The sequence below is a fragment of the Gymnoscopelus microlampas genome (assembly GCF_963454915.1).
Source record: "Gymnoscopelus microlampas genome assembly, chromosome: 2".
Classification (NCBI taxonomy): Eukaryota; Metazoa; Chordata; class Actinopteri; order Myctophiformes; family Myctophidae; genus Gymnoscopelus; species Gymnoscopelus microlampas.
The window spans coordinates 32239648-32528005 of NC_139939.1; the positions used below are offsets into that span (position 1 = coordinate 32239648).

The following is a 288358-nucleotide window of genomic DNA, read 5'->3' on the forward strand; positions in this document are numbered from 1 at the left end:
GAAGAATACCATAAATGGACAAGACTAAAATAAATGCACTAAAGGTCAGAATTATTACAACATATGGTATAAAACATTTATTAAAGTAGCACAGTGTGTGTTAGCATGTGTCATATATCAACTCCCCCCTCCCCCTCCAAAAACACAAAATATGAGAATACCAAAACAAATGCATACAAATGCATCACAATAAAACAATTTCACTTCAGTGCAAAAAAGTATTTTTTTTTGGCAGTGCAAGTAATTCTTTTGGCAGTGTTATGTCCAGATGTTGTACTAGCCATGTGTTCACTGTGACTTTCATCTTGGCTTACCTCAGTGGACTGTGACTCGGTTGTTGTTTCTGTACCTGATGCCTGAGGTAGCCTGTCTATCAGTTTATCTGCTGCCAAAGTCTCAACATAAACCAGTTCTGTGACGTTGCGCTTGGCAGGTTTGTGAAAAACAAGCTGGGGGAAATCACAGGTCAACCTCCTCTTCAATTTGTCCTGCCTGCAACATAAAAACACAAGTATACAAATGAACCAATTTTGTTTAAACATACTCTCATAGCCTATTTTGTTAGAGGATAAACAAATAAAACAAAAAAAACATAAAAAAATGAAACTTTTCAGCGTCAAGATTTTGGTTTTGTTACCAAGAATGTCAAACATACACATAGTATTTGAGTGACTGTACCTGTACTCTGAAGCATCAAGACCCTCATGCTCCTTCACAGTGTTGACAAACATCTTTCGCAGCTGGTTCATCTTCAGCACGTCCTGGTTAACTATCAGCCTCTGTCGGATGACCCTCTCACAGAAGATCTTGTAGCTGTCAGTAAAGGGTGGTTGATTTCTGAAAACAAACACACACACACACACACACACACACACACACACACACACACACACACACACACACACACACACACACACACACACACACACACACACACACACACACACACACACACACACACACACACACACACACACACAAATACTTAACATGTGCAAAGAGTTGTGCTGTCAAGATTGTATCTACAGACAGACAAAAAGCAGACTATATGTTGTTGTTCAATGCCTTACTAGAATACTAAAATGTGCAATGTGAGCAAATTGATAATGCAATGTAATAACTCACACTTCGTCTGTGGTTGCAGTACTTGTTGCTGTAGACCTCGTCAAGAACCTGCAGTAGTCTCTGTAACAGATCCTGTGGTAACGCACCTCAAGGGCCACACAGTCTTTGTCCTTAATATGCCGAAGGATGGTAAAGTCTTCCTTCATCTCAGCAGCCTTCATCAACCGGCCTTTAAACAAAAAAAGTACACGTTAATGATCTCTGTGTGTGTGTGTGTGTGTGTTGGGGGGGGGGCTGTAAATAACACAGTGATGGAATAAATGTAAATGTGTCTTTTACAGATTTGTATTGCCATCATTACAAAAGACTATGTGTGGTGTTAATGTATGTATGTATTATATTTTTTTTCCATGGGAAGGTAAATACATGTTAGTGCTACTGCTAAAATCTCTCCCCTAAAGAGCCATAAAACAAAAGGGCCACTGACTGCTAGCAGCTGTGACCTGCCGACCTGAACCCCTTGCATTCCAGCCTTATCAGCAGCTATTGTTTTAGTAGGTCCTGCTCTTATCTCTCACAAGCTATAACAACACAGAGTCACAGACTAAGCAATGCTAAGCAGTATAATATAACAGTGATTTTCATCCCCTTACAAATGTGCTAGTTTGATTAAAAATCAAAAACATACATTAACCACGCAAGCACTATTTAAACTTTGGCCTTTTGAAAATATCTGATCTACACAACGTTGTGAGCCTGTAGATCTGCTATTTTCAAAATATTTGTATACATTATCTACCTTTTAAACCTGTGAAATGGGACATTCTGCTTATTGAGTACTTTCTACTTTTGGTACGTTAAGTACATTTTCATAGCAATACTCATATCCATGCATTGCAGTATTGATACTTTTACTTACAGTAACAAATGTGAGTACTTTTTCCACCACTGCTTTTGTCTCTCTATCTGCACATATCCTTCCCAAAAAATACCACTGCATGTTACATAGTCAACAGTTCCTGCCCAGTCAGGAATTCACACATAAATGTCAACATCTTTGATCTGAACAAAAGAACCAACACATTGTGTCTTTAACAAAAGGTGTGAATTACTCCCCCCAGCCTTGGACTCAAACACAGCCCATCAAATAAAAGAAGACCTCAGATATTATAATGATAGGCCTACATATAGTCCTAAAATATATAATGTACCCATATAATCATAAAATGACAAATCAATATTTGACAGTCCAAAATTGACATGCATGTTTTGTTTAAAATCTCTTACATGCCCATATTGCGAATTATTTCAGTCTCTCATGTCTGTGTGTGTGCCCCCACCCCCTCGCGCATGTGTTTGGGGGGGGGGGGGGGGCAACGGGACCCCCGTGATTACATCACGGGGGTTCAAGGACCACCAAGGGGTCCGGAGAGTCCCGCGAAATCATTGTTATCCACGTTATAAACATTAAACAACAGTTCTGCGTGTGTGTGTGTGTGTGTGTGTGTGTGTGTGTGTGTGTGTGTGTGTGTGTGTGTGTGTGTGTGTGTGTCTGTGTGTCTCTTACCTGCAGACAACGTTTCTGCTTTTGAGAGTTGATCCTTCGTGCGTTTGCCTGCCACAGTGATGTACTTGTCCACTTTTTTACAAATGATGCATAACGCTGGAAGAACAGGGCCAGCAGAAGCCACAGGCAAACCTGTCCTGGACCTAAGTTTCTTTCGGGGGGTTTCAGATGTGGCTCCGTCGGCACTGGTGCTGGCCGAAGGGACTGACTGACCCGCGTCTGCATCGGGAACTTCCAACGTCTGTGTGGCGCTTTTTTCGGCCGCTACAAAACGCTTTTTGTCATTAAAACGATTGTAGCACGCTATGTGAAACCCAGCGTCCTCGGGATGCTGGTCGAAAGGCACATCCACACAATGTTTATAACTTTCTGCAACTTCTTTACTCTCACCCTGCAGAGGAAGCCAACGCTTGATGCTGTTTCTGTAGGTATCCCACCGTATCATTGTAAAATCCCGGACGACATCTTCCCTCTGGACAGACATAGAATGCATATAGCATCATTTAGAGTCCTTTTTACGTGATTTTGAATGATATTTTCTTTGTTTTGGTTTGTTTTCCTCGGAGTCCTCGCTGCTCGTGCTCGATGTAACCGTTGCCATGGTAGTTGTTGTGGGAAATGCTGAGGCGGAAGAGGCGCCTCCATTGGTTGTAACGGGAATCACGTGTCAAAAACCGCACCACCTCTTTGAAAGTATTACTGCGCTGCTAAGAAAATAGTACCGACTTTTAAACTCTAATTATATAAATACTGCGCCGAGTCAGATGTCGTTAATTTTTTTTCTTACTTACTACCAATAAATCTTTTTTAAGAAGCAGAGATTATTCAGATCCACTTGATGGGAACGAAACTGAACGATAATGGGGTAGACAATACGGCCTATTATAGTCCATGGCTTGTATATGTACACATTTGGATTTTTCCCTACATTTGGCTGGTTTCGGCTTATATTCAGGTGCGCTTTATAGTCCGGAAATTACGGTAATCTTGCCAGTAACTGGCCTTAGCTAATATAGAGATGGGCCACGGGCACTACTCCATACCAAGTGATGTAGTTAGCATGGGTTAACCACTAGGGTCCCTATTTTGGGCATGTCATTGTAGGTGAACTTTTTAAAATCATATCTTTTTAAAATCAATTTTCAATATGTTCAAAAAGAGCAAATTTGTATATTGTCCATTTCATCAGCTATGTTTTGTCATACAACGAAATATACAGTATAGGGCTTAAGTAGCTTGATGCATACACAAATCCAGTGTATGTGCAAAATGTACTGTAAATGAATTAAACAAACAAAACGAACAATAAGAGGATGTTTAAGTATTCACGTATAACAAGTTGGATCAGGGTTCCAAGGTTGAGCTAACCGGAAGTGTGGGCAACTACACATTATGGGAACCCTGGCACTTTTTTCCTAAATGTACAAAAGAATATACGGTATGCATGCTTTGGGAAATGGTGTGAAATTTTGAACATTTAACATTTAAGGCCTATCATTTCTACAATTGCTACAAAACATGTGGATAGCCACTTATAGCCAGTCATTATGGGCATAAACAATAACATTTAGGTTTGATAATGACGTACAGTGCAAGTTCAAATCATATATACGTTACATGATTTCAGACCATTTTTCAAAGCATAAGTGTATTCTTTATATCCAGGAACGCAGACTGTGTCATTTTAGATTTTTTGCTATAACCATTATTTTATACTTTGGGCTATTTTTTTTTTAATCGTGTAAGTTTGTGCAAATCTTTGAATATATATATATTTTTAACTCAAATCTTCGCTTCTGGGGATTCTACAAATGTCTTCAAAATCCTATGCTTATGTTGCTATAATATCAGTGGTTCTCAATTCTTTTTCATGTCAAGGACCACCGAAAATCCCCCCCCCCCCCCCCCCATCTCAAAATATTTTGTTCCAGGGACCCCCAGAAGCAAAGATTTTTTTTTCAAAGATTTGCACAAATGTTCAAGATTTTTTTAAATATCAGATCTACAAGCTCATAGCGCTATGAGCTTGTATATAAAAGAAAATAAAATAAAAAATGACACAGATGCGTTCTTGGATTGAACGGGTTAAAAAGGAGGATCCTTGCTGAACTTTAGCTGTCCTGGCCAGTGCTGGTGGCTCAGTGTGTGCTGCTGAATGTTAAAGTGGTGGCATTCAACCAGTCAGTCCCCTGCTGATAGGAATAGATCTGTTTGCAGCTTGGCAGAGCACTTCCGTCTTTCTACAGCTCATGACTTTTTCATATCATCGCCGTCGGTCAGAAACCTTGTATATCAGGCATGTAACGATGCACTCAACTCACGATACGATTCGAATCACGATACTAGGTTCACAATACGATTTTTCACGTTTTTTTAAACAAAATTATTTTCCATACAAATTACCAGATTTTTGCATTTTTTTATTGACCGGTGTTTTCTCCTTTTATTATTTTTTTTACAATACTGTGTTTTCTCTTATCCTCTTTTCAATACAGTAGCAAATGACTGAAAACTCTTATCGATTCTCTTACAAAGATCCTGTATTTTCTTCTCCTTTTTGTTTACGTTTGCATCGCGATACATGTTTTATTAAATCAATTTAAATCGTCACCAGTTTGAATGGTTGACATGGTTTAAATGGATTTACGATAAATCGTTACATGCCTATTGTATATCCAAAATTGTTTCAGTCGTTTTCAGGAAATGGGGGGAAAAAACAGAACCCTGTGTTCCAATTAGATCCATTGTAGATCATATTTAGTCACAAGCTCATGTAATTTCTTTTCATTGGCTCAATATGTATAAAACGCACAGATACAAATGTACAAACCTTTGCACGTCACTCTTGTACAACATAAGTAGGGCTTTAAGTTACCAAGAAACATCAAAAGTTGAAATATTGGAGACACAAGGTTTCTGGCCGACAGCGAGATATACTTCTTTTCCCACTCAAATGTTACATTCCACATAATGGTAGGCAAAGGCATTTACTGTACGATCCTGTAATTTTGAGTGAGAAGGCTCAATTGAAAAAATTATAGTCTTTGAAAATACATATTTTTTGTCATGTGGTGACAAGTATACATTAAGCTCATCTCTACAGTATAGAGTGCTATCGAAAGCACCCACACGTGCATAAGCAAACACACCAATCCAGTGACCAATCAGTTTACTACCAGCATGCAAAGAATTGACTGATGGTGATGAATTGATCAGTTGCTAACAGAAAGCCAATAGGATTACTAAAATTAGCAAAACATTGGAATTGATCAGCAAAGCAGTTTATCACGCTTGGGTTAAACAAAGCGTACTTAGTACCTTACCCCAGTGGTTCTCAAAAGGGGGTCCAGGGACCCTCAGGGTTCCAAATGGTAAATGGAACCAAATGGATTCATAAGGATCAATTTGGTTTCATTTGTAAACTCTAAGAGTTATGGGGTCCTTGAAATTAAAGTTTGAGAACCACTGCCGTAACCAATGCAGTTTATTCCCCACCATTAATACACTCAACTTAATGCCCACCATTTATTACGGTATAAAGTCAGCCCAGCATGAGAAAATATGAGCTCAAGATTTATGGTCCAACGTCATTCACAGTGTAATTATGCTGACCTGCACTGAACAGCAGAGGGGAAGGAAACAAAGGTGAGCTTTGAAACACTTCGACAGAACATGCAACTCATGTGGAGTGATTGAAAACTAGTGCTTCCAAACATTATGGCTGCACAGAGTTTATTGACAGAACGTTGCTCATAACATGACAATGGTGGATTTGTTTCAAACAAAGTATACTGACAAAGAGGATAACCCAAGCTGTTCGTACAACTGCTATATTGGTGAGTTTATCGTCATTCAATACAATCAGATAGGACTTTTCTGTTTCATTTTAATGGATTTAATGGAGCTTGTTGCAACTTAAAATGCAGATAGCATCCAAGTAGCTTATGGCTAAGAAGATTCCATAATAACCTAAAACTTTCCATAACCTGGGAAGTTCTGTGATGTTTTTTTTTTGGTTGTTGTTTAGGGTTAGTTTCCATTATAACCATAACCAGGAAGGTACTTTATGAATCAAACAAACTAAAAAGCTATTTTAGAAAACATTTTTAAAGTACAAATTCTGAGTTTATGGGTTCCCAGAGCCCTCTAGCTACCTACTGAGCAGAGCCCAAATTAGATTCTGAGAAGAACATTATCTGAAACAGAGCCATAGTGTATGGAAACCAGTGGTGGAAAAAGTACTCAAATGTTTAACTTAAGTAAAAATATCAATACTGCAATGTAGAAGTACTGTTACAAGTAAAAGTCCCAAATTTAAAAATTGCTTGAGTAAAAGTACAAAAGTATTGGTATCAAAATGTAGTTAAAGTACCAAAAATAAAAGTACTAAAATGTATGAAAATAGCCTAGGTATAAAACGGGGCTAAATGAATGTATGTTTTATAATGTAATAATGTATATCTACAGAGTAACTAGTAACTAAAGTTTTCAAATAATTGTAGTGGAGTAAAACAATATTTGCCTCTGAGATGTAGTGGAGTAAAAGTATAGACAATTGGAAATACTCCAGTAAGATAAAAGTGCCTCAAAATTACAGTACTTGAGTAAATGTACTTAGTTACTTTACACCACTGATGGAAACAAATCCCTGTGAAATACTTTACACGACACGGTTCACTTAGTTCTTATAGTGGAAAAGAGCCATTGAGCTTCACTCATCCACAACCTCTTGTCCCTTTTCTATGAATCAAAATAAACAGTTGTGTGGTTTCTTACATTCTGGCGTATGGATTAATGCTCCATTAGAAGATGCCACAGTTAAGTCAACACCACTAGAATGCTGGGTAAATAATAATCAATGCTGATTGGCTCCAGAGGCCCAGATATGTGTATCTAATTGGCTGACAAGGACCAGGTGCTGCAGGCATTTTATCAGGAGAGGGCCAGCAGTGTTGCCTGGATACAGAAGAGAGAGAGTGTGTGTGTGTGTGTGTGTGTGTGTGTGTGTGCGTGTGTGCGTGTGTGCGTGTGTGCGTGCGTGCGTGCGTGCGTGCGTGCGTGCGTGCGTGCGTGCGTGCGCGTGAGTGAGTGTGTTAATTACTTGAGTAAATGTACAAAAGTATTGGTATCGAAATGTACCTACAGTGCCAAAAGTAGAAAGTACTCATTATGCAGAGTGTCAATTTTCAAATGTATAAAACATATTTTGAAAATCGTGGAGTGGAGTAAAGTGGAGTAAAAGTATAATATTTGCCTCTGAGATGTAGTGGAGTAGAAGTTGAAGTACTGAAAATTGGAAATACTCCAGTTAAGTAAAAATACCTCATAATTGTACTTAAGTACAGTACTTGAGTAAATGTACTTTTACTCAAGTATGTTATTTTACACCACTGATGTCCTCACAAGTGTAATATATGTGTGTGTGTGTGTGTGTGTGTGTGTGTGTGTGTGTGTGTGTGTGTGTGTGTGTGTGCGTGCGTGCGTGCGTGCGTGCGTGCGTGCGTGCGTGTGTGTGGATTTTAACATTGAAAGTGCCACCGCGTTGCCGTGGAAACCGGGGTGGCATTCATTAACTTAATAGCAATATGGCCGCCGTGTGAATATGGTCTATAGCGACCACCCCAGGTGGTGGTTAACTAACTGGGAAAACTCAGCTTGTCTGAGTCAGGGGGGCATGTAATACGCACTACTACAACCAGGACCACCTCCATTCATCTTGACTACGTCTTGCCACTTGGTACAGATGTGGCTGGTCAAGAGGGTGAGGTTGACCCTGTGCAAATATATACATACTCTGAAATTCAAGTTCTCTGCGATGGGTGAGTTCTCTGCACACCTAAAAAGTCACAACATGTCACACAACCCTACACGATGTGAGCTTGTAGATCGGCTAATTTTTACCAATAGATAGAAAGGAGTGGACCTAGTATAGACCCAGGGGGACCCCGGTGAAAAATGAGGAAAAGTTAAATTTCACTTTATTGTATCAGCTAGAAGAGAGAATGTGTACAAAGAGGTTTCACTCTCTCCACTGTTATCTACCCCCAAAACAGACAGTTATAGAATTCTGCCCTAAATCTAATCCAACAACATGCCTTGTTGTTAGATTAGTCAAATATCGGGACGAATATTTTCAAATTGGTGTCCAAGGCCTAATACGTATCAATAGAGGTCCTTGATATGAAAATGTTTAAGAATAACTGAACTACGTATAAAGGGATTAACTTAAGTGGTTAACCTTGTTCCCAATCCCAGCCTTTTCTCATCTCACAAAGCCTGATAAAGAACGACAGCTGAAACTGTCTATACATACTTCCCCCGTCCGGAAGCAGTATTTTTTTGACTAATCCCAACATGGTTTTCATGCCCGAGTAATGTAAAAAAGATCTGCACAACATCAACTTAACTTCCTTGGGCCGTACTTCCTGTACTTCTTAGCCCCTTTCCGAAGCTGTTCTCGCCTGGCATAAGCACAAGTCATGGCATATTACTACCATCGTTTATCAGAGTCCTGTGGTGATGGGTGAGTAACGAAGCAGCAGGCACGGACATGCTGGAGGCTGTATCCACAAACATGTACAGTATGCAGATGACTGAGGATATCGGTCGTTCCCTCAAAGGACCGAACCAGCAGCACCCTGAGCATCAGACTGGCCTTTTGATCAGAATGCCCTGCATGCACTCGGGTGGCGCAGTGGTAAAGTCCCTGCCCACCACCACGGAGGTTGTGGGTTCGAACCCACCGAGGTACATACGACTTGGTCGGGCGTCTAGATGAACACAATTGGCCTGTGTTCGGGCCAATTGTGATATTGGAGAGTGATATTGGTCATTGCACGTAATCCTACGGGCTGTGGCGGCACCTGTCAGCGGGGAGTGTTGGGCAGGAGGAGCACAACGAAGGCTCTACGACCTCCCGGTGGGGGCTCCTCACTGGTAGGTGAGTCAGTAGGATACGACAGCAGTGACAACACAGAAATGTGTGTGGGGAGGAATCAATTGACATAACGACTAAATTGGGAAAAAGGCGTAAAAAATGATTGGCTATTCTAAATGAAGAAAAAAAATAATGCCCTGCACAAGACTGCTGAGAAATGGCGAGTATAAGGTGGCTCCAAAGACGCTCTGAAACCCTCCTTGAAGAGCTTTGGAATTGACCTGAAAATCTGGGAGCCCCTAGCTGATGACCAACGTGCTTGGAGAAGGAAGGTCCAGGAAGGTGCTGTTCTCTGTGAGATTGATTGAAACCTTTATTTATTCTCAAAAAGAGCATTGAGGTTTATTAATCAAGAATCTTACTCTCGTATACCTTTATGTTATGTTATGTAATGTAACAATCTTGAATCAATGTGGCATACAGTAAGACAAAACAAAGGGATCGTTAAGGGACGCTGGGGATTTGGATTAGACCATAAAAGTCCAAGTGTTGATGTCAGTCAGCTGTGCTAGGCTGTCTGGGTGTGGCTGCATCAGAGCTGGGTCAGAGAGGCTTGTGGAAGACAAGATCTGACTAGAAAATAGAGCACTCTCTGCACTTATCTGCACAGTTGATCTCACTCTCTCTCTCTCTCTCTCTCACTCTCTCTCTCTCTCTCTCTCTCTCACACACACACACACACACACACACACACACACACACACACACACACACACACACACACACACACACACACACACACACACACACACACTCTCTCTTTGACTTCCACTATTTTGTTGTCTCTCCACAGAGAAGACGCATACTTCCTGTTTAAGAGACAACACAGCTGTCTGCCATGGAAAAAGAAAACAAGCAGTGGTGGAAAGTAACTAAGTATGTGTACTCATTCAAGTACTGTACTTAAGTACAGTTTTGAGGTACTTTTACTTTACTTGAGTATTTCCTTTGTTGATACTACATACTTCTTCTCCACTACATCTCAGAGGCAAATATTGTCATTTTTAATCCACTACAATCATTTGACAGCTTTAGTTACTTAGCAGATTTAGATTACTAATAAAAAAACATATCGTATCATAACATAACCATTATTTTATACTTTGGCTATTCAGAAATAGCCTCACAACAAGAAAGAAAACAAGTTCACAAGTCACAACGCGCCACACTTGACGTGAAACATTTTGACAAACTTGAGTACTTTCACTTTTGGTACTTTAAGTATCTTTTGATGGCCAAACTTTGTACTTTTACTAAGGTAAAAGTTTGAATACAGGCCTTTTACTTGTGACAGACAGAGTATGTTTATATTGTGGTATTGCTACTTTAGTGTAAGTAAAACATCTGAGTACACCACTGAAAACAAGCATGAATACGGTATGTTAAAGCCCAGGGTGTAGTGGTGTTACCATTCAGCCTTTGCATGACCCGCTGCAGTTCCTCATGACTGTCCTGAATTTGGCAGTGTATGCCATTAGAAAACAGCACAAGGCAGTTATCACTTGCAAAAACGGTTACATGGCGCCTTTCCGACATGTCGCCTTTCCGACGTTAACGAACCCTATACCTAACCCTCACCCTAACCCTAACCGCACGCGGAAGCCACTAGTCGGAGTGGCGAGATGTCGGGATGGAAGACGGTTACCGCAAAAACACCTACATCATAGCATCTGTGCCTGAGAGCTTCGTCTGTGCCTGAGAGCTTCCATGAGATTATTTAAACCTTATGTGCACAGTCGGCTTAAAACACGCACAGGATCTTGCATCTACAAGGCTGATCATAACTAGTTGAATTGGTTTATTGCCTTGTAATTATTAACATTTTAAGGCAGTTCATTTCTGAATTCAAATGAATTTTGCCTGGGTTTTAGATAGTGAAACAGTGCCACCTTGTGGCAAACATCAACACAAAAGTAAAGATTTTAAGCTACAATAAGATCAAATCAGCACAAATACTTAAAAGGTGACGGATGAAACTAAGACAACCATACAGTATATCAATACACTAATGCAGGGGTCTTCAACAGGGGGTCCGGGACCCCTAGGGGGTCCTCAGAGCTACTACAGGGGGTCCGCTAAATCTTTGTGTGATATTTTGTTTTTTTTTACCCTAACCACTTGAACCCTAGCATCCCCTTTTCTGAGGAGAACTTTGGCCAAAAATAGCAGATCTACAAGCTCTCAACGCCTCGCGCTGGGAGGCGTTGAGAGCTTGTAGATCGGCTATTTTTGGCAAAGAGGCTATAGGTGTAGAGGGAAAAAGAGCAGACTAAGTTTAAAAAAAAAACGTATCTCATCTGAAACACAATTGTATACAATATAGAGGGGGTCCCTGCTTCATCTCTCTCTCAACTAGGGGGTCCTTGGCCTGAAAACGTTGAAGACCCCTGCACTAATGCTACAACAACTTCTGTCAAACTAAATTCAGCTTCTTCTCTGGACTGAACTTCAGCCCACTTTTAACTGTGACAAATCCTAGAATCACAGCCACAACCAGTCAGCTTCAAGGCTCAAGTGTCTCCAGTCTGAGAACATTGCTCAGAGAGGGTAACATCCATCTTCCTGTCTATGACAGCCACCCTGTCCCCTTTCTGCCTTGGTGGACACTTCCTCTAATTGTCCCCCCGGGGGTCTCGGACACGGGTCCACAAATACCCTTCTGGGAGAACAACAATTTCATACAATCAAAGGAACAAGAGAAGTTATTCCCACACAGTGTTCAATATCTAGAAGAAAGGGGACTTCCAAAGATGTGTGTCTGACAATCCATTATTTCACTTCAGAGCCCACTTGAAAAACTCTAAAGTGTTCGTAGGCCACCCATGTGACCACTTGCTGTAACCCTTTAAGGCCGGGACGGGAACGCATCTGTGTCATTTTAAGATGTCTTTGGCTATTCAAAAATAGCAGATATACAAGCTCATAGCGCGGCATTCGGTGCCGTGCTATGAGCTTGTAGATCTGCTATTTTTAGAAAAATTCTGAAAATGTGTGCAAATCTTTTCTATACATTTTAACTCAAATCTTTGCTTCTGGGGGTCCCTGGATCAAAATATTTTTAGATGGGAGGGGGTCCGCGGACAAATACATATTATTTTGGGGGTCCTTGACATGAAAAAAGTTTGAAAACCATTGAAAATATAGCAACATAAGTAAAAAAAAAAAAAAAACTGTTAGGATTTAGAAGACATTTGTAAAATCCCCAGAAGCAAAGATTTGAGTTAAAAACTTTCGCTTTAAAAAAGTATATATATATATTGAAACTAAAGATTTGCACACATTTTCACGATTAAAAAAACAAATAGCAGATCTACAAGCTCGTAGCGCGGCACTCGGTGAATGCCGCGCTATGAGCTTGTATATCTGCTATTTTTATAGAGCCAAAGAAATCTTAAAATGACACAGATGCGTCTTAAAGGGTTAAGTGGTCAGATGGGTGCATGTCTATTTTAATGATCAATCAATCTATTCTGTGTTCCAGCTTGGATCAATGGAACTAACATAGTATATTTGTCTCTGATCAGTAGTGATCCGTTTTGAACAAAATGCCTCAAATCATGAATGCAGCGTTCGATTGCCGTGAAACTTTGCACACACACTCCTACTAGCTTGATGAAGAAATACATACATTTTTCAAATCAGCCTCATGCTGGTGCTTTAACAGGCTGTTCATAACTCCTGAACCGTCACACATGCTATCAAAACTATGGCCACTGAAGAACCTCCAACCAAAATGTGCCTGACTATAACACTATAACAAGCCACTTCACATTAACACCAATAACTCTTAAGAGTAGCTCATACACAAATCTATACACAGTTCATGCCTGACTACAATGTCCTTCAAATATCATTTTCTACTAAACACACTTTTTGCTACTACTCGTACAGATTTTCAAAACAAATCAACATATTGTGTCTGTGCAATAAATTCATACATTTTTCGTTATCAAAATGAAACAAAAAATGTCAAGGTTTTAACGAAACTTTTTTTTTTACATTATTTTTTAAAATATGAATCTTATATTACCATTACAATATTAGTGTTTTGCCAATTATTTTGGGGCCCACTTGCAATACCCTCAAGGCCCACCAGTGGGCCCTGACCCAAAGGTTGGGAATAGCTGGACTAGCCTTTAAATAAAAAGTGGGCATGATTGTGAGAGAGCAATGGACAAAAACCCAGCAGGAATCTTGTCAGGGAGTGTGTGTGGTATAGAATAGACTGACATGAGGTTGGTGACACAGCAAACCAATCTCAGTGTCCCCAATGGCTATGTCCACTTAATCACTGATATTCCCACTGTGTCACATCCATTTTAGTTGTCCGTCAGAACTGCGATTCCCAGAATTCTGTTCAAAATAACATAGAAAAACAACATGGAAGTTCCGCGGCAAAATGAACACTACAGGGTACTAGCTCTCAGGTTATTTTGGAACGCAACAACTATGTTTTCAGAAACCGTATATTGACATTAAAATAGATAAATAAACACATTTCCGGTACATTTCTGGTGCCTGCATCACTTTGGCATGAATGTTGGAAGGTAGACTAAAAAAGTGTATAGAGAAGCTGTCACAAAAGTCTGTAAAAAATCCAAGCTCCCTCACACATTATTATTATTATTATTATTATTAACAGTTCAATACGTAATAGTGGATAAATGATTCCTTTCACCAGACAAACTAGTCTACAAACTGGTCTACTGTTGTAGGACTACTGTAGGATTATTGTAAGACTCAGGTGTGTGTTCATTACTGAGAGAAACAGATGGTTTTCACCGCAGACAGATGTCCTGCAAATGAATAATGCATGCTTTGATAGTTGATACCGGAGTAGAGTGGATAAATGACTCATCCTCCATGTACTTGCAGTCTACAACAGGAGCTATCAATGTGCTTTGGGTCATTACACAGTACATCAAATTGGTTTCAGCTACATTTTATGTCTCCTCACAAATTTCAACACTATTGGAAAAGTAACTGACTGATTGAGTGACTGAATGAGAAAGTACAAGGCCCTAAGGAGCTAAATTAGATTATGTCTGAGAGCACATGGACGAACACAGATGAATTTATGGCTGCAATAAACGGGAGGCTTGGATACACACTGGAGAGTAATTTTCCACCACAGGAGCGTGTGACAGGGGCTGCAGCCTGCCATTGGGGATTCTCATCTCGGGGTTAGTTTTAACACTCGCCTTCCAGAAGTTGACAGTCCCAGAAAGTAGCTTAGCATAAGACAGCAGAACATACACCACTGTGTGTGGAGAGCATGGCTAGTTTTCTCACTGAGGTCAAAACGAGAATTCAAACTATTTGGAGTAAAGTTGATAAAAACACAGGAAGTCATCTGCTAGATTAAAATGACTTCAAAAATAATAATCAAAATGTATATAGAAAAATAACCTTGTTGAGAACCATGGAACAGAACAGCCAATGCATCCATTCACACATTTGCACCACTCGTTCTCACTCGTACCTTTTTCTCCCCGTCTTTGGCGCTCCCTCGCTTCTTCTCCCTGCCCCCTCTCTCTGTCCCTGACCTCTCCCTCTCCCCGACGCCAAACAGCTTCTTGGCCCACTCATCCTTCTGCACGGCCAGCCTGTGGGTGTGGGAGTGTGGAGGCGGAGGCTGGCTCCCACCAGGTGGTGGCAGGTGGTCCCCGGGGGCCAGCGGGGCCCGGTAGCGGTCGGCCGGGATCTTGTTCATGGGCGGGGGCAGGGTGCTGCAGTTAGCCGAGGACCATCCGTCGGTGGACTCGGCGTAGGACTCCTGGTCACTGCTCGCGCCGTGCACGTTGTGATGGTGCTGCTGACGCCAGTCTCTCAACACATGGACGGGCAGCCAGCGATGCTGCTCCACTCCTCCTCCTCCTCCTCCTCCACCTCTCTTTTCTCCTCCTCCCACTGCTCCTCCCCTTTTCCCCGGTGGGTAGTGGTGTGGGTGGGGCCCTCGGGAGTGCCGGCCGGGCCCATCGGAGAGAGAGGGATGAGGCAAGGGGAGAGGGTGGGGGAGGTCGGCCAGAGGCGGATCGTGGCGGTAGTGGCCGTTTCTCAGAGCTGGCGGAGGAGGGGGAGGCGGGACGTGGGAGGCGGGGGCTCCTTGACTGGGGCTCCAGGCCTGCTGGGAGGGAGGAGGGCTGTCCCAGTGGCGTGGGCCAGGGTTGTGGTTAGGTCCTCCGAGGTCCACTAACAGCACCCTGTTGCTCTTCTCCTCTGGCAGGAAGTTACCTATCCCGCTGTCACTGTTGCTGCTGGTACTGTGGTTCTGCTGGGCATCGTTGTCTGGGTCATGGAAGGCTCGGGCCCGGACCCCCTCAATGTTCTCTCCCATGTCCCGGTAGAGGACAGAGACAAACTGGAGAAGGGGCTGGGATGTCGGGGGGAACTCCAGACAGCCGCCTGTGTCTGGGTCAGGGGTACACTCGAAGCCAAACCTTGTGGCCACACCCAAATGGACCTGAGGAAATGACAGTGGTGATGGAAATTTTCAATCAAATATGTAATTCTTCTCTAAATTGTTTGTGTGTGTGTGTGTGTGTGTGTGTGTGTGTGTGTGTGTGTGTGTGTGTGTGTGTGTGTGTGTGTGTGTGTGTGTGTGTGTGTGTGTGTGTGTGTGTGTGTGTGTGTGTGTGTGCGTGTGCGTGCGTGCGACATAGCAATGATTAATGTATGATGTCATTAAAGGACTAGACCACTTTGGTAGAGGTTTGGGTTGTTTAGTTAAAAATATTAAGTAGTATCAATTTTCTATGGAGCAATTATTTTTGATTTCCTGCCCACCTTTGGAGTTATATCATGGCAAGGTAACTACACAACCCAAACCTTTAACAAAGTGGTCTAGCCCTCTAACATAATTTCATACCAAATTAAATAAATGTCTCATGCACATGACATTTTAGTCAGACCTGGTGGTGACAGAGGTCAGGATCTACGATGAACACATGACAGGAAGTTCTCAAACTGCTCTCTTCCTCTCGCCCATTGTTGTAGTGATGCTCGTCGTGGTCATCTGTGGCCTGCATGGTGACCAATCCGAAGAAGCGTCGGTCATCAGGGCAACAGGCACTGAAGGCTAATTTCTCTGCGGGATAGGTGGCTAGTACCTGACCTCTGTCGCTGCAGAGACGCACACTGTCATGCATCACCTGTGGGGAGTGATCAGGTGTTATAACTTGGTAGCAAAGAATGTGATGCCGCATTCACTACTAGAGGGACATTAAAAACAATAATATGACAGCTTTCAGTGTTGATATGCACTTGTTGTATCACAAGTTTACCGTGTTTAGTACCATTACTGCAAAGAAAAGTAAAAATATAAAATGTTTATTCTTTTATATTTTTTTACATTTTTATTTTATAATATAATATAATATAATATAATATAATAATATACCACCAAGACAAGCATTCACATTTTAAAGTGAAGTTGGACATGGCACATACTGTATACTACTAAATTCACTAAACTGAATATTCGATAACTAAAATTGTATTTGATAAATCTTCTCCCAATCGATTATTCGCTCGAGAGAAAACTGTGCTCTTAGCGTCCTACATGACACAATGCATGGTTTTAAAAGGAAAACTGGTAGATTAGTTAACTATACCTTCATGAGGACCAATGAGTGGATTTTTTGCTCGGCCCGGAGACGTCGCATGCTGCCTCTGATGGCTTGCACACTGTCGCTTTCCAAGCTGGCCCCTGTGGAGGCCAGCTCAATGGATCCAAGATAGCCTACTATCATGCCCACATTGAGGATGCCTTCGCTGGGGTCCAGAGCCAGCTCGTGACATTCCCTTATCTCCACCTCATGTTCATCGTGGTGGTGGAGATGGAGTTGGTGGAAGTCAGAGTCCAGGAAGACTGAGTCGTCGTTCAGAACTCGGGCCATCTCCTCTTCGGACAGCAGGTTGGGATTACTCCTGGAGCGGGAGTGTTTCCGATATAGAGGGAACTCCGGTTCAGACAGTGGACGATGTTTAGATGAGGAAGTCACCACAGCCCTCTCTTTGTCAGAGCTGCTGGAGGAGTGGCTGGAGTTCTCAAAGATCATGTTGAAGATTCCTCCAGACTGCATCTCTGCCACCACCTTCTCAGCGCGGTTGATACCCATCTGCTTAGGGTCCAGTTTGGGTTTATACCAAGCGCCACGGGACAATTTGCTATTGTTGTTGTTGACACCACCATCATGAAACCCGCCCAGCTCTTCGTCGCTGGAGCAAGAGTCGAGATAAGACGGTGACATCGTGGCGCTGCTATGGTGACGGTTTCCGGCGGCACGGTGGTGGTGCCTTCGGTGACGTTCACCTTCGGCAATGACTAATCTCAAGACGCCGGAGCAGCGGCCAATCAATTTAACCACATCCTCGTGCGAGGCCTTGGAGACGTTGATGTCGTTGACTGAGAGGATGTGGTCGCCCGAACGCAAACCAACGTAGTCTGCAGGGCTCCCTTTCAGTATGCAGCTGAGGACACAGGGGCTTTGGCCAGACAGCGTAAAGCCATACCCCGTTCTCCCCCTTGCCACCTCCACAGCCCTGATACGCCCCTGCTGGGTGGAGGAGGACGGAGGAGGCTGATGTAAGGCCAAACTGCTTCCGCCACCGGCACGTGCCTTGGAGGATGCATCTCGTTGTCTGAACATTGTTCTAGCAAACTTTCCCTTTCTCTTATCTATTGATGCAGAAAGATTGCGTCAGTTGCTTCAGTGTACATCAGCAGGCACTGCCAAAGCACGTACACAGGGACATATTCGATGTGTCTCCTCTTCTCATGCTGTTCTGTGTGTCAAGGTGCTATGAAAAGCCGTGCAGAGGGCCTAAATGTGACAGAGGAGTGAGAGCATGGCCTCAGTTCTGGCGTTGCTCTGCTATCGTTCCCATCCATATGCAGCGCTCTTCCCCGGTTTTAATGCCATGATACCTGTAGCACAACCACACAAACAGACAAAATACACTGTAAAATCGTGAGTGATAGTTTAACTCTGAGAGGGAACAGGTGTAAACAAAACTGGACAAATGAATACTGCAGCTTTTACCGTGTAGAACTGTTATCCTCATATTATAGCTGTCTTTGTCTCTGCCTGGCATACTTTGTCTTCCCCTTCTATAATGTTGCATTATATTAAGTGTCATTTTATTCACATGCATGAAAAAAAAACATTAATTCTGTTGGCATTTGGCAATGACAACAGCAAGTAAGTCATCAGATTTCGATCATGTTGTGGACCTTAAATGAAGCCACACCTGAATATGGTGGTGACAAGGTAACCGGAAGACTCGCCCCAAAACACGCTCGCCCCCATTTTTTTCACGGATCAGCGGTTCTTGTATAAGGTTAGGTTTAGGCATAGTTTACCGGCGCACTCATCCAATGTCACTTCGATTACGCAGGCACCTCATGGTACCATAGCGCCACAAAGGCCTTCAAAACAAGTCTCCAGACATCCCAAAACAAACTGGTCAGACTAGGCTACTGCTTGGCCTTACATCTTCAACTCATTTAACCCCTTCTCACTTTGCTAGGGTGGGATGACTCAGGGTAGAGGACAGAGTACAGCAACTTGCAATTGGGCCTGGTCTACTCGTTTATATGATGATTTTGCAGAGTATTGTATATTAGTCTGTCCCCAATGGAAACAAGCCATTGTGCTTTCTTGGGTTTAAAATCCTCTTAACAGACCTTGTATTGAACTGTACTTCCCTGTGCTTATCTTTGCAAACTGTTAATAAAGTATTCAATCAATCAACAGGTTACGTTTAGGAATACCAGCTGAATACCGCCGGATTTGCCCCGGGGCGACTGTGTTTAGGGGCGGGCATTATGGTATTCGTTTTAAACACCTGAGCGTGGGCGGGGTGCTACAGGTGAGAGGTAGAAGCATGCGGGGGACAGACACTGGTACATTGAAACACAAGACTTTGACTTCTGTATTCACCTACAACAGCCACTACAGTATGTCTGCTCTGCTTTATGTTCTAAACAAAGGCCATCATGTTCATCATGCACTGAACATGGTCAAACTAACTTGAACTCAGACTGGATGATGCGTTACGTTAGCCAATGGTAAGTTTGCTAACAGGGCTAATAATGACTGTTTAACTAACATCGAGGACATTTCGGCTTAGGTTAAATACATCTACATTAATAACGGTACATTCGTCCGCAAAAAAAACAAAGTCATTGCACGGCTTATTCTGGAACTTTTACAACAGTTACAAACTTTTTTTTCTTCATATCCGTGACTTCTTGTTCAAAAAGCGCATCCACCCGTGCTTATTTTAACGCATAGTCCCGCCCCCCATTTTTCCAGAATATTGGAATGTCGTAGCGTAACCATGACGACGACGGTGTACACAGACGGCCATGTCCAGTGTTGCCATGTCCGTTTATTATAAGCTACTGTGTGGGCTTGTTTTTTGTAAAGTTGCTTGTAAATATTGGGGGTTACAGTTTTTTGGGCTTGTTTCTCAAGTGTAGTTGCTTATTTGGGCTTGTTTCCTAAATGTTGTTTAAACATTTTCAAGTCAATGACCCCCAAATTAATATGTATTTGATTGTCTGCACGGACCCCGATCTGAAAACATTTTATGCCAGGGAGCCGCATAGAAGATTTGTTTGGTTAAAATGTCATTGTTTACGTTTTTTGTTGTTTTGTTTTTATTTATTTATAAAAGCAGATCTACAAGCTCACAACGCGTCGCAATGTGAGCTTGTAGATCTGCTATTTTCAAATAGCTAACGTATGTGTTTAAAGGGCGAAGGGTTCTCTTCTTCTGGGCGTGTATTCATAGAGCCGTGTTGCTTGTTTCTCTCTGAAAACCTGGCAACACTGGCCATGTCGCTGTCATTGGCTTTCCGCGCTGTCAGTCACGCATTGAACGAGCTTGCCGAGAGAAATTGATAAAAGTTAGATTGAGAAATCACAGATAAAGTACAACAGCTGCATAAGAACTACTTCACACACAGGTGTCAAAACTAAACATCACACGCAGAGTGTCGTAGAGTGTTAGATATTAAAGTATATATTATATTATATTAAAGCAGGACTACACACGCATGAATGTGTCTCCAAGCAACAGCTAGGAAGGAACAGCTGGCTAACGGTATATGATTCTGAGCAGTGTTGCCAGGTTTTGCGAGAGAAATAAGCAACCAGGTCTAGGAAAACAAGCCCAAAAGAAGCAGCCACATGAGCACTTTAAACCTAATTTATATACATCGGCTATTTAAAAATAGCCGATCTACAAGCTCACAACGCGTCGCGATGCGACACGGTGTGAGCTTTTTCTACTTTTTTATTTATTTTTATCTTGGGGGAAAAAACTATTTTTTGAAACATTTTGACAACACAAATCTTGTATGGGGGGGTCCCTACAGTATTTTGTGCCAGCTGGCACAAAATATTTTCAGATGGGGGGTCCTTGGATAATTACATATTACTTTGAGGTCTCCTTGACATGATGTTTTAGAAACACTGGTTTAAACATTAGGAAACAAGCCCAAAATAAGCAACTCAACTTTAGAAAGAAGCCCCAAAAAACGCAACCCTCAACTAGCCAATATTCACAAGTAACTTTACAGAAAAACAAGCCCAGGGTCGCTTATAATAAGCCGACATGGCAACACTGATTCTGAGTTGTAAAGCCAAGGAAAAAAGGTGGCTGCAGGTCTTTTCTTTTTATGTTCTAAAACAAAGATGTTTGGTTTGGTATTAATGAGTTTATTTAGTGCGAGTTTTAAAATAACTTACTTCCCCCCACAGTGTCCAATGATGAATGATTGCTCAGGCAAATCCCATAGTTTTGTAGCTAAGGTTTTAGGAAGGTATAAACTCTGGGACGATGGGTAAACAAAAGAAAAGACTGCACCATCTGGCGAAGTAGAGGAGGAGGACTAGGAGGAGGAGGAGGTGTGTTTAGAGTGATGTGGGAGGGGAGGGGGACCAGTGTGTAAAGTAACTAAGTACATGTACTCAATTACTGTACTTATAACTACACTTTTGAGGATTTTTTTTAACTTTACTGGAGTGTTTTACATTTTCAATAGTTTTACTTACTGACTCCACTATCTCAGAGACAAATATTGTACTTCTACTCCACTACTACTACTACTTTGAAAACTTGAGTTACTTTGTAGATTTTTATTATTATTACAAAATATATGTTAACCACTTCAAACCTATTTAAACTTTGGCTATTTTCAAAAGATGTTTTAAATACATTTTAGACACATGACAACTTGTGAAACGGCCATTCAGATGAGTACATTTACTTATTGGTACTTTAAGTATATTTAGATGCCCATACATTTTTACTTTTACTCAAGTACATTTTGATTACCAGACCTTTTTGTAACTGAGTATGTCTACATTGCCGTATTGATACTTTTACTTAAGTAAACAATGTGAGTACTTTTAAGGTATCTAGATTCTTAACTAAAAACGAGGGCATGGGGCATGGGGGGGACACTGACACAACATATTATTTTGTTTTGTTCACAATCCCATGATCTCTCTCTCTCTCTGTGTGTGTGTGTGTGTGTGTGTGTGTGTGTGTGTGTGTGTGTGTGTGTGTGTGTGTGTGTGTGTGTGTGTGTGTGTGTGTGTGTGTGTGTGTGTGTGTGTGTGTGTGTGTGTGTGTGTGTGTGTAAACTGAAATACCTACCAACCACTTGGCAGTTGGCACATGCCATCTCTGCATGTGGGTGCAATTGTAAAACAATTGCTTTGATATTTGGCAGCTTAGGGCATGTCCATCTTATAAGATTCGTGTGCGAGGACTACAAATTGTTGGACTGGCTAAAAAGAAGGGCAAAACAATTAATGAAATATTGTTCTGCGTCTGCCATTATTGGCAGTCACTTTATATGGAAAAGACAGCTGTCATCTATACCCATAACTGTATGGCAGTCTGTTTGTGTCTAGCGTATTTATACAACTGATCATGATCTTGCTTTGCTTTTTTTCCTCCATGTTTCATGTCTTAAACTGAAAATCCAAATAAAGAAATTAAAATGTGTGTGAGTGAGTGAGTGAGTGAGTGAGTGAGTGAGTGAGTGAGTGAGAGTGAGTGAGAGAGAGAGATGTGGGACCTGATAAGTGGACACTTCTTGGCCCTGGTTCTCCAGGGTGAATCAGTCTACAAACTAAGGTCTTCTTTACCCTGGTTCTCCAGGGTGTGTCAGTGTACAAACCAAGGTCTTCTTGACCCTGGTTCTCCAGAGTCCAGAAAGACATCAATCAACTATTGCACCCTGTCCCCTGAAACACATCAAAACAGCAGAGAAACAGATGGTCAATCTCTGCAATTCATTTTATTCTTTTCAAATACGTGATTGAATCAGTAAAACTCAAGTCTGCTGCATTTACTCTCCCTTTGAGCTTTCTTTAATGTGATTACGTTTTTATGATAGGTGGAGATGGCTCACAAATGTTAGTGACACATAATGCAGACTGTAATTCATCCTCAAAAAAGTTATTAGAGTTCACACTGCTTCATGAGCCACATGAGCAGTTTGGTAATAATAGCAATAATGTAGTTTAATCATATAATACACACTACTCTTCATGAGTAAGAGGCAGTAACATAAATTGTAGGCTTGCCAACATGAACAATGTGCGGCCTGAACATTTTGCTCGACAGAAGATTTACAACATATTGGCATAGTGTGTGAGCTCTGCCCTTCTAGATCATCCTATATTAAAATTGGTTAATGGGAGGGCGGGCCAGCCAGCCGGTGGGCCTACCATGGCCACATAACTCTGACATAACCATAAACAAACAAGTTATGCCCATATATAGGCAGGACCATAGCCACTTCACCGTGACTCAACAAACCTGATACGCCCATATATAGGCAGGACCACGGCCACGTCACTATGACTCAGACATAACCATAAACAAACCCAATACACCCATATATAGGCATGTCCCTATGACTCAGACATAACCATAAACAAACCCAATACACCCATATATAGCCATGTCACTATGACTCAGCCATAACCATAAACAAACGTGGTGCGGCGTAGTGTGAGGGCAGTTATACATAACAGCATTGGCTATAATCATAGCCCACTAATGGAGTTAAACTATTATTATAGTATTTGTTTATGGTATATTCTGTATATCCTTTCCCATCACACAGCTAGACAAATTAATGTACAGTATAGGTGGCAGTCAGTTGCTCAATGTACAATGATGGACTTATGTAATGGGGTTACAAAACATTATACAAGATGACATCAATTCCAAGGTAATATCTTTAAATACTTTATTCATTTCTATAACATACCATATCAAGAGGTTAACCTCATTAAAATATTGTCATTCAATTAAATACACAATCTTCATTTTCTCACAGGTGACCATGAAAAATGTCCTAGAATGTCCACTGATCTGGGGTCTTGACTGGTTGTAGCAATAAAACTAGGTTATTGTAATTATATGGTTTTATCATAGCCTCCTCTAAAATAGAATCATTGGCTATGTCAAAGTTTCACAATGATTGCTAAGGCATGTCGCTTATGTAAAGTTCTTGGCTCGGGAAAAGCTAGCAAAGTATCCGTTTGATTGATCAAGTTATTTTGGGACAAAATAAATCAAAGAATTATTTTTCTTTTGGCCCAAATGAATAACTTGTTCAAACGAGAACATGACTTTCATATACTGTACCTGTACAGTATAATGATCTACAGTGTCTTTCAGGGCAACAGTTGGAACTGAATAAGGATAGTCTTTAAAAGAACCACGCTAAACCCATCTGACCTTCACCTACATCCTCCTCCAACCCCCATCTTCCACAATCCTCAAAAGAATTCTGGGTAATCTTATTACCACAACAGGGGCTCTGTGGACAGTGTTTTCCTCTACTCTTGTCTGGATAAGATAAGTATAGACAAAAGTCAAACAATCTAAAAAAGAAGCAAAAACTGTATTTTTGAATGTCTAAGAGGCTAGAAAAATACAGAACTTTTTTTTTATCAACTTCTCACAAAACTAAATCCTGGTACTGGAAAGTGTTTGTATTCAGCTGCTGACTGGGACCAAAAAGCCTCAACTAATCTGGCACAGTGGCCGTTTTAGGGAGGGTTCCCATTGGAATTTTCCTCTTATAATTTCAATAATCTGCAGACTGCTAAGCACCAGGGGGGCTAATAATTTATGTGAATAATACCATGAACAAATTAAAACAAGTACATTGTCTTCAGTGTTTGAGAGTGGAATGTGTCACAGAAACCATTGTAGTTCCATGAAGGAGATTTTGGGCATCAGAAAACAAAAAGTCGCTGAATACCAATGTGAAAGTGCTAGTTATATTCAATATTCTGTAATAAGGAAATGGTTGGTGGCATATTCATGGTTCTTAAACTGATAGGGGCATTTAAAGCTTTTAAAACAATAGACAAAGAAAACTGTTGTCACGTGGCTTTGCTAGCTACAGCTCCCACCTGTTTGATTTGTCAAAGCTGCTCTTGGTCACTATAAAGGTTACAAGAGTCCCTTTGGATTGTGTTGCATTGCTAAATTTCAGCTATCATTGGCCTGTCAACAGTGACCATAGAAATACAATACTAAGGACTACGACAGGACAGAGCAGTGATTCAGCATGCTTCAGTAAGCTTCAAAGTACAGGACATAAATTCAGTCTTTATCCAAGGCGAGTGTGTGTAAGAGTGTGTACACAGTAAGGAAGCCTACCGCACTGCCAGGCAACAAGGATAAATCTTGAATGAATTGTGATCAGCTCATTGCTGCTTTCTGACCACGTTGTTGTCTATGGATCCAGTGTTTGTGTTTGTGTGGAAACAGATACTCAAGAAAAATGGCATCACATTATCTCACCATCTTATTGAATTTCTCCTTTTTACACAGTTTTTATCTTGTCATGCACCATGGCTTTTTGTATTACTTTACAATTATACGTTTACTCTTTTTACAAGATATACGAATGTACTCCATTAAAAGATGACTGTAAATTACTTCCAGTCTTATTACAACAATAATCATCATTAATGACATCTTACATCCTGAGAATTAAAGAAATTACAACAAATGGTATACCGATGCATTAGAGATCATAGTCAGCTAAGATGTTGAGAACAAAGGACTAGACAGAGATAAGCTACATCGTAATAAACACATTTATCGCTACGGGGGGAGGGGGGGGGACATTGTATTTTTATCTTGAAATGTTTAACAACCCCTTTGCATAATATTGATGTTTAAAATAGAAACAGAAAATGAACATTGTATTAATTGACAAGAATATCAAATTAAAATATATGGTATTTTTCCATAATAGTTTTGCTCCCGTCATTACTGTTGATTTCCCAGTGAGGTGTTCCACTGAGCTCTCTCCTGAGCCTCATGGTGGGACTGTCTAATCCTTTGTTCCCTCCTCCTAGCATCTTGAATAGGTCACTGCACACAGAGAGATACAAGAATCATGCTCAGAGTCAGAACAGGTGCAAACATGTTGCCCTGTCTGCAGTGACGGTTACAATCGCAGCTTTTTGATGTTCCCATATGAACATGGAGAAAAAAAAAATACTATGGCTATTTAGTTTAGAGATCCTTTTACTCCAAAAGACACATAAAACATATCTTGCTTCTCTCTCACTCTTTGTTTTTTCTATCACATTGTTTGTGAGAGAGTAATTTAAATAAAAAGAAAACAACTAGTCAGTGACAACATCAAGCAAGCATTTCAGGCTCTATGTCACCAGTGTCAGCCTTTTGTCAGTTATTTTAATCAGATCTTTTGCCCTCCATAACAAATCACACTGAAAATAGATGTATCTGAACTTTAAATATAGTAAATACTTTTGCATTTTCAGTTTTGTTGTGCCCCCCCCCTCCACTTCATTTAAATCACAATGCTCAAGCAAGTCCTCACAAGAAAATATACAAATCCAGTTTCTTTATACGATTAATATTATTTATCTATGTTGGTCAAGGTGCTGGGTAGGAGGAATTATTCAGCGTGCTGTTGTCCATCTCAAGGAATGGTCCTTAGTGAGAAGGTGGGTGCAGGCAAAATCCAATTTGGAGAATTAGGAGCCAGTGTATTTCATAGTGCTGAGAGACATTCACTCACTCTCTTCTCTTTATCATACATCCTAACATCTCTAACATGGATTCCTACTTCCCACCATATCAGTTTCTTCGTCCTCATTGTGACAGTGAGTTCACCAGGGTTAAGTTCAGCAGTTTGTATCATGATTTCATGTCAACATAATGGAAGTGGTAGTGGGTGCCTACAGTGGATCATTTTGACAAAACATTCGGGCCATCACCTCCATCTCACTTAGAGTTGGACGGTGTGCATGTGTCTGTAATGTCTGTTCCTAGCATAGACTATCCCTCCCTCCAAATACATCCATGCCCTCTCCCCCATTCTCATGTTGCCTCCCTCAATGTCCATCTCCAACTACCTCTGTCTGTGACTCTATACATCCCTTCTAGAGCGAGGTGTCCTGGTGAATAGACTGCAGGCAGCCCAGTAGCTGGTAGTAGGGGCTGCCCGGTGCAGCCACAGTCTCAAAGACGGACTGAAAGGCCCTGCGGTCCAGCTCTTCGTCGATCTGGTGCCGGTAGAAGTCCATGGCCACCAGGCAGAACAGGTTAACGTCCACCACCTCACTGCGACCCATCCGGCTGATCACATGGGGCAGTCTGGGTGCAGGGAGGGTTAAGGACCACAGACCAATGAAGAGAGAGATCATTTACATTTATACCACAACACCAAAACAATTACAGACCTCCTACAGCAACTACACCTTGCTCTGACTGGCCGAGACTTGTCACACATTATTGTCTCGCATTAATTCTCCATAACACAGAACAGAACAGATTTTACAGCTAAAATGAACAGCTAACATCATTGCACCAATAGTTGACAACTGGTTGACAAAAATACGTTACTGTAGCTACATTTAATCAGTTAAGGGGAATAATGGACAGTCTCATAACCGACTTGCTTCCAGTGCATTATTTCTTAAAAACATAAACCAAACATACTTTAACACACACCAGTCTCCGCCTCATTCACACTCATACTCACACCCAACACCCATTCCAACAAACACTTGTGTGCGCGCACACACACACACACCATCGATAACACAGGACTAAGGATACAGGGCTGAGATCCACTGGGACGTGGAAGCTGAGACAAAGAAACAGGACAGACTCCACATAGCCATGGCCACGGGCGTCCTCTGGGTGAAGTTAGACAGGGACAGCAGCACCCAGTCACGCACCATCGATGACTGACCTGTGGCATGAAGAGTCTGGAACACCTGGCCAAAGAAAAGAAGCAGTAAGAATAGGAGGGGGAACAAATAATATATTAACAAAAAAAATATGAATGTTTTATAGTGACTTTTATAGTCACTAGCCACATATCTTTGAAACACATTAGTATGACTATGACTTGTCATACTAACATTAAATGATTGTTATTTAAAAACCGTCTGAGAAAAACTGCAGAGAAATCTGTGGCCATCTCTCAACGTTGTCTTGGCAACCTATTGTCTGTTCAAACAAGAGAGCTCCCTAAAGCAGTTAACACAGAGGCGACCCAGTAACTGTTTACCAAGATTAGCTCCAATTAGAATTCTGTATACCGTTTGCTTAGAGACGGAATTGATGGTCAAAATCTCTTCAGGGGAGAGTAACCATATAAATGACGTTTATTTGGATTAGGCCTCAGACAAAGGATACCTCAAATCACGAATTCCTGAGCTTTGCATAACATGGATTAAAATGCACAGGAGATGTAAAACAATTGAGACATTCTTGTTTTGCACCGGTATCGACTCATGTCCTGCTACTGACCTTGTAGACGACGGTGGCCATGAATTGTGGGTAAGGTTGTTGATTGGACAGGAACTCTCCAATGACCTTGTTCATGACGTCCTGCGGAGGGAAGAAGTCATCCAGGAACTGGGGCAGGATCCTGGATACCACACGCGCTTCACTGGGCAAACCTTTACGGATTCTGTCAAAGAAAATTGGAAATACCCAAATGAAAAATGATGAGAGAAAAAAGAATGCAATAAGTTGTTGGCAAAAAAATAAATAAAAATGTAGTTGCGGCACCAATGAATTGATTGCTGCTCAATCCACAAACCAATGTTGGTAGGTAGCGTAACTGAGAGGAGAGGAGAGAGCTGCAATGTAACAAAATAAGTTACAACTGCACAACTGCGTGCATGTAGCTATGTACGAGTAAGAAATGCATTAATTGATTTTGTGTGTATGTGTCTGTGCATGTCTGCACCTGCGTGTGTACAGTGTGTTGGCATACCTGTCAAAGAGCACAGAGACCCTCTCCATTGCGACAATGACCGACTCACTGTCAGGGGCCTGGGAGTCAGAGTGGGCGGGGCGCCCAGCAGGGCTAGCCTTCTCCTTGCCTGAGGAGAAACCAACAGGATCTGCTGTGACGCCCACCGCCTCCGCTACAGCACAGCCAACCTCACCTCTAACCCCTGTCACCTCTGAAACACACGCAACCACCGCTGGTAGGACGAGAGGGGACCAGTTAAAACGAGTGGGGGGAAGGGGGGGTAGAGTAGGGATTCAATTGAATGATGTCAAGATGTCAGATTAATTCAGAGCCCAGTCCGATTTAGTGTTTGAAATCCTTAGCAAATACTTAAATCGGCGAATGATTGGTAGAAGTCTCAAGTCAGAGTCAATCACCCAACTCAAGTATTTGAAATTATTTCAAATGCTGTGTGACCTGGTTTGTCAACTGAACGGCCTGTTGCTAGAACGCAATGTGCTTTAGTTAGCTTGCTCTGAGGACAGACAGGTCTTGCTGTAAAGCACAGAAGGTTCTTAGAGATGGATAACGTCAGGCATGGGTTTGCATTTCCAAGGGCCCCGTTTTGATCTAGAACTTGGCTTCTAGATCTTGTACATTGAGAAGAGGTTACTTAGCATGTTAGAAGAAGGGCAGGGATATGCTAAAATTAGCTAGCGTTAGTAAGGGGAGACGTAGGGTTAGAGGTAGATATCATTTGAGGTACAATAAAATGTACATTGTAATGCAAGCAGGATGAGGGTAGCTAGCATTCATGGATGATGTTACCCCAAGCATTATCATTAATAGGTTGGCTGGTGCTTTGGTACATTAAACACAGATTTATTGAAAGCTTGTCCCCAGTATTAAGTCAGGACATGGTTTACATTATGTACATGCAGGTACAGTAATTAATTAATTAGTATTAATGAGCAACAGGTGTGGAGCTGGTTAGCAACTGTAAAGGCGGTTACACACCGGCGAATATGCGAATATACGCAAAATTCAGACTCGTTCCGAATAATTAAAAGACGCTTTTTCGCTTCGCTTTTTCGCTCCATGTAAGCTTGCATTGACTTTATAAGGTTTTTTAAAAAAGCATATTATTCGCATGAAAGAAATCGCCCCGTGTGTAAGGACCTTAAGACTATTAGTTCCTAAGCTAATGACTAAAGTTCTGTTCTAGGTGGTGTCCAACATGTGAAATTATTATAACACTAATCTTCTGCAAATACTGGTGTAAAATTGGCTTACTTCTCCAATTGTGAAAAATAATATTCTGTCAACCTTTTTTATTTCAAAGAACCCCAATTTGCTATGCATTAGGCCACCCCCATTTAAAAAGATCTTCATCTCTGGGACCCTAATCTAAAAAATGGTTTTATTGTTAGACATAATTTGGTCTGATCTGGTCCAGAATTCCTTTACTGTATATGCGGCGTAGTTATAGAGGTAACAGTGAAACTATCAGTGAAAATAGCCATTCGTAAGGTTCTCTAGGTATATTTTACTTGTACATGTAAGACGAACTATCAATCATTTAACTGGTGAGCCCCTGGAACCCCCTCAAGGACCCCTGGGGGCCACATCGGGGCACACTAGTCACTGTGCATGCCAGTGTGAATAAGCTTCAAGTAGTAAAGCTGCAAAAGTGCATAGAATAGGCTTGATTGATTGATTGATTGAAATTTTTTATTAGCCAAAAGAATGTAAAACAACACAGTTACATTTATAATGCTTTTGTCTAAAAGGTCCGGCCAAAAAAGTCCTTGCGGGCTTGTTTGCATTGGGGTCCTTGAATGGGCTCACCATAAACACAACACAATACACACTCCTTACAAGCAGTACATGCACATGCAGGTCAGTTAGCTTAGCTACGAGCGGTATTGCATGCTTGGGTGAATACTGTAGCTGCGAATGCTTGTGGCCATGCCGGTGAAAGTAGCTAGGTAATTTAACTCTTATGCAATTGTGCAGTACCATGCAGGTAAGTTAGCCAGTGTTCACATAGCGCATAGGATGCTACAATACGTTTGCAGTGGATTTTAGCAGTGACACTTACCAGTGTACATGCAGGTAAGCATGAGTCCCAGGGCAGCCATGGCTCTGTGTGGAGAGGGCATGTTGACACGGTCCACGCTCAGTTTGACCAGTGCCTCGCTGTCCACGCGGGACAGCTGCTCTGACAGCAGGAGGCGCTCCAGGCCCCGCAGCACACAGTGGTAAATGACAGAGGGAGTGGAGTCCTCACTCGCAGACACCATCACACCACACGTCTAAGGACAGAGGGAGGGACGGACAGACAAGAGAGCAGGAGAAATGGAGAAAAAAGAAAGGTTTAGATTTTCTTTTTTTTGTTTTACATGCCAAGGAAGGCCAAAGACACAAAGAGGGTGCTCACCTGTATGACTCCTGCAGTGAATTCAGCACCCACATCCATAGGGTAGTTTTCCATCATGTAGAAGGCAACTGCACATATCACCAGCACATGTTGCTGGTTATGGAGGTTCACACAGCTAATGTTACAGGACCCAGAAAGAGTACACACACACACACACACACACACACACAGTGAATGCGATGCACATACGTAAAGGATAGCACCTAGTGCGAAGCCATGGCATTGCACTTTGTCCTTTCCAGTTTTTCCATCTAATTAAAAAGGATGAACCCAATTAATTTAGAGACACATCGACAAAGCAGGGGGTTGAAGGGTGACATTTAACAGGAGTGCTCCCCTAGAGTTGTTCCATCATGAAATCAGCTCATTAAACAACAAAATGACAGCGGTTTGTGTGTGTGTGTGTGTGTGTGTGTGTGTGTGTGTAATTAAATGAGGCTTTACAAAAAATATATAACTAACTGAATATGTATTGTGTATAAAACCCTAAACCTCACGTCACCTGCAACGCACGCACCTAGTTTGAAGTCGGTTGGTCAGATGTTTCTCGAGGTTCGTGAACTACAGACGGACGGACACACACTTGGTGCAGGACAGGAATAAGCATGGGCTGTAATGTACTCACTGAGCGATGGCCCTGAGGTTTGACAGTAGGTACTCGGAAACGGTGGGTATGAGTTGCTTGGCCGTGTCGTCCAGCAGGTCGCACTCCAGCACATACAGCACCCCGTGCAGTGCCCCCATGCGGCTGGGCAGGTGGGTGCTGCGTAGGGTGCTCTCCAACAGTCGACACACAGGCTCCGCTATCGCTTTGTCCTGCCAATGTTGTTTGTATTGACAAGTTTTTTAACCAACATGATCTCAAAAGTACAGAAACAGTCACAGGTAAATCATCACGTAGGTCATCAACGTTCCTCACCATGCCCAGAACAGAAGCAGCCTTGCAGATGGCAGGCACCAAGTACTGGTTGAGGATCTCGTCCTCAGGCGGGTGGAGTTTCTGCAGCTCCATGAGGGTGGAGAACATCATGTCAAACTGGTTCCTCTCTGTGAACAGGTCCGACACCGCCAGCAGCTACACCACACGAGGAAGGAGCAGGACCAAGAGAGATCAGTGAAGGATAGAGGAGACTGATGTGATTTAACAATTTGTTATAATAAAGCATCAGATCTTTTGGGTCTCAGCTGAAAAGGTTTGGTAACCAATGTCCTAACTCACCGATCGGACCACCTCACTGATGAGCACCACGGGGGTCCTCCTGTTACTGGGGGTACCAGGGATCAACCACTGGCTGTAGAGCTCCAGAAGGAACTGGGAACATGAGTGGATGTCCACACCAGCACGGTGCTTCCTGTTACCATGTACAAGAAAGGACATGTGAGGATGGAAGTAGGTGTGTGTATTAATGCAAAAGGAATGTATGGTTGGTGTGTGTGTGTGTGTGTGTGTGTGTCTGAGACCTGGAATTGATAGGGGAGGTGGGTGGGGAGGTCGGGGCCGGAGTATCTGCCTCGTCTTCCTCATCTTCACCCCATTCTTCCTCCCTTAGAGGAGTGATGTTGTTGCCTAGCCACACAGAGTGGATGGATACCTGCAGATAAACAGAAGATTTAGCCTTCTCCTATTCAAAGTTTATCAGCAGCATAATAACCTCTAACCTCCTTTAGCCTGCAATTTCCATTTCATTTTGATCAAGGATTATGTAAAGAAAGATAGGACAGTTCTACGCCATAGGCAAACAGGTGCCGGAATAACTGGTGTCTGAACTGGTGGTCGTCCTCTAGTTTTTATATAGCTCTATAGTTATACCCTTCTCCCTCCATATCTCACCTGTCCCAGTTTGTAGTCCATGTTGCCCATCTCTCGCTCAGTGTTGATTTGAAGTAGCAGCTTCTCATGACTTATCAGAGTACCAGCTGAAACAGAAACACAGTATGAACCACTTAGGCCATATTTTATACATAGTTGTACGACTGTGTCGTGTGGAGAAAAAAAAGCTGATCTACAAGTTCACAACATGAGCTTGTAGCTAATTTAACTAACCACTTAAGCTAACCATTTCTTGATTGTAATTGCATGCCCAATATAGGGATGTCAGGATGAAAGTGGTTAAAGATGAAATAGAAGTGGTAAGGAGCAGTGATGCAGTGCTACAGTATGTGTTGTGTTTACCAGGGGAGGCTGCAGACAGTGAGGGGACGGGGTCCCAGGCATGGTAGGGGTGGTGTGTGTGAACGTTGTCTCTCTTGGACACCAGGGCCTGGATCTCCCGCTCCACCTCACCTCTGATCACCGACAGCTTCCTGCCAAACCTGGACAACAAGAACAACATTATGGGAAGCAACAGGGAAACCTATTACAAAACAGGGAAAGTCTGGACTGCCGTCTTGTTAGAAAATAACTGTGGCTAAAAAAAAAAAAAGCCATTAGAATTTTGAAAATCTTCCAAGCATCTGGAAGCTGCACACACTAAAATGGGGTTTGTTACTCGTGTGTGTGTGTGTGTGTGTGTGTGTGTGTGTGTGTGTGTGTGTGTGTGTGTCTGTGTGTCTGTGTGTGTGTGTGTGTGTGTGTGTCTGTGTGTCTGTGTGTCTGTGTGTGTGTGTGTGTGTGTGTGTGTGTGTGTGTGTGTGTGTGTGTGTGTGTGTGTGTGTGTGTGCCCCAACCGTGTGTCCAGGGCCTTCAGGCTCTTGTTGCGGGGCTGCTGTTCCAGACAGCTGACCGCAGGGTTTCCAGCAGTGGGCAGGGTCATGGCACTCAGCACCAGGCTGGTGATGGCCTGCACTGCCAACACATTCAACTGGGTATGCTCCAAGTCCTCCTGGGGAAACGCAAGCATTAAGCAGAAAAAGGTTAAGTAGACGGAGTGAAGGACAGAAATGCAGGGCTTAATCCACACACGGGCAACAACAACATACGGCCCGAGGGCCAGACCGGGCCCTTTGACCATCTCAATTAGGATCCAAGATGGCGGCATGAATGTTACACGCTCTGCTAGGTTTTATGTTTTTATGTTTCTAAGTCATCCTTGCGTCGCAAATTTTATTATTGCTCCTTTTTAGTGACATTTTAAACACAGTTCGTTTTTTATCGTGACATCCTGGGATTTATCTTAGCTAAAGTTTATGAAATAGTGGATTGTCTACCTCTGAGAAGCCTGTCCCTCAATCCGCCTGGTGTCTCTGCCAGTCTGCCGGCTTCGACCCGGTGTACGACGTTACACCCCATCCGAGGGGCTGTGTCTGTGAGGCCAGGGTGTCCCCTGGATAAGCCGTTCTTGTCCGGTTGGCATCGAGTGCTGGGATCACCCTGGGTGGCAATCTAGCTCATCGAAGCTTGTGCTGCTCACTAGACGCAGTGTTTACACCACCGCTGGCTGTGGCAAAAACGCTAGTACAACTACAGCGTCTCTCCTCGCGCCTAGTCGGCGGCTGTGACCTGGCTAGGCTACCAACGGTGGTTCCATTGTTCTGCGCCGGATCTGCTCTGCTGCTGCTACTGCTGCTCGGATGGCTCGCCTGTCCTGCTGATCCGGTGGCTCTGCGTCCTGCCTCTTCTCGGCCTTTGTGAAGAAGGATTGCGCTGGATGCGTGGATATAAACGGCGCCTCCAGGTTGGCTTGTGCGGCGGAATCGTCTTTCATCTCTCTCCGGCTTCTGCGACGGCAAGCACTGTTGTTGTTGTCGGCGTCCTCGTGCTGGCATGCTAGTTCAGATGGCACGCTAATCTCGTTGTTCTACTGTACTACATCGCCTGTTAAGACTAACTTCAATACCGAGGCCTCCAGCCGCTTCTTCTCATTCCACGGATTGAACAGTTTCTTTATCTCGGTTTCGGCCCGTTCTCCGTTTCATCTCCCCGCCTCCTTGGCTGTAGCACTCGGCGTGCTAGACGGCGGACTAACTGGTATTTGTCATTTTAGTCTCATATCATTTTTTTAATTCTCTTCTTGTTCCTTTTTCTTTTTTATATATTTTTATTTTTATTTTTTTGCATTGTTGCATTAAACACCACTGTTAAATCATGACGTCCAGGGTGACATGTATTACTTTGCTACTAATTTTTGTCCTATCTTGTACTCAACCTCTTAAAGGCGAAGTGCCATTAATGAGGCCAAACATGTATCACTTTGAATCATTTGGTCGTGCTACGTCTGGTCACTTGACTGATTTTCAGCCTCAGGGACCAAAAGAACTTGACCACTTGAAACAAGTTCTCCCGGGTGCTCTAATAATTTTGGACATCATGGCCTTTGGAAATAGGCAAGGTGCCCAGTGCAATGGATTCATGGACATCTCCTTTTCCTCCTCTAAAATCCATGGGTCAAAATTGTCTTACAAAAGGGCTATCTCCAGGCTTTTTATTCTATTGATGTTGTTCATTTCAGGCAATGTTAAATTAAATCCTGGCCCGGTTACAACCCCAGATAACTTATCAATCTTGTCCACTCCTCATGATTTCAGCTGTAGAAACGGTCTGGGGTTCCTGCACTTTAATGCTAGGAGTTTGGTACCCAAATATGATATTCTTAGTACTTGGTTTAAGATAGCCAATCCTGACGTGGTTGCAATTTCTGAAACATGGTTAAAACCTACCACCCCAGATAATCTACAGTTTCCTGGCTTTAATTTATTTAGAGCGGATCGCAAAGGTAGATGCGGAGGGGTTGCCCTTTATATCTCCAATAGATTTCAAGGGTCTGTCTTAAAAGCTGTCTCAATACCACGACAGTTTGAGTTTTTAGCTGTGCAGATAATGGTGTCAAATACACCGCTCACAATTATCTGCTGTTATAGGCCTCCTTCAGCTATAACAGAAACTCTGGGAAACCTTATTGACTTAATCTCTAAGTATACAAATACGGAACTTTTACTTTTGGGTGATTTAAATTGGGACTGGAAAAGTGAGAAATCCTCTTGTTTTAAACAGCAATGTGACTCCCTTAATTTAACCCAGATTATTCACAGCTCCACTAGACCAGCTAGTGACACTCTGATTGACATCATTCTGACAAATGCTGTTCATAAATATGTCTCTGTAGGTGTTTTTGCTAATGATTTGAGCGACCATTGTGCAATTGCATGTATTAGGAGCACGAAATTGCCCAAAGCAAATGGGCTGACTGTAACCAGACGTTGTTTTAAACATTTTTCGGAGCAAGCTTTCTTGCATGATGTGGCACTAGTCGATTGGTGTCGTACTTCCCTCATACCGTCTGCGGACGAGGCTTTCCGTTTCTTTTATGAGCATTTTTTTCCCTTGGTAAACAAACACGCTCCTCTAAAGAAGGTCCGAATAAAGAATAGGTCAAATCCGTGGTTCTCTAGGGATCTAGCTGATTTGATCCATGATAGAAATAGGAAATGGGCACTTGCCAGAAGGACACAGGCCCCAAATGATTGGCTTCTCTTTCGTATCCTCAGAAATAAATGTACTGCTCTCCTCAGAAAGCTGAAGACACAGTATTATTTATCTTTAACTTCCGATACATCCAGCAATCATGCAAATTTCTGGAAAGCAGTTAAATCCCTCCAGCGGAGGGGAGCTGCTGGTCCCCCGCCAAAGTTGCGAGTTGGGGATTCTTTTATTAGTGACAAAAAATGTATGTCAAATGTTTTTAATGACCATTTCAAAAGGGCTGGGCATGTTTTTGATGCACAAAATGCCTCCTTCTCTCAACAAGGGGCTCAGGAAGAGGCATTCTTACCAGCAAATGGAGATGCAAACGCTCGTCTAAATTTTGATTTCTCCTCTATCCTGGCCTCCGATGTTCTCAGTGCGTTGTCCTCTCTGGACCCAAAAAAGTCCCCTGGCCCAGATGGCCTCGATCCTTATCTGCTGAGATTAGCTGCGTCAGTTATTGCACAACCTATAACTGATATTTTCAATCTCTCGCTAACTTCTCAGAACATTCCTTTGGTTTGGAAGCAAGCTTTTGTTTCTCCCCTCCTTAAGGCTGGTGACCCTACGGATGTAAATAACTACAGGCCAATATCTAATCTCTCGGCCTTAGCAAAGATCCTAGAAGCCCAGGTATCAGCCCAAGTAAACAAATTTCTGGATCAAAATCAAATCTTAAATACCATGCAATCTGGGTTCAGATCCAAACACAGTACTGTCACAGCTTGCCTTACTGTCTTGGATGACATTAAGGCTGCCTGGGAAAAGTCATATGTATGCGCTGCCCTGTTTATTGATTTAACCAAGGCTTTTGACACTGTTGACCTCCCGATTTTGTTAAAGATCCTTTCCAATATAGGCATGGGCCCAAATGTGACTAGCTGGTTCACCAGCTATTTGATCGGCCGCACACAATGTGTGAAACTGGGTGACATGGTGTCCGATCAAGTAGTCATGGAGAAGGGAGTCCCCCAGGGCTCTATATTAGGTCCTTTACTTTTTCTTTTGTACGTGAATAACATCTGCAGTCAATCAAAGCACTCTAGGTACCATATGTACGCGGATGACACGGTTTTGTACACCTGTGCGCCCACGCTAGACATGGCTGTAACAAATTTGTCTTTTGATTTCATCTCACTGCAGCAGGAATTAAAAAAAAGCAAATTGATGTTAAATGGTAACAAAACTAAGGCAATGCTGTTCACTCCACGAGTCTGTCCAACCCTCTTAAGCATCTCCACTTTAGATGGCACCCCAATTGAGTGGGTTGATCGCTATAAATACCTTGGGTTCTGGTTGGACAAACATCTAAATTTTAAATTCCATATTGATGCCTTGAGTAAGAAGCTAAAATTTACTCTAAGTTTTTTCTACAGACTGAAGGCTTGTTTTGCCTGCACCGCTCGTAAAAAATTGGTCACTGGTCTGTTTTTGTCCCAGCTGGATTATGGTGACAATATTTACAGGTTTGCTTGTGCCTCCACACTGGCCAAGCTGGATCCCCTGTACCATGCTGCATTGAGATTCATAACGAATTCTCCTTTTAGAACTCACCATTGCACGCTGTATGCTGCAGTTGATTGGTCCTCCTTGACTATGCGCAGGCTGCAACATTGGTATAATTTCATTTATAAAGCTATTCTTGGTGAGCTCCCCTACTACATTACCTCCAAATTCAAATTGGTTAGGAATGGCTTAAACCTCAGATCAAATGCTTGGTTACGCTGTGAAGTACCCTCATTTTCATCTGAGGGGGGTAAAAAATGTCTTTCTTTCTTTGGCCCCTGGTCGTGGAATGATCTCCAGACCAAACTCAGATTGGCTGCTCTAATTCCCTTGAGAAGCTTCAAAAGAATCACCTTAGTGTTATTCACAAACAACTGCACCTGTCCGGAGGTTTACTAGCCTAGCGGTAGGTTCTTGGTTATTTGTATTGGTTGTACACTGTGTGTATTACTATTTCTTGTTTGATTATTGGCTTTTTTCTATTGTGAAAAGTGTATCATTAGGAGTTATCTTATGTATTGGTGATGTATCTTGGATGACTATTTTGTTGTTTGTTTTTGTATTTGTATGTTAAAGCTTAGACTGTGTAAATTTAACGCTGCATCTTGGCCAGTTCCCACTTGAAAAAGAGACTGTGTCTCAATGTGTTTTTACTGGTTAAATAAAGGTTAAATAAAAAAATAAAATAAAAAAATCCGGCCTGCAAAGTCCTCAAACAAAAACAAAATGACTCCCTAGAAATTCTAAAAGGGAGAATTACGTATCTGAACCCAAACAGATATCTTCAAATAGCTTTTTCTACCAAATTGTTTGAAAAATGTTGGACAAACTATTACAGCACTGAAAGTTGTTCAGTGTCACCAACATATGTTACTCCATAAATCTCTAATGTAACAGGCCTTTGGGGGTTCATATTAGTATATTAGCATGAATTTCAGCCACCGATTACAGATAATTTCTTAAGAAGACAATGCAAGGTTATTTTGGCCAACACAGGTCACTTACAATGAGTGGGTTTACTTGATATTATATTGCTTCACTCACGTACATCGTAGACTGTAGCTAGATAAACTAGTTGTGATGTTGCCGGTTGGGACATCACAACGAGGAGAAATTCTGAATGCCATGTTTATATGCTGTTATTTCATCACATACAAAAGCAGAGGCGAGGAGGACCTGTTTTCGCAGCACTTAGTTGGAACTGAAAATCTGACAGCAAAACCCAACCTAAGAAGACCAGACCAATCTTGTTTGCCATAACACCTCCACTTAAATACCTGACAGTCATAGCCTTTCATTGTCTGTGCACATACCTCCTGCTGTGTCTCTTCCTCCTGGTCTATAGCGATGGGTTGGGTGACCAGCACCCCCAGTAAAGTTGCCCAGGTCTCCTCAAACTGAGTCCTGCTGCTCCAGCCTGAACACACATCACAGGTTCCAGTTCAATTCCCCATCAAATAGAGCACATGGACATTTCACAAAATGATGACACAGCAGTGTGTCTAAAACACACACGGCTGGGTTATATAAAGTACAGAGGTAGTAGTATATTTGTATTGCCCTTTATTCTAGATCATTGGCCTTAATGAACTAGACACCAATAAATACACGCCATGAAATAAATTAATTTGTGTGTGTGTGTGTGTGTGTGTGTGTGTGTGTGTGCGCTTGTACCCAGTGTGTTGACGCGGTAGAGGAACTCTCTAAAAACATCTTTCTCCTGGAGAAAGTCGACAGGGATCTCAGGCAGTGTTGTACCAAACTCTCCTCCTGGCTGAGGGGACCAGCCCAGCTTCCAAACCTACAGCACACAAACACAAAACAGTTTTAACTGAGTGTATATAAAAGGCTGTATGAATAAACAGATCTCTCTAACACTCTCACATTGTGAACAAATAGTGAATGGACTGCATTTGTATGGTGCTTTTCTAGTCTTTCTGACCTGCTCATTGGGAGCAGTTAGGGGTTCAGCATCTGGTTCAAGGACACTTCGACATGCAACCAGCTCAGGAGGAGCCGGGGATCGAACCCGGAACCTTCCGATTCCAAGACGGCCGCTCTACCTCCAACAAGAGCTTGTGACTCAATTATAACTATATATCAACACTTTTATCGTTTCCTGAAACGTTATGGTTTTGGACATACAAGGTTTCCACCCGACAGCGACGATGTACAGTTTATGCGCATGCACACACACACACACACACACACTGACCAGTGGAGGTACTCGAGTATAGCTGTTGACCAGGGGCAGTCGGGAAAGACTGATGACGATGTTGCGCAGTGTTGGTGTGAGGAAGGCAGGAATTGCACTGTTCCTATGGTGACCCAGCATCAGGACACTCTGCAGGCCCTCCACCAGCTCTGCCATGATTTCACACGCACGCTGGATACACACTGCAACACACACACACACACAACTCAAAAACATTGCAAACACGCAATCACTGCTTTATCACCAAACACAAGAGTGGTGGTACTCTATTCCTGCATTGCTTACAGGACAAAAAAATGTACTTAGAAATGCTAGGGAAAAAATTCTCTCAGTAAAAATTAATGAGTCTGTTTGAGGAAGAGAAAAAAAAAACAGGCACATTCTCATTCATTTCTAGTGAGAGATTACCGTGTCCTGCCAACAATGAAAACACCTGACAAAGCACATTTCACTGTTGTCTGTAGAACAGTGGTTCTCAAACACGCCACGGACAAATTGATATGTATTTGGCCGTGGACCCCCATCTGAAAATAATTTGTGCAAGGGACCCCCATAAGAGACGATTTATATTGTTAACATTTTTAGTTTTCAAAATCTTTCACAATTTTTCACGATTTTTCAAAAAATAGCCAAAGTATAAAATAGGGTTACAGTGGTTAAACAAGTTTTGCTGAGGACGTTCTACTCCTGGAACTCTCTCAAAGATCCCCGGTCCCTGGACCCTACTTTGAGTTACTTTCTTCTGTACTGTAGAATAAATTGCTTTCTTTTGAGTTAAGTGCTTACTGTCAGCGCGTGGCGAGTCCACCTGGTCCTCATCAGAGTCTCTCTCCACCTCCATCTTCTTCTTCTTCTTCTCTGGATGCAGCAGCTGGTCTCCAGGACTCACAGCCACTGGGGCACACAAAGTCACGCACAGAGGATTGAAGTTAAACACAGCGTGTCCACACGCTCTGGAGGATTACTAATGCAGCATTCCTAGTCGACAAACCACAATACATCACAGGGGCCGCACATGCAGTCGCGTACACGCAAACATACAGTAGGGCAGTAGTTTAAGGTTTGCAAACATTGATGTAAATGGCAGCCCACTGACCTGCAGTAATGATGAGGCGCAGACAGTGGATGAGGGAGCAAGTGTGTGTGGTGTACTGCGGCATGGAGAGCTTGTTCCAGACACAGGTCTGCTGCAGGGCCAGACAGAGACAGGAGAGGGCCCACTGGATGTCCACACTGAGGGGCAACGAGTCCTGGAGCAGACGCCACACCACCACCTGGGCAATCACACAGGAGAGTAAAAATATGTCCAAAAAATTGATCATTTTGATTTCATTCCAGCGTTTCAAGTATGTTTTAGCTTTTATGGTCCATACCGTTGTTGTACATATAACAGTGTTTCGCAACGGTAGTGAAAATCACTGATCTACAAGCTCAGAACACATTACGAAGCAAAGTGTTGCGAGTGTAGTGGCGAGATCCTATGTAGAAGAGAAACATATGCAGGGGTGAGATCCTATGTAAGACTAGAGGCCTTCTCTAGTGCATGATATTGAGTAAAAGTAGTACTTTTACTATAGATAGATATGCAGCTGCGGGCCCTGATGTTGGGTAATTGGTTTGCTATATATTTATAATAATACATTTATGGGTAATTGTTGTAAAAAAAAAATCATAGTTGTCATACATGACAATGTGCCGTTAGTGTGGGATGCTACAGCAGACTTGTAAAAAACATGGCTCTAGCCTCAATGTTGCTGGTGAGATTACTACGGTAGTTTACAAAATTGATCTTGTATTTCAAACAGTTTGAGGATTTACTGTAGAAAAGAGTCCCACTTTCCTTGCAAGACAGCAGTCTTTCTGTTACTGCAGTCAAACAGTATTGTATCTCTGTACATCAGACAACATTTATTTTGAGCCAATCGATGACTACATTAGTTAAACCATTACTTGTTGCTATTGAGATTTTCTTTCATGAGAGTTGATCGTTGTTATCGGATTTAAAAAGATATATCTACTCCGATTAGTCGCCTACTTTTTGGGAGTAGTTAACGACTACTAAAATACAATAGCCGTGAATGCCCTGGTTGTGGTACCTCAGTGGCAGTGCAAGTGAAGGTAGTGATGAGGTGTTCCTTATCAGATGGGATGTGTAGCGAGGAAGGCAGCTGACCAACATTCAGCAGATACTGGGACAGAGCCCTGCACAATGACAGTACCCTGTGGAAGAAACCCGCCTCCCCTGGAACGCGCACACACACACACACACACACACACACACACACACACACACACACACACTTTGAATGTGCAACTCACACAAGAATTTGCACAAATTGTATCGGAAAGCATGACATTGCAATTTCATCTGATCTGAGCAGTTAATAAAGTCTGCATTCCACATTTTAATTTAGCCCCTCCTCTCCTTACCGTAGACTTCAGCCAGTTTGTCCCAGTAGGGCTCAGGCTGGGCCGGGGGCAGAAAGGATTGGTGTGGGACCGGGAGTGATCCAGTGACCTCCGCAAGCTGATCCAAAGTCACCTGCAAGGCCGTTTCCAAAAGCAACGAGCCCTGACCTCGTATCAACCGCTGCACCCCCATACTGAGGCATGGACACAGCAGGCCCAGATTGAACTCCTGGGACAATGTGATTAAAATAAATATGTTTTAGCTTTAAAAGTAGAGGAGAAACATGCAAGGCAACCAGATGTGCAAGGGAGTCATTATGTTTTATATGTGCATAAATTAAAACATACCGTACGTGTGTGTGTGTGTGTGTGTGTGTGTGTGTGTGTGTGTGTGTGTGTGTGTGTGTGTGTGTGTGTGTGTGTGTGTGTGTGTGTGTGTGTGTGTGTGTGTGTGTGTTACCTTGCAGCTCATGATGCTTGAGAGGTCAGAGGGATGTAGTTTGGTCAGGAGTTCTGTTGTCTCCAAGAGAGCGCCGTCACCACTGAGACAGCTCTGAGACTTCACCAGAGCTACATACCATTCCTGGAGAAAATATGAACATGAATGCATGCAGACTTCAGGGATACGGTCCCATTGACTTAATTCTCAAAGCCCTAACCTCAATTTCACATGTTCCCAATGCTAACTTAACTCTAAGCCCAACCTTAAAAGTCCTAGTATAAGCATTTTCTCTTGCAATTATACTTTTCCACTCTGCGTCTCTCTTTCCCCTCACCTTATCAGCAACGACCAGTTCAGGTGCAGGCGGTGGGTTACCATCCAGGGGGTGTGATGTCACAGGAGCGGTTGGGCTGCTGGTCTCTTTGGCAACAGTGGCTCTGAACCTGTCCAGCAGGGAGTAGAACCTTTGATGCCTGGAATAGAAAGACATAATGACAGGATATGACATAAGCATTAAACTTCTGGATAACAGGCACTGTTGAAAAGGCAATCTAGTTTGTGTGTATAGTTAGCCTTGTTTCAGCCCGTTTGTTTTGGTGTTTTCGGCACCCTCTAGTGAATACAATAAAAAACAAACAGAAAGCCAGGGCATGAGAGATGAAAAGCAGGAACCATGATAATGCTCAGAAGAGTTTTTCAGGTGAGTTATAAAACTAGCAAATAAATATGATACTACAGAAACTACATATATATCATGTTAAATCAAGCCACAATTAATAGTAATAGTCACACTGTGACAGGCGATATCTTGATGTTACATGTTACCTCTGAGCCAGGCCACTGGTTTGTAGGTATTCCTGGATCCTGTCCAATTCCTCCACGGGCAACTGGGCTATACTGTTCTGGAGGAGCAAGGGAGAGACAGAAATGTAGGTCAGTAATACATTACATTTAAACAGAAAGCCAAGAAAACAGTCCTAACACAGAATCAGTTTAACACAGATATACTCTTACAGCTGTATTTACTGTATAAATATTAAAGTAAACAAACCTGTAGTGTTTCAGCCAACAGCATCTCCACCCTGCGACAGGCCAGTGTGTCCACCATGCGCGCCAGCACCCTAAAGGGAGTACCGAGTAGCTTGTCCACATATAACATCAACAGAGAGCCAGACTGACTGAGATGGATGCCTTCCAGACACTGCAGGGTCTTCTTTAACATGGTGGGCTATGACGGAAGGAAGGGAGGGGATAGCAAAGGAGTAAGAGAGAGATGGACAGAGCAAGGGAGAGACGTGAATAGAGATTAAAGTTAGATTAGAATTAGATTTACTTAGAAAGATCCTGAGTGTTACGGTAAGATGCTTGAAATGTGAGTGATAGACAGAGAGATGCACTCTCACAGAAAAAGTCCCAGGACTGTATTCTTACAGTAGTCACAGTAGTGTCACAGCGGGACTGGATGGCCTGGATGAAGAGGCCGCTGGCGGCCGAGTTGCGGTGCACCGCACTAATGAAGTCCTGTACCGGAGGCTCATGGGAAAGGCTGATGAGGTCACGGATGTGGTTGACAATGAGCCAGGTCAAGTGCTCGGAGTCGTGGAGGTTCTGACACTGCAGGAATGAATGGGGATTCAAAATTAAAACCATGATGTTCATAGCTAAAATAAACTACATGATTATTGCTCTCAAAGGGAGAATGAATTCACTATGTAAAATTATAATAAAGCTCGCTCATCCCCATCTCACCACATAGTCGCAGAAGAGAATAAGAGCTCCCCTTCGTACAATCTCTCTGTTGACCATGGCCAGCCGAGACTCAGGCTTCTCCTCCTCGCCTTCCCCCGAGGAGTGGGGGCTCAGCAGCTTGGTACTTGATAGACTGAATCTCCTGGAGGAGAGAATGGTGAAGAGTGATAAGAACCAGAAAGGGAGGCTGAAATGTAAATATTGTGAATGTGTGTGTGTTTCTCACAATCCCCTCCTTACTTGGGTGTCTGGTGCACCTCAGCCCACCAGGAGTAGTTGGTATAGTTGATGATGAGGAGGACTTGGCACCAGAGCAGGACCAGAGAAGGGTGGGTGGTTGTCAGACACTGCACCAAGGCATTCAGGCCCTCCAGGGGGTAGAAGGAGCCAGCCTCTGAGCCAGGCCCCTCGGCCTTAAGTAGCCGACTGGCTGCAGCAGTGATCCTACGGAACATTCCTGAAGGGAAGAGAGGAATTAGACAGAGGGAGGGACAGTTAAATTACTGATATTTTTTTGTTTCTTTTACCACGTTAACCCTGCCATCCCTGTTTTAGTTTTTTTGAAAATAAAGCTTAAGGGAAAATACACTATACAGTAAGGGTCGTTTAAGACGGGGAGCGGCCGACGTGCCTATGTAATTAATTTTCAATGAGAGGCGGCCGATTATTTGGGACGCGTGGAGAAGTTGAGGAGCGTGAGGCAGGCAGGCACGGTCCCGTGAAATTTTCGCTCTCGGTTGTGCACACGCGTGCGGGCGGCAAGAGCTGGATTGTGGTCAGCTTTTTTTCCCCCCGCACCGTGCAGGAGGACAACACAACAATGATCGCGGCGCGATCCTCGCCGATCTGAGCGGTAACGCCCACGTCCACCGCTCCCCGTCTGAAGTCTCATTAGGTATTTATCAAATAATTGTATGGCACTAGTTTTTCTGAATTGAGATATCCAGCATTTAAAATATAAAACAGTTCTGAAAAATGAATGGAAATTGTGGTTCATCTTAAAGAATGGTAAGTAACATTACCATTCTTAGCTGATGAAGTGATTACTCACCACTCTTGAAGATGTGTATGAGACACATGAGCAATGTGCCCAGCTGCTGGCAGTAGAAGGTATGCTGCTGTTCTGTCATGTCAACTTTGACCTGTCTAGAGGAGACATCGTCTAACAACACTCCTACCAGTTGCAAAAGAAACCTGAAGACAGGGAGATGGGGGGTTAAGGATACAAAAAAGGGACAAAGTTAGGGAGGAGCATTATGTTATAATAGCAGTGTATGATATGATTCACTTTGAAGAGAAAGAGGTAGAAAGGCAGAGAGTAGAGAGAGTAGATAAGAGAAATTGAGGGAAGGACAAAGCAGACAAAATTGTCTTTGAATTCTTCATAATTCTGAAAAAGTATAGGAAAAAAAGAATACCCTGACAGTGCTCATATCAACACCACCACCAGCAGCACTCACCTGGCGAATGTCTCCTCAGGCAGGGCACGTGGCGTCTCACCATTGGTCTCCTGGTTGCCGAGGGTAGCCGGGGGAGGTTCCAGGGGGGAGGGGTTCTGCTGACGCAGGCCGCGGATGTTGTGGCAGGAGAGGAGGTGAGGGGAGAGAGACAGCTCGTGGACCCGGGACAGGACGATGTCCTCAGTGGACTGGGAAATAAGAACCCTGAGCACGGCCAGGATGCCCGACACCCACAGCTGGACTGTCGCCACAGATAACTGGTGAAAAAGAGGTTGTTGTTTTTTTTGTCTTGTTCCTACAGACTTTTCAGCTTTTTGGCAAATGTTCATGTTTACATTGTAATAGAGACCCAATGTTTTTTTTGTAGAAACTGACCAAGTGTGTGTTTGTCTCACCATGGTGGCCGGGGTAGTGAACATACTCTTGAGCAGCATGTCAACAGGCCTAAGAGAGGAGGGGGCCACGGTCTCGAACAGAGTGTTTAAAACTCCCAATGCTTCAGGAGAATCTAGGTGCATCTGTGGAGATGCAACACACATTTTCTTACAGGAAGCCGTTAAGAACAGGAACAACAAGAACAGGAGCCATCATTTACATTAGAAATTAATGGGTATCGCATGACATAAAACCATGAACTCAGAAAAGCCATGGAATCACAGTGTCTCGCCATTAAAATATCATATACATGCTTTCACCTGCTGCTTTGCGATCATGGGCAGTATAACATCAGCTATCTGTCTGGATAGTCTCTTCCACTTGTCCTCATTCTCTTTGTGACACTGCTGCAGGACTAGGATGAACATCTCCAACACCTGCACTCCACATAACACACACAAAGGTCAATCATTAAAGTACCAGTAGGTCAGGTGAAAACAATTCCCAGTATGACTATGGAGTTGATGACGGGGTAGAAAGTGTGTGTGTACCTGGTGGTACTGAATCAGTCTCAGTAGCATAGAGACCACCACCTCTTTCTGTGTGTCCAGCTCCTTCCCTGCGTCTGCCTTGTTGCAGCCCCTCAACACAAACAGGTCGTGGACGATTGGCTGCAGGGCTGGGATGGCTACAGAGGGAGACAGCAAACCATTAGGGCTGTAACTATCGATTATGTTCTTAGGCGTTATTCTATTGATTACTTTTTTGATTAACCAAGAAGCATGGTCATATATACAGTAGGAATTTCACAGTGGCCATGGCCATCGTTACCTCTCAGTTTGGCCGTGTGCCCCTCGAAAAGTTACATTAGCCTTTATGCCCCGCTTGCACTGTCCCAGTTTATTTCACCATTTTCTCCTCTGTGCTATTTTCCTGTCGATATGTTTTTGTGACACCAGTTTTCGGCCATTAAGATTCTAAATTCTTCTAAATCAAGAGAAACACTGCACATATAACCAATGGTAGGTAGAATGATGTTCTTAACTGGATGGCTGGATTGGGATTGACAACAATTGGTCATTGGAAATAAAAATCATGAAGTCATTTTTTTCTGTTGGTTAATTGCATTTCTTAGGGGCGGCCATAGCTGAGTGGTTAGTGAGCCCGCCTAGGGAGCCAGAGGCCCTGGTTGCCACAGGTACGATTCCAGGCCAGGCCAGCATATGTGTCGATGAAATGAAATTTGTCCCTGAGCAAGACTCTTAACCCCTAATTGCTCACAGGTTCTCATTGGAAACAAGACCGCAAGGACTTTCATGAACGACCTGTTAAAAGGAATTATCCTTTATCCTTATTCTTTGCCACTACAGAGAAATGATATGCACAGGTGTCTTTTTTTCCAGTGTGTCGAACTGCGTGTTGCTTGTGTTGCTCTCACCATGTGTGACAGCCTTCCTGCCGCTGGCCATGATGCCATCACACAGCTGGATGATCTTGGGGATACTGATGATCTGCTTGGAGTGGTAGCGTTCATACGACAACAGCACCAGGAAGAAGAATATGCTGGGAACAATGGCCTCCGAATCCCTGCAGGGAACAGGCATCCATGATTAGTGATTACACATGTTCACTGTCATGACACAGAAAGGCCTAGCAGACATCCAGTTCCTCCCTACTGGCTTCAAAGAAATGACAATAACTGACCTGAACTGACCAACTTCAATGTATTCAAACTGCTTGAGCACAAAACCTATGAAGACCTGAAACAAAAAGACATGTGTTATAGTAGAGCGAGTAAAACAGATCACAGAAATGGTTGGTATGTGTACTGTATGTACTTTATGTTTCACCTGGTCTGAGTCCAGTAAGCAGTAGTTGACACGGAGCTGTACAAGCTGGGCTAGCAGATCCAGGACCTGCCTCTGCAGGGCCACAGAGGTGCTGGTGGTGTATTGCTTCAGAGCCTTGATCACCAGCGGCTCAAACAGACGGATGTGGTTGTGGATGGCATTCTGAGGGGGGAAAAAAAGGTTTTAGTGACACTTCACTTCATCAACTGAACCACTGGGAGGGAAAAATGTCATGTTTTCTCTGAATTCTAATTTAGGTGGTTCTAAACAGAATGTTACAGTTCGCAGTCTTCAAATACGGAATTACGCAGCATTGTGATGTGTCCCCTCGCTAGATTTCCAGGGATTTTTCCCCACATAGGCTTTTTGATACAGTATGTGCAGCAAATAAGGTCTATGAAAGTCTGTGGTTAACATAATGTTATGTTTTGTTCTACAGCATAAATTACACTGGTTATTATCTCAACCATGATTATGAAGCTCTCATGTGCATTATTTTAAAACTGATATGAAGTGCATGATTGTGTGATTGTGTGCTCGTCTGGTACAATGATTTCCTTAATTATCCAAGAACATATGAAAAATTGATGGAATACAAAAATGTAAATCTGCCGTGGGAACCAATGGCAGAAGTAGCAGGGTTGGCCTACAAAAAGACATCATCACTAGAACACAATTTGAAAAAGAGAGATTAATATGATCATACCTTGTCTCCTCTGTGACGCGTCACATTGGTGATACTGGACCTCAGTTGGTTGGACACTTTCTGCATCACATCAAACCATCTGGAAGAAGAAAAAGAGCACAGTCAGAGATATTTTGTGTGTGTGTGTGTGTGTCTGCTCTTCAAGTCACAACCACTACCACCACCCACCCAGAGGTGTCCTGCTCCTGTTCGGCCTGCACCATGTTGCGGAGGCTGGCATCTGCCAGGGCCTGGGTAAAATGCGTGTAGGGAGCCATGAAGCAGTAATGGTAGAGGCCTGGTCGTAAGCTGGACGAGCCCAAGCGGAGGGCTTTACCCTGGGAGCGGCTAGGCCCACTCAGGGCACCCTCATACTGGGATGCCAGATTGGTGCCAAACAGGGTCTTCAACAGCTACAAAAAGAGAACAAGCCAAGCCAAATACGGCAGAAATTAAGTTAGAGAGAACACAGGCTTGAGTCAAAGAACACTGTGCACGGTTCTATGTACATATTGAAAACAGGTCTACCTATCATGATGAATTATACCAGCATTATTCTCTGGCCTAATCTTGGATTTACTCAACAGTAGGACACAAACAAGCCAGTCTCTTTCATATCTTAGCCATGCATAATCCTTCTAATTAAGCTCCAAATATGCCTTTTCTCTATACATCTCATCTCTGCTTTATCCCTTTATATAGCATCATATCAGCAATAGAGATGAGTGTAACATCATGTGTGGCACCATCGCACAGGGAACCAAACGCCTTTAAAGGCCCTGTCGGCAGGAGCCACGATCACTCTGTGTGGAGTCATATTGGTTCCTGCACACTGCTCAGTGCTGAAACCATAGGAAGACTGCCACACACAACCACGTCATTACACACACAAACAAGTCACACACACACGGCAAGCTGTGCATATCACTGACCTGTTGTACACAGACGGTGGACATGGTTGGTTCTCTGGAGAAGCAGGCCTTGAGGTAGCCCAGGATCTCTTCCACACACTGACACAAGATAGATTATACAGTACCAGTCAATTTAATCACTAGAATTAATTCATTGCCTTCTATTCAAACAATACATCATTCTGTCATTGTCAGGCGGAAACCTTGTTAGTTTCAGGAAATGGGAAGAAATAACCAATGGTGTTCCAATGGATCCAGTGTACCTAGTTGCATTTATTTATTACATATGAATTACCGGCGGAGTCTCCGGTAGGAGACTTAATGCGACAAAAACTAAAATAATCTCCTTGAATTCAAGGCTTCATGGGGTAATTGATCGAAAATAAGTAATCTTTTGTGTGAACTACTCTTTTAAACCTGGCATCCCTATTTTGGGCATGTTAGTGACAAGTGAAAATATTAAACATTTTCAATCTACAAGCTTTGCTACGTTTGTGCGACACTGTCATACAAAGAAATATAATACAGGGAATTAATTTATGGAACAATATGGAAATATGGAGATACAATGTTTCTGCCCAATATTGACGATTTGCTGCAGTCCACACACACCCATCACACACACCCATCTATCAATCCATTCAACCACATGCCCACCCACTTATACAAATCATTTTGGCCATTCATTCTTCTACTTATATAAACTATAAATGAGAGCTTAGAAGAAGACTAATCAGATTAGCATTACCTTGCCAATATCATGGAGTGTAGCCAGCTCCAGTAGCTGAGACAGCACATCTAGAGTGGAGCGCAGGAAGCTTCCAAACTTCTCCTGGTTGCTGTGGAGGTCCAGTGTCACCTAAGGGACACAAAACACACAGCAAATAACAATAAATATATAACAACAACAATAATGATCCATCTATAAATTCCAGGAATCTGTGTCTGTCTGTCTGTTCCAGGCACCGTGCGACCGATTGACTTGGCGTGCGTGTCACCAAGGACCCAGAGGTGCACATTCCTGAGTGGGAACTCGGGAAGCCATGTGGGAAGCCAGGTACAATTGGTACAATGGGTATTGTACAAGTTGGGCATACATTCCCAACTTGCATCGTTCCCGACTTGCGTAGTCCCCGAGTACGACGGTGCCCGCATCGGTCTAGTTACATAAAAACAAGACCTGAGGCTTCCATATGAATCTGACGTTCACATGGAACATCAGTATTCACTAAAATTATTTGGGAATTTACTTCCATAACCTCCTGGCAGCGTGCACAAGAATTTTGATGCAGTGGTTTGTGACATTAGCCATGGAAAGATAAACACACAGACTCTCTTCTAGATGGCTTAGCCCCTAGGAGCCACGCCGTAAAAACACATTAACCCTTGTGTCCGGATTCTGGGCATGTCAGGGAAAGTTAGCTAAATCTACAAATGTAGATCGGCAATTCTGTCTATCTGACATACAACAAAGTAAATTGGGTTCAAGTGGTCAAACTGTGTACACATGTAGCATGAGTTCTGACCTTGTAGTTGGTGTGAGTGGCTTTGAGGACATCGTAAAGCTTGAGGTAAGGGGGCAGATGGTAGAAGCTGCCCAGGGTGGTAGACTTGTTGATGGCCGTGGACCCCGTGCTGCTGTCTGCTGGCCTGCCTGCTCACACAAAAAGACACGTCACATCTTAAATCATCCAAAATCAATGTTTCTGAAGGTTTCTCCAAATGTGAGTGCATGTGCACACAAACCTGCGTTGGCCTCGTTGCCCTTCTTTGGGCTCATGGGAACAGCACTGGGCTCGATGGTCTCCTTTTCCTTGCCTTTCCTGCGAATGGGACTGAGGGATGGAGTGTTGGCCAGTGAAGGCAAGGTGGCCTAGAGGAGAGGGAACCTCACATTAAACTCAACACTAGGACCCTCTTCTTCTTCTTAGCAGATATGCAAGCTCATAGCGCGTCACTTCGTGCCACGCTACGAGATTGTAGATCTGCCATATTTTTTTATTTATTAATTTGTGCAAATCTTTGAAAATAAATATTCTTTTAAAGCAAACATTTTTAACTTTACTCTAATCTTTGCTTCTGGGGGTCCCTGGAACAAAATATTTTGAGATGGGAGTCAGGGGTCCTCGACATGGAAAGGTTTCAGAACCACTGACATAGAAACATATGTTTTTCAGAAAACTGTTAGGATTTAGAAGACATTTGTAGAATCGGTCTTAATGTGTTAATACTATTATCAGTGATAAAAACAACAGGACACTTGGTAAACGCCCCAAAACCTTTACTAGTGCATTATTTTTTACCTTGACTGCTGGTCCAGGTGGGGTTTCATCCAGAACATGAGCACAAATGTTGAGGATCTTGAGCAGGTGGGAGAACAGCTGCTCCACCATGGCCACTAGGGAGCGCTCTGACAGGGCTGCCCAGGGCTCTTCCGTCTTAACCGGGACTCCTGCTGTGTTAGCGTTGCTACCACTGCCTTCCTCCTCTCCAGCCCAGGGGCTGCGTAAGCAGTGAGGGGCCGTAGCTGAGGGCAGAGTAACACCAGGTTAATAAGGCAGGGTAGCAATATTCATTTATTTTGCCCTCGTTAACCACTTGAACCCTAGCATTCCCTATTCAGTGGATAACATTAGAGGAAAATAGCAGATCTACAAGCTCACAACACATTGCAACACGACACGTTGTGGGCTTGTACATCGGCTACTTTTGGTGAAGAGATTTGGTGTGTGTGTGTGTGTGTGTGTGTAGTACTGAACCAACTCTGCTCAAGTTGACTAAATATAGAAGGTAAATATAGAAAAAGTAAGTGTCATCTGAAATAAACTAAGAGTTTTGGATGACAAAAGTTGAGATTGAAGAGCACGAAATTGCAGAAAGAAATAAACAACTATTGATTACTGATAATAAAGTATCACGCGTGTGCTGTGGCGCTCAGGTGGCATCTACACAAACACAATTGGCCCGTGTTTGAGGAGGCAAACCGGGCAGGGAGGTTGATATTTGTCACTGCCGGTACTCCACCCACTCTTTAGGTGGGAGGAGTAGGACGGAGGAGGCGCTACGTCCTCCTGATGGGGAGCCGGGGCTCATCACTGACAGATGAGCCAGTAGGATGCAAAAGCAGAGACAACACACAGAAATGTGTGTGGGGAGGAATCAATTGGCATAACGACTAAAATTGGGGAGAAAAAGGGGCAAAGTAGATCTTTTTTATCTATCACGTGTGTAAATGGGATGGACATGTGTAGCTTACCAGCGAGCATGTTTCCAGCCAGTAGTAGGGCGTCCTGGTGTGCAGACAGGTCCAGAGGGAACCAGGCAGAGGAGAGTAGGGACAGCACCATGTTGGCCATGCCCACCGTCAGAGTCCTCCTCTCACTGTCTGCTGCTGTAGAGGTGGAGGTGGAGACCGGAGCACTGCTGGGCTGAGACAGACTGGAAGACACCAGACAGGAGGGGACAGATGGAATGGAGAGAGAGAATTTCATACATAAGAGAGAAGAGATGAGGGAAACGCATGTCGAAATGCATTAATGTGTAACCATGTCTGTGTATTTAATGCAGTGGTTTTCAAAGTGGGGTACAAGGAACCCCCAGGTATCCTTGAGGGGGATGCAGGGGGTCCCCAGAAAAATTAGGAACAGTCTAAACATTTATGCCCCATTGAATTTTTCGTTAAAGCCCTATGTGTCGCAAAACTTGTAGATCTGCTATTTTAGAATTGTTTTTGACAAATACTGTATCAGCAAGTATTATATTATAGGGGTCCCTGGCCCAAAATCTTTTTTCACAAGGAGGTCCTTGACATGAAAATGTTTGAGAACCACTTATGTATGTACTTACCACTTAATGTATTTGTGCATTAGTGTGTGCGTGTGCGCATGTACATGTACCTGAGGGTCCTGCCTCTACTGCGGTTGATGCTGGAGCGTGAAGAATAAGCAGAACTGGAGCTGACATAACCACAGTGCCAGCCTGCGCTCCAGGTGCATGCTGGGAAGGTGGAGGTCAGGAGGCACAGTGCCTCACAGCAGCCAAACTACAGACACACACACACACACACACACACACACACACTTATATTATCCATCATATAAAGTGAAGTACACAAAATCCAATGAAATACATTAACCATAGATCTACATATACAATGTGTATGATTGTGTGTGTTGCTCACTGTTAGGGCTCTGGAGGTAGAGGAGGTGAGGGCGTGCGAGATGGCAGCGATGACTCTCGACAAGTTGTTCTCTATGGTAACGTCAGAAACACTGTGGGAAAAACTGTAGCCTCGGTATGTCCTGACACACACACACACACACACACACACACACACACACACACACACACACACACACACACACACACACACACACACACACACACACACACACACACACACACACACACACACACACACACACAGAACAGACTTCATCAGTCTCTGGTGGTCAGTGTCTTTCTATTTCTTTTCTCCTTTTTATAACATTATTTTTACCCCTTTTTCTCCTCAATTTAGTCGTTATGCCAATTAATTCCTCCCCACACATATTTGTGTGTGTTGTCACTGCTGTTGTATCCTACTGACTCACCTGCCAGTGAGGAGCCCCCACCAGGATGTAGAGCCTTCGGTTCTACTCCTGCTGCCCAACACTCCCTGCTGACAGGTACCGCCCTAACCCGCAGGATTACACGCAGTGATATCACTACCCGTCCGGCTTCCCACCCCCAACGAGGGCCAATTATGTTCGTACATACGCTTGACGAAGCCGGACGGATTCGAACGCACAACCTCTGTGGTGGTGGGCAGGCACTTTACCACTGAGCCACCCAAACGCCGTCATTCTACATTTCTTATCCATTTCTCATGTGTGTGAGAGTATATTCAACCATGTGACAGTATGTACTTGTGCATCTGTCTGTATGTACCTGGTAATGGTGCTGACAGTGAACTGGGAGGGTGGCTGTGTCTCATGCATCAACAGCTGCAGGTACACAGAGCTCTGGTCCCTGGCAATAGCAACCACCGGATCAGCCTGGCCCTGGTCACAGTCATAGAACAACCGGGAAACCAGCCTGAAGAGGGGAGGAACAGAGAGAGGAAACAATAGAGATGACAGTTGGTACACCTCATCTCTGAAGTCATGTGATCAAGATGTGGCAGATTTTTCATATGCCATTCTGATGAGCTATGATTGACTTCCAAGATGTGTGGGCCCTGGGTGCTCCGAGGAACAGACTTTTCTAGTTTAGATCTGTAAACCTGTGATGTGGCAATGAAGCCAAAGTTGAGAAAACCTTGCTAGCTGATATATCCTACCTACTTGTAACTGGAGTATGAAATGTGCCGAGAGAGAATTAATTTGAATGATCGATTGATTGATTGAATACTTTATTAACATGTTTGAAGACAATACAGCAGTACAGTAACAAAATAATGCTAAAAGGATAACAACTCGTTTCCATTGTGGTCCACAAGGTGTGCAAAGGTGTAGTACCTGCTGACGGCAGAGGCCGCCACATGCCGCACTCTGGGGTCGTCATCGCCCAACAGGTTGATGACCACGCCATTCAGCACCCTGTCCTGTAGACACAGCCGCTGGACAGAAGAGAAAGGGGAAACCAGGTTAGAGAAACACAGACAGGGACATACAGACAAGCTGCTAGTTATGTACCGTCCTCTGGACAAAGATCTGACAGCACACCAAATGATCTCTATACTCATTATAGGCCTTATAATTACATAGAATATACTAGAGGTAGAATGAGAGTTGTTACCCCTGTGTAGTGATGCGTTCCTTTGTGTAAGCTTTCAGTTTTCCTCTCCAGGAAATTCACTAATCTGAGATGAAGAATGAAAAAATAACATTACAATACGATAAAAACAAATAAAACAAACAATGATAGCATGTGATACCAGATCACACTTGGCTTTATATTCCCAGAATGTAGAACTGTCTTACCGGAAGTCCATCTCAGCCAGGGTCTCCAGGAGCTCAGTCCTAACCAGCCAATAGGAGCAGTCCCTCAGGGCCAGAAGGTCAATCAGCAGTTGTAAGCCCAGTTCACTCAGAGTACTGCTGCACACTGTCATGATGCAGTGCTGAAATATACACACACACATACACTGTCATGATGCAGTGCTGAAATATACACACACACACACACATACACTGTCATGATGCAGTGCTGAAATATACACACACACACACATACACTGTCATGATGCAGTGCTGAAATATACACACCACATACACTGTCATGATGCAGTGCTGAAATAGACACACCACATACACTGTCATGATGCAGTGCTGAAATAGACACACCACATACACGGTCATGATGCAGTGCTGAAATAGACACACCACATACACTGTCATGATGCAGTGATGAAATACGCGCACACACGCACACATACACACACACACGGTCATGATGCAGTGCTAAAATACGCGTGCACACACACACTGTCATCATGATGCAGTGCTGAAATACACACAGTCACACACACACAATCATGATAAAGTGCTGAAATACACACACACACACACACACACACACACACACACACACACACACACACACACACACACACACACACACACACACACACACACACACACACACACACACACACACACACACCACATACACTGTCATGATGCAGTGCTGAAAAATACAGACAACAGATACTGTCCATTGAAATCTCAGAAGAATCCCTCTCTACCACACATGCCATGTAGATGCATGCATGCATGCACATACACACACGAGGATGCCTGTCTGCCTGCCTCTTACCCTGACTGCAGAGCAAGCCATCTTGCAGGTGACTGAGGACTCGTCTTTTAGAGTCATATGTAGCAAAGGCATCAAGTCCACCAGGGACAGAGGGTTACCTGCAGGACAGAGGGACGAGGATGGAGAGGAGAGGAAAAGCGAAAAGAAGAAGAAATTAGTTACAGTATGTTTTATTTTTATGTGAATTTACACTTTACACTAGACTGGTTCATTTCGGTATTTAATATTGTTTCCGTTTAACCACTTAAAGCCTCTATATTTAGTAAACTAATACTAGTTGACTGGGGTCGGCTTTGTACTTTCACTTTACATTTTTTTATTTTGGTCATCAGTTCACTATGCAAACAATATACTCCATTCGCATCGTACTTTTCCGTCAACACCAAATCTCTAGAAAATAGCAGATCTACAAGCTGAACACGAGTTGTGAATGTTCCCCCCAGAAAAGGATACTAGGGTTCAAGTGGTTAAAACAATAACACACACACACACACACACACACACACACACACACACACACACACACACTACTGACCTGTTGCGCTCTGCACACTGGCCAGCCAGGTGTGTATGTTATAGCGTGTTTTGGTGACTGCAGCTTGGATAATGGCTCCACAGAGGATGGCAGTGGCTCCTCTGATCTGAGGGTCCCCGTGTTGCACAAGGCACAACACATCACTGATATACTGCTGCTCTGCAAGGAGACAGAGGAGAGACACAGGGTGAGCAACAGGGCTGGGGTGGAGACACGTTTATGTGGATTTGTATACAACTAAGCTACAATCTTATTCTCTATGTCTAAAAATATCATGTGTAACTGTTATACAATACATAAGGGAGGGAAATAAACACAAGTCACTAGACAAAGAAATGTTGTCAAATTTGGCTGTTGTTCCGTTTTATTTATTCTGACCTGCCGCCATGCTTGAAAACCAGACATAATTCACACATCCTCTTCTACTTGTAAAAACAAAGAGGATCGAGAATTCTGGTACTTATTGTTGGCTTTGACCACATGTTTCCTCCAGTTATGTAGGCACCTTTGCTGTCACAGCCCCTAAACTGTGGAACAGCATAACCCCTCCGTATCAGACCTGCCCCCTCCACTAAATCCTTTAAGTCCAGGCTCAATACTCTTATTCACTAACATTTTAATTCTCCTGATGTAGCCGATTCTTTGTTTCGTTTTTCTTGATGACTCCCTGTGTTTTTACTGTTTTTATTGCTAATTGTTTATTTGTGCCTTTAAGCTGTATGTTTTGTTTAATCGGATAGTACAGTGAGTGACAGGAAACATGGAGAGAGACAGGGAATGCTACGCAGAAAAGGTTGTCGGGCTCGGGAATCGAATTGGAGCCTATTGGCGCCCATTTATAAATTAATTTGACTTGACTTAAACGTGTGTGTGTGTGTGTGTGTGTGTGTGTGTGTGTGTGTGTGTGTGTGTGTGTGTGTGTGTGTGTGTGTGTGTGTGTGTGTGTGTGTGTGTGTGTGTGTGTGTGTCTGTCTGTGTCTGTGTCTGTGTCTGTGTGTGTGTGTGTGTGTGTGTGTATTTTTATGTGTGTGTATGTCTTCAAGGTTAGGCGTGCTCAACTACAAACAAACTGTAGTCTTTGAACTCTGCCGGGTGTACATTCCAAGCAATACTGACATGGGAAGAAAAACAACGCGCTCACAAGTAGACCAATAGTTTGTTGCTGCTGCATATAAAATCCTCTAAAAAGACATCTACTTGTGAGTGTGGTTGTTTTTTGATAGGCAAGTCCATACCCTCTGCAGGGATTCCGTCCAGCGGTTCCAAGTACAGGGAGTTGAAGAAGGCTTCAGGGTGCAGCGCTGCTGCAGCCCCAATGCAGCTGACCGCCAGGGCCTTTACGCTCACACGAACCTCCTTGTCGGGGATCAAACCTGGAGAAAACATTAGCAACATAAACATTACGCTGCTAGGATGAATGTGAAGGCCAAAGACGAAGTTGCTAATCAGTTAGTAAACTGCAGAGCAGACCTATGTTTAACCCATTCAAACCGGGAAAGCATCTGTGTCATTTTAGATTTTCTTTTGTGGAAAATCTTTAAAAAACTACTGGTTTAGAATCAGCCTCAGGTCTTAATGGGTTAAGTTCTATGGCGTTACTAATATGATGACGATCTTCGCAATGACAACTTTATTAACTCGAGGATTGAAGCAAAACATACAAATCTCACGACTGAAAATATTGGTCAGGACAAGTTCCAATCCATGATTTGTGAAATGGCATGAAATGACCCCCCCACACTAGCACTCTGTTTCCTTAACTATTAGTGGCAGAATATGTAAAATGATAAATTTAAATTGTAAATTTCAGTATTATCATTCTAAACAGACTATGCTCTTGTTGTTCTACATACAGCCAACAAGTTGTAGAAAAATCATAGATTAAATCGCTTTTATGAATTAACTGAGACCATTCGTGTTTTATGGAAGATGCTATTGAACATGTATTCTATTGCTAATTCAAATACTCTTTAATGCCAAAATAAAATATTGGGAGTGATTTTCATATGGCCTCTATGAAATCCAAATGGCAGAAATCCATCTCCACGACAGAGAACTTTAATCCATGACTAACTGCTTCTTTCACACTCACCATTCTTCTGTCCCGTCAGAAGGAAGGAGGCAGCAAGAAGCCGTACGCAGTGCACCAGTGGCTCCGCCCCCTGGTCCGTATAGTGGCCTATTGGACCCTTTATTCTTGACGGCTAAGAGACAGATGGCACGGTTAGCCAATCAGATATGAGATATATGGTGAAGGGTGCATGTATATAGCGCCTTAATCCAAAGCGCTTTACAATGTGTATTACATTCACCCATTCACACACACATTCACACAGGCACCAACCTGCTCATCGGGAGCAGTTAGGGGTTCAGTGTCTTGCTCAAGGATACTTAGACATTAACAGTGTGTATGTGTGTGTGTGTACCTTATTGTCTGGTTCAGGTTCAGTAGGTTCTTCCTTTGGTATGAAGCGGTCCACACTGCTGTCTGAAGCCTGCCTGTTGTGACCTCGACCTTCCAGGAGATGAGGCTTGCTTAAAGCTATAGATACACACACAATGCGGTTACAGTAAAAGTAATGAATATGTAAAGGCTAGCGAGGTATAATCATTCCTGTCGGGCGGAAACCTTATATGTCCAAAACAGACACTGAAAGAGATCTCCATACTGTATATGGGCATGATTATTGGTCAGATCGGCGGTGCCTTGTAGGTGTGAGGGCCGCATAGCGCCCCAAACTCTAGATGTGAGGGCCTCTGCCCCTCTAGTTTATAAAACCCACAGACACACTTAACCACTTTCACTTAATCTTTTAATCTTTTTTTAAATAGCAACTTTTGCGTGCCACTGTAGTTAGTATGACAAAGTATTTCATTCCTTTAAAGATATATATAAAAAGCCCAACAGCAACGATATACTGTATGTGTGAATACAACATACCCAGTGCTGACTGTGAGAAGGGTTCTGGGCGTTCTTCAGAGGAAGGTGGCGCGCCCTCATCTTCCTCATCCTGCAGTGTTCCAATCTGCATCCCCGAGTACTGGCTCTCACTGCCATCCAACACCTTCAGCGTGTAAAACAGAGACAGGGGGGGCAATCGATGTACTTCAGTGCTCTAAGATCACTAACTAGAATAGTAACTCTGAGTTACTCTGAGTGCATGTCAGAGACAGTGCTTCTCTCTAAACACACTGTTGGATCATGCTCGGGTCAACGCAACACAGAACAAACCAACTTCATACAGGATTAAGCACAGCCTTGAGGCCTCTATGGTAATGGTTGCCACACTCCCTGATACGTTAAAGGCAGAATAAAGGTTAAGCGTTTGATCTAGACATGCTTTCCTGTCTCAATTCAATTTAATTGTATATTTTATTTGTACAACAAGCGTTCTCTGATTAGCATTAGTGTAACTAATGAATGCTACAAAGGAAACTGGTTCTGCTAGAACTACACTTTTTATAGTATTTATGTTTTTGCCCTAAGAGGTCTGCCCTCAACTGACAGACCTGATATCCCTTTTCAGCTTTAACTAGAGCAGTGGTTCTCAACCTTTTCTGGATCAGAGCCCGCTAGTGTGTTCGCGGCTTACCCATCTGACCACTTAGGCAGCAGATATTTCAGAGCATGATTATTTTAATGATCAATCAATTGGCTGTGTTCTAGCTTGGATCAATGGAAGCTAGAAGCTAGAAGAAAACAAATTTCTCCTACAAGGCTTTAAGGAACAAATACCATGACATTATATTATCATCAAATTCTTAGTATTTTGCCAGTTCTCTGAGAGCCCACTTGAAATATCCTCACTGCCCAGCAGTGGGCCCCGGACCACAGGTTGAGACTCGCTGAATTAAAGCAAATTCTGTCTGCCTCCAGGAACAAGGGAAGTGGAAACCAGGAATCTACAGAGACATGTGAAAGTCATATGGCCATCATGCTTCTCCTTTCAACTCTTCACTGCAAGCCAGTCACATGGGATGTTGGGGTTGCTTGTGTTTCCTGAGATATTTCTGGAATGTAAAATATCTTAACTTTGGAAGAAAATGACAAAACATTAAGGAAAAAAATGAATTGAAAATACTGGGAAATATTTGACTTTACAATGGTTTTATTCAAGTGTACTATCCTGTATTGATGGAAAGCATTTTTAATATTATTTGAAATGATTTAAGCAATTAATTAAAACCTCCCCAATACATACTCGACTTATACTAATACTGGACTGGATGCATTTAACCACTTAAACCCTATGTACTTCGGTGACTGGGGTCACCCAGGGGTCCATACTTGGCCCCCTCCTTTTTTCCTTCAACACCAAGTCTCTTTACTGAAAATAGCTGATCTACAAACTCACAACGCGCTGCGACACGCTGTGAGCTTGTAGATTGGCTTTTTACAACGAATGTCCGCCTATTTTTGTTGAATGTTCACCTATTACGACATGCCCAGAATAGGGACGCTAGGGTTCATGTGGTTAAGAGGATGCAACAATACAAAATAACTATAAAGTGTGCCACTGCAGTCTAAAACAGGCACCCTGTTATTACATGATGTATGACGGAAATATACATCAAGTACTTAGAACTAGAATAAGGCCATTGTAAAAGGTTTCTGGATACTGACTGACATATTAAGAAAGTCAGCAGGAGTGGACGGTAAGCAAGGGATAATTCCGTGCACGGGTTCGACGAACAAGCGGAACGAAACGAGAAGGAATGAAAAAGGATCCACAGACAAGCAAACCCCTCCCACTTGGTCAAAAGTGTCCAATCGGCTGACCTTGTCGCTAGTGTTAGATGAGGAAGTGGCATAGAAGGAGGAAGAGGAGGAGAAAGAGGAAGAGGAAGAAGAGGAGGTGTAGACGGAAGAGTCACTGTCTGTGGCATCGGGCCCCTCGGTGGAAGTCGGTGAGGGTGGGGGCGGCTCGATGACCCGCGCCAACGGAGAGCGCGACTGCGACGGAAGGGGGATATGGGAGAGGGGGCAAGACCATGGTGGTAGAATGAGCAGAACGGACAAACACATTTGAAAAGCAAAGGACCTTCGAAGGCAGTAAATTAAAGTAAAATTCCCCCCTGCCTCTCAAGTAAAACAAATGTCCTTTTGGAGGAAAAATCAACACACACACAAACACATTATCCTTTTTATGTATTTTAACTAAAATAATTCAGCTCAACTCATTCCTTGAAATATCCAAGTGCACCATTTGATTTTCATATTTTCTTTACTTTTTGTCCATTCTGCTAATTCTAATTCTATGAATTATAGCACCATCCGAAAAGCAGGTACTAGGTCAGGGACAATTGTCAAAAGTTATAAGAATCCATGGTTATTAAATCTTTATATATCCAGGGATCACTTTCCCACCCACACACAAATACACACACACACACACACACCCAGGCCAAAACTCTTTGAACTGTATTGATGAGCCTCTCTTACTCGGACACCCAACACACTCGTACTGACCAGCTCTGCCACGTCTGAAGGGGTGACGGCTGAGTCCGGACCCTCCGTGGTGGTCTGGGAGGAGTCACTGGGTGGGAGCGAGGGGTCGTTTGTACCTAGCAGCACCCCTGCCTCTGCTAAGGGCCCACCCTCCGGTGTGACATTCTCTGGTGTGGTGTAGTCCGCCGTCTCCGGGGTAACGTTGGCCCCGCCGCTGGAGCTTCGACTGAGCATGTCCTCGTCGTTGGGTGACTCTGGCGTGTCGGACGCAGACGTACCACCGCCACCCTGCTCTGACGAGGCACTGATGTCCACAGAGTCACCAGGCTGCAGGGTATGCTGGGAGGAGCGTGGCTGCTCAGTGATGATGTCCACCTGGGCAGTAGAGGAACCCTCAGTCCCCACTACTGACGCTAAGGGAGAGGGAACCACACACTTTTAATTAAAAAACCTGTCCACATGTCTATCACTGCACATTATGAGGCTGATTTCAGTATATAATGGACTATCATGGATGGATTAACCCATTGAGACCTGAAGCCAATTCTACATGTCTCCTAAATCTCAACAGTATTCTGAAAAACGTATGTTTCTATATCAGTGGTGCTCAAACTTTTTCATGTCAAGGACCCCCAGAATGATATGTATTTGGCCGCGGACCCCCATCAAAATATTTTGTTCCAGGGACCCCCCAGAAGCAAAGATTTGAGTTAAAAATGTTCACTTTAAAAATCTGTATATTCAAAGATTTGCACACATTTTCACGATTTTTCAAAAATAGCAGATCTACAAGCTCGTAGCGCGGCACTCGGTGCCGCGCTATGAGCTTGTATATCTGCTATTTTTGAATAGCCTAAAGTGTAAAATAATGCTTTTTAGCTCAAATCTAAAAATGACAGAGTTCCAGGGCTCAATGGGTTAAGTCATTCATCCAATTTGTCTCACCTGCGAAGGCTCCAGTGGTCACCTCTGGCCTCTCAGCATCATCCTCTAGTACATCCTCCTCCCCAGACAAAATCTTACCTGGGACAAAACAAGGCTTGAAGGTTAACCTCAGTAACACATCAGCATGCACACGCTAATGTTAGTGGGCGAGAGTTAGAAAGGAGGAGAGATTGAAACAATAGTTATGCTGTGCAGAAGAGGAGACCACGGAGAGCATAGTCACCTTTCTGCTTCCTGAGGATGAGTGGACTGCAGGAAGACCCTCCCCCAGCTGAGAGTGGCAGGAAAGGGTAAGAAGAAACGGGTAGTGAGGAAGAGAAAAGCAGCAAAAGCTCTCATGGGAAAGACGAGTCCATCCCAAAGAAATTCAGGATAGGGGTTAGTGAGCAAAGAAAATGCTGAAAAGCATAAACCTTGGGCTGTGTCCCAAATCGCATGTACTGTACTACATAATCAAAAACAATCGATATGGATAGTATTGGGTAGTACAATCACACTTTAGCGACATCCCATAGAGTTAATCTACTGTTTCAAATGAGTTGCTCCAGATTTCTAATCGGTGGAGCAAGATTGGAGGGCTGGCCACGCAAGACTTGGTATTAAACCACACGAAATGTTAGGAAAGACCCACATCTAGTGGCCAGCAGGGATACTACACATATATGTTCCCATTTGCGTATTGTATATGAAACACTAGGCTGATTTTGTAATTTGTTTTCCAATTCAGGTAAAAACATTTTTTACAGCAGATTAAAAACTCATTGGTCTGATTGACACTAAACAGGGAGGTGACATGCCTTTATATTTTTTTGTCACAATTTTCTGTCATGCCAATTCACAACGTTTCCCCACCTGCATAGTCCCCATCACTGCTAACCTCTCAAGTTGGTCATGTGGGAGGGTGTAGACAACCTCGTGTCTCGTCTGATAGACATGAAGCCACCTACTGTTTCTTTTCACCTGACAGTGAGGCGTTTCACCGGCAGGCCCAGAGATTCCGCCAGACCAGTTCAGTCTAGGTGCCCCACCACAGAGACTGAATTGATCAGCTGTCAGCACAGAGACTTAATGTCATATTAAACATTTAAAATAAGAGCGCAATTGATCTGTAATACGCTGCATTTTGTTGCTGCACTTAAATATAGAATAAGTGTGAAACCATAGTTATATTGTACCGTTATTGTATAGCTATTAAGATATTTACCATAACTATTGAGGAATGACATTTTTTCCATATTGTGCAGTTCCAGTATGTGCAGGCACGTGCACCCCCTTCCACCCACCCCCATCCAGTAGCACCTAGACTTTTGTCTCAGTAGCACCTAGACCTGCCGGAAACCCTGAAGACGTGCCACATGCGGAGGAATACGCTATCCCTCTCAGATACGCTCCCGATTGAACAGTCGGACCAACCTGCAGGACTCGCTAGTGCAGTGACAAAGATCTTTCTCCCCTACTAGCTTCCTACCCGTGAACACAACCGATTGTGTTTGTTGGAGTGCCTGACATGCAGGGGCTTTACCCCTGCGCCAGGCGGGGACCCAGGTGACATGTTTTTTAATCACCAACATTATTATCCACTGCTGACCAGGAAGCTACGCTCTTTGAGAGATTGACATTGACAAAGTTTACCGATGAGGTCCAATATGCTGCCAGAGCGGGCACGGCTCTCTGCATCCTGGCGGAACACGGTGGCATGTGGAATACTGCCCACTGTGATGAGCATGTGCAGAAGCTCTGGGGGTGGAGTCCTAAACGCCTGCTGTAGAAGCTCTAGAGCAGCCGTGACCACGTTGTGATCCCTGTGCTGCGTGTAGTGGAGGGTCAGCTCATATACCTGCAATCATGCACACACATACAAAACAGAGGAGAAAGTGTAGAAGGCCTGAAACAGACTTGATGTAGACAAATACTTCAAGTTATGCATAGTTGATTTTCACGCATTGTTGCGTTCTAAATTGCGTGTCATTCGTAGCGCATGACCATGCAATGCATACATGACCTGCAGTCTCAAGGGTTGCTGAGCGACACACACAGTCTCTGTAATGGTAATCTCTCAAGAAAGACGAAGAAAGAAAAAAAATCCCCAAATGGGTTCCCAGATTTCTGAAATGGGAATGGACTGTCCGTAGCCTATTAACACATTCCCTGACATTGACAGAGATCTCCGTCATTTAAAATCCACCCGTTCACCGCCATTGACGGAGATCTCCGTAAAAAAAAATCTGTTTTTCACACAGAACCAGGAAACACGATCCAAAGCTTTACTGCTCCATTCACTTCCTGGTTAAAGTATTTGGGAAATATTCTGTATCTCGCCACCTGTGTTTTACTATGTTTTTTTGGCGAAACATGCCATTTTCAACTGGGTATAACAAGCGAACGGGAGGTCGCAATAAATCTTTTTTTTCACGGAAGCACAGTGAAACCCTCCGTGATTAGCAACCATCAGGGGATCGATCGTACTGGAGATAAATATTCTGTGGTTCTTGAAAGATTAGTCAGAATGCTTAAAAATGCTGGCAAAAGCTACAGCCTGGCAAGCTAAAACCCCTGGCAGTGAATGTGTTAATAAGAGCAATTTTGTCGGTGACATGTGTAGTTATGTTAAAACTACACCAAGTTCACCTCTCTTAGCAGCGTATGTGACGTGTGTTTTCTGTCTGTGTTGCATCAGACAGCTCAAGTGAGCGTGCTTCAGTGAGTTGCTCACTGCACACATCAGAGAAAGCGCATGTCAGAGAGAGATTCAATTAATTGGTTGTCGGGTTTCAGGTAGGGCTCTGGCTAATAAATTGCAGACCCTGCTGGGGCCGGGCCGGGTTCAAACACCACAGACTGGGCACGGGTTGGAGTTCTGGGCCCACGCAGGGCTCTAGTACACATCATTTCTCTCAGTGTACCTGCAGTAGCTGTTCGGGGGTGGGCTGCACATCAGCCTCTTTCCTCATAACTCCAAAGCTGCCTTTGAGACTGGTGGTGTTGACCTGCTGCTGCAGTAGAGGCATCAGGTAGCGCAGTGTTAACAGCACTCCAAGGATCAGGTGGCTGGGGTGCTCCTCATCCACTGGCACCAACAGACCTAGCAAAGGGATGGACAGAAGGTGTGAATCAAGTGTCTGATCTGACGGCGAGGGACAGGAAATCAGGATGTATGCCTACAGTGTGTGTGTTGGGTCTCCTTGTGCATCTGTAATTGCAGGGGTGAAAACTGGTTCTCTCAAAAAGGTGACACTGTCTTTTTGCCAGAAAACAAAGAAAATGATGAAGGTGTGACATAAGTATATCCAATAACTGTTTAGCTGCTAGATAGTGCAGGAGATACTATCTCCTCAGACAATAGGATGTAAACTAGCTGTCCAGGACATGGAATCTAAAAGCCAGGGCACTCGCTTCACAGACTTCAATGATTTAGAGCCGACAAATTGTTTGATCTGCTCGTATTCTGATAATGTTTATTGCAAAATTCAATTGATAAATGGCAAGAACTAAGGGTAATGTTTTACAGAACAGTTTACTGAGAGGTATTTCACTTGGTGCGTTGGTCCGTGCATGTGTGTGTGTCTCTATGATGCATTTTCTATTACAAGCAAACTGGCTTGTCTTCTTCATTCACTTTAATTCCCAAATATCCCCATATTTCTCTTTGTGCCCCCCGTTTATCAATGAGTTGGGGTGTTGTTGGCACAACTGCCATTTCTTATTTCTCAAAACGACATGGGAAAGTTGTCTGCTCTTTTCACACATTTCTTTTTTTTTAATTTAGAGAAGCCAAGCATTTTTTCCCCCCTTTTTCTCCCCAATTTCTGTTATGCCAATTAATTCCTCCCCACACACACATTTCTGTGTTGTCACTACTGTTGTATCCTACTGACTCACCTGCCAGTGATGAGCCCCCACAGGTGCCACCCCAGCCCGTAGGAATACATGCAGTGACAAATATCACCCTCCCCGCCGGCTTCCCTCCCCCTTATCTAACTATTATTACTTTTTTGCGTATCTTCACGTGGATGACATATTTTGAGGTAAAATGGCAAGTTTTGCCAAAAGGTGACAAGTTTGCACCCCTGGTAATTGAACATGTACATGCAACAGTAGATTAGTGTGTACACCAACAAGATTAGTCTAGATGTAAGTGCATGTACAGTATCTGCAATAGCACTGTGTGTGTGTGTGTGTGTGTGTGTGTGTGTGTGTGTGTGTGTGTGTGTGTGTGTGTCTGAAAGTGCATGGGTGTGTGTCGTACCCAGCAGTACATTAAGCAGCCAAGTATAGAAGTAGGTGCTGCGTCTGGAGTGTTGACACACGCTGACGGCTGAGCTGGCTGCTGTCCGTCTGATGGTGGGGGAGCTGGACTTCAGGCTGGCTACCAATGACTTCAACAGCACCTGACACACATAACATTCAATAAGCATTTAGTTTCCAAGATAGCTTTCAAGCTTCGGGACGCGTAGTGATATCTTGTAGATCTACTATTTTCGGCATACAACTAAGTATCAATTAAAGATACTAGACCATACCCGGTCGACGCATCCGTGGGGGGATATGCGCACATGATCTGGCAACCCAGGAGGCGACATTGTTTGACAGATAAACGCTAATAAGAAGCTGAGATTTGATGAAATTGAAAAACGGGCTTCACAGTTAAGTTCAGATGGTAATGGTCAATGGCTGTGTGCAAAATCAGAGGAATTGGTCCAGGCACTGAGGAGAACCGGGTAGTGACACCACTACAAACAAACGGACGGACAGACAAACAGAGGTTACTAGAATTATAGTAGGATAATATTATATAGAGAGGGTAAACAGGTATATAAGGTATCTAACTGGAGCATCCTCTAGAATTGTGTTGCATGAACAACTTAGGTCTGGAAAGAGATTCATTTCATTTTAGTGAGGGCAAATCCAAAAATATTAATACAAAGATTTAGGAGTCAATTTATCATGCAATGTAACCTATTAGTATTACATAACAGGTGTGTAGCTGTGTGTGCATTTGACTGCACCTTGATCTCGCCATCATTGGCAAAGTGCCCCAGGGCAGACATGATCTTGGGCATGGCTGCAGCCAGAGTCTCTTGTACCGACTCCTCCTGCCGCTTGGTGATTCTGGTTAGGCACGGCAACAGGTTAACCAAGTAGGGCCTGGAGAAAAGGACAGGGTGGAGCAAAGGGATGGAAACGCCATGTGTGGAGATCGAATAAAAGAGAAGAGAGAGAGAACGAATGTGACAATACTGCTACTGCAATGCAACACCAAAAACCCAACAAACAAAACAAATGAACAGTTATATTCCAGTGGAATGTGCATGTGTATTTATACCTGCATTTCTGTGGTCTGATGAGGTGGGCAAGCTCTGCAAACCTCCAAAGAGCTGCCCTCAGACTCCGAGAGGCACCATTCTGCCAACGATACACATCATCAACCTACTTCACCAGCTAGCAAACACCATGCATAGGGCACTTACACTTTCACAATGCACATGAGAATAACCCCAGAATATGCTGTGATATTCATTGTGAACATACCTTTTTAATCTCTTTGTACAGCTCCAGCTGTAGTCTAGGCAGGTTGGAGTCCATCAATGCCTGTGGACAGATGAATTCACAAATCCTTGTTCCACAATGTTATACCATATTACATAAAGCCTGTGCATTAGTCAAGTCAATGAGTGACAAGTGCAATTTGAAAGACACAAAAGGCTGAAATGATTTAATATAATATTATTATGGGTCCTCCTCACTTTGATGATTTTGTTCAGGCACTCATCAGCCACCATCCGCACATCTGATTCGCTGTCATCGCTACAGAGCAGGAACATCTCCATGGCGATCCCCAGGAGTTTCTGGAACTCAGGAGACGTTCTGATCCCAGAACCATAGATACAAAAACAAAGGGAGAAGGGTCATTACGCACAGACAAACGCATAATGACAAACAAAAACACAGTATAACAATCCAGATTATTAGACCAAGAGTAGCTAGCATGTTCAAATAGATTTGGTGGGACAGGATGAGTCATTGTGGCATCTTTCTTATTGATGTTTATGGACATTGTATCATGGTAGTTACTATGGCTACGGTCAGTGGACCAGAGAGTGAGCCTGCAGGCTAATTAAGAAGATGCAAACTACAGAATAGAGGCCCAGCATTGCAGTTCCAGTTTACAGTAATTATGTTCATTGTTCATGGAATGGGGCGTATGATGGCGAGAAGTGTGTGTGTGACAATGTTAGTCAACAACACTGAGGTCATTGATCATGTGTTTGTAGAGCTCAATCAGGAACTGTATGTGAAACAGGCTGAAATGTGATGATGAATGAAATGGAATAATATATAATATAACAGTGATCATCTTCAGCAGTGAACTTCAAGGCTGTCCTCCGAATGAACCCTGGTATGTACAATTTATTGTGTGGTTCCATCTGGACCTTGACTAAAGACTTTATATGACACAATCAGCCCCTTTCAAACGGGGTACCTAATTGCCATCAGTAAGACAAGCAGGATACAGAAATCTGTGGCCAACCAGATACAGAAATCTGTGGCCCACCATCAAAATGCTTATAGCTCAGATACTGCCAGGCCTACCTCAAAGACTGAGCCACAATGTTCTCACATATGGTCAGGCAGTGGGTCACTCTGTCCTTCTTTGTGGTCGCCTGCTCCTTTTTCCTGTGGAAAGACAGAGGTAGGGAACATGAGGAGAATTGAAAGCAGGAAAGAAAGGCCAGCTTTAATTTCAATCCAAAGCAGAAGTTTACCTCAAAGACACAAGTTCTCACAATGACTCAAGAAAGGCTAGATAATACTAAGATAATAAATACATTTTTGACTTCTTGCCATTGGCAGAGATAGCCCGTCCAACTAATTTTGTATACGTAAGTAAGTGTATATTTTAGTAGATCTCAGTGTACATTTTCAAACCTCATTCACTGTAATTTATGTTGAAATGGTGTGGAAAGCACTCTACGAGACTTTATATTTGCTTGGTATAGGTAGATCACCCTTTTGAAAATCACTACACTTAAAAGAATTACTGTTAAGCCAAATTTGAATACACATATAATAGTTCCTTACAAGCGCTGCATTTCGAACTCGAGTTTGAGCTTGAATATGGCTTTTAATATAGTGAGTTACAGCTGAGCTAATGTTGACTAACAATTGCAGGTGCATTCTATAATGTATAGTGAATCTGGACAATGTGAACAAACAAGATATCTCACAAATAAAGTAATCTTGGGAAACATGGTCGAGGTTTATGTAAACTATGGAGGATTATGTTGAAAAAAGACAATGAATGGCATGTAGTAACACTGGCATGGTCCTTAATTACTGCCGATACTTTGTCCTTCTGTACAATGCAATGAGAGGTAAACTGAATCTGTAAAGGGTGAATGCAGATCTACATTATTATCTTCAACTCATCAGATTAAAGTGCCATTCATCTCAACCTGTGTAGAATATATGAAGAGGTCAAGGATTCCATCTAGGGATGAGTGGGATTCTGGGTGATAAAAAACATCTTTGACATGCACAGGACGTGGGAGTTTTGACAGCTTTACAGGGAATGTGGCAAGTGGGAGCATGCCTCTGGATAATCGGGTCAACCGGAGATTTTTTTCCATGGCAAGACCAATGTGACACAATAATTGTTTTATAGAACAAGCAAGGGATAAGTCCAGGGCCAAATCCTGTTAGTAGTCATTCTGCGCAACTGGTGAAATGGCGGCCTGAGAGGCTGTGAGATAATTTTCTACATATAAACATGCATTTCTTCACTTGCCCTGGCTAAAGGGAGTGATAAAAGGACCAAGAGTGATATTTAGTAACGCCTTTCGGTTGATTATTGATAACGCCTATGGCTGGTGGTATGACCGGTAGCTGACCCATTAGTGCAAGCAAATCTGTGTTCTAATGGCACCATAAGTGACCTCGCTGTATTACAAACATGGCCGTCAGCTAAACTGATAAAAACTTTCTTCTCATCTTTGTGACTAAATAAAGCTATGGGTATGTGATGTGATGAACAAATTACTGCATGCATACCCACATGTAGCACAGTGGCTAAGAGCCTCTGCCTGAAGACTATGAAACTAAGCCCAATGTCTCCCCCGGTCAAAGCTAGTGGTTAAAATATTTGGTTTAGAGTCCTTTCAATCTATGGTTACTGTACATGCATAGACTCCAAACGGGCATATGCAATCTAATGGACTAATAACTGTACTGGGTATTTCCTGTGGTTGCGTTCTCGGTCACATGTTTGGATCATATCGTGGTGTAAAGATAATTCCTGTGACTAAATATCTTTCAGAAACCAGCTGTCTGCACATACTAAATCAGTGTGACACGTCCAATGTAAAGACACTGGTGCTCTGCAGGGAATTTGAGCTATTCCCTTCAGATCAGTTTAATGAACCCCTGGAATTCTTAGTCTTAGTCTCTTATTCAATAAGTTTGTCTTATTTGTTTCTGTAGTATATTGTATTAATTATGACTGTCTGTGTCTTACACCTTCATGCAAACCAAATTTCCCAGTTAGGAAAAATGTATCATTATGGAATATTATGCATTTCACTTGAACACACCGCCACTATTACCATCACAGAGACTACCAACAATGTTCTCTCGTGTAAGGGATGGTTTAAGATGGGCTGGAGGAGGGGCCAGGAAAAACAAAGATGCTGTTGCCTTTAGAGTCTATCGATTGAACCTAAACCAGGCTACAGTTCCAACAGTAACACTACTGTGGAGGTCCATCTAATGAATCGTTTCCCCTAATAAACAATATAACCCAAGGCCAGAAATAAATCGAGTCTGTGAAGTGTTAATGAAGCTTGTGTACAGGACAGCTACTTTGGCAGGTGCATGCGCATTTCGCTAGCCAACGTTTGCTCCGTTAGTTAGAAATGAACGTAATTAGTCAGGTGAGGGTATACTGTATACAATGCATGAACATCTGATGAGTAGTATATAATAATAATCTAGCCCTGAAACATGACTGTCATAAGCGTCATGTGAACCATGGCTAATAATAATCAGATGTATTGCATTTACCATGACTACTAGCTTGCACTTAGCTTAGCTTCCTTCAAGTTGGTTGGTTGGTAGCAGTGTTGCCATGTCCACTTATTATAAGCGACTGGGCTTATATTTCTGTGAAGTTGCTTGTAATCATTATTGGTAGATGCGGGTGCGGATGTTTGGGCTCGTTTCTAAAGTGTAGTTGCTTATTTGGGCTTGCTTCACAATTTTTGAAATTATTTTAACCAGTGGTTCTCAGATCTTTTCATGTCATGGTGGATGCATTTGTCCCTTAATCCACATCTGAAAAATAATTTGAGCCCTGTACCAGATTTGTTGAAATCTTCCAAATATTCCACATTTAATTCCAAGATTTTTGGACAATAGCAGATCTACAAGCTCACAACGCGTCGGCTATTTTCAATGTATACAGTATATAGGTTTAAAGTGCTCACAATGGCCTAATGCCCTATAGTTGCTTATTTTGGACTTGTTTTCCTAGACCTGGTTGCTTATTTCTCTCACAAACTTTGGCAACGCTGGTAGGTAGGCTGGTAAACCAAACAACCCCTGACAGTATAATAACCGCCTATCTGTGGACCACAGTGCTGACTTACTGTTTCTGAACCAGCTCCTCGGCAGTTGGCGGTCCCTGTTGTTGCTGGAATGACTTGAGAGACTCGAAGGCCTTCATCAATTTCTCCATGGTGGCCATTTTAGCAGCCAGTCAGTCGCTAGCTTGGCTAGCTTTAGCTGGCTACTATTTACAATTAGGGCTAGCTAGCCTAGCACGGTGGCGACAGAATAACAGCAAGCAGACTGTGAAGGGATGTGAGCGGCGGGCAGCGCGACGAGAGTGCTGCCACTACTCGCGACAGCTACTGGCAACGCTCCACCTTCAGGTTTTTAGTGCGGGGCAAGCTCCTTATTGCTTCACAGTAGAATCCGTTAATGAATGGGACGCTGCTTGATGAAAAGCCATCTTCTTTGGATGTACGTTCGTTGTTGTTGCCCTGACAAATCTCACCAAGGAAGTGGGAGATGTGACAGTTTGACAAGGGGGCGGGGTACGCGACAGCAGTGGCCAATCACGTGGAGAATTTTCGCTGACGGACAAGGGAAAAAAAGAACCAATCGGGAGGGAGGCTGGGGGAGGGGCGGGGAGTCAAGGCACAAAAAGTACCAAAAGTAGAAAGCACTAATTATGTAGAATGTCCCATTTTTATTTTTTTCCTCCAAATGTATAAAATGTATAAAAATCTTTTGAAAAAAGCAGATCTACAAGCTCACAATGCCTGAAATGTAGGACTGAAGTGCTTACGCGACAGCAGTGGCCAATCACGCGGAGAGTTTCCCCTGACGGACAGTAATAAAAAAGGACCAATCAGGAGGCGGTGAGCGAGGCTGGGGGAGGGGCGGAGAGGGTTGTTTTTGAGAGTCACGGGGTTGCTGGCTGCTTGCAGTCTCTTCTCTGATGCCTGATGAGGAGAACATGAAGATGTGTAGTGTCTTGTGTACTGTGTGTGTACCTGCTGCTAATGTAGGCTGCTGTTAAGAGTTCTCAGAATTATCGTCTCATCATGTGAACAATGTATTGGGTCAATGTTATAATTATGAAAAATAACTTCTCTCATTAAGCCTGCCTGCCTGCCTACCACACACACACACACACACACACACACACACACACACACACACACACACAAGATTGACATAATACAGTGTACAAGGGTGGGAGAAAAGGAGGAAAGAATTTACTCAAATCTGTATACCGATAGGCTACTGTACCGCAGGCAGCCCAAATGAATTTAAAATTCCCAGTCTATAAAATCCACTATAGAGGAAAGGATCTACAGTATTGAGGACCATTATTAGGATGCAACCCCATATCCAGCCACCATCAAGTGTAATTATTGGTTCAGTTGGGAGCAAATAGCCCCCCACCACACACACACACACAGATTTATAAACACCAAATGAAAAAAGAGACAAAAAGACATTTTTTTTTATACAAACGGCAGTGTATTATTTCATAATTACAAATGTCAGATATGGTACAACAACCAGTGATACAACTTGTACAAGAATTACAATGACTGCAGTGGTTGAACGACATGACTGTACAAATAAAAAAAGAAGAAAATAAAGAAGTCAAAGACCCTGTTAGAATACCAAGAAAATACATCAGTCCTTCCTTCCCTCCAGGAAAATTTCATTGATCTGATCTGACAAGTCTGGACTGATGAAAGCGAAGCACCGGTTAGCTTGCAATGATATATCGGTAGTTATTATCTCACACCGGTAGATTCAGTGATATACAATCCAGAACAGACATCTCTCTGCCTTTTAAATACCTCTGGTGAGTGACACCCCAGTTTTGTTTAGGGTTGTGTGCGTGCGTGCGTGTGCGTGCGTGCGTTGGGGCACCATCACTACTTTAAATGAAGGCAGGAGGGAAGGAGATACTTGTATTCAAACAGGACAGTCAGCTGGTCATCTTGTCATTTATAAAGTTATATCCTCAGATACCAGTGTGATATGTTGGCACTAGAAGATCATCATTTACATATACAAGGAACCTGAAGTTTTACAAACCAATACATGCTTGAATAATAAAACATATGTATTTTCTTTTTTTTTTTCCTTTTCTTTCTTTTCTTTTTAAACAGGCAATACAATGCACTTAGTGCAGACATTCAAAAAAATTGAGCTGTTTAAAGTTCCTTTGTAAGTGTAGGACGTCTATCAGAATGGAAGGAAGGACAGAGGTTGAAAACAAAAATGTTTGAGTGTCAGGATGTAACAGATGATAATTGGCACATAGAATAAAGGCTGTCAGTCTTTTGTTAAGTTCTTTAGGGAAGGACAAACAAATAATATAATTTGTTTGTTTAATCGTGCTTTTGGTATCATTGGCAAAAGGGTAAAAGACACATCCTAGTCATTGTCAAAATACACCTTAGTGCAATGAAACTAAACATTTCTTTACTGCTATATGGATGGTAAACACCTTTTCCTTGTGTACCATTGTGTGTGTACAGTAGTGTGTGTGTGTGTGTGTGTGTGTGTGTGTGTGTGTGTGTGTGTGTGTGTGTGTGTGTGTGTGTGTGTGTGTGTGTGTGTGTGTGTGTGTGTGTGTGTGTGTGTGTGTGTGTGTGAGATAAAAAGCTTAGGTACATGTTAGAAATACATAATTTACAAGGTTTTTGAGGCTAACAGCTAAAAGGCTAAAATCTACATCCGCAAGAGAAATTGGCTTTGAAATGTGCCTGAGAGAAAACAAAAACAAAAAAATATATATACTGTATATGTTTATAACAAGACACTTAGAAACTCAAGTGATGACAAGCCAACCACTGGAGCTTGATGCACTATGACAATCCTGATCTGACAAATGGAATGTACTGTAAGGGACAAGGATTCCACAACCACCCAAGTCATCTTTTGAAAACTATTAGAAATTTTGAGATCTGCAACTGTACCATTTCAAATTAGTGTGGTGATGAGTTTCTAAAAAAGGAATTCAAGCGCCTATGCAACAACTGTTATATGATCAAATGTGGTCATTACCGTTTTCCATTGTGCACAGAAATTCTGAAAAATCTGCATAGTCAAATTTGATCAGTTTAGTTGAACTTGAACCCTTACTGAGAAAATTAGTGTGGCTAATTTAGATTTAGATTTGTGTTATAATTCTATATGACAAATTAACTTAATTAAGTTGACATAAATCAATAGTTGTTTATGGATTATAGATACAGTATAATATGCACACACAAAGCCATCAGATCCAGGTCTGGTTTTCACAGCATTAAAACAGGAGTGGGCAGGGGCAGGTAAGGATAAATTATACCTTTGTCTCATAAGAAAAATTGTCAAAATGGCTTAAGATGCATCTGAACTGCAAATATAGACAAGTACATAATATTGATCATAACTAACTGTGACATGATTTATCATAATGAAACATACAGCTAATACACTTGACCACGACTGGTTGACCTGGAAGGAACTGACTCCCATTGTGTGTTATGAAAGTGCACACAAAATGTTATTCTACAAGTTGTTGCATTTTCCTGGACATATGTAATGGTTATCTGTACAGGCTGGAGTTGTATTTTTCTTGTATCGCATCCTCCACATTACGAACACAAGTAATTCCTATGGAAGTGCAACAGATGGAATTTTGGTGGAATATGATGGAATGATTCTTCTTTTTAACCACTTAGAACATTTCAATATTGTTTTGAAATTATTTAGAAAATAGCCAAACTTCTAGCTCACAACACTTGTGGGCTCGTAGATCTGCAATTTTCTAAAATGATATCTTCTTTTTTTTTTTACATTCTCACCTATAATGATAAATAGGGGTTAAAGTGGTTAATTGACTGATAGGCACTGTGCTATCTATAATCAACAGGCAAAAGGTGCACTAGGTAAACCAAATCTAGATGTTTCTTTACTCATTCTGAACGTTGAAGCTAGTTGGATATGAACGCAATATGTTGTGTAAATCAAGCCTGCTTCAACTGCAAGACAGATCTCAGATATGGCTTCATCGACACTGTCCTCACCATCCTTATTTAACTGACGTTCACAGTCAACTCTCTTACTTCTGACAACTTACAATATGGACTGCAAGTTACTGTAATAGGGCTGTTCATCTGAAAGGATTTCTGTATTACACATGCAATCTTTTCACACAAAAAAAAGAGGCTCGAGTAGAGACTACTAGGATTTGACCAAGACATCTGGGAAATGAATTAGCATTAGATGTCCCTTGTGAGTGAATATCATAACACACATGTACTAAACAATCGTGCCCCCCAAAGGACACACTAACAGCCATCAAAATGTGAATTAGTCTTCTGCACCCCTTCAAGCCTAAAAATGACTAAATAGGGGTGGCAGGAATGCTCACTGTCACTGCATGCATCATGAAATGATCATTTTGCTTATGCCAATATCCACACACAGCAGCCTAATATCAACATCAGCCATCCATAGAGTACATACCCTTCCAGTCCAACCTGCCTATGGGATAAGGGGAGGGAGAGGGATTATCGTGGTGCAGACGTCCAAACCAACCACTTGTGTCAATCGACCTAAAGGTGTAGGTCAGGGGAACAAACGGATAGGTTTAAGCAGCATGGCATAAACATGGAAACCTTAGATTGGATACAGACCCCACCCCTCAATTCACTTGGAATCCATGCCTTTCATTCAGATTTACTTAGGATACTATGGGTGTAGGAGGGGTAGTTTGGAACAAGGTGAACTTGATGTGCTAAAAACACGTCACATTGGCCAAATCAATAACAACAAACGTACAGCACATACAAAACAAAGGCCATATGCTACATAGAGAAATAAAATTAAAAAAAAGACTACTGGTACTGTGCTTCTGGGGGGGGGGGGGGGGGGACTAGGAAAAAAAAAAACAAAAAAAACTCCTCGATACACATTTTCCATATTCATTCAAAAAGAAAAAGGAAATTAAAAAAACTGTTATGTATGCATTCAAGTGGTACTTTTATGGCTTTTTGTACAATACAACCTTTAGTGAAAATATACATCTAGACATAATTCAAGTACAAATGTACAAAATCTTTAAACTCATACTTTTTTCTTTAATTATAATACACTTTTAATACAGCTCATAAATACAGGTCAACATTCATCGAGTTCGTAAGATTTGCGCTCGGGTGGAGTTGTTGGTAGAGGTCGGCGGCGGGGGTGGGGTGGCGGTGGGGGCGGGAGGAGGGAGGGGGAGTGGTTTAAAGTCGTGAGGGCTCTCCATTCTCATCATCACTGTAGCCACTCTTAAAACAAACCTGGAAAGAGCCAAAGGTCTTATTATTACAAATATTTGCACATCTTCATTAATTTTCAACTGACAATCATATCTTTCCAACAGTTGTTACACTTAAGCCCATCATTGTATGATGGATAGCAAAAGTTGCCCATCTACAAGCTCACAATGAAAAACGCATTTCAATGAGACACGCTATGAGCTTGTAGATTGACTATTTTCGAACATTTTGATGACATTTAATTGTCATTAAATGTCCAAAATAGGGACGCCGGATTGAAAGAGGTAAAAGAAGAAAACAAAGAAAGTATGCTAATACTGTTGCACGTGAATTCTTCCTTTAAGGTGTATTTTAGGCATTCTGTGTGCTTTATTTCAAACAGAAGAGCGTAGAGAGACAGGAAACCAAGGACAAAGAGAGAAGAGACATGCGCGACAAGGCAGGGGTCAGATTGGAGATTGTGTCCTCACTCTCCAAGGAGCATATGGTCTGTACACTAACAGGCTGAGCCACCAGACATTCTAAAATAAATTCCTCATTTTAAACAGAAAACTCAGATGTACAACCTCACAACGTGTTGACACCTTAGGAATTTTCAAATAGCCAAAGTATATACTGTAAGTGTACAGTGGTTAAACTGATTTATTAACTCATTTTGCTGGGGACCCCCTGGAACTCCTTAAAGGGCCCCTGGGGTACCTGTTGAGAACCACTAATATAAAGTCAGGACAACCTGGGGGGACAACAAAGGGGCAGAGGGTTCCCAATCACCCGTTAGTTGATACAGACCATAATGGAGAGTTGATCCACATCCTTTTACCAGCATGTTTTTATAATTTGCCTAATTAGCCACTTAAACCCTATCTACATAGACTGTGGTCCCCCAGGGCTCTATCCTTGGCCCACTCCTTTTTTCCCTATACACCAAATTTCTTCGCCAAAGATAGACAATCTACAAGCTCACAACATGGCCAGTGGTGAGCTTATATATCTGCTATTTTTGACGCATGTTTGCCTATTATGACATGCCCAGAACAGGGCACTAGTAGACACTAGGATTCAAGTGGTTAAAGCCAAAAACAATGAGGATCCAACTAGATATTGAGTTTCCCTGTGGCCACAACCCTCCATTATTCGACCCTGCTTCTTTACAGTGCATTTCCTCCCCCTTCAAGCCGCTATTGCCAAGGTAACGTGAGAATAAATACAGAAAGGAAAAATCTAAAGGAATAAACAAGGGATTGAGATTCTCAGGCCCCCAGGGGCGCAGGATGGGGGAAAGAAAGAAAGCCATTGTCCTAAATTATCTTAAGCACCGTGTATACTTGGGAAGAGATAATTGGACATGAAAGCATGACCAGTCATATCCTGTTGCTTCTTCCTCACATGATCCTTGCAAGTTCACTGAGGACGAGGAGCAATGGCCTGTGGGGTGGATTTCGAATGATGCCTAGAAAAGAAAAGGAGAAAAAAAAGAAAAGAAAAAAGGAAGAAGGAAGAAAGAAAGAAAGTACCTTAGCCCCCACCCCCTCGGATAGTAGCTGGAGTGCTAGCACTTGCCTCTCTTCTGAAGAGGCGGTAGAAGAAACCTCTCTTTGGAGGAGGGTTAGGTCGGTTCACATCCAGGTCAGAGCACAGTGTCCCATCCGTCTCGTAGACATTGATTTCTTTGAAGCACTCCATCTCAATCATCTACAGAGGGGGAGATGCCAAGTTAACCACTTAAGCCCAATTTATACGTAAATAGTCGATCTACAAGCTCACACGTTGTGAGCTTGTAGATCTGCTATTTTTGAGGGATGAAAAGGAACGTAGCCTATGATGGCATGCCCAAAATAGAGATGGCAGATTGAAAGTAGTTAAGGAAGCCATGCCATACCAGTCACCGTGACAGCTAACTTACTGTATCCGCAACTAATAGAACAATAAACTTTACCACCCACCACAGAGGTTGCTGCCTTTTGTTAAAGACGGGGTGCTGTGCTTTTCAGTGATTTCCCCCCCCCTAAAACATAATCATCAGGTATTATGGTTATACTAGGAGGAAGATTTTTTTCAAAAAAGTGTACAGAAATTGTTAAAATTATGTTTTTATGTGGACACGTCTCCAGTTCATTAAGTTCATCAACCTCATAGACACATGAAAAACAGAAAGAGTGCAAAACCATGGCACCACCTCTTTAACCCATTTAGGCCTTCTAAATCCTGACCAACGTTTTGTGGTTTTTTTTTTTCAAAGATCAACAACTACAGTCCAGGCTTCGAAGGTATAACGAAAAGGTGTTCCAGGTCTAAATGGGTTTGAATATATTATGGCCGACTATTTGGTAGTGGGTTCTATCCAGATAGAATGTCAGGTTGGCATTTGGGTAAGACTGTCCCCTTAACCACATGAACCCTAGCGTCCCGATTCTGGACATGTCATAATAGGCGAACATCCAGTAGAAATAGCGGCTCCACAAGCTCACGTGTCCCAGCGCAACGCATTATAAGCTTGTAAATCGGCTATTTATGTAGAGGTCAAAATGGCACAGTAAAAAGTTAGACTAGTGTGTGTCTTGTACACATTGAGCTCATCAAACCATTATGTGTTTCTGTACCGAGTGGACCTCTGACATAGACCTACAGCACACCAGTTACAGCTACTACCTTTAAACACATTTGAAATATCGGGCTTTTTGTATACTACAGTATTTTGAATAGTTTTGGGGAAAATTCTGCTAATTGTCCCAAAATGAACTGCAAAATCCTGAAGGTTTTCTGATATTTGTTTCAAAAAGCTTTATACCAAGCTACCTTTGCCAATGTAACTTTCTAACAGCAAATGAACATTAGTGGTCATGTGAGCCAGTGTTTCCAGTTGCAATGTTACATAGCTTTGTTTACACAATACTGTACCCCCTCCGACTGTACTGTACATACTGTACTTTCCCGATTTTGTTTATAATAGTTTTTATGTTTTTGACATATGCTTTGGCAATGTAAACGTATGTTTTATCATGCCAATAAAGTTCCTTTGAATTGAATCATTTATCTAGAGAACTGCCTGTAGGCAGATGACTGAAGGCTTGAACATCGATCATGGGTCAGGCATTTACAGCACTGTTATACAGTAAGTGTTGTTATTACAACGGTTTCGGCGTTTGCAGCCGATAAAGATGATGTTACACTAAGATAAATAACATCATCACCCATCTGTGTTTACATGTTCATGCCATTCATTTCTCCACATGTAACCATTTCCAATGCTGCAGCAACACATTGTATTGTCTCGCTGCTGAACTGAGGTATGACATCATCTGTCTGGCCTGCATGCAGTACCTCATTCTGCCAGGGGATGGAGACACTGCCTGTGACAAACTTGTGGTAGAAGTCATCATCGGTGGTGTCAAGGTTCACCCCTTTGACGGTGGAGAACTGCTCAATGTCCAGGACGTCTTTACAGTACACCGCCCGGGGCTGAGAGAGACAGAGAGAGAGATACACGCAGTGAGAGAGATTAAACAAAGGAACGAGAAATGTGAGGCAGAAAACAGTGACATGTCTACTTTGAGGGGAAAAAGTGAAAATCAAACAAAACCTAAATACCACCAGTATAATTTGAATAATAAAGATTCACACTCCTATACCGTCTTCTGTGCACTGCATAGTTCAGCATAAGCCCACTGACCTAAATAACCCACAATAAGAAATCTAGATAATCTCTTGCTTTCTTCTATTGCTTTAACCTCTTGGTCCGGTCTCATCTCCGGTCCGGTCTCATCGTCTATTTATAGCATGACAAATGTCATGTTTTTCTTCGAAAAGCCTTATTATCCTGGAGAGAGAATGTGTAGCACCCGGAATTCGAACCCGGGTCTCCTGCATGGAATGCCTACATCTTAACCACTGGACTAAAGGGATATTCCCATAGCCCGGGGGAGATATTAGAGTTTTAGGTCATCAGGCTGAGGCTGTGAGCCACTCTGCTACATATGTAAGAGGAGCAGACCACGAGGGACTCTGGGAGACAGTGGTAGCTAGCTTCCACTGTGAGTGTTTATTTGTGACAATGGTATTTCCTGTATGCTTATTTTGAGCTTATTTTGAGCTTTCAGGGGAATATGAACAGTGAATTCAGGGCTTGGTGATAAAAACAAAATCCAATATCAAGATATTTTTTCTACCAAAAACCTCAATATCGATATTTTGACAATAATATCGTATTGTGATGATAATATATATTTTTGTATACATTCTTTAAGAAAAAAGTATAAGATGGGTAGTAAATAACACTTCTCAGATGATATCTAGCCTCAATATATTGCAGAGCCCTACTTGTATGTGCTATACTGTGTGTGCCATGTGTATACTGTGCTGATGCTTACGTCAGGACTGAAGGGAGGGTCCAGCATATTTGCCTCCAGCCTTTTGAAGTTGATGTTTCTGAATATGGGGTGCTGCTTCACCTCGACTCCCCCACGACCCTGGCACCCCAGCCGCTCTTTGGGGTCCTTGGACAGCAGCTGACACACAGGAAGAGGAAGTGAAGAGCTGTGTTATGATTTCCCGAAATGTCATTCTTTTGTTTCTCAACTTGAGTTACCCCCAACCGGTCAACATGGATACAAATATTTTCCTTGATCCACTTCCAATTTGTTTAAAAACAGAGCTAGTTCTGTATCAGCCTCACCTCAGTAAATCCTAAAACACAGCAACATACGCACAGACAGTGTAGGCTTATGTGATGTTGGTTAACTCACTGACAGTTTTATCGCTAGTCTAATCCTCCCATCTCAGAGTGGATACAAAAGTGCATGTATATACAAACACATACACATGCACACGCACACACACACGTACACCGTCCACACATAATCCTCGTTGTGTGTAAGTCTGACCCGCCATGATGGCATAAGGACGGATACAGATCATCACACGTATATGCACACACACAGGCAGAGCTTAAATCACAGCACTGACACAGTAAGAATAACAGAGCACCATCGCTGTCTCCACCAGAGCTTCTGGATAATGTGATCAGCACCCCATCTACAGAGGCCTTGTGGAGTCCCTCAGGAGGAGTGCCATTTTTATTGGTTCACTTTTCAGCGGGCATACTGACTGCGTCTGTTGTCAAGCAAGCGGTGGTGGTGGCTTAAACAACCGTGTTCATAACACTTCCCTGACTCCTGCTTTCTTTCTCTCATTCGCTCTCGTGTTCTTCTTTCCTTCTCCTTTTGTAATTCCCCCCTCTTTCTATAGTTCCTGCAGTCCCATAATTGTTTATAATTCACCACAGGCTTCAAAAGCCAAATCTCATTCTCACTCTCTCCTCTTGACAGCTCAGATCACTTGTCTATTTTGGTCTGTGGTGATATCCATCTAGCTGATAAAAGGGCAGACACCTCTCTCTCTCCTTATTATGTTTCTTCCAATTCCTCCTTACACCCTTGTTCGCCCAACTGACCCCCCACTCCCTGTTCTTCCTCTCCCTCTCTCCTTGGGGAGTCTTTTGACTCTGCTGAACCTGAGGTCAGAATGTTCCACAGCGTCACACAAATAAATGTCCCCTCCCCCTCTCCTCAGAACCGAAGCAAACCAGTAGTTCCCTCTTTTAGAGAGAATACGTCAGGGGCTGGGGTTTAGTGAGACTGTAGGGGAGAGAAAGGCGCAGAGAAAAAGAGACATACAGAACTCTTCTCAGGCCAAGTAGATAAATACACCTAATCCAGGTATGGTGCACTAGTACACTAAGGCCCTGTTCAGACTGGCAGACTCCAATCTAGATAGGATATCAGATTTGGGCTGCCTGTCTGAACAGGGCCTTAGGACAACCACTGCACACAACTCATAGAAAACTGGCAATGAAGGGTTATTCATTTCTGCCAACAATTTTATACTACTAGTACTGACCTAAATAAAGGGACATGCGTCACAAAGCATAAATACTTCAAATCCTCCCTTTGAAGTTGTCCGTAGCCTCCGAATGATTGTTCAATGCCCTCTGTCTCTGAATCTGTCTCCCTTCAGGTCAGCATTTACATATTTTTTCCGAGTGCACACTTGCCCCTGATTGTCACACAATGCGTCAAAGTGACTGTAATTCTTTAATGCCTCTCCTCATCACTCATTTCTCACCTGTCTGCAGATGTCCTTCGCTTCTTCTGAGAACTTATCGGAGTACTCCTCCGGGTCCTCGCGCACTCGCCTGTCCACCTCCTCCCTCTTGACGCGCTCCTTGCGTTTGCGGAAAGGCGACTGGCCTTGAATCATCTCAAAGACCAGGCAGCCCAGCCCCCACCAGTCCGGACTGAAGTTGTAGCTCTCATTCTGGATGACCTCAGGAGCTTGAGGGAGTCACCGAGGGATGGAAAGAGGGTCAGATGTAGGAGGTGATTAAAGGAAGGAGGTAGAGAAAGAAAAACAATGATTACTTCAAAAAGCAGAATGGAAAACTGGGCTTTCATTCTGGATCGCCTCAGAGGGAGAGAGAGTGTGAGAGAAACAGAAAGGTGGCACAGAAAGGGCAATAAAATTCACTTTGGGAGCATCTAAAGAAATGTGCTATATTCTATCTTTTCTCAAGTACTATTTTTTGACCTAGTACCTATTGACTTTTTATTTGGATGCATGTGCATTCTCTTGGACTGCATAGAACGTGTAGTATGGATAGACAGCAAAGGTTGTGTTCAAAGTAGGGCTGCACAAGTCTTGCTAAAAGGTGAATCACGATTTTCCTCCCCAATAATTGAGATCACGATTCTCACACACAACGCTTCAATAAAATACATTTATTGGATTCTTAGATGCGAGTAAAAATGTGTTGAGAGGTTGCTGTCTGTCTAGACAGGCTTTAAACTACCAATAGTGCTGGACTTAAAACAGAATACAGTATATCAAAGTGCTGGTCTCTTCTTTTCTTTTCTTCTTTTTTTTCTTTTTTCTCTAAAGTTAGAGTAGCCAATCATTTTTTACCCCTTTTTCACCCCAATCTAGTCGTTTTGCCAATGGATGCCGCCCCACACACATTTCTGTGTTGTCACTGCTGTCGTATCCTACTGACTCACCTGCCAGTGAGAAGCCCCCACCAGGAGGACGTAGAGCCTTCGTACTACTCCTCCCGCCCAACACTCCCCTCTGCCGCCCCAGCCCGTAGGACTACGTGCAATGCCCAATATCATCCTCCCCGTCCGGCTTCCCTCCCCCGAACACGGGCCAATTGTGTTTGAGTAGACGCTCGACAAAGCCGGATGCCCCACGGTGGATTCGAACCCACAACCTCCGTGGTGGTGGGCAGTGACTTTACCACAGCGCCACCCGAGCGCCCTGTTATCTCTTCTAACAAAAAGAACTTGTTCATTTTCTTATTATTATTTTAGAAAACTCAAAAGTGGTTGATTTAAATGCTGCTAAACATTAATAACAATAAAGGTATTTTTTTGGACAGCCAACTACTGTAAAGTTTATTGGCCAAGGACACCAGCCTATCAATATTTTGAGGCAAAAGTTTAAATTTATATGTAGTCGTATAACTGCGTTGCTCGCCGAAAGTAACAGATTTAAAAGCTCACATCATGTTGCAATGCGACACAATGTGAACTTGTAGGTCTGTTAGTTTCAGCAAGCGACGTGATCACATAGATGTATGAATCGATATTTTTATATATTTTTTTATTAATCATGCAGCCCTATTTGAAAGTTACAAAAATGTAAATGTCTCACATAAGAAAGGAGGTGAATGGCAATTAGCAGAAAGGGAAGTGGAGCTGCATAGGTTCAATTGCATCCATGTCTTACCCATGTAACCAACAGTCCCAACTCGCCCTCGTATCGTCTCCCCATCAGGGATCTGAACTGCCAGGCCCAGGTCTGAGATCCGGATGTGTCCTATAGCACAAGAGACATTTTTACCAGCCATAATTAATGGCTTGTGTCAACCATTGGGTCACGTCATAATAGGCAAATATTCGGCGAAACTAGGCCAACATTCTGCAAAAATAGGTGAACATTCAGTGAAAATAGCTGATCTACGAGCTGAGAACGTGTGCCGTTGCGACACGTTTAAGAAAAACAACTTCACGTTGATTTTGCTATTTGTATCCTTGCTTCCTTCCTCTTTTAAAATTAAAATTGCCCAACATCGATGTTGGGTCGACAGTGGATGTGCATAACATGCACTGATGTCAAACACAACAGAAACCGTTCCCTAACAACGCTGATTTGCGCATGTGGCCCCTGCTCATATACAGAGTTAGCCATGAACAAATATGGAGTCCAGGCTAGACTATGAATTCAGTACTATGACGTCATATTTAAGACATTTGCGGATTTATCCATATTCTTAGCGGTGCCAGCCGCTCTACCTTTGACTATGTCCGTCCGTTTGTCCGTCTGTCCGTTTGTCCGTATGTCCGTTTGAGCACGGGCTTTAAACAGCTATAACTCCAGTTCGCAGCATGCCAGAAAGTCCAAATTTGGTATGTGGACTTAGACCACCAATAGGGACGAGCATTGACTGCTGAAGCCCCGCCCCGCTCTATTATAGCGCCACCAGGAGGCCACTGGCTTTAAACAGCTATAACTCCATTTTGCAGCATGCCACCAAGTCCAAATTTGGTATGTGGACTTACACCACCAATAGGGACGAGCATTAATTGCTGAAGCCCCGCCCCGCCCTATTATAGCGCCACCAGGAGGCCACTCATCAAAGGCACCGCTTCCTTCACACAGGGTGTGATTTTTGGTACAACCACTGATCTGACCGACTTACCACTCTGCACTTCCCTCCCTTGGGTCAACGGCTATACGCACAGCGAGTTTGAAGTCTATCAGTCGGACCATACATGCCCATAGGGGCATATCAGTCGGATCGGCGGTTCTGACAATCGGATCTTCATATTATGCCCATATACAGTAATATGCCCCTATACCTGGCGAAATACTCATACATTTTGGTTGGATCAGCGGTGTGACGTAGATGTGAGGGTCGGGTTAGTGACCTGAAGTCTAGATGTGAGCTGTCGCATAGTGGCCCAAACCTCTAGTTAGAAAGAAGACCCGAAATGGGTCCTCGGACACACATCCTCAAATACTAAAATCAACAGGAAGTTGGCAGTTTTTTTAGGCAGAATCTGCTTTGTTTGCCTTTATTTATGAGCTAAATAGTGACCTTTGAGACCTTTCACTGTGCAATGTAAGTCAATGAGGACACAAAGTTTGTATCTATGTCTAATCAACAGAGCAATTGAACAAGATATCTCGCCACAGTCGCCAATATTTGGAGTTACATCACGGCAAGGTAACTACACAACCCAAACCTCTACCAAAGATTCACTGTGCTTTAACCAGTCACCACACAGCCTCCCAAAAGAGAAGACTGATAAATGGAGGAGTTATGTTTTGGACAGAAAACCAGGGACTACACAATGCTGATGTTGAGTCAAAACTTTAAAGTCACCTTGGACCTGAGTGGAACAGTGAGAGAGCAGGTCTGGAACTTACCACGATCATCCAGAAGGATGTTTTCAGGTTTCAAATCCCTGGAAAATAAGAAAAAAAAAGATTTTTCTTTTTTATTCAAACAGAACCTTTATGATTTTGAAAAATGTGAAATAACGTTAACGCTGCCAAACGGCAGTGACACCACAGGAAACGTTATGGTGATTAACACTAATGTCAGCAGAGATGGTGTTGGCAAATGGAAGAAATCAATCAATGTGGCTAAACACAGGGGGCTTAAATAGAAAACACAGGCATGCCTCACACATTTTATTTTTGAGGACAAGGAGACAAGTGCCCTTTATGTAAAACAAATAAACATAGCCATAAGAAATAAAACAATAAAAAGGCTTTCTCTTTGTTTCTCCTTTTCCCCAGAATTTTTCAAAAAGTTTACATTTCAATAGCTAAGGACCACACCATGAATTAAATGCAAATAAGAATATATGTTTAACAGTGGTGAGCGTGATAAGTAGAAACGTAACCTTACAGGGAGGGCACATCGGCTGAGGTGTGAGGAATATTTCACCTAAGGAACCACCAGAGCTTCTGGGTTCAGCAGACCCCCACACATCTTCCTATGGAATGGGCTCTGTGTGTAACTGTAGTTCTCAGAAGGTGGTACACGTTTACGGTTTCGGTTCAGTTCCCCATAGCTTCATTTGATTGGCTCGGCAGCAGATTTGAACCAGGTGTCATGTGCGTTTCCAGTTCAAATCTTCTGAGCCAATCAAACAAAGCTATGGGGAACTGAACCGGAACAGGAAACTGGTATGCCACCTTCTGGAAACCCAAAACTACAGTTATGCACATAGCCTAAGACATGTGGCACTTCACTATGGGAAGCTATCATAGCTGTAGCGTCAATTCGTAAAGAGTGATCCGGGTTCATACTGTATATGGTGAGAACCTGGCGGAGGTTGGAGTGTAATCAATATCAGGTTGCCACATGGCCAAAAGAGTTTGTGAATGGGAGGCATACTGAGATTTTCTCATTCGTAAGTAAAGGACTCTGTAGGGTGGGTGATGGCTGATTTAGGCAGTCACACTTGGCCTGAGTCAAACTAATTGGACTCAGAGCCATGTGTGTGTGTGACTAGACACCTGTTTTGCCGAGCCAATCGATGCACACAGTATAATGAGCCATGGTTTTGCTTTTTTTTAGAAGGAAGTGAGGCACTCTCCCGAGATAACAGATGGGCCCAAAACGCAAGGATGGCAAGATGGATTGGAATTCGATAGACTGGGAGGTAATTCAAGACACTATATGAAACAGCTAAACGCAAGCAGAAACATTTATTACAGGGTATGTGCCACATGGGGAGAGGAATAACCTGAACAGAGGGTGCTGATGCAGCAGGAAAGTAGATTGGCAGTTAAAGATTGGGTAAAGATGCTTGATGTGGAAGTCATCTGATGAGTAATGGGTGTGTGTTAGACGACTGCTAGGTTGTTCACGAGACAATGTTTTTCCCGGAAGCACAGTGAAAGCCTCCGTTTTTAGCAACTATCAGAGGATTGATCATAGTGGATATAAATATTTTGTGACCACTTGAAAAGTTAAGAAATATGAAAAATCGTGGCAGTGGATGGGTTATGATTTATTTATTTATACTTGCAGTGAATGAGTTAATTGATTTCTTTGACCATTGATTCCCCCAGTGGAGGGCAGCGATGACGATGGGACAAATTAATTTGCATCTAATCTTTCATCAGACGCAACGAAAAATAAGTCACTGCACGTGTGGAAATGCATTCCATCAAACTTTTAGCTGCATTTTTCCTCCCAGTGCGCAGGAAGAAGTTTTAGGATGTTTACGGTGATCTCGCCCACTTGAAATATGTACTCTGTTGTTTCCGTTGTGTGTAAACATAATAACTATTCTCAAACCAGTTGTCCTCAAAACCCTGCCTCCAGGGTTTGGTAATCTATTGGGAATTGATTACATGCAACTGGAAAATCCAGTCTCAATGTTTGTAAACAAATAATTGGTCTATAGGACTAACGTAGACCTATAGGACAGGAAGGGGAGTGTTTAAGGTGTGGTCCTGCTCCTAAACATGTGCTAATATAGCTCAAATAAAAGAGATTTTAAAAGATATTTAGGGGGAAAATCTAATTAATATGTTGTGACTTGTGATCCTTACAAACTTACTAAAACAAATGGCTTCTCGGCATCAACTTTTGGCCATCTAGCACAGAATTTACTCTTTTTAAAAATAAATGTTCTTGTCCTCCAAATTGAACTTGACCCTATGCTCATGGGACGAATGACATCACTTAGAAAGACATCTATAGAAAAACACTTGCCATGAAATGTTTGACTTCACCAATATTGTTGCCTAAACTGCCTACAGTGCTCTCAAGATACCACTCCCACTGCGGGACAAGTAAGTAAGTCAAACCTGTAGACTATCCTCTCGCGGTGCAGGTCCTCCAGACCACAGCAGATCTCCGCTGCGTAGAAGATGGCCCTCTGTTCATCGAAGCCCGAGTTGCCCATGTTGTATATGTGGAACTTGAGGTCGCCGCCGTTCATAATGGTCAGCACCAGGCACAGCGCATCCTTGGTCTCATAGGCATAAGCTAGACTAACCTGGGGTGAGGGGGGGTGTCAGGGGAGGTGCGGGGAGGAGAAGCAGGAAGGAAACAGTGCAGAGGAGGAGATGTGCAACGGTCAGGAGACACGGTGGCCCACAAGTGTGCAATTGTTTCATGTAATATTCCCGACAATTCCATTATAGCCCAAAAGCAAAATGCAAAGAATGTACACAAAGCGTCAGAGAGAAGGAGAAACGGATGGATCACAAACACTGAAACACAGAAACTTCATTTCCAGCCCTCACTCCATTACCTCCTGTCCTCTCGCTCTAATCCTACCATCTATCTCTCTCCTAGACCTCTTTCCCATCCACCCGCCTCCCGGCCTTTCCCCTGCAGGTCAATGACACACAGAGTGTAGTGTGTGTGTGTGTGTGTGTGTGTGTGTGTGTGTGTGTGTGTGTGTGTGTGTGTGTGTGTGTGTGTGTGTGTGTGTGTGTACTGTCAGGGGGATGTTGCTACCATCAGGAAAAATCCCAGCTGGTTTTGGCTATGTGCACACCAAAGTGACCCAAGACGGGATGGGAAAGTTCTTAGGATGACAGAGATAACCCCCCCCCCCCCCAAACACCCACAAACACACACACAAAGTATGCATGCATATAAGCAAACATAAAATCCTATAGTGTGTAGTGTACACAAGTAAACAAATGCACCCACACACAATATATCCACAGAGGCAGCATGCGCATACACGCATACACCACAGTTATACAGTCATTCTGCAGTAATGAACATTCCCATTGGAAATGAAAGTAGGCAACTGTCTCTGTGCCACAGGGCAAGGTGGTTCCTGCCCCAGTGTAAGCTCCTGGATACAACAGGACAGGGTCACCCTGCCCTGACACACACTCACTCACTCACGCTCAAGGCCAAGATTTGCAAAGTATCCCTATGGCCTTTTAATGGGAACACGCACACATGCGCACACACACTCAAACCAAAACACAATCATATACTCCACAGGCATATACTCCCACACTCGGACACAGTACACCCAGTAAGCAGCAGCAAGGGGGAAATACGGACTTTCAGAACATACTGACTCAGACTCAGTATGCATTGATTGGGAAGAAAATCCTTTTGCAAAGAGGAGAAGAGAAGGGAGAGAGCGATAGATCATTAGATATTAGAGAGAGAGAGAGAGAGAGAGAGAGAGAGAGAGAGAGAGAGTGGGAGACAGAGATAGATAAATACATAGAGAGACAGAGAGAGAGGGGTTTGAGAGAGTACTTGACTCTTCTCCTTGCTACTGCTGTTTGGGCAGCGTTGCTTGGCAACAGAGCTGCTCTCATAGGCAGAGAGGCAAATGAAGAGCCATTGCTTCTGCCTGCAGCTCTAACACATGCGTGCTTGCATGAACACACACACACAGCAACATGCTAATCCCAGGTGACATGAGCTGCACGTCTGACGTTCTGTAACAAGCATATTTCAGGTTCTGAGTGTGTGTGTGTGTGTGTGTGTGTGTGTGTGTGTGTGTGTGTGTGTGTGTGTGTGTGTGTGTGTGTGTGTGTGTGTGTGTGTGTGTTTTAGCAATGAGTCACTCAAAACAAGGACTCGTAACGTAGCTCATGCTACATCAGACGAGGAGTACTTCAACACCTCATACACAGTCAAACCCATAGTGTTATTTTAACTCTGAGAATGTACAAATGGACCCGTGAGGATGCATTTTTACACTCTCAGAGCTAAATTAACACTGAGGTTTTGATGGTGTACCACACAAAAACTCCCATCAGCTTCAGCTTCAAATAGAGTATGTCTGTTCTGGTCTGTTCTGTTCTGTTCCCACTAACTAGAGTAGGTGTCAGTTTCACGCTGTTCTATGAAGGTAAATGACTAACATGTCACACAATGTTCTTTTTAGTCTAGCAGGAGACCTGCATACACACAGACCCCACACATCAGGAATTAACATGCTAACCCAAATAGCCACTCCTCAATGTGTTCCAAGAATGTTAAACAAATACTTGCTTTAATTTACTTGTCTTTGGTACAATAATCTTCTTTGGAACAAAACGCAGAGCTAAAGCTAAGTTTCCTTTTTCCTGCCTGAGTACCTGAGAGCCTTTGTACATCCAACAGGGATACAATGAAAACAGACAAACACCTCATGTGTACTCCCCAACTGCACAGCGTTTGAGCATTTACGCAAAGAAAAAACACATAGTCAAGCTGGGATTAAAAGAAGGTTCATCCATCTCAATTTACACAAGTGTGAGAGTGTGACAGACAGAAAGTAGGGCGGGCAACAATAAATCAGAAACACACACATTACACTGCAGGCATACACGGTCAATGGCAACAAGAGTGAAAATGGTTGCTTTTGGGGTCAAATATCTGTATTGGTTGGAAGAATTGGTTTATGAGATTATTGTCCAGACTATTCATGTTTGTGCAAGAAAATCAGGTTATAAATGTAACATTTATTTAAGATGAGTATTAATCAAGGGACAAATCAACTTGCTTTCTGGTCAAATGTCCCTTATGTGCAATTACATTCTTGTATAGCATGGAATAAATACGTAAATGGCAAACTGTCTGCCTAAATTTTGAGGCCCTGTGAACCTGCCAAAAACCTCTGCCTTCATACCACTATGGCTCAATTTATAGAGAAGCCGAAAAATTTGCCAAGAGCAACCCCACTGCTGAGAGCTTTAGGTACAGTGGTAGCAGGGTAATCATTTTTGGCTGACACAACGGCGCAGGGCCTGGATACTGAGTCAGTCATGCGTATATACTGTATACAGTATACTGTATAAACTGTATACAGTGTAGTATATACAGTATACAGTATATAACAACTTTTGTTTTTTTACATGTTTTAAATTGTGAAGTAAAAAATATATTCCATTTATACTTTTGCCTTGTGTGCAGCTTTGGAAAACTGTTGGTTTATAGCAACAGAAATACATTTCAATAGATTTGCCAAATGATATAAACTCCCAACAAATGGACAGTAATATAGGAATGCTGACAAGTGTATGCGTGCAAGCACAATCATACGATCTCACACATACACACACACACACACACACACACACACACACACACACACACACACACACACACACACACACACACACACACACACACACACACACACACACACAAACATGAGCACAATCAAAATTATGTTTAAAGGATTGAATAAGAAAAAGGTAGTACTTACTACAAAACTACTGTTAACTTTTTCTAAAATGCGTTTTTCGTTTAGTGCCATTGCTTCACCTTTTCTTTTCTTCACTCGTTTCTTTTCCAGCTTTTTACAGGCGTACATCTTACCAGTGGCACGTACTTGGCAGGCACAAACCTGGGGAAAACAGAACAGGTAAACAGCCACGTGTTACACAAATGCACACGCTGCAATACACACTTTAAAACTACAGCCTGCATGAAACATGGTTACTTATTTTTTACGTTTCTTGGCATATTAACAATTTAAAACTTTGGTAACATGTCAAACATTTTTAACAAAATACATATACCCATTGAAAGTCAATATGATAACTCCACGTTTAACACATTAGCAAGCTGTCTTTCATATTTCTTCTATCCTATATCATTAATATATCGTCGCTGTCGTGTGGAAACCGCCCAAACCGCTACTTTTCAGGAAATGTAAAAAAGAACCTGTGTTCCAATGGATCCAATGTAGTTATTATTTAGTCACAAGCTCTTGTTAATTGGTTCAATATTTATAAAACCCGCAGACACACTTAACCACTTTCAAAATAACAAAAAAGCAGATCTTCAAGCTAACTTGTGTGCTTGTAGATCGGCTATTCTTGCTACTTTTGTGTGACACTGTAGTATGACGAAGTGGGGCATTTATTTATGTTAAAAGTTGAAATATTGAGATATGAGGTTTCTGCCCCGACAGTGACGATATATCTCTTCAGTTTTTTTCAACTTTCCACAGTACTTGTCCGCTATCGATTCTCATGCCAGTGAAAGGAAAATATAATAGAAAATGACACGAAAACGACATAGAAATTATTTTTCATTGATTGATTTGTGTCAGGGAGCAAAATTAATTATCAGTTAAGCTGAAGCTAAAGCAATGTCTCAGATGTTTTGTGGACCTTGATCGCATTTTCATTTGGATGGAAACGAAACAAAAATAAAAACACCCTCAACAGCAATGTGTACACAACTTTACTTGGATGCAAAGACACTCACCTCACCAAATCCACCTTTTCCTAGTACTCTATAATGTCTGAAGGTATTTTTGGTTACTGGTTGCCTAGAAGAAGAGACAAAGGAAAGAAAGAGAGGATAAAGAAGGATGAGGTCAGAGAGTTAAAGTTGTGTGAGAGAGAGAGAGAAAAAAAGACAGGTTATGTCATTCTCTCAGGCTGTGTGATGTTGCAGACAGAATAATGTTGCAATACATTATTAATCTACACTGATGGCTGCTGTTTCTTCCCTGTTTCAGTTACCAGCCACTACGCAAAACATCATCAATTATTAACCACTCTAAAACAGAAACATTGATTGGTACGGTAGCATTGCCTTTGTTTTATTGGTGCAAATATGCAAGAGAAGTACACAGCCTCCTGCTTTCAGTCTAGATCCCCTAGGTACATCATTCAACTTTTGTGTTATTATAGTTAATGTGAAAGAGTATAAGAAACAACATTGCCGTCCTTCCACATACTGAACAAGTTATGATGGAAATTGCTGTCGTTATCATAGAACCGTGTCAGGCGAATTCTGCTGTGCTCAATTTTCAGCTTGGCAATAGGTATTAAACATGCAGGCCAAGGGCTGGCAGGGGCAATTAAACGGAATTGCTCATACTGTGTATATTCATGTTAGTCCAATGGTGTGGCTTGCAATGGGTACCCACCTCTCCAGCCACTTCCACTGCAGGAAGCGAGAGAAATACATGGTATCTTGGTAGGAGGAGAAGGGAGCACCGCTCAGATGCTCACGTACTATCCTGCACAGAGGGAGGGAGACACAACATTGTTTTAATGACACCGTACTGTAGGTCAGATGTTCAGGTAACAACAGCCCTAAACACACAGAAGCTCCATTGCACTTCGACAGTTTTCTGCCAGATCCTGCAGACATACGGACAGACGGAGACGGACAGACAGATGTCTCTCCCCAGGGAGGCATAACTCGCTGTAACCTTTCCACAAGCTGCCTTCATTAGAAACAGACACATCCTCTGCATCTGACTGCCCCCTAAATCATTGTGTGTGTGTGTGTGTGTGTGTGTGTGTGTGTGTGTGTGTGTGTGTGTGTGTGTGTGTGTGTGTGTGTGTGTGTGTGTGTGTGTGTGTGTGTGTGTGTGTGTCTAGAGCTCAAAACACATTCTCAATGGAAAGATGGAAAGAACTTCGTGTCAATACTTCACCGTGAAATATGAAAAATGCCTTTCAATGAGAACATTCCATTCGATTGAACCGGGAAACCAAGGGTTCTAGGAAACCGGTCTTTAAAAGGCAGGAGGGTAAAAGTGGAAAACTTCTAATCTCACCTTAACAGAAGAGTCTGTGTCTCTGTGTGTATGTGTGTTGGGGGGGGGGGCATTGCATGATCAGGTGATCTACTTTACTATCCTTCATTTTCTTCACTAAACGACACACTCACACACACACTTAATCACCCAACAATCTCCATGCCAGTAACATTCCTGCCCTGGGGTAGGAAGGGGGCGAGGTCCTTTGACTTTCACTTATGATGACATCAAAGAGGAGTTCTGGGATGATGGGCCCGGGGGGTGGGGGGGAGGTCACATTTCTGACATCTTCTGACCCCTAAGTCACCCATAATTCCATTGAGCGTTGTTAGAACCTGTCTGTGTATGAAACAACACTACTAGCCACACCTTGTTCCTTGTTTAAACCACCTGAAAGCCATACTTGAATAAAAGATAAGAGATATTTGACTAGAAAATTACGGGTAAAAGTGAAAGTCACTCATTAGAAGAACACCACTTCAGTAAAAGACTATGTTTCTCATATTATCATCGTACTCAAGTATAAAAGAAAAAGTAAATGCCATTAATCCAAACAAAAAAATCAACCAGATGTTTATCCCCCGTCTCTGAGCTTTATGAAGTTTATTCTGTACTAGACCATACCCGTAGGGGGATATGAGCACCCAAAGTGTGCAGTTTGGCTTATGCGCTGAGAACAGACAGTTTATCAGGGATCGAAAGTGAGTTTGTACTGTGTAGTAGTGTGTACACACACACACACGCATATCCCGACAGAACACACACAAACACCCCGTCGGCCGTCGCCAACACACACACACACGCGCACAAACACACACACACACACACACACCACGGTACATCCATGCGGCCCGTGGCCCGTCGCGAACACACACGGGCGATCATCTCCCCCCCACCCACACACACACACCACGGAGGCACGATGCTACTCGTCCACCCCCCCCCCCCCCCCCGGGTCCCGTCGCAAACACACACACACACACACACACAAACACACACACAGAGAGATCCGTGACTGTGGAAACACAGCAGACTTTTTTCGCACACACGACGCACACACGCTCACTTTTAGATCCAGTCCTATTTTAAAAGTCTGCGTATGGGGGATTCGCGTATCCGCGCGCCTGGTGTAGCCGGTATCATTGATAATCAATTGGATCTAAACAAACGGTACGCACAACGCATACGCTCGCTTTGAAAAGTCTGGTGTGTACTGTGTAGATCGGCCGTAAGAGTGCACTCAAAGAGTGGGCGGGGTCTATGGTGCAGCGTGGTGTTGCCATGTCGGCCTACTGTAAGCGCTTTAGGGGCAATATTGGTGGTATTGTGTTTTGGCGTTGGTTGTGAAAGTGCAGGTGGGTGTGGGGACGCGTTGTGAGCTTGTAGATCAGCTGTTTTCCAAGAGGCAAGGTATATGTGTGAAGGCGCTTCGTTTGGCCTTCTTTTCATAGACCTCGTTGCTTGCAGGGTTCGTTTCGTTTGGCCTTGTTTTCATAGACCTTGCTGCTTGTTTCTCTCGCGAAACCTGGCAACGACGCATGCGCAGTTTGATCAAGAGTCCACCCAAGACACAAGACAGCTACCACCCGTGAGGTTACTAGAATTATAGTAGGATGGTACAGTGTTACAGATGAAAGTGTTTAAATGAACAAAAACGCAGTGTTGATGAGCCATTTGCCAAATGTTTAAATGCGGACATTTGATTCACCAGCAGCATACAAAGAAGACACTTCACCCCTTACTTCAGTGAATTTGACCAGATCTCTTCTTGGAACCAATAACGTACTGACCAGGCTGGATAAGCTGACAGCGCTAGCATACTACTTTCTGGGGGCTTAGGGAAATTTAATGGGATAAAATATTCAATGTTCAATGTTTTATTTACTAAAAAAGTATAATGGATTAAGAGCAGACACAAAACTATATGTTTAAAGTACTTAACCCATTTTGGGCGGGAACCCCTATTTGTAACTATACCTTTCGGGACGGGAACCCCTATTGGGGTTGTTGTTGCTATGTACAGTATATAGCAACATACATTTGTTGTAATTTCTAAGAAAACAAAGGTCAGGATTTAGAAGGTGTTTTTAGAATCGGCCTCAGGTCTAAATGGGTTAAAGGAATAAAGTATTTACACAATGTGAATATTATCTGTATCTGTAGGGTAATACTCGTAAATGTGCCTATAATTTCTGTCCACGAATATGACTAGAAAGAAATAAAAGCTCATTTTTACTTTGTTAGCCTCAAGGAAGTCTACACTACGTAACTCTCATTAGAGCCATGGGTCTCATACTTCAAGGCCTGGTTTTATGTTTTATGTTTTTGTGTGTTTGAGAGAGAAAGAGAGAGACCCTCAAGCCTGCAGAACCATTTTTTTCTTTGACCAAAGACATATCTGAGAATGCATTTAAAAGATTGTCCCTTTAACAGTAGCAACAGGCTAGACTATACAAATAATTAAATAGAGCCCTGTGGGACTTTGATAGATCAAATCAGCAATCGCTAATCTCTGTGACACTTATGAGTTAAATTTAAATGATGTGGCTTTGTGAGGCGCCGGGGTGGCGCAGGGGTAAAGTTCTTCCCACCGACTGGGGTTTGATTCCTCCATGGTGCCTTTAGCTTGGCCAGGCATCCCCCAAGGAACACAATCGGCCATGTTCATGGTTGCGAAGCTAGCAGGAGAGGGTGATCTCTGTCGCCGCCCTAGTGACTCCTACATGTTGAAGTGCCTGTTCAGGGGGCAGGACTGTGAGGGAAAGAGTTTTCCTCCACATGCACCAGGTGAAAAGAAGTGGCTGGCAACTTCATGTGTATCGGAGGAGACGTGTGGTTGTGTACACCGTCCTCAGACCAACAGAAGGTGTTGGCAGTGAGAGAGATGAGTATACTGTACATGGGTGGAATTGGCATAAAATTATAAAATTGGGGAGAAAAATGAAAAGATAAAAAATAATTGATCAGCAAAGTTATAATTCCATAACTTTGCAATGAATAAGTGTGATAAACAAAGAGTGTATCCAAGCGTAATTGTATCTAGTAGTAGTTGTAGTATCTGAAGCAAAGTTACATAACAAAACGAACAAAATCTATATATCATATTGTAATTTGTATCTGTAACTTTCATTAATGTATTTGATACACTTTCTAGCCCATGTGGCTCAGTAGCCTACAACTATTTTACCCCTGTATTGTAATAAACTAAGCATAAACTATTAGGCACTTTTAACAGTGATCTGGATGGTTCAGTCTTGCTGAAATTGCATTTGTGCCACTTTAGTCCTGTCCTCATTTACATTTCAAACTATTACTTGTAAAGTTGCGAAGTTAGAAGATATCAATTCAATTATTTGACGTGTATAGGATATAACAGGTAATGGATTGATTCAAGTACAACATCAAACAACCTTTACACGTCTGCATACATTTTATCTTACCAAAATCATTCATTCACCCCCACCGATTGACCCAATAAGTGACATTTGTCCCTCTATCCATGGGCTACATGGGAAAACAATAACAAACATGACATAGCTGTCAAGGATCTTCTCAGACATGGCTCTGAACCACCAGAGGACTTCAGTGTGATGTAAAAGATGGCCCCTGATATATTGTGGGAAAGGGGTCCAGAAACTCAGAGGCCGGCTGCTGCACCGCCTGGAGTTGAGCATCAGACAGACACCACTGTGAGCAGAAATAAACACAGCTACAATATGGCTTTTGTTGGAAACAGAGAAAGAGAAGGGGGGACAGAGACAGTGGGGGGAAAAAGAACAGGAGAGACAAATCATCCCAAGACCTTTGTGGAGACTGGGGACAGACAAAGCACAGAGAGAAACAAACGTACAACACATTTGCTGTTGGTGAGACACGACAGCATTATGTTCACCGCTAACAGAATTCAATTAATCAGCTAGGGATGAAATTTGTCTGTGTGTTTCTGCCAGAAGTCACATTTCCAGATGCAGTCCCATGCTTTCCTACATGTTTTTCCTCTAAAAAGAAAATGGGATTGAGGTCCGTATTCCATATCGGAATAAGAATCATTAAAATTCTGTGTGGGCATTTAAATAACAGGGATAGTGGAAGGAGTGACAGCCAAACTAGAACAGGGATTCCATTCAAAAACATCTTGATGGGTGTATTGGCGATGCACAAACACGCGCCTGTGTGTTGTTCTCTGTTTGTGCATGTTGCACACTACCCCCCCCCCTCCTTACTTCTTTTCCACATCTCCAAATGTTTCCAGTTTTCTCACTCTCATACTGAAAAATCTGTTTCCCACATTCCATTACTTTGTGCACTGCCCATCCCTCCCTCTCTCTTTCTCATCCCAACTCTGACGTCTCTCTGTTTATCTCTCATCTCCCTTTCATTCAAAAGGTCTCTCACATGTTTTTGCCACTCTCCAACCATCCAGTCGAGTTAAGCTGGTAGCATACTTCAAAAGAAGTATTCCTTTTCGGCTTGCCAAAACCAAATAAGTTTAACAAGACTAAATTGTTTTATAGTTGATGCGATCCAGCCCACTGTACACAGTGCTAGAACGGTTATTTTGCCACCTGGATCTCCACTCTTTGTTGAATGGGTAGATGGGCTGTCTGGGAATCAAAAGGTCCCCGGTTCGCCCACTCAGACCCGGTCTATGTGTCAAAGTTTCCCTGAGCAAGACACTTAATCCCCCCATTAATAGCGCCCACTGCTCCAAAAAGTACCAACACACCAGGCTGACGTCGGCATTGATGTGTTGGAAAGCGTGCGTGTCCAAAAATCTGTTGTGGTGTAGGTGGTGTGTACACGGACGTGGCGGGGCGTCAGTTGTAGTGAGGCGTCGCTCGCCGACCGAGCCAGCTCAGTCGGTTGTCAGACATCGATAGCAGCGGGGTGGTGGAGAGGGCGGTAGAGAGGGTTGGAACTCTCTGGTTGGCTGTTTAGCGTGCAAGGAGGGCGGTGGGGGGCCTTTCACAAACACAATGGAGGTAGTAGTCGCGGTAAATGTATTTTGTCTCTATAACGAATACAACGCATAGATAGACTGTATAGTAGCTATATCGCTGCACTGCATGTGCATGAGAGCCTTTTCTTCCATGCACAGTAAAATCCTTAAACTAAGACGGGTTACATTTTGAGAATTTTGTGGGAAATGCACTGCATCGTGTATTTACTTGAAAACCTGTTATTTTCACTGAGGTTGTACGATAAAGTATACATTTGGCTAATAGACCATGATTTGAGAGGCCAAAGAGAGCGGGTTGACGGGTGTGTGCGTGTGTGTGTGTGTTTGTTGGTATGCACGTGCACGAGTGTCTCGGCTATACTAAACCACAACCACTGATGATTCCCAGCATGTCAGTCAAACAGAAACTATAGGTTACTTACGTAACCCCGGTTTTATAAATTGCGAACGAGGTGTTCACATATGGGAAACAGCGCCCTCTGGCGATGATACAGAAGCTTCACATTCACTCCCTCAGGACCAAAACCCTTTTTGGCCCCGAGGGTCTCCCGTCTCTTTCCGGTAGTCCTTTCCCCAAAGGCATAAAAGGAACCGGAAAACGGAAGTTCGTTCTCTTATACACCAGCTTCCTTCTGCCGAGCAAAAAGAAGGGTGTTTTTGTGAACACCTCGTTCGCAATTTATAAAACCGGGGTTACGTAAGTAACCTATAGTTTTATTACATTGCTCTCTCGGTGTTCACATATGGGAGATATAAACCCCCGGAAAGTATCTACACGAGATACCACACAAACTGCCCCAGCACCTAGGCACCAGGGCCCCGTCCCCCCGGGACGTGGCCCCCTGGCACCCCTGTGCCTCCGGACCCCCAGGGTCCAGAGCACACCCCCAGACCCACCGAGTCTGGGAAATGGAACAGTAAAAGTGGGGCCCTGACAGACCTAAGTCTGCCTTATAAACTAAAAAGCAGGCAAGCCTGTCTATTCTAGTAAGGGGAAGGGCCCTGACAGACCGAAGTCCGCCTTATTCATCTAAGGCCCAAACATCGGCCTATCAATCACTAAAGAACAGGGGCATGAACAGATCCGCAGCCGTTCCACGCCCCTAACCACCTTAGGTGGAAGACACACCCAGGACCGCGTGCGCCATGGAAGACGCCGCCACGTCCAGGCTATAGAAAACAGCGAAAGTTGACGGAGACGCCCAACTCGCTGCCGTGCAGATGTCCCGAATCGCCACCCCTTTGAGGAGGGCCCAGGACGTCGACACACCCCTAGTAGAGTGCGCTCTCAGGCCCACAGGCACTGGGGCTCCCCTACTAGTGTAAGCCAGGCGAATAGCCTCCACAATCCAACGGGAAAGCGTAGACTTAGTCACCCCCTTTCCCCCAGGCCCCGGGCCCAAGGAAACGAACAGCTGGCTAGGTCGGTCCCGGGCCGCAGTCCGCCGGACATACAGCCGCAGGGCTCTGACTGGACAGAGACAGTGCAGCCTCTGATCCTCCTCTGAGGCAAACGGAGGCGGGTGAAAAGCCACCAGCTCAGTCGGTGTCACCACCGCCAGATGGTTCTTGGGGATGAACGCCGGGTTGGGTCTAAGGACCACCCTACTGCCATCACCAGCAAACCTCATGCACTCCGGAACTACCGACAGGGCATGAATGTCGCTCACCCGTTTCGCTGTTGTCAGCGCAACCAAAAGCACCGTCTTGAGCGTGAGGAACTTTAGTTCCACCGTCTCCAAAGGTTCAAAAGGAGGACGAGAGAGTGAGTCGAGCACCAGGACCAAGTCCCACGTGGGGAACAAGGACCGTGAAACAGGATGTTCACGCAACGCGCCCTTCATGAACTGGCACACCAGGGGCTGTCTTCCCACGGTTTTCCCATCATCAAAACCAACATGGTTGGCAGAGATGGCCGCCAGATACACTTTGATCGTAGAGAAAGCATTTCCCAGATCCAACCTATCCTGTAGGAAAGTCAGGATGTCTGCTACTGATGCCTGGAACGGGACCACGACCGGGGACCGTTCCATACACCACTCCTCGAACACACCCCACTTAGCTCCGTAGACGGACCTAGTGGAGTGTGCCCTAGCAGCCTGGATAGTAGCCACCACTCTAGGTGGAAGACCAGACGCAGTCAAATTCTCCCTTTCACGGGCCAGACCCACAGGTCTAGGTCTGCGGGTCTGTGATGACGGATTTCGCCCCCCGCCTGCTGTACCAGGTCCTCTCGCAGCGGGAGGGGCCAGGGCCGATCGTATAGGAGGGGAGCTATCTCCGACCTCCATGTGCCCCATGCTGGAGCCACCAGCAGTACCGTCAGGTCCCGGAGCCTGATTCGTTCCAGGGTGGGATGGATCAGCTCCAGTGGCGGGAAAGCGTAGAGCAGTCCCCTCGGCCACTCGTGCGCTAGAGCATCCCCACCCAGCGGAGCCTGGCCTTTCACTGAGAAAAACAGAGAACACTTCGTGTTCTCCTCTGACGCAAACAGGTCCACCCGGGGCCGTCCGAACCTGGCCCAGATCTGGTTTGCGACCGCGGGGTGCAGAGACCATTCTGAAAAATGAATCTTGCCCCTGGACAGAAGATCGGCTCCTCTGTTCAGAACCCCTGGCACATGAGAGGCGCTGATTGACTCCAGGTGCGTGTCGCACCACAGCGTCAGCTTCCGCGCCAAACCGTCCAAGGTACGAGACTTCAAGCCTCCTTGTTTGTTGATGTAGGCCATGGTCGTGGTATTGTCCGTCTTGACCAGAACGTGACAACCACTGATGTGGGGCTTGAAGCGTTTCAACGCCAAAAGGACCGCCATCAACTCCAAGTAGTTGATGTGGGCCCTCCTCAGACTGAGGTCCCACACACCCCTGGCCGTCCTGCCCTCGAAGGTAGCGCCCCAACCGGACAGACTGGCGTCTGTGGTTATCATCTTCCTGGAGATGATCCTCCCCATTGGGACGCCCTCTGACAGGAAAGAGGCTACTTTCCATTGACGAAGTGACTGCATGCACGCTGCGGTCACCGTTACCCGGCGAAAACCCTGAGTGACCGGGATCCCTAGGGAGCCCATCCATCTCTGAAAAGGGCGCATGTGCAATCTGCCCAGGCGTACCAGGGAAATGGCTGAAGCCATGAGTCCCGCCGCCCTCATGCAGATTGTGTACTGGACCTTGCGTTCCAGTTGAAACATGGCCAGACACTTCAGAAACGAGACTATCCTCTCCTGAGATAACCGAGCCCTGAGAGTAATAGCGTCCAGCTCGATGCCTATGAAAGTAGCGTGTTGGGACGGGGTGAGCCTGCACTTCTCGAGGTTCAACGTGAAACCTAGGGAGGTCAGATGCGACACTACTGTATGGGTGTGGTGAACCACCTCCTGATACGAGTCCCCGCTCAGTAGCCAGTCGTCTATGTAACTCGCGATGCGAATACCCCTCTGTCTCAGTGGGGCTATCGCCGCCTGAGTACATTTCACGAACACCCTGGGACTCAAAGACATCCCAAACGGGAGGACCAGGTATTCGTACACACGACCCTCGAACTCGAACCGCAGGAATTTCCTGTGTGGTGGATAAATGGGGACGTGAAAATAAGCGTCCTTGAGATCTATTGAGCTCCACCAGTCGCCCTGACGGACCGAGCGTAGTAACGCCGCCGCCGTCAACATTTTGAACTGAAAGGTTTTCAAATACCTGTTGAGAGCTCGTAGATCCATGATGGGACGTAATCCCCCCCCTTTCTTCTTGACCAGGAAGTATCTCGAGTAGAAACCGAGCCGGCTTTCTCCTGGTAATACTTCCCGCACGGCGTTCTTGCGTAATAGGGAGGTTATTTCCTCTCGTAACGTTAGCGCCGCTTGACCACTCGCTCGTGACAAAAGTACTTTGTCGGACATGGGTGGTTTTGTAGAAAACTGCAGCCTGTAACCCTTTGCTATCGTACGAAGCACCCAGGGGTTGGCGTTGCATTCTTTCCAACGCTCGAGGTGTAGCGTCAGAGGGTTGGGGGGGATTGTTATTGTAGTCGTACTCACATGAGCCGCCATCTTGGCTGCGCTCGTTGGCATGGCTACCGTGCTTGTCGTTACATTCTTGCTCATGGGCGTGGCCATTGTCCCGGAAGTGCACAAGGGAACGGTCAACGCTATTGTCGACACGTGTCTGCGTGTGGGGGCCGCCATCTTGTTTAGCGACACGTGTTGCATGGTGGAGGCGGCCATTTTGGCTGCTCCCTCCGTCATTGCGACAATAGTTTGGCCTTGTCTTACCTTGAGGCGCCGAGGAAAATTTTGGCGTGACCCATGTAGCATGTGACGGTTTTGGCCCGTCACAAAGCCTTTGTTCTGTCCGGAGACCACCATGGGCCCCCCAGAAGGGGTCCATCGCGGTCTCCGGCTCATTTTCATATCGACTGTTTTTACTTGCATTTTTTTGTTGTTCATTTTTTTGTTGTTCATCTTTATTACAGGAAAAGGTACAACATTGGCAGTAAATACAGGAGCAACAATAGCATGCACGGTCAGACGTTCTGCTCTGGCATGTATATGTGTATTTTGCGAAACATTTCCTCCTAACGCATGCACACTCAGACAATCTGCTCTGGCATATGTGTGTGTTTTTAGCAAAATCTTTTCTTTTCTGGTGCCCGGCGAGCGATCCTCCGTCGCGTCTGCCGGCTCCGAAGGGGATCTCCTCCTCTTCCTCGGCGGCCCGTAACTGAGGCCCGGGGCCACTAGATACAGGCGCGAATCCTCCATCTGAGGGGAGAGGGGACCGGGGGAGAAAACATCCCTGCTGTCCACGCAGGGCGTGCAAATGTCATTTTCGCGACCTGGCACCGCGACCCCTGGTCGAGCCTCTCTGGCTGGGCCGGTTCTGCGGGGGGCGGGGGCGGTCGTCCTCCCTTCGGTCCCGCTGTTCACGAACGGCTGGTGGAGCGGAGGAAGACTGGGCCTGGCGAGCTGGGCCTTCCTGCCGTGTCACCGGCCTTCCTCGGTCCGGTTGTCGCGGGAGACGGGACTGAGGTCTGGGGGGAAGTGCCCTGGGGGGCGCTTGGATGCAGGAGAGAGCCGCCTCGTCCTGGGCTTTTCGAGCCGTGTGGCTGTCCTGCAAAAAGCCCACGGCTCCTTGGAAAAGATTCTGAGGGGTGATTTTCAGGTTCAGAAGATGTTTTTTATCATCCGGTCCTCGAAAATTGACATGATCGAGCCACCTTGCTCGCTCGTGGACGACGCAAAGCCCCAGTACTCTACCCGTCCACTCAGTGGTGTATTTATTCAAAGCGATCATCTCCTGAGTAAGGCGTCGCATCTCAGCCAACTGGGCTGGAGTGGCGGCGTCTCCCGCCTCGCTTAGCAGCTCCTTCAGCGAACCCTGCAGAAGGGCGGTGGCGTTCAGAGCCCTGCCGCCCGATGTCGCAGCCTTGTACACGGCCTTAGTAGCCGCCGAGCCGGCGACATCCTTGTCGTTGCAGAAGACCGGAGGGTCTTTTGTTGTCGAAAAAGGAGCCTTCTGGCCACGAGGCTGACTATGCAGGAGGGATTGGGCCAGTGTGCGATCCATGGGTGGGGGGGGGCCTAGGCCCAGATCGGCCGCACCCGTGCAATCAATGTCGAAACGTGGACGTCTGGGATCCGCGTCGGGGGCTGTCGGATTATTCCACGATGAAGCGAGAGCCGTCGCGAAGCCTTTCGCCAGGGGAAGTTTGCTCTTCTTAGTAACCTTCTCCTCCACTGATTCGAGACCCTGGAAACCTGAGCTGTCGACGGGGGTCTCGCTTATCTCATCCCCTGGCCATTTGAGGCCACACCTGACGGTGGCTTTTTTGTATAGCTCAAGGAGGGGAAAATCTAATTTTTCGGCCGGCGGGGGGGCAGTGAGCGCCTCGGCGCGAGCCTCCGTAGGGGAGGGGGTTGGGGCGATGGCTAGGGTGAGGGTGGGGGGGCCGCGGTCCGCCGCGTGGGCATCCTCCGGGACGAACGCTCGGTCCACCACGTGGGCATCCTCCCGGACGATCTCCCCATCCTCCGCCACCTCGTCGATGACTTGGTAGTCCCGTTCACTTCCATGCCGCTCGGGTTGGTAAGGGGCGATGGTGTCATCCTCCTCGTCTGCCGAAGCTACGCTCCCAGGCGCCGAGGAATAGTGCGAAGCCGCACGGTGTTCGGTGCGGCTACCAGGTGGTGTGGGGGGGGGTTCCACGCGGGGCGAGGCACCCCCGTGGCCGTCCCTCGGCGGGGAGCGAGAGCGGGGAGGGTGAGTAGATCTCGGAGGCTCCAGAGCCCTGGAGCCGCTAGCTGTCGGGGGAAGACGCCGGCGAGAGGAGAAGTAGCGGTCGTCGCCATGCTGCTCCTCGTGGTCCTCGTAGAGGGATCGTGGAGGCTGGAAAAGATTCCGAGCCTCGAGGAAACGGGTCCTCCTCTCGTTGGAACTGAAAGACGCGCATTCAAAGCATCTCGGGTACAGCTCATAAGCGGCGTCCTCAGCGTGGGCGAGGCCTAGGCAGGCGACGCAGTGGCTGTGTGCGTCCCACTCATCGAGCATCTGGGGGCAGGAACGGGAGCCGCACCGCCGAAGTTGGAACTCCCGGCGGTCGGCTACTGCAGGACGACGTCGAGCCATAGCAAGCTAGGCTGCTAGCTAGTCGTAGATTCTTTGTTGGAGGGCTGTGCTCTTCTCCGGAAAAACACAGCGGACAGGGAAAAAGAGAGAGATCTGGGGAACTCTGTGGACGAGATCCGCCTCGTTGCTTTAGAGTTTGAGGACCCGCAGAAAACTCGTGCTTGTTTTGTAGAATTCGTAGTTGTAGATATTTTTGCTGCGTGAAGCTCCTTCATCTGAGGCAGAAGGAAGCCAAGAGAACGAACTTCCGTTTTCCGGTTCCTTTTATGCCTTTGGGGAAAGGACTACCGGAAAGAGACGGGAGACCCTCGGGGCCAAAAAGGGTTTTGGTCCTGAGGGAGTGAATGTGAAGCTTCTGTATCATCGCCAGAGGGCGCTGTTTCCCATATGTGAACACCGAGAGAGCAATGTAATAAAACTAACACCTTGCTCAGCCTAGGCTGTTTTTCCCCCGAACAGACAGACACAAAACACTATCATAATGCACTTAGTTAACTTTGTCACATACTGTACGTACTGTCACTTATTACAAAGCGATCCTCAACATCCCACACGCACAATATGTGCAAGTAACCCAGTGTCAATATTAACACCGACTGATATGATCAATACCACAGCCACGCACATACAGTACGTGGTTTCTGCAACTTATACAGCCCTCGAGTCAATGCTTTTGGTCAAGAAGACAACTATGTTTTAAAACGAGCAAATCAGGTTTCGCCATAACACTTTACGATCAGCATGGCTAGCTGTCCCTTAAAATGTTCCCTGACCTTCAACCAACACGCATTGTGTCATTCTAGCATCACAGGCTGAGATCACAGCAGAGTCTGACATTGTCAAAAACGATTCTCCCTCTCCTTCAGAAACCTCACTTGCAGATTCTGGTATTCCGCAGAAAGAGTCCAGGGACAGAGGCTGGCCCTAACATTCCCAAAACCAATCCGCACTCCGCCTTTCTGTGGCTGAACAGAGTTTCACATGAAATTCGGCTTTTATCCAGGCTGAGGGATTGTGGGTAAACTCTGTACTCAGTGAGAGGGCACGGCCCTGGTCAAGGGGTTGCTGGGTTTTGCTGAGCCGCCGAAGTGGGTTGCACACAATGGAAAACACAACAGCCACAGGATTTATATGATTACCAGCAAATGGCTGGTACATATTGTCCAACATTAATCAGAGTTAAATATATCTATATATATACACACACACACACACACACACACACACACACACACACACACAGTATGTATCTGTATAACACTATGTATCTGTTTATTCATTTAAGTAGCCAATTATTTCTTCCCCTTTTTTCCCTCAATGTGGCCAATTAATTCCTCCCACTGCTTGCCACTGCTTTTGTACCCTATACTGGCTCACCTGCCAGTGAGCAGCCCTACCAAGACAACGTATGGCCTCCACCCTACTGCTCCTGTTTAAAAATTGCCTGCTGACAGGCACCGCCCCAGCCTGTAGGAATACATGCAGTGACAAATACCAACCTTCCCCACCCAGCTCTTTCTGCACTAAAGGATGTTTCTAACTCATGACTATTCATCATGATTGTAGCATCTCCCAGTGAGGAGTGAGAGTAACATGAGGTCCCTTGTTTTGGTAGCAAATGTAAACTAATGGAGAACAAGCAACTACTTGCCATTTGTGTGTGTGTGTGTGTGTGTGTGTGTGTGTGTGTGTGTGTGTGTGTGTGTGTGTGTGTGTGTGTGTGTGTGTGTGTGTGTGTGTGTGTTTTATTTCATTGCATTACTATTCTTGCTATGAATAGCTATATGCCAATATATCCCAATATATAGCCAAAATCCAAGTGATATGCATAAACTCAACACCATATGCACCGATCACTGTGGACAGCAACTCTCTCGATTATGTCGAGGAGTTTACATATTTGGGAAGTCTCCTGAGCATGAGCAAGGACAATGCATGCAGCCAGGACATCAGTATAAGGCTCGGGAGAGCTCGCCTCGCAGCACATTTGCAAGACCATCTGGAAATCCAAACAGCACATGCTCAAAAACCAAGATCCCACTGTTTAAAAGTAATCTTAAGTCAGTTCTGATGTGTGGCTCAGAATTCTCGCGAGTGCTTGAGAGTGACTTGAAAAAGGATCAATGCATTCCACAATGGATGTCTCCGGAAGATATGTCACATCTTTTGGCAAGAAAAGATCTCCAATGAGGACCATGTACAAAAAGACAAACTGTCGCAATGTGATGCTGGAAATTAAACATCGACTGCTCAGATGGCTTATACATGTCCTCAGAATGGACCAGGACCGCATTCCTAAAGTAGCCTTGAGAGATGGACCCCACCTGGAAAGAGGAAACAAGGGAAACCAAAAACAACCTGGCAGAGAACTGTGGCCTCAGAACTGGAAACTGCAAAATTGGGGCGAGGCACAGCATGCTGCACAGGGTAGAGCCAGATCAAAGCAGATAGTCGGGAGCTTTTTAAAAAATATTTATATTGTTTTGTTTTTGTCCTTCAATTTACGGTAATCTGACTTTTTAATCTTATTATTTTGTATATTTTATTATTACCATTGTAATGTCTACAATGTTCTGGGCCCATAGCCCACCAATGGGCAAGTCAAAATCTCAAGGCATGCCTGTATTCATAATGAAAATAGTCGTTCTACAGCTCACAATGCATCACATCATGAAGTGTGGTCGGCTTGTAGATCGGATTTTGTATTTATTTGTGAAGAAATAAAAAGTTAATGAAATAATAAGTGTAATTGTCAATGCAATTTATATTATAATATGCATGTAATGACATACCCCAAATATGGACACCAGTTTGAAAGTGGTTAAAATATATTTTTAAAGAATAGAATTAGCCTCTGTATTGAGAAATGAGTGCCATACATTACTCACATAGTGCATTTTAAAAACAAATTCATAATATTTTCTCTAGTTGTATATATTGCAATAATAGTGTATGGTTGTCACAAAATCCTAGCGCACACCTGGACTTGTCTCATGGCACACTGTGTGGGAACTGGGAACCACTGAGTAACCCTTGAGACCTACTTTTCCACTGCTATACTTGTTGCCCATGTTTATAGTGGGGAAAAGAAGACGCACTAAAAAACCCTGGAGGAGAGGACACTTGTTGGGTCATGGACAATATGGGTTGACGTTCTTCAGCGAGAATTGACAGCTTATTTTCAGTCTATGACTATCGCACACACGAAAGCCTGCCGCCAAGACTGGCGAAGAAATCAATCTGCGTTGCGTGCGTATGCGTGCATGTGGGTGCATGGATGTGTGAAATAAAATAAAAAATGCATGGTAGGTAATAATCCCTAGGCTGTTTGTTTCTCCTGGCTGTCAGAGCAGGAAGCACAAACACCTGCAAGTGTGCGTGCCCGTGCCTGTGTGTGTGTGTGTGTGTGTGTGTGTGTGTGTGTGTGTGTGTGTGTGTGTGTGTGTGTGTGTGTGTGTGTGTGTGTGTGTGTGTGTGTGTGTGTGTGTGTGTGTGTGTAAGTAATGGGGGAACACTGAGGCAGCTGTTGTTCTCATGCCAGCCATCCGGATGCCCTCGCTGCCCAGTGCTCCCATTGCATTCGCCCATTGCATGTGTGCGAGTTTGTGTTGTGTGTGTGTGTGTGTGTGTGTGTGTGTGTGTGTGTGTGTGTGTGTGTGTGTGTGTGTGTGTGTGTGTGTGTGTGTGTGTGTGTGTGTGTGTGTGTGTGTGTGTGTGTGTGTGTGTGTTTGTGTTTGAGAGAGAGAGAGTGTTGTGTATGATTTTGCACTCCAGGTGTCAGCTGCCTCATCATCATTACTGTGACAGGGTAAGCTATGTGCAACACACAAGTACAAGAAAACTGTGCCACTGAGAGGGATAAACTACAAACATAAATACCACAACAGGACCCATATGTTCCTGCACAGTAAAATCCTCAGTGTTCATTTTTTCATTCTGAGAGTGCGACTCAAATGGACTTTAAATTAACCTAAAGTAACTCAGGGCGAAACCATTGCGTGCGTGCGTGCGTGCGTGCGTGCGTGCGTGCGTGCGTGAAGTGCATGCGTGAGTGAAGTGCAGGTCGTCTTACGTCTTGCAGTCATTGAAGAGCTCCTTGCAGGGACTCTGCTCCAACTTCTCCCGGCATCCGACCACCACATCCTGAGGTATGTCTGGCAGATGGGCTGCCGACTAGAGGACCAGAAAGGGAGAGAAACAGTATGTGTGTGTGTGTGTGTGTGTGTGTGTGTGTGTGTGTGTGTGTGTGTGTGTGTGTGTGGGGGGTGGGGGTGGGGCGGGTGCTGATTAGTCGAAGGTGAGCAGAAATAGCGGGTTCAGCCGCTCCTCCATGCTGTAATATGAACTTCTATAAGTACAGGAAAGTAAGGCACCAACATCATCACCACAGTTAGAGGAGCATTTTCCATTACTGCCATCCGCACTGTATGTACAGTAAGGCACATTATACAACAGGTTGCGCTTTCAACCCCCGATAACGCCGTTGCCGTCTAAAAACGGCACTTCTGATATTTTTTTATACTACGTATAGACGTTTTGAAGGAAGGGGTGTTAAATGGCCGACTTGGGAAAACACACGCGCCGTGGATATATTTGTTACAACAAGATTGAGCTGAAGTTTTGTGTTTCTAAGTGTGGTATTTATTCAGTTTGGGAAATCATGATCTCTATTTAGCTCATTAGTTAAAGTAAACTGAAGTTTTTATTTTGAGAGCCAATAGCCCAACAATATTGCAAACATTTTGATATCAATTTTTTTTGTTAACCGTTGTATAATCATAATAGTACACTTGAGAGTGTGCTTTACCGTCATTATTGGCACTTCAGTGATGCATACGGAACACTGACCACACCACTGTCATGGCAATAATGACAGAAAAGCACAGCCTGTAATATTGTTTAATTCAATAGTAGCATCCTCAAAATAGAGTGCATTTGTGTGTGTGTGTGTGTGTGTGTGTGTGTGTGTGTGTGTGTGTGTGTGTGTGTGTGTGTGTGTGTGTGTGTGTGTGTGTGTGTGTGTGTGTGTGTGTGTGTGTGTGTGTGTGTGTGTGTGTGTGTGTGTGTGTGTGTGTGTGTGTGTGTGTGTGTGTGTCTCACCCCGTTATTGAAGTATGTGTCTAAAACATTCAGTCCATAGTCCCTCCTCTTCTCATCAGGGGCCAGTTGGTACACTGCCTGTCAACAGAGGGCCCAGAGACTGTTAACCACTGCACACACACACATACACAGGGAAGCTGCTCATTTAGCCACTGTCCACAATAAATCATAGTGAGAGAACCAGGAAAGAAGTGAGAAAAGTGAGACTTAACCCATTAAGACCTGAGGACGATTCTACAAATGTCTTCTAAATCCTAACAGTTTTCTGAAAAACTCATGTTGCTATATTAGTGGTGCTGATGTCAAGGGACCCCCTTATGTAGTTGGCTGCCGACCCCCCATCTCAAAATAGGTTGTTCCAGGGACCTCAAGAAGCAAAGATTTGAGTTAAAAATGTTCGCTTTTAAAATATATATATATATATTTTAAGATTTTTACAAATGTTCACGATCGTTCAAAAATATAAGCTCATAGCGCAGCACGAAGTGAAGCGCTATGAGCTTGTATATCTGCTATTTTTGAATAGCCACAGTATAAAATAATGGTTAAAGTGGCAAGTGATATTTTTGGTTACAATTAAAAGTTTAAAGCTATATCCTGATAGTAATCATTGGTATAGAGCGTTTGTTCAGTAACAGGGGTCTCCCTGGCTCTCCAGCTCTTTAATAAACAGAAAATACATAGGTGGGTTGCCAATTTCAGCCAATCAACCTATTTATCAGCTTCAATGTTATAGTGTTCCAGTATCAATTTTGCCTGCTCATTTCTTTGTGTCATTACTTCAAATTTCACTTGTTTATCCTGTAAAGGGAGACCCCTGTTAATGAAGAAACACTCTATACATGATTACTATCAGAATATATAGCCATTTAACAAAACAATATCACTTACCCTACCTTTAAGGATGAGCAAAGGCAGACAATCAGACAGCAAAAATAATGTCAGCACCAAAGCAATATGACAATCAAATTATCCATTAATTGGTCAACAGAAAACTTGCGAAATTCCAGTAATTGATGCTTAGTCACGTACCACGTAAAAATCTGAAATACATGCTAGGGACAACTTGCAACTTGCTAAATGCTTGTCTTTGTTTTAACTGCTGGGTAAATGGGTTGTGATAACTTGCATTTACTATAAGTTTGTATGTTATGTTAGTATGTTATTACCGTATTTGACTGTGATTACATTTCTATATTACTCAAATCGACTACTCGCATAATGAAAAAATAATCATAAGATTAATTGATAATGAAAATAGTCATAGTTGAAGCACTAAACTCCATCTTGGTCAAGAAAGATCACCATGTTCATCTGTTGCCTCTGTCACCTGCCTGGCTGACTGCCTGGCTGACGTACCATCACTAAAGATTGTGATTTTTAGTCAAATATGAGTTTGTAGATTGTCTGAAGCATGACTGCCTTGTGGTGTGCTTTGTTAGAAAATATCCCTGGCGGAGGAGTAATGGACCTAAGCTGCACTACCACACATCACTGCCAAAGCATGAACGAACGGCCCAAGTCAAGTACTGAAAGGTTTCCTTTGCGCATTTATGTGCATATATGAGAGAATGAGAGTGAGGCTGTATGTGTGTGTGTGTGTGTGTGTGTGTGTGTGTGTGTGTGTGTGTGTGTGTGTGTGTGTGTGTGTGTGTGTGTGTGTGTGTGTGTGTGTGTGTGTGTGTGTGTGTGTGTGTGTGTGTGTGTGTGTGTGTGTGTGTGTGTGTGTGCCCCGTCCTGGCTCTAGAGAAACTAATGTAGGTTCTTATTAAATAAGCATGACCCCCTCCCCTGTTTTCCTTTCTTGGACACCTCCAGGGGCCTTGACACAAGCCTGGGCCTGTGTTTGCTGTCTCACTCAGGGGATCTGCCTATGACGTGGGCTTGACCTCATGGAGAGAGTGCACGGAGGAAGGGGAGGGGTCGGTTCACTGACAGCCTGTCCAAATCCCTGTTCACCCGGCCCCCACCGACACACCATTCTCCCCCCCTGCCAAGACCAGGCAATCGACCAAAAGCCTGTTCTCCTCTCCCTCCACCCCCCCTGGGCCCCTCACGGCCCCCCACCCAAGCTCTGCAGGCCCAGACATGGGCTTGTCCCGTGGCAGGGGTGGGCAACAGAAAGACAGAGATAGAGAGAGAAAAGGGAGAGGTGAACGAGGACAGCATAAAATTAAGGCAATAGCGGCAATGCAATTAAGTGTGAAAGTCCGGATATGAGAGAGAGAGAGAGAGAGATATTTAAGATGTAAACTCAATGTAATCTTACCACAGCGTCCATAAACTCAATGCAGCGCTTCAGCTCTGGCCTGGTGTCACAGTACTGGCGGAACAGCAGCCGACCGATTGGCTGCCTCTCACATAGACTGGTGTAGTCCCTCTCTTGAGAGGAAAAATGACGAAGCAGAGAGAGAGACAGACAGACAGTTAATATTGAACATGTATTTTAAATCTGAATTGCATTAATCCATTTGTTCATTTATTTGGACAAGAATGTGTGAGAGAACAGTCACAGTAGCCTACAGACAACACTACTACTACTACTACTACACACACTGAACCTGTGTGAACGAACGGGTTCTTCATGCATGCTCCCAGTGTGCATACAATATGCGTGGCTCTTTATTGCAGCTGGCCCACAGGCTATTAGAACTGTGTCTGTTTGGAGTCATGTTTCCTACAAATGAGGAAGAAGACCCAGGACATGTTCCATCAGTGGTTGACAGCAAGATCTCTCCCACTCCCTCTTTCTCCCTGTCTGCCTTGATTTTTGGCCAATAATCATATCTATCTCTCAACAATCTTGTGTTTTTGCCTCTGAGGGCACAACCTCCTTTTTCATGTTAAACTCTGGTTTGGCTCCACCCCTTTTCAGCCCACTCCATCCGCATGCTCCTGTGTATATTCCTACTGACAACTTTATCACATGTTTAAGGCAGTAGCGCCGACAGATAAACCTACGCATCTATTTTTTCTTTGGTTCTGCAATACTGTTTCTCATTTCTGGATCGTTTCCACCCAGTTCTAGCCCCTACATTGAAGTTAGATGTACCCAGACGTTTCGGTAGGAAGACATGTCCGATTGTCTGGCTACGCGAGACTACTCAACATACAAGTCTGACTCAGTGTTCCAGATTCACCCCCGAAGCGTACTGGGCAACTGTGGCCCGCCAATTTAGCTCTTGCCCCACCTAGCTGCTGAAAGACGGAGGAGAGAAAAAAAAACTGCTCCGCCGACAACAATAGATACATTGGCAGCGCCTCTATTGACTGCCCCTTGCGTATCAATCAAAAACAACCATTCACACCTTCTACCAACGCTTACAAAAGCTGCCGACTCGTGCCGAGTGTCAACAGTGTGAATAAACATAAGGAATGACCCTGGCTGGATGCATATCAATGGTCCATTGTGTGACCTGTTAAGTAATGTAGGTGTAGGCATAGGCTACTGTCAGATGTCCTGAAGCAGAATTAAATTACAGAGGTGACGTCTGCAAGATAAATGTATATGACAACACTTAAAGGGGAAGACCACTCATTTTCAACATTGAACTTTGAACATTGAAAAGGATAATTGATTGAGGTCATGTGATCAGTGACATACGCAGGGTGTACTTTTGGCTCCGCCCCCTCAGCCAAAAGTACACCCTGCGTATGTCACTGATCACATGACCTCAATCACTTATCCAGTTCTAGGCAACATAGAGGGGGGGGGGGTACTTTTTTCTTATTTCCACACAACAGCTCTAAGGTGTATTAAAGACATAGTGCAATGTTGAAAATGAGTGGTCTTCCCCTTTAAAGGTTATTTCAATCAGTGTATGCGCAAGCGTGTGCACGTGCGCTTGACATAGCGCTCCACTAGTTAAAAATTCCAAAGTATACCACTGGATATATCGACCGATGGGGGGACATACGTGTTTTCTTGGGTCTGGGTGAAGTTGTGGTCTTCCACAGGCTCTGTCTCTTGGTTTCCGGGTTGTACTGGAAGAGTCTTAGGGTTAACCGGCCTAGCCCTAACCCTGTAATAATAATAATGCCTTGCATTTCAAGAGGGCTTCACACTGGTGCAGTGCTCGGGCCCTAATAATAATTATAAAAATAATAATCTAGAAAAGTGTGCTAGCCGGGTTGGCTACGCAAGTCAATCATAGCCAATCGGAAACGGAATATGAATAATCTGATTGATACATCCACAGAATCCAGGAGGAAATGTGATTGTACGACGTACGATTCAAGAGTAATAGACCAAATAGCGACCTGTTATACCACCATGAGGGCGATTCCGAAAATTGGGGTGGCTGTTCTTCCCTGGCCTACTAGGAGTGTGCATGTAAGCTTTCACATACATGAAAGATCATTGTTCACTGTTCACACAAGGAAACAATGTAGACCATAACACTTCAATTGCTTTCTTGATGCTGGATCATTCACAACGTAACTTGACTTTATTCTTTACGGCTTGCTTATGCTTCTCTGTAATGGGTAGACAGTTGGGAACTTGGTAGCCTATTAATGTGATCATTTGTGTTGGTGTCACTTGTAGGTTATGTTTATACAACTACAACAAGTTGACCTCTCTTAGTAGTGTATGTGACGTGTGTCTTCTGTCTGAGTTTGCATGCATGTATCAGACAGCGCGAGTGAGCGAGCATCAGAGAAAGATGAGTCAGAGAGAGATTAAATACCTTTGGTGTCTGGCCTCGGGTAGGGCTCATAAGGTTTGGGCTAAGCCGAACACCACGGGTCAGGGTCGGATTGGGACGGTTCTGTGCAGGGCTACTAATATGTCCCCACAAAGTAGACCATCTGTATACCATTGCCAATCCCTGCTCACCTCACTTTGCTAAACTCATGTTACATGAGTTTAGCTCATGTGCATACCCAACATTGGTGCTTTATTCACAATTACTGCGAAGCCACGCCAGGTGTGAGTGTTAGGATTATTTCAACATGGATTTGTTGTTTTTAATGAGGCTTCTTAACGCATTACACTGGACAGGTAGTCACGTACCTAGCAACATCACTGAAGTGCCACCTAAAATAAGCACCACTGCGTTGTGATTCAGTCCGGTAGATAATGGTCGTATAGGAACCAGTGCCGTATTGGCACAGGTTTCTGTACCCAACCTTAATTGCGCGGCAAATCAACCCATTTCCCCTGATTTAGTTGTGATTTTTCACAAAACTATAGTGGTTGGCTACTACTGCCTTACATAACATATTTAGCTTATGATCTGATAATTAGTGGTGTGTCCACCAGCAGATTTGCAACAACTGTTCTGAAACTTAATGTGATTTCAAGTCCAGCTTCAGATAACAGTGTTTTTGTTTTGTTAAAACGGTCAGCTAGAAGTCTTGTTATTGAAAAGAACCTTAAGTCTAGCAGGTGAGCAGAGATCTGGAAACAACCGGTAGTTACTTTGGCATGGCTCTGAGTGAGAGTGTGTGTGTGTGTGTGTACACGTGCATGCGCGTGTGCACACACGCATGCGCTCGTGTCCGACTCCACCCCAGCTCTAAATCATTTGAATACGAGTGTGGAGGCCAGCATTCCTCCAATGAAAAATTTCCTCTTTGCGTAAGAGAACTCTCATAGTCCCATAGTCATGAAGAAAAACAACTCTGAAAGAAGAGAAAAAACAAGCGGGACAGAGAGAGAGAAAGAGAGAGCGAGATGGGTTTGCTCCAGGAACGAGAGAAAATAAAAATGGGAAAGAAACATCAGTATAAAGCGGGAAGAGCAAGGTAGGGGGGAAAGAGGTGTAAAGCTTGAGGTTGTTTTTTTGATGAGAGATGGTAATAATCTTTGTACTACAAACTGTTCCAATATCAGAACTTAATTAAAACAGAAATGTAGGCCAAAACTGAGCAGGTTTGAGTGAATGACCCACTAAATGTGCTTATCTGTGAGCATGTGTACTAAACTAAGAGCGAGAGAAAGAATTAGAGAAAGAGAGTGTGTGTGTGTGTGTGTGTGTGTGTGTGTGTGTGTGTGTGTGTGTGTGTGTGTGTGTGTGTGTGTGTGTGTGTGTGTGTGTGTGTGTGTGTGTGTGTGTGTGTGTGTGTGTGTGTGTGTGTGTGTTGCATACATGTTTCATTGAGAGAGACATGAAGATTGGCCAAAAACTTTTGCTGCTACGCAACACAAGAGCTACAAGACTTAATTCAAATATACACTAAAATCCTTAGTATAAATGTAACTCTAGAGAGTAAAGTGGCCATTTTTACCCTGAGTTCAATTAACACTGAGGATTGTTCTGCTTTCAGAAGCATGGTGAATGAGCCAACATCAGCCCAGAGAACAAAAGCAACAGTGCCCATGTATGTACTAGATGGTTATCATTTACTGCAGAAGAAGGGAGGAGAGAGAGAGACAGAGAGAGAGGGTGATTAGTCTAAGGCTAGCAGACAGAGTGGCTACAGGCTCCATAATGTAATCTGGGGTTCCTAGAAGTACTGGACTTGTCAAGGCTAAGGTCAAATGCCTGACATTATCAAGACACAACAAAGCCACTCTCTACTACTGTATGGCTTTAATCAGCCTACGTCATGTGTGTATCTGTGTTCCAAGTAAAAGAATGGGGATTATTTTGATCCAACGCAATACGCAATCTGTGCAATATTTAGGTATATCTCCCTCAACAGCTGTTGACTCTCTCATAAACTGTACACCCACCCACATATACAAACACATCAAATCTATTCCAACAGGTATATTATACCTCGAAAGAGCACGACCAATCCTTAATTTCTATACCACTACATTAGCTAGACTTAAAAGCCTTGTTGCTACCCCAACGATTCATCCTGCAATCTGAATATTAGATTATTCGTTTGTATTGAAAGGTGCAGCAAGTGATTTTCTTTTGTTAAAATAAGTTAAATAACTGTATATTCTGATAGTAATCATTTAGTGTTTGTTCAGTAACAGCGGTCTCCCTGTCTCTCCAGCACTTTAGTAAACAGAAAATGCATTTTCAGGTCGGGATATCAATTTTAACCAATCAGGAGAGAGAAAGGATACAGGATAAACAAGTGAATTGGAAGTGATGACGCTAAGAAATGAGCAGACAAAATTGGAACTGGAACACTAAAATTGAAGCTGATAAATGGGTACTCTGTCCTGATTGGATGAAACTGGTAAGCGGTAACCCACCTGAAAATCTTCTGTTTATTAAAGAGCTGGACAGACTGGTAAACCCCTGTTAATGAACAAACACTCTGTAGCAATGGTTACTATCAGAATATAGGGCTAACAAAGTACTTTTCGTTTTATCAAACAAAAAATAAATTACCCTACCTTTGAAGATTACATTTTGGCCTGAGGATAGCACAAGGTCACATGGGGTCACTCAAATGATTAGGCTTCATCCTGAGCAAGTGTCATGGCTATCTGACCATTGGATTTTGAGATATCTCGCGCTGTACAAGTGGACATTTTGGCCTATGGGTGGCGCTAGATGAAAGGTTATGGGGTCACCAAGACACCATGACTTCAAATCAATATCATGATGTAAAAAATTAATGAACAATTATCAAAAACAAATATATGTGGTGAAAATAGCAGATCTACAAGCTCACTTCATTATAGTGAGCTTGATTAATAAAAACATCCATTTGAATTGTTTTGTTTCAATTCGGTGATATACAAGGAAAAAAACGCTTCTCTATTATTCAAATAACCTACATGAGCAAGATTAAGATTTTCGGTTAATTGCCCAGCCCTACTTCTGCTTGAAGGTGCACGGCAAATTCCATGGCGTACTTTACAAGATATCTTATTTGGTAGTAAAGTGTTGGACAGACCAACCGACCAACCGACTGACCAAGCCATCATTACAGCCCTGCTAGCAGGGTGAAAAGTCTACAGTATTTATTTTAATGTGCGAGGATCACAATACTTAACACTTCAGGTGACATTTAAAAGCTTTTGTTAACCCAGTCTACTTTAGCCGGATAATTACTCTAACATTTAACTCTGCCAGCCCAGTACTATAAAATGTATATGTTCTATAAGAAATGGGTAATGAGAGCTAACTATATAGGAAGGAGGACCAGGCCTACACTGCTACGTCAGAGTTAGTTTTACTGAGAGTAAAAAATGTACCCGTAACGCCGTAACGGGTGTATGTTTACATTCTAGTTAAACTAACACTCAGGATTTCACTCTGTTCAGCGATTATGAGGCACCGCTGGAGTGAGTCCATACCGATATCTACACCTCCATCATCCTGTCCGTGTCCTCATTCCTGCCATTCTCTCCCTCCCTCTCTCTCTCCGTTTCTCCCGCTCCCTCTTTCCATAACTCTGCTGCCCTGCTGCTCTTTACAGTATGTAGCTCTGAAGTGGTGGAAAGAGGGAGGGAGGAACAGAGATAGAAAGACGGATGGACAGAGATACAAACAGAAAGAGGAGGGAGGCAGAGAGAGAGTATGTGGGGGAGGCTTCCACCGCAATCTACTGGCAGAGACAGGCATGACGCACAATCACACACAGGCACTTATGCATGCACGCGCTGTCCCGCGCACACACACTTACACACACGCGTACAACACACACACACACACACACACACACACACAAGAGCACTGATGCAGGGCGTCCATAGGGCTTCTCGACCGTGGCATTCAGAGAACCAAGGGGAGGGGAGGGGTGATAAGGGCCCAGTGCAGCACAACACTTGTCTGGGCCACACAGAGAGCAGCGTCCCCTGCTTTCAGACCCAGCCTGGATTTAATGATGGAATGCATGAACGGAGGGATGGCCCAAGCTGATATAGAAGATAGGAATCGGACCTGAACGAGGTGTACTTTGATGAGTCGGTACAGTATTTAACCTCTGATACAACCAACTATCCATTTATCTACCATTCTACCCATAGTAATCCCCTTAACGTTAACCCTCAACCCTGTTCACCCAAGTTGTTGTACACGATCATTGTTCATTCGTTATACTGATGTTCCGAACTCAAAAGGTTCAGACATTTATTTAACTATTTTCTGGCTCTCAACTTACAAGGCTTATTACTCTGCACTTTGCTAGCAACCCGTATATGTGAGAGACACATACAGGTACTTGGGGCTATGGCCAAGTTTGCCTCGTCTTGGAGGTGCAAACACAGGTATCAGCATTGAGTTTGTGAGACGGATCGAATAAAACAATATATTTTTTATGTCCTAGCGCTAACTTATGGCCTAAGAATCGTGGTGGGACCTGCAACATGAATAATGTTGAACTACTTTGGCCTGGAAACTGAGAGGAGGCCTAAAGACCACGTTACACTATATGCTGATACAATCCCCACCTTGTCTTAAACACATCGCCTTATCGCAGCAAGCTGTATTGCAAGGTTCATGAACTACATTGTCAGAATGCTAAGCAGATGTGACAACAAATTGTTTCACGACAGCCATTTTGAGTTTAGATGTTTCTCCCAATGTCACCGCTCGACTGTTATTTTACAGGTTGAACAACAGTGCTTGGTATTGCGTATTGGCAGGTCAGTATTAATGACTCCAATGGGTATCCAAGGTAACGAAATGTGGATTGACTACATATGTGGAAGACAGTGTGTTGAAGTGCTGATGGTATAGGCATTCTTTGTGTGCACAGTAAAAGCCTCAGTGTTCATTTATCCAATTTGTAACTCTGAGCGCGTACACCCTTGTGGGTCCATTTGGTTACATTTGTACACTCTCAGAGTTAATGTAATACACAGAGTAGATTTTACAGTGTACCTTGCATGGCACGCACGCACGCACACACACACACAAAACTACAAGCCTTGTGAATGCTAGGGTGTGCAAACAGACACCCTGAGTCAGACAAGGACACACACACACACACACACACACACACTTTCCTGTCCCCTCCCTGTAGCTGTGGGTGGAGACGGGTAGAAACAGGAAGGAAGTCCAATCTGAACTTCCTCCATGAGTCAGTCCCAGCCCAACGACACAGCCATCATCTATCTTTCTCCTCTTACCAACAGTGCGGCGGAGCTCCTCACACTGGCTGATGTGGGGAAGTTTTAACATCTCCTTCCATTTCTTACTGCGACCATTTCTCTTCCCTCCTCCACCTGACGGCAAGAGTCAAAGTGAGCAAGAGAGAGAAAAAAAGAAAGAAAGAAAGAGAGAAAGAGGGGCAGAGAAAGAAACAGGCAGATGATTAATCAAGTCATTGTTTTAACATTACACTTAAGCGTCTTGGACCATTTAAACCGATGCCCTTCTCAACACAAGAACAAGACGTGGAGCTGTGTGTGTGTGTGTGTGTGTGTGTGTGTGTGTGTGTGTGTGTGTGTGTGTTGCATTATCCAGATGCAGTAACAGCTGGTTCATCTCACCAGTTGCCTCTGTGCTTCATGGACCATGTGATGAGATGTGTTGATGGCTTCAAAGATCAAGTGGCACACATGCTCACGCACCCAAACACATAATCTGTATACAAAGTGTGGTGCAACATTTAATCGAACTAATAGTTTTCATTGATTATCAAGAAAAAAAAAACGAAATCTATAATAAAGAACTAGCTTTTCTATTAATTGAAAAGGTAATCAATATAACGGCCATTTAAGTAATATAAGTCGATGTTTTCAGCCCAAGTGCTACGCAGCCCCTACGCCTGCGGTAGAGCTGATGACCTTGATGTGATGGTGGTGCACAGAGGAGAACAACCCCTTCACGTATAACACTGATCAGCTGCTACACAGTAAAATCCTCAGGGTCAGTGGCATAATTTGCATAGGGTTGGTGGGTTATGTGAACCCATACACAGGACTTACACCACAAGGGGGCCCTCCAGGAGGGTATTCATCAATTAATTTAAGTTCATTAAATGAATGAATGTTTTTAATACATAAAAATAGCCGCCCATATTACATATAAGGCATTATGTTTTATTATTTCCAATATATTATGTATAGTATTATATATCCCCATAATATTCATATTATTTACGGATGAGAAGCCATTCCTTCTACCGGGAAGCAACAGTGATTTAATTCACATTGTTTACAAGTTGAAAATGGGGAAACAAATGTAATCAGAAGCTCAAAAACATAATGAGGGATACAAGAGCTATCCGTGCCCGAAGCGGGACCAAGGAAAACTGGACCCGATCCGAAACGGACCGAGGATAATTCGAATGCATTTAACCCGGTCTGAACGGGTCTCTAGACCCGTACTGGACCCGATGCTCAAGTACCTTGTACATTCAAATTGAATAGTTGTCAGAACTATTTTATTCTTCTGTCGTCACCAACTAATGTTAGCTGGGCTGCCATGATGTGTTGCTTAAATATAGAAAAGGTAATTGTAGTGATCCCCGTGGGCTACTTCTCTGCATGTGACCCATCCTATTAGGAGCCATGTACATCTCCAGGGTGCGCACAGGGAGCAATTAGGGGTTCAGTGTCTTGCTCAGAAGGGACACCTTCACAAAGCCTGGAGATGCCAGGGATTGAACCAAGAACCTTCCAATTCCCAGACAGCCGTTCGACCTCATGAGCCACTACTGCCCTGATTTCATTTCAATCAATCAAGCAAACATCTTTAATGGCCACACGACCAAGGTGGTGGACTTTGCTTTCGGTACAGAATCATGGGTAAGTTGGTCAATTAATTAGGGCTGGGCAATTAACCAGAAAGGTATCGAAACAGATATTTATAACCAATAACCAACTTAATCTTGCTCATGTAGATTAATTGAATAATCAACATAATTGTTTTTTAACAGATTATTCATAATCGACTAAATTGATTAATCTGGTTAACCACTGATTAACCATGTATTATACGTTGTAGTACTATGCTGGCGTACACAAATTGAGAAAAATAGCTGATCTACAAGCTCACAACGCTTCGGGATGCTACATGTTGTCAGCTTGTAGATCAGCTATTTTCTCTTTTTTTTATCGTTCATTAATCGTTAGAGGCAAAAGTTTGAAATAATTGTGATATTGGTTCTCATCAATGTCAGCAACATACTGTAGGCAGATATTAACATTACAATTGGCACTGAACATCACAGTAGACAACAGACAGATGCCACAGGAAGTTTTCAGAAATAGCCTAACATTTACAAGATTAAGAGTTGTCAGTGCAGGAACAAAAGCAGTGTTCAGAGTCCTTATTGCATTTGTGAAAAAGCTGTTGGTGAGCATGGGCAAGGTGAGAGAGGTTAGAGATGATATTATTCTCTTTCGTTTGTGCGTTGGTAAAACAGGGATTCAACTGATGGGAGGTGGGTGCCAATAATGCTGGATAATCTTCGACCATGCGCTGCAGTTTTTTGGCATGACAGTCCGAGCTGCTGTACAAAAGTGTTGTGGATGACGTACATGCTCTCAATGATGCCTGTGTAGAACTGAAGAGAAGCCTACTGTCTCTTCTTAATCTGTTGATAATCAAGAAGATGCTCCAGTTAATAATAAAATTGAGTACGAAGAAATGGTAAGTCGAGTGGAAGAAAGAATTTGTGTGGCTGGAATGCGGCAAGCAATGTGATGTACTGTCAAGCATGTCAGTTTCCATGACAGACAGACACACCACAAATTGTTTATTTACATAGAGCAACTCTATTGGAAAATAACACAGCCGGAGCTGTAATGTTCTAAATTACCATTTCCTTTTTTAACGCAATGCGAGATTGTATTTTGGTAGTGAAACACGTCTGTTAACCACTTAAATCCCGACATCCATATTCAGGGAAAACATTCGCAGAAAATAGCAGATCTACAAGCTTACAACACATCGTCGTTAAGCTTGCCGATTGGCTATTTTCAGCAAAGATATTTAATGTAGAGTAAGTGGTTAATTCTAAACAATGTGATACTGTGCATAAAAAATGTTTCTCAAATTTTGGCAAAAAAATATCATTTTGTCCATAAGATTCATTGGCTTGGTGGTTAGAGTGTCCAGTGCATATTTAGTCCAGGGGCCAGGCCATATTTTGGTACCACCTAAGTGACCGTAAAGTTTTTGTATTTTTGTCTTCCTACATGTCTCTAGTTAATATTTTGGTATGATAACCCTTCCAATCTTGTAGCTTAATGGCAGTTATCACTACCTACCGGCTAATGTATCCGGTAGGAGACACAAAGTAGAATCTTTGTGTCTCCTACCGGAAATACACCCGGGCATCAAAATATTGCGACAAAAAACAAAATATATCCATGTATTCAAGGCTTCATGGGGTGTGCAATTGATAGAAAATAAATACTTTTTTGGGTGAACTCCTCCTTTAAGTTTCCCAGGGGGACTCTCTTCCCATTCAGCTATGACCACCCTAGACCGAAGGAGGGTCAACTTTTACAAGCTTATGGAAAGCAGTCTTTTTGCAAACACCAAAAATCTGAGAAGTTATCAATTGCACACCCCATGAAGCCTTGAATACATGGATATATTTTGTTTTTTGTCGCAATAATTTGATGCCCGGGTGTATTTCCGGTAGGAGACACAAAGATTCTACTTTGTGTCTCCTACCGGATACATTAGCCGGTAGGTAGTGATAACTGCCATTAAGCTACAAGATTGGAAGGGTTATCATACCAAAATATAAACTAGAGACATGTAGGAAGACAAAAATACAAAAACTTTACGGTCACCTTAGGTGGTACCAATTTGTGAAAATATCAGTGTTGGCCCCTGGACTAATTCGCCCCTTGCTTGCCGGTACGGTAAATGAGGTCAGGTCACATTTGTTATTTTAAGCTCTGTCTGCAAAGAAATCCCATAAGAGACAAGACAGTAAAGAATTGAATTATAGTTAGTGACTAGCTGATACTGAACTCGTGTGCATGTTTGGGGCGGACCCCGCTGTTGTGGTCCAGCCTAAAAGGAACAGGGGGGATATCCTCTGTTGTGAAGCTCAGAAGCTGCCCTGGCGATGACATGTGACAACAGTGACACAAAACATACATCTGCAGAGCAATACATCCATAACAACATACACACGTTCACAAGCACACACAATTATTTCAAACTTTCTCGATTACAATTAACATTTTCTGTTAATTGCCCAGTCTTACCTGCTTAAAGGAAGCCTGGTAAAGTTCATCCTTGGCTGTGTTCAAACTCATAATTTTGATTTCATTATTTGTCCTATGGCGTGATCATTTTTTGACAGTGTGGGCCAGTGGCCTCTACAAATTTACTTCTGTAGTAATACTAGTGATTAGGCAAACAAAAATAATAATTAGAATCATTATTCATTGGCACACATTATTTAATCACAGGTACAAGTACAGAGGTATAAACAAGTAGCAACTTGTGTTACTAAGACAACTGAAAGGAATAAAATAATAAGCCTGGCCTTCGAGAGGTGGCACCATGGAAACTGAAAGGCATGTCGATGGACCAGTTCTAGAGCCGCCAGGATAACACACACACACACACACACACACACACACACACACACTTAAGTGATAAAGAGGGGTGAAAGTGTATTCCTGTATAGTTCAATGGTTAGGAGTTCACATTACCCACCTTACGAATAAAAATATATACAGATTGGCAGTTTGAATAAAATGGTCCACTAAATGGCATACGTGAGCAGAGAACAACATTTTGGATTATTTACATCCAATGGTCTTGTTTTATGATTGTCTATGTGTTTAGTTTTGTGTGTGGTTTGTCTGGTTGGTTATCCAAACATGTCATTTTATTGTCTGTTTGTTTTGAGAGAATAAAAAAGGAAGCATGTTGAGTTTGATGCCATGTATGACTGAATGTAAAAATGAGAAAAAAACTTAGAAACAAGATCCAATGGTCTGTGTTCAATGAATAGCATAACATGTGAGGGTAAATGTTAAAATTACATTCTCACATGACACAGTCTGACTATAAAGGTTGAGTTGACCTCGCTATTAAAAGTAATTTCGCTGGTGGAAACGTCAGACACACTTTGGCCAACTACACAGAATGACAGATGATTATGGCCAAATTTACTGAACACAAAAATAACAAAATGTCAAGATCCCTTTCAGGGAGACTGATAATATTATAAGCAGGAAATGAAAGTGTCCAGCCATGTACTGCCAATAAACCTTGGATGTGAAGAGGCGTATATAGTGTCCTAAGACAAGAGGGTGAGAAACATCACATAAAGTCAGGCCAGATGGAGAATAATAGCACCCTCCCTTTAGATGACAGATGGGGCAACGTGAAAGAAATTATGGCAAGCTATAGAAGGCAAGTGTGTGTGCTGCTGCGTGTGTGTGCCAGTCAGATCTGGCTGGGCCACCCCACCCTGTTTAATGTCACTGACGTCAAAGCCATGTGCACAGGGCCTTAATGCGGACGGGACGGAGCGAGTATTTATTTAACTTTGGTTCCCCCCACTGAGAAAGTGGGGCCCTTCATAAACACTGATTTCAGAACAGTTCCACTCATCCGCAGCTGTGCTAAAACGAACATGTACATCATTACAATGACTGATTCCAGAACAGAATCTGGTTATGCATCCCAGCAGCTTTATTTCCAACTGGTCTTGAAGCAGCTGCAGTCTTCCAGGGCACCGTTAGGAAAAACACAGCTGCTGGAGTCACTGATCTCAAATCAGCACGCAATTTGTCCATAAGCATGGCAAAGCAAGCAGTGGCAACTATTGAATTGTGTGTGTGTGTGTGTGTGTGTGTGTGTGTGTGTGTGTGTGTGTGTGTGTGTGTGTGTGTGTGTGTGTGTGTGTGTGTGTGTGTGTGTGTGTGTGTGTGTGTGTGTGTGTGTGTGTGTTTTTATGGCGTGGCTCCTATGGGGCGAGCAGTCTTGAAGTGAGTCTGTCTGTGTGTCAGTCCAGGGCTAATACTGCAAACAATTATACCCGATCAGGAAAAAAGATGGTTGTGCATGCTACCAGCAGGTTGTTTTGTACGTATGATATTGTCAATAAAAAAAATGTAAAGGCTGCCGTTAGGCCACTTTTTATAAATTATATTTTATACTGGAAGTCTATGGGGATCAGTTTCGGCTGAAACTTTGCCCAGATATGGAGATGACTGATGTCATAAATACAATTTTGACAATTTCACTCACAAAAGTTCCTCTTAAGGTTGCACACAACCCAATTGCTACATCTGTAGCACAAAGATTTGCGCAACGTTTCATGAATCCCACGTTGGTCTAGCAGAAATACACAAAATATTTACGAATTTAAGATTCATGAATGAGGCTCATTGACTTTTTGCAGAATAAAAGTGTATTACTAATTAAGCTTCAAATCATTAGGTACAAACTCAACAGTATTATGTGGAATTGGATAGGGAGCTGAAATTGGAAGGCCCATGCACAGACACACAACAACTGTGAACACAACAACTACAAGAATGTTCCTTTCCTTGATAATTCTTCTATTTCTTTAGTCTTACAAGTATGTGTCGAAGGATGTAGGATGGATGTAACGCGAATGTCATTCCCAACCACGATTGAATGAACACCTCTGTATTTCTCCATCAATAGAACTGCTCATTTCACAACATAATTAAGTTACAAGAGACAAAGCTTTGCACCTACTTAAGAAGAACCCAATATGATCTCGCCAAACTCATGCCAAGATTTCTTGAAGTAAAAAAGGAAATTCATGCCAATAGCCGGCTTCAGATACTTTTATGCATCATTTACAGTATGAGTATGTACATACTGTACATACAAGTTCCACTGTGGAATTTGCATTTCTAGTCCAACATGTATTTTGCATACCAACGCATACTCCCTGTTTACAAGACTGGTTAGACTTACAGATAAATAGTAAATACATCGAGAGTCATAAGGAGAGAAAGAGTTCACTGAATTGCTTCATGTGGTCTCTTTTTGTCAGAGTCTGCAGGGAGCTGCACTGAATCATGAGCGCTTTAATGAAGGCACACACATGGGCCTATTCTCTCCCCCTCACTGTCCCTCCCTTTCTCCGTCATCAGTTAGTGTTTTCACAAGCTCTGGAGTTGTGTGGGCCAAATAAGACCCAATGCTATCCGCACGCGCTCTCCTCTCTCCCCATCCTCCCTTCCTCTTCTTTTCATCCCAAGGATGAGAAGGAGAGAGACAAGACCAGAGGTCACTTGGCTTCTATAGTGATGGGCTGGTACCCTGCTGTCATTATATGGGCCCTATTTTAACGGCGGAACTTTCCACCCTGGCGCATGATGTTAAGTTACACCAATTTTGCATGTGTATATATAAATAACAATACGCGTATTATTAAGAAATTGCCTCAGTCATCAAACCTTTAAATTTTTTATTAACAAAAAGCTAAAATATTGATTCAGATCATTTTATTGCAAAACACTGTTATTCTATGAGAAGACCGTTTTGGAATGTAAATCCCATGGCTGCAACTTCCCGGAGACGTAAGGTTGTTAATTTTTCCCTGCGTAAAACCTTTGCAAGGCAGCACCATTGCCAGTAATAAAACAGTTGTACCTTTGTAGTGTGGTAATAAAGTACGCTGAGCTGTTTAGTGCTGTAGACGCCACGAAGAGGACCCGGATGTAAACAAAGGGTGCGTACACGATGGTCGAGGGTCCCGACTATCGCCTGGAACAATAACATTTCTAACGCGATACGCCATTGCAGAGTGATCGCAAATCGAAAATGGCTCGTTTCCACCACGGTAAAAAGATATGGAGATATGAGTCTTTTTCTCAAGATTCTATAATGGGAGTGGACGGGAGGTAGGTTTTTTGGACAGGATTCACATCCGTCCTTTCCATTTTACAGGGTCCGTGGATGATTCCAAAGTTGCGTTAGAGCGCACCATGTGAAAAAAAAGGAGAAAAAAAGGATTAAACGGTTATAGCCGTTTATGGCACTCGACGGTTGTATTCTCCTAAACGATTATAGACGTTTTTGGCACACAATGTGTTAATCAAACCAATCAGAATGTCGGCTGCCATCACCTTTAAGAACGAGCTGCACCCGGCACGAGGCACAATCCTAAGTGACGGAGATCAGAGGACGCACAATCGCACATACCACTTTTCTAGCGACGAAATCAGTGTCCTTGTGCATGAAGTGTAGGCACACAAGCTTAAAATCCATGAGAGCAGCCTCAATAATGTGATAGTATACTATAATTATCTTAGGAGACACAGGGGAAACAAAAGCTCTATTCTCACTGAAACATTGAAACGAGAGTTGTCCAAACTCAGTGCATGACCGTTACTGAGGTGAGAATCATTGTAGCATGTCTCATGTCCATTCCAACATCTGTGATATTTTGACATATCAACTTAATATTCACATGCTCATTCTCAGTTAGGTTATAATATATTTTTAAAAAGCATGCCATTGCTAGTGCGTTCCATCCCGTACCCTCGGAATGCACTGCATTTCATCTGACAAAATATTTCACACAAAGTATAAAATGTACATATGTGGAAAAGAATTAGGAGGTACTTCTGTGGCCTAATAGCAGTGTGCACAAGAAATTTGGCAGTGATCGGTCCAACGGTTCGTTAGATTAGCTCCGCACAGACAAGACAGACACACACGGCCCTGTCAAATATGGCTAGAATCTTGCCACACAATACATCAGAACCAATTGCAGAGGGCAAGTTAAAAAAACTTTACTTTTGTATTATTATCAACTTCCAAATGTACTAAAAGGTGAGCTTTGAGCAAGTGGATCCTTTGTAGACATTTTTTGTCTTTTTTGTAAGTGATTATTCATTGAAAACAGTATTCATTGAAATCTGTTTAGTTATTGGATACAGCTGCCAACCATCTCAGTCAATGGTGACCGAGTTAACAAAACTTTTTATGTGCTCGTATTTCAGTAATGTAGGCTAAACTAAACCATTTTTATTTTTAAGAATTAAGTTTATTTAAGTTTATAAAAGTCGATTGACTATGGGTAATGCTTCACACAATTTACCAACTGGCCTGCCAACGTGGCATTAGTGAATTATCTCATCAAAATTGAATCATATTTACACAGCAAGAACTCTATAACTATGTCTCACATGAAGTGTTATAATCAATGTACGGACAACAATTTAAGGATTTAAATTTAGAAAAATCAATGTCATGGTAAACGACTGTTTACTATTTTGACAGACAATAGTAATTGCTGTGATAATAATAACATAATTGACTGTGATCATTATGGCCACAAGGATCATACAATGAAAATTTGACACTACAGTCTACTCCATGTCTAGTGGGACACAATCCACACCCTGCAGCTGGGGCATATGTGGAGGCTCTGACCACTGCCACATTCTCCAAGCACAATGAGGCATAACCTTAATGGTAGGAAATGAGAGCGGGTCACACATAGTTTAGGCCTATTGTAATGCATGCACACATGCACACATAGGCACAATGACGTCGGGCTGTGATAAACGAGCACCCTGTTGCTGTCGCAGGCCTTCTTCTATACAGTATGGTTGGCTGGAGAGCACCCAGATAAGAAAAACATTAGCTGCAAGTATCTGTATTGCCTATTCAAAGCAATAGCCTGGTGTTTGCACAAGGTAATCCATCTGTATACCGACATTGCAAGACACACATCAGCTGAGAGAGAGAGGGAGACGGAGAAAGAGAGAGAAAAAACACTAAAAGCCAGAGAACACATGTACTGTCCTCCTCCTAACCTCTCTCTCTCTCTCTCTCTCTTGCCACTAACTTATTCCTCAACCCTTTTCTTCTTACAAATTATCCTAATATACTTTGTCACACAAAAAAAGAAAAATCAGTACTCATCTCATCAGAGACAGTAGGTTGAGTATTAGCAGTAAGTATTAAGTAGCAAGAGTAAAGAACTACCAACAGGTAGTTTAAGTAAAACAAATTGTATAATAAACTACAGTATTTGCCTGAAGGAGAGAAAGAATATACAGTAACTTTTTGGTCCTTTTGTCGGCCCAGTGAATATAGTGCAATATATACTGGCAATAATCAGTTCTGTTTTTCTGTTGAAAGCAACAGTTCAAATCTTTCAACATCGTCTCATCAATCACTGTGTGTCTGATCTTGTCCTCGCATAAAGAGAGACACGACTAGGAAATGATGATCCACTAATTCAAGCAGTAAGGAGAGTTCTGATTGGATGATGAAGTATCACGAATACATCACATCATCACAGATTTCAGAGCTATTCCACTCCAAGGTCACCTGACACTTCACATATTAACTAACTAAGCACATTCACCTAAAATGAAATGACATGATACAATTTTACAGTATATACACCTTCTTGATTCAATATCCATTTATACCCTAGTGCCCAATTTTATATGTACACTACTCCTAGTATCACACTGACATATTTTTGTCTATGAGGTTTCTGGCAACAGACACTCTCTTTAGTGGACAGAGTATGTTCTACCTCTCTCTCTATGAATTGTCATTGTCACAACCAGGTGGCAATAAACACTGAAGAGATATATTTAAATTATTATATAGCTTTGTAACTCCTAGGGTCCTCAGTGTCACATGCGGCAAGATAGAACAAGTATGAGAAGTGCAGAAAAGAACTTCGGCAAGGTAAATCGTTTGTTCTTTTTCTCTGCAATTACATCATTTTTGTTCTTACAACGTTGCCATTTAGTTTCCGCAAGAAGTATGCTGCAGCCTTTACCCTCTTCCTTAACCCTTTCATTTCTATTCCTAATTCATACTTTGTTTTAAAATGGTGTTGCTCACCGCAAATAACTGATTTTCAGTGAGTGACAAAGTATAAATTAGGCTTCACACGCTTCTACCACCATTCACACAACACACTTTTCTTCTCATGAATTTTGTCCAATGCCCATGAATATCACACCGTTTGTTCTCTACAGGGTGCTGAGTGTATCATGTACAAAACGTGGATGTTACAACATGAACAGTGATATCGAAACACCCAAACCCATATTAAGGATGTGTGGCCTCACATGAGGAAATGCAAGCATTCTCGCGACTGTTTGCACCAGCAGCTTTTTCAGAGCACATTTGTCACTAACAGAAAGCAGCCAATGTGAAAATTTGTCAGTATCAGCATTCACATAAAGGATTACTGATTTATATTGTCTCTGTATCAACAGAATGTGTCATAGACAGAATGTGGAAAGAAAAGTTTACAGATTATTTTCCATTCCATTATCATGGTTGGTAGGATGATATAATTTCAGTAGCTTTTTAGAACGGCAAGCAAGCTCTGCCTTCTGACTTTCGGTGAAGTAGGTTATCATTTTCTGATCAAACTGTGCATGTCAGAAACAATCTAGCTATCATGTGTAGAAACAGGACATCAATCGAATCTTTAAATCAGAGCTCATTTAAATGAAACATCTCTCAGACTAATTTAGGTTAATGTGGCTCATTTAGGCTAACCACAGCTGACAAGGTAGACCACACATCATATTCATTTCAGAATTAGTTCTGTTTTGGTTTACAGTAGGCTGGTATTCCGTCGATAATGTAAAGGACTTACTAAAGGTCCCAGTTCTAAATGAGATTTCATTGCCATATAGTCTGTGATAGAGAGTAGCAATTAGAATTGCCGCAGGTCTCGGTTAAGTGCATCTGAAATGGATGAACCCGTATTTTTTAGGTGAGGACCATCAGCTTATTCTTTTTCATATTAAACTCTTTGACCTTCGGTTTTAAAGTGAAACATGTGTTGTAATACAGATATTGTTAGTTTTCGCATATTGAATGAGCCAATCTCAAGTACACCATTGAGGTTTTCTTGGGCGCGGTAAAACACAAACAAAAGCCATGACGTTGGAAGTGGAACGTCATGTGTGTGGAGCATGTTTGTGATCATTATCGGTGGGGACAGTAAGCTGATGAATATTATCTTACAGTCCCCGCCTTCTTCTGGTTGTTTATGCTGTTTGCTAAAAGAAATCTAAATATCATTTTTTTTGGTTATGAGACGTTATGCCCCGGTCACTACTACACACGATATGTTCCTTTCTTACTGCTGCCAAGTTTAAAATAAGAATTGACCACATTAAATCTCAGAGGCAACCGAATTTTTGTTTTTGTGGACGGAGAGGATTTTTGTAAACAATTCATCTATAAATCGATTAATTGCCGTTAAGAAATTACTCGATGAAATGTATCAATTTTCAATTAAATGAAAACAACTAAACAAAAACAAAAAATGTTTTGGGGGAAAACCTTTTTTTTGGGTTAGTGAAAGTTACAGGTGTGTGTGGTATCAAATGTGAGCTTACTGTAATCACAGTAATCCTTAATCATATTCCATCATATTCAAGGGCTTTTGGAGAGAAATGAGACTCCATAGAGCATTGCAGAGGAGAGGTGTGTGTCCAGCTGATGCTCGTTGATGCTCGTTAATGTATACATCAAGGCAATTATGTTTCTGCACTCATTTTCGATTTCAGACAAGAATTTTTCTTTTGGTCCTAAAAAACGCTGCTTATCAAGTAATCGATTCATCGATCGATCATGTTATCAACTATCAATTAATCGATCATTTGCATCCCTATGTCCAACCAATCAAAAGGAACCAATAGGCGCGAGGAGTGGCGGGACCACAAGCGGGACTTGACAAAGGGTCAATTCAGTTGGCCGCAACGTCTCAAAAACAGAACACCAAAGAGCGCCTAACTAAATGCAGCATTATGCAATGAGGAAGTATGCAGGGACACTGAGTGAAACAAAGCAAGCGCTCCCCCGTAACCAAACACCACTGTGTGTAGCATCAACGAGGTAGTCATCAACGAGGAAGTGACTGCCTTGTTGTTTTCGTCTTTGCATTTGTGGGTATACTCTTGGATTACCGGTACCTATTATTCTGGAGGATCAAACACATGTGGAATTCATAGGACATGGAATACCAAATGAGGGCAAATAGAGCAAAGAAAATGGTAATGTAATGCTACTTTAGGGATGTTTTTGGAGGAAGAAAAATACTTCATGTCATGTACATTTATTTATCAGAGAGATTATTCTGAGAATTTTCGACCACACATTGTGTGGAATTAAATCGTTAATCACAATTATTTGTATGACAATTAATCTTCAACAAACATTTCATGATCAGCCCTACACCATAGGCACACGAATGCACAAGCACTCACACGTGCATTCCTGCAGTCTGCCATGGTGTTTTGCAAGACCTTTCCTTCTTGCCCCCCCATCTCTATGTTCCAGATGATTCCATAAAATCCAACAAAGACAGGCTTGAAAACCGACCCTTGTTTTCACAATGTCTTCAGGGAGAGAGAGGGGGAGGGAACAGAAGGACTGAGAGAGAGAGAGAAAGTCCAAGAAAGGTGGGACAGAAAGGGAGAATATCCAGCCAGAAATATTGAGACTGAGACTCTAAACATTAGCAAGACATTGACTGAGCATGTTTAAGATGACAAATACTAAAAGCTTGATTATCTTGATTATTAACAGCTTTCTCTCAGACACTGGGCCTGATGGTTATTCATGACCACACTGAATGGGACAGGAACTCAGGAACACCGCATTCCAGCATGGAGGCCATGAGTGTGGAACACAAAGCACATCACGGTACACCTTGAGGGGTATCTGCGATTAGATGACAGACACCTTCAACAACTCATACTTGAAATATTGCATCACTGATGGAGCTTATATAAAGTTTTGGTGATCGAAACGTTGATCTGATCTCTGCAAAACAGTAGGAACAAACAAGAGTGTGCAGACTATTATTTCAATGCATAACAAGGTCATCAAAATAGTGAGACATTTAAAGGCAGCCTAGCAAGTGTATTTAATCTTTTAACCCAAAACTTATTATAGTACAAATTATACATACACACGCACACTATATAGATATACCTAGAGTAAATAGACAAATTCTCCAATAGTGTTTTGTTCAGTTTGGAGTAAAAGAAACATCTTTATTTGAAATACAAGTCAAAACCTCATAAATACAGTAAATAAAGTTAAAAGAGGCACACAGCTGCCTTCGTGAAGAAATTTCATTTTTAACAACAGGCAGCTGGAACAGCATCGCTATCATGTTAACACAATGTTAAAAATCCCTCTTCATGCTGCTGAGTCATCTTTCCTACATGGGCTAAAATACGTATATATATCGTTAGCCAGAATAGCCACTAAGCTAGTGTCGCTACTAATGGTAGAGATGTGTACGTAACACACTGCATCTCATTCTCTTGTCATAGCCCATTTGTGGGTGTAATAACAGTAAAATGGGAACCACATCAATGGGCAGTCACAAAGCAATGTGTTTTATGAGCCTCAGCTGGAGGAAACACCCCAGAGTGATGACAACAAGCGTTAGCCGAGCTATGACCACAAAACTAATAAAGCTGCACTGGCTAACGTCACAGGCAAACTCTCTCACAAGTGAAAAAAACTCCTAGCTTACAGTCAGTGTAGAGGACGTTGTCGTTAACAAAAGGTTAAAGGTTAGTGTGTACACGTGTCAAACACTAATTAATAAAATAATCAGTGGAACCTATTGGGAAGTGGAAATGATTCACTATTGTTGTTTTTAACAGAGTGAGCTATGGACAGTCCACATTCCTTCCTTTTTATTTAGACAGTGTGAATAATGGGCCATGAAGAAAGGTGGAAATACAGGAGACAACACTCGGTAAGAATCTAGGCCAGCTGTGGTACATATGGAACCACTATTACCCCATATTCAGTATACTGTTGTTTGCCTCGTTTATGAGTCTCCATTTGCATAAAAATGCCAAAATTATTTGCATGTAGTATGTGGGCAGACTGGGCACTTGAGAGAAACAATTTATGTCTCTCTGACGCATGCAAATGTTCAATAGAGGTGAATACCACAGAGGTTAAAAATCCACATCATTCCCATGGCATTGGACAGTTTACTCAACTTAGAATTTGTACAAGTCTCTGACAAAGCTTGTAACCAAAGTCACTGTTCCAACCATAACACACAACGTAGAATTTCCTTAATGAGTATTTGAATGGGATACCGATTTTATAGAGAAATCAAATAATTACACCGTGTATAGAAGAGGGATGTGGTGTGGCACACACAAAACACCATGGTTGTAATTCTACTTAGCATGTGTTGATTTTACACCTACCGTATGTAAGGGGTAAACAGGTCTTCCTGACAGATTTATAGTGTAGACATATGCAACGGTTAAAATATGTATACTAGTGTCAGATTAGGATGGTTAAAATGATAATGTCCAACTGTTATCTATATTATTCAAACTTACATTCAATTGAATTTAGCTATTGATGTCAGGATGATGACCTACAAGGTACCTTTGATGCTACACTGATACGATAATACTTTATTGTCAGCTCACTAGGGCTGTTTCCGACTCAGGATTTATCTGGTCGAATCAGAGTCGGGAGTTTAATGCGCCTAGTCGACGATTTGTTTTTAAATAGAAAATAGGTCTTTATGACCTTATTGGAGGATTCAATTGCAAGTGTTTCAGAAACTTTCAGTGAGCACATTACATAGTGAAGTGCAGCAGAGCCATATGAATATTTAAAAGCAATGAATCCGTTAACTTCTTATTTTAGTTGACAACAATCCTGTGTAGGATTACATACAGTTTGGAGCGCAACGCTACTGTATCAAAGAGATATGTTGTAGATCCAGTAGTCGCTGGTGCAAGACAAAATAAATAACAGAAAAGACCGAAATGTTGTGTACCTGATAATTGCACAGTCTACTCTACTACTTTAGCCAGCATGAGATAATTAACACCGCTCACCTAATGCTGCAGAGGTTCAAAGAGTTTAACACACTTCCAAACGGTGTACATTGTTTAAGTCACAGGAGCATGGTTTTCATATCATAAATATGGACTTTAGCCAAAATCTTGCGTGTAATCCACGTGATTTCTTGTTTACTATTGAAAAGCATCATAGCAGCTTAGCTTAACAGAAGAAGTATTTCCTCTCAAAACGGCGGATTTCAAAATGAGAGCCTCACGTAATATGATTAGTCAACTTAAGAAATAGATGGACTAAATTAGAAGTACATGACACACCACCAGCGCTCCGCAACGTATAGCCTACTAGTAAATGATGCTGTAAAAAGAATTGACCCAAAAAAAAGGGTCTCGAATGACTATGCGAATCGTCGACAGGGGACAGGCCTACAGCTCACACTGAAATTGTATGCAACACATACACATAAAACAAAAAAATACATACATAAAAACATCAAGACAAGAGCAATGTCCACCGCTCAGCCTACCACTGCCCAAACTCCTGATTAAGCCTCAAAGTCGACTGATGGACAAAGGACTTCTTCAGTCTGACCTTATTGAATGATAAAGAAGGCCTTACGGTCAACTAGTATACTGCCACAATGAAACCAAATGTGTCATATTCCCAGCATATTTGACAATCCACATAGCAGGCAACACGTTTCAGACATTTATTCAAAGTAGTGTTTAAGAAAACAATACAAGACAAACCACATTGATATATTATCGTGAAATACTGTAAGATCTTTCATGCACATTTTTGTTCCCATACCCAGGACTGATGGGCCTGTCTGCTGTTTATAACGCCCATTGCCCGGAGGGACTGTGCTGGAAATGCTAGCTGGTTGTCTACTCTACAATATTAAATAAAGCGGAATATATGTACATATACATAGCTAAATAGATTACATACAGGAGGAGAGGTTGTGCTGCGGTTTGTGCATCAAGGAAGTAGATTGACATGACGTCACGTGACAAGTACAATTGCTATGGAAATGGTAAACGGTCTCTGCTAGTCACTTTGATGTGGACTGTCCAGTTATGGAATGTTGCAAACAACAGCTTTGGGATTCTGTTGCAAGTGGTTGCAGGTTTGAACTCACCTCGTTGCAAATCTCTGATCTGAACTACCCTTCACAATCACCTGGGAACAAAACCTTTTGTTTCTCACTTTAAAAAGACTGTACTAGTGAATGAATGTCCTCAACAAACTGAGCTTGCCTGCAGGAGAGGAAAAATATATTTCAATCAAAACTGAAATCCACTAAATTCCTCTTTAGGACTGGCTTAAATTTACATGTGAAAATACATAAAGACGGCTCTCAAACAATAAAACCACATCCCTCAATGTGTCATTTCAAATTTTAAAAGCAGGGCACACCCTGTCACAATATTTATCCTTGGCCATCATGTGTTGCCTCAACCTGAACCTCAACAACTCATGTGCTAATCACTGCCATGTTACCAGTGTGGAAAGTATTTTCTAGGTACCAAGTGAGGTACTGTACTACCAGGGTGACCTCATTTACATCAACTGGTAGTCTGAGCGCAGCAATGTGCATGCTTGGCCCACCATGGTTTGAGCAGGTTCTTTGATGCCATATGGAATTAAGGTGACTAGCTGTAAAAGAAGCCCAAATCCTAGCTTCTGATCGTGAGCAAGTATTTCTGATGTAAAGGTGGTGTCTGGGTGGATGTCTTGCATGGTTGAGACAGGAGCATATTCTTCATCATTCTGCAGCATATGCTACCATCACTTCAATGCCATTCTGGAAAACCTCAGGAACAGCAAAGACACCGGAAAGGCCTATAATAAATTCCAAGGTGTTCAATGTGTGTGTTCTTTTCATAATCAGAGAACTATTAACTCGTTTAATTTATGTACCATATAACACTTTGGCTAGGGACGTTTTATGTTCATTATGCAAGTTACCTGTACCAAACTCATCTCCTTGTGGCGTGCATGCAGTTGTTTCTGAAAACTTTACATGGACAGCTTGTGTTGCTACAGTATGTCCACGTCTATGCAGGCAGCTAAATTGACTTTTATTAAGGGACGTTTTAAGACTACTAACTACAAACGTGAAAGGATACTATATTGGGGAAATACAACCTGTCAAAGTGTGAATGTACAATAAAATCATGTAAGTACAAACCAACAATGCCATGCAACAAGAATACAAGTGAACCTCTGTCTAGTCAAAGTCAGACAGAGACCTTGACAAAAAAAAAAAAAAAAAATCACAAGCATAGAATAATCTATCATATCCCATCGATGTTTAGACCGAAACAGTGACGTTTCTGTAAGCAATGCGAATCACGGCAGGGGAGGCCTATGCGTACAGATACTGTAGGTACCCGACATTCAGAACAGCGATTCCGGGCTTGCCATGCACCTAATTTGAATGCTATGCCGTAAAACTAAATTAATCACACATTGCACAATATCCCCCGATTCGTGAGATTTTTATCTCGATCGCAACTATTCGCCAAAAAAAGAGGGGGAAAAGCAAGAAAATACGGAATCTAACCGTTGACCAGCAGCAATCACTTTCAAGCACCTTTTATCCCTTTGCTTGCTGATAACAATGTTGCGCCTCCACCCCTGCGCCCACTCACTGGCAACAAAGTATCCTCTGCTCTATGCCTTCGTGCTCATATTGTCAAAACGACATTTCCCTCCAGATGAGATGAGAGCCCGGAGCTGGAGTGGCTTCTCTTTCCCCAGGTAGAGGAAGCGGGATTGGGGTGGATAGTGTGTGCGATCATACGCGTCCAGAGCTAATGCGCGTACAGCACCATGTTTGCAGGGATCGTAAAGGCCTCTCAGTCGCCCCCCACTCCCACAAGAATGAAACCCATTCCCAAAGCGACACATACTCTACATTGTTACAGGTCTCTTTCTCTGGCCTGATGGCAGTGCAGAGGAATTCATGAATCTGCGTCAAATAATGTGACACGTTCCTTTTTCTCCCCTTAGCAACATGGCTACACTCCGTATTAGGATGTATAAATTCTAACCACACTGACAGATAGAGAGAAACCTGTGTAAGGAGGATACCATGGCACTTCAGCCCCTGCGTAGCTAGGCTAGATGTTCAACTTGATATTATCTGTAAACGGCAAATGTCAGTAGAGCTGTGTGTTATCGGTGCAAAGATCCTGAATGGCTCGACTGTTTTCATGGGGGGAAAATAACTGCTTGACATATGCTAATGCAAACTGTCATCATTACGCGATGTTGCACACACTCATCAGTTAGGCCGTACGTGTTAGCCTTTACTAGTTCTATACGATTAGTATACAAACAGCTGTTTTCAACGCTAAGCTGTGTTCACCTATGGAAAACCACTGCGTAGGGAAGGCAAGTGAGGGATGAGAGAGACAGACAGACAGACAGACAGACAGAAAAGAGAGTGGCAGAGAGAGAGAAATGAGCGAGTGGCAGAGAGAGAGAAAGGAGAGAGTGGCAGAGAGAGAGAGAAAGAGACAGACAGACAGACAGACAGACAGGAGAGAATGGCAGAGAGAGAGAGAGAGAGAGAGAGAGAGAGAGAGAGAGATCTCAAGCATAATCCAAGGATGCCAACCAAAAGCTAGTCTCATGTAGGTCTGCCCTCTCCTCTCCTCTCCTCTGTGTGTGTTACTGTCATGGAGCTGGACTGGTCTTACCTTCTCTTGCCTTGAGGAGAACCGTGTTGGCCACGATATTTTCTATCTCCATTGTCAGAATGTGGAACCCCAGCAGTCGCGATACATTTCACTCGGCGGCGGAAAAAGAGGATTTTATACAACTTGCCAACGGTGGTAAATATATCCAACGCGCTAGGTGAATTCTGCACTGGCGCATAGTATATTTCAATAGTGGTCGTCGTTCAACTCCATTGCTGGGTGTTTTAGAAAAGGCAACCTATGGAGCTATATGACTACGAGAGCTTGTTAGCATTCACAGCCTGCCTCCCTTTCCTTAGCCTTGCTTCCTTCCTGCTTCGGCTTCGCTCGCGCCCTCCTCCTAACCCCTCCTTCTCGCCCCTCCTCCTAACGCCTCCTCCTCGCCCCTCGTCCGCACAACGAACGAACGAGCAGAGTGGAGGAGGGATCAACCCACCTACAACCACTGCGCGCGCAAACACGCATACGCATTCTGCGTTTAGGTATGCGCAGCTATGTCATTATCTCCGCCAGGCCGGAACGGCCAGGAATCATGTTTTCGCTCCAATGATGAGTGGGTCGGTGGGTGGGTGGCTGGGTGAGTGAGTGAGTGAGTGAGTGAGTCAAGTCTGTCTGTCTGTCTGTGAACACTGAACAGCTAACCTTGCGTCACCGGCTTTTCCACGCGGAGGAAAGCCTGGTATTCGTTCCAAACTGGCCCCTTTGATCCAGTTTATAAAAAAGGAAAAAAAGAAATGTGTTCCGGTGGTGCGGTTGGCGTTGCATTGTTTTTGTTCCCCACATAATGTGAATCAATTAGTTTAGTCTCGCTAGTTGTGCTATGAGTTAGAATAAAAGATGGACATACCAAACGATTATTACACCAACAGAAACAAAACAATTATACCAAACTAAACACATTATAAACTAGGGGAATCATTTTGGAGGTGCACAGCGCAGGAGGTTCTGGTCGTGGGTTCCGGGCCGCCTGATGACGTAAAGTTATTTCCGTTACTGCCCCAAAATGTATTTGCACATTGAGGGGCAACGCAGAGCCAAATGTGATTTATTTTCTATCCGTAGCGGGAGCTACAATTACTGCAAAATAATGTCAATATATGTTGCTGAAATGTGATTATCTCCACCGAATTAGGCACAAATTCTCTAGTGAGTCATATGAGAACACAATGCCTGTCAAACAGAGTCTTGATACACTACACCGTTTGGCAGTAATTGCTTTCACAAATTTGTGGGTGGGCCTATTTCTTTGAAAAAACGCTATATATCAACATCTATTGGAATCATATGTTGAGGGATCTCTATAAAGCGCACCTCCAAAACCACTTTCATTTCTTTCAATAGGGGGCGCCACAAATGCAACCAGTTGCATAATTTGTCATACAAACTAATTCTAGTTTTTCTAGTGTCCTAATGGTTGTACCCCGCCACTGACACAGTCGTCCTGGTGCACCGGTTAGGCAACCAGGCTGACGGAGATCTGCACTCAGAGGAGCACACGTTTTGAGTTTATTACATTTGTCAGTCTTGAAGTGTTTTCTGTTGGACTATTAGCCTGATTTAGTTTTCTCTGGTTGTGACAAAATTACCTGATTATGGACTATGTAAAGTTAGTACTAATTGTCTGCTATATGGTATTTGCTTTGTAGCTCCCCGATTAGGCTACCATATGCATGACATACTTTGGTGCGTTTAATATGTAATTGAATTGGATATCTTTCATGTAAGCATGATATGGGCCAACGACAATTGTTTTGCAAGACAAGAGCCATAAACTCTTTCATTCTACAGTAATCCCAGATCAAAGTGCAAACATGTTGTATCAAAGAGTAATGGTACACCTTTTTAATGGTTAGTCTTAGTTTACTAAATAATTGGTGAATAAAGCATATAGTTGTTTTTTTCTTTTCCTTTCCTTTTCCTTTCTTTTTTTCATTCCCAGAGATGCAGTCAAAGCTATAAAGAATAGAATTGTGGATTACAAGAACTTCAGAGAGATCACACAGTCATTTTCTATCAGTTTATTGGATTATTGGGTTTCAATATAATGACATAATGAAGTTTCCATTGTATTTGCATCTTTCTCATTGATTGATTGATTGATTGATTGGTTGATTGATTGGATTGAAGATATGTGGCCACCGGTTCCAAGTTCTGGTGCCATCCCAGTAGTTTGTTGAAAGGGTTCTGGTCCAATCCCATATTTCCTGTTTATGTATTGTATGTGAAGCACTTTGTAAACCTGTTTTTGAAAAGTGCTATATAAATAAAGTGTTTATCATTAATCCATCCTGCCCAAATCACAACCCTCCTGCAGCTCTCCATGAGAGGGAGCTCAGCACAATACAGGTGAGTGATCACATATCAAATTGATATGAATTTTTTTTTGTGCCAGTGAGGGGCCACCACAAGCGATTTTGTCAACATTTGTCAAGATTATTAAATTTGAATACATGTTTGAATAGCCGAAAAATAAAATAGGGCTTAAGTGTTTAAAAGGTTCCTCATTTTGCTGGGGACTCCCTGGAACCCTCCTCAATCAACCCTGGTGTCCCCAGACCCCACATTGAGAACCACTGCTACCTGTATACAGTATATGGCTCAAAAGCTCTGACACGTTCTGGTGGGTTTTTTTCTTCGAAAGATATTGCATGGTTGTTGTGCTGTATGTTCACAATAACTTTGCCTATATGGGGTGCAACAGTTAATCGATTATCGAACTAATTGATTTAATCGATTATTTAAAAAATGGCAATTGATTTTCATATTAATAAACAATAAAATAAAATAAAAGTGTATGCCAATTCTTTTGAACAAAGTCTAGTGTCATAAAATCATGCGTTATGTAATTACGCAACTAAAAATGTATTAGTTTTAATTAGGTGTGTGCATGTGTGTTTATCATGTGTTTGTCCTCACATGTTTACCTTTAGACAAAAGATGTTCTTTGACCAAATATTTTACTGACATAATGGTCACAGACAGAGTGGCAAGAGCCATTAAACTAATTTGTTCGGTAAATACTCATCTTAGATCTGTGTTTGAGGGAAAACCAACCAGACTGAAAAAGCATAGCAGGTCTTATGTATTTCAACTATTTTAATAATAAAATGGTATCAATTAACTATTGTATTACTGAAACCAATTAGTATGGGTAAAACATCAATATTTGTTACTACTCATGTTGTATAATTTGCCACACACACAAGACACAGACACAATGGAAACAAGCCCTCAGGGTTTTTCGTGTTATCCTTTTAGCATTATTGTATAACTGTACCTGTACTTTTTGCAAACTGTTAATAAAGTATTCAATCAATCAAACTTTCCTCGCTATATGGCTGCATCTGCAAAGTTTCCTAGACTTAATATAATATTAAGTCTATAACTTAATAATAGCATTTGTAGAGAAAATATTTTCATGACAAATGATGTTGACGATATAGGTTATGCACTATTCAGCAGCAATTTAATAAATAGTATATCATTGTGGGCAGGGTATTCTTTTTTTTGTCAAAAACATTGTCCAAGTTCCTTGACATTGTTGGGGGACGATTAGTGAGTATTGTGCTTCCACCTAGTGATAATATTATGAAACTACAAGCAAGGCATGGGGGGGGCATATAACCTTGAGTAAAGGCAAATATCCTATTAATTCTGAAATGTAGTACACATTGCCTATTATTACAAATAGAATTGGGTGGTTTAGTCAAAATTAGTATACAAAATTCACAAATCTGTGATGTTATTACCGTGTGTGTGATAGGTCTATGCTGTAGGCCTAATAGTCCAAGTCCACTATCTGAATGTATGTTCTGCAATGTGCCATAGGCCAGTGCTCTTTATTCTGATCAACAGTCAATGATAAATGGTAAAGGGATGATATGTATTGGGATACAGGTCCAGTGAGCACCAGGCATTTCTGGGCACCACTGCTGTTTTTTCCAAAATGTAAAAAAATAAAATAAAGAATAAATGTATGCTTTGGAAAACGGTTGGATATGTAAAGTATATGATTTGAACATGCACGGTACATCATTATCAGACCTATATACCCATCAATTTCTTATATCCCCGAAATGACTGGATATCTGCAGGTTTTGCAGCAATTTGTAACAATTGAAGAAGTAGTGGGCCTTAAATGTAATTACTAAATATTATGTATTTGGCCCCTCATGTATAAAATAAATGTAAATATAAGATCAAGTTTCCCAAGGTTCTGGGTCTGGGCAAATACAATAATTTAAATCAAAGTGTTTTGGGCTCTAGTCTACACCTTAAGGCCTTTAAAGATTATAATAAGATTGTATGCACAAATTAGTCTTATACATGGGAATTGTGCAATTTTATTTAAAAAACATCTTCATTTTTGTTTAGTTTGTATTGCGTTTAGTAACGTTTATAGATGCATTTTTATACAAATGTAACACATTTGTTTATCTGTTTTCAAACAGCAACTACTAATAACAAACAGGGCAGGGGTGAGCCTGTGGTCTGCACTCTGCGGCCTTTATCGGTCATCATCCGCTATTTCCTGGGCTTGGATCTTTCACGTGACCATGAAAACGCAGTGCGCCTGTATCTATTCTGTAGAGGAAATATCGCGTTGTGGACACTTGTTGAAAAGAAGTTTCAACAGTGACTGTGTGTGTGTTTTTCATCTGTCATCTGTGATCTGTCATCTCCGAAGATGTTTTCACTCGGGGATAAAATTGAGTTCTTTATAGGGAGCCCCTTTTCAACGCCTGTCGGTCAGAGAATTGGTGAGTTTGAAATAACCCAGCGGTTGTGCGCTGCTCGGTTTTTTATGTAATGTTACGCCTATAAAATACAATTATTATGATATATGTTTTTAATTACCGTAATTATTCTAATGTAAGCTGTTGCAATAGACGACGCGATTTTTGGTGGATTTGTTTAAAAACATGCATGATGCCATGATCAACAATTTTGACATATCTGAAAGTACGTGTTTGTAACCAATAAAAGGAGAGAGGTGGGTCTAAATTCAGGCGATCTTTAATTTGATTCGGTGTTCGGTTCTAAGTGACACCTCTGTTGACGAATCTAGTGTTATAAGGGATACTGTACAACTTCCTCAAACTGCTTTGTGCCTTCACTTGTAAACTGTATCCTACACCCATACGGATGTAAAAGCTGTAGTCTATTATACTATAATCAATACAGATGTAAGCAGGCTGTATTCTAATCTATACCCATACAGATGTAACTTTACTTAGTGTAAACTGTAGCCTACACCCATACAGATGTAGGCTACCTTTACTGTAAACTGTAGCCTACACCCATACAGAAGTATATTTACTGCTAAGTGTAACCTGCACCCAATGGGTGTGGGTCTCACCCATACAGATGAGATGTGCCTTCACTGTAAAGTGTAGCCTACATCCGATCCATATAGATGTGCCTTCACTTTAAACTGTAGCCTACTCCCATACAGATGTAGCCTATCTTTACTAGAAACTGTAAATGACAGTGGGTTTTATCCCCCAACCAATGTGCAGCATTTTCAGTAGTTGGGCTATTCATATGACAAGTTGCTTTAGTTTACAGTAGTATCGATAAGGCATTTAATGCGATGGTGACGACAGAAGCCTGGTCTATTGTAACCAGATGATGATGCTTATTCTGGCTAAAATGGCCTCTTGAGCAGTCAAATTATGCTGCTAGACACCATCCTTGCATCTCAAATATATCCCTTCCTCTGCACACTTTCTATCACACATTAATGCCATAAATGCTTCAGCTACCTCTAAGCCCATCAGCCCAATGTGAACAGAAGCAGCTGACAGTCACATGAAACAGTTGTGAAGCAAAAAGAAGGGAGGGGGTAAAAGGGATTGAGAGGCAGAGGTGAGAGTGTGTAGGGGGGGAGGGAATAGTACAGAGAGGAAAGGAATGAAGGAGATTTGGAGAATTATGAGCAGCACACGTGATACCAGAAAGCTGGCTTTGCCCACTGAGTTGTATGAAGGAAAATGCTTGTTTGGCCTTTCATAGTAGCCTATGTCTTGTGGTGTATAAGCCTCAAGTCTCAACTTGTTCACACTTCACTGTTACTGCAGTGCTGTCATAACCCATCTCAGATAGCCACCATATGATGTTAGGCGTTTATATTTAAGAAGCGTTAAATAGTAGGCTATGTCCTTATGCAGGATGAATAGGCGGCACAGCACTGTGACCCGACACTGTTTTTACCCTCTCTCTCTGCTTGTTGAATTTCATAACATCTGTGTTTACAGAGAGAGCAACCAATGCTCTTCTGCAGTCTGAAGACTGGGGTCTTAACATGGAGATCTGTGACATCATCAATGAGACAGATGAGGGGTAGGCATGGCACAATTGACATCAGATTTGTATGTTATGATTATGAGTTATGATTTGTCAGTTTCACTACCGTTACAGACTACATTGTACAGTATCATCTGAGATTGTCCTGCGTGTCCTGTGTGATATTTGATGATATCTTCATTTTCCAAAGCAGTCTTCTGGCAAATATAATTGCCAGTTTTGAGCATCAGCCAGTCTTCATCAGCTACAGTAGCTGCAAACTGTCGCCATCTGGTGTCTTTTCATTTGTTAACTATGAAACATAAATTATAATTTAAAAAAATGTGTGGTTATTTTCTGTTGAGTTTTTTTCCCATTGAACTATTGTTGTGACTAAATTACCTGATAATGGATTATTCTAATGTCAAGTTACTACCTTGTCCGCCATGGAATTGGCTTTGTAGCTCCCTGATTAAGGCTACCGTATGCAATGCATGACATAGTGTGGATTTGGATATCTTTCATGTAAGCATGATATGGGCCAAAAATATAATTATTTTGCTAGAAAGGAGACGTTAATTCTACGGTGATCCCAGATCAAAGTGCAGACATTTTTTACATGATTGTGTCCAAGAGTAATCAGTACACTCAGTGTTTCCTGTGGAATTATTGGTGACTTGACTTGAGTAATATACAGTTGTCGTTCTTTCTTCTTTTTTTTCAGACCCAGAGATGCAGTCAAAGCTATAAAGAAGAGAATTGTGGATAACAAGAACTTCAGAGAGATCATGCTTTCTCTTACAGTGAGTAATGGTTCGTCAGATTATTGGGTTTCAGGCTGTACATAATGAAGGTTCCATTGAATTCCGTTTGCATCTTTCTTATTCATTCGATTGATAGGTTCTAGAGACTTGTGTGAAGAACTGTGGCCACCGGTTCCATGTTCTGGTGGCATCCCAGGAGTTTGTTGAAGGGGTTCTGGTCCGATCGATCCTGCCTAAGTACAACCCCCCTGCAGCTCTCCATGAGAGGGTTCTCAGCCTAATACAGGTGGGTGAACATTACCATAGCTCTTTACAACTCTATATAGCAGTGGTTCTCAAACATTTTCATGTCAAGGACCCCCAAATTGATATGTATTTGGCCACGGACCTCGCCATTTGAAAATATATTGTGCCAGGGACCCCCATAAGAGATTTTGTCAACATTTGTCAATATTTATTATTCTGTAGTGTAGCGCTCAGGATCACTTAGAAAATTAGCACCGGGTGAAAAATAAGGGTTACAAAATCGCGGGATAAAAAATAAAAATAAAAATATATTCTGGAGTAAAATAATGAATAGCCGAAAAAAATAATAATAAATAAATAAAAATGAAATAGAGCTTAAGTATGACTGTTCCTCATTTTGCTGGGGACCCCCTCTCAAGAACCCCTGGGGGGATCCACAGAAAAAACTTGAGAAGCACTGCTACCTGTACATACAGTATGGCTCAAAAGCTCTTACACTTGCTGTGTCTCATGTGTGTTCACAACTTTACAACTTTCCCTATACTGTAGTTATTATGTAGGGTTGTAACAGAACTAATCAATTATTAATTAAAATATAATCGATCATTTTATAAAATAATCGAGAGAAATATTCAAATATTTAAAATAAATAGAATCAAATGTTTTATGGTTGTGATTTACCAGGAGCCTGGATGGCTTCAGGCTTAAAATAATTTATAGAAATATTTTCGGAAATCTCTATGGGAAAAATGTAAGGGTTTTCTATCTGTAGCACAATAAAATGGCTGCCACTGCTATGCCCTTTACTTTGTCGTATGACAAGTTGCAAACATAACCAATCGAGATCTGCTATTTTCGCTATTTTTACCAGCTTGCAAGCTGGTCTAAGAAGAGACTGACCTACTAGTCATCCATGAGTTCGACATATTCGCGACATGTTTTCAATCATTGGCTGTCCTTTAAGCCAGGTGTTTTCATAAACCAGGTCTATGAAAACAAGCCGCGCATACACGGCAAACACACGCACGCACGCACGCACGCACGCACGCACGCACCAGGAGCCTGGATGGCTTCAGGATGGATGGCTTCAGGCTTAAAATAATTGATAGAAATATTTTCGGAAATCTCTATGGGAAAAATGTAAGGGTTTTCTATCTGTAGCACAATAAAATGGCTGCCACTGCTATGCCCTTTACTTTGTCGTATGACAAGTTGCAAACATAACCAATCGAGATCTGCTATTTTCGCTATTTTTACCAGCTTGCAAGCTGGTCTAAGAAGAGACTGACCTACTAGTCATCCATGAGTTCGACATATTCGCGACATGTTTTCAATCATTGGCTGTCCTTTAAGCCAGGTGTTTTCATAAACCAGGTCTATGAAAACAAGCCGCGCATACACGGCAAACACACGCACGCACGCACGCACGCACGCACGCACGCACGCACGCACGCACGCACGCACGCACGCACGCACACACACACACACACACACACACACACACACACACACACACACACACACACACACACACACACACACACTGTCTGTCCCTCTTCCATCCATCTCTTCACTGAGACTGAAGCATCTCCAGAGGAGGACATCTACACTGATTCCAATCACATCCTCAGCTGTGTTTCTTGTTCACCTTCATTGCCTATTTGGATAATATAAGTCGATTTTCTAAGTTATAAAATAATTGCAATGTAAATATAACATGGCGTATGAGGTTGTATGTCATGCAATTGGCCCTAAATGTCTAGTGTTATTAAGTACTGATTTAGGACACTCGTATGCCATTCAAATACTGTACTTGAGTAAACTTTTCAGGTATTTTTTACTTTACTTGAGTATTTCCAATTTTCAATACTTTTACTTCTATTCCACTACATCTCAGAGGCAAATGTTGTACTTTTACTCCACTACAATTATTTGAAAACTTAAGTTACTAGTTTTTAGATTTTGATTATTATTACAAAACGTACATTAACCACTTCAATCTTATATAATATTGTACTTTGGCTAGCCAATCTACAGGCTCACAATACGTCGCATCCTGAGCTTGTAGATCTGCTATTTTCAAAAGATTTTTTATAGAACTTGTGAAATGGGAGTACTTTTACTTTTGGTTCTTTAAGTATATTTTGATGCCTATACTTTTGTACTTTTATTTGTAAGAGTACTTCTACATTGTGGTATTGATACTTTTACTTAAGTTAAACATGTCAGTACTTCCTCCACCACTGCATGATATTCTCTCTATGATCTATCTCTTTCTTTCTGTATGTCTCTGTCACACTCAGTCATGGGCAGATGCATTCCGTAGTTCTTCCTCTCTGTCAGGGGTTGTGTCTGTATACGAGGACCTGAGGCGGCGAGGCCTGGAGTTCCCCATGACAGACCTTGATGCTCTCTCCCCCATCCATACTCCAAACAGAGTGAGTCTGTCTGCTGCCTAGGGCTGGGCAATTAACCCAACATATAGCAAAACCGACATTTAGAATCAATAACCAACTTATAATCGAGAAGCAAGTTCAAATATATATGTATATATGGCCCAGACTGCTGGTGTAGTGGTCCGGGCACCTAGGCTACAATGTAGCCTGACAGTGTGTCGCGGGTTTGTGTACAGATCCCGACGGCCTTTGCTGCGTGTCACTCCCCATCTCTCTCTCCCCATTTCCTGTCAGCCTACTGTCCTATCCATATTAAAGGCATATAAATCCCCCCCAAAATAATATAATTATATATATATATATATATATATATATATATATATATATATATATATATATATATATATATATATATATATAAAATATAATAAAGTCTTATATCAACATGAACATTTTTAAATTGATTTTTTTTATTATGACTAATTATACCATCACTTAACCCTGTATTATACTTCTACAAGCTCACAACGTGTCTCATCGCAACGTGTTGTGAGCCTGTAGATTTTTGCTACTTTTGCACCACACTGTCATACGACAAAGTAGGGCATTCATTTTAGACAGAAACATAAAAAGATGAAATATGGAGATACAAGGTTTCTGTCCGACTGCGATATACATACACAGTTTAACATTTAGTAGACGTTCTCATCTTACATCCATGCATGTACACATTTCACAGTAACCTATAAGTGTCTTCATCTTGCAGAGCATTCCAGAAAACGGCTCTGCTGAAACAGCCCCTACAACTGTCCCTCTGCACCAGCCCCAGCAACAAGCCCCTCCTACTGCTTCTACTCAGAGGACTTTGTCCCCGGTCGAGCCCAGTGAGGGGCCCGTCTCCATCACTGCTGAGCAGGTACTTACTGCAGAGAAAAAACTCTCAGACAGTTATTTCATACAAGGATTATTTGGTAGACTGTTTTTGCACCCTCAGTCAGGTCCGGAGAAGCACTAACTTTAAAACAACCTTGACAGGGGTATAGTTTGGCAGGTGTGCAGCCATCACTTTCCTCTGAAGTCATGACAGCAGAAACATCAGATGGTTGGTTTGTGGACATCCAAATTGTGTCAAAAGAGGATCCCAGTACAGGCAGGAGACGGGAACGGTGCAGATGTTTACTTTTGGTTCTATAATGGTAGTCTTCAGCATTAGGGAATACGGTCAAATAGGCTGAAAAGAGGTTGTTGAACTAGCTCTCAACTGTAGGAATGTCTCATTCTTCCAACCCGTGTCTTTTAGTAGTGTAGTCCCTGTCACTGCTAGTTTCTAGAGACTCACACAATTTTCAAATGCTTCCGCCTAACACTTTGTCCAACAGAAGTGCGGAAAATGTCCGGCCTCCCCCATTTCCGTTTCATCTTTACAGTCACGTAAATAAATCCTACTGTAAATCAAATTAGGTGAAGCGTATCTAGGTTGCTGCTTAGCAGAAATGGAAATTCTAAGATATTTTAAAATATATTTTCGTTAACTGAAATGACAGAGAGGTGATAGCTTTCGTTGCCAGTTGCCAGTTTTATTTACAGATCTTATGTAGCATTCGAAGATTGTAGGATAGTTGTCTGGCTTGAGAGAGTATGTCACTGCTAACCTCTATATTTGGTCATGTGGGAGGCTGCCGGCCGCTTCTTTTCACCTGATAGTGAGGAGTTTCACAGATAGTAATGAGATGATCACGCTTTCTGATCTAGTTCTTCTACATGCTGATCAAGCGCCTTCTGAACAGGCAACCTGACCAACCTGTTGGAGTCACTAGTGCAGCAACAGAGAGATCGCCGCCCCCGCCCAGCTTACCTCCAGCGAACACGGCCAATTGTGTTTGTTGGAACGCCGAGCCAAGATGGAGACACGGAGGATTGAAAACCCTTGATCCCCTGGGTGGTGGGAAGGAACTTTACCCTTGCGCTACATGATTCACAAGTTCCCCTGAGTTAGGATTTTGATTCAATTTAGAAGGACATGCATAGATATCCAGTATAGAAATGTCTTCAACAAACCTGCCTGAATATAATCTTTGATGTTCTTTGGATGTTGGATAAAAAAAATAAAAGTCACTGTATTTTTCTGCTTTTAAGCTGTAATGTGGTCTGTGGTGGTCTTAGGGAGTACAACTAAACCTGTGCCACACAGTCAGTGCAGACATCCTTGAGCAATGGCTCAATAACTCTTAAAATGTAGTGCCTTATAAGACTAGACATAATTATCTCCTATATGGATTTATAAAGTTACTGCATTACACCAGAGAACTGCTGTCTGCTCTGTTATTTCTAATCAAAACCATGCCAATACACAAACAGTGAGAACATTTGCCTGCATTTGACTGTGTGTGTGTGTGTGTGTGTGTGTGTGTGTGTGTGTGTGTGTGTGTGTGTGTGTGTGTGTGTGTGTGTGTGTGTGTGTGTGTGTGTGTGTGTGTGTGTGTGTGTGTGTGTGTGCAGTGTGTGCGCGTGTGTGTGGTCTGTTTTTTATTTTACAGATGTTTCATACTTTTTGAAATATTTAACCAGAATTCTATTATGGAAGTCAAGGGGCTCTGATTAGGCTAAAGCTGACCTTGGCCAAAGTTAGAGTCATTTGTCATAGATATATCATTGATAACTGACGTCATAGATTACTGCCGTCACAAGCTGGACACATTAAGTACGAGATACCACATTTTGTTTATACAGATCCCAGATGAGTCCGTTAGAGAACCAATCCAAAAAACACATTCACATCAGTCTTAATAATAACTAAAGAACAATATTTCTTTTATTTGAGGAATTCATCATGGCTGCTGTCACAGTGAACGCTGACATTGTCCAGTTTTGTTTTTCTTTTTGATGGTGTGCAGAAATCCTGTCTAATTTCTCTAACAATTTGGCAAGCATCACACTTTTATTGGATGCACTACTAAGCAAAATCCATCAATCTTAAAAAGCATTTTAAACAGCCCTCCGTTTCCAAACACACAAACAATGCACACATACTTACAGTATGACGGCGCACTGTACTATTGCTGCTGATTCTTGTCATTCTTCTTGAATGTGTATTTTATGTTGGCTGTTTTTTTTTTATGTTTCTGTTGCCAGGAGCAGAAACTGAGAGGTGATCTGGAACTGGTGAAGTGTAACCTGACAGTGATGACTGACATGTTGAACCAGCTCACACCTGGAGGCAGCCAACAGGAGGACAAAGAGCTTCTACAGGTGCGTGTGTACAGTACGTGCGTGCATGCTATGTCCTTAAAATCATGTGATCTTGGAACACAACCTTGATTGTAAAGTTAAAGATTTTTATACAGAATTTCGCATATATTATATTATTATTAGTTTCAAGTAAAAAACTATATAAATGTATACTTAAATATAAAGTATAAATTAGGCATTAGAGAGACCCCCTCATCTACCTTTGGTCCTTCTGTCAAAGCAGCAGTTGTATTCGGTGTGTAAGAGCATGCAGAGCAGAGTGGTGGAGCTAATCCCTAGGTTGTTGGATGAGAGACTGATCGGAGAGCTGCTGATGGTCAATGACGACCTCAATAATACCTTCATCCGCTATGAGAGGTTTGATCTTTTCTTTCTTGCAACATGTTTTTGCATAAATTCCCAGGTGGTAATTTAAATATAATCCATGCAGTTGCATGAGGTATGTGTTATCTTAATCTTGTTTAATTTTACACTTGAGATTTCTGCACAACATTGTTTTTTAGATTTGAGAGGCTTACTAAGGCACAGAGCACAGCCGCAGAACAGGTGAGAAAAGTCATATTTCACTTATCTTTTGTTTGAGTTTACATTTATATCATGTTGCTTTCATGGGTCACAAAGGGAAACTAAATTCAAGTGAATAACGTACTGACGCACAAGCACACACGCTCTGTGTGTGTACGTGCATGCATGCGTGCGTGTGTGCGTGGGTGTGTGTGTGTGGGTGTGTGTGTGTGCTTCTATAATTTTATGTCTATCCATCTATCTCCAGCAGGACCCTGTCAGTAGCCCTAAGCTCATTGACCTCACTCCCAGCCTTCAGACTCTCAGCCAACCAGCAGTCATCAGTACAACCAGCCAGCCCACAGTTAGCCTACCCGCCAATCAGCGGCAGGAAGCCAAACACAGTGAGTAACTGTTTTACTTCTGTGTTACCATGCAGAGTAATTGTCTCCGCCAGGCCGAAGGCATGGCCGAGGTTATGTTTTGCACCCTGTCTGTCCGTCCGTCCGTCTGTAAACAGCTAATATCCGGCACTCTTGGTTTGATCGCAGCGAAACTGTGCACACACTCCCTGGATGCCAGAGCAGAACCTCTGGCCCACATTTTTCACATGGGCCTGTTATAGTGCCACTAGGAGGCAGATTTTTGCGGGAGCGGGGGGGTCGGGAACAACAGACTTCTGTCCAACAATGGGCAGCAGCCAGCGACAGACAGTCAGAAACATCAATGTCATTACAGACAGACAGCAGCCGCCTGTAAAGTTAAACAGTCATTCTGGGAATGTGTTCCACTGCTGTTTGAATGATTTCCTACAGTGGACGTCTATTAATCAACTACGGTTTCCTTTTATAAACTGAAAATGACGTACCTGGATTTAATAGAATAGCGAAAAGCGATCCTTTCTCCCTTAATGTATGGCTTTTATTTTTATGTTAATATCATAGATTCCATGGCAACCAGCAACATTGGATAATGATAGGCCTACATAATATTGGATGCATTTATCCAACACAAAAAGTTTGCGGCTTCTGTTCTGACTTCTGGCACAGTGCAGTTCAGCCTGTCAATCACAGAGCACATGCAGCAGCGGACCTTGGCACATCAAAGGCAGAGGCACAGCTGCAAAGGGCTCGTTAATTAATGGCTGAGACTGAGAACCCGATGCCTGGTTCCATTAAAAAACAACCAGTATAACATAACACAGTTGGTTACACAGGCACACATGGAACAAAAATAATGTTTTTTTGTGTTTTTGTTATAAAATAAAAACGCAACTTTCGACTTCTGGTGGGAGTCAACTTGTGTTAATGACGTTGAGGAACAATTGCCACCCTTTTAACATTTCCCTATTATAGTGCCACTAGGAGACCAATTTTTGTTTTTACATTACTCCAACAAATGTATTCCAAACATTACGCAAATCGGTACACATTATCTCTATAGTCAAGTGATCAGGACAGATCCGTCAGATTTTTCATATTCGCCTGATAGGTGAATTTCGAACATTGCTGGACCACAATAACCTACCTGACCTGGCGGAGACCTGTGCTCTTTCTAGTTGTTGCTCTTTCTGCACTTCGTGGTATGCACAATAAGGGAGCAACAGCTAATCGAAGTAATTTATTTAATTGATTATAAAAAATATATATGTATCAATGAATTCTCTAAAAATAACAATTTTAATAACAATCGATTTTGGGGGGTATTTTAAATCTACTGTAGATCTGTAAGCTCAGAACGCATCGCAATGTGACAGGTTCTGAGCTTGTAGATCGGCTATTTTCACTAATCACTACTGTATAAAATATGTATTAAGTCGTTTTAGTTGATTGTAAAAACTCAATTAGAAATAATTTTGTGTTGGAAAAAAATGAATGATAAGATTATTTAAAAAATGCGCTTCAAGATTATATGATTAATCAAAAAAGTAATCGATAGAATATTAGCAAAGAAAATAATCGATTGTTGCAGTCCTACAGAACAAAGCATTAAAAAAGCTATGTATCATCATCACATTTTAAGATATGACCGTCATCCAACAGGTGTGGCCGAGGAAGAGGAGTTTGACATGTTCGCACAGACGAGGAGCAGCTCCCTGGCTGAGCAGAGAAAAAGGTGTGAATAATGGCAACCGTCAGTTCATGCTGCTCACGCAGTCAGTGGTGGAAAGTAACTAATTACATTTACTCAAGTACTGTACTTAAGTACAATTTTGAGGTAGTTTTACTTTACTTGAGTATTTCCAATTTTCAATACTTTTACTTCTACTCCACTACATCTCAGAGGCAAATATTGTACTTTTACTCCACTATAATTATTTGAAAACTTTAGTTACAGGCTTTGGCTATTTGAAAATAGCCGATCTACAAGCTTGTAGATCTGCTATTTTCAAATGATTTTAATACATTTTATACCTAATGATACCTTGTGAAACAGGACATTCTGCATAATTAGTACTTTTACTTTTGGTACTTTAAGTATATTTTGATGCCAATACTTTTGTACTTTTACTCAAGTACATTTTGATAACCAGACTTTTTTCTTGTAACAGAGTATTTCTACATTGCAGTATTGATACTTTAACTTAAGTGAAAAAAAATGTTTGTGTCTTTTTCCAACACTACTCACGCTGTATGTTTTATCTTGTTCCAGTGTACGGTATGAGGACCCTGGAGCGGTGGAGGGCCTAGCTGGGGCCCTAGACACCAGGTTACAGGTCACTGGAGCGGTGGGTCCTACAAAGACACAACCAGGCTAGAGCACAAGAGCAGTGGTTCTCAACTTTTTCAGGCCGCGACCCCCCAAAATAATCATATTTGAAGTATTACATTTAGTAAGTTGAAGTATTACATTTAGTAAGTTGAAGTATTACATTTAGTTTGACGCGTGTTGCGAAGCGTTGTGAGCTTATAGATCAGCTATTTCCAAAATGTTTGCCTCTTTCTTATGTTATTTCATTATTTGACAATTTGGCCAACATTTGACCAGTTTCTATAGTATAATTTGTTGATTACTTTTGATGCAGTAATGGTATTTTCATTTTGTAATCTGGGGATCCCCCCCCCCCCTATTGGGGTCCCCTCGTGGTCAATCTTTATTTTTCCCCTTATATCTCTTTCATTCAGTTTCTAGATGGCATGGCGAACATTGCAGACCATAGTAGCCGTACACCCCCCACCCTGCCCCCACTCACATCTAGACCACCATCACAATCCCACAGGTTGAGAACCACTGGGCTAGAACTAAATGTTTGTTTTAGTGACACAAAGTCTAACAAGTCTTTGCTCTTCTTCCTTACTGTCGTCTCTTGTTCTCTTAGATGCCACCAGCCTCTACGTTGGACGAAATTGACAGATGGTTATCTTCAGATATGGTGAGACATTACATTTCCACCCATGTATAATAGTGAATATTTAGAATATAAGCTTTTGGATGTATGGTGAGTGTAATCTACATGGTTTGCTGTATTTGAAATAGCAAGATGACCAGTCTGCCGTAAGTGAAGGTGTGTCCAGTGAAGGTAAGTAGTACTTGTCCACGTCTTTCTATCACTGTCACTTTAGTGCAAGCTACAATATTCTATTCTATTTTCTCTCTCTCTCTCTCTCACTCTCTCACTCTCTCACTCTCTCACTCTCTCACTCTCTCTCTCTCTTTCAATTTACAATTTACTGTTTAGGCATTTAGCAGATGCTCACTCTCTCTCAATCTTTATTTTTCCCCTTATCCATCTCTTTCATTCAGACTTTGACAAGTTTCTAGATGACAGGGCGAACATTGCAGACCATAGCAGCCGTACACCCCCCACCATGCCCCCACTCACATCTAGACCACCAGCACAATCAACTCGGCAACAAGAAAAGTCACATGACCAGTTGTTTTCTCTCTGAAACTGGAGCCACACAAAAGCATTGAACTTTCAGGTCAGAGTACAGATGACACGTCATCCACACGAGTCATCCGCACAAGTCACAACACATACACGTTTTGTGTTAAGTCAGATTTGTACAAATGTCCCATTTGAATTCTTGTTTCTGCTCATGTACTCGATGACATTCTAAAGTTGTGTTCTTTTTCTGTGCACTGTACCATGCTACTTTTATATTTTGTTTAATATAATTACAGATACACAGATGTATCGCTCTTTAAAGCATGTACATACTGAATTCGGTAAAACCTGACTGCAATAATAATAATAATGTTAATAATAAATGTAGCTGCTAGCAGCAATACGGGGGCCAAGAAATGCAATATCGTCACCTTGCTAAACTAATGGCCTTTTTTTTTTAGGAAAATTCTATTTTTGCCTAAGTCAGCTCCTCATGACACTGGCCACCTCTGGTAAAATCACCCATCTCCTAATTGAAAAGGATATCATGCTGTTCACTCCCCTTTTACTATAATGGCTTAACTCCCTAGTGTGACTTAGGCCGAAATAGGACTTTTTTTTTTTACTGATTTAGGTCATTTTTAAATATTTTGTTTGGGCTAAGTCCGATTTAATCCTATTTAAACCTATTTAAATCTCTCATGTTACATAACTGACAGTGTTATTTATAATTAAATAGTCATAATTTGTTATAAACATTTTGGGTGAAATGATTAAGAAATATCATATAGTTTTGTTTTGGATCGTTTTTTTTTTTTTCCTGAACAACTTAAAAAAATGACACAGGCCATTAGGTTAGCAAGGCGAAGATATGCAAAACACAATAAGCACAATAATAATACATAGAAATATAATAGACTGAACTTGAGAAAAAGAAGACCATGCCAATAACCAATGGGCTTTGGAAACAGCTGAGCAGAGTTATGAGGAATAAAATTAAAACTTTCAAACTAACCATTTGACTGCCATGAAATAACACCAGCGATTTTCAAGTGTTTTTACTAACCGTTGAAAAATCATGGAATATTTTCCACGATCGCCGTCCTCGCACGGAGGTCTCGTAGAATCAGGGGGAAAAATGTGTCTGGTCACGGTAATCTGTTGCATAGTTGTGGCCAGTTGAATGTGGCTTGTTTTTGCCATAAAGCAACAGGAACGGAGATAAAGCCATTTTTCCACAACAAATAAACAGGAAGTAAATAAGCAGTTTGTTTTTTTTAAACGTAATTTCCGGGTCTTTCCTTTTCTAACAGGCAAGGAATCATTCATAGGTTAGCGAACAGCACCATCTGGTGGAATTCCACTAAAAACACAAATCTCATCAAACTCGTCAGTGGTAGGCTGCGCCTTAGCAGAATCTGACGGTGGCAGACAAAGAGTCAAAAATTCATCAAGACAAACGTTTGCCAAATGTCGTACTTCATCTACACAACATGGACAGATCCTAGTATTCTAATTAGGCTATAGCTTTTCATCACTATTCCTTGCCTTTCGGTTTAGCCGTGGTCTGGTTTCAAATCTGTGACCTTGTTTCCCAGCGTCCTCTCTACCCATTCAAAGCATTCAACTTTTGCCTTCTGTCATGCGCCATGCCCCTGTTTCACTAGAACATATGTCACAAAATTGAAAATAAAGACTGTCAAAACGCTGTTTCATGTTGTCTTTAAAAAGTGCACATGCATTAAAAATTAAAGTCATGGTTTCTGTGCGGCAATTTAAATTTAGAAGTCAGGGTGTGAACCAGGGACCTTCTGACTGATAGGTAGACACTCAACCGTCTGAGCTACTGAATTCCCAGAATTGAAGCTGAGAGAAGGTAGCATATCCACAGCTGTTTTTTTTATATAATGAAGCCATGCCCTCTGCAATATTCATTGGCTCATGGAGGCTTAATTTTTTCACGTACAAACTTCTCTTCAACTGAGATTTTAGATAATGGCCCATAGATTGTGTAGAAAGAAAGTTTCATATAATTCAAAATGGCAGAAGATCTAAGGGTCAGAGGTCATAGGTGAAATTGACATATTTGCTCCTCATGAGGAGACTCATATGTGTATTGACGTTTCATGGCTGTCGGTCAAACAGTTCATGAGCTATGTACAAAGTTTACATTTTTCAATTGATTGCTATAGTGCCACCCTTTGGCCAATGGTTTCGTGTCTTCGACGTTTGGCATAGCCCTCTACCATATTGCAGAGTTGTGTAAAAAGCGACTGCACGGTTAGGCCAGAACTGCGGAAAGCGTCGGAAGAAGAATAAAACCAACAGAAACAAAAGGGTACCTAAGCACTACGTGCTTGACCCCCTAATTCTGACACAAACCAACTCATTACACAAATACCTAATTTCCAAGCTATTTCAGCTGTTTTGTAATATTAAAGCTGCACTATGTAACTTTCGTCTTCTACCCCGGATTTAAACCTGGTTTTCTGCGCAAGTCCTGAATTTTTTACCATCGAGCTAATAGAGCCTGCCTGCTTGCTCAGAGGATAAATTGAATCTTGACCAGGTCCAAATTTGTGTCAGATCCTGTATCTAGGTGAGACATGAACTTTTACACAATCTAAATGTCTCAATAGAAGAGCAGGGAGACCAAATACAACCACCCCAGTGATATAAGATATAAGTTCTCTATCTCTATCTCTACCATGCAGATTGTACAAAATTGCATTTTATTCATAATTCTTTTTTTTTACATAGTGCCGCTTTAACTTCTTTATGTGAAATATATTTATAAAACTTATTATTAAACAAAGCTGGTATTTGTACAAATGTTTACAAGTGCTCGTTGAAAATCTGTTTGACATGGGTAAAGCATGGCTTTGAAGGGGGAGGTGGAAGGAGATCATTTCTTGTAGCCTTGAATAAATCTACCGTTGCACTGACATACGAATGTTTAGTCTGGACTCACAGTTATTCAGACTGATGTGAATGTGTTTTGGGATTGTTTTCTAACTCATCCTGGGTCTGTATGCACAGAATGAGAATGTTGAGTACTGAAGATATTGACACACTGACACAGCTCAGCCAAATAGACATCACATTATGTACTCTGTCTCTTATTGTCTCCGCCAGGCCGGATGGCTGAAGGCTTGAGAATATGTTTCTGTCTGTCTGTCCGTCCGTGAACAGCTATAATCTACGACACAGTTAAATCAATCAGCGTGAAACTTTGCACTCTCACTCCCAGTAGGACAAGGAAGAACCTCAGCCCGAAATTCTAATCGGCCTCATGGTGGCACTGATGTCTTTGGTAGATCACAGGTAATCAACTCATGTTTGCGAGGAAGTTACATTTATTACAGAGTAACAAGACAGTAAGTAATACAACAGGTTTTGACCAGTGTTCAATCAAATGACAGGAAAATGTTCTCACATCCTGCCACACGTCGTCCTTGGGTATTGGTGTGGTAATGTTTTGACTTTGAAATAATGGCAGTCCTCTGTTCTGCAGTGCTTTGATTTAGCTATAGGAGATAATATGTCTATCGTTTGTCTGATAAGGCACTAACTTTGGTGTGTTATTGTGGCAGTGCTCAAGGATATCTGCACCGACTGTCTGGCACATGTATACTTACTCCCTAAGACGCAGACCACCTCACAGCTTATAAGCAGAAACATACAGTGTCTTTTATTATTTTATCCTAACATCCGAAGAACACCAAAGATAATGTTCAGACAGGTTTGGTTGAAGAGCTTTCTGTACTGGATATGTATGTCTGTCCTCCTAAATGGAATCATAGTCTTTGCTTCAAATAACCTACCTCAGGAGGAGCTAATGCTGAATGAGACTATTGTTGGGACCCAACAAGACATGGCTTGGAATGTGGCGTTCCTGCAATTGAGAGCCAGTTTAACCACCTCCTTGCAGCCTATTCAACCATATTCCCTGTCTATAAGCTCTGAAGACTACCATTACACACCCAAACCCAAACACCTGCGCCGTTCCCGTCTCCTGCGTGTTCTGGGATCCTCTTTTGACACGTTTTGGATGTCCATAGACCAACCACCTGATGTTTCTGGGGTTTTGTCTTCAGAGGTAAGACATGATGGTGCTCACCCTGTGCCCCACGCCAACACACAAGCTTCACACCTGCCAAACTATATCACTTTCAAGGATGGGTTAAACATCAGTGCTTCTCCAGACCTGACTGAGAGTGCAACAGTCTACCAAAGGAAACTAGAAAAAGAAGCAGAAGATTTGGACCTTAGTTCTCTACCCTCAGATACTGCCCGTTTGGTCAGAGACTTTTTGGTGCTCAGGAGCACATGCAGACTCCGCTACCAGTGGGTCGATTTGGGTCCAGTGTTTTGGCCACGATGGCTGCGTCATACTGACTGTGAGAAACCAGATGGGTCACGAAGCTGTTCCTTTCCCAATGGGATGGCTTGTGTGAGGGCTCAGACAACACAGCTAAAGATTTTGGCATGGCACTGCTGGGGAAGCGAAGACGGAGGTGGTGGATTGAGGAGGACTGCTGTTGGCTCTGATGCCAGCACTGAGATGGGAGCAGGTGAAGTGATTACAAAGTGTATGTGGAGACAAGTGCAATATCCTGTAGTTACAGCATGTAAATGTTCATGTAAATAACTGTTTGCACTGTTTGTGGCTCAGGGTCTTTGGAACTGGCGTGAAAAATAGTTTCCATATGCATGCCTGTCTTGCTGATGCCGTTCAATTGATGTTGCTGCTGATGTTTAAAGTTTGTCTTCATTGGTTTTTGTTCACTATCTTCTCAAATATAAATATATAATGCTCAATTAGAATAGCCCATAGAATTTGATACAAGTTACATTTCTTTGTTGTACAAGTGGTAATCATGGAATGGATAACATAAAAAATATTCATTGTTTTTTGTTCATTATCTTCTCAAATATAACTGTATAATGCTCAGTTAGAATATCCTATAGAATTTGCTACAAGTAAAATGTCTTTGTTGTACAAGTGGTAAGCATGGAATGGATAACATAAAAAATATCATGGATCTCAATGCTCATCTTTTATACCCCCACCCTATGTTGATTTTTAACATGCTGGAACACAGAAAATAGTAAATGAAATTAGGGTCAGTTCTGGGCATAAGAATAAGAACGTCTCCCCTTTGGTCAACAATATGCATGTTTCTGAGGTTCTGAGCCCACATTCCATTCACATTCACAGATATGGAGCAAATCAGTCAATCGTGATTCTTGGTTAGTCAGTGCCACTAGATCCTATGATGCCATCTGGTGTACTGTGTAATGCATGACCACCTCCAACACCACCCACAAATAAAGATCTGAGAGACGTTGATGCCCCTGCCCTGTTTCTGAGTTCAGTCATAAATTCACCTGGCTACCATCAGACTGTTGAACAAGCACTGAGCCCAGGCTTTTATCTGCTGCTTTTTAACTGCCTCATTTTATTGGTATTTTTCACCTTACATATCTTCTTATACCTGCTGATATTTTAAATGCCTCATCTCATCCCACTGCCATCTTAACCATGCACATTATTACACTACCCATATTGATATCTGGCCAGTTTTCTTTTTTCTTCTATGTATTTCTTCATCTATCTTTTCCCCACATTTCTTAAAACTGCAATGATGGAGCTTGTGTGACAAATAATTCCACCTTTTGTGAACCATAAAATCTGTGAACCTGTGATCATAAATTGAGTTGAGTTGATCATGCACTTCACTGTTTACTCTCATTATCTTCTTATGAAATACATTCATAGGGTGGTTGAGGGTGGTTCCAGAGGGGTCCCCAATACAATGAGGAACAGTTTAAAGCTTCTAGTCTATTCTAAAATATCTAGTTGTGAGCTTGTAGATCTACATTTTTAGAAAGATCAAGAGACATTTTGACATGTTCTTGGGGTCCGCAGGAGTTCCCTAGCAAAATGAGGAACAGGTTAAATACGTACTATTACATTTGTTGACTATTTTTGAAAAACGTTGACAAATCTTCTCCCCGGCACAATATACGAAATGGAAATGGGAGACCGTCAAGTGCGAAATCAATGTGGGAGTCTTTATGAAAATGTTTGACAAGCACTGCTCTGGCATCACATTCCTGGTTTTCCTCCGAGGTGCGAGGTTACATTCCTGCAGAAAAGGATCACAGCCTTCCTGTTCCCCTCCACGGTGGATCAGCTGCTGTTGGTACGATCCACCTCCAGTGTTGCCAAATTCTGCGAGAGAAATAAGCAACCAGGTCTATGAAAACAAGCCCAAATAAGCAACTACACTTTAAAAACAAGCCCGACTTTACAGAAACATAAGCCCAAAGTCGCTTACAATAAGCGGACATGGCAACCCTATCCACCTCACCACCTGACCCTACAGACAAGATGGCAGCCTCATTGGAAGACGAATTCGAAGATGCACCCGATGTCGAACCCTTAGAACCAACCCTGAAGAACATCATAGAGCAGAGGTCTTTGAAATGGATCTTTGTGGGTGGAAAGGGAGGTGTTGGTAAAACCACATGTAGGTGAGTTGAGAGAAACCCTGCTTGTCCACGTCATGGCAGTCTCACGTTTCAACGCTAGCTAGTTTAGCACAATACAACTGACGTTCATGTTAACTTCATTCCTATTAGCCATGAGGATTTAATATTACTTATTGTATCACGGCTTGAATCCACTTAACGTTGATACCCAACGGTATATTAGCAAAAATATGGGGGTTTTGCTAAGTTGGCAGCTTTAAATTAGTCTAAATGTGGTGCTTAGAATTGAATTCGACTAGCCAGCATATGCTATTTGGCTAACAACGTTAGCACTTTTAATCTAGATGAGATTGTTGGCTGGATCCATATACATTTGGGGCACAACTGACATCTTGATCACCATCCTTCTTGCCCGTTACCAGCTTTTAATATTTTATTTATAAGTGATTTTGTATCGCACTGTCATAAGCAAAGCTGGGAAGGAATGGACAACTATAGTTGCCTGCTGCAAACAAAGTTAGTTAGCAGGTTAGCAGCATTTGAATCAGTATATACAATCTATGGCCTACTAAATACTCCTATGTGTAGGTGAATAGTCATTAGTTGGTTAATATTAGTCCACTTGTTGCTGTCAACAATGAACTTCTACAGCAGGGGTTCTCAACCTGTAGGTCGGAAGGGACCCCCAGGGGGATCCCTACATGGATCTTTTTTTTGGGGGGGCCGGGGGGTGGTCCCCATATGACAGTCTAGTGACAATTTAAGGACTTTTCAGACCTTTACAATACCTCTTAAAAGTAGAAGGAAAAGAAAAAAGACCATTACTGCATCAAAAGTAATCAACAAACTATTAAAACTGGTCAAACATTGGCCAAAGTGTCAAATAATATAAGAAAGAGGCAACAATTTTGACAGATCTACCGTGGCGTTGTGAGCTTGTATATCTGTTATTTTCACAATATTTATCTGTGGAACTTGTAGATCTGCTGTTTTCTCAATATTTATCTGTGAAATGAGTCATACAAAATGTAATGCCTTCAGCTCCTACATTCCATGTGCTTGTCAGGGTGGAGGGTCCCCAGTTCAAATATGATTATTTTGGGGGGGGGTCCCCAGTTCAGCCGGGGGTCCCGGCCTGAAAAGGTTGAGAACCACTGTTCTACATTATGTATGAAGTACCCAGAAACATTTGCCCCATTTCCCTTCTAGCTGTAGTTTGGCTGTCCAGCTGGCTGCAGTGCGAGAGAGTGTGCTCATCATCTCCACAGACCCCGCACATAACATCTCTGATGCTTTTGACCAGAAGTTTTCTAAGGTTCCCACTAAGGTCAAGGGCTATGAAAACCTTTTTGCCATGGTAAGTGACCCAGCTTGTAGAGAAGGGTGTCAGCATCCGTGTTTGTTTTTTGCGTAATGTTGCATGAAATAAATACAACTCTTTGCATGCTTGTTTCACCCCTTTTGTGTGTCATCCATCTGTTGTAGAGGACATTTGTCAACTACCGGTTACAGTCGCATGTCATTAACGCTACCTGTTTTTTAAAGAATTCACTCAGTCCTCAGTACAGATCTACTGGTCGTCATTATATACCTCACTGAATGGCCCAGGGGTCTTTGGCTTGTAATGAACCGAAGCCATTCTATTTGTAATGCTGTGTGTGTGTGTGTGTACACAGGAGATTGATCCTAGCCTGGGTGTGGCAGAGCTGCCGGATGAGTTCTTTGAGGAAGACAACATGCTGAGCATGGGAAAGAAGATGATGCAGGAAGCCATGAGCGCCTTCCCTGGCATTGATGAGGCCATGAGCTATGCAGAGGTCATGAGGTTAGCTGATGCCGATCAAATCTGTGTTAATCAATCTTAAAACAAACATAGCTGCACCCACATCGCCCACTGCTCCTGATACTTAAGCTGGACTCACACATAATTTTTAAAATCTTAAATGATTTTGAAATCTGGCAGCATCACACACTACAGGAGACTCGTCAGATAATCTTAAACATGCACACACTAAACAATTCTAAAATAGTACGGTATCAGACACTACAGGATTCTATTCAGATCATCGGGCTTGCACGAGGATCTGAACGGAATAGCATTTTAATTGACTGATTACCTGATTGATTACCTGAATAAAACTGTGATTGACCAAGATATTATAATTATTAGCATAATTAGTATTATTTTTATATTAATTAAAGTAACACAACATTACAATACCTACATTTTCAACCATTAAAATCATTTTTTTATAAGCACGCTGGCCATTGTGGTAAATCAATTCAGTGTTTTCTTCCGACAGCCAGCTGCCCTCCTGAGCTGCACCTCGCAATAAACACACATACAGAGAAATGCACACAAGGGCCTGTTGCCTGATTTGTGCTTCATCTTACCATGTGTATTGCGGGTAACAGAGCTGATCTACAAGCTCACAACGTGTCTCATCCACGGCACTTGTTGTCTTGTATATCGCCTATGTTATCTGCTCGACACCATCGTGCGCCGAAGAATAAAGCAGGCTTGAGCTTGCTGCGCCCCCCACACCCGATACTCGAGAGGGTTGTTTCTGACCCAAAATCACCCCGATTATCTTGTAGTCTGAGTCTAGCTTTAGAATGCCCAGAGGATTTATGTCTGTGTTCAGATTGAACCACCGTGTTGAGGTATATTTCTTAATACTAACCAGTTTATCCTAGCCCCACATGATTAGACCTATACGTTTTCTTTGCATCAGGTTAGTGAAAGGCATGAACTTCTCAGTGGTGGTGTTTGACACTGCCCCTACTGGCCACACGCTGCGGCTGCTCAACTTCCCCACCATCGTAGAGCGAGGTCTGGGTCGACTTATGCAGATTAAAAACCAGATTAGCCCTTTCATCTCTCAGGTGAGTCACACAGGCAAAGTACTTTCTGTTATGTTACTTTTTCATTAATTATGTTTCTTTCGTTTTGTTCTTTTACACTTTAAAATACATAATAAAATAATATGTAATATATAGAATTAATACATTCAACATGTGTTTTCTTGTTGGTTTGTACTTTGCTGCTTAGATGTCTTCCTATGCAGTTCAACTATGTAGCAATTGTTTGGTGATGATTGTATTCCTACACCTAACCTCTCTTTATCTGTTTTTTATTCTGTCTGCCTCTTTATCTTTACAGATGTGTAATATGCTGGGTCTGGGGGATATGAACGCAGACCAGCTTGCCTCTAAGCTAGAAGAGACCCTGCCTGTCATCCGCTCAGTCAGTGAGCAGTTCAAAGACCCTGTAAGACAATCATTATAGGGTTATAAGACATATAAGAGCACCATGCTGTCGCTGATTGAAATAACTAAATATGTAGGAATATTAATTATTAACCCACAATGTACATATCGTCGGTGTCCAGGACCAACCAGCTAACTCCATTTTCATTTCTTTCTTTTCATAAATCAACGCTATTGAACACCCTTTACGTCTGTGTAAAAAATCTAAACATTTGAACCAATGAAAAGTATTGAAAAGCGCCTCTGACAAAAACTCCCAACTCCATTGGATCCTCAAACTGTCCGTCAAAAACAAACAACTCCCCCCCCCCCCCTCTCCTCTCCAGTGATGCTTTTTAGCGGCATGAGCAGAACGTGCTGCGCAGTGAGCGAGGAGGAGGAACACGTGAACAAGCTCCCCGTAGTCTGTTAAAACTCTACAGTGTACCTGTTTATCAAACTTAGCACTGACGCTAATGTTATGAAAACAAGTCATTATATTTCTAAAATGTGACACGCTAGTTCTACTACCTCTTTGCAGAAGTCATTGTAATATTTAAAGTCCTGTTTATTATTGTAGGCCTATATAATAATTGTCATGAAGCATCAGGACATTAATTCACACGTTGTGATGCATTGTGAGCTTGGAGATCCATTATTAGCTTTTGGGAATTTGTACCCTTTTGAAACCTCCCTCAGCATCGAGTGGAGCTATTGTTGTTTGGACACCTAACTGCATTTCAGCTTGATTTCTGCTCGTCTGAAACTACTAACTCCACTTGCGCTGGATTTGGGTAAAGTGTTGATAATATAATGACACATGCAAGTATCTGACAATATATAAAGTCACTATACCAACTTTGAGGCAGTAGTGCTTTGTTTTAAAAATATAAGGTTTTCTTCATTTCCTGAAAAAAGTATATTTTGTTTTTTCGTTTCCTGAACAATGAGCGTTTTGGAGTTAGCAGGTTCGCGCTGGACAGCAGAGATATATAATATTTCCTTTCCTGCTCTTATGACTTTATATTGTAACTGCAAATCATTGTACAGAAAATATTTTCACAGGTTTGTTACTTCTTTATTTACAAAGTTTTGGTGGTTGGGAACATAGGAAGTAATGCTCAAACCCCATTTAGTAATGTTTTTCGAAAAAGCTAAACAAAAAAAAACTAAACTCTGCAGCAGTTCACGTAACTCAAACTGGCCTGCGATCTCCCAAATGGGAGATCTCCCCCTGGATAGCTATCTGAGAAAGCGTTTGTGTCCTGTGTCCATTTCCTCACAATGTTGCCCAAAAACAAAAGCAGGTTAAGGGCATATGCCTTGATGTGGTTGATAATTTTTCATGTTCATGTTCGCCTGATTCAGGTGAGTTGGACTAGTTAAAGCAGAGACCGATGCATTGTAAAAGTAACATTTAAAAACGTGACGAGACTGTCTTTATTACCTCACATGAATTAACTTATCCCCTGCCAGATTCATATTTAGATCTTAGTTGGAAACTGCCATAATGTCATTCATGTAAAAAAAAAACACACACCGCACAGTGTTCACACTTGCTTTCCGCAAAGACTTTGCCTGCAATGTTGTAGGTCCCAAGCAGACATAAATGCCGAAACGAGATTGCCGGCACTCAAAAGTCGGTGCACGGTCGTTCACACACGACACCAAAATCAAATATGCCCACATATCGCCTGCAAATCTTGTATATCTGAACGGGGCTTTATGCATGTTTTGACTTGTCTCCCTCCTTCCCTTACCTACTGTCCATCAGGAGCAGACCACCTTCATCTGTGTATGCATCGCTGAATTCCTGTCACTGTACGAGACCGAGCGGTTGATCCAGGAGCTGGCCAAGTGCCGTATTGACACACACAACATCATTGTCAACCAGCTGGTTTTCCCTGATGGAGATAAACCGTGCAGGATGTGTGAGGCCCGCCATAAAATTCAGTCGAAATATTTAGATCAGGTATGTAATGTTTTTTGTTAGTTTGAGTGTGTGTTGTAAGCTATTTATCTTGTGCTTAATTATTGACTAAACGCTGCATTTACAAAGAGATATTAATCTAACATTGCTGATTTCAATTGGCACGTTTTTTTGGGGCAGTACAGTATATAGGCACTCATCCCAGCAGTATGCTGGTGGTGAGAAAATAACAATGGGCACATAACAATGCTCCACATCAGTCAGTTCCTTAACCACATTAAACCTGGCTACCATAGTTAAGGCATGTCATTACATCTTAAAATAAAAAATTAAAACCATTACATTTTTTTGAAAAATAGTGAATCTAGACAATCTCACAAGTTATGTAGATCTGTGTTTTAGCTATTGTTGTCTGCTCTCTTTGATTGTTGCACCTACAGTAGTATCAGTTCCTACTGGGGCCAGCCAGTATTAGAAAGACATCTACTAATTGTAAGGCAAAGAACTTTGTTTAAAAGTCATCATCAATTAAATATATTTAAATGTCTCTCTACAGATGGAGGATCTGTACGAAGATTTCCACATAGTTAAGTTACCGTTGCTGCCCCACGAGGTACGAGGCGCAGACAAGGTCAACACCTTTTCTCAGCAACTTCTGGAACCATTCAGCCCCCCCAACAAGTGATTTCATTACATGCTGGAAACCCACCACTCCACTCAACCACAGTCTGAACTCGCCTCCTTCAAGCCCCTTCAACCAGCCTCACCAATTGCAGTAACTGCCTCAACATCATCACCCCGTCTTCTCCTTCACCCAAAGTAGATAACTCTTAACTGCTCCTGCAAGACACACATTCTATCGATGGATGGAGAAAAATAAATCAACACACACATGCAGTTATGAACACACAACCTATTCACAATTCACACTTTTTTGTTTCGTATTTTGCATATCATTTACTCCGTATCTACCATGAAAAGTGTACTAATAACCACCCTCTTAAAGCATTTAACTTTTTTTCTCTGAGAAACTCTACATACTCCTCCCTCTTACTCAATCTCCAGCCTCTAATGTACAAAGTTGTGGATAAAGTGCCCACTGCAGTGGTGCAGTGTATTCCCAGAAAAACCTGCTTTCCCTTGGGTTGATGTTTTTTGTTTTAGGGGGGTTTTGTTTTTTTGCTGTGGGGAATTGTTTTGGGGCTCTATATCTGTTCTGATTGGACCTCTGTTGTTGCAAAGTAAAGACGATCATGAAACGGATATGGCCAATTATGAGAAATGTTCTCTATACCTGTGTATTTTCAGGGGAAGGTATTGTGAAATTCAGAGCAGTAGTGCATCCCCATTTAAAGTGCTAAGTTGTAGGGTGTGATGAAAAGAGACAAATCATACTGTGGAATATACGTACCATGGGATCTGTAGGCATATTTTCCTGACCGCCATCTGACGAATATGATTGCAGTAAAGGCTACAGGAGCATAATGCAATGTCTCTCTCTATGTACACTATTAATTGCATTCTCACATTTGGTTGTGGTCCTTTCAATCAATATGAGCCCTATCATCTGCTCTTTATAACACATGTTAAGCACTGTCTTATGACATTTAGTACCATATGTTATCTCCATGTGATAATGGTGTAAATATAATCAAAATTACAATATCACCCAGATTTAGGATTTAAAATGTCGAAGTCTATTTATTGATAAAATGCAATGTGAACACTTTGGTGTTTAAGCAGAAAGTCTAGATATTGCAGCCTTTGGTGGTGAAACTTCTCAAAATGCAGTTTCATCTGTAATCCATCCTCCTAGTGGATTCCAGTATTTGTAAACGATATGAAGTGCTACTCCTTTCTCGCCCTTTCCTTTAGTGTCCATCCTGTATTTAACTGAGGACTCTGGGAACACTATAGCAAGACATTAGCCTTATTTAGTGAATTGTAAACAATTAATGATAACTGAATGTTGCTTGATCTAATGTACAAAATATTAAAAAGGCTGGCGAGTCAGTCACTCAAGTTTGGCTATACTCATTCAAAGTTTAATTCTGATTTGCTCGCCTGATGCTTTCTGTGCACATCAATATTTCCCATAGCACAGTGGTTGCCATTATTCCCAAGGATTCTTATTCCCAATCAAAATGATGGGTGAAACCTTCAGGTGGTGGAAAGGAATATTTCCCTGTCATTGAATGCTTTTGGATTATGAGATTTTCTATAATTTTAATAAGTTATGTTCGAAGTGTTACAAAATAAAATTTAAAAATGCCTCTCTTGTGTGCATTTGTGCATGTTTTGAGTTGACAATAACTAATTTGACCATCTCCACAAATTTGCTTTGAGGCAAACGGGTGTTACTGCATGGGTTGACTACCAATAAGCAAAGCAGAAAAGACATGCAGCTCCTCCATGAGACTGGAGAATGAAATGGAGAAAGTGTAAGTCCGAAAATGAACTGTGGGAGGCAGCAATATGCAAATGTGTCTTGTCTGCAGAAAGTTTATGGGATCATGCATTCATTTACTAATAACTTGTTAGCTCAGCTGCATGTGAGAAGATTACATTACTGGAGTTATAGTTTAGGATCATGTTGATGAGAAAATGTATGGGCAACTCATATGCATTTAAATGACAATGGATTTTTTTTTTAACATGAAAGAGTTCATGAACTTGTCATGAATAATGCCATAATCTGCTGGGGGAAAACGTGAGCTAAGCTGACAACTGAAAACGGAACAGGATTTAACAAAACAGTTCATGGTGTAGGAATTCGAATAGGATTGAAATTGAATGTCTGACTCCTGTTGTGGTCTTGCCCACTCACTGAGCATTTTTCTGTCTAATAGACGTATAAAACACGTCTAAATGGCCCCTATACGGCTAGGCTAAAACAGGTTTATAATTGGTCTACTGGTGAAAGTTTTTTAGCGGTATAGGTTTAGCCTAGCCGTTTAAAAGACGTCTATTCAACGTCTATATATATATACCTCTTAGTCTAAATAACAGCCAATATACGTCTAAAGCTATATTTAGACGTTTGTTAAACGTTTATTTTTATATCAAATGTATACCCTTGTATACCAGGGTATACCACGTGTACCCTACCTAATGTTATATTATACCTCTATGGTATACCCATAGACGTTATTTAGACGTCATTTAAACGTCTATTTAATTATAAGGATATGAATACTTATAATTAAATCCGGACGTTTAAATAAGATCTAAACTTATTAGCATTAGATAGACTACCTTTACAAGACATATATTCATTTAAAAGCCTCAATATTTAATGCAGATCCAGCTTCTCTATTTAAAAAAAAATACTAAAGGGAACAAATTTAACCTGTTATCTTTACCTTGATAAATGTGGTAATGTAGTCCCAGGATGTTCTGACAATGTATTTACATTGTTATCTTTATGGATATTTTAAACAGCTTTGAGTGTAACACTAATGTCATTTGTACTGTACAACAGGATATAAATACATGTATTTATGTTAAGATTTGACTATCCCTCAACTAAATTTCAATCACAACATGTTTCAACAATTTTTCAAAATTGAACTTTTTTATTCCTTAACTTATTTTTCTACTCATATTGAGTGAAACAATGGAGGTGCAGGTAAGAGTCAAGAACCAAACCAAATATAACAATTTGTTGAACTATACTATACTATACTATACTTTGCTATAGACAAGCACACACACATATATATTTAACTATCATGCACATGATCCCTCTCCACACACTCAGTTTATTACACACACTCTGCATCTGCCTAAATAGCAGGCAAGCAGCAGCCAGCTTCCCAAATGCACTTTGCCCAAAACTGTGAAAACATGCTGTGCTCTGAAATTGAATTAGAACTGCCTTAAGTTTTAGATAGGATTTAGAAACACGGCGGTATGTGCGTCTTCTGGGAGCTAAAGCAAACATAACGTGTAAGTTAATGCCTTTGAACACTGCCCTCCAGGGACAAATCAAAGGCATTCTTCTTCTCACCATACCAATACTCATCAAATATATCTCCACATTCCACTTTGAAAGGTTAGGCCTACAGTATATCTTTGTCCTGAAAGAGGTATTTTTTAGAGCCCGTTAAAAATCCTTGTGATATTATCACTATCAATCCTCACAGGTTGATCAATTCTTGAAAGTGGCCAAAGAGCACAGAGATTGTGAAACAAAGCAAAAACTGCATTTCAAAGCAGTGACCTGGCTTAAAAATCTTGAAAATGATTGACCAGGAGAATAAAAGTGTGACAGCAACATTATGAAATGGCTTGCAGCAACAAAGAAACACACAAGGCTAGGAACATGCATGCATGCATGACACACACACACACACACACACACACACACACACACTATGCAGGATTATGGTGGTATGGTGCAGACTTCAAATTTTCAAGGGGTGAGTAATCGATAGTCATTTTAGGGTCCTTGGGGTCCTTGGCCTCTTGTACCCCCCCCCCACGCCACTTCGAGCTGGCGCCTGCTTGAAGTGGTCGGCTATTGAGGCGCTGACCTGGGCCTCCGTTGCCTCTACAAAATTCTGCCGAACAGCTTCTGCAATCAAAACAATGACAAATATCTACTCTCAGACTTGACAGTAGCCATTACAGAGATTGCCACATATAGTCCAGACAAATTGTCATTTGTTAATGTATGTCATCATGTCAGTCACACATTTATAACATGAAGAAGCATCAACAAAGAACTAGCACAGACAATTGTTCTATTTACCCTGGATGAGGGAAAAGAAGTTTGTACTCTTGAACGGCCTCTTTTTTTGCTGCCCACCACCGGACATATTGTATTTCCGCATCAGGCCATTGGTGAAAAGTCTGAAACAGATTTTTTTTAAAGCAGATACATTCTCAACAGCATGCGCTAGCAGCTTGTAATGAAGACAATGTATATGGAACAGCAATAATACACTGACTACCACATTGGAACCCCCCCCCCCCCCCCCCCCCCCCACATTATATTTATTTTTCTACAGTGTCATGTTATTAAACTTCAATTTGTATTCATACCTGTCCAGGATCTTTCTTGTACATGCCCTCACGTCGTACCCCCCAATGTGGGACAGCTTTGAAATCTGTATGATATTACAAATTATCAACATTGATGTAATCGTTTTGAATTCAAATTATTTAAAGCATATCCTTTTTTGTATTTACCATTGAACGTCGGAATCGTTGCTTCTCCAGCTCCTTAGACATGAGGTTGAACTCCTCCTCGTCGTCTATTGGCAACGCTCCACCCTCATCATCACTTTCTCCCCGATTGTTGAGTGTCCTCAATTCATCGAGGATCTCCAACAGCGTCTCCACAACGACCTTCTGAAACTCTGAGTAAAAAAACAAAATATTAACCTAAACACTTGCCTTAACAGATATGACCACTTTATTTCAAATAATTTTAAAACCTTAAAATACTTCCATTCTTACTTTTCTCGGGCATAGGGTAGTCGTACACCTTCTTCTTTGCTGTTAAATTATAGAATGAAACAATAAATGTTGTATTAAAGGTTGAGAGTCTGGTGTGGCTGGCTATGTGATGCTACTTTACTTTTGGCTTGTCAATACATAAAATTAATTGTTTTCCAAGATCAAAATCTTCCTCTCTCTTCCCCAGTAAGATCACTGCCAAACTTGATAAAAATGTACCTTTTGTAATCCTGGGACTTTTTGGCCCTCTACTTCCAACACGCTTTCCTGATGGTGAAAGACAAGCCAATTACATTTCATACTTGCGACATCACTATTTAAGATTACTGCTATAGTCAATCTGTACCTTGTGGGGTCTGGCCATTTCTGAAGACTGACGGTCTATTTGGTGGGCTAGGAGTCTCTGTTGGGGGAGGGGGTAAAGGAAGTAACTCATCTTACAAAGTCACCAGTTACACTGTATATAACTGTGAAACTAAATACTTTTTTACCTTGTTGAGTCCTTTGCCTTGGACTCCTTCGACTTGGAGTGCGATGCCCTGTTGAGGGCAAAACAAATTAAATTGCACATCTTAATTACACCATCGTCATCACTGTTACAGCAAATACAAATCTATCTTTGATAGTCCTGTTTCTTTGATTGAAACTATAGCCACGGTCCACTGGGGTGGAAAACAATTACATTATACATCCAAATTAAATCTTTGCTATGCCATCTCAAAATCTGTCAGCCTTGCCATCTACACTTACAGTTTGATCTCTGTGAGAGAACATCCCTGGCTAGTCTAGTAAGCCGGATGTTGCTGTCATCTGCAAAAAAAAATGTTTTAATGTTACAGCTTTCACATACAGATCTATTATATAATCAAATAAAATGTAAAACATTTTTCTCTGTACTGCGAATATCATCTGTTGATGACGAAAACTTAATCACCCTTGTGATCACCTCTGTACTCAGAACACCTACCTTGTGGGGTTCCAGCTCTTCCACCTCCACGTTTAACTGTTTGGGGGGGGGGGCAGAGTCCGGCCTCTGGTGCGGACCGGAGTCTTGTCAGTATCCACTGTTGGGGGTGAGGGATAGTAAAATTATTTTTTTTTACAAACTTACACCGGCACCATTGTGACCATTGCTATACTTATCAAAATGTATACCTTGTGTCCTGCCTCTGATTTGGACTGGTGCCCTAATTTGTGGTGGTGGTGTGTGCCATCGATTTTCTGCTGGGAGAGAAAAGGCATAGAAATTACACATCTTACTTAAACCATTAGTCATGTATGATATAAGACACACTTCACAATCACCCTTGTGATCCACGCTGTACTCAGAAATTACCTTGTGGGGTTACAGCTCTTCTACCTCCACGTTTAACTGTATTGGGGGGGGGGGGGGGGGGGAGGGGTTGGTGAGAAAAGGCAATTAAATTTCTTATTAACAGTCACCATTGTGATCTCTGCTATAATCAATAGAATTTACCTTGTGGGGTCCTGGCTCGAGTCAGTACTGGACTGCGTCTAACTGTGGGGGGGGCATACAGTAGTATGGGTGTAAGCATATATTATTTACACCCATACTACTGTAAACAACACTACTATTGTAAACACTAGAGTGAATCAATATGTACCTTCGGGAGTCCTGCCTCTGGTGCGGACCGGACTGACTGCAGTATCCACTGTTGGGGGATAGTAAAATGAATGTTTAACTAACTTACACCGGCACCATTGAGACCATTGCTATATGTATCAAAATGTATACCTTGTGTCCTGCCTCTGATTTTCACTGGTGCCCGGACCAGTGGTGTGTGCCTTGGATTATCTGATGGGAGAGAAATTACACCATTAGTCATGTATGATATGTTTTACAGCCGGGTAAAGAACTAACAAATCAAGTCAAAACTGAAATCACTGACATATAAAACATTAACCATTCCATTTAGGTACCTTGTGGACTTCTTCCTGTCCTGCACAACACAGGTGTGTTGTCATGGCCTAATATAGAAAACATAGTGGAGAACATAAAAATATTTGAGATTATATTTGCACATAAATACTTATACATGCTGAAATTTACAGCTACAATATCTAATAACCATTCGGGCTTAAGGGGTATGGTTTGAAATCAATTAACATAAAATTGAAGTATATACCTGGTGTGGAGCTGTGGCGAGGCGCCGTCAGCACAGTTTTTGGAGTGAGCAGCGATTCACCTGGGAAGGATAATTATTGCAGATGTTTATTGTTTTAATTAACTCAAATGAGTTTACCTAAAAACTAGAAAGGACAAGATGACAAACTCACTTGAGAGCTGTGTGACTCCTGTTAGTCCTGAGAACGCATGTGTGTCCTGAGGTGATTGCTGCCATGCTAGTAAAAATTTGGGAGAAAAAAAAAAACATTTTACAAAACAAAAAGATTGAAAATCATAAGTCGACAATTGAAATTAGTCGATAATGGGTTGTCTGTGTGTAAAGCAATAACATTCTTTTCAATATATATTGTATACATTTTCATTATTTACTTTTAATCATAAAAGGCCATATTTAAATTAGATATGGCCATACTCAGATTACTCACATGGAATCAAAGGGGGGTTGATGTTTCCTCTACCTTTGGCAGGTACTGGACCTATAACAAGATTTAAAAAATGTGATAAAAGTCAGTAGATTGACAATGCTAGGCACGCACCCAGAAGAGTTTTTTTTTTTTATTGTTCAAACATATTCAATTTGTTTTATCTGTGTACATCTACTATTTCAAATTACCTGTTGTGGCCACTGCAGTCAACCCCTTCCGCATCCGTTTAGGTGGTAATGGATATTTGGGACCTATAAACAGATGACATGTACATTGACACAGGTGAACAATATCGTCTGAATAGGGTGGGACAAACAGTAGCTATTGAGATAAATTGTCTTCATGGCCAGGTACAGTTGGACAAAATAAAAAAAAAACATGTTAACATAGATAATTACCTGTGGCGGTGGATTTTGTGGGTTTTGATGGTTGGGTGTGGACAAGGGCTTAAAAAATAGAAATTGGTCACATTACCCCAAACAGGTCATAATATTTGCTCAAGTCTAAACTAATATTAAACATTACACATATACACAATAATCCATTCTAGTTGTTTAGTAACTACAGACAAAAATCCTTATGGCCAGAACTATAGTTCTGGCCACGCCAGGCTAAGTGAGTGAGTCTGTTAGTTAGTTAATGAATTAGTGAGTTAGTCAGTATGTTTGTTAGTTAGTGAGTTAGTTAGTGAGTTAGTCAGTATGTTTATTAGTTAGTTAGTAAGTCTGTTTGTTAATTAGTAAATTAGTTAGTTAGTCAATATGTTAGTAAGTTTGTCAGTTTGTCAGTTTGTTAGTTAGTAAATTAGTGAGTTAGTCAATATGTTAGTAAGTTCGTCAGTTTGTCAGTTTGTTAGTTAGTAAATTAGTTAGTTAGTCAATATGTTAGTAAGTTTGTCAGTTTGTTAGTTAGTTTTGGGAACAACATTAGTACCTCTAAAGCAGTGTTTCCATAACTGGGGTTTGGGACAGTGGTGTGTTCTAAGTTTTTTCGGAGGGTATACGATACGATGCGCGTGGTCGTGGGTATACACTCGCACGTTTTCAATGAAATGGTTATTAGACTGTATGCGCTTTACCCCCCAAAAAATCGAGACTGTATACGGCATATACAGCGTGTAACGGTAGAACACACTACTGGTTTGGGACCCCCAGGGGGTCCCCAGATGATTAGCTTAATGGGCAACATTGTCTACTCACTCGGTAAACAAACCAACATACAGTATAAGCGTATACAGGGTATCTGCACATTTATAATGTTACAATTTAATGACTTTAAAGACCTTTTTAAAACCAAATTGTCAAATATTACGTAAGAAAGAGGCAAACATTGTGAAAATAGCCGATCTACAAGCTCACAACGCCTCACACTGAGAGGCGTTGTGAGCTTGTAGATCGGCTATTTTCACAATGTTCCATGGAACCGAGTCAAACTAAATGTAATGCCTACATCTCCAAGTCCAAGTGCTGGTCAGGGTGGGGGGTCCCCAGTTCAGATGTGATTATTTTGGGGGGTACCTGTAAATGACTACACTTACAAATACACTTTTAACCTAAATGTAACCATCAGGACACCTCAGGGACTTGAACCCCGTCCTAGTGAACAAGGAGTGCCATACCAGTGTCTTTTACCTCTTTGACTCATTTACAGGCAGTGGCGGGAACATTACTCAATTTCTTTACTTAAGTAAAAGTATCAATACTGCAATGTAGAAGTACTCTGTTGAAAGTAAAAGTCCGGAATTCAAAATGTACTAAAGTGCCAAAAGTAGAAAGTACTCATTATGCAGAATGTCCCATTTCACAAAGTTTTCGAATGTATAAAATGCAGAAAAATCTTTTTTTGAAAATAGCAGATCTACAAGCTCACAATGCGTCGCATCGCGACGTCCATATAAATTATATCACAATATACTAAAGGTCATTTGTACAACGTTTTTCCGATGTACGGCACTCAGCTTTTGGAAGCGAGTTTAAATCAGTGGTTCTGGGACTTTTTCGTGCCAAGGATCCCTAAATTGATACATATATATATATATTTGGCCATTGACCCCCCCCCCCCCATCTGAAAATGTTTTTTCAAAATCTAAAATCAAAATGACACAGATCCTTTCCCGGTTTTAATGGGTTAAATGGCCTGTCTTGGTTTAAAGCCCACTCACCACGACAAGGTGCAGGCCGAGAGTGGGGACACCCCCACCTCCCCCCTCTGTGGGGGGGGGGGGGGGGTGGGGATTGGGGGTTGGGGGGGTGGGGGGATTGCAAACAGACGTACACGGACGCCACATACATTACAAACAGACGTATTACATATATTACAATATATTACAAACAGAAGTAAATATATATTACATATATTACAATATAATACAAACAGAACTAAATATATATTACATATATTACAATATAATACAAACAGAAGTAAATACATATTACATATATTACAATATATTACAAACATAAGTGAGACTCAGGCTTCTTCTTCTTTCGTTTATCATCATTAGATGTCCAGCTCAATAACGTGCAGCCACGCCCTCATCTCGGGTCCCACATCAAAGCGGCCGGCCTACGATGGTGGTCTGTACAGGACACAGAGGTGATTATGTGATCGGCAGGGTTCTGGATACAGGGCTGCAGGCTCTGGATACATTTCAGACTTACACGGACGTCACATTTATTGCAAACAGACGTAAACAGATATTACATATATTACAATATATTACAAACAGAAGTAAATAGATATTATATATTACATTACAAACAGAAGTAAATAGATATTACATATATTACAATATATAACAAACAAAAATAAATATTTATTACACTTATTACAATATATTACAAACATAAGTGAGACTCAGGCTTCTTCTTCTTTCGTTTATCATCATTAGATGTCCAGCTCAATGTCGTGCAGCCAAGCCCTCATCTCGGGTCCCACATCAAAGAGGCCGGCCTACGATGGTGGTCTGTACAGGACTAAGAGGTGATTATGTGATCGGCAGGGTTCTGGATACAGGGCTGCAGGCTCTGGATACAAAGTTATGGATACAGGGTTCTGGATACGGGGCTGCAGGCTCTGGATACAAAGTTATGGATACAAGGTTCTAGATGCTGGGCTGCAGGCTCTGGATATAAAGTTATGGATACAGGGTTCTGGATACTGGGCTGCAGGTTCTGGATACAAAGTTATGGATACAAGGTTCTAGATACTGGGCTGCAGGCTCTGGATATAAAGTTATGGATACAGGGTTCTGGATACTGGGCTGCAGGCTCTGGATACAAAGTTATGGATACAGGGTTCTGGATACAGGGCTGCAGGCTCTGGATACAAAGTTATGGATACAGGGTTCTGGATACGGGCTGCAGAGGACGTTGCAGAGACCAATCAGTCATCATTCCCACCAACTGGCAGTTCCTCATCATTGCTGCCACTTGTAATGTCTTCCTGTCTCATACATGGTTCTCACGTTCCACGTACGGATGTTGTCGGTATCACATATAGAACATTAAAATGTATTCAAACATAATTTATCTGAGTTTGGCTATCACATTTCCGGCCGCGTACACGTACACGGACGTCACATAGATTGCAAACAGACGTACACGGACGTCACATACATTACAAGCAGATATTACATATATTACAATATATAACAAACATATGTGAGACTCAGGCTTCTTCTTCTTTCGTTTATCATCATTAGATGTCCAGCTCAATGACGTGCAGCCACGCCCTCATCTCGGGTCCCACATCAAAGAGGCCGGCCTACGATGGTGGTCTGTACAGGACACAGAGGTGATTATGTGATCGGCAGGGTTCTGGATACAGGGCTGCAGGCTCTGGATACATTGCAAAGAGACGTAAACGGATGTCACATAGATTGCAAACAGACGTAAACAGATATTACATATATTACAATATATTACAAACAGAAGTAAATAGATATTATATATTACATTACAAACAGAAGTAAATAGATATTACATATATTACAATATATAACAAACAAAAATAAATCATTATTACACTTATTACAATATATTACAAACATAAGTGAGACTCAGGCTTCTTCTTCTTTCGTTTATCATCATTAGATGTCCAGCTCAAGGTTGTGCAGCCACGCCCTCATCTCGGGTCCCACATCAAAGAGGCCGGCCTCCGATGGTAGTCTGTACAGGACTAAGAGGTGATTATGTGATCGGCAGATCGGCAGGGTTCTGGATACAGGGTTCTGGATACAGGGCTGCAGGCTCTGGATACAAAGTTATGGATACAGGGTTCTGGATATGGGGCTGCAGGCTCTGGATACAAAGTTATGGATACAGGGTTCTGGATACGGGGCTGCAGAGGACGTCGCAGAGACCAATCAGTCATCATTCCCACCAACTGGTAGTTCCTCATCATTGCTGCCACTTGTAATGTCTCATACATGGTTCTCACGTTCCACGGATGGATGGATAGGACACTTCGACAGACGGGGTGGATGGATGGATAGGACACTTCGACCGACGAGGTGGATGGATGGATGGGACACTTCGACCGACGGGATGGATGGATAGGACACTTCGACCGACGGGATGGATGGATGGATAGGACACTTACATAGACGGGATGGATGGATAGGACACTTCGACGGACGGGATGGATGGATAGGACACTTCGACCGACGGGATGGATGGATAGGACACTTTGACCGACGGGGTGGATGGATGGATAGGACACTTCGACCGACGGGATGGATGGATAGGACACTTCGACAGACGGGATGGATGGATAGGACACTTCGACAGACGGGATGGATGGATGGATAGGACACTTCGACCAACGGGATGGATGGATAGGACACTTCGACCGACGGGATGGATGGATGGATAGGACACTTACATAGACGGGATGGATGGATGGATAGGACACTTCGACCGACGGGATGGATGGATAGATAGGACACTTCGACAGACGGGATGGATGGATAGGACACTTCGACAGACGGGATGGATGGATAGGACACTTCGACCGACGGGGTGGATGGATGGATAGGACACTTCGACCGACGGGATGGATGGATGGATAGGACACTTCGACCGACGGGATGGATGGATGAATAGGACACTTCGACCGACGGGATGGATAGGACACTTCGACAGGCGGGATGGATGGATAGGACACTTCGACAGACGGGGTGGATGGATGGATAGGACACTTCAACAGACGGGATGGATGGATGGATAGGACACTTCGACCAACGGGATGGATGGATGGATAGGACACTTCGACAGGCGGGATGGATGGATAGGACACTTTGACAGACGGGATGGATGGATGAATAGGACACTTCGACAGACAGGATGGATGGATAAGACACTTCGACCGACGGGATGGATGGATGGATAGGACACTTCGACCGGCGGGGTGGATGGATGGATAGGACACTTCGACAGACGGGATGGATGGATAGGACACTTCGACCGACGGGATGGATGGATGGATAGGACACTTCGACCGACGGGATGGATGGATGGATGGATAGGACACTTCGACAGACGGGGTGGATGGATGGATAGGACACTTCGACCGACGGGGTGGATGGATGGATAGGACACTATCGACCGATGGGATGGATGGATGGGACACTTCGACAGACGGGGTGGATGGATGGATAGGACACTTCGACCGACGGGATGGATGGATAGGACACTTCGACCGACGGGATGGATGGATGGATAGGACACTTCGACCGACGGGATGGATGGATAGGACACTTTGACCGACGGAGGATGGATGGATGGATAGGACACTTCGACAGACGGGATGGATGGATGGATAGGACACTTCGACCGACGGGATGGATGGATGGATAGGACACTTCGACCGACGGGGTGGATGGATGGATAGGACACTTCGACCGACGGGGTGGATGGATGGATAGGACACTATCGACCGACGGGGTGGATGGATGGATAGGACACTTCGACCGACGGGATGGATGGATGGGACACTTCGACAGACGGGGTGGATGGATGGATAGGACACTTCGACCGATGGGATGGATGGATGGATAGGACACTTCGACCGACGGGATGGATGGATGGATAGGACACTTCGACCGACGGGATGGATGGATGGATAGGACACTTCGACAGACGGGGTGGATGGATGGATAGGACACTTCGACAGACGGGATGGATGGATGGATGGATAGGACACTTCGACCGACGGGATGGATGGATGGATAGGACACTTCGACCGACGGGATGGATGGATGGATAGGACACTTCGACAGACGGGGTGGATGGATGGATAGGACACTTCGACCGACGGGGTGGATGGATGGATAGGACACTTCGACCGACGGGATGGATGGATGGGACACTTCGACAGACGGGGTGGATAGGACACTTCGACAGACGGGATGGATGGATAGGACACATCGACAGACGGGATGGATGGATGGATAGGACACTTCGACCGACGGGATGGATGGATGGATAGGACACTTCGACAGACGGGATGGATGGATGGATAGGACACTTCGACAGACGGGATGGATGGATGGATAGGACACTTCGACAGACGGGGTGGATGGATGGATAGGACACTTCGACAGACGGGGTGGATGGATGGATAGGACACTTCGACCGACGGGATGGATGGATAGGACACTTCGACAGACGGGGTGGATGGATGGATAGGACACTTCGACAGACGGGATGTCGGGATGGATGGATGGATAGGACACTTCGACAGACAGGATGGATGGATAGGACACTTCGACAGACGGGATGGATGGATGGATAGGACACTTCGACCGACGGGATGGATGGATGGATAGGACACTTCGACAGACGGGATGGATGGATGGATAGGACACTTCGACAGACGGGATGGATGGATGGATAGGACACTTCGACAGACGGGGTGGATGGATGGATAGGACACTTCGACAGACGGGGTGGATGGATGGATAGGACACTTCGACCGACGGGATGGATGGATAGGACACTTCGACAGACGGGGTGGATGGATGGATAGGACACTTCGACAGACGGGATGGATGGATGGATATGACACTTCGACAGACGGGATGGATGGATGGATAGGACACTTCGACAGACAGGATGGATGGATAGGACACTTCGACCGATGGGATGGATGGATGGATAGGACACTTCGACAGACGGGATGGATGGATAGGACACTTCGACAGACGGGGTGGATGGATGGATAGGACACTTCGACCGACGGGATGGATGGATAGGACACTTCGACCGACGGGATGGATGGATAGGACACTTAGACAGACAGGACGGATAGGACACTTACACAGACGGATGGATAGGACACTTACACAGACGGATGGATAGGACACTTACACAGACAGGACAGATGGATAGGACACTTACACAGACAGGACAGATGGATAAGACACTTACATAGACAGGACAGATAGGACACTTACATAGACAGGACGGATAGGACACTTACATAGACAGGACGGATAGGACACTTACATGGACAGGACGGATAGGACACTTCGACAGACGGGATGGATGGATAGGACACTTCGCCAGACAGGATGGATGGATAGGACAGTTCGACAGACAGGATGGATGGATAGGACACTTCGACCGACGGGATGGATGGATAGGACACTTCGACAGACGGGATGGATGGATGGATAGGACACTTTGACAGACGGGATGGATGGATAGGACACTTCGACCGACGGGATGGATGGATAGGACACTTCGACCGACGGGGTGGATGGATGGATAGGACACTTCGACAGACGGGATGGATGGATGGATAGGACACTTCGCCAGACAGGATGGATGGATAGGACAGTTCGACAGACAGGATGGATGGATAGGACACTTCGACCGACGGGATGGATGGATGGATAGGACACTTCGACCGACGGGGTGGATGGATGGATAGGACACTTCGACAGACGGGATGGATGGACGGATAGGACACTTACAGGACGGATAGGACACTTACACTTACAGGACGGATAGGACACTTACAGGACAGATAGGACACTTACAGACAAGACGGATGGATAGGACACTTACATAGACAGGACGGATAGGACACTTATATAGACAGGATGTTTTTTCAACAAAAAAAAAAATTCAAACATGTTTTTTTGGGGGGGTTAGTTAAAGTTACAGGTATGGTGTGTTCGATAGGAAATGTGAGTTTACCATAATCACAGTAATCCTTATTCATATTCCATCAAGGGCTTTTGGAGAGGAATGAGACAGACTACATTCACTTTAGAGCACTGCAGAGGGGAGGTGTGTGTGTCTAGTATTACTATTAGTACAAGTAGGCGTTAAAACAGGAAAAATAATTGCTGTCTGTGGTTTAATATGGCTGTGGCAATATTTTTTACAAATAGCTCGCAGCAACGTATTGGCAAAAAAAGAACAATAAATGAACTAAATAGTTCATTTTTGGAACCATGAACTTTAGTTCAAAATGTGTAATTATGAACTGAACTAGTTCATGTAGAAAGTGAACTTTCCCAACACTGGCTACACTTGGTTGGTACAGATGATAAGATTATGACTATGGCATTAGTGGCATTCATCTTTATGGGTCAGTATTTATATTGTATTTGTTATTAGTGTCTTATGTCCTCTGAAACAATGTGGTTTATAGTGAGAACTTGTTTATATACTTTTAAACTGAAGATGATGGTCAATGTTGATGATAATTTGGGGGAAATTACAATAGTATATTGTGTTGTTATTGTTGTATATTTCATAACTTAAGGTACACATTTAAGTCATATGTTAGAATTATTATAGGTCTACTTTGTCCTGTACAGATAGCAGACAGAGAGGACCCTGGTGGGGGTGACAATTAACATTGGCTATTGTTCTAGTTGATAGACATAGCGGCTATGCATTTGAGATCAAGGCTGACACCTCTCTTTTCCTGGCACCATATAGTTGCAAATGTGTGGGGCCAGGGGAAGTGGGGGTTCACTTTTGAGGGCTGTCACACCCAACACATATCTCCTCTTATTCTTTAGATCTCACTACTATAAAAGATGGACTGAAATGTAACTAACTTAGTGTGTCTCAGGCCGGAGGGCCGCGCTTAGGGGAGCTGAGGCTCCCCAGGAAAGCTGTTTGTACTCTGTCTGTTCCATGAAATAAATCCGAAGCAACGAACCTCACTACGGAGTGATGACTCAAATCCATTCTTCAAACATCTATTCACATCTCTGGAACATCAAACTAACTTTACAATATGGCGTTGTTGGCAATTAGTATAGTGCATTAAACCTGTAAGTCAGTGGCTTTAAATATACCACATATGGCGTTTCAGTCGGCAGTCGCGGTGGTTTGGTGATTTGGGGAGCGGGACGCCAATCTCCAGAAATGCTGAGCCAGGCGTCGAAAGGACATGCGCGGTGGGGGAACTTTTGGCCTTGCGGTGGATGGATGGATCAAGCTATCTTCCTGCGACGTGGGGGGACCACTGCAAGGACATCGGCACGACATGACGACAACTTTTCGGGGATCTACGGGGAGAGGCCCTCATCATGACCAGATCTAGGATGCTGTACGACTCATCTGGCTGCACAACTTATCTTCTACGGTCGCTAAAGGAGCGCGCTGCGGTGCTAACGGCAGAGCGGGGAACCTGTGGATCGACGGGGTTCTCTCGTGGCGGGTAATGTTGTGAGGATGGACGGGAGACAGCGGGTGCCAGCAGAACGTAGAACCGGCGACGCTTATTTGTCTTGATTTTCTCGAAGTATTCAGTACAATTGCAAGCCAGTTAATAGTGAATATATTCTCATATATTTGCAAGATATTAAGTACAAGAAATTGACTGAGTATTTACAGAGAAGAAGATAATTAGCCTGGAGATGAGGGGTTCTTCAAAGGGAATGTGTATACATTTTCTGCGGTCGCAGGAGAGAGCGTGCTGTTGTAAAAATTGCAGCTATCTGTTGGACAATCTGGAGAGACTGCACTGGGAAAGCGGCTGGGGCGAGAAAATGACATTGAGGGAGACTACAAAGAAACATTATCGAGCGGGACATTGTGCATACGGGACCTGAGGTTATATTTTTGGGATAATGGTGGGTTTAAACTGTGGAGCGAGGGCTGCCATGGAGCGAGTGTTTGTGAGGAAGTTGTTTCACTCTCTGGTCTCTGGGGTTAAATGTGGATTTTTTTATTTTCGTTGAGTGCTGAGAACCGGGCGACTCCCGTGAGGTACATGCGGGCGATTCCCGTGAGATGTGTATGAGGGCGATTCCCTTATGTTTTATGTGTAACATTTTTCCCAGAGTTTGAAGGACTAACAGGGGGATCCTGCACGCTAATTGGAATCAAGGAATGAGTTTTCTGTCTATTTGTAAATCACCTTGTCACTGTACTATGTAATCTTGGTTCCTGTATGTGCATTGTTCTGTATTGGATGTTGTTTGCTCTTTAGTGTTCCTGAATGTTTTATTTTTGTCCTGGTTGTGTTCCAGTAAGTTTCATGGGGGGCGGTTCTTAGTTTTCTTTGGAAATATACGTTTTTGCGGAAGACGTTTGAAGTCTCCCGTGGGGGGTCTGTTGTATATTTCATAACTTAAGGTACACATTTAAGTCATATGTTAGAATTATTATAGGTCTACTTTGTCCTGTACAGATAGCAGACAGAGAGGACCCTGGTGGGGGTGACAATTAACATTGGCTATTGTTCTAGTTGATAGACATAGTGGCTATGCATTTGAGATCAAGGCTGACACCTCTCTTTTCCTGGCACCATATAGTTGCAAATGTGTGGGGCCAGGGGAAGTGGGGGTTCACTTATGAGGGCTGTCACACTCAACACGTATCTCCTCTTATTCTTTAGATCTCACTACTATAAAAGATGGACTGAAATGTAACTAACTTAGTGTGTCTCAGGCCGGAGGGCCGCGCTTAGGGGAGCTGAGGCTCCCCAGGAAAGCTGTTTGTACTCTGTTTGTTCCATGAAATAAATCCGAAGCAACGAACCTCACTACGGAGTGATGACTCAAATCCATTCTTCAAACATCTATTCACATCTCTGGAACATCAAACTAACTTTACAATATGGCGTTGTTGGCAATTAGTATAGTGCATTAAACCTGTAAGTCAGTGGCTTTAAATATACCACATTATCAACTATTAATTAATTTCCCAGTCCCCACTGCGCTGGAGGAGTGACACATGCTTAATTGATTTGACTAATTCATTATTGGAAGCAGTTGTATTCCAGAATATTTGGGGACGATCCTCCACTCTGTGTCAGGAAATGTATTCCTACTGCTGTAGATCTGCCATGCTGCATTATCATGCATAGTACATAATTACCTCAGTTATCAAACTGCAAGATTTTTGATTGAAGAAAACATTTGAATTCAGATCATAGTTTTACTGCAAAACATGGTGTTATTCTGTGAAATGTTTTGAAAAGGAAATCCCACAGCCTTCAGGTGTATGTCAGCTTGTCAGCTTGTCAGCTTCTTGAAGTGCGCATGGTACTTTATTTCCCTGTGTTTAACTTAAGGCAGAATTGCAGTCTTATGTGGTTGCTGTGCATCTGCCTCCAGGCACCACTTTATGTCGGGGAGGGGGGGCGAATTTGCACTAACAATTAAATGAAAAATAAATATGAACCATTTAACCGTTGGTATTATCTGGTTACAAATGTCTTAACAGTTACCGGTTAAACGGTTAACCATGAACATTTGGTTATTTTCTTTTGTTTTCATAGGCCTGTGGCCCCCGACCTCAATTCATTTAACAATTTTGGGCCCCTGTCTAATCTAGTTGAATGCCCCTGGCCTAGTATGTCGAGGCGATAATCTCTCATCGTCTTCAGCACCTGGTCCAATCTGGGTCAAGAAAGAAAGAAAAATGCTCATTAGATTGTTCATAAAATAATATGATCATAAGTACCACATTCTGATTTTGGATTGTATAGTTACCTTGCCATGATGTAACTCCAAATGTGGGCGAGCAATCAAAAATAGTTGCTCCATTGGGTAGAAATTTTTCATTCAAAATGTGCATCTCGTTGTTGATCAAGATCACCATGTTGATGAAATACATCAACATGGTGATCTTGATCTTGTTCTTCTTCGGGCAAGAAATTAAACTTTTAAATGAAAAACGTAGATTGTCTTGATTAAAATGTAGCAGCGTCATGTGATTAGTGTGAACGGAACGAAATGACCAGGTCCAGGCCTGGATTTACAGAGGCTTATGTCTAAAAATATATTGAATGCAAATTCTCTCTCTCACACACACACACAAAATAACAGCCACAACACTACCAATATAGTCGTACTACAACCTGAAAGAAACGTGTTAGGGTTACACTACCAACATAGTCGTACTACACCCTGAAAAAAACTACCTTGTAGATTCAACCTGAAAACAATAAATACATATACAATTGTCGATTCCACAACCTGGAAAAAAAAGCAGCAGAGCAACATCTTTAACCACATCAGCACACATACGACTTAATCAGCATCCAACATGCATACGCCACAAGCACCATCCAACAGACTGCAGCATGAAGCAACTGCAGCATCCAGCTAAGGAAAAGGAAACATTAGTTCCTAAAATTAGGTCCTACTATGAGGTGTCTTCAGAGGAAACCCCTGCGGGGCCGAGGTCTTTGGCGGAGACCACCAGTGGAGACCACCGTAGTCGACAGAAATCTGATCGAGCAGCAATCGAGCCACAGTGGAGGTCCACCTAAGACCAGGGTCAACCGCACAGAGGAATCCCCCCCCAGGCAGACAAATCCATGGATCCTTGATCTCCGACATCTCCTTGAGAACCTCAGTCTTCTGGGCACTCTGAGAGAGAGAGAGAGAGAGAGAGAGAAAGAAAAATAAGTTTGCTTTAAAAAATATTATATTCAAAGATTTTCACAAATATTCACGATTTTTCTAAAATAGCAGATCTACAAGCTCATAGTGCGGCACTCGGTGCCGTGCTATGAGCTTGTATATCTGCTATTTTTGAATAGCCAAAGTATAAAAGGTTAAAGTGGTTACAAATAAAATGATTGTGATTCTATATTAACACATTTTGCTGGGGACCCCCTGGAACCCCCCGCACTTTGAGAACCACGCTCTACAGCCCTTTCCCAATCAACAGGATTACCCTACCAGCTCTGCAGAGGAGAGACACGTGACCCACACATCATTTAACTTCCTCACAGAGTCAAGAGCCTCAATAAACATATTTAAAACCCTTTTAGTCCTTGTGTGTTGCTTTAAAAATGTCATTATTATGCACACAGAGGAAACATTGCAACACAATTGATCTGTCACTTCCAAACCAGCTGGTGATGTCAATCAGTCATTTGACTCAGCTGTGTGTGTGTGTGTGTGTGTGTGTGGGGGGGGGGTGGTATCAAAATGTACTTTAAAACCCTTTAAGACCTGGAACGCATCTGTACCATTTTTAGATTTGAGCTAAAAAGCTTTATTTTACACTTTGGCTATTCAAAAATAGCAGATCTAAAAGCTCATAGCACGGCACTGAGTGCCGCGCTATGAGCTTGTAGATCTGCTATTTTTGAAAAATCGTGTACATGTGTGCAAATCTTGAATATGTATTAGGGGTGTGCCGATATATCGTCCCGCGATATATCGCGATACGTTTTCGCGACGATATGTATCGTTTTGGGGGAAAAAAATATCGTTTTTTAAGTTTTTTTTTTTTTTTTTACAATCATAATAATCAGGCATGCAGACGGCCCCGAAGTGAAAAGAGTGACAACATGTTTTTTTTTCGGGTCAGGTGTCATACTATTTGGATTCAAAACGGCTATTGTAGCTGAAAAGCTACAAGTTTGCATGTCTGAATAATGCAAAAACAGAATTATTTGTTTGCATTTTCTTTTTTTCTCCTCCATATATTTTCATAATAAAAAAAGTGCGTATCGTATCGTATCGAAATCGTATCGAAGTTGTGAGCCAAATATCGTATCGTATCGTTTCGTGAAATTAGTGTATCGGCACACCCCTAATATGTATTTTTTTAAAGCGAACATTTTTAACTCAAATCTTTGCTTCTGGGACCCCCTAGAACAAAATATTTTGAGATGGGGGTCCGTGGCCAAATACATATCATTTTGGGGGTCCTTGACACGAAACAGATTGAGCACCACTGATATAGCAACATACATTTTTCAGAATATTATAGAATAGGGATTTAGGAGACATGTAGAATCGGCTTCAGGTCTTAATGGGTTAAGTCCCGAAAGTAGAAAGTACTCATTATGCAGAATGTCCTGTTTCACAAGTTTTCAAATGGGGGGTCCCCAGCTAAATGATAGATTAGGAACAAATGGACACTTATGGGTCTGTAACTCTGAGAGTGTACAAATGGAACCAAATGGACCCTAACGGGTCCATTTGGTTCCATTTGTACACACTCAGTTACATTAACATAGATCATAGTCACCATTGCGTTATCGTGGTATTCCTATTCTTGCTATTATGTTGCAAATGATTGTGTGTGTGCGGGCGGGCGAAATAACATTGACAGCTATGGCAGGTGACGAAAGCTTGCCAGACCTATGCCAGGCTAACAACGGTTGCTAAGCTGGCATTGTACAATCGCTTTTGGGGTGGGGTTTAGCTAAGGGTCCATTGGAGAACAAAAAAATGTTGCGAGATAGACCATATTTTTGTTGTATTTGATCAAACGACATGACTATAGGACCCTCAAACACATTTCCTAATGTTGTTATACCACCATCTCTACAAGAATTAAACCCAGGGTCATTAAGGCCAGGAGGGAAGTCTGGGTTCCCCTGAATTGAGGTGAGAGGTGATGTTATTTTGGCTCGGCCCTCCAGGAGCCTCGCCACCCTCCACGCCCTAAGCGTGTTGGAAACAATTGGGTTTTTACCAAATTTCTTCACTGTTTTAGGGTCTCTAAGAAACAAGAGATTCCGGAGAGGACAATCACACTGTGCAGTTTCAATATCTAGCCAAATTGAAGGCTGGTCACCCTTTAACCAGGCCGCTACAAACCGCAATTGTGCAGCTGCCTGATACCACTTTATATTGGGAAGATCTAGTCCACCCTCAGGGCCAGAAGCAAAGATTTGACTTTTCGCTTTCAAAGATTTGACACATTTTCACAATTTATTTTTCAAAAATAGCAGATCTACAAGGTCATAGTGCGGCACTCGGTGCCGCGCTATGAGCTTGTAGATCTGCTGTTTTTGAATAGCCAAAGAAATCTTAAAATGACACAGATGCGTTCCCGGATTGAATGGGTTAACTCAACTATTATGTTATCTACACAATGACTCTTAATCATAAAGGAATTTCCAAACAGATTCCACTATATGTCACACACAGGCCCAGTTCATTCACAAATTATAAAAAGACAAAACATGATACAAATATGAACATCCCTCCTCCTCCTCCTCTACAGCAGTGGTTCTCAAACTTTTTTTCATAGCACGGCACTGAGCTTGTAGATCTGCTATTTTTGAAAAATCATGAACATGTGTGCAAATCTTTGAATATATATATATTTTAAAAGCAAACATTTTTAACTCAAATCTTTGCTTCTGGGGGGTGCAGTACGTTAGTCCAACAGCGCATTCCTCCGACAGCGCAGCGCTCCGACGTTTCAATACTAAACCCGAACCAAACCCGCACCCTAACCCTAACCGCACGCGGATACCACATAGTCGGATTATCGCATGCCTCCCACTTCTGGGACCCCCGGGAACAAGATATTTTGAGATGGGGGTCCGTGGCCAAATACATATACCGGCCAAATACAGACCCTTATGGGTCTGTAACTCTGACAGTGTACAAATGTAACCAAATGGACCCTTATGGGTCTGTAACTCTGTGTACAAATGTAACCAAATGGACCCTTATGGGTCTGTAACTGAGTGTACACATGTAACCAAATGGACCCTTATGGGTCTGTAACTCTGAAAGTGTACAAATGTAACCAAATGGACCCTTATGGGTCTGTAACTCTGAAAGTGTACAAATGGAACCAAATGGACCCTTATGGGTCTGTAACTCTGAGTTCCTCTTAGTATCCAGGGTGTTAACAGTCACATTGGATCTTAACGGGCCATAGAGAATGCTAATAAAACCCCTTGTAAAATCCATTGTCAGTGCTCTTTCAATTGGAGAGGTACCTATGTTAGTTGATAGTGTTGTGTGCGCCTGAGAATGAAATCCCTCACCTGTAAAAAATATGAAAAAATTGACCATATTTTTCTAGTATTTGATCAAACGACATGAGTATAGGACCCTCAGACACATTTCCTAATGTTGTTATACCACCATCTTTACAAGAATTAAACCCAGGGTCATTAAGGCCAGGAGGGAAGTCTGGGTTCCCCCGAATTGAGGTGAGAGGTGATGTTATTTTGGCTCGGCCCTCCAGGAGCCTCGTCACCCTCCACGCCCTAAGCGTGTTGGAAACAATTGGGGTTTTACAAAGTTTCTTCACTGTTTTAGGGTCTGTAAGAAACAAGAGATGCCGGAGAGGACAATCACACTGTGCAGTTTCAATATCTAGCCAAATTGAAGGCTGGTCACCCTTTAACCAGGCCGCTACAAACCGCAATAGGCTCTATGCACAGCAGCCATATTGGGAATGAATTGGGCCCCTTCCGTACTTCCTTCACAGGTGTTACCAATGATACTAATGAAGGCTCTGTTCCATTCTGGTCAGGGTGCTGCTATTGTGCATGTTGGCTCACTAGAAACACTCCATTTTGGTTCCCAAATGGCCCCTTGTGTGTAACTCTGAGAGTGTAAAAATGTAACCAAATGGACCCGTAAGGGTCCAATTGGTTCCATTTGTACACTCTCAGAGTTATGGGGGTCCTTGAAAATAAGACAACCACTGTGCCACACTAAATGGAACAGAGCCTTAATTAGTATTATTGGCAACACCTGTGAAGGAAGTAAGGAAAGGGCCCAATTCATTCCCAATATGGCTGCTGTGCATAGAGCCTATTGTGCAGCTGCCTGATACCACTTTATAAGATCTAGTCCACCCTCAGGGCCAGACAGAACTTGTAATTTTGATAATTTTAACCTGGGCCGTCTCTTGCTCCAAATGAACGAGCTCAGCCAGCCTTCAATGATCTTAACCACCTTGCTTGAGAGACAAATAGGAACCAGCGGACCCCCCCCCATCTCAAAATGTGTTGTTCCAGGGACCCCCCAGAAGCAAAGATTTGACTTTTCGCTTTTAAAAAAATATACATATTCAAAGATTTGACAAATTTTCACAATATCTTTTTCAAAAATAGCAGATCTACAAGCTCATAGCGCGGCACTCGGTGCCGCACTATGAGCTTGTAGATCTGCTGTTTTTGAATAGCCAAATAAATCTTAAAATGACACAGATGTGTTCCCGGATTGAATGGGTTAACTCAACTATTATGTTATCTACACAATGACTCTTAATCATAAAGGAATTTCCAAACAAATCTCACTATATGTCACACACAGGCCCAGTTCATTCACACATTATAAAAAGACAAAACATGATACAAATATGAACATCCCTCCTCCTCCTCCTCTACAGCAGTGGTTCTCAAACGTTTTCATGTCAAGGACCCCCAAAATGATATGTATTTGGCCGCGGACCCCCATCTCAAAATATTTTGTTCCAGGGACCCCCAGAAGCAAAGATTTGAGTTACAAATGTTTGCTTTAAAAAAATATATTCAAAGATTTGCACAAATATTCACGATTTTTCTAAAATAGCCAAGGTATAAAAGGTTAAAGTGTTTGTGTGTGTGTGTGTGTGTGTGTGTGTGTGTGTGTGTGTGTGTGTGTGTGTGTGTCCGGCTTCGAATGCTATCAATGCATTGAATGGGAGATTATCACGTTTTATCAGACCATTGAATGGGCGAGTAGGTGACGAGTAGGCGATACACGGACCTACCCGCGATTTGTCAGACCATTCATTGGGCGTAATCAGGAGCTACTGACCTACTTTGGAGGCGGAGCAGTCCCCACAACAGTATTTACGATTCTGTGCCTATCGGTACATAACTCCAACGGCGCTGAGTAGGCTCAGGCGAGCGTCGCACCGCTCAGGGCGGCAACTCGGTCGCTTTAGCTCCCTCGGTAGTCCTTCGCGGGGCTCTAGCTCGCCTGAGACTGCGCGCCTCTGTCATGGTCCGAAACCAAAACAACCAAAACCAAAACCGAAACTGAACTATTTAAGTCATCTCCGTTGGTAGGTCAGTATGTCTTGATAACACCCAATGAATGGTCTGATAAATCGCGGGTAGGTAAGTAGGTCGCCTACTTCGCCCATTCAATGGTCTAATAAAAGGTGATAATGTCCCATTCAATGCATTGATAGCATCCGAATCAGGTGGTGTGTGCGTGTGTGTGTGTGTGTGTGTGTGTGTGTGTGTGTGTGTGTGTGTGTGTGTGTGTCACACACCACAAGGTGTTGGCATCAAAATGTACTTTAAAACCGTTTAAAACGTGGAACGCATCTGTACCATTTTTAGATTTGAGCTAAAAAGCTTTATTTTACACTTTGGCTATTCAAAAATAGCAGATCTACAAGCCCATAGCGTGGCACTGAGTGCCGCACTATGAGCTTGTATATCTGCTATTTTTGAAAAATCGTGAAAATGTGTGCAAATCTTTGAATATATATATTTTTTAAAGCGAACATTTTTAACTCAAATCTTTGCTTCTGGGACCCCCTGGAACAAAATATTTTGAGATGGGGGTCCGTGGCCAAATACATATAATTTTGGGGGTGCTTGACATGAAACAGATTGAGCACCACTGATATAGAAACATACATTTTTCTGAATATTATAGAATAGGGATTTAGGAGACGTGTAGAATCGGCTTCAGGTCTTAATGGGTCCCAAAAGTAGAAAGTACTCATTATGCAGAATGTCCTGTTTCACAAGTTTTCAAATGGATACAAATCTTTTGAAAATAGCAGATCTACAAGCTCACAATGTGTCGCATCACGACGCATTGTGAGCTTGTAGATCTGCCATTTTCAAATGGCCGAAATGGCTGAAGTGTTTAATATATGTTTAGTAATAATCAAAATCTACAAAGTAACTAGTAACTTAAGTTTGCAAATAGTAGTGGAGTAAAAGTACAATAGTTGTCTCTTAGATGTAGTGGAGTAAAGTAAAAGTATTGCAAATTGGAAATATTATATATATAAATGTATAAGTAAAGAAAATAAGAAAAACTCACAGAGAATTCTCAGGTAGCTTCACCAGATAACCTCTGTGTAGTCATTAGAGCTGGATGTTCTGGTAGGATGTTCTACTGTGAGAACCTCAGTCTTCTGGGCATTTAGGACACAAGAACCACCTCAGCACAGTCTGTGTCTCCACTCTGAGAAACAAAGAAAGAGAGAAAGAAAGAAAGAAAGAAAGAAAGAAAGAAAGAAATAATTAATTAATTAATTCAAGTGAGCGAACATACACAGCCTAGTGTATTGGTTCTCAAAGTGGGGTCAGGGGTCCCCCATGACCCCACTTGGAACCAAATGGAACCCTTATGGGTCTGTAACTGAGTGTACAAATGTATCTGTAACTCTGAGAGTGTACAAATGTAACCAAATGGACCTCTCAGAGTTACATTAACATAGATTTTACAGTTGTGGGGTCCCAGAGATAGAAATGCCATTAAATGGGGGTCCGTAACCTAATGCATGTCAAACTGGGGGTCCTTGAGATTAAAATGGTTGAAAATCACTGCTCACCTGTTTGTCTGGATGGAGAATTCATTCACTTGTGTTTTAAACAGCCTGCTCTTCACCAGCCTAATAAAAACTGATAACTTTACCCATAACCATGTCCATGTGGACTAATGTTACATTAGGAGTTGTTAAAGTTCACTTTTAAACTGTCTTTTTACTTCCAAACAATTAAACGTCGTGTTTGCTGCCGTGCGTGTGTGTGTGTGTGTGTGTGTGTGTGTGTGTGTGTGTGTGTGTGTGTGTGTGTGTGTGTGTGTGTGTGTGTGAGAGAGCGCGAGCGCGCGAGGCGGCAAACACCTGCTGTCCCTTTGATCTGACCGCAAAGCGGTCTGCTACTGTATGAGCAGATCTACAAGCTCACAATGCCTCGCACCGCGACGCATTGTGAGCTTGTAGATCTGCTATTTTCAAATGGCCGAAATATATATATAGGGCTTAAGTGGTTACTGTAGGTTTTGTAATAATAATCAAAATCTACAAAGTAACTAGTAACTAAAGTTTTCAAACAATTGTAGTGGAGTAAAAGTACAATATTTATTTCTGAGATGTAGTGGAGTAGAAGTAAACGTACTGCAAATTGGAAATACTCGAGTAAAGTAAAAAAAATCTCAAAATTGTACTCAAAGTAGCCTACAGTACTTGAGTAAATGTACTCTGTTACTTTCCAGCACTGACTAGGCCTGTCATGAAATGAATACCAAGGACCTCAATGGAAACAAGGCCTTTTAGACAAAGTATTATAAATGTAATTGTGATGTTTTACATTGCTTTGCCTAATAACATTTCAATGTGTGTCAGCGTCACAAACAGCTCAATAAACACATATATTATATATTCACTTCACACATCCTACTAGTTGCAATTGTGAAATTACTCGCAATTCCATAAAAAAATCTCACCTGCTTGGAGATAATTGTCTTGTTTTAGCGTTTTAACAGCTTGTCCCACCTCCCTGCAACATTGTTAACTCTACTCGACGTCCATTTGGAATAATGTTACATTATGAGTGGTTTAGTTAACTTTTTAACACTCTTTTTTACTATACCAAACATTTAAACAGAGCTGCGTCACAAACGCTCGTTCGTATTTGCCGCTCTGTGTGTGTGTGTGTGTGTGTGTGTGTGTGTGTGTGTGGGTGAGGCTGCTCGCGCTCTAGCAGCTGTGTTCCGTGAGCAGAAATAACGGAGCAGAAATAAGACTTCCGGTTGACGATCTCTTCAGAATAAGAGTACCCTCTAGAGTAAAAAGAAACCATTGAAAACCATTGAAAAACGGTTCATTTGCACATTAAAACTATAAATTAAGCATTTAAACGAAGCTATACAACACATATTATGTTTCTGTGTAACAAAAACGTTTTTTAAAAGATAAAAAATGTATCTAAATGGATAAATGCTGTTCAAAGGAGTGCCTATTGAAATTCGACACTGGACCGGAGGCGGACACGTGTGCCAACACTTGTGACATATTCACGCACACACACACACACACACACACACACACACACACACACACACACACACACACACACACACACACACACACACACACACACACACACACACACATCAAATCTACTAATATTTCTGTCCTCTATCTTTTTTTATGCTGTGTTTCCATGTTGTATATATGTTGTTGAATAATATAATTTTTTAATTTCTTTTTTCTGATTACATTTGTATTTGCATTTGTATTTGTATTGTATTTTAGTTTTTAAATAGGTGAGATCAACTTTATAAACCCCAAATCCTTATTTTTTTTTAAATCTCACCTGCACTATCTACTATTATGATTTGTAGCATATTTTGTGGTCTCTTTTATCATTGTTTATTTGCTTCTGCAATAAACAATATTATATCATCATAATTTTCCAAGAGTGACCTGGCCTAGAGTCAGCATTATTACAACAATGGACAAACAATACAAAAACAATACATATATGTAACACACACAAATCAATATCCAGTTAAAGTGCAAAACAGTGCTAAGTGCACATTTAATGGGGGTCAATAGCCAATTTCAAACTGGAACAACCTGGCACTTAGAAGTGATCTAGTATAAGCCATTTAAAAAGACATACTGTACATCATAAATGTATTTTTTAAATACAATTGTGTCTTTTTTTTTAAAACTTGCCACTTAGAAGTGTTTTAGTATGAGCCATTTAAAACGCATACATCATAAATGTATTTTTAAAATAGATTTGTGTCTTTTAAAAAACATTAAAAAATCTTATTTTGATGAAGAATCATCAAAATAAGATTTTTTTTTTTTCATCAGCGCCCATACCCTAGGTGGGGTTGGCGAAAGGGCCTACTCTGTGTGGAGTTTGCATGTTCTCCCCGTGTCTCCCGGGGTAGTTAATACCCTCACAAAAACATGTAGTGATCCTGGTCACTATACCGCCTCCCCCATGACAGCCGGGGCGCCTGATGGAAGGGAAGGGAACTGGTTGGAATAACGTGTTCCTTCCACGCGCTACGTCCTACCAGGGAAACTCCCCCCTGTCAGGTGATAAGAAGGTCAGTTGGCTCTCATGCACTGAAGGAAGCATGAGCTCGGCCCTGGCCTCCCCAGGCTGTGGGGGACTGGTCTAACGCTGGTGTAGGGCTGGTGTAGTGCCCAGGATCACTTAGGAAATTGGCACCGGGTGAAAAAAATGGGTTACAAAAATCGCGGGATAAAAATTTTAGTAAAAAAAAAAAAAATCTTATTTTGAAGGCAGACGGAAACCTTATTTCTGCTAGCTCGAAAACCGGAAGTCCAATTTCTGCTCACCGAACGGAGCTTCTAGCAGCTCTGGCTTTGATCTCACCCGCAAAGCCGCCTGCGATGGGCATGGGCGGTGACGTAACGAAGAGTTAGAGATCTGCTATTTTCAAATGGCGGAAATGTTTATAGGGCTGAAGTGGTTAATGTATCTTTAGTGATAATAATCAAAATCTACAAAGTAGGCCTAACTAGTATAAAGTTTTCAAATAATTGTGGTGGAGTAAAATTATGATATTTGCCTCTGAGATGTAATGGAGTAGAAGTAAAATTACTGAAAATTGCAAATACTCCAGTAAAGTAAAAAAAAGACCTACATATTTTTGACATATCAAATATTTTACTGAGAATAAAGGGTGAAAATGTGAATTACATTAATAAATATGATTGACAGATTCATATGGTAGAATAATTAAATTAATACCATTATGGTAGAAGGGTGCATTTTCAGACAATTAAGGGCACAGAGGAGATAGCTGCCTAAAATAAAATAAAATATTATTCACAGACTGTCTCACACAGACTGACATTGTACTTATATTCACAGGTTGACTGTTAATTCTGCACAATCACCATTGATACACAAATCAGTGTTTTTAAAATAACGTTTAATTGTATGCAGTGTGCAGTCACGTCGAGTTTATTTTGATTTAGGCTGTCCTTGACCGCAAATAGTGTGAACTGCCGTTATAGAAATATATTTTAAAGGACTATTTGCATTACTGGCCTATCACCATTAATGCAAACTGCCATTATTTAAGCGATAATAGTGAGATATTATCACTTCTAAACATACTGTTAGCGTCCTAATAAAACCCTTTTTCAAAAACATGTCTAAAAAATAAAATAAATGTCATGGTTTAAAACTGGTCTAAATGTAGACGTTTGTATATGGTTTTGATTTAAACGTCTAAATCTTGGCTAAATTTAAACTATACTGTAGGCTATAATGATCAATGGCTATTCAAATTGTTTTTGTCCAATAATTGGTGATCAGTTATGCAACTTACAGTTGTTTTTTTAATCGATGTTTATGGAATAATGCTTTAAATTCAGTCGGCTAAATTCGGTCTACATTATAGACCGATTCAGCTAATTTCTTAAAAGAAACGGACGTCTAATATTCGACTATGGCTCACTGGGTGGTGTCTGCATGGGCGTGGCTACTGTAGGCCTCGATGTTCTCGTTGGTTTTGAATGGTTCATAAAGCAGTAGTTAAATGATAGATAGATAGGAACCAAATGGACCCATATATATGGGACCCTTATGAGTATACAAATGGAACCAAATGTACACTCAGAGTTAAATTAACATTGCTTGTATAATATACATTGGGGTCCCAGAGATAGAAATGCCATTAAATGCGGGTCCGTAGCCTAATGCATGTCAAACGGGTCCTTGAAATTAAAATGGTTGAAAATCACTGCTAGAGCCGTAAAAATCTTCTCTTATGGGGGTCTTGAAATATCTTTTCAAATGGGGGTCCGTGGGCTAATAAGTGTGGATTTGGGGGTCCTTGACATGAAAAAGTTTGAGAACCGCTGTCATAAAGCAACGAATGACGTAGGACCAAAAGATTTCATGATCTTGTGCTACATCACGAACCACCCAGAACCGATCAATGCCTCTAAATTGGACAGCTTCCAAATGGACAATCATACGGTTTTGCGCTACTGCACTATTTATAATCAACTACTACGGGTAGGCCTGGCTACATATGACTGTCCTAGAAAGAAATCATGTGTTTTGTACTTGTTTTTATGGCTTTGTTGTTGTTGGGAGATGATGATGTCATTTTCCCTGAGATAGCAGACATTCCGGCTCTCGGCTGGCACAGACAGAGTGGATATGTATGTATGGTGGATGGAGCTGGATGTCCAGTCTCCAGTCCAATGACAGACAGAAGCAGGCGTATAATGGACGAACGGAGGAGCTGAAGCTTAGGAATGCATCGCTGAAGCTGACCGGTCACCGGCGTAAGGATGTCACATTCAGGAATCCACGTTGGCATCAATCCACTTTACAGCCAGCTGATTGATTGTCGGTGAGTCATTTACATGTCTGCAGATAGGATTTCACACTGTAAGTTTATGGGCTAAACTTGTAGAACAACAAAGAGACATATGTCAGATTGCATGCTCCATGTAACTAATATACAACCGATATCTAAGCAATATTACACGCGAGGGAGTGCTGTTATGCAGTTTATTAACTAACAAGCCCATTCTCCAGGACAGGCTACAAACTAGAAAAACAATGGATTATTAATCTTGTCATATTCTTCACAAATTTGCTTCAATGGAGAAATGACTTGCAGACATTGATGTATCCTAATCTGTTGCCAGGTTGGCACAAGAGTGAAACAGGCAGAGCAGAAGCTGTATGATAGACAGACTGTTAGTGTAACTTGAAAGTCTGTTTGGAATGTGTAATGACAGACGACATCGATTTCCTAAACTTGGCACCTGCCACCCAGTGCTACTATAGCTATGCTGCCAGCCTACCAGTGCCACCATAACGCCCCTGATCAATGCATTTATACACTACATGTACTCAACGGCTCCCATGGTGCACTATAACTGTATGGAATTATAAGTAAAATGTAGGTGTCTGAGTGTAGGGTTAATTGTGTCTTGGTCTGCAGTGGGCAAATCAACCCAGAGAGGGTGTGTTGCAAGAACTATAAACTTGGGCTGCCTGGTTCTGGTTCAGAATTCTCCACCTGCGGTTATGTAAAGCAGTGGTTCTCAACCTGTGAGTCGGGACCCCCAGGGGGGGATTTTGGGGGGTCCCCAGATGACAGTAAAGTGACAATTTAAGGATTTTTAAGAGATGCTAAAAAAATATCATTACTGCATCAATCAAAAGTAATCAACAAACTATACTATAAAAACTGGTCAAACATTGGCCAAATTGAAAATAGTCGATCTACAAGCTCACAAGGCCTCGCATTGCGTGGCGTTGTGAGCTTGTGAGCTTGTTTAATAGGTCTATATTTCAATTCAATTTAGGAATTTAACATAAGTGAGCCCTATAGATTCAATATTTTATACAAATTACAAGTGCACAAGAGTAAAATCTCTTTTTTTTAAATATATATATTTTGGTTCCTCAACATTGTAACAGCAAGAATAACAAGAAATAATTAAGGATGGTAGAGAAAAAAATAAGGATAATAAAGGAAAAATAAGAAAGTGTGTAAAGGTGCTGTGCTGGGTCCTACTTCAAAATATGATTTGTGTGTGTGTGTGTGTGTGTGTGTGTGTGTGTGTGTGTGTGTGTGTGTGTGTGTGTGTGTGTATATATATATATATATATATATATATATATATATATATATATATATATATCCATGTGTAATATATACAGTATACAATGTGTATATATACTATATATATATACAGATATATGCAGTACTCCCAACCCCCCAAATTACATCAGTCTGTAGTGTGTGACAATTCAGTTGAAGTAATCCTCTGTGTAAAGCAGCGGGCCCGGGAGAACAAGATGACGCATAGGCAGTATCATGCGACAGGTTCACATAGTTTATTACACACACAGTGTACACAGCAATTTCAGCCACATTCATTAAGTTTATTACACACAGAGTGTACACAGCAATTTGAGCCACATTCACAACGTTTATTACGCACAGTGTACACAGCAATTTGAGCCACATTCTGTGTTGTTTTGAATGTATTGTATCACCAGGTGCTGCTCCTCAACCTTACAGCTATTCAGTTGGAGCCATCGGGAACTTTGTGATTCTGATGTGCATGTTGGGTGGCTGTTCTAAACCTATAATGAGGTGGCGCGACCACGAGGGCCATGTCCTCCCTACTGAAATGACCATCAGTGATGATGGGGATGGACTCTACACCAGCATGTGCAAGTCAGCGGTGGAGAAGACAGCCATCAACACTTTATCATGTGAAGTAGAGCAGTATGATGTCGAAAAGAACCCCGGGAAAGAATCCTACCAGGTCCCTGGTGAGACTGGTTGGTTTAAGAAGTGAATTGAATATGTATGTATGTATGTATTATCCCATACTCAAAGTCAGAGCTGTATTTTGTCCTAGCAAAATGCCAACAGTTTTTTTGTGAGCCACATAATTGTTCATCATTCATTGGTTATAATACTTTGGGTTGAATTACTGAAAATTTCAAAAGTAATTAGAAGCGTCATGTCCCAGTGGTATCAATCATTGAGGATTTAGACCATGCTGTGTTTTCATTTTCATAATTTCACTGAACAGCATGGCAGTAATGAAAAGACATACTGAAAGAGTGTATGCAAGATATTAGGATACATTTGAGATTCTGTGCAGAACAATTTAGTGAAATGTACCTTAAATAAGTAGTGGTCTTTTTAGATCTTGTTTTACATTTTCACCAAAGTGAATCAGAGTAAAACTTCTATTTTATGACCTCTGAGTTTCTGTACTTAATATATATGTTTTGTTTTAGATGAATTCTTTTCAACAGAGTGCCCTGGAGAAGACACTGGGAAGTGGATTGGTGTAGGTCTCGCAATTGGCATACCACTTGGAGTCTTTTTGCTGTGGTACTGTGCTACTTTTGATTGATTTATGTGAGTTAGACATCCCTTGATATCATCATAATTATTTTAACTTACCCCAAAGTCATGCCTTCTCTGCAGCTAGAAATGCACTTCTCTCATCCAATTCAATAGAGTCCACCTCATCCATTCAATGCAATTTTAGTGGCACACAATAAACGGTGGTCGGCAGTTACATGTATGATCTCAGAGAACTGCAGTCACACATCCTGCCCCAACTTTTATCTCCTTCCTTCTCCAGACACATAAAGTATTATTACATAAAGGTCCTTACACACCAGGAGAGTGACGAATAAACAATCCAAAAATGTGCCATATATCAAACAATTAATTTGATGATGTCTCATTTCAGGTTGATGCTTTTATTCGTGTTGAAAAATCGGCCTAATTTCGAAATGTGTTTTTTTTTCACGTAATATTAAGGTTCTGAGTGGATGTGCTCATGACACAAACGGCAGTTTAAATTATTGCTAAGTAATTGCATGAAATAAATGCTCCCGGTGTGTAAGGACCATAACTCTACAAAATGTTTTGTTAAGCACTGTAGGCTACTTGACACATTCTAAAGCCTGGTGTTGGTTTATTTTGACAGGTGACAACCCGATCTGAATCCTAAATAATAAAGAAGAACCAAGAGTGTGGTTGGCCAGGATGTACCAAAAAAGAAAGTGTACTCCTCACAGAAGTGGCTGGAATAATGTTCAGGCACTCTGTATGGTCACTCTTCTGGTGAAGAGTGCTGCTAATAAGGCCTGATGTACCCCAGCCATAAATATGATGACTGGGGTAAAGGTTGGGGTCGGTTTAGACACCGAGTGGGCATATAAACAATGGCAGTAAGATAGGGAAGGGGCCAGGAGGCATGAAGTAACTGCAAAAGTCTAGAGGACTAAAGCATAGGGTTTCAGCTGTTGAAAAAGGGAGTGAGGGGTGTAGAAGTGAGTAGTACATTAAATATGCCCCTATTGTGCATGCATACAAGTATACATGTGTTCATTTGTATTTGATTGACAGGTCATCATGAGTGATGTATGACCCCTGACATTTGACAGGGCTCACATGATGTATGAGTGGGTCATAACACCCACCACCCCTCCCTATTCCTCCTGTCACTTCCTCAGACCACAGACCCCACACCATTCCTCAGACCGTCAGACCCCCCCTCCCACTTTCAGTCCCACATATTGTGGTAAAAGTCTTTAGTTTAATATTGTATTATTCTCTCTTAATACGTGTGTATTGTATCAGAAACATATGTAAGCATGGTTTCCCCATCTACTGTATGGATTGCACTGATTATACAGTAAGTCAGAAGTATAATTATAAGATTTGTCTCAAATGTAACCCTCCCTTTTGAATAAAATGATAGAACGATGTCTGTGCGTCTCTGTAACTGTTGCTACTATAAGTTAATATAATTATAAAGACTAAGTCCAAGTTCATGATAAGGCTGTATTTAAGTTAATGTGTATGTGTACATTATTTCATGGTTATTTGAGTCAAGTTATTGTAATGCTTTTATTTTGAAGTATCAAAGTCGTTCTGTGTCTCGTTTGGTCTGCTCTCACGTGAAATAGGGTTTACACAGGACTTTTGCATTATGCAATTAATCAGCAAGAAGCATCAAGCAGCAAGAAGCAGCAAGCAGCAAGGTGCAGAAGATCCGTGTCATGCTGGTCACAAGAGACTGTCTAAATTTAAAGATATAAGAAAGGTTATGGTCTTAAGTTATAAGAAAAGTCTATAAGGACCTGAAGACTGAAGAGTACTCCCTTTTTGTGTAGCATGCAGCCAATGAGGTATTTGTTTGTTTGTTTGAACTGTCTGTATTTTACTCTGGTAAAATGTGTCTATTTTACATGCTGTGCATGACGCTATCTTATGTTATTGTAACATGCTTATTTTATCTTTATTGTTTATAGTTTTCACGGTGGATTGGAGGGATTTGAAGTCACCTTCAATAAATCAGTAGCAAGGAAACCATTTGTGTCTGTCTGTGCTTGGAGGGAGTTACAGTCTCTTCTTCACTATCAAGCTATGTAGAAGAACCTAGCACAAATTTGGGGCCAAGATGCACACAGAGAGTGCTGTCAGAATTCCCAAGTCCTGCTTCAGACTATTGATTTGGGTTTGGAATGGTTAACTAGATCACAGAAGAAGGCATTAAATCAAGAGTTGAATCACATTCAGAATACATTTTTGTATGGATAAAAAAATGGCGGTGGGGGAAATTGATTCAGACAAAACAAGATTGTGTGGCCCATTTCCTCCAGCCCACCTTCTCAGCACTTTACAGCTCATGATCAAGGGGCGAATAAAAGATGTTTTTGACGATGGCTGTAAGACAAAGACTTGTGAGCTTTGTTAACTATTTGACAGAGGTCAACAAAGATCTACTGCACCTTCCACAAATATCCACTGCACCTACCCAATCTTTGCCTCTTATAAAGCCATCATTCTTCCTTCTGCATGCTAAGTCCTTTATAATGGTTTAAAATGTGAATGTTCATTTGTTTAGACAGTTAGGACAGTTCACACTCAATGGCAATTATGTAATAATGCCAGGTGTATCTCTGAGCTGACAGCTGGGAAAAGTCTAAAACCCTTGCCAGCTATCTTTTTACATCTTCTGGCATCAATCCAGATTAATGTACAGGTCAAGCATAGCAAGTACATTAATTAATTCCATCATGTATTCACTCTATCCAGTTTAGTTAGTGTTATGTCGCGGACAGAACACAACCTTTTTCATGGCAGCCATAAATAATCTACATACATTATACATTATATAAATAATTATGGTATGTTTACATGTAAACATAATTATTTATGTAATTATGCATAATTACATGAATAATTATGTAATGTTACTTATTCCTTCATAGCTAAGTGTTACCATTCCAGCAAGTAAATAGCAATGGTAAATAGAGGCAACAGAGGTCAAAGGGTATGACTGGTAGGGCCCTATTTTTGCTGGTGCCTTACCCATTATCTCTAAACTTATTTTTTTTTTTTTACTATTTTTAAAAACATTTTCAAATAGTTCAAATAGCCTTTCTACAAGCTCACAACGTGTCGATGTAGATCGGCTAGAAGTTAAGGGATAATGGGTAAGGCACCGGCAAAAATAGGGCCCATAGACTACAAGCCAAAGAAAGAAGTAAATAAATGTAAGTCCTGCCTAGGCTACCTTTTGCTCTGCAAAACCACCATTAATGACAAACACAATCTTTTTGTACAGAGGAAAAGTACTAAAACATTAATTTAATTAGTTACTGAGCATTTCTACTGTTAGCCTATATGGCTCCATCATGTCAGTATATAACACATAGGCTATAACAATGTACTTGCAGAGAGACTAAATAGATTTCAGTAACATTTTGATGATAAGCATTAGAACATGTAGAAAGGAGAAATTAGTGCTCAACTGAATGAGAGCATGTTAGCGGCCCCAAGTGGCAGCGAAAGGCAACTGTTTTCATACTCCTCCTGACCACTAAAATGTATTTATTAATCTGTAGCCTCGCATGGCCAGACAATATCACACGACACACTGCGTGGATATTAGTCTGGTCCCTATCAACGATAGATTTTTTTCCAAGGGGCGGTTACAAAAAGATCCAAATAAGGTGATAAGCCCGCCCACATTTGGATACTGGGCCCTGATTGGTCCCTCACGACTTTGGAGGGAGAGAAATGAAATCTCTATTGAGGGGGGCCAGACCTAATCTGCCGAGGGCTAAAGTGTGATGCAATTTTGCAAAGGCAGATTCGTCTGGAACCAGGCTAATTAATCTGGGCATGGGGTGATGGCTGATGGGCTGAATTTACACATTTTTAATTGCATATGTGATTCAGATTTTTGCTTAAAATCTTGCATAGTGCAGCCGTGAGAAACCGCAAGCAGCTTTTTTTTTCTGTTTGTGTGTCATAGTCCCAGTATGTTGCTACCTACTGACCCTTATTTGAATCCTTTGCATCTTTTTTCTTCTGTATCTGCCCTGTGTTTAGATGCTGTTCTGCCTTTAACGCCTGAATTTCCCCTGTGGGATCAGTAACTATATACATGTGTGTGCTGCCCTCTAGTGTCTGTCTACCCTTATCATACAGTATGCACCCACACATGCACAATTAGCTTGCTTCTATGTACAGTATTATCACTGCCAGTGCCACAAGGTACACACTTCTCTGTTATGGTAAAGTGGTCAGATGAAACCAGTAACCAGTGCCACTGTATCAATAAAGTTATGTCAATAGAGCTGGTTTCCCAAACCCAACAGAACACCTTGAAGGGGAAAACGGCTGAGGGCCTAGCCTATAACCTCCCCCTCCTCTGGCTAATGAGGGCCCAGCATTGGTATACTAAATAGTGGACCCACTATGGGATCAATGTGAGACAAAAGGCCATAGGCCACCCTTCCCACAGAATAGTCTACCCACATTACTACCTGCAGCTTGTATGCAGGGAACTAAACCCAGCTACCGGTAATAATAACTGTATTTCCTTGGACCTTTCTGTGAAGCTCCATGCCTGGTTTCCTGGTGTGGTCCTAACACTTAGTTGTGTTGCTGAGTAGTGGAAACTAGAAAGGAGCGCTCAGAGGCGCGCTCCACTGCGCCAGGCAGTGTACACTGGGACAGGTCCCAACGTACACTGCCTGACGCAGTAACATAAAACTGCGTCTCTCCATCTCGATGTCTCTGTGTGTCTGGGTGGTGTGCACGCATATATGTGAGTGTCACAGATGTGCAGGTTATGTTGTCACGCTTAATATGTTGATATTAATCAATCTTGGGCTTTAACGGAATGTCGTCTTGTGTCCAATGTACAAAATATTTGAGGATTGAGTTCCCTGGCCTCTGTACAATGCATATTTACTATAGTATTTTCTTATAATTTAGCAACATATCCTAGAAAACCGTCCATCTTTCTCAGTCAAGTCACTAAATATAGACAGATAGGATAAATAGATAGATAGAATAGAATAGAAATCTAATGAAAGAACAGAAAATGTTATAGCTTTTAGATTGTGACATTCAATTATGTTTTATTTACATTCAGTTCATATCCTCATAAAATTGAGGGTTCAAGTAATAAGTTAGCATTATTGAATTAACAATAATACACAAGTCTTTTCATGGTGTTAAGTCAGGAACAAGTCTACTTTCTGTGTTTTACTTACCCAGCATTACACTTACATTATTTGAGGCAGCTTAATAAAATGTATGAATTCCACAATATTGGAACAGCAACATTCTAGAATACAATCGGCTGAATATTACCGTAGGTTTTTCAATGGATTTTACCATTCTGGCTAACCCTAGATTTTCCGTTCAGCATTTATGCTATCATTGCACAATTATTTCCACATTTGTCAAACCTCAAAATGAGGAATACAAGATGGTTGCGTTACGTTATCGCTCAACAATATGTTCTAGGATGATTGATTATTGGCTGAAAACATGTATTTGCTAAATAATGCATCTTTCCTCCTCTGTAGATGAACTTGATAATTAATTTGAAATGACATTTCCTCAAAGTAAACACCTGTAAAACAATGTTTAAAAATGTTATAATTGATGCTTTGCAATCCTCAGAAGCTATTGATTTAGAAAGACTTTCATGGGTATTGTATGCTTCCTATTTCATTTACATATTGTAGCCTACATCTGCTAGTCCAAGTGAAGACATAAAATAAGGAATGGTCACTTGTTGTCAGCAAACATTAGAAAATATATATTTCCAAAATATGTGCAATATCACAGTTTGAAATAACTTGATTCATGAGATCAGAGGATCAAATCCGTTTAGCTTTAAAACACTCATATGCTTGTTTAACAGATGCAATTTAAGTGTTCAAGATGAATGGAAAGAGAAAACAAAGGTCTATTATGGACATATCTGATGTCAAAGTCTGTAAGTTGTGCCTGCTCTGTATTTACACATAGACACACTCACTGCCTTGTGAGATTTCTTTGCTCATTCACCTTCATGCTGCCACATTCTCTATAGTTTTAATATCCAAAGGACTTCTTTACTTCAAGGACCTGGCTGGAGGCAAGAAAATCCAGAAGAGACATTCTCAGCTCAGATTGTTTTTGACTGTGCCCTTCTCTGAGCTGTGAAAGGAGGTGGGGTCCCAGCGCCGTAAGACGCTGCCCTTCAGGGTTCCTTGGCGCTTTGTGATGAGGTAGATCTTGCGAAGGACAGCACGGCGCAGCAAGATGTAGACCCAGGGGTCAAGGATTTGATTCCAGGATGCCAGCCTCACGCCCATCACCATCAGGGTTTTGTAGGTGGACAGGTCATCCCCAATGGAACCTCTATAGGATCTTATCACTGACATCAGGCCAAAGATCTGTAAACGAAGAGACAGCACAGGCACTTAGCATCATCATGTTAGAAACACTGGGTTCAGCCATCAAATCAATACCAACCTGCACATTTTGCATACTTTAATTAAAAAGAGCAAGTTATGACAGTGTCAACAGGCTGCCCTTTAAATAAAACCATTACAGAAAATAAGAAACACTAAAATCACAGGCAGCTTCAAAGTCAAAGGGACCTCCTTACAATACAGTAGCTATTCATTAACCCTATACACTAACCATGAAAATAGTCACACTAACACTAACCATGGGTATATGTTACCTGATATAATAAATTCCATAAAAACTATTTCTCATCCAAATATATTAAAGTACATCAATACATGGCAAATTGAGGTACTCCTCTTTGATATTTCAAAATGAAATTTCATAAAAAAAACTAAAACAAATGTCGGAACCCTATAAAAAAGCAGCAAAATCTGTGAAAAATGTGGGTATCATAAAAAAAATGGAGCTGGGAACTTTTCCTTTGGTCCACCCATTCCTGGGACATGTGAGCCTTGTCCAGTTAAATTACAGTCTAATTGCCTTAGCTGATCATTGTGGGATTATGGGATTTTTTTTTACCCTCTATCTAACCATGGGTGAAATTCACGAAGACCACCCTGTAGAAAAATACAGGGATGGGGGCAGGGAAACAAACCTACCTTCTATGAAAATCACATAATTACAATTGTTCGGGTGAAATTCACCCATGGTTAGTGTTCTAGGGTTAAGCCTCTCAGAATGCTAATGCACGACCAGTGTACTATTCTTTACTATACTACTCACCTACTAAATGTGACATAAAATTAGTTCATATTGCATTGCTAATGTTGCAGCACCTCCTTCGATGGCTATTTTGTATTGAATAACTACTCAAGTTGCAAGCGACTGTGTGTGTGTGTGTGTGTGTGTGTGTGTGTGTGTGTGTGTGTGTGTGTGTGTGTGTGTGTGTGTGTGTGTGTGTGTGTGTGTGTGTGTGTGTGTGTGTGTGTGTGTGTGTGTGTGTGTGTGTGTGTGTGTGTATATATACTTTTAGATGGGGGTCCGTGAACAACTACATACTAATTTGGTGTGCTTGCGTGTGTGCGTGTGAGAGAGAGTGCGTATGCGTGTGCATGTGCGTGTGCGCGTGCGTGTGAGAGAGAGAATGTGTGTGTGTGTGTGTGTGTGTGTGTGTGTGTGTGTGTGTGTGTGTGTGTGTGTGTGTGTGTGTGCGCGTGTGCGTGTGTGTGTATGTATACATATATATGTACAGTATATCAGTTTATACGAACAGTACACTCAACTGCAACTTGCCTGCTTAATATGTAGTCCATGCTCCGTGCACATACAATATAGCGTATATAGTATAGTACTGGCATCCAGTAAGCCCTCAGAGAGCCAGTGTGTCGTGAAGGCTATAATTTACAATGTTACAACTTCGGCACTTAGTATTCTCTAAGCACTCTTATCCAGCATGACTAACAAATAGGACAATAAAGAAAATGCTCCATCAGTACTGTGTTTGTGCTTTATATAGGGAGCTGCTCACCAGCAGAGGGCTCCAACAGATACAGGAGGTGACCATGATTCCCACCAGCTGAGCCACCATCTCTATGTCGTGAGACTTGGCCGAGTGGTGGCTGCCAGGCTGTCTCCTGAGCCGGGCCATCACCAATGTCAGTCCACTGATGGTGTTGCACACCAATGCCACGGCCAGAGACGCCAGGCCCAGTCCGGAGAAAAGCACCACGAATGCCACATCCGCCTCCTGGGTGTCCTCTAGCACCTTGATGAAGCACCAAGTCCCTGGGTACTGATAGGTGTAGGAGCCCAACCGGAAGCAAGGCAGCATTGCCACACAGAGGGCCATCAGCCAGATGACAGACAGGGAGATCTTTGTTCGCGTGGTGGTGACCAGAGATGAGTGCAGCAGCGGCTGTGTAACACCCAGACAGCGTTCAGCAGCCATGGCACAGCCCAGGAAAAGTGGGCACAGGCCAAAGAATACCATGCTACCACCTAGGAACTGGCACATGGCGTCGGCTGTGTCGTACGCCTCAGGAGACACCCCTCCAGAGAGGTAGAGTGTGAGGACCAGCGCCCCGAGGATCACATGTCCGGTGAAGTCAGTGGCCACCAGTGAACTCGCAAATAAGAGGAAGGTGGCTTTGGAGCGTCTGCGCTGGAGAGAGTAGGCGTTCGCCAGGATGAAAAGGGCCACGATATTAGAGATGATGCCCAGAGTCATGGACAGCATGGCTGCAATGGGTTCACTGGAGGTGGGCTGTTCCGAAGTGAGGTTCCCCTGTAGAGACAGGCCCTCCATAGCCACCACGGCCTTCACCTCTCCTTGGCTGTGGTTTGAGAACGGTGGGAGGTGATAGGGGGCTGAGGAGTTGTAGTGGCTCATCGCTAACATAGTTGTAACTTGAAGGTTATAAGGCCCATGGCACAGAGAGCCTGCAGGAGAAAGAGTATAGGCCAATAAATGTAGACATTGAATATCTGACTCATTGTTTAAACGAGTCATTGTTTAAATGAGTCAGATATGGTTGATGTTGAGATTAAATGGAATAATGTTTAGGAAAACCTAAATAAGAACTATAGGTCTAATATTGATATTCTATTGAGACCTACAGTATTTTTCCTACAGTAGCATAAATGTTCAGAATGTTTTCCCAAAAATTCACAGACCACAAATTATCCTCGAAAACCTCCCTTTAAACCTGACACAAAGCCCATTCACCCCATGAACCTTGTTAAGTATGACTAGAGAGCCAAGGACAAGTTATGACAGTTCTGTTGAGACCTCAGACACATTCCTCAAGCCTAGTGGGATTCGATGGTGTTTACAAACAGGCTGTTGATGCAAATATACTGAGAATGCATGGTAAATTACTTTGACTAAACGCCACACCTCAAGTCCGAAATATCTAGTTTATATTTTTTGTAATAATTAATATGAATAATAATTCATCATTATTTATTTATTTATTACATTCTTAATTGCACGAGATTGCAACGGATGGAATTAAACTCAATAAGTAGCCTACGTCAAGCAGGATGGCTCCAATATAATTATTGATGATATCATGCCTAAAATGTTTCTACATTGATCCTTTCAAGGACGGTATTCAGTCTGTAGAATCACAAAAAGCATTTCAAAAGTTATGTTAAAACTGACTATACAATTAAAGTGAAACTTCTCATCTATTTTTGATAAGTGACAAATTGCTTTAATTTCGTTTCGCCACCGGCTGGATCGTTGTAGTTCATCTTTCATTTAGATAATAAACAAATAGGCTAAACTCACCAATACATGGGGTAGAAATCCATTCAGTTGAGAAAGATATTCAAAAGAAATGTTACGAAATGATATTCCTTCACAAAGAGATAATCCAGAAATAATCCATTAAAGACGTAACAATTTCACCGAATCCCTCAACAAATTGGTGAACATGATCGACAATCATGTTTCCATTTGGTGATGGAGATGGCAATAACTCTCCAGTCCAGAAAACCTTTAAATTGATAACGTTCGTTTAAAATGATCCATGGCTCCTACGTGCTAGATTGTAGATCGGCGAGATAAAGTGCAGAGATTTCTGCAACGCGCTACTGTACTAACCCACGGCTCTCCTTTCGCACACCACGCTTATATATAGCGCGTCTCTTCACGCAGCCGTTATGGGCGTTTCTGTATGGATTGAGTTCACGTTCACGTCTTTACTTCTTTCAAAAATATGTTTTGTGAGATATTTGTTTGTTGCAACTTAGTCTGGTAGTCCTGTTTGTCTCCATGTTCAGATACATTATTATATATCATATATTATATGTTATATTGATATTTATGTGTCTACTTTAACCTTGCTATCTACTCACAAACTATATCCTCAAATATAGGCTATATTTAGTACACATTTAAATTAAAGTGATATTGTTTATTTTTTATTTTTACAAGTGTTAAATAGCTCAAGTAGCCTACTAATTGCAATGTCTCTCCAGCTCTTTAATAAACAGAAAATGCATTTTCAGGTCGGGATACCAATTGTATCCAGGGCAGAGCACTCACATGGATACAGATCAAACAAGTGAAATTGGAAGTGATGACAAAGAAGTGAGCAGACAAAATCTTTACTGCAACACTATAAAATTTAAGCTGATATGGGTACTCTCCTAATTGGCTGAAATTGGCAACCTAACTGAAAGTGTATTTTCTATTAAAGAGCTAGAGAGACAGGGAGACTCCTGTTACTGAACAAACACTCTATACTAGCAATGATTACTATCAGAATGTAGAGCCTTAACAAAAAAACTCTCTCTTAGTTTTAACAAAATAATATCACCTTTACGTTTATTAAAAAACTCAGGTAGGCCTAACCAGCTTTATTCAGTGATTAAGTTGAGGAATGATCAGTTGGTATCTTGAAATTGAGTTTCTATTTAGTTTTTGGTAAATGTTTTTTGCTGTCGAGATTGCAAGAGCCTGGTATCAATCAATGTATTCATGCTTTCACTTTCGGCGCTTAGCTACAGTACACCTATATTGCATAAGGTTGTGCTCAAAATAGCCATAGAGGTATCAGCTTAGCTCCAGTAAATGTTATGGTCTTATCAGACTGTTGCTGAGGCAGTTAACTCCAACTGATGTTCTCTACAACTTCTATTCCCTGAATGACCGCCCAAGAAGCAACTTAGACCAGACAGGCACTCAGCCATCAACATTATATTTAGATGTATGAAATGCTTAAAAGCCTTAATCACCACTCTAAAATCCTCATCCTAGGAAATGGAGGTTGTTGTTATTGTGGTGGTGTATGTTGTGAAGAGCTCTGTCCTATAATACTAAGTTTTTACAGTTGTTTTCATTGAATTATGCATAATCTTTATTATTATACAGCGGCTACATAATACAGCTCAATGCCATTGAATGTAAAAATAGACATTCTTCAAGGTCTCTGAGGTAAAATCAGCTTTTTGACTGACATTTTAAAATGATAAAAAACTGTAAGGAAGAAGAATGTCTCAGGCCTGCACCTCAACTTTTGGTTCCTCTACCGCTCACTGGAGACAGGTGCACATGTTTATTTTAATCGAATCAGGGTCTGGCAACCCTGGCTGGACACACAGGACTGTGGTCTGGAGGCACAATAAGTACTTGTACAGGCAGCCAGGGTACCAAGTAAAATCTGTATTGTTAATTTAACTCTGAGAGTGTAAAATGGACCCTTATGAGTACTGTGTGGGCATATCATATGGTGAAAGTAGGATGAATGAGGGAAACCCAAAGCCGGAAGGTTTTAGAGAGGTTGGCATTGGTGTCATACTGTAGGTCTTTGAAGTGATAGTCTGACTGAGACTGTGTGGTCTTTTCCTGACCACTCCGTTTGGACTTCTACTCAGTGAAGACAGCCAATACGTTAAAAACTCACCTTCTCACAAAGGGAAGCTTTGTAGTGAATTGACAAAAGCGGGACACAAACTACAACATCTGTTAAAGATGAGGTTAGCGATGGTGTGGAAAATAATAAACCTTTACAACTTTTTCAAGAGAAACACTCTGTGAGGAGGAGTGAACATGGATTCGCTTAAAAGAAATGAAAAAATAGATGTAGGAAGTGGGGTATTGTATCGCCGTCCCTCTCGTCTGACTTATTAAAAACCATTTGAGCGGAGCACTCTCCAAATGTACTCCCCTTGTATTCTTTTCATGTGGTAACGGTGGACAGAACCGACAATGACAGCTACAGCCAAACATAGAAAATGTCTCAAGCGTATGTGCGGATTATCAGTGCTGACAGGAGCTATCTTTGATTTCAAAGCCCTCAGAGGGATTTTTGTTTTCTGATAATGTAGACAGAACTTGCGTGACCACCTCATCCACTGAAAAAAACTGCCTCAACCCTCAACAAATCCCAAGGGCACCTCAATGTTGCCCTTATTGATGTTGTGTTGGTATTGTTTTTTGTGTGTTTGTTTTTACATCTAAGTGTGCATCTACATTTCTATAACACTGTTCAAACTCTGAGACCAACAGTCAAGTTTTTGGACTCCATGAACATTTTTCCTTCAACCTACTCTGAAAGGAGACCCCCACACCCCCATTTCTTCATAATTTGCTCTCACAAATGGTGCCATTTGGCCCCTGTAACCCTTTGGCCCTTCCAACACCAAGTCTGGGGTTTGAGACCTCTGCTATACTCCCCCCCTCACTGACCACAAAATGATCTTGAGAAACACTCTCTGTTCCTCTTCTCTGAATTTAACCTGATAATATTTGAAGTGCTCTCAAATGGAGGGGCTATTAAAGTGGAGTTGGGGGATCCAAAGTTGTCTGAGATCTCTATCTATTCATAAGGATGTAATATAATACTTAATAAAAGCACAGGGAAGCGTTGGTCAAAGCTTACCAAAGGTATTTAGCATTTACATGTCTTACTCTGCTTGTCCAACCCCACCCGCCTCTCCTCTCTTACACACACCTACATATACATACATATGCACACAAGTACACACGTATACCAACACACACACACACACACACACACACACACACACACACACACACACACACACACACACACACACACACACACACACACACACACACACACACACACACACACACACACGCGCGCACACACGCACACGCACATGCTCTGGCCTCAAACCGATTTGTCCTTTCATTCAACATAAACAGTCCAAAACAGTATATCACTAATTCGTCCAGGTGATATGAAACTATTTCACCTCTGTCAGTCTTATTTTTATAATAACCTACAGGGCAGGATGTGTAGTTTGCCAAAAACTATGTTAATCTTTCAAACGTGAAAAATGGTTGACCCTCAGGCAAGGATACATTTTTCTTTTGCTCCTCTAATAATGTTTCAGTTTGCCAAACCATCCACATTCACAATTACAATGTGTTATTTTGAATCAAACTGTGGAAGATCACACTAAATTATTGAGTGAGACTAAAATAACCACGGAATACATTCTCCTGTGACATTTTAACGAGAGGTTGGCTATCATAACCGTCTGTCTGTCAAGCTACTTCAGAGTCAACAGAATGAGGGAAAAAAGAAAGAAACTGCATGTGGATGTGAGAGTAGAGGTATGGGGTGTATCACTGACTTAATTTTTGGGTAAAGTGAGGTATGCATGTATTGTAGAGTGATGATGGGCAGGTACATGAACATAATATGTGTAGGTATACAGTATATATACCATTGATATCAATTGTAGTATATCTTTCAGTACAGTCGCAGCATACCTCAACTTGTATGGTTGATTATACTGTACCATTAAACGACATTTGGAACACTGAAATTGAACAGGATTGGTGGACTTGGATTGTGAAGTTGGTCAATTTAGTGTTTTCTTAAGTAAATGGAAATCTGTAATGCATGTTATTAATGATATTATTAACTAACTATAATAACAGTAACAAGTAAAAGCACAAGTACTTTATGGTGGTAAATCCATTTGACATTAAAGCAGATGTGCAGGAAGACATCCCTAACTTTATGAGGTTACCCTGTGTTGACACAGCCACCCATTTACTGGGGCAATTGTGTACTTCACTGAACAGAACAACAGCTGTTCTAGACAGCAGTTTTAAACATAATGGCAGAATTGACCTGTTCAGTTACCCCTTCCACAATGACACAGAGTATCTCATAATAAAAACAAAGGCTTGGCACAGAGTTTAGAGGAACGGTCACAGAATACTCTGCGTTTGTTCTGAGACAGTGTGTTTTAGTAGACTTCACTGTAGCTTACCAAACCCAAACATTGTCTCTCACCGGTGCTGAAAGTGTCCTACAGGCATTGTGCTTTTGTCAAAACTATGTGCACAGAGAATGTGTTACTGTATTAGACAAACCATGATGTGATTATTTGATAATATGTTTTGGTTATAGATCCTGTCTATACCTGAGTCTAAATAAAGATTTTATTTGGACTCGGGTAGTTCCACTGTCAGGTGCTATGAATTAAAAAAGACAGACAGACAGACATTCTGGCTTTGTTGAACGTCTATACAAACACAATTGGCCCGTAGGGTCTTAAGGGGTCTCTTAGGCTCTTAAGTCCTCTCGGCGCGTCTCCTCACTGGCAGGTGAGTCCGTAGGATACAACAGCAGTAACAACACACAAATGTGTGTGGGGACGAATTAATTGGCATAACAACTAAACACACACACACACACACACACACACACACACACACACACGCACACACACACACACACACACACACACACACACACACACACACACACACACACACACACACACACACACACACACACACACACACACACACACACACACACACACACACACACACACACACACACACACAGACCCTCTTGTAGACGGCTACCCTATTGCAGAGCCAAAACATATAGACACTGCCATATTTACAAGTTACATACCTAACGTAGGTATTACCGACCTCTTAGAAGTGCAAGGGTCACATTGTTCCACTGTTAAAAATCCTGGCCACATGGTATGGCAACAAATCATTATTCTTTACTCTCTCACCACTCCTCAGTTATCCGCCTGCATGTGAAATGAGGCCTACTGTATAGGCAAAGCACAGTCTGGTCAAAGATTCAGGATATGTGGTCTGGTCTGGAAGATAGCTTAGCTTCTCCAGCATAAATCTCAGACCATCCTGTTGGAACCAGTCCTTCATCCGTGAGTTCAGAGGGATTTTTCATTGTGAGCCTTTACCACTGGAGTGGAGATCACAAATTAGCGGTGCTAAATGGTGTTGTGCACACTGGAATGTGTGTGTGTGTGTGTGTGTGTGTGTGTGTGTGTGTGTGTGTGTGTGTGTGTGTGTGTGTGTGTGTGTGTGTGTGTGTGTGTGTGTGTGTGTGTGTGTGTGTGTGTGTGTGTGTGTGTGTGTGTGTGTGTGTGTGTGTGTGTGTGTGTGTGTGTCTGTGGGAGATACTGTACATACTCTTGAATGAACAGTGTCTGTGTTCATTCAAGAACTGACTTGTTCACCACACATACTATAAGCATGATTTTGAGGTTCTGGCCCATTGTTCAGATGAAAAACAAAGCATTTAGTGAGGTATCACATTTGCTCTGTCTTTACATCTATTGATTTTGATCAGGAGAATTTTACTCAATAAATAATAACACATCAGCATGATGGAGGTACATTCAATGGGGTGGGATTGTGCAGCAAATCTGCTTCAAGGAGATGAGGGCAGAGAGCTTTATAATAATATTCAACAGCCAGGAATAACACGAATGACCCCTTAGCAGTGCTCGTTTTTGCTGCATCAGCCTCCTTCACACAAGTGAGAGATTTATAACTTAATTTTGTATCGTGCGTTTGAAAACAGCCAGTATAGTACCAGTCAAGTGGTGAGTGACATTATTATGACTTCTTACATTTTTTCCACATACAGTATAGGAGTGTGAACCTTTCAAGGATGCATTTAATATCCTCATTCACATTTTCCACCACTCCTTGGATTTGAACCATCAACCTAGCAGTCTCAAGCTTGACTCTGGAGCTTTTTAACTGACACTTCCCAAAGCTGGCTTAATAACGGAGCAAAATGCTTTACTGTAATTGTACCCCTGGTGGAGTGCGAATACACTATATTACAGAAACTGTTAGTACTAAACATAAAAAAAATGTATGTGTCCATAAAAGCCATCCTCCTCTTAATTACCCTGGCAGGGTTTGTTTGTTTGTTTGTTTGTTTGTTTGTTTGTTTGTTTGTTTGTTGTCTCCGCCAGGCCGAAAGGCATGGCGAGAGAGTAGGTTTTCTACCCCGTCCGTCCGAGGAGTCTGACTGCCGTGGACTGTGGTGAACAATGGGGAATGACTGCAGTCAGTCAATTGATCTGTGTAAAACTATTATAACTATTATAACTATTATAGCGCCACCAGGAGGCCAAAATAGCCTACCTGACCTGGCGGAGACCTGTGCTCCGAGGAGCACTTTTTCTAGTTTGTGCATGTGTTTAGTCATTTGTTAGCAGGAACAGAAGGACACATTTCATGTAACTTGAAGGGAATTATCTGCCCTGAAGAGATGATTACATGCAGTACATCTGCTACTTTTTAATGGAGCATTTCCAAGAAGTGATGCTTATTTACAGAATACTCTGGAGTAGTGAATTGTGTACAAATCTAGAGGGAATTGCCCACAAACATTGACGCTGTTAAGTTTATTTCTGATGAATGATTTAAGATTAGCAAATAATTCCAAAAGAGGGTCATTTCCATTTTTGGTTGTCTTAAGAACAACTTTGACATTATCAGATCATACTTTGCCCATATGGCCTGTTTGAAAGCTTTACTTTTGGATGTATTTCCAAATGTTTTATGAAGTTTGCTAGTTCTTTATATTGCAGACTAAACTGATGACAGTTTTCCATATCTGGGTTTAATGGGCTAAATCAGTTCAAACACAGGGGCCAATACTGTCTCTGGTGCCCAAGCCAAACCAAACCCATTCTGTGCCCTAGACAAACACAACATTTTGGAATCGACGAGAACACTCTGGTTGTCTCCAACTGTGTTTAATGTACACACATATGGCTTGGCTTGAGGTACTTGCTCTGGTTTTGCATTTCCTAGCACCTCAAACCAGTTTGTACTTTGTTGTATGACGGTGTTGTGCACCAGAAATAGCCACTCTAAGCTCACAATGGCGTTGAATCCATGATGCGTTGTGAGCTTTTCCCAATGCCATCATGCAGATCTGGAAGGTAAGAATTGCAAATGCACACATGAATTCTGAATTTGAAGAAAGGGATTTTTTTGTGGTTCTTTAAATATGTGAGGTCAGCATTCCAATTCCAGGGCCAGTCCAAGGATAGGCTGTAAAAATATATTTGTGGTGCATCAACACTTTTTTTCCCAGTTGAAAATACGTCAATTTAGTAAAGAAGGTCGGAACCTGTCGACAGGGTCATGCTATGAAGTATAAATTAGCCATTAATCTTTTCCAGCTCAGTAGTACAAAGATACAATTACTCAAAATATTCAACTTCAAGGTGCACTGTGAAGCATGACACAATGCAACACCATCTATCAGAGGCCAAATGCTTAACTGCTTTTGCGAATTTAAGAAGCAATAAAACTGAAACAATCACCTCCTTGTGGTGACAAATGAAAAGACCTGTCAATATACACAGAAGAGCGGAAGCAATTAGAGTTGGTCAGCAGCATTGCAAGATTTATGGACCATAGGCAACTATTCAAGTCAGCACAGAGTGTACCGGCCAGTGGTGGACGGAAGAAATAGGAGTGCTATTAAAGGAACAAGGAGGAGTCTGACTGCCGTGGACTGTGGTGAACAATAGGGAATGACTGCAGTCAGTCAAAGTCAAATTCAAACATATATCATATTTATATTTAACCACTTTCAAGCAGCGGCTCTACTTCGAGTCTCTCTCTGCCTTAGCTTCTTACCCCTAGGGAGATGCCAGCCAGGCGGCCACCCTCCTGAGAAAACTCACTTCAGCCACTTGTAGGCCTATCCACGATCTGATATTGCTCTTTCGGTTCTCTCTTATATGCAGAGTTCTCTCTTATATGCAGGCCTAAGATCTGTCTTGAATTCCATTATTAAAAGAAATCCCTCAAAATCTGGTTTCAATTTAGGATACACTTCTGCCTTAACCAGGCAGGTGGCCTCCTTCCACTGCTCGATCTTTTCCCACCATCCCAAACCAATGCAGCATTCCAAATGTGGCATAGTGATGGAAAGGACAGGTCTTCTTTAGAGAGCTCTTTGTTAACAATATTTGCTTCATTTGAAACACTGCAGAAGGACCACAACGTTCTGAAAACACATTATTTTCAGGTGCCTACAGTTCCACAGCTTTGCCATGAAATATTTTCCGTTTCCCCTTTTGCCAAATACAAATGTGATCGACAACATAATGGCTCGGGAACTCTATTTGCAAGGTAGTATTTCTAAAATCTATACTGTGATTTAGCACATCAATCAGCCCTCACAGGACAACACAAAATTAGTCTTTGAGCGGAATGTAATGTCTATTTCAGAATGCCAACCTGTTCTTCTATATTTCTGTACCTCTATCTGAACCAAGGAGGTCTAAACTCACAGCAGGGGTCTTTAGTCAACTCAGCTACAGCTGTCAATCTAACAGCTGATCTGGATCCTCCATGCTAATCACTGTGTCAGTATACATTTGTCCTATTTGTGTAACTGTGTCATCTTCTATGTTCGGTGCGAGACACCATTGTGTGACGAAACATAAATAAAGGCATGCTCTGTCGGCACACTTGGCAGAGAGAGAGAGAGAGAGAGAGAGAGAGAGAGAGAGAGAGAGAGAGAGAAACAGCCCTAATCTGATTTATTATAGATTGATTGATTGATGATTGGAGGGATGCTTTTCAGTAAAAGTGGTGGTATTAAGGGTATGTGCGTTTGTATGTGCCTCGACAGAGCGGGGCGGTAGAGTATCTGCACGCCGGTTGTGGTGGGCGGTCTGGGCCAAAATGTCAGGGGCGAATTTATGTCCCAGTCCAGCCCTGCCTAGAAGTCATAGATTTCTCTCTAATGAAGACAAATGTAATCTGACCTCTGAAACCACATTTCTAATCCAAAGTAAAAACTTAAAATGCAGTTAAAGACCTGCTTGAGGGCTGGAAGGCAGCAGATCACAGGTGCTGCCATTATTATACACTTATATATGCCACACCTCTGAAAATCAGTGTCAGAGCCATCTGCCTCCCACCAACCAGCCTTAAACATGAACAATTGACCGTATTCATACTTGGTGGGTCAATTACACGCGTGTGTGTGTGTGTCTGTGTGTGCGCATGCCGAATGCGTGCGTGCGTTCATGCGTGTGTGCGTGCGTGCTTGCGTGTGTCCACTACCAGACTATAAGTCATACTTGCTATACTTGACTATAAGAAATCACAGATTGTCCCAAATAGAAGACAAATGTGTTACAATGTTCAACTCAGTCTCAGTAAAATGCATTTGATGCTCTCATATCACTGGTATGTTCTGTCAACAGTTCTGTGGGTGCACTAAAACAAGAATGCTTCACTATTATCTCATAATTATCTCAATTTTATGCAATTCTGTGGCCATCTCAAAGAAAATTTCCAGCTACAATCTCTTGAATATATACACACAGACATGTGTATGTTGTATGTGACTAATGTTTTAGCTAGATATTGATGTGGTAATACTCTTGAATTCCTGTAATTTACAAAAGATAATCTGAGCTGACAATGCAGTAGTAACTTGGACTCTCATGCCATTTCCCTCTTGAAATAACTACTTTACAATTATCGTCACTATTATTTCCGCTGCAAACTCTTTTTTGTGAGCAGCAATTCTCCTCAAGATCATCCATTTGTTAATGAATGATCATTCATTTGTCAAATATCAACACAGCAGTAGCACTTGCTAATCATGAATTTGACAGAGCTATCATCTCAATTTATGTAGTGATTTCTGAAAATGTAACTGTTTTTACAGAGACTCTGATTAAAGGTTAGATTAACTTCACTTGCAGTATTGCCGTATTCTATAAACCATAGGCCTACTTCAGTTGACCAGGGTCCCGCATTGGTCTACACTTGGTCCCAGACTGGTGCCCTCCTTTTTTCCCTGTTACCCTTTTTGCCGATCTAAGCTCACAACGAAAAGAAAAATAAATAAAAACAACTGAATAATAATAATACAAGCTCACAACACCTCGGTGTGTTGTGAGCTTGTAGTTCTGCTATTTTGTCTGAGTGCTTGCCTATATGACATGCCTAGAATAGGGACACTAGGGTTCATGTGATTACAGGTTGCAGTTAGGGAAATGCCTGCACCCTGGGATGTACTGTAGGTGACATCATGATGGATGATGGAGGTTTACAACTCAAGATGAGGACACATAACTCCCATTCTCTCAACCTCGAAACTACTGTAACTTTCAAGTGTTTGTATGAACACTTGCAGTGGTGGAAGAAGTACTCAGATTTGTTTTACTTAAAAGTAACAATACCACAATGTAGAAATAGGAAACGTCCTGTACTCAAAATCTTACTTGAGTAAAACTATAAAAGTATTGGCAACAAAATATGCTTAAATAAACAAAAGTTAAAAAAGTGAAAATGCAAGCTTCACAACGCATCGCGATTCGACGCGGTGTGAGCTTGTAGATTTTAAAATGGATGAAGCTTAATTCATGTATGATTGGAATTAATAATCTAAATCTAGAAAGTAACTTGTAATACAAGTTTTTAGATAAATGTAGTGGAGGAGAAGTATCGGAAAATGGAAATACTCAAGTAAAGTAAAAGTACCTCAAGACTTTCAGTACTTGAGTAAATGTACTTAGTTAGGTTCCACCACTGGACACTTGAATAGCTCCTCCAAAGATACATTTACTACTGCTGTGAGACAGGAAAAGGAGTGTTCCCACCCACTGCTTTTAATAATGGTGTTGATATTTGGCATGCTGTGCTTATCTCAAGTTTAAACATGTCCTTTCACAGCAGGCAGCACAGGCACAAGCTAATAGAAATGTTTTGTATTAGGTCATTTGTCAATTTGTTACTGAACAAAATCTATGGTGGTGAAGGTAATATTATTAAAAAAAAACATGTCATGGCCTATACACTTGCCTATTTGAGTGCAATAAGTCAGTTATGTTGCCGGTCAGATCATTACTGGCACAGCAACAACAGATTCAGCCTAAATGACACAGTGACATAACATATTTTAATTGACACGCAGATGCACAGCATTAGATAAGTAATCATGTCTGTGTCCTATCTGAAACATGTGTTTATCAATAATAAAATATAGTCAATTTGATTACAGTTGTAGAATTACAGTTGCAGCCTCCACAGCAGCCACACAAGCGTACAGTTTTTGGATGTCGAAATGTGAAACCTTGTTCACCTGAAAACGTAGAACAGACCTCTCTTTAAGCTTCATGTAGCGCATCACACATGCAGAGAGGTGAGAATGCAGGGTCAACAGTACTGTTTCATCGCTGGAGATGTTGCACAAAAAAATCCAGTGTTATTTGTTTTCCATTTGTAACTATGAGTGTACAACATTTTACCAAATGGACCAGAGTTGAATTAATGCTCACGATTTTAAAGTGTGGGAGTTGAAGTCTTCCAAGGGTTGTTTATTATGTATTATATTTGTATATATATTTCACTCTCTCTTTGATGTAATAAAAACAGCTGGGTTTGGGTATACAGGCTTCACAAACTATCGTTCAGACAGTATGACGCTCTGTCCTGGAGCTTTAAAGACCCCATACTGGATCAAAGCTTAATAATCACTGTGCTTTTGATCTCAAACACCACCAATGTTCAGTGTGTACACATTTATGCAATGGGAATGGATTAACATCTCTCTTCAGTTTGGAATTTCATTGTTAGTAAACAAGGGTTATAGTTCATCATTTGAGTGATATTTGCCTTGCTAACATTCACATCAGTGTGAATGTTAATGTATAATTAACATTACAATTAACACAATTAATTCATAGGCTACAATTATTCTCATGCACATAGTCTGCACAGTCAGCCACTAAATGTCTGATAAATGTTTGTTTGGCCTGATCTTACATTGCTTCTCAAACCTGACAGAAATGAAAGTTGCATAAGGAGCAGTTGTTCCCAGCAGAGGGAAAACGCCTTGCATTATTATCAAGATGAGTGCTTTCCTTAGTGCAGAAGTTAGACATGGTTGCTCAAGGTTTTCCAGTTGGAACATTGTGGAACCTTCAAGCATGATGAAACATATTAAATTTTACTACGGTTTGGCTCTGATGCATTTGTCAGCGATTTCAAATCATTTTTATTTCTATATTTTAAAACACAGCTGTGTATCATTAAGCTACCTCAATCTTGCAGATCTCACAAAAAAATAAATGAACATGAATATAATTTACAATTATACTGTACAGTATTGTTACAGCACAAACACACAAAAGCATAGTACAGTCAACCACACACCCATGTATGTACTGTATGTGCATGCATTGCACACACTGTATGTATGTACATACGTACGTATACGTACCCCACCGTACGTAGCCCACACTACGTACGTAGCCCACACTACGTACGTAGCCTACCTACATACATACATACATACATACATACATACATACATACATACATACATACATACATACATACATACATACATACATACATACATACTGTACATGCATACACAAAATACCACCCAAGCATTTGTTTCATACCTCAAGGTTGTGGAGACTGGTGAACTTGCTGCAGTGTTTAGCAACTAGTACAACTTCAATGTAGGTGGTCTCTGGAACCATCTGCCAAATGACCACAATACATATTGTACAAATGTTTGAAACAAATAAAAAGCTGAGGCTCATTTGCTGTAACTGTTCTGTAAGGTGGAAGACAAAAACATAAAGTTAATAGCGCAACACCAATTTCAGTGTGTGTGTGCGTGTGTGTGTGTGTGTGTGTGTGTGTGTGTGTGTGTGTGTGTGTGTGTGTGTGTGTGTGTGTGTGTGCGCACGCGCGCGTGCGTTTGATTGTGTGTGTGCACACATATGTGCTGTATGTGCATAATATATTGTACATATGTGTGTCTTTTGTGGGTGTTACGACCAAATTGCAAGATGCCAGTTCATTCCTTGGCATCCAGAGACATTGCAAGCCTAAACCACCTGTTTGGCCGGGTTGCCTGGCAGCACAACAGAATAGATGTTCACCACAACACAACCAGACTGCTATCCATCCATCATTATATCCATGGCCACATGGATGGCCACAAGCACATTAGAAGAAGTGCTATGGTGCTATGGTGCTATGGTGCTATGGTGCTATAGTGCAATACTGAGGCTGCTCTTTCACAGTAGCAGATGGTAGTAGGAAAAAGTATAAATAATGAAATAGAAGCCTGGATTAAAACATAAGAAAACAATGGACCAATGGAACACACTATATGCTTTTTTCATTAGCTTTACTATAAAACATTTTGTTTAATTCCGTGATTCAGTGATCAAATTGCGTGATAAGCTACTGAATAAACAGATCCACATCTGGAATTACCCAAAGACCTATAAGCCATGTGCTATATGACATATATTTGAGAAAAGCACAGTTTTTGTAAATAATGATGATAATGATGACGATGATGGTTGTTTAAAGCATTAAAGAGAAACATCTGGAACAAATAATAATTGTTTGAAGCTTCAGTATATGGCAAAAAAGTTAAATTTCTCACATTTCATACATAGTAGGTGCAGGTGTCATTGATAAAGTCAAAATATGATGGTTTTGCATGGTCCCCAGAAATCTTGATCTAGTTGTGAAGCACCATTCAAGTTAATTTGTTTTCCACAATGATGTCATAATATCATTTTACAAGCTGCGAAAGTTGGTGACTTTCTAACTTTCTAGAATCCCCAAACCCTGAAGAAGACAAATGGCATATATCATGTCATTGTATTGTAAAACAAACCCTGACAAGGGAAAAGACCAAACAGATGTCAAAACCAAATAGTTTTATATTCACACATATGTCAAGGAGGAATTTTAAAGACGTCATCACTTTTTTCCTGATCACTTTCCATAGCGTATCACTGTGGCACAGACAATATCTGAGTGGTGGAAAAAGTACTCAAATGTATATCTACAAGCCCACAATGTGTCGCATCGAGACACATTGTGAGCTTGTAGATCCGCTATTTAGAAATAGCCAAAATGTATATAGGGCTACTGTATGTATGTATGTTACTGTATGTTTTGTAATAATAATCAAAATCTGCAAAGTAACTAGTAACTGAATTTTTCTAATAATTGTAGTGGAGTAAAAGTACAATATTTGCCTTTGAGATGTAGTGGAGTATAAGTTAAAGTACAGAAAATTGGAAATACTCCAGTAAAGTAAAAAATCACACCCTGTGTGAAGGTAGCGGCGCCTTTGATACATTTTGTCATTGATATGTGTTTATAATGTGTTTATAGCCACGTGTCACGTGAAGCTTGACCAATCACTTTGTTGACGTGTCTGACCAATCAGAGCGTTGACGTGTCTGACCAATCAGAGCGTTGACGTGTCTGACCAATCAGAACCTCGATGGGCCTGACCAATCAGAACGTTGACGGACCTGACCAATCAGAACCTTGGCGGGCCTGACCAATCAGAACGTTGACAGACCTGACCAATCAGAACGTTGACGGAAAAGCCAGGTATAGAGCAGGACCGCTCTATACTATGTATAGAGCGGCGCCAGCGCCGCTAAAAAGATACCTCAAAATTGTACTTAATACAGTACTTGAGTAAATGTACTTAGTTACTTTACACCACTGCATCTGGTTGGATTTTCTTGAACACATAAACATTGGGCGGGACTGGTTAATATTCAGCATGATATGTTTTTTATATTTTTATGATATATTGACCATGTATGTATGTCACATATCAAACTTCAACTGTAATATCATTATTGACTGAGCTGCAGCATCCTTCTGCCCTAAACCCCATCAGTTGGCGACAGGCTTCTACTACTCAGCTGTCAAACGCTGAACGAACAAACATGGTGCAGCGGAAAAGTGTTGCAGAGGAACACTAAATCCTTAACAGAAACCCATAAATCACTTCAGGAATTCATTTCAAACTTCTGAACACTTTATTTTTAAAGGCAAGCCAGGAGATGAAAAGAGTGAGTGTCTTTGATTACTGAAAAGATTGTAGATCACATTGGTGACTATTGGAGTGCTAACTGCATCGGACACACCCAGTGAGGTAGTACATTTTAACCATGTAAGCCGAATTCAAACTGGAGAAGAAGTAGGCAATATTGACTTTACACTCAGGTGAACCACACCAGTCTGAGCTGGGCATGCTGGTGTGTGGCAGTGAAAGTCTCACTGTGACACATTTAAAGCACTACATTGACCTGCTCACCTGTCATATTTTTTAGCGGTGCCAACCGCTCTACACTTGACTTTGTCCGTATGTCCGTCCGTCCGTCCGTCCGGCCGGATGAGCACGGGATGAGCACGGCAAAGAAGCAACACATACAAACACACGCACACACACACACACACACACACACACACACACGGACTTGGAGATTGCCTATGCCATCTCTCCTCTCATTGGCCACACGTGCCACTGGTTGTCCGTCCGTCCGTCCGTCCGTCCGTCCGTCCGGATGAGCACGGGATGAGCACTGGATTTTAAACAGCTATAACTCCAGTTTACAGCATGCCACCAAGTCCACATTTGGTATGTGGACTTAAACCACCAATAGGCACGAGCATGAATTGATGAAGTTATCAAAGAGGGGTCCAGGGACCCCCAGCGCCCGTATGAGCACGGGATGAGCACGGGATTTTAAACAGCTATAACTCCAGTTTGCAGCATGGCACCAAGTCCACATTTGGTATGTGGACTTAGACCACCAATAGGGACCAGCATGAATTGCTGAAGCCCCGCCCCCTCTGTCTTCCCATTGGCTGGCCTTCAAACAGCCATAACTCAAGTTCGCAGCATGCTATGGAGTACAAATTTTGTACATGGACTAAAGCCAGCAATAGGGACTAACTGTCATTACTTAAGCCCCGCCCCCTCTGTCTGCCCATTGGCTGGGCTTTAAACAGGCATCATTCCAGTTTGCAGCATGCTACCAAGTACAAATTTGGTAAGTGGCCTCAGACCACCAATAGGGACGAACTGAAATGAGTTAAGGCCCGCCCCAAAGGCACCGCTTCCTTCACACAGGGTGTGATTTTTAATAATAAACAACTGAATTAATATGCATATTTCCAAATGGAAATTGTCTGGTTGGCATTGGAAAATCCAGCTGACAGACTAAATCTATTGAACTGGCTTGAAGTGAGATTTGGTGAACTTTATTGTTGTTAATAAGGCCTTTATTTTCAATTGTATACAAATGAAGAAACCATATCACAGTATTACACAAACCCACCCAAAGAGATTTGGTAAACCTTTCTTCTTCTTTTTTTTAAAGTTTTGTAATATGCAGCTGCACAACATTACAGTAGGATGCTGCCAGAATGATCTATCTAGGGTTATTTTTCTTAAACTTTTGCTCATTTGATCTCCATCTTCTGGCTTTCACCTCTCCACCTTTATGACATGTCCAGTCGATTGAAATATGGAGTGTAAACTCAGAAAAACATGCTCACTCACTATGAAGGCATATGGCAGCAGAATACGATCACCCTCCATGTGATGAGAATCTCCTTAAATTGTACAGGAAAATGTAAGGAATAATCCATAATTTTCAGGTGGACTATGTTTGGGATTAGCTGAGAAATAATGTACAGTAATAGTTAGAATGAGGTTGGGATGTGTAGCCGGTAATTCAATGTAATAAAGTATAATAATACATTTTATTTAAAGCGCCATGGTTTCAGGTCACTCAAGGACAATGAATACAAACAGTTACAAACAACAAAGGCAACAACAGCAATGAAGTATACAGATAAAAAATAATACAATATAAAATAATAGTAAAATATTAAAAATATAAAACTACACATTACGAAGCACCAGGAAAAGCTAAAATAAACAGGTGGGTTTTCATTTAACCACATGAACCCACATGACAGGAGGGTGGAGTATAGGCATCAGAGGAACCTAGTAGCTGTGCCTTTTTGCAATGTGTTACTCCTGCTTCTTGTTTGTACACTTGTTATGTTCTTGCAAGGATTTATTTGAGTAAATCTCCCCATGCCATGTCAGTAAATTCAGACTCAGGGGGTGTTTTAAGCCAAACCAAGTTCTGTTATGCTTCCTTGTTGTCGGGTGTTACTGACACATTGTCCCTCACAACAAGCATGATTTCATTTCCATGGAAGACTGTTTCTCAATCACAACGATAGACCTACCGTAATCCATCACCCTTCAGGGACTTTAACCACTTCAAACAGATGAAATATCTGTCCCTAAGGATACAGAGAGAAAGAGAGAGAGAGAGAGCGAGAGAGAGAGAGAGAGAGAGAGAGAGAGAGAGAGAGAGAGAGAGAGAGAGAGAGAGAAAGAGAGAGAGAGAGAGAGAGAGAGAGAGAGAGAGAGAGACCAGGGCAATAGTGCTGGACCTTATGAAAATGTGCAGCTTGTTTGCTGCGTGTTTTTCTTCAGAATCATCTGACATAACTTGGAGAGACTGTCTGATCTTGCTCTCCTGTTGCGATGTTCCAGGGTGGATGTGTTTTTCTTTTAAGTACTCCTAGTAGGATGCATATTTTTACTTGTCAGTTTTACTTCTCACTTTGAGACACACATGTCTCAAATTGACCAGTGTCTTGAATACCTAGTGGTAAGATTTACACCTGTGCCACCTGTGTTTGAGATATATAGTGAAAGAGATATAGGCCTCAGCATGCAATACAAAGCCCATGGTCCTACCATGCTGTCTTCCTCCAGACATGGCAGGTGGTAAGGACACAGATGTATGAACTGCATTGATATCCCACTGTCATCAAGGAGACATTTATTGGATGACCGCCAACACATTCTAAATAAAGAACATCATAGATATGATTGATGGATAGAAGGTAATAGGAGAGAGATACAAACAGAGGTGAGAGTGGAAGGGAGGGGGGGTACATACTAAGAGATAGGCTGGCAAACAGATAAAAGTAAAACTATAAATAAGACAGATGCTAGAATGACAGATCGACAGACAAGCGCAGCCCACAAAGTCCTGTACTCAAAATCAGGAGTGTTAATTTAACCCTGATAGAGTAAAAATGTACCCTTCTGCGTAGAGTAAATACATACTGTGAGGCGTTTATGGTGGCAACAAAGCAGTCAACTTGAACTTGTAAACTTTGCCACCTGCTACTCTTGTTTCTTCCATAGTTCAACTGGACTCCTTCCTTGTATCGGTTTCTCTTCTGTAATCATTAAAGCAGGCTGGGAATAATTCTGCCAATAACTCTGACATCAGGAAGTAAACAAAATCTATCATTAACAGGCCATTACTGTCCACCCCCAGGCCCGAGTGGCATTGGCTATTATTTATCTAGTAGCTGATGATAACAGGATATTGATAACATGGCAGCACTGTGCGGTCTCCCATGGAGCCTCCCAGCACTGTGAACTACGTTCGTTTCCCCATTCCCTGACAGATTACAAATACAATGTGCTTGATTTGTTTGGTAGCATGCAATGTGCTAATGAGGTCTATGAAAAAAGAAAGAAGAAGAAAAGATTGCAACTGGTGAGAATATGTCAAACTACATTGTTAAAATACAAAATACAGACATACATCAGGAAGTCTCCTGAGGATAAGCTAACTTGTGTTGTGTAAGAATGATCTTCCAGTGATGAAAGATAAGACAAAAAATGAGCAAGAGATTCTCAAACAACATGAGTCAACCGCTGTTCAGGAGCCAAATTTAGGCCTCTGTTCCCTCTCCTGGATCAAGAGCTGAGAGTCACTTGGATTAGCCTCCACGCTGTGTTTGTTACCCTGGGTGTCAACATAAACAACTGTAAAAATAATCACTTAGAGAGCATTGGGAGAATTTGGTCACTTACCAATATAACATCTTTTTGGATCCATATTTGGAGCTGCACTCTGCTACTGAGCATCGCCGAACCATGGAGGCGTCATGTGTTTATGTGACACAATGAAGAGTCACACAATTTATGTTCAGACTCCTAACGTATACTTCCACGGTTAAGGCTTTAGCTTGTGATGACTGCTGTCTAACGTCTAATAGAAAACTCATGATAGAAAGTAAAATGTGTGCTCTATCGGAGTACACATCTCATGTGCATGCATGTGCATATGTGCAAAACATATTTTCTTCGTAATTTATTAAAGATGAAATCTACATTCATTTGACCATTTTAATTTTGTTCTCGATCTGATAAATTGCGGTTTAAGAGAGTTGTATTTTAATGGGGATATTTAAAAAAAAATACACATGTTCCAAATACACATCTACAGTATACACACTCACACATGTTTTGGCACATACTCACATATGTTTTGGCCTCATATGCACGTTCCGCATTGCATGCTCATTATTCATCTTGGATATGGGACTTCTTGTCAGACTACACGTTTCTGTTGTATCTACTCTTGACTTGACATTTTCAGGAATTATCCTGTGGCGAGAGTAGAGCACGACATTGCTGAGTGATAAGGGAAAGCTAATGTGTCATTCCCCACCCCCCTTACTCTAAAAGACATCTTTCCTGGAACATGCTTGCATGAAGTTGACTCAGATTGTAGTTGAGTTGAGTTGAGTTGTATTTGCATGGAGGAAGAAAATAGATGTAAATTTGAGGCTACATCAGTTGCATGCAATGATCTGGGATATGTCACAGTAGACCTATCTACGAAAGTAAATAGATGGATAGATCATCTGCTGCTTGCAGATTTAAATCCAAATACAATATTTTTGTACCACCAGTGAACCAACTCTAAACATCTCTCGTTTGTACTTTTGTGAGCCTGTGGTTGACATGTTAGTCTATCCAAGCAAACCTTCACATATTCGATTGCCTGTGCAGCAGACAGCAAACTTTGAAGTGCTAAAAATGAATAACTTTTCAATGCTAACATGTATAAAGAGGAATACACAACCAGTACCCAGATGGTATCTATATTTCACAATCCTCTTTTAGTGTCCGACATGAATATGTCCTTGTGTACGCATGTGGCTTGCCATCTATGATATCCTGCTCACATTTTATTAGTTTTCCTCTTGTTCCAACTGGCTGCTAACATTATTTAGTCATATTCATAGGATCTCATTTGTCCCAGAATGATTTGCTACAGAAATAAGAGACCCCTTAATCGGTCAGTCATATAAAATTCAAACGTATTCACAGACCCAGCAAGAAATGGGTCTTAATTGTGGGAAGACTTGGATAAATCCAGCCTGGTAGAAAAAAAAACGCTCATTCAGGTTGAGCCAGTTCTTGGAATTGTAGATGAAACATCCATCTTCTATGGCTTACACCTGACAGAGGAGTGTTACACCCACTTGCACTGGGTTGGAGCAGCGTATATTTGGCCCCGGCTCTCCCCTATAATGGTCCTAGTTATCTGTCTGTGTCATGTCACTGCCAGCCAGCCAGTTACACACCGCCAGCAGGTCATCTGCTTTCCATTGAGACATGGATAAGCTGCTCTGTCGGTGTCATCGAATCTGTCCCAGTTAAAAATGGCTCATGTAAGGTTATATGGTGTTGGGAAGGGAGTAAAGTAGTAAGTAAAAAAAAACAACAACTGGGATGTAGATTTTGAGATGTTTTTTAGCGTGGTTGTAGAGCATATTTCCCATGTTCATCTGATCTCTCAGCTGATTAATTTAAAACGTAGAGAAACATGTATAAAAAACTACTGGCATTGTCAACAGAGCAAAGCATAAAAATAGCAGCATCCATGTGCTTGGACAAAGACAGATTTTGGTTTTGAATTGTTCTTCTGTGAGACAGCCTGAGAGGACAAACTTATGTCAGGATATCATCTTCATGATCCCACTCCATCCTGTGTTTCCTTCAGCTGCTGAAACATAATAGCCGCACTGGGGGCTATTTATATCATAGCAACTAATCTAAGAATTTCTGTTTTGGTCATTAGTAGAATCCCAGTATTACCCCATGCAGGTAAACTGTCCTTCACAACTACAGTAAGGCCTATGATATCCAGGAATGCACCTGTTTTTCAGGGCCATACACACATGAGAAAAGAACAGTATTTACAGTACCTCACAAAGTTTTCCTTGAACTAAACTAAAATGTATATTTTTTATTGATTTTGTTTGCTGAACTCTGCTCTCTTTTGCTACAGATTAACTATGATTGGACCATGCAGTACAAATCAGTGTGATTGCAGAAAAACTAAAAAGGCTTTTGGGTTTTTTGTTTTGTTAACCACTTGAACCCCAGCATTGACGCGACACGTTGTGAGCTTGTAGATAGGCTATTTTTTGGTGTAGATGGAAAAAAGTGGTCCAACAGTTGTAACTCAGGTCCGTTTTACTAAGAATAGAGGGTTTAAGTGGTTAAATAATTCATAAAACCAAAATAACTAACTGAAAAGATCTTGAATTAAATGACCAGTGACGAGAGTTCCCCATCACAGCAATGCCAAGTTATGATTAACAGAGTGCATTCTTATCTGTATCAGCAGGGCACATAATGATGAGAGATGCTACTGTGCATGTAGGGTGTAGACTTGATTGATTGATTGAATACTTTATTAACAGTTTTCAGATTGTGCAGAGGTACGGTTTACAAAGATTGCTAAAAGAATAACACTTAAAGCCATAGCGGCTTGTTTCCATTGTAGTCCTGTGTATTCAATTCATTAAGTTCATTAAGACTACTTAATCCTCTTTGATTTCTCCACAAAGAGCAGCTTCTGGAACGATTCCAGGTACATTCAAAACATTAGACCCTATAGGCCACTCCGCCAATCAATCTCATTTAACAGACTCACAAATCTTTTGAGGGTGATAACAATTAGAGAGTAAAAAAATGCATTGCAGAACCAATCCAAAGTTTTTAGGAGGGCCCTTTCATATTAGGGTTTCCAAACATGACATGATTGGTTTCCAGAGCAGTTGGTGTAGGTTTCAGTAGATGGAGATCTCATTGTCCTAATTAATGCTAAGAAAAGTCAAAGTGAGTCATCAGTAGGCTTTTTTCCCCTCTCCCGATGGAGAGAGGTTATTGCAACAATATCCGAATTACAACGAAGAGCCAATCCGGTGCGTCACCTGCCTCAAAATAACTTTATTGACACTGTAGGTGTCCTACGGCTGACCCGACACCAGGATCTACCTGACACCAGAATCAACATTTCTCAATGGTAGGGTAGGGAGGGAGACCACCTCAAACCACTGCAGATGCATGTACTTCTTATATTAATATATTCTACCATACAGATTGGTTAGAATAATGTTTTATTCAGGAAAATAAGTCCTGGATTAATTTGTGCTCTGTATAAATACTCTGTATACTCTGTATTTATACTAGATTACTGTGGCTTTATTCTCTCCTGGCAGGTCTGATGTTCTTGTGTGGCTGCAGTGACATGTTCTGATGAAGATCTGATTGATCGAAACGTTGACGACGCAATAATACAGCAGAGCCTTTTCAGCATTACCAGTGTGCAGACTCTACTTCCTTTAGTGATACTGCTGCTTGTCTTGCACCTGGGCCACGGATATGCATGCACTACCTTCCTCTTGTGTGGCTGCGGACCATGACTGTTAGTAGTCATTAAATACATTTGAAATAGAAGAACATACCAAACAAGGCATGGAGGAAATGTTTTGAGGTGAATAGATTACATTAATAATTACATTTTCATGTTAAAGTGGTTAGACTCAAGAAATAATTTTCATATAGCAGATTTCCAACACAAACCGAACTTCCCATAGTCCAGCTACAGCGACTGCACCATTTTCAGTCCGGACAGGACAGGCCTATGCTTGGGCTTGGTTAAACATTGTATTTCCCCTCTGATCCATTCATCATAACATGACATGATGCACATTATGTGCCTTAAGTTCCAACAATTCCTCAATCTCACATAGTTTTCCTGGCAGGAGAGTTGAGATGGAAAAAGGACATAATTGTTTTTCTTCAGATGGTAGGGATGATACTCAAATAAGTGAGAGTGTAAAAATGGATCCAATACTCAGGGTAATAACACTCAGGATTTTGCTGTGGAACACACGTCTGACCTGGTTTGTTCTCTATTGGCGAAAGCAGGTCTATTATAATTACAGGAAATAAAGGAAATGTGCCACGTGTGGTTTTATTGTTAGTGTGACAGACGAGGTGTCTGCTTGGCAGTTTTTTGACATGGTTACATGTGAGGTAGGCTATGCTGAGCATTGTATGTAGCTGCTGAATGATGGGGGATTTTCTCAAATGTTGCAAGGTGTTTTCTGTAAAAGCGCGAGGGGATCTTGTATTATTTATTTATATCGCTCAGTTAGGAAGGAAGTGACTAATATAACTGTCTATAACTATTTTTAGTCAACTTAATATTGTACCTCATTGCTTGCGCTGTTATTCATTTCAAGCTACTTTGTTTCCTTCATTATGATTGATATAATTTATGACGTTATTAGCTAGTCCATGTTAGCAAGACCAACTTATATAAAAGGAATACATTTTAATGTGAATAGAATTAACCATAGAAACATAATTAATCTCTTCAACGATAAAAAGCACAGATTGTGGTTGTGTGCATAACAAGTGACATTTGAGTCCCTGGGGTCTTATGACAGTGAGGAATGCATGTTAGTCTGGCCTGTGGGTCTCTCCCTTCACTGGAGTCCCCCTTTAATACCTTAAGCAGAGAGTCACAGGTCCCTGGAGACCTGTCTTTGATGTCTGACTTCCAGTCAAGTACTGGCATACCTCATGTACTGGCAAGTCCTTTAGAACATGTCTGCTAGTATGTCCTAAATAGCAAACCATCTGGGTATGTGGATGGGACACAATTGTTGACCGTACTTACACGGTATCCATTTTGTTCTTACGTCACACTCGGGGGCAGGAAACCCCACCCTGTCGCAGTACAGTTATCCTGAAGAACTCCCAGTAATAGCTGCACTGTACACAGAGTGCAACATACGGGAATTGTAATTTAACTAACTGTAATTCAGCTTCATGGTGACACTTACAGTTCTGTTTGAGGTTGCACAATTCTCCTTTCACTTTCACTGCAACTTTGTTTGGTAAGAGCTTACATGCTGTTATTCCACACTGCTCTGTCCCCCCCCCCCCCCCCCCCCCCAGCTTGACGGTTGCGGGTTGCGTGTGTCTTTTCACACTCCATCTAGCTGCAACAAAACAGATTGCCAGGGTTGAGTTCAGTCTGTCTGACCTGCTGTCTGACCATGTCACCCAACTATACATTACGCACAAGTACACACGGAGATATGGTACATATTATAGCTGGATTCACTCCCATTGGCAGACACCCATGCTCAGATGTCAGTGAACACTCATTGCACGCACGCACGCACGCACGCACGCACGCACGCACACACACACACACACACACACACACACACACACACACACACACACACACACACACTTGCGTGCATACAGCAGATGTGTAATTAGCTAACATTCAACCAGATAAACTCAGACACACAGGGCTGGGGCCAATAACTATCACAGAGTGTGTGAGATCATCAAAACAAGATCAGATCTTTTTTCTTCTCCGAGCAGACAGTTCTGAATTCCTTAAGTAGCTCTATTTTGTTGGCCTGTCTGTCGTGGGCCATAAATAGCCATAGTCAAAATTACTGGAACAATCACTGTTATACACTTATGAAAAACAGACTTGAAAAGAAAGGTGTCTGATAAATGGGACAGTAAGGATAAACTATTACATTCCACAGGACACTTTGGCCGAAAATTACAAACAAATCATTTCATGATGCTGAAAATATTAGACAACTTAGTAACAGTGTGAAGACAATAGAGTAACATAAGAATGCAGGAACTCATGGAAGTGTCCTTTAAAGGATCCCTGGCTAATAAGCCTTATATGCCTTAATACATTATAATTGCCCTCTATAACAAAATGAATAAATTAAAACCACTTTAATATTCTAATTATTTTAGAAATAGTTTATCTTTTACTCAAGCGGGACAATACCATAGTCAATATATATGTCTATGAATTGAATACCAAGGCCCTCATTGGAAACAAGTCCGCAAGGACTTTTATGAACGGACCTGTTAGACAAAGTATTTTAAATGTAAATGTGTTGTTTTACATTTTTTGCCTAATAAAATATTCAATCAATCAATATATAGTCGCAAGTTGATGATGTAATTTGTCCATGTGTGGTTCAGCCCTATGGAATTTATGGAATGCATGTGCAAACAAAAAACTACACAATACTTCCTATGGTTAATATGAGCATCAAATCAATACTTTAAATGTTTTTTTGCACATGCATTCCATACATTCCATAGGGCTGGACCACACATGGACTTATGACATCATCAAATTGCGACTGGCATTGTCCCCGTTGAAGAGATTAACTATTTCTAAAATAAATAAAATATTTAAGGTGTTTTAATTTTTTTATTTTAGTTATAGAGGGCAATTATAATGTATTAAGGCATATAAGGCTTATTAGCCAGGGATCCTTTTAAAGTTGTTTTTTTATTCAGATCGGTGTTGCCTGTGCCTATCTGAATAAAGGCCTACCTGCACCCAGACCATTACTTGTGACTGTGTTATGCTCACATTCTTTCAAGTAAGATATCTGATAAGCCTTCCTGGTCACCTGACCAGCCTCTGAACTACTTGCATCACCAGCACATCTCTCTGGGCAGCGCTTGGCTCTCAACTTGCGGTGTCCAGTGTCACTAAAGGCTGCAAAACGAGACCTCGGAACAGAACAGGGGAACTTGAGCAGGCAAGGGCATTCTGGTGACCAAGTCAAGACCTCATGCCTTTGAAATGACTGGACAGCAAAGTGCTGAATCGTGATTCAGCACTTTGAACTGTCTGAACTCTGAAGCTTACATGCAGGAAGGAATTCCTTTTTTGAACAATGTTGATATAATATGTTACAAACTGAACAGCTGACTTTCTTTCTGGCAATAAATAAACAAATAATATTAAACAAATACACATTTACCTAGTTCTAATCAAACAAGTCTGAATGGTTATGTGTCAAACATAATAATAATAATAATAATAATAATAATAATAATAATAATAATAATAATAATAATAATAATAATAATAATAATACGTGAAATGTATATAGTGCTTTTCTAAGTACTCAAAGTCGGTTCACATGTGTGTGTGAGTCCAGGGGGAAAAACTTTATTAGGAAAAAACTAAATAAAATAAATATTAAAAGCAATAAAACAGTAAAAAACAAGAGTTGAGATCAATGTCAACTCAGAAAAGCAAAACAGGTGGGTTTCCAGGGCGGTTTTGAAGGAAGGCAGGAGGGGCGTCCCTGATGTGTTTGGGGAGTGCATTCTAGTGGGAGGGGGCAGCCACAGAGAAAGCTGTGTCTCCACAGGTTCGGAGCCTGGTCATGGGGACCTCAAGGAGGCCGGCATCACTGGACCTGAGGGAACAGGATGGGACATGCGAGGAGCATATGTCCATCCATGGACATGGAAGGACATGGGAGGAGGTCAGAGAGGTAAGGGGAGCCAGGTTGTGGAGTGCCTTGTAGGTGGTGAGCAGCATTTTTAAATGGATTCTTTGTTTGACAGGCAGCCAGTGGAGGTCGTGGAGGACTGTTGTGATGGTGTCTGGACCGGGTACTAAAGAGCAGGCGGGCAGCTGAGTTTTGAACATATTGGAATTTATTGAGAGCTTTGGAGGTAATGCCATGCGAGCAGAATTCTGAGCATAGAAAGAAAGAAATTAAGAAAGAAAGAATGAAAGAATGAAATTAAAGGACAACTTTAGTTTTTTACAACCAAGGTTTATATTTTAGCTTGTAATTAAAGTAAATAAAAGATGAGCGTTATTTTTTTTTTTCATTTACTGCTTTCTATATTTTTTGCAATTTTTGCGATATTTTTTACAGTGGGCGGGGGCATTCTGTCCGGTGGCTAAATATGTATTTTTTACACAATAAAAAAGGTCCTGTGGTCTTTGATGGCCAGATGTGAGTTATTGGGGGCTAGAGGAGCTACTGTAGATAATAATAAAGAAAACACTGGGCTATTGTGTAAAAAAAGACATATTTAGCCACCGGACAGAATGCCCCCGCCCACTGTAAAAAAGATCACGAAAATTGCTAAAACTATAGAAAGCAGTACATTTTAAAATTTTAACACTCATCTTTTATTTACTTTAATTACAATCTAAAACATAAACCTTGGTTGTAAAAAAACAAAGTTGTCCTTTAAGATGGAAGGAAAGAAAGAAAGAAAGAAAGAAAGAAAGAAAAGAGATGTTACTTTATAACCCCAGCCCCTCGCATACTCAGTATCCAACACCCACTATTTAGGGACAAAAATATCAACATCCACACATCAAGTAAGGAAAAGTACAGATGAAAAGATGCCAGCGTTACGCAGTCTGAGAGAATCTGCCCAGAGAGATGACTGATTGCAAAGCCACAAGCTTGTGAGAAAACTCCATTCTCTGCCAAACCCAGGCCCAAAGCATGTTATAAATCTAACTGGAGACATGTTGGAGAATTCAGTTTGAGAAACTGAGGAAAGCAAGAATCCTTCCAAAGTTGTCCTAAAGCTTAATTTGACCTTTCTCTTCCATCACTATCGTCCAGACTCTCGACTGTACAATATCAACACACATCTCACCTTGTCTTTAGGAACAAGGGAGAAAAACAGAAAATAAATTACATGTTATTTTCAAAAACTAAGGGAACTACAGTGTTCCCTTAACAGTGTTGAGGCAGTCTGGAAAAAACACATATCTTTTTAAAGGACGCAGTTGTTGCCTGGATATCATCAAGAGATTTTTTTTTAAAAAGCATTTGCTGAAAATAGCCCTGCTGACTGCGTTGTATGCGTGAATACAGTATGTTTCCAGATATTGCAATCAATTACTAGGCCATCAGACTTGCTGTTGCTGGTGGGTGGACAGAGTCTGGGCAGTTTCTAAAGCCACCTCAGCGACCTCCCCTGCTCAACGTGCATAACATCTTTGATCAACGCCATAGCAGGTTGTGTTGCAACCTGCAGTGGAAGTCAGGATGAGATATTTGCGTTGGATGTTGGTGTAGTGATCTAATCGTCACTGGAACATTACAGGTCTCCATTCCTGTCTTGGTGTCTCCAGTACACTCTCAATTCATGCATAATGGGGAAGTCAGTCAGTGCAGTTTCTTTGCAGGGAAATGATCCAAGATGAAGCCTTGTCAGTATAAAACCCCCAAACCACAGTCTCAAACCCAAAATGATCATGACGGATATTCCAAATCCCACAGATTTGGAAGTAGAAGAAAGACATGGTCCTAGTTTGGGCTCTTACTTCCATGAGAGGGATTACTTGGAAAGCAGCCCTTGTTGTTATAACGTCCATGAGATATCACTGGCTCTGAACTCATCCCTCTTTTGTTTGGTGCCTTGCTCCTCCACTGACTTTATCTTGGCATTCAGGAAGACAGTCAGCCTTGAGGATGTCTCACCAGTTGCTAAAAACAGATAGAACTGTATGGAGACAACGTGACAAAAGGCAAACAATACACTCACTGGTCCTCTCCCCAAACATATACAGAACAGTCCACACTAGTGAGCACAGACCCCACACTCTCCACTCTCTTTTCTCTGGGATCAGGGGAGTTATTAAATCTAACCTAATTTATGAATCGGCTTTTACGAGTGCAGCTCATATAGACCAGTCAAGTGACCACACATTCTTCATACTGGCAGTAAGAGTAATGACCACCCTATCAATTCAAGGGGGGCTCACTGGCAAGTCAGAAGTCACCCTATGGATGCCTAGAGTGCTATGGAAATATGTAACAGGTATCTGTTATATATACACTGTATATTGATATGGATATGAATATAAGATAGGTAATTAGGGCTCAGCAAAAAGGCTATCTCTCGCCTCCAACTTATACAGAACTCAGCAGCTAGACTACTGACCAACACTAGGAGGCGTGACCACATCACACCAGTCCTGGCCTCCCTTCACTGGCTGCCAGTGAGATTTAGAATTGATTTTAAGATCCTACTGACAACTTTTAAAGCCCTGCGAGGTCTAGCCCCCTCTTACATTTTAGACATGTTGACACCACATGAACCTGTGCGCAACCTTAGATCGTCAGGCAAGGGTCTCCTGACTCCTTTCCAAACTAACCTTGTCACTATGGGCGATCGGGCCTTTACAGCCCAGGCACCTACTCTATGGAACGCCTTACCCCAGAACCTGAGGGATGCAGACTCAGTGGCATCCTTTAAATCACTCCTGAAAACCTACCTCTATATCAAGGCTTTCTCTTAAACCATGCGATTATTGTTTTATTGTACTGTATTGTTTTCTTGTCCTTGGCTGCAATGAGTTTATGGAGGTTGATCCTACCATCTGTTTTTAAACTGAATTGCCTCACCGTCAACACCAAATTTAATTGCATGGTCTTCTTTCTCTCAAGTTCAGTCTTCTATGTTTTTATGGCTTATTGTGCATATTACTTATCATTGCTTCTTTCTTTCTTCTCTCTGAAATCGCTGGCCCCGTATTATCGCTGCTTGCAGCTATATTTATTATTATAATTGCGATCCTCCAAGGGATTCCTGCTTAAGTCAGAATCTAGCATGGAGAGAGGTAATTGCAATCCTCCAAGGGATTCCTGCTTAAGTCAGAATCTAGCATGGAAAGATTGTTAAACCAACTGAGTTTTCAGAGGAATGGACAGAGATGTTTCAAATTCAGGAATGAGCCAAGCAATGAAAGTATTCCGGGATTACTGGCACCACCTGAACAGATGCAATCTGCGAACGGAACAGAGATCTGATGGACAAAGTGAGTGTATCCATTGGATACGGTCTGGTCATGGGCAAGCTCTCTGAGCTGTCATTCAGCAGAGTATTGTTTGGACATTCCACAGTCAGAAGGAATTACACATGAGCGTCTGACTTTAATATCTTTGACTCAGCTTAAGACACAACAACGATAAGGTTTCAAGCGGGATAAGTAAAGTGAACATTCGGGTTTTCCATTTCTGTCCAGAAACGCTCCCAGAGCTTTGCAAGGAAACCGCTGTGATGGTTTTAAACGTGTCTCTGACCTTGTAACACACAAACCGTGGTGGTAAAAGTAACTTAAAGCCACACTCTAAGCCACACACTAAAAGTAGAGATATCTTACAAGAAAATGAACCTAGTAAAAGTAACCCATTAGAATTCCACTTGAGTAAAAGTCTTAAAAGTATCAAGTATTGTTAATTAGCTGATATTAAATGTATCAAAGTATCAAAAGTAAAAGTTAATACTGCTAATAAAAATAAAAACAGCAAGACTTCTCTGTCTCTTTGAGCTTTACGACTTTTATCGTCTTACAGATAAAAGTGCTCAAATGAAGAAAAATGCATGAATTGCATTTAAGAATCCCTCCTTGCCTCAATATATTTGCACATAATAGTTTCTCTTAGATATGGCCATGGGTGATTATTGTTCCTTGGTAGCAGTAACACACTGACCAAGCTGAACATGCTGACAGCTTAAATAACTTGCACACCGTTTCAAAGGGATTTTTCCCATCCAATATTAAAATTGCCTACAGGGTGGACCCATAGTGAATTATATATATGTGGTTATGTCTGAGTCATAGTGGCCGTGGTGGCCCACCGACCGACTGCATCACCCATTTTTAATATAGGATGTAACTCTCTAGCCTGGTAAACCCTCCCTCCGGAAATCTCATTTCCATAAATCAAATGGAAATGAGATTTCTGGAGGGAGGGTTTACCAGGCTAGTAACTCTCTGGTAACATGTTAATTTAAAACTTTAAAATAAATACTCATCCTGACAAAGAAGTCAAATAGTATTTTTATTATTTAAAAAAAGAAATGACAAAAAAAACACACACACAAACTAACAAAGTGAAATGGCCATACATGACATATTTACGTTCATAAGTTACCAAGCAATCTGCACAGAAGTCAAACAGTTGGGAGATTATTTCATGTAGACGATAGGGCCATTCCCTAATTAGCTTTTCCAAATGTATAAATCAATTCATTGATGCATTTCATGTGGAACGTACAAAGCCATTTACTTATTGTTTTTATCAAATACATCTATTCTATTTCTCTTTTTAAACAAAAGCACATGGAATGTACACATTCCAAACCTTGAGGAAGATACAAGAACAGACCTGAGCTATTTGATCATCAAAAACATAATGTACTTAAACATTAAAAAAAAAAAAAATTCAGACTGTTAATTCAACTTGCAGTTATATTTACACTCTGGATTTAGCTGTATATGGATGTGGGCTGAATGTTTTCACTACATCATGGTACCCTCCCTAACCCCTGTTTTTCTTGCCAATCTAAGTTTCTTCACAATTTTGTTAAATAGCTCAAGTATCCCATCTAGTGGTCATAGGGGAAATCTATTTCATTATGTCAGTTGATCTCTACACAGAAAGGAAAAGCCAAGGTACAGAACTCATTGCTTAGTGGCTGCCTGGAAATAAATTGTTCGTTTTACCTACGTTTTCACAGTCCTTATTCTGAACTCTTTACAGTTTCAAAATATGTATACATTATTTAAGATAAGTGTCCAGTGTCACATTATTGTCTACTGACATCCTGTTATTTAACCCATACTTCAGCAATTTAGGTTACACACAAGACTGCAATCTTTTTTCAAAAAATATAAAACACAGCAAGACACATGTGACCTGGTGTAAGTTAGATGCATTAACCTTTTAAGCCCTACATATTTCATCATATAACGAGTAGTGTAAATAGCCAATCTACAGTACAAGCTCACAATGCATCGCACGCACTGTAGAAACCGTAGTTTGTTTGTTTCTTTACGATTTTGAGGTTGAAAGTGGTTAAAACTGGCATTTTTGCTGGCAAGGCACTGAATTAAATCCTGCAGTTCACTGTGATCTGACCTCCAGAAAACAAGGGACTTATGTACAGGTACTGTGAGCACCCTCCACACAGAAAAGGTGCTGATGTAAAGACACATGACCATATGTCTGGTGATGAGGCTGGGGTTCCCTGATTTAGAGAAAATGTAAGTAAACTAGACAGCTACTGGACCAACAAGAGCGGGAGCAGCTGCTGGTGTAGGAAGGGGTGAGGCTTTTCCTCTGTAACCCAGTGACAGGATGTGTTTCTGCAGGTGTCTGATCCAATCCCCCTGAACGGACAGAGGGCCCTGAAACACCTCCTCACAAAACCTGAGGAACAGACACAAGAGAGCAGTGTAAACCCAATGGATAAAAAGACATAACTGCTTTGCTATAGATGCCTTGGTAGCTAAACCAGTTATACTTATATACTTCGACAATGTTTAAAATGGATTATTATTTTTTGCCAAAAGAGATGCCAGGGTTATTACTGTGTTTTAAGCCTCTTTTCCACTGCGCCACAGCTCGGAATCTCAGTACGACTGATAATAGTTCCAATTGCATTTCCATCATCAGTTCAACCACGTAGGACAGCCAAGTCATAGTTATTCATACCTTTCCCCAATGGCTAAACTCAAAGGTGGGCCAAGAAACTGTCTATCATAGAGAGGGCTGTGATCATAAACTGTACGTAGTCGTAAAAGGTCATTTTGGTGGCAGTGAGGTGACCTACAGCATTATCGCAACATTGCTTTGTTTGTCAACCACCAAAGACGACAGAGAGATCGGTTTACGCCATTTACTAAAATAGTAAAAGGTGCATTTACCCAAAGCGCTTTACAATGTGCATTACTGTACATTCACCCATTCACACAACGACAAAGACACCATGGCAACCTGGTCATCGGAAGCAAGTAGGGCGTTAAGTGTCTTGCTCAAGGACACTTTGACATTAACCCAGGGGGAGCTAGGGATTAAACTGGGAACCTTCCGATCTTCTCTACATGGGAGAAGTTTCTCTACATGGGAGAAGTTTCTCTTCTTGGCCATATTCCAGTTTTACATGTTGTTAAGTCTAGGGCGAGGCTTCAAACTTATATATTTTTGGGCATATTAAAATGAAGATTTTTCTCAACTGCCACATTTATCAATGCCAGACCATTCTTATGCTGTAAGAAATACAACCCGTTTGATGAATCACACGTGAACCCTGTCATAAGATGATTTCTACACTCTACAGATCTGCTCTTCTTTCATAAATGAGGGTCACTATGTTTTCATTACACCAACATAATATGAGGTTTAATATGCGTGTCCATGGACTGACCTGCACTTGAGGGAGTAAACTTTGCCCACCAGCTTGACCAGAGGTGTACGTGGGGGCCGAGGCAGCAGAGCAGGGATGTTCCCAGACCGTGATGCTTGCTGGGAGTTTTCTTCCTCTGTAGCAATTGAGCTTTTTTGGGGCCAAAAACCTGAAACACAATCAGAAAGTGTTGGGATTTGGTGCTTGCAAATTAAGCAAAAAAAAAAAAAAAACTCCATACCAAAACAATGCACATGTGACCATTATCTATTTTAAACTACACTTGTTTCTATACATACTTGTACATCTAATTATGCGTGCTTCACTATGCAACATGACAAAGCAACCATGTCAACACGGTTAACGTTTGCTTATGATTTGTAACTTTATTACGATTCATGTCATTATAATCATTAGTATTATTGTCATCACTTGGTCGGGTGAGCTGTGTAATTTTTTTGTGTAATTTTTTTTGTGTTTGACACAGCCACACCCTCCAATCGCTCTGGGCACCTGCAATCCCTGTTGCAAATTGCACAGCAACAGCGTTTCACCATTGCGTTATTATGGTATTGCTATTCTTTTTATCAATGTTGCTGATTAACATGTAGATTATTGACATTGACTTATAATATCGTATGAATGGGATCGTGTCCTAGTCAATGGTGCTTAGCAACGGTTGCTACGCTAGCATTGGACAATCGCTATTGTGGGATGGGGCTTGGCGAACTGATGTCTCACCCGTTGAGGAGCGAACGCTGAGGTCAGTACAGGCAGCCCTTGCCTGCATGTGGCTTCTAGCTGCGTGTGGTCGTTCCTGAGTTACTTTGGATGAATCTCCATTGAACAAATACACCCTCTGCACAGACTGCCGCCCCAAATGATTCCAAGACACAGAGTCTGAGTCTGTTGAAGGAGCAGGAGAAAGGGCAGATTTCTGGGTCTAGAAGAGAAATGGATGTAGATTAGAGTTCACGTTGGTTACATAAATAATTAATGTCAGGTAAAATGTCAACAACAAAGGATTACATAAGTTGTTTTCGGGCATCATTCCCAGGTAGGAATGGAATACCCTCTGACTTGGTTTATGTACTAATCTTATTTGATGCTACTGAGGAAAATGACAACCTTCTTGATAAAGAGGTCTCCTGTTCGGTAGCGTCGGGTGATCTCAGCCACTTTCGCCGGTTCCTTTTGGATGAATGCACTGAGGAGTTCAATGGGTGAGCCCTTCGTTCCATCTGCCTTCCATTCAGTCGCACCCAGCTGCCTGAGGTGGGCTCGTGCATGGCTGGCCAGGGCCTTTCGGTTGTCAAAATCAAATCCACACAGCTCACATGAGGCGACAGACACTATGGAGGGAGATATCAGATTAAAATTTCTTTCATATACGTTTTTTGACATAGGTATCATGTTCACTGTAAATAGATCTCTATGGCAGTAAGTAAATAGACAGCGACATCGGTTTTCCAAATGTATTTTGTTATTTTCAGTTGGCTAGGGCTTCAATAAAATCTTGATGATTCAAGCATATTCTAGCTGTTCCTGTACACAGGTGCTTCAAGCTTAAATCGAGTGAAAAGGATTGATGTAGAAAAACATCCATGTGAAGCTACTTCCCCACACTAGAAATGGACACAAAAACATCTGCCTAAAATTCATGGTGTTATACAGTGGTGCTTTAAAGTGGTGTAGATGCCTTACCAGCCTGTGTGGAGCCACTCTTGCCGGGTGACGACTTCTCTTTCAGGGAGAAATCCAGGGGTGAGGTGTAGTGTTTGTTTGGCGGATCCTGGAGCATATGGCGGTCCAGGGAACTTTTGGGACCTTGAGGAGCCCACATGGGCAAACCCGAGGCAGAACGTCCACTGGACTTGGACTCCTTTTTGACCTCCGCCATGACATCTCTAAGGAGGTCAATGGGTGATTCATTGACTGACCAGGAGATGCCAAGCTGGCGCAGATGGGCACGAACGTGGCATGATAGGGCCTTACGGCTGTCAAATAGCTGACTGCAGACCTCACACTGGACTACTGGGATGGCTGTGGATCATTTAAAGAATAATGGGTTGGGGGGGGGTTCAAAAGAAGAACAAGGATAGGAGAATGCAAGGAGGCAAATACATTTAAAAATAAATAAATGTACAATAAATATATCTAAAAAGGTATCTGATGTTATTTGCCTGTTTGAAGTCGATCAGAGCTACTCAATCACAACAACAAGAACTTAATAGGTCAAACAAGCGGTTGTCTTCAAGGATTATATAACGTGTCATAGTATTAAACAATGACAGACAGATAACATACAGTACTTTACTAACACCACAACTCGAATCACATTTGAGTTCTGGCTACCTGGTTTACCTGTATGGGAGCGCTCTGCAATAACAGCTGGACTGGACAGCTTCTGTGCAGGAGAGCTGCTGTTACTGTATCTCTCTGGTGAAATAGGAAAAAACACCTCCACAGCCTCATGCTTGGGCTTCCTACTGAGTGGGTCCACTGCTAGCCGAAAGCCTTTCTTAGCCTTGGGGGCCCGGTTGGCAGATGAAGGAGGGGACTGAGTGGATCTTGCTGGGGTTGGGGAGAATGTTGGAGACAGAGATAGAGAAGGGAATGGGGAGGGAGCTGAGATTAAGCTGGTGGTATTGTTTGTTTCAAGGGGCCGTATGCCTGCTAGGACACCGCTGCTGACCAGCTCCTGGACAGTTTCAATAGCAGAACCTTTCTCCAGCAGGTGAGACACCCCTATCTGCCGCAGATGAGACCGTGAGTGGCTTCCCAGGCCTTTACGGTTCTCAAACTCCTCTCCACACAGAATACAGGTATACTCCTCTGAGGTTCTGGCTCGTTTGCTGGGAGGTGCCAGGAGAAACTCAGAAGAAGGAGATCCTTTGAACGTGGGTGTGGTGGACAGAGCAGAGGGGCGTTTGGTGGTAGACTTGGCAGGGGAGTGGAGGTTGAAAGGCTCCTGCTGAGTGCTACTGCCGGGCTTGAGATCCTCTGCCTTGATTATCTCGTAGAGGAGCTCGATGGGGCTCTTACTTTCTCCACTCTCGGTTACTCCTATCTGGCGTAGATGAGCCCGGGCATGGCTAGACAGACCTTTGCGTGTCTCATACCAGGCGCCACACAGCTGGCACACATGAGCTTCATCCTTGGAATTAGAGGCTCCACAAATACAATAGAGAGGGAAAGCAGGGTGGGGTGAGAAATGTCCAATAAGAAAAAACAATGTCATTTATTTATGTTATTAATCGTATAAAAACAAACCTGCATATTTTACTAGAAATCTAGAATTTGTGCACTTGTAATTGTTAATAATAATTAGTCAATAGACCGAAACTTAATCATATAACGTTTTAGTAATCCAATAATAAGTTTAGTGATGCATCGTCCAATAATTTGTGCTTACTATTTCACCAAAATGTTAATGCTTTGTCTTGTTTCCATATTAAAGATGGATTATAAAAAGTAAGTGCTGGGTTAACAAATTCAAGAGGTCTGTTTGGATTCACCTCAACTTTGATGAGCAAAATGAATTGCAGATTAAACAAAATAATAGTTGACATTAATTGACTGCGAAAATAATTGTTAGTTGCAGCCTTATTGCTTATTGATTAATTCAACATAACTTTTCAAATGCATGTTCAGGCATACCTAAAGTAAGAGGGGCATCAGTCTCCTGTGGTGCCCAGAGTGGTTTGGTCACAGGCTCGGGGAGTCCAACGGTGGTCGAGTTGTTGCGGTCACTTATTTTGATGTCAGCTCCCCTTTGTGGAGAGAACAATGAGGCAGCATACTCTTTAAAGCCAGGTGGAGATACCCGAGAGGCTGTCTTTTGTGAGACTGTCATGACTTTACTCCATGCTTTGGAGGAAGAACCCTTATCCTTAGTCACAGGAAGCGTTGTAGACTCCTTTTTGGCTGCTTTTTGGGGCAGGATCTGTACAGATGCAGGGGAGGCCGATTCGAGGTTGGACAGAGAGACATCTTTCTCTTCGATGATCTTGTAGAGCAGCTCTATGGGTGCTCCACTGCTTTCTGACATACTCACACCAAGCTGCCGCAGATGTAGGCGTGCATGGCTGGAGAGCCCTCGTCGTGTCTCAAAGTAGGTCCCACATACCTCACATATGACCGGAGTTCCTGTGGGAGGAATGTGTAGAGGAAATCTTAGTGTGACTGCTTTAACACCCTAACCCTAAAAAAATGTTTTGTGACATTCCCGGAATCTCATTATTCAAGCTTTTGATGTTTTTTTCACCAGTTCACCAACTCTGACTGGCAACAAAGGTGGGTGGTAGTAATGTGAATAGAATAAAACACAGAATGGCCTTCAGAGAGGACAGTCGCACCTCTTCTCCGCTCCTGCATTCCACCCCGCGCTCCATTCTTCGGCGGCGAAAACAACATCTTCGCCTAAAGAGGATTATCACAGCCAGCAACTACCTGGTATTGTGCTACGCCGCTATATTGCAAGGATTAATTTTCATCGAATCCCACAATGTGCAGCTTCAACGGAGAGCGAGTGGAAACGGAGATATACCACAAGACGCAGCGACGTTACTTTTTAAAGTTTTCGACGCGCGTAAATCGGTACAAACACGGAGGAGAACCCCAAGCCAGCTTGACGGCCTTACAGTAAGAAAGATCATATGGTTGAGTCTACTGTTGTCGGGAAACGTTCATCCTAACCCCGGACCACCGACCGTGGACACCACGGAGACCAGCTATGATCACTGCTACAATGGCCAAAACAACAAAACAGCTGTTTTCACACGCGACGGAGGCACCCGACAAAGCCCGGTTCACAACATGCAGACAGATAACTTTGTTTGGCAACGGACCACCTCACCTGATAAGAATGAACCCCAGCAAAGAGCTGGAGAAACAAGGATGGATTATTTGTCCCGGTTAGCGTCCGTGTTTGATCCAAGACATGCGTTGACGAGCAGACCACCGCCTGAAGGAATGTGTCCGTTGATGACGAGACAAGGGCTTTCCCAACAACAACGTCATCAAGAGGATTTCCCCATGCGCCACATAGGTCACATGGGCCCAAGACAACGGCAAGGCATCTCCCAGAGGGAAACGCATGAAAATTGTGTTTTCCCCCCGGTATTCTCTATCCCCTGGGACCACTGCTTGGAGTCGACGCGGGACAAAGGCCTCTCCCCTCCCCCACCCCTCCTCCTCCACCACCACCAGCCGATACCAGGACAGATGGGAAACGGAGTTATTTTCCCTGCTTTCTCAATGGATACAGCACGACGTCTTCAAAGTTTTCCTTTGTGGGGAAGGCTTGAATTCAGAGACGTACAACCACAGCGTGTCCCACCGAGAGGAATGCTGGGAAACGGAGTTCTTTTCCCTGTTTTGTCAATGGACCCAGGGCGTCATTTACACGGTTTCCCTTTGTGGGGAAGGCTTGTAAACAGAGAATTTTTCCCCCTGTTTATCACACCATGGCGCCAACACAGAACTTCTGCCTCACCCCTCCCCCACCCCCCACTGCCCTGCTGCAACCACAAAGACCCCACCCCCCTCCCCCGATCACACCTCCACCCCCCCTCCCCCCCTCCCCCCACAGCAGGACGGAGGAAGATCTGGCAGAGACCACGAAACCAGCTGATCAGGTTTTAACCCAAACCCCCCGCCCATCAGCGACTCCAGACCCCCCCCACCCACCCTCTCCTCCCCCACCCACCTTTGAAACTAGGAAAAAACAACTCAAGGAACCTGATTTTTTCCAGACTGAACAGATGGACACGATTTTCTCCAAAAAAGGTCTACACATCGTTCACCTAAATGTGAATAGCCTCAAAAACTCCTCAAAGATGTCTGAACTAAGATCCATGTTTGGAAATGGCAAGGTAGGGATTCTCTCTTTTTCAGAGACTAAACTGGATGACTCAGTAGACGACTCTGAAATTGAGATAATAGGCTACAATGTCATTAGGAAAGACAGAACTCTTTGTGGAGGGGGGGTTTGCATTTATGTGAGATCTGACATCATTTTCAATGTGTACCCAAAATTGGAGAACAACCCCACAGAATCGGTCTGGATAGAAATCATCTATCCTCACGCTAAACCCCTGATAATTGGCGCAATCTACAGGCCCCCAGATCAAAATGAGTTTTATGATTTAATAGAGGAGCACATGGCAATCATTGGAAATTCGGAATTGATTCTAATTGGCGACTACAATACTGATGTTCTCAGGAAAGACGCCGCCATATTTAAATCTTTCAGAAAATTCTGTGACATGCATAGCCTCACCCAAATGATAAAAAATATCACGAGGGTAGGCCCCACTTCTCAGACCATCATTGACCTCATTTTGACATCAGACCAGTCGAGGATTCCTTTAAGTGGGGTCATCGAGTGCAGTCTAAGCGACCATAACATCATTTTCTGCACACGTAAGATTCACAGATCTGTAGTTGACAGTCATAGCACGGTCAGCTGCAGGGCTGTGAAAACTTACTCTTCAGAAGCTCTCACAACAGCTCTTGAGAAAATGGATTGGTCAAATGTACTCGATGGCTCCTCGGCTGAGGAGTCTTGGTCTGGTTTCAAAACTGCCTTTGTGTCTGTTATTGATAGCCTAGCGCCCAAGAAGGTGGTGAGAGTCAGAGCCCGTACACAACCCTGGATGAAGGAAGACATCCTAAATGCCATCAAACTCAGAAACAAATTGTACTCTGAGTTTTGGAAATGCAAAAATTTGCAACTACTTGAAAGATGCAGAAATCAACGAAATGTAGTAAACAAAATGGTCAAAACTGCCAAAAAGAATTTCTTAAATGAAAGCATTGAGGCAAACAAAAGCCACCCACAAAAGCTGTGGGAAGCGCTACAGAAATTGGGCTGCAACAACAAAATTCAAACCAAAACTACAAACATCTGCATTATTTCAAGTGGCGTGCTCATTACCGACAAGCAAGCGGTTGCGAACTGTTTTAACAGCTTTTTTACCACCATTGCAACCCAGTTGGTAAGCAAACTTCCTCAGCATTCAGGTTTGTACGGCTCTGACCACATCCATGCTTACTATGACAAACTAGAGGCTAAAAAAGACTCTTTCTCATTCAAACCAGTAAATGCTGATGATGTGCAGAGAAAACTTTTAGCCCTCCAGCCGAACAAGGCCACCGGCCTTGACAATATCCCCACCAGATTCCTCAGAGACGCAGCTACTGCTATTGCCCCCATAGTAGCCCAAATCACAAACCTATCCATCAGCCAGTGTCACGTCCCACAGGATTTCAAATTGGCAAGAGTAATCCCTCTACATAAAAAAGGAAGCAAATTAGAACCTGGCAACTATAGGCCTGTTTCCATCCTTTGTTCCATCTCAAAGGTTGTAGAGCGATTAATTCAAGAACAAATCAACAGCTACCTCAGCGAGCATAAACTGTTGTTTGAATTCCAATCGGGCTTCAGAACCTCCCATTCCACTGACACATGCCTGATGTATTTGACCGACTACATCAAACGTGAGGTAGACGCGGGCAAATACTGCGGCATGGTCATGTTGGACCTCCAAAAAGCGTTCGACACTGTAAACCATTCAATTTTACTTGATAAGCTGAGGGCGATTGGTTTTGACTGCACATCATTAAACTGGATGAGATCCTACTTGGAGGGTAGAGAGCAAGTGGTTGACATCAACGGAACCATGTCCTCTTCCCTCCCGGTGAGCTGTGGGGTTCCTCAGGGCAGCATTCTTGGGCCGTTACTGTTCCTTTTATACATTAACGACATGAATGCTGCCTGTAACTGCAAATTGTTCCTGTTCGCTGATGACTCGGCACTCCTGATCTCGGGAGAGGACAAGTTGCAAGTTGAGGAGGCGCTCAGCTCTGAACTCTCAAAAATCCGTACTTGGCTTACCGATAACAAACTGTCACTACACCTTGGGAAAACTGAATCCATTCTCTTTGGGACCAAACATTCCCTCAGACAGATGGAGGTAAATGATTTCAAGGTCAAAGTCGATGACACAATTATCGCTAGCAAAGAAGAGATTACCTATTTGGGTTGTATTCTCGACAAATACCTGTCGGGTGAAAGCATGGGGACAAAGGTGGTCAAAATAGTAAACCAGAGAACCAAATTTATGGGCAGAGTTTCCTCTTTTGTCAACCCACAGGCCCTCAGGACCCTCTCAGGGGCCCTGATTCAACCACATTTTGACTATGCTAGCACCTCCTGGTACTCCAACACCTCAGTGTCACTGAAGACTAAGCTTCAAACCTCCCAAAACAAACTGATTCGGCTACTCCTCGGATTGGGGCCCATGACCCACCTTTCTCCCGCCCATTTTGCCAGCCTAGGCTGGCTCAGGGTGGAAGACAGGGTTAAACAACTAAAAATGGGACTGGCCTTCAAAATTGTAAACGAAAATTTGCCCGATATGCCCCCTATTCCCGCATATCTGAGTAAATACCTCCAAAAGGTTAGTGACACCCACAGTCACAATACCAGAGGGAGCGTTAACAACAATTTGGTACCACCCACCCATAAAACAAACATGGGCAAATTCTCCTTCTACAGCACTGCCACCCAGGATTGGAATGGGCTACCCCCATCCCTCAAAAAATGCAGTTCGCTGGGCTCATTTAAAAGAGCCTTAAAAAATCACCTTTCAGGAGGCCAAAAGAGGAGGTAGTACCATTTTCCTATTAGATAGCCGACCCCCCCCCCCCTGTTCTTGTACATATCTCCCCCCCCCCCCCTTTTTTATTTTTTTATTTTCTTTTGTTGTACATAGTATTATATGTATGTATGTATGTATGTATATATATATATATATATATATATGTGTATAGATATATATATAGATATATAGATATATATATATTCTTGCTGTTTTTTTTATTTTCTTTGTGTAATGATATTCGAACTGTGATGCCACTATATATGTCTATGAATTGAATACCAAGGCCCTCATTGGAAACAAGTCCGCAAGGACTTTTATGAACGGACCTGTTAGACAAAGTATTTTAAATGTAAATGTGTTGTTTTACATTTTTTGCCTAATAAAATATTCAATCAATCAAAAGTCATATGTGGGATGAAAGGAAAGCGTTTTGGTTTACCGATTTAATGTCAACTTTTACTCCAAGTGAAATTTCTTAAATTCTGTGCATTATCATCATGATGCATGCACGAGAAATGAAAACAGAGAAATGAAACAATACACTGGTGGTAAAATGTGGATTAAAATCGATCCAGACAAATGTTTAGATATTTAGGCTATGGAAATGAAGAGAATAAGACCAACACTGCTAAGTGTTCATGCATTTTGAGATTGACAAGCTGTGGTAACCATGAACATAAAATAACAATACCGTTCCTCTTACCATTTGAGTCCATTCCCGTCTCTTGTGTGCTCCAAGATTGAGAATGACCTCTGAGCTAGAGGTGAAGAACAAAAGATAATTGGTTAATATCAAACATCAGGTGTCAAAGGCCAATGACGTTAGCGTTAGCGTAGTGTTAAATTAGACCCCCCCCCCCCCCCCCCCCATATTATACTATATTTTGTTCAGATGTGGGTCTGCAGAGAGATACATTAATTTGGGCGTCCTTGACAATCATGCAAATGTTTGAGAATTGGTTTAAACAATAAAAAGATGAAGTGAAGCAAGCCCAAGAAGCAACACTTTAAAAACAAGCCCAAAAAACACAGCCCAACGTTGCTTATATTAAGCACACATCATGGCAACGCTGGTTCCCAGTTCCCACCATTGTTTTTTGAGACCTTCAGCTGACGTTGTTGTAGCTAGCTTATTAGCTACACGCTAGCACGAGCGTGACTGATGGTGATAGCGCTGCCTACAGATAACAAGGCACCCATGAATGACACGTTCTATTGACAACTGAATCAAAATCAGCATTTAAAGATCATGTTCATATATTTAACTCACTTACCTAACGTTCAATGTTGTGTGCGGGCGGCCTAATCAAGCAAGTTTCACAACATAACACTAAACATAAACACAATCACCACCACACAGCGACGCGCCCCGGGAACGTGCACACGCACTGAACTTCAAAATAAAAGTTTAAATTTAAATTCGCAGTTAAGGTAATAAGGGATATTTATCTAAGTTTTTGATTGACACTTTAAATACGTAATTATATTACTTGGTACCGATTCAAATGATTTGCAGTAAACCGCTGCCAAAACGTACAACACGATTCGCGGTAGAGATGTTTGACTAGAGCTTTTATTTTGAAATTAACTGTTTTAACTTCCAGGGTGTCGCGCGCGGAAAGTAGCCGATCTACAAGCTCACACGGCGTAGAGGACGCAACGCGCCGTGAGCTTGTAGGTCAGCTATTTCCGGCACGCGACACCGTCGTTCGGCGAAGGGCTTCTGGAAGATCCTCTCCAGCGTTGCCATGTCCGCTTGTTAAAAGCGACTTTGGCCTTGTTTTTCTGTAAAGTTGCTTGTAAATATTGGTGGCTGCGTTTTTGGGGGCTTGTTTCTAAGGTGTAGTGTACTTGTACTTATTTGAGCTTGTTTCCTAATGTTGTTCAAACTAATGGTTCTCAAACATTGTCATGTAAAGGACCCCCGAATTAATATGTATTTGTCTGCAGACTGAAAATATTATGTGCCAGTGACCCGTGTACCACATTTGTGTTGTTAAAATATTCCACATTTGTCGATTTTTTTGAAAATAGCCAATGTATGGTTTAAAGCGCTCTTGTGGCCGCTCATGTGTCGCTTCTTTTGGGCTTGTTTTCTTAGACCTGGTTACTTGTTTCTCTCCCAAAACCTGGCGACCCTCTGATCCTACTTCTTGCAGCGGTCTTTTCTCCCCGGTCTCTTCCACTCATTCTGCAAGCAGAGCTCCTCTCCGTCCCCACATCTCTCCATTTGACCCACAGAACACGCACTGTAAGTGAAATGTGTAGCTTTTGTCGTCTTTATTCACATTTTCAGGCGAATTGTGCATGTAAAATGTATTTACTTCATAGACCCGAGTCCCCTGTGTTGTTCTTTAGGAGAGAGTTTAAAACAAAGGACCCTGGCTATGCTAGCCAGACAGACAGTGTGGGTCACTTCATCTCCTCCTTCGTGGACTTGCGGCCTCTTTCTAGCTTTTTGTTCTTTGTCCCTGATTTTGTCAAGAATGTTGATCATAACGACACTTTGTTTTACTATCTGTCAAAATATGCAGTCATTAGATTTGCATACTAACGATGTATTATTCTAGGTCGCCTACGTTTTAATCACTGATTTGTGCGTGGATGTAACGTTACTCAAAACGATCAAATCAATCAATACAATTATGCAGCAAAATATTAACGACTGCAGTGGATAGTTTACTGTTGCATTAACTCACGTACTTTGGTATTCATTTTGTCAATAGATGGCGGTAATGTCAAACTCTGTCTTAAAGTAGGCCTACTGTCGTTGATGAAAACCATCAGCCGTCATGATGCTTGTGAAAGAGAGTAGTAATTAAAATATTAAATGAGCTAATATTTTAGCTCATTTAATTGCAGAAGTTTTAACTGAAAACTTCTGCAATGGTGCGGCATCATCACCATACTAGTATTTCTATTGGTTATATATGATCATCCTCCATGGTTATATAAGCCTCTTAAATAACTATTGTGCACTGAACAACTGACATGCATGTGACTTGTTAAACCATGTTTTACCCATGGTTTAACTCGTTGATCCAGCTTCCACCCACGATCACTAAAGAGTTATGAAACTTGGGAGAACAGTCAAACCTTTGAGTAGTTGCCTGGGACTTTTTAGTTACTGTTTGGCCTTTTTCCGTTTGTGTGACCTAATGATATTGCGTCTGACAGAGATTGAAAAAGAGCCTCAGACCCCACACCCCTAGATTAGTGCTCCTTTGCATATTGTGGCATCAGAAATCATCAGTTGATATTCTTTCTGCTTCCCTCAGTGAGCTGCCGACACCACCATGTCTGCTGGAAATGCTAAGATCGGCCAGCCTGCCCCCAACTTCAAAGCCACTGCTGTGGTTGATGGGCAGTTTAAAGACATCCAGCTATCTGACTACAAAGGTAATAGACTTGCCATGAGCTATGTCTTACTGGAAAAGCACACTTTTAAATGGTTCCTCGGTTTCTAGGTCTGTCATTTGCACATACACACTGTTTTTGAATGGTAGACATGACAGAGTTAAAATGCAGTCTTTAAAAAATAAAATGTGTAAGATATAACAAATGGATTGTCCACAAATGAACATCTGCCAACTCCTCTGTGTTATCCAGGGAAATATGTGATCTTTTTCTTCTACCCCCTGGACTTCACCTTTGTGTGCCCCACCGAGATTGTGGCTTTCAGCGACAGGGCAGAGGAATTCCGTAAGCTTGGCTGTGAGGTCATTGCTGCCTCCACAGACTCTCACTTCTCTCACCTGGCCTGGTGAGCATTGACTAATATTATTATCAGACACCACTCCGCGCCATGCAGATCATGTATTTCCATTGGCGAATGAGGATGATTTAAGAGTCAGAACTTAATTGGTTTGGTTTGCATCTTTTCCAGAGGAATTTGGTTAATTTGATAACCATTATAGGCTTTACTGTACATACACATTTATTTTGAAATTGTACAAATATATTGAACAATTAGACAAATGTCACAACCGTTGGGTTACTATAATAAAATGTTTAATTGAACTATAAGACATGTTGGCAGGTTTTAAACAACCCACCCAAGCTTATCTCTTCTGACTCTGCTGATCTGTATAGTGGTGATAAGTTATTTGGCATGCTGAGAAGAACCAACTGTCAGTCACATGACTCTGTCCAACTTGCTTTCTACAAAGAATCATAATCCAAGAAATTAAAGGCTTTTAAGTGCAATATGAGTGACCTATTCTAAATGTTACTCTTTATATACTGTTTATAGTATATAGATTATGAATTTGAATGTTATTTATAGTTTTTTTGAGATTTACACTTTAAGGTGAAATGGTTGTACTGTCATAAGAATTGAGCAATTGTTTATTGTAGGATCAACACACCAAGGAAAGAGGGTGGTTTGGGTCCCATGAACATTCCCTTGGTAGCAGATCTCACCCAGTCCATCTCTAGAGATTATGGTGTGCTCAAGGAGGATGAAGGCATCGCATACAGGTGTGTGTCTGTGTTTCACCGTAGTCCACAGTTTAACGTTGGTCTGTGAATTTGTTATGGATGCTTTTAAAACCTGAAAATGTTCATATCTTTGTCATTGGCAAACAGAACTATATCCTTATCCAGTATGTATAGTATTCCTCACAATTAGGGGACATCTGTAAAGAAGTAGGCTTTTATAATCGCTGAACTGAAACTCAAGCATTGTACACATGTAGGCTTGCTTGAACAAATATCTCAATTTGTTTCATAGGATAAGCTTCATGCTGCCAACCAATAATACTTGCCACATGTCTTGTCTATGGGGTTTGACCTGATTTCCCTGTTTGATAACATGATTGATGCATAGTACACACACACACGCACACGCACACACACGCACACACGTGTGATTGACCACTTTTGCTTAGGACTTAAACGTGTACATTTGTCCCTGTTAGGGGTCTGTTTGTGATTGATGACAAGGGCGTCCTGAGACAGATCACCATCAATGACTTGCCTGTTGGCCGCTCGGTGGATGAAACCCTGCGTCTGGTCCAGGCCTTCCAACACACTGACAAATTTGGAGAGGGTAAATACATTGAACAAACTATTTAGTCATACAGAAGGAAAGGACACAGAATGCAACTGTGATTCTGCCTTCAATACAGACTGGCTGGTCAGCCAGATTGGCATTAGAATATAACAAGACCATGTGTCATGAGTTTCAATGCTGATGTTTATTCACACATGAACTGTGGGTGCGTATGTCAATTCTAAGTTTCACTGAATGTGGTGAATTTTGTCCCTTCTCCCTCCCCACAGTGTGCCCCGCTGGCTGGAAACCAGGAAGTGATACCATTGTCCCTGATGTCCAGAAGAGCAAATCATTCTTCTCTAAGCAGTAAAGTGACACTTTTCCCAGTTGACTTCCTAGCCGTAGCACTTAACCCTCAGATGAGAAGTTTTCCTGTTGGGCAGTTTCTTTTTGGTGTCCGATGTCATCTCAACAAAATTCTGAAAGTTGTGTAATTACACAAACCCACTTCGTATGACATGTTCCTGGTTGATCTGCCTCATAGTCCTAAGCACTGAAAGTACATTTGCTTCTGATTATTTTGTACTTTGTTCTGTTACTTAATCAGTCAGCCGTCTCATTTAAAGCAATGGAAAGTATTGACATGTTGGCAGTGTTTTGTGTCAAAGAAATAAAACGAAGTGGAAATACTTGTTATTTGAATGTGTTGCGATTGGTTATTCAACAGTTCTACATATGAACACTAGGTGGCACGATTGCACTTCTACATGTTGCCAATGTCCATTTATTGTTCAGAGTGTAAATTGAACATTTTGGGTGTGTGGTGAAGAAGATCTTGAAAGAGGAATCTTGGTTCTTTGTTCAATTTGGAGTATGTCTTATGCCAGTTGTTTCCAAACTGCCATGTTACACCCAAATGTCACAGGCCAGATGTGGAAAACACATTTAGTAGCTGGGTATGATTGGGTACTGAACTGAACGGAAGTGTTCTATACAGAACGGGGCTTGTTGTACATTTCCTTGTGCTGCTTTTATTTTAGCTTTAGTGACAGTGTTTTTGTGTTAGCTTATGATGGTGAAATTATGGATGCCAGTTTGGGAATCATTTTTTATATACGTAATTGTACCTGTAAACATTGAATGTGTATTAGTCTTAGGACACTGCCTAGATTCAACAAAGGGGAATAACATTTATCCAGACCCAATTGGTACATTTTTATTGTATAAGTGGGTTATTTTAACTATAGCTACTTTGGTTATAATTGAATTATTTAGTCCACAACACTTGTCACATTCATATTCAATAGTTCAAATATATTATCAGTCAGGACAATCTTGTATAATACACATTTATTTATAAGTTGTACTATAACCTTTTTCAACTAGCGTTCGCATGGGCTGTTATGGGAAATTGAGAGCTGAGTGGGGAAACTCCCTATCTGATAAACCACTCATTGACAAACCTTTTCACACGCACGCACACACACACATACACACGCACAAACTCAGACCGCGACGTTTCTGTCGGGCAATGTAGGTGGGAGTTCCCGGAAACCTTTTTGTGGATTGTGACGTTTAACAGAGAAGTTGGCCATATATAGACATACGTAAGTGCGTCAATAGGAAAACATTCCCCATCGGCATGTCAGCGTCACGCTAGGCTATTGATATGAACTGATATAGCTTGCTAGGCTATATCTTATTCTAAAGTGCTAGGTCCATAATTTTGTTCAGAAATGTGTTTGGTTGTGTTGTCTGACAAACAATCCAACCGAAATATCCCATAACTATGATACTATCACCATAATCCAGGTTCTCGAACGGACGTGTGTTATTTCTATAGACTAGCCTACTAATGATATATGTAAGAAAATCGACAAAACTCCACATTTTTCTTAATTGTATTTACTTAAATATTTACTGTACAAGTAAAAAAAGACAAGACAGGCTCAGCCTGATGAACAGTTGAACACAAATAACTTACAGTGGAATGCATCACAAACAATGGCAGTTGACAAAGTAAATTGTAAACAGGCAAAGCCAGAGAGGTGACTTTATAGAGATTCAAACGAGTAAAAAAAAATGCCCGAAGTGTTTCAGTCTTGTGTGCTTTTATGATTTCGTCGCCTTATGTTTACAGAAAACATACTTATAACCTCGTCCTTTTACAAACGTATTTCCAACATAAAACACATCGTCTAAAAAGTCTTGTGTTGTCAGTGCATTTTACTTTTTTGACCAGCTGTCCGTACATTGTCCAGTGTTTTTTCAAAGTGCATTGTCTCGTTAATAGGACTTAACGTTGGGTGCCAACATGAGCTGACAGCCACTGGTGACATGTGTCATGACTTTCTGTTTGAGCTGGGCCACCTGATCGCGGAGGACAGAAGCCGTATTTGACAGCCCCACGTTATCTGTCTTCAGGACCTTCACCTTGTCCTCCAGCCGGGAGATACGCTCCAGTTTGCGCTTCCGACACTTTGTCGCGGCGAGCCGGTTCCTCAAACGTTTGCGCTCCGCTTTAATCCGCTCCTGGTTCTCCATGTCGATGGGCGACATCGGCGGACAGTCACTGTCACTGCTCTGCATGTCGGGAACCGTCTGGGGCTCCTCTTTCATGACGCCGAAGCGCTGTGCGTGGAGGCCAGCTCCGGGTAGCGAGTGCTGGAAGTGATGGGAGCCGTGCGCGATAGCTTGGGGATGTTGGTGATACTGGTGAGGCAGGTAGCTGATGGTGGTGGACGGGTAGGAGGCTGCAGAGGACATGGTAGTGTTCGAGGTGCAGCTGCCCAGCGTGGTGTACTCGAGGGGCTCGTGCTGCATGGATGAACCGAACACCACCGGCACAGAGGGGCCCGGGCAGGACACGCCGCCCGTACCGATGGACACGTTCGGTGGGGCCATCTGGTTCATCTTGTGGAGGTCGTCCAGCGCTTTAACGAAGCCGTCAGCGAACCCCTCCTGCTCATCTGTGATGCCCCGACTGTAGAGATACTGGGCAGGGGTCGGTGTAGTGATGACTCCGTTGCTGTTCTGGATGATCAGTCGCTCCAGTTCAGGAGAAGCGAGCTTTAGAGAGCCCAGGTCTGCCGTTCCCACTGGATAGAATTCACCATCGGCGCGTAGCTGTGACTTGAGATTTGAATTCCGATATGAATCCGCGAAGTTCAAGTTCATGTTCTGCTTTAGGAGTTTGTAGTCTGGCAGGGCAGCGCCTGAATGGCCATAAGCAGAGAGAAACGAGTCGTCATAAAAAGGCTGTTCCATTATTGTGGACATATTTCAAAGCAAACAGTCAAATACAAGTGGTGCGCAGCAATGTTGCCTGGACACCGATCGCCCCAATTGTTTCTCTTTTACAGCACCAAGTCCCGCTGTATTATTTATGCTGACGATCAAAGTTACCAAAAACAAAGCAAAACTTCCAAAAATAGTGGAACTGTACTGTACCAACTTGTGTAGTTGTGTTCCTTTAGCGGGTGTCCGGCGACTATTTCTGATGTTTTGATTCCACTCCCTGTGTTGCTGTGTTCCTTTGCGTTCTGAATTAAAAGTTTGACTTGTTCCTCGTTTATATGCGTGTGTGTCAGTGCTGTCGCACTGTGAGCTCCGTGGTATTTATAGGATCTTGTTCTTCGGTTCTTCCACACTCTGGCCAACCTGTAGTCTAACAGCTGATTGGTTGCTTCCTTACAGCCCGCCCCGGGATGTTAGCTTCTTGATGACGTTGTTGCCAGGAACAAGGACAGTAAACACGATCATTGTTAGAGAGAAAACTATGTGGTTAACGATAGCATACACTCAATATTAAGCTAATAGCCTGAATACGCTCTAAAACAGTGGTTCTCAACCTGTGGGTCGGGATCCCCAGGGGGGTCCCCTCATTATTTTGGGGGGTCCCCAGATGACAGTAAAGTGACAATGTATGGACTTTTAGACCTTTATACTACCTAAAATAGAAAAAGTCCTTTACTGATCGAAAGTAATCAACAAACTATATTAGCCTACACTAAACATTGGCGAAATTCTCAAATAACATAACATTTTGAAAATAGCCGATCTACAAGCCCACAATGCCTCACCCTGGTAGGCATTGTGAGCTTGTAGATCTGCTATTTTCACAATATTTATCCTTGGAACAGAGTCAAACTAAATGTAATGCCTCAACTCCTACAATTCCAAGTGCCTGTCAGGGTGGGGGGTCCCCGGTTCAAATATGTAGGCTATATTTTGGGGGGTCACTCACGGCCTGAAAAGGTTGAGAACGACTGCTCCAAAACACAAGGCTTTTCTTAAAGACCCCACCGTTATGATGGAACGGAAAGCTTAAAGTGAAAATCCCTTGTCATTTCGGTTTCAAGTTGAGCCTATACAATGTCCAATTGATAAGGATATGCTGGCGAATCATGCGATCGAAATCGATATCAGTCATTCCATATATGGGTATTCCTGCCGCGCCAGTTCCTCCCTGTGAGATGCGGGAAGCCAATCCCATTTTGGACGGTGTCCAAAAGTGAAGCCTCCGGGATGTGGGTGGAGGAGGAGGAGGAGGCATATTGTTCCAGTTCCACTCTGTCGCCCAAGGCGAGAGGAGGAGGAGGGGTTGGTGTAAACTAAAACAGTGGTAATCAACCTGTGGGTCGGGAACCCCAGGGGGGTCCCCACAAGATTTTTGGAGGGTTGCCAGATGACAGTTGAGTGACAATTTAAGGACTTTTAAGACCTTTTTTAATACTTAAAAAAAAAGAAGGGAAAAAGACCATTACTGCATCAAAAGTAATCAACAAACTATACTATGAAAACTGGTCAAACATTGGCCAAATTGTCAAATAATATAAGAAAGAGGCAAAAATTGTGACAATAGCCGATCTACAAGATTCCACAGATATCTGTGGAACCGAGTCAAACTAAATGTAATGCCACAAGTCCTACAATTCCAAGTGCTTACCAGTTCAAATATGATTATTTTGGGGGGCTGCGGCCTGAAAAGGTTGAGAACCACTGAACTAAAATATTGCGAAAAATAAAATAAGAAATTATATAACCGCATCATTGAAGTTTGGCAAACTGTAAAGAGGAAATATGTGCCACAAAATGTAAAATTCCCATTTAGCCTAATGTTTTATACACTATTTGGTTGTGTGGTGCTTACTTGCGTACAAGTGGGATAAAAAGCCCAACATCAGGAAAAAGTAGCCTAATGTGCTGGTGGGACTGGGAGAGAGAGTAAAGGTAAAAGGTGCTGCCTGTGCATGTATACTGCTGCTGCTACAGCCTACCTTCATGAGTCTTATTGGTTCTTATGTTGCTTAATTTACCACTACTACTTCTAATGTCCCTAGAAACCATGGTAACATGAACAAATAACATCACTCCAGACAGACATGTAGGCTATAACATAAATGTCCCCCACTCTGAACACCTGTTTGGTAGAAAGACGTCTCTGTCTCCACTGTATGGTAATGACCTCTGAATCACTCCCTGAAGGGCTCTCCTCCCACGCCTGTTCACCTTTCCAAAAAAGAATGTGTTGCCAAATCCCAGATAGGCTCTGAGTCGTGTACAATCTGTCCTGGGTTTTTCTTGACAATAACACAGAGGCCTATATCCACCACTGACTAGTTTTTTACTGTATGGAGCAAATGAATTGGTCTAATAATGTTATATCACCTGCAATCTTTACAGCACTGTTTCTTAAAGTGGGGTCCGGGGACCACCAGGGGTCCCTGTTGGGGTTACAGCGGGTCCCCAGCGAAATGAGAAAGCATAAGCCCTATTTTAGTTTCTGTGCATAAAATTACTCTAAAAACCCTAAATGACTTTTACAATTGTGTTCACAAGTTTGCCTTTGTCCCATATTGTGTTAAAGTATGTGCACTGTGCAGGGTTGGAAAAGTTACTTTTGAAATGTAATCTGTTACAGATTACTAACTACCCTCCTAATACAATAATATAGTACATAAAGTCTTTCCTCAAGTAATGTAATATAATTACCTTTAATTACTTTTTGACGACTTTCTAAATGAATGTTTTAAACCAGGATATTGTATGTGCACTCCATGAAAATAGGCTATGTCCTAGAATGACACATAATTGCGAACGCGGAAGGAGGCGCGCGAAGCCGCGCCTCCGACCAAGTGGAGCATACTATGACACTCGGCTCGGCTTGTGTGTCTGTCTGTGTGCAGTATGTGTGCAGCCGCGTCCCCATGTCACTCACGCTCTCATTGGCTGCCCCCATGTGAGTCACGCTCTCATTGCCTGCATGCACTACAGTGTGGCTGAAATTCGCCTGTGCCCCTGGGTGACAAATTACACTCCTCTGAGAAAAATATAGCAGCGACAGTCAAAAATAACACATCTACAAGCATCTACACGAGTTCATCTATTGGGATATCTAAGAGTTCAATGTCATTTGTGCATATTTCAGGCCGGATGGCAAGTAATTGCTCATTCCTTTCTATTCTTCTTATTTTCGAGCTGCGTTCGCTTCCAGCGTTCGCGCGACTTACTTGTGATAAGAATATGCACACATATATATATATATATATATATATATATATATATATATATATATATATATATATATATAGGTTTTTTATTGTCAAGAATATCTTTTACTCAAAGTTCTAAGTTACCACTATACTGTTACCAAACATCTTAACCACTAGCCTAAAGGGGAACACCCTTGGCCTGATGAGATATTAAGGGTTTTGGTCTTCATGCAGAGGCTCTGCTGAGCCACTATGCTATACTCACCCCCTTTCACCATCCCCACTGGGAAACCTGATAGCCGTCTCTGCACCAAATGTCACGCCCCGGGATTCTAACCTGGGTCTCCTGTGTGGGAAGCGACATTAAAGCCAAACATCTTAACCACTGGCTTAAAGATGAATCCCCTTGGCTGTGGGAGATATTAGGCTTTTGGTCCACTCTGCTATGCACACTTCACTGACCTTTGCCCTCAAGATGCAAAAAATGTGATGGCGTAGAATAGAAATATACATATATGTATTTTTATTTATTCATTTTAGAGTTGTTAAATGCCATTGTCATCCCCAGTGTCATCCCTAATTAGTGGGATTGGGCCCATATGTGCTTATTAGGAAGACAGAGACACCTGCCTTCATGATTTGCTTTGAATTGTTTGAAGATGACATGCCAACCTATTGTTCCACCTCCCTTTTCCCCTATTGTTAGTATTGTTACAACGTATAGGAAATAAATTATTTTAAGTGCATACTAAAGAATTTGTCCGACTCTGATGGTACACATTTCTGTGTTGTCACTGCTGTCGCATCCTGCTGACTCAACTGCCAGTGAGGAGCCCCCACCAGGAGGACGTAGAGCCTTCATCCTACTCCTCCCGCCCCACACTCCCTGCTGACAGGTGCCGCCCCCGCCCGTATTAGTAAGTGCAATGACCAATATCACCCTCCCCGCCCGGCTTCCCTCCCCTGAACACGGGTTGTTCGTGTAGATGCTCGACAAAGGCCGAATTCTTTTTTTATTTTAATATTATGGCGCTTTCTACTAGGTAGGGATATTCAAGAGTAATCCTTTTGTAATCACATTGTAATAACATTTTGATCAGTAACTGTAGTTTATCTACCACATTTTTCTTTGTAATTGTAATAGTTTCATTTGCATTTATTTTGTAATTTAGTTATGGAACTCCATTACTTCCAAACCCTGGTTGGTTACAAGCAAGGAATGCAATTTCGTGACCATACATACAGTAGCCTACAAATTCCAAGACAAGATGATTTGATCTGGTGATCTGTTCACTGTCACTCCTGCACACTCCCTCTGTGCACAGTTAAGGCCTGCAGTGGTTAGGTCAGCTGTCACATGGTGGTTAGTCGTTATTTTGCCTCTTCCTCTGAACCAGTGACCTGACGTCCATCTGTTGGTCTGCTGTCTTGTCAGTGAGTAACTTCAGGGGAAAGAACAAAACAGAAGTAACTTCAGGGAAATGGAGTAAAACAGTTGTTAGTGGTAAGTTTTAGTTTCAGAAAGTGACCTCATCCACTGGCCATCATAATATTTTGTAATGGACCCATGAACCCAAGCATTTGAGCTTTTAATGTAATTTTTCAGATGCACATTTTTGGAAGTTCAATTTATGGTTGATTCTGGAAGTGGCTTAAAATGTACGTTGCACCTCATGCACCTTTAGCAGCAAAGGTTTCTCCGTACAAATTACATGGCTGAAAATAGATAAGCAATTTGATAAATTACAGTTTACTATATGCTAAATAATTGACATAATTGTAACCACGGTGATGCTTGCATCGTCACTCACACACACACACACACACACACACTGAGATAAAGCTCATATATGCAATTCTGTCATTGGCTTTGAGTGGAAGTGTAATGCAACTTGACAGAATTCATTTGGTTTTCGAGAAGGTGAAGGAAAAGAAGAAAGCTATAGGAAAAATAAGGAGAAAATAAGAAGTAAGCAGAAGCCCATGGAGGCAATTAGCCATGGTGATGAACATGGTGGTGCCTGTGGCAGTGCCCTGGTGATGAACATTGGCAAAACGGTGGTTAAACCTGTTTGCATGTCACAGGTTATACAGTACATGTCTGCTGGCTGTGCAAAGGAGAGAGAGAAAGGGGACAGGACAGCACCACATCCTTTAATCTGCTGAGTGGAACTTTATATAGAAATTAAAACGTTTCAGCCAAGCTGACATTCCATATTGATGTAGTTCACACAGAGGTTCCTTCAGTAAGATGAATTATTCAAGAGTTTCTGGGATCAGTGAAATGCATTATAGTTGTTATCTTGAATATTTATTGATGTTGAACGTTTACTCATGAGAATATAACTCACACTGCACTGACTGCAGTCTCTGTGCTTGTATTGGCAACAATCCATTCCTGTAATTAGCTCATTTTCTTTCAAGCCAAATCTTTGGTTAGTCGAGGACAAAACAGGAGGAGCCCTGAAGGAGCGTGATGCTCATTTGGCCTTCACCGTGACTTTAACTCGCTCCTTCCTTTTTGCCTCCAAACTGCTTTTTCAATCCCTTCTACCCCAATCTCCCATCCACTTTAAGGCATTTGCTGGGCACTAAACACGGGCCAGCTTGATTAAATGAACCAGAACTAACATGTTTCCTGCATCTTTGGCAAGGTCCTCCATGCTGTAAGCTCAGTGACCTGGAAGTGGCCTGTAGGTGTGGTGAGTCAGGTACAAGTGTTCATCAGGGCAAAAACCTTGCTGTCCCCGCAAGGAGATCGAGCTCACGCCCTCGCCCTGCAAAGCAAGTCAGAGGACTGCTAGTCCTATAACTGCATGGGGGGCACTTGAATTAGCACAAACAAACAGCTATTGTCGATGCTCCCCCACATGCTACTCCTCCCCAAATTAAGACCCTACTCTTTCTCTTCTTCCTCTCATCGTTATTAAGCTGCCTGTGGGAAATTGAATGGCCCTATGCATGTAATCGCTTTAATGAAGGCGTGTTTAATCACCAAATCCCTCGTCTGCAGCTCCCAGATAGTGCCAAGGAGCCTTGTAGCAATGAGAGACCTTTAGCACAAGACGGGAAGATTTCTAGGGCCAAATGAGCGTGGCAGGAAAAGACAGTCGGACCCAACTGTCCCCTGAGGGTGACATAACGCATATGGAGCTGTCCGTGCCGTTTTCCCTCCATCTTCATGCACAGGAAAATCCTAAGTGTTGATTTAACTCTGGAGTGTAAAAAATGGTCTATTCTGTCTATTTTTACACTCATAGTTTTACTGTGTGGATGCTTAAACTCTCTGTCATTTTGCCAATCTGTAAAAAAGGCAAATGGCAGGAAGTGTAGGATTTAATTAGATCTAATCTGATTTTACATGCTCATTTGGTTTATTAATTGAGTTAGCTTATTGCTGCCTTTGTTAGTTCCCTATGAAGATGCTGAATTCTGGGGGATAGAATTGATTTACAAGCATAATTATGGCGATTTATGTTTTGGTGGTTTGATGGTTTTGTTTCCGTTATCTTAAGCTACACAAGTCTATTAAGTAAAGAGGCCATGTGAATTATTACATTTATTTGGTGATGAGAAGAAGGTGTTTATATTGCTTTCTCAAGTCATAGACATGGCTTTTCTTCATGGTACTACTGTACAAAGGGCTCACGAAAGACTGGGTAAACACAGCAAGGCCAAGAGATACAAAAATTGAGGAAAGACATTGCTGTGCATCATAGCATTACCACAACAGAGAACAAATGTGAAGAGCTTTAACACTCATATGGCTGGATTATGAGAATGAATGAATGGTGTCAGGTCACTGAGTGATATACAAAAATGGGGAGGATTGCAGTTCAGTGAGAGGTGAGTAAGAAACCAATTTCGACCTTCCCTCCACACACCCAAACACAGACTAGTGCTACAAAATAGGAAGGTCAGTCTGTTCTAAATACTGTATAATAATGCTGTGTATATTTAATAATGACATTTCTGTCATTTGTCTACCTTAAGTTTTATAACAGACAATATATTTGATTGTCATTGTGTAACTCTGGACATCTTTATGGATTCGTTCATTTTAATATGGATTTACACATAATTGAATAAGCCTCTATTTTTGTTAATCTTTGTTCATTTTTGTTACCTACAGTACCTAGAGTTTTGTTAAGTTTGTTGGAAACCAATATCTTGATTATTTACAGAGTTTACATAAGAGCCCTTCAGGGATGAGGGAGGATGTTCAGGATGAGTGTGTGCTTGATTTCTCTGTCTGTTGCTGGCAGAAGAACTCCTCTTCCTCTTTTTAAGGAAATAAGAGAAGTGAATGTGAGGTGGTAGGAGGCCAGGGTGTGGAGCATTTAGGTATGGCACATTTTCATTTCCCCAAATGGTTGCTGGAATGTAAGACTGCAATGTGGCAACAGCAGGCATAAAGAATTTCAAACACCAAACCAGGTTTTATATGAAAGATTTACAGAGATAGATCCTCATGAGGACCAAGCAGAGACATTATACCATGTCCATTGTGGTCCTTTGATTCACATGACACAAATTCCCCCTACATCAAAGGATGTAGCGGGCATTAATACAGAGACAAACAATGCAAAAAACACATTAAAATAAAAAACAGTATAAATAAACATTGTCTTATAAAAACATTATATTGAACCTACTGCAGCTCGACTGAGTTATTAACATTAAGTACAGTTATACATCCAGCATTTTAGAAAGGACTTAAAATACATGATAAGTAATGGTCTACTACTGAATTAGCAAAAAGTAACAGCAGGTTATATCTGTATACCTCAAATCATTGGGGGTCTGCCTACATAATAGAGTATTTAATTGGTAATGATGCAAAATTTGATGACAGATAATGTTTTACTATATACTTCTTCCATATTCAGATCAATTGAGACAGTTAATGTCTCATTTATATATATTTTTAAATATTAATTATAGAGCCTCATCAAATACTTTTTGAGTAAACAGAGAGAGGTATTTTTGAAAATAGACTCAAGCCAGGCCAATGGCATATTTTGAGTCACTATATCTAACACACACACACACACGTCTCACATGTCTCGCACGCACGCACGCACGCACGCACGCACGCACGCACGCACGCACGCACGCACGCACGCACGCACGCACGCACGCACGCACGCACGCACGCACGCACGCACGCACTCGCACACACACACACACACACACACACACACACACACACACACACACACACACACACACACACACACACACACACACACACACACACACACACACACACACACACACACACACACACACACACACACACACATACATAAATAAATAGGACATGGAATGGTGTGCACACAGGAGCGTCAAGTAGAACTATTCTCCATTAAAAGATTGCCACACATCTTTGCTTCTATCTTATTAATATTAACAGTCTTCATGGAACAGTGGCTTTTACAGCTACAAATTACCTGCACATTTTTTTAATTATTATTATAAATGTTTTATGTACTCTTTATAAATGTACTTTTATTTAACATTTCTGCAACATCGTTGAGAAGTGCCAAAATTAGGAAAAACTTCAAATGGGTATTGATCTGTGAGAAAGAGGCCTTGTTTTTAGATGAAGACAAATGGTTGTATTAATCACTGTAGCTGATAAATGACTTGGTTTAGGCTATATGTCCTCTATGTGTAACACTTGAAGCTGTGGTAGTGGTTTGAGGTTACTTTCTCACCACAGTCAACACATTTTCCCAGCAGGTAATTTGAATAAGAGATGGTTACTACTATGTTTATTCTTTACGGTAATTACTGGAGCTACCACTATCGATTACATTACTTATACAACCTGCTTTATTATGTGTCTACTCTACTGTATACCGGTGTGCTTTTGCGTGTTTGCATGCATGCTTTTCATTCTCTGCTTGTGTGCAACTTGTGTGCGTGCATGTGTATGAGGCTGAGGGCATCTGTGTGATGAGAAATGTTTGTTGGGGGAGAGGCAACCAACCGACTACAGAGAAAGAACTGTCTGCCAAGCGTGGTTACCGTAGATATCGATAGTGTGATTTCTGCTGAAACTGTGTGGGCGAGGGAGATGCATTCTGATGCACTGTGACGCCTTTGATGATCATTAACACTCAGCACTTCTGGTCCTGTTTGCTTCCTGGAAATAAAGCAGAGATAGAGGAGTGGACAGCTTGTCGCAGCTGCCTGCAAACACATTTCACCATCTTTCCACAACCACATACTGAAAAGGTTTGCGCGGAAGGGTGGAACAATTATTGAAAGATATGAAGGGAGGACAATTTGTGATTTTTTTCAGCAACTGCCATCTGATGAAAATGGGAACAAGTTTTCATATTGCAAAAATATGTGTTTCCATGCATTAAAGGGAAAGTTCACCCCCAAAATGACTTTTTTTCTATAGATTACACACCCCATGGAGACTTGAATTCATGGAGATTCATGGAGATTCGAAAACGTTGTCACTTCAAAGAGGGATAGGTCATATTAAATACATTGAACAATATTGAGACAGTAATCTATCAGAGTGCAGACACATGATGTGGTTATCATTAATTGAGAATTGACTGTATCTGATGGCGTACTAAGTTTATCCGTTTATTAGTCATGTTCGTGTTCATCATTTCTCTCCCATGAACAGCATCAAGAGGTCTGTCTGTTGCAGATTAGATTAGATTAGATGTCCTTTATTATCCACAAGGGAAAATCGTTTTGCTCGGGTCAATACATTCAAGACAAGACAATAAATAAATATAGACCACAATTAAAACACCCAGCAACCGACAATAAAGACAAGAAGTAGCCTACTTCAATTCTATAAAAGGTATGCCTAATTCTGAATTTAAACAGTCTTTAAGAGAAAGCAACCAATATCAAGATCACACTAGCTAAGTGGTTACCAGAAGTGGTTTGCAAACACTTGCACGTGCACACTCATAGAAACATCAGGGGTTTTATCATGCCAAGTCAAAGAATCACATAAGTGACCATGTTAATTCCAAGAACTTAAAATGAAGACTGGATGCTATTTCCAACAAGATTACCTTGTGGCATAGCACCAAGTAATTTGTTATTTTTGCCCTATTGCTTAAAAGTAGGAAAAGACAACACTTATGCAATATCCCAATATTAAGACATCCAAAATCCCAGACGATATCTAGTCCCAAATCATGATTGATATACTGTAGCCTAACATCGATGTATTGCCCATTCCTACCCTCCTAGCCCATCATGGTAAGACTTTATCAAGGTTGGGTCTATAATTAGTTATAACCACATTTATAATGCATTATAATGCACTTATAAGGCATTATAACACTTGTTATAAATGTTTATAATTATGGATAACAACTTTTAACAAGGTTTATGAAGTATTATAACTTATAATAATAAAATATATAAGTGCTGGTCATAATGCATTAAAAAACTCTTAACTACAGTACCAGGTAACACTTTACTTAAAGGCTTCATAACACTCGTTATAAATGTTTATAATTATGCATAACAACTTTATAACTATAGCTAAGTTAAGGTAGTTATAATGTGATGTTCGATTGAGCTCATTATGAGAGAGAGAGAGAGAGAGAGAGAGAGAGAGAGAGAGAGAGAGAGAGAGAGAGAGAGAGAGAGAGAGAGAGAGAGAGAGAGAGAGAGAGAGAGAGAGAGAGAGAGAGAGAAGAGAGGGAGAGAGAGAGTGATTTTGAGTGAAATTAAGTAATGACTGTTAACGGCTTGAGATCATTTGTTGTGCACCGGTGTCTTGCACCAAAATAGCCGAACTACAAGCTCACAACAATCATACGTCATAGATTCGTCATAGGTGACAGGTGCATAGGGTTTAGTTTATATTTTGTAGTCTAGTTTTCACATATATTTTTTAATAAATATTAATTATAATTAGTAGGCTGGATCTCTTTAGAGAGCCCAGTTCTATCCAGACAGCCAGGTCTGACGAGGGCTGGGTCGAGGGGGTCAGGTCTATTGGTCGCCATCAGCACCTTGATATTGCCACGTGGGTCAAAGCCATCCAGCTGGTTGATTAGCTCCAGCTCCATGGTCCTCTGGACCACGTTATCCCCAACAGCGCCATTGTCAAAACGGGCACCTCCAATAGTATCAATTTCATTAAAGAAGATGAGGCAAGCTTTCTTGGTCCTGGCCATTTCAAAGAGCTTTCGCACCATTCTGGCTCCCTCTCCCACTGGACCGGCTCTGAAGCATTAACTCTGGTGAAGCAGGTGTCAGTGTGGTTGGCACGGGTCTTCCCTGTGCCAGGGGGTCCGAAGAGCAGCACACCTTTAGGAGACAGGCCCAGTTTCACAATCTCAGGATATAGCAAAGGAGTTTCCACTACCTCTCTGAGCTTCTCAATCTGTTCTTTACATCCACCCACATCACTATATGTCACATCAGGCATTTTGTCCACCTGCATCATTGTTACAGTTGGGTCAATCTTAGGAGGCAGGGAAATGTGGATCTGGTACTTATTTCTGTCAACGCCAACTCTCATGCCTTATTCCTCAATGTCATTTGGTGCGACCTGGTCAGTCAGGCTTACCACAAACTTGCCAAACTGTCTAACACTGATCATGTACTTTGCATCCTCTGGGTTGACTATCATTGTGCATCTTGTCACGTGCAGTGGCTTCTCACTCTGTCAGAAAGCAGATCCCATAGTGCTGAAGGAGACAGGCCCGTGTCTGATTCCTTGATGCCTTGGATCTCATTGATATTTTTGAGCAACTGCTGAATGTCATCTTCTAATGTCCATCTTGTTTAATGTGTCAAAAATATGTGCTTTGGCCATAGGTTTTCAACAAGGCAATGCCCCCTTCATCCAAAGTTCTGATAGGTCCATCATCTGCTTTCTCCTCCTTGACCTTCCTCTGATCACAAATGATCTGGCATATTTGATATAGGATTAAAGTAGCTGCTTTGGTGCTTCTCCACAGAATTACACAACAGGTATTCAAGAGAGAGGAAAGGCCATGGGGTTACCAAAAGTAGGGTAGGGTTCATCCTCCAGGGAGCATGAAGGTGCACAGAAAGTTCCATGGCAATCCAGCCGGTAGTTTTGAGTTATCTTCTTTGAGACCAAAGTAATGGACTTGCGGATGGACTCGGACCGACTGGCAGACCAACATTTCCATCCATAGAGTCCCACTACAGCATTGTTTAAAAAGAAGTGATCCATGAAAAACTTCTAGCTAGTTATCTAGCTACCTATGTTAGCTTCATGACAGTCTGACAGTCCCTCAAACAGTCATAATTACCATGACTTAATCTGTCACCTGTATATTTTGCCCCCACATAAACATGAAAACATGACACATGTGTTGCAATTGCATGTGTACACGCATGCATTCACTTGATTTTATTTAATTTAGTTTTTGCATGTTCTTGCAGTCTCTAAACTCAGTGCTCTTTCCCCTTAGATTCCCCTGAGAGAAAAAGGGACAGAGAGAGACAGAGGGGAAATATGCAGAGTAATTTGTGGTCACAAGAGGGTTTCTTGAGTAGTGTTAATCTTTACGGTAGAAGAAAAGGCTACATCCTAAATTGATCTTTATTATAGATAGATTGACATGTCACTTCTGGGAAAGGTTTCTAAAAAAAGTAACGTGGTTCATCTGAGTCGGGTGTGGATTATGCAGATATGTAGGTAACGGTCTGCACGTATTGGTATTGAGCAGACAGTAGCAGAGACAGGCGTAGCCCAACCACCTAGTACACACAAAGGGGGAGAGGCATCGTAATACTTTCATTAATACCCTTTGGAATGAAACTAGTCCAGTAATATGAAGAGAGAAAGATGGTTAGCTTTCAGTCAGGTAACCACAGCCAACTCAATTCTGTCCAGCAATGAAACGGTTAAACTGTACTCTTGCTTTTTTCCCCTTCCACCCAGCTGTCTACTATTACTGTTGGTGTCTGGTACCCAGAAATGAGGTGGAGTGTGTTATCATTCAATCAGATGGTTATAACAATACTCATAATCACACAATACGTGTGATTATGGCCTTAACTTGGTGGTGTTGTTGTTGTTTTTTTTGTATTCGATGGTGGGTAAGAGAGGCCCTTTGGGTTGTATATTTCGCTGTAATTGATATTGTTTGGTTAAAACAAAAACTTTGTTGAAAAGTTACAGCTCCATATTCTGGTACTAGTCATTGCTACAGTATAGAGTGTTTGTTCAGTAACCGGGGTCTCCCCACCTCTGCAGCTGTTTAACAAACAGAAAAAAAAAAATTCAGGTGGGTCACCAATTTCATCATATCCGGAAAGAGAACCCATTTATCAGCTTAAATTTTATATTGTTCCAATTCCATTTTTTTCTGATCCGTTTTTTCTTTTGTTTGTTATTTTCATCAGTTCCAATTTCACTTGTTTATTCCGTATCCTGTATGAGTTCTATCTCCTGCTATGAGTGAGTAGAGTTGTATTTTGATGTCTATACTGTAATACTTGGTTGTTGTTTTTATCATAATTGTATGCTGTAATGTTATGTTTTTATGTGGACTGGACTCTTGGAAGATTAGCCGATGGGGTAAAAGAGATCCAAATAGAATCAAAATCAAGAGAGCAACACTTATAACATATATATATATATATATATATATATATATATATATATATATATATATATATATATATATATATATATAGGGTCAAGTGTTGCTCTCTTGATTTTGATTCTATTTGGATCTCTTTTACCCCATCGGCCCATATATATATATATATATATATATATATATATATATATATATATATATATATATATATATATATACGTGTGTGTGTGTGTGTGTGTGTGTGTGTGTGTGTGTGTGTGTGTGTGTGTGTGTGTGTGTGTATATATATGTATAATATGATATATATATACTGTATATTAAATATACATATATATACTAAAAAAGGTATTGATGTATTGATTGATTGATTGATTGATTGATTGATTGATTGATTGCCTGGATGGCAGATAGACAGACAGACAGTCAGACAGACAGACAGACAGACTAATCTAATAATACCTGTATGAGCATGTCTCATTATAGTACCGTCACTGAGACTGTCATCCACATGGCTGTCATTCATAATAGATAGAAACCCGCTGAGTTACTAACCTCATTTCCTGTGCCAAATACAGCAGGAAATGCTTTATTTCCTGTAGTGAACGTGTGTGTGTGTGTGTGTGTGTGTGTGTGTGTGTGTGTGTGTGTGTGTGTGTGTGTGTGTGTGTGTGTGTGTGTGTGTGTGTGTGTGTGTGTGTGTGTGTGTGTAAATCATCACACACATACGCACATGCATGTATGTGTGTTGGCGTGCATGTTGCTGAGAGAAGACAAAGGAAGAGTGTGTTGGTCAGAATATTCATAACCGCATATAAGCCATGTCAAGTCAACGTGATACTTTTGTTGATACCATATTTTTCAATTGAGTCGTCTGAGATTATTTTCAAATGGTAGCTAGCTTATTTTCAGGGAACAACTATTGACCTGAGAATTAGATTACCACATACATGTAGAGTGTTATTAACAAATTGAAAGTCACAGAAGGGAACAGAATGTTACCCATCAAGCAGAAACCGATATTGCTGTCAAGGTCCCTAAATGACGTCAATGCATTTCTTACGTGTTGGGTCATGTGTAAATCAGGTTGGCATATTGAAGAGGGCCTCAAATATGTTGTAAATATTCTAACCTGTCACTCTAAGGCCTCCTTTCCTCTCAATTATTGTCTGTCGTGATCTCTGTCTGTATCTCTGTCCTTTCTCATTCTCATTATGAGCAAAAGAGATTCACTTTCAAGCCAACTTTCAATGCTTGCACGGAAATTTGTAACCAGACGATGTTAAAATAGCACTATATACAGTATACTATATGCAAAAATGAAAAAACTTCAGGTGGCATATAGTGATGCATTTCGAATATTGTTGAAACTCCCAAGATGGACTAGTGCAACTGAAATGTTTGTGACCAGTAATGTAAACACTTTTCATACTGTATTGAGGAATTGTATGTATAGATTTATGTGTAGACTGATGGAGTCAAAGAATGTGTTAACGATGGCCGTAACAGGGATCACACAGATAAGAGTGATACCTCATACTTCTGGTAACACTGGAGGCAATGTTTATATGTTTTAATTGATCTAGGTTTATGGAGTGAAATCAGTCTGGTACTCTCTGTGGTGTTGTTGTTGTTGTTGTCTGTTTTGTATCTGTTTTTATATGGACCTTGTGTCTGAAAATAAAGTGTATCCATTATATTTTTATCACAGAGTAACTTCCTCCATCCATTGTGAAGATTAATTGAAAATGAAGTCAATATGGGCGTGCCAGTAGACTTAATAGTGTGATGACTACACCACTGCAATGTCCAGGCACGTGCACACATAGACATCAAAGGGGGCTTCAGCCCCTGCCCTTTTACCTGTCTGTAAAAAGTGCCATCTCCAGACCATGAATGCAGCAGTTTGCTATGGTGAAAGAAATGCAAATACCCCCTTTCCATGCCGTAACCGAAGGCAGCATTCAAGAGATTGCCTTTTCCGAACTCTCAGAAACTTGAATGCATGCATTTTTTGTTGAAAGAATTGCCGTCTCTGTGTAGAAATCCATGAACACTTTATCTCCAGCAAAGGCTTGATTATACTTAGTTGAGTGTAGTGCCCAGCACGCGTTGTGAGCTTGTAGATCGACTATTTTGGGTATTTTCGCCAAAAGTGCCCTTTTAGAAATGTCAGCCCCTGCCCGGCTAACATTCTCTGCACGTCCCTGGCAATGTCTATGTGCCAACCTATCTGCCCTCAATATCCCGTCTCTCATTATGCTGTCTAAATAACGCAATAAATACAAAATAAATAAAAATAGTGATGTTATATCTGCTTATGTTAATTCATGCCCTTCAGAGATCTGTATCATTAACATTTTTTTTTAAACTATTTTGTGAGGTCATGTAATAACTATTATAATAATAACCAATAATACTAGAGGGAGCGACAACGATCTGGTACCTCCCATCTATAGAACAAACATGGGAAAATTGTCATTGTCACTACTCTGCCACCAAAATGTAGAATGCCCTGACACCATCCCTTAAAACATTCTTTCAAAACAGGCCTGAAAATCCATCTATCAGGAGACTATAATGGAAAATATTAATATCCAGTCAGGGTGAAGTGTCGATCATTTATTAGGAAGATTCAGGCAGAGTAACAGCATACAGATCATAAGGAACAGACCTCCTGGCCTGTTCCAGCAGCCCCTCGGGGCACAAGACCTCTTGAGCACCAATCTCAGACCGTTCTTATAGTGTCCAGTCTGTCCACTCTACCAGAGATGCTATTCTAAATGGTCTTACAAGGTACAGTATGTACTAAATGTAACCAAATGGACTTTTGAGGTTACTAAAAACACTACTGACTACGCCAGTTGGAATTTCACCAACAACCAATTAAGGCTTTAACTTAAGGAAAGGAGGTTCGTAACAGAGCTTTAGAAGAACTGGGTAGGGAGGCTCAGGGAAGACACCAGGTAAAAGTTGACATTTTATTCATATCAAGTTAAAATAGTGCATTAGGCCACATTAATAAATTAGTCATGGTCTTCCTCAATAAATTACCATTTCATTCCATTGTTGACTCAATAAACACAAATTAATACACAGCAAACAAAGCACACAACACTACAAAGGGGGTTTACTGCAATCACAATGAGATATGGCATATGAAAGGAGGGAGGACCAACATTCTAATAAATAAGTGGGTTTAAAACATTACCAGATAAAACAAATACATATTTTCAGAGACAAGCTAACATTACGTGCACGTAATACCTAACAAACACTTACCATGGGTCGAGCAGAGGGCAGCGCACCTTTGCAGAAAGCTGCCTCAGTTACAATCTACAGTTTTAACCATATAAGCATACACATCATTTACAAATCAACCCATACCATAAAACCATCTCTTGCCCGTCACGCTGGAACCCACTCTGCTCGCTCCATGTTCCCTCTGGCTTTGTGCCAGAACACATTGCTTTTGAAGGGCACTGGCACCACACCCACAAACACCTGTAATCAATGAAACAAGCAATTAGTTGGTCTCAATGATACACATACACCCACACATAGACACCAATACATGACACATCAAAACTCCACCCGGTTACATAAAGATAAGAGCGACACACAAATAGCTACGCTACACAAAGTACAGATTTGCTGACAGAGTGAGAGTAAGCGTGGAGGAGTCAGCTCAGCTGTTAGATTGACAGCTGTAGTTGAGTTAGAATTAGCACATTTATGTAAAAGCTTGCCGACTACACCTTCAATGCAATTGAATGGAAGGCCAACAAATACACAATACATATACTTGGCAATCTATACATTTCCGCCACCAGAAATCCACAAGGGGAGGTGAACTCAGTTTTCCCATAGAAAGGAGGTGACAATGACTGCCATAGGTGTCATTCACTGCCAACACTTTCCCCCTTTTCTCCTTTGTACATATAGTGTTTTATATTTGTTGATGATATGTATTTTTGTGTTATTTTTATGATATGTTGATTGATTGAATACGTATGACCACAATGCAAACAAGTCCACAGGACTTTTTTGTGTTATCCTTTTAGTCTAAATGTCTGACTGTACCTCGTGCTGTTTACATTTCTGACTGATAAAATATTCAATCAATCAATCAATCAATCAATCAATCAATCAATCAATCAATCAATCAATCAAACAAACAAACAATCAATCAATCAATCAATCCATCAATCCATCAATCAATCAATCAATCAATCAATTCATCAATCCATCAATCCATCAATCCATCAATCAATCAATCAATATACAATTTTGTCCTCTTACTACTGTGGCTGTTCTTTATTATTCTTTGTCATTGACCTGATTACTTGTTTTTTGGATTGCTTGTTTCTCTCGCCAAACCTGGCAACATTTAGCGTCACAGAATCTGCGACGCTAAACGCTCTAATGTTTTTTATATAAGTGGTGGCAACATTTTGTGACACCACACGGGTCTTCCCAACAATAGGTAAGATTGAAGTCAGTGTGAACATGGCCAAATAATAACTTAATAGCCAAACTAGGTCTAATGAAGCACGCTAGCATTTAGGCTAACCCTCCTGCCTGAGGCTGCAGTAAAACGTGCACTGTCTGTGAATGAGGGGAGCGCAGCGGAGTACGGTTACTGCGGGGGGCGGGCCGTCTCCCCATTCGTGTCGCCATTGGCTTAAAGGAGTGAAGGACAGCCAGGACAGCCAATGACACTTAGGTGTCACTCAGGTGTCGCTTGGGTGTCAACTATGGTCTTAGTCTGTCTGTAGAGCCGCCAGCTTTCAGCAAGCGGCTAAAAATCTTTGATCTTAAAATATTGAATACAACCTGCTTAAAGGAACTAATATTTTTAGGTTTGGACCACACCCTTCTTGCCCAGTAATGCTTCCAATAATGTTTTACCCCAAAGTAAAAAACTAACAGCCAATTAAAAAGATTTTGAACAAATTTGAAGAATGATTTTGATAATGCACACACTGGGATGAGGGAATGTAGTAAGTGTTTGTGAGTATGAATATGAGCATCTTGGAATAGCTTTGGTGACGCATGCATTTGCTCCCTTACACCATGACAGCCAATCAGCCCTGTTTAACATCCCCACTCTTTGCTACAACTTTCAGCCATCTGTCCTCTCCTCTCCTCTCCTCTCCTCTCCTTTCCTTCTCCTCTCCTCCCTTGTCTCTCCCTAAATTCTCTCCTTAAGTCTCTTTACTTGCTGTCTCATCATTTCCGTAACCTCTCATTCTCCTTGTCTGAGCTTGCATTGAAGGACTCGCAGAACATTTTCTCCTCTTTCTCTCTATGGAAAATATGAGGATCTGTTACGGCTAGACTGTCTGACAGTCTGATTGATTGGAAATATTTCCAGCGATCATTTATGTATGTTTAAGACTAAGGGAAACTATTGTGTACTAGAAGAAATTACTTGCGGCTGAGGTTGTGGTCCAAACCATCAGTGTTTATAATGTGAGCTGAATTGGTGCAAGCAAAGAAAATGTTCCTAGGCCTAATGTATTTCAGCTAAACACGTTTTTAGAGAAGGATACAACGCAGATTGCAGCTGCCTGTTTGTTTACAATATCACTGTTAGCAACGGCACTTTATAGCCAAGCAAGACTTATTATTTAACAGATTTTATGGGCAGTAAAATGAAATGTGGGAGTGATGACATCATATCGTTTGTGATTAAGGGTTAGCCATACTTTTACATGATGATGGGGGGCGGTCGGTGGGTGGGTGGGTGGGTGGTTACCTCCCCTGGCACACTGACTGGAAACTTTAGCCCAGATCAGTCTTCGTCCAACTGTACACAGAATGCTCATGTAAAAGGAAATCATCAGATCATATCTGACTGTTCATTTAACAATTTGCAATGTGGTCATCATGGTTCTTTTTCAAGGATCACAATGGAAATAAGCTCTCAAGATCTTTTGTGTTTTTATCCTTTTGACAGATACGTCAGTCAATCAATACATGTGGTATGGTTCAGGGTATATTGATACTAGATATTTAGCCTGCATGATAGATACAAAATGTTCACTTTCAACCTGCCATAAATTGTTTTTTGTTTCTTTTTAAATAGCGAAAATACATGATCAACATGCTTATGATGCATAATGTAATGTATAAAAGAGGGCTGGTGGTTAAACAAATAACTTTCAGCTTTCAACGCATCGTGATGCAACATGTTGTGAGTTTGTAGATAAGCTAATTTGCTATCTTTGAAATGGAGCTGAAGTGGTTAATCATCCCTTTGGGGCATCCTACTAATCCTACTAATTCCCATCAAGTTCATAACAATCCGGCCATCCATTCCTTATGATGCTACAGAGTTTTATTCCAAATTCTAATATGTATTGTATTGTATTTGTATGTATTACTGATGAATTGAGTACAATGGACCACAATGGAAACAAGCCCCCTTTTTTGTGTTATCCTTTTAGCATAACCTCTGACTGTACTACCTGTACTGTTAACAAACTTGTTAATAAACTATTCAATCAGTCGATCAATCCCAAGTTATTTTACTAACTGTGAGAACTTGACCTTGATTGTGACGTTGGATGTTTTGGGACCTTTGTTTTACCCACAAGTTAATCATCTCTTAAGGTCAACTTATTAATAATTCCCTCCACGTTTCATGAAAGATTGCCCATCCGTTCTCAAGTCATCTTTGCTAACAAACAGACAAATAAACAGACAGCAGGACTGAATGCATTGCCCTGTCATGCTTTGCTGTGAGCAGGGAAATGACACTAGTAACGTGATCCTTAAATTCTGCATAAGGACGGTCAGGGATGGACAATGATAGTGGTGTAAACCTTCAATTTATAATATTTCATATAGCCCAAGCCCACTGACTTCTTTGTTTCAGCCAGTTCATCATAATGTCACTGTCACATAAGTGTTCGTCTGACAGTGCTTGTTTCTCTTGATTCTTGGTCTTTATCAGATCTGAGACCTGACAAATTCATTAAAAAATGACACATCTCAATTTAGATCAGTAGACATTAGACAATGAAAATACAATCAATATAAAACTGGGGCATACAATATTTTGCCTCTGAGTCCAGGCAGATATCATCTTAACACATGCACCCTAAATTTCGAAACACATCACAATTATCAAATCATGGTACGTAAGTTAAGGAGCTCAGAGGACTGCAACTAATAAAGATTGTTTGTTCTTGGCATTTTGGCAGCATACAGAGCTACAACTGCTGTGTACGTACGTGTGTGAGAGTTTGTGGTGTATGACTCGCTCTGACTCACTGCTGTCCCCCTGGGTGCTTGAGTGTGTGTGTGTGCGTGCGTGCGTGCGCGCGTGCGTTCGTTCTGTGGAACTACTCAGACCTCATTCCTCATTGCATTATAGAGGAATTCAACTGTTTAATACAGAGCCATATTTTATTATATACTTATTATTACATAAATTATAAATTATATTACAAATATTATATAACATATGTGTGTGTGTATACTTATGTGTAAACACACACAAATAATATATGTATCCTATATTAAAATTCCTGTGGGTTGGCCCATAGACGTCACAAATGTAAAATGTATGGAGAGGTGGGCGTCAGTGGCATCAGAAACATACATCAATATGCCCATATATAGAGACTGGTGGACGATGGAGGGTGGGCATCACAAACGTAACATGCACTGATGTCAGACACAACAGAAAATATTGACTAACAACACCAATTTGCTTATGTGGCCCCTGGGGGGCCCCTGATATGCCCATATATGGGCATATTGCTCGGATCGGCAGTGTGACGTATAGATGTGATGGCTGCATAGCGGCCTGAACTCTAGCTGTGAGATCCGCATAGCGGCCCGAACCCCTAGTATGACTTGCTG

The 288358-nt window shown here is 42.0% G+C and overlaps 12 protein-coding genes, 1 long non-coding RNA gene and 1 pseudogene across 25 annotated transcripts in view; 4 read left to right on the top strand and 10 right to left on the bottom strand.

Annotated features, from left to right (window-relative positions):
• LOC311056453 (uncharacterized protein) overlaps positions 1 to 3082 on the bottom strand; it is a 3185-nt gene extending 103 nt beyond the window's left edge. Inside the window, exons 1-4 of the mRNA XM_084073068.1 lie at positions 2633 to 3082; positions 1126 to 1294; positions 679 to 837; positions 1 to 492 (exon numbers count right to left, since the gene is read on the bottom strand). The exon at positions 1 to 492 is cut by the window's left edge and continues 103 nt beyond it. Of these exons, the coding sequence (XP_083929194.1) occupies positions 201 to 492; positions 679 to 837; positions 1126 to 1294; positions 2633 to 3077 (1065 nt within the window). The 5' untranslated portion in view covers positions 3078 to 3082 and the 3' untranslated portion in view covers positions 1 to 200. The remainder of the gene's footprint in view (positions 493 to 678; positions 838 to 1125; positions 1295 to 2632) is intronic.
• Positions 1 to 21448, bottom strand: part of rgs12b (regulator of G protein signaling 12b) — a 68616-nt gene extending 47168 nt beyond the window's left edge. For 2 of the 3 annotated variants that reach the window (XM_084073038.1, XM_084073040.1), the window contains exons 1-4: positions 21329 to 21448; positions 17183 to 18498; positions 16481 to 16720; positions 15052 to 16032 (exon numbers count right to left, since the gene is read on the bottom strand). In XM_084073038.1, coding sequence (XP_083929164.1) covers positions 15052 to 16032; positions 16481 to 16720; positions 17183 to 18220 — 2259 coding nt within the window. In that variant the 5' untranslated portion in view covers positions 18221 to 18498; positions 21329 to 21448. Of the gene's footprint in view, positions 1 to 15051; positions 16033 to 16480; positions 16721 to 17182; positions 18499 to 19798; positions 19820 to 21328 lie in introns of those variants that run through there. The other variant, XM_084073039.1, reaches the window with a different exon arrangement.
• Positions 21449 to 25407: 3959 nt separating this feature from the next.
• On the bottom strand, positions 25408 to 74068 carry htt (huntingtin). 7 transcript variants are annotated; one of them, XM_084074095.1, is made up of 67 exons: positions 73663 to 74068; positions 70613 to 70696; positions 69766 to 69886; positions 69551 to 69610; positions 69345 to 69424; positions 69028 to 69166; positions 68268 to 68409; positions 66925 to 67103; positions 65654 to 65858; positions 64245 to 64292; positions 64022 to 64099; positions 63098 to 63489; positions 60569 to 60692; positions 60054 to 60169; positions 59720 to 59831; positions 58863 to 59000; positions 57628 to 57786; positions 57093 to 57190; positions 56258 to 56397; positions 56073 to 56136; positions 55793 to 55893; positions 55224 to 55370; positions 54475 to 54595; positions 54191 to 54336; positions 53551 to 53732; positions 52598 to 52821; positions 52041 to 52167; positions 51821 to 51948; positions 51043 to 51153; positions 50316 to 50393; positions 49573 to 49796; positions 49405 to 49483; positions 48699 to 48860; positions 48553 to 48608; positions 48287 to 48435; positions 47400 to 47536; positions 47169 to 47285; positions 46869 to 46991; positions 46474 to 46730; positions 46065 to 46207; positions 45254 to 45470; positions 45014 to 45155; positions 44696 to 44878; positions 44316 to 44492; positions 44090 to 44166; positions 43599 to 43737; positions 43283 to 43405; positions 42844 to 43051; positions 42510 to 42655; positions 41510 to 41687; positions 41200 to 41307; positions 40414 to 40595; positions 39873 to 39999; positions 39512 to 39615; positions 33959 to 34113; positions 33465 to 33604; positions 33123 to 33208; positions 32753 to 32883; positions 32511 to 32643; positions 32211 to 32366; positions 31917 to 32107; positions 31292 to 31406; positions 30953 to 31166; positions 28891 to 28999; positions 28419 to 28581; positions 27720 to 27880; positions 25408 to 27254 (listed from the first exon to the last, which is right to left on the bottom strand). In XM_084074095.1, the coding sequence occupies exons 1-67, from the start codon at positions 73758 to 73760 to the stop codon at positions 27041 to 27043; spliced, it is 9468 nt and encodes a 3155-aa protein (XP_083930221.1). In that variant the 5' UTR covers positions 73761 to 74068; the 3' UTR covers positions 25408 to 27040. The 7 variants fall into 7 exon arrangements, with proteins under 7 accessions (XP_083930221.1, XP_083930216.1, XP_083930219.1 ...); XM_084074090.1 differs by having other exon boundaries at positions 28891 to 29104; XM_084074093.1 differs by having other exon boundaries at positions 69766 to 69898.
• Positions 74069 to 76135: 2067 nt separating this feature from the next.
• On the bottom strand, positions 76136 to 142757 carry grk4 (G protein-coupled receptor kinase 4). Of its 2 annotated transcripts, none has more exons than XM_084072960.1 (16): positions 142432 to 142757; positions 123085 to 123180; positions 115366 to 115478; positions 113097 to 113174; positions 112069 to 112169; positions 95796 to 95888; positions 95126 to 95189; positions 94116 to 94256; positions 90745 to 90935; positions 88342 to 88379; positions 86638 to 86727; positions 84979 to 85187; positions 83226 to 83363; positions 82180 to 82317; positions 80419 to 80550; positions 76136 to 78879 (listed from the first exon to the last, which is right to left on the bottom strand). In XM_084072960.1, exons 1-16 carry the CDS (start codon positions 142481 to 142483, stop codon positions 78823 to 78825), a joined length of 1731 nt encoding a protein of 576 aa, XP_083929086.1. In that variant the 5' UTR covers positions 142484 to 142757; the 3' UTR covers positions 76136 to 78822. The 2 variants fall into 2 exon arrangements, with proteins under 2 accessions (XP_083929086.1, XP_083929087.1); XM_084072961.1 differs by having other exon boundaries at positions 80373 to 80550.
• Positions 142758 to 147015: 4258 nt separating this feature from the next.
• On the top strand, positions 147016 to 160970 carry LOC311036346 (target of Myb1 membrane trafficking protein). Of its 2 annotated transcripts, none has more exons than XM_084044981.1 (15): positions 147016 to 147191; positions 148689 to 148773; positions 149441 to 149519; positions 149617 to 149766; positions 152030 to 152164; positions 152889 to 153038; positions 155255 to 155371; positions 155595 to 155728; positions 155875 to 155917; positions 156144 to 156279; positions 157918 to 157990; positions 158528 to 158603; positions 159195 to 159248; positions 159353 to 159395; positions 159620 to 160970. In XM_084044981.1, the coding sequence occupies exons 1-15, from the start codon at positions 147119 to 147121 to the stop codon at positions 159763 to 159765; spliced, it is 1494 nt and encodes a 497-aa protein (XP_083901107.1). In that variant the 5' UTR covers positions 147016 to 147118; the 3' UTR covers positions 159766 to 160970. The 2 variants fall into 2 exon arrangements, with proteins under 2 accessions (XP_083901107.1, XP_083901108.1); XM_084044982.1 differs by having other exon boundaries at positions 156147 to 156279.
• Positions 160971 to 163578: 2608 nt separating this feature from the next.
• Positions 163579 to 164399, top strand: LOC311054918 (noggin-2-like; the record flags this gene model as incomplete). The annotated part of the gene is made up of 2 exons (XM_084070935.1): positions 163579 to 164278; positions 164380 to 164399. The coding sequence occupies 2 exons, from the start codon at positions 163579 to 163581 to the stop codon at positions 164397 to 164399; spliced, it is 720 nt and encodes a 239-aa protein (XP_083927061.1).
• Positions 164400 to 166082: 1683 nt separating this feature from the next.
• On the top strand, positions 166083 to 172644 carry get3 (guided entry of tail-anchored proteins factor 3, ATPase). The gene is made up of 7 exons (XM_084074414.1): positions 166083 to 166244; positions 167412 to 167559; positions 167879 to 168027; positions 168938 to 169088; positions 169366 to 169473; positions 171226 to 171423; positions 171938 to 172644. Exons 1-7 carry the CDS (start codon positions 166102 to 166104, stop codon positions 172064 to 172066), a joined length of 1026 nt encoding a protein of 341 aa, XP_083930540.1. The 5' UTR covers positions 166083 to 166101; the 3' UTR covers positions 172067 to 172644.
• A 3482-nt stretch (positions 172645 to 176126) lies between these two features.
• On the bottom strand, positions 176127 to 177225 carry LOC311054925 (uncharacterized protein; the record flags this gene model as incomplete). The annotated part of the gene is made up of 6 exons (XM_084070947.1): positions 177191 to 177225; positions 177064 to 177111; positions 176845 to 176883; positions 176575 to 176744; positions 176428 to 176492; positions 176127 to 176235 (listed from the first exon to the last, which is right to left on the bottom strand). Exons 3-6 carry the CDS (start codon positions 176855 to 176857, stop codon positions 176127 to 176129), a joined length of 357 nt encoding a protein of 118 aa, XP_083927073.1. The 5' UTR covers positions 176858 to 176883; positions 177064 to 177111; positions 177191 to 177225.
• A 774-nt stretch (positions 177226 to 177999) lies between these two features.
• Positions 178000 to 178662, bottom strand: LOC311059478. Its single transcript, XR_014602170.1, has 5 exons — positions 178601 to 178662; positions 178470 to 178517; positions 178322 to 178363; positions 178181 to 178216; positions 178000 to 178065 (listed from the first exon to the last, which is right to left on the bottom strand). It is a non-coding gene; the product is annotated as an uncharacterized lncRNA (long non-coding RNA).
• Positions 178663 to 211621: 32959 nt separating this feature from the next.
• ptger1a (prostaglandin E receptor 1a (subtype EP1)) lies at positions 211622 to 216426 on the bottom strand. The gene is made up of 3 exons (XM_084081146.1): positions 216198 to 216426; positions 214434 to 215344; positions 211622 to 212886 (listed from the first exon to the last, which is right to left on the bottom strand). Exons 2-3 carry the CDS (start codon positions 215301 to 215303, stop codon positions 212611 to 212613), a joined length of 1146 nt encoding a protein of 381 aa, XP_083937272.1. The 5' UTR covers positions 215304 to 215344; positions 216198 to 216426; the 3' UTR covers positions 211622 to 212610.
• Positions 216427 to 248395: 31969 nt separating this feature from the next.
• wiza (WIZ zinc finger a) lies at positions 248396 to 259794 on the bottom strand. Its single transcript, XM_084079517.1, has 9 exons — positions 259688 to 259794; positions 259117 to 259171; positions 253405 to 253893; positions 252109 to 252915; positions 251449 to 251787; positions 250873 to 251096; positions 250486 to 250687; positions 249766 to 249913; positions 248396 to 248768 (listed from the first exon to the last, which is right to left on the bottom strand). The coding sequence occupies exons 2-9, from the start codon at positions 259127 to 259129 to the stop codon at positions 248612 to 248614; spliced, it is 2379 nt and encodes a 792-aa protein (XP_083935643.1). The 5' UTR covers positions 259130 to 259171; positions 259688 to 259794; the 3' UTR covers positions 248396 to 248611.
• Positions 259795 to 260528: 734 nt separating this feature from the next.
• Positions 260529 to 264105, top strand: prdx2 (peroxiredoxin 2). Its single transcript, XM_084081047.1, has 6 exons — positions 260529 to 260664; positions 261692 to 261812; positions 262023 to 262176; positions 262770 to 262892; positions 263333 to 263463; positions 263697 to 264105. The coding sequence occupies exons 2-6, from the start codon at positions 261710 to 261712 to the stop codon at positions 263777 to 263779; spliced, it is 594 nt and encodes a 197-aa protein (XP_083937173.1). The 5' UTR covers positions 260529 to 260664; positions 261692 to 261709; the 3' UTR covers positions 263780 to 264105.
• Positions 264106 to 265294: 1189 nt separating this feature from the next.
• LOC311062208 (transcription factor JunB-like) lies at positions 265295 to 266995 on the bottom strand. Of its 2 annotated transcripts, none has more exons than XM_084081076.1 (2): positions 266860 to 266995; positions 265295 to 266624 (listed from the first exon to the last, which is right to left on the bottom strand). In XM_084081076.1, exon 2 carries the CDS (start codon positions 266584 to 266586, stop codon positions 265696 to 265698), a length of 891 nt encoding a protein of 296 aa, XP_083937202.1. In that variant the 5' UTR covers positions 266587 to 266624; positions 266860 to 266995; the 3' UTR covers positions 265295 to 265695. The 2 variants fall into 2 exon arrangements, with proteins under 2 accessions (XP_083937202.1, XP_083937203.1); XM_084081077.1 differs by having other exon boundaries at positions 266864 to 266985.
• Positions 266996 to 277801: 10806 nt separating this feature from the next.
• Positions 277802 to 288358, bottom strand: part of LOC311054931 (26S proteasome regulatory subunit 7-like) — a 27245-nt pseudogene continuing 16688 nt past the window's right edge. The window contains exon 4 of the transcript in view: positions 277802 to 278855. The product of the transcript in view is annotated as a 26S proteasome regulatory subunit 7-like (transcript). The remainder of the gene's footprint in view (positions 278856 to 288358) is intronic.

Bases quoted from the DNA above. Each gene is read 5' to 3' on its own strand.
- htt (XM_084074089.1), bottom strand. From the start codon at position 73,760: ATGGCCACCATGGAGAAATTGATGAAGGCCTTCGAGTCTCTCAAGTCA. The intron at 68,410-69,027 runs GTGCAGTCAAAT...TATGTGTGTCAG, and splicing joins CCAATGATGGCGAGATCAAG to GTGCTGTTGAAGTCATTGGT. The intron at 44,879-45,013 runs GTGAGATGGGGA...TCATTCCTGCAG, and splicing joins TTCTCTTCTGCGACTATGTG to TGTCAGAACCTCCACGACTC.
- grk4 (XM_084072960.1), bottom strand. From the start codon at position 142,483: ATGGAGATAGAAAATATCGTGGCCAACACGGTTCTCCTCAAGGCAAGA. The intron at 95,889-112,068 runs GTAAGACGACCT...CCCTCTGTGCAG, and splicing joins CTCTTCAATGACTGCAAGAC to GATAGTACGTGAGCATCTGA. The intron at 78,880-80,418 runs GCAAGTGCTAGC...GGCTCTTTCCAG, and splicing joins ACCGCCTCTTCAGAAGAGAG to GTTTGTTTTAAGAGTGGCTA.
- LOC311036346 (XM_084044981.1), top strand. From the start codon at position 147,119: ATGTTTTCACTCGGGGATAAAATTGAGTTCTTTATAGGGAGCCCCTTT. The intron at 155,372-155,594 runs GTGCGTGTGTAC...CTGTCAAAGCAG, and splicing joins AGGACAAAGAGCTTCTACAG to CAGTTGTATTCGGTGTGTAA. The intron at 156,280-157,917 runs GTGAGTAACTGT...GTCATCCAACAG, and splicing joins GCGGCAGGAAGCCAAACACA to GTGTGGCCGAGGAAGAGGAG.
- get3 (XM_084074414.1), top strand. From the start codon at position 166,102: ATGGCAGCCTCATTGGAAGACGAATTCGAAGATGCACCCGATGTCGAA. The intron at 166,245-167,411 runs GTGAGTTGAGAG...TTTCCCTTCTAG, and splicing joins GTTGGTAAAACCACATGTAG to CTGTAGTTTGGCTGTCCAGC. The intron at 169,089-169,365 runs GTGAGTCACACA...TTATCTTTACAG, and splicing joins TTAGCCCTTTCATCTCTCAG to ATGTGTAATATGCTGGGTCT.
- ptger1a (XM_084081146.1), bottom strand. From the start codon at position 215,303: ATGTTAGCGATGAGCCACTACAACTCCTCAGCCCCCTATCACCTCCCA. The intron at 212,887-214,433 runs GTGAGCAGCTCC...CTTCGTTTACAG, and splicing joins TCTGTTGGAGCCCTCTGCTG to ATCTTTGGCCTGATGTCAGT.
- wiza (XM_084079517.1), bottom strand. The intron at 252,916-253,404 runs GTATGCCTGAAC...GTATTTGTGGAG, and splicing joins TGATGCCCCTCTTACTTTAG to CCTCTAATTCCAAGGATGAA. The intron at 251,788-252,108 runs GTAAACCAGGTA...AATGATCCACAG, and splicing joins TGCAGAGCGCTCCCATACAG to CCATCCCAGTAGTCCAGTGT.
- prdx2 (XM_084081047.1), top strand. From the start codon at position 261,710: ATGTCTGCTGGAAATGCTAAGATCGGCCAGCCTGCCCCCAACTTCAAA. The intron at 261,813-262,022 runs GTAATAGACTTG...TGTGTTATCCAG, and splicing joins CCAGCTATCTGACTACAAAG to GGAAATATGTGATCTTTTTC. The intron at 263,464-263,696 runs GTAAATACATTG...CCCTCCCCACAG, and splicing joins CACTGACAAATTTGGAGAGG to TGTGCCCCGCTGGCTGGAAA.
- LOC311062208 (XM_084081076.1), bottom strand. From the start codon at position 266,586: ATGAACTTGAACTTCGCGGATTCATATCGGAATTCAAATCTCAAGTCA.